Source organism: Mastacembelus armatus, chromosome 19, assembly GCF_900324485.2.
Source record: "Mastacembelus armatus chromosome 19, fMasArm1.2, whole genome shotgun sequence".
Classification (NCBI taxonomy): domain Eukaryota; kingdom Metazoa; phylum Chordata; class Actinopteri; order Synbranchiformes; family Mastacembelidae; genus Mastacembelus; species Mastacembelus armatus.
This window is the reverse complement of record NC_046651.1, coordinates 8,370,799-8,648,217: the sequence shown is the minus strand read 5'-3', so window position 1 is coordinate 8,648,217 and position 277,419 is coordinate 8,370,799. Positions and strand designations below refer to the sequence as shown.

Sequence of the window (277,419 nt, the reverse complement as noted above, 5' to 3'; positions counted from 1 at the left end):
TTTAACTCACTGTCTCCACTGACAACAGCTGAGACCAGTGGCAGACTGAATGAACTAATCATCTCATAGCTGCAGGACTGTGTTTGTTTTGGTGTTTTGTACAGACTCAGCACCCAGGACGCGTCTCGCTGGGAAAGGATGAGGAGTACAGAACCCACAAGTAGCAGCGATAATGCTTCTTCTTCTTCAACAGCAAGAAACTCAGGGGAGATTTTCAGCTCAGCCAGACCAGAGGACACATTAGCAAGAGAATTTTGAGCTCTGCAGAGGAGAAGGGTACAGATAAAGTGTGCAACGGGAGCCGATGATGAACTAGACACTGAATACAAAGAACTTAAAGAGTCTTTGTGTAAAGGTTCATACCTGGACAGCAGCAGTGGTAAGCTGACACAGTAAACTCCACCTCTGCAGGACACATAAAGCAGCTGTTTGTCAGGACTCTCAGCCAGGTCACTCACAGGTCCAGGAAACTGGAGGACAGCCTGCAACAACAATAAACACAGTCACATATTGAAAATGTGACTACAAAGATAATATTTCTTTAAATTATCAGCCTTGAAATGAGCTTTGTTGTGTAGTTGTGTAGTCTGTAGTCAGGTACTTACCGTGAGTTTTCTCTCTTGGGTGCTGAATATATAGACCTCGTCGCTCCCGGTGCAGAGGAAAACAGCTGTCTCAAAGCCTAACCTGAGTCTGGGTACATATGATGGTCCTGAAAAACCAAACTCTGCCCAGGTCTCAACAACACACCGTCCTTCCATCACCGCAACACCGTAGAAAGGTCTACCACCAAGTCTACATGTGTAACGTTAGGCAAGCTATCACTCCCGCCAAACTGCGGGATAATTAAGGTGAAATGTGGAAAAAGTGGACGAGATAATCCTTCACCGATTGTTGACAGTGAATGTGAGGCTTTCACCAAGTTCCGCGCGTCGCGTTTTGGGCCAATAAACTCAAAGAACTACATTACCCATGAAAAAATAACCGGAAGAAGTAACGACAGTTGTGAGTTTGCTATTCACTGCTCAGAATGTGGTCTCTTTGTATAGGACATGTATACCACATGTTCTGTCTTATTAAAAGTATATTTTAACAATGTTTAAGTGTCGTTTTGTTGTATTTGTTTGATATTTAGTCCTCTCGCTCATTAACTTACGGTGGTGGACTTTTACACTACACCTACCCACGAAGAAGAAGTTACGCGCGTCCGTGCGTACGTACGTACCTGCGTGCGTGCGTCCTGGTCCGCCAATGAAAACAGTTGATGTGAACGTGGACGAAAATTTGAAAACGACTTTATCTTTGGGTTGTTGTTCAGGTTTATAATGAGCAAAGCGACGTCTTTAAACATGATGGACCCGTACAGCGACGAGCGCACCAAAATGTACTTTTATGAGAACAGACTAAAAACTTTCGAGGGGTGGCCGTTTAATGAAGACTGCGACTGTACCCCGGAGAACGTGAGTGAGCGGTTGAAACGGTTTACGTTAGTAACTGTTAGCTCGCGAGCTAACGCTAACGTCACACAACAGTTAGCTTAGCTTAGCTTAACTCAGCTTAGCTTTGAAGCGCACACTAAAGATCAAACAATTCAGTCAGACAATACCAATTTAACTTTACGTAGCTATAGCTGCAACTAATTATATGACGTTTTTTCACGTAATTGACTAATCAATTGGACTGCAGAGTTTAAGAAAATGGTTAATAAAGTGGTTGATAGTGACTGTCTTCTCATCACACAACTTGTTTTGTTTCAGTAGTGGCCCCTAAACCCGAATATAGCTACTTAGGTTAACTCGTAGCGACGCGGTAACATACAAAACAGGGCAGCAAATCCCTAACTAAGGATGAAAACAACTGATGTTCACCTAAACTTTATTTTCAACATTGATTAACTTGGAAATTATTTCTACCATTAGTCATTTGGCCTATAAGGTATCACAAATTTGTGAAAAACGTCCATCACATTCCCCCCAGAGCCTTAGGTGACATCTTCATTCATCTTGTTTTATCTGACACAATCCAACCCTTACAGAGATCTGGTGTAATATTGTTTTACTTAGAAAGTTACTGAAACAGTTGTCAGTAGTTAATAATTGTTTGTGGATTTATTGTTTATTTGCATATTGCTTCAGGTAATAAAAAAATGATGGAACCATACAGTTGTTATATGCTGTTTTACCAACTAATCAGATAATTGACCAACCACATTTTTAATGTTCCTGTTACCTGTTTGCACATGTGTTTCTCCAGATGGCCAAAGCTGGCTTCATTCACACTCCTTCAGAAAACAGCCCAGACATCGCCATGTGTTTCTTCTGCCTGAAAGAGCTGGAGGGCTGGGAGCCAGAGGACGACCCAGAGTAAGATAACCACATCATTATGCTTGTGGCCAGAAATCTAGGTTTATTGGTCTAAGAGCAAAATGGAATATAATTCAGCAGGGGAAAGAGACAAATAGCTCACACCATGCAACAACAATTACAGAGAAATCAAATCAGCTCTGAAGTAAAATATATTCACTATATGCATCTTTTATGGAAGTATGCAAGATTCTTTTTTATGTGTTCAGTTTGAAAAACACTGGATCGTAATTTCCATAATGCAATTTAGCATCTTTTTTTTTTTTTTTTTAAACCCTCTCTCCTGGGTAAACAACCATGCTCAGTTTTTAATACAGCCTTTTAAATTTTGTAGCATCCGAGTTATTTCCTCAGATTTAAGGAATCATCTGAATACATATGCAATACAACTGTTTTTGCAGGCGTTCACTGTGTGAGTGTGAACCCCACATCACTAATAAACTTAATTTTAATGTGTAAATCAGTAGAGTGCCTGGAAACGTTAAAACTGACTGGCCAAATATCTGTAAGATGCCACAACGGATTCACAAGCACAATTTTAACTTCCTTTCATATCGTGTGTGTGCATGTATCTTTAAAATGTAATATTTATTGCTGCATTAAGGTTTTCTGTTTTGTTGCCAGAAAGGAGCACAAATCTCATTCACCGTCCTGCCAGTTCATCAACCTGAAGAAGAAAGTGGAAGAGCTTACTGTGGAGGAATTCCTCAAGCTACAGAAGGAGAGGAACAAGTTCATCATTGTATGTTCTTCAGAGGACACCTTCACTTTCAGATCACTCACTCACATAATGCATAGTTTAATCCGCTCAGCATGTTTCTCTAAACAGTTCTTATGTTTTAGACAAATCTGAATTAATTACACAGCAAAACTAATATCTACAAAATGTTAATGAGTTCCTGTGACAACACGAGCCTTTGTCATTATCGCTGATTCTGAATTAATTTCTTCCTCTCGCAGAGCAAATCTTGTAAAGAGGCTGGCACCAAGTTTGAAGAAGCAGCCAAATTAAGAAGAGTAGACATCATCAAGACAGCCATGGGAGAAGAGTGATCTGAGAATACATGCAGCTGAATGAGATGGCTGCTGTGTGAGAGATTAGTTGTATCTGGCAAGTGACTGGTTTTGTTAGTCCTTCCAAATGTTTTATATCTGTCATTTTCTGTTTTTATGTGGTCTTTTTTATATATGTTTCAGATTACCAAATGGTGAATTGTATGAGACTAATTTTTAACAGCTGTGTGTTCTGGTTGGTAATGTTTTAATGTGTAGCAGTCAAAGAGAGGTTTATGCAACCCATATGCCCTTAGGTCCGTGTTAATTCTCCTTTATTTTGCCTTTACCACTGAACTATTTAAAATAAAGCCCTGAGTGTCCCTGTCCACTGTTGTGTTTTTTTTACCAACCGGTAATAAAAACTGCGGTTGTATGAAACCATCCTCATTTTGCCTCTTTATGTTCCGTTATTTTGGTTTTTCACGTCTTGCGTAAACGTGCGCGCCTCCCGAATAAACTCACGTCCCTCCCAGACTGAAGCGGCTGCTCTTCAGTCAGACGTGTGGTCCAGGTGCAGCTCTGTGACTTAGTAAAGTTAAGGGACGGTTTTGGATCATCTGAATTGTGTGTTTTTGGCACGGACGAGCGCGTTGTGGTTGTTTTATGTCCCGTGATAAGCGCGTAAACGTTTGACTGCTGAAGTTAAAACCCATCGTGGTGAATTAACCCTTCGGGATGAAAGTCAGCTTTGGTTCTCTGGTGATCACAGCCGGCGTCTGCGGCTTTCTGAGCTTTGCCTCCTTGGCCATTTCCATCGGTACCGAGTACTGGTACATCATAGAGATGAATCCAAGGAACATGACCGACCTGGAGGACATGAGCCTGCACTCGGGACTATGGAGGATCAACGAAGGTAAGCCTGTGCTTCTCCACTACTTTATTTTCATGATTCTAGTGCCTTTGTAACAAACACACACTTGTTGTAACCCGAGTTATATATGTTGACAAATGACATATGTGTGTATAACTGATTTTTCCTGTAACCTCCAGGAGGGAAAACAAGTCCGGACTCCATTGATTCTTTCACAGCTGATTCCTCCAAATACTCTGAGACTGAACTGCACATGCTGAGTGAGTCTCATCCAGTTTTGATGAAACCCTGTGTTATAACAGAACACACTCTGCTAAAGAGATTTAATTATCAATACAGCCACAGATGCTCCATTATCCATCTGTGTGTGTGTGTGTGTGTGTGTGTGTGTGTACACCCAGGTATGCACAGTGCAGTGGTGGTGGTGCTCCCCCTCAGCCTGCTCCTGCTGCTGTTCGGAGGCACCTGCGGCTTCGTCAGCTCCCTGGCTCGAAGCCCTGTCCTGCTCACTGGCACTGCCTCCTACTTCTTCATCTGCAGTAAGTCGAGATTCAGTCCTTCTCTCTGGTTCCTTGTCACTGTATCCATCTTCAGCTGCAGCGGAGGGGAAGAAATTAGGTGCTGGAGTCAAGCTGTTTCACCTCAGTGCTTGGTGGTGCGGAGATGTTTAATCCAGATGCTGAGGTATTTTAGCATCCTTTCAAGACACTTCGATTAATACTCACTGCCCAGTGGCACTGATGCACCATGTTAAATCAATACCAGTAGTTTACATATTACTACTGGCAACACAACAGCACAAAAAGATGGAGTTCCCATGTAAGCCTTATGGGCAATGCGTTCTGGCAATTACTGTGCTTTTTTGTTTTTATTACATTTAAGATTGTGTTAAACAGCAGACCCCTTGACATTACACATTATTGCTACTACACAAGACAAGAAGGTGCTGATAAAGAGGACTGAAAATATCACATTTAAATAATCAGGATATGGTTACTAGATCACAAACCATAGACAGGCATATAAATACTGTAACAGCAACTTTGCGGCTCCATTTTTTCATATGAAGTTTTAATTGTGTTGATGATGACATCCATGTTCCATCTATACAACTGTTCTTTAATGCACCGAGAAGAAAGTGGAAAACACTGGAAAGCTGTGAAAGGTTCGGTGGAACACAGAACGTGGTGGTACAGCAAAGCCATGTGGTTAATGTGAGCAGACGCTAACCCTTTACGTGCAAGGCTTAAACTGACCTCAGTTATAGTTAATGATCTCATGTGGGCAGAGGCACTGAAGCTTATTACCATCCAGGATTGACTGGCTGTTTAATTTGGCCATATTGGTTGTGTGTGTGTGTAGATGCTCTTCCTTCTGTTACATCAGAAGTGCTTCATCCTATACTGCTGGATGTGTTATGGAAGATTTTATTGGTCTGCAGGGTGACACAACAATGAAGCTAAATTGCTTTTGAAACTACTGCATCCCAAATTTGCATCCGTGTAATGTGCCCTGATTCATTTCTTACTGTCCATCATGTCACAGTGGTTGCTTGGGGCAGGTGAGGATAACACTTGTAAGGTCTCCTAAAACCTGCACCCACTGAAACCTCAACAGTTTATGTGATTATAAAGGCAAAATATAAAATAGAAGCAGCAGAACTAAACGCACAAAGAACGTACTGTACCATATATCATTCAGAAGTTTATAAAAGAAAGTACCTGAGAGTCAAAGTAAACCACTGGTATGCTATAAAAATACGCAACAATATAAAGATCTTGACAATATTAGTAGGCTCTTAAATGTTTTGAATAAAAAATACACTGCACATTTAAATATGTTGCCTATTTCTTATCTTTTATTGTTCAAGGTGATGAGTTCATATCTGACTTCTCTTGCTGAACCTTGAAAACATATATATGGGCTGAAACTGAGGAATCCACCATCTGTTAAGACCACACAAATTTAATCAAGCTCAGAGAAAATAAGATTAAGACAACAGTCATAATATTGCAGCTGCCCAGGTAACCTGTTAACTTGATTATCTGATCCAAATGAATGTCATAGTTTTGAGTAAAGCATAATCCAGTTAACAGAGGTGGCTTACTGCAGTGATTACACAGGACTCTGGGAGCGTGTTTTAACTCTGTGCCGCATAACGTAATGAACAGTGTGTTTGCAGATAAACAATACTTGTTTTAGGTCAAAAACAAGAAGTGTTCATGTTACAGATAAATTACATGCAGCTGCTTGTGCTATGATGTTGTAGAGATTTATAAAGAAGACTAGCAGAGACACTAATGAAGTCTCCTTTTCCTATTCCTGCTATTTGACTATCGAACAAATCAAGTAAATTTGGGTTATTTAGAGAATTAACCATGTTAATGCTATTATGTTAATGTGGGTATTTGGAGTAATCACGTTATTTGTGTGCACATAAACGCGGTTCCAGAACATCTGGCAGAGCTTTTTGATCTGAACCTTACGACCTGCATGAAGAGGACCTTGTGATAAATAAACACTTACTTTAGGGAGAATTTTATTGTCTGCCTTTAATAATCAGCACATGCTAATGTGTGGAGTACAATAAAAGCCTGGATTAGATCGGACTGGCCTTGTGAACTTGTTGATTCCCAGCCTGGCTTTAATTATTTCTTATGTTCTGGTGTCTGTGTTGCCTCCTATATCATCCTGTCTGCCATTTAGCTTCTTTTGCTGTTAAAATAACATTTCTGTTTGACTTTTTGATTCTGGAGTATTTGTCAATCTCATACCTGAGCATGTAACCTCAATGTGTTGTTGATAAACCATCAACACAAACAGGAACTCTCCACAGACCTCCATGATCAAAGGTATACTAAACCATTTCAAAGTGCTGTGTGTTTCTAGGAGCTCAGTGACCTTGATAATTAGAAAAATGGAAGAAGCTTGTAGAGATTAGAAGCTGTAATTGCTTCTAGAGAGTCCTGAGTTAAGGGACTAAATACTTTTGAAATGAGAGATTTCAGCTGTTTTTTTTTTTTTTATGTGCCAAAAATACCTAAAATATGTTTTCACTTTGTCAGTATGGGTTATTGAGCATAGAACATATGATCGTTTTTTTTTTCATCTATTTAATTTTATCCATTACATCTACAAGACAACAAAGCAAAGCAAAAAAAGTGAAGGCCACTGTGTACGTATAACTGATAACAACCAATAATCTGAATTCTGTGTTAATTGCTTTGTTCTAATGTCTTCGTTCTAATGTTGGAGCTACTTTCCCCACCAACCATTAAACAGCCTAATGAGTGTTTGTCCCTGCAGGGCTGTTCCACTGTTTCCCCTCATGTTCAACGTAATTGACATTCTCAGGCAGATTTTGTCTGAAAAGCATTTACAGAGTGCTTGCACATTGAAAACTAAACCATGGTTATGACAAGAGCAGAAATAGATACTATGATGGCATTAATATTGTGTAAATTGTAACATGCATTGTAGTGATAACTGATGTATTTGTCTCTGTTACTGTGCCTGATGTCTATATATATATATATAATTATATTTTATTAAAAAAAATATAATATAAAAATAATATATATATATTACAGTAGCAGCAACAGGAGAATGAGGGGTAAAAACAAAATGTTAGTTTTAAAAGTTATGACTTAAAGTAAGCTCCTTCTATTACAGATTAATCTGTGAAATTATTATTGATTAGTCATTAGGTAGTGTTTCCCACGCTGATGTCTTGCTTGTCTCTGCTTTACTATCTGAAAATAGCCCAAACCCTCAGTTTAGTTCAAGAGATGAGATAAAGCAGAAAATGAAGCGGGTCATCTTAGAGTGTATGTGAGGCACCTTCCAGTCTGTTCCTCTGTCTGCCGCGCTCTGCTGCTCTTCACTGTGAACCGCATAAAAATGAGACATGAGATGCAGCTTCCTTGTCATTCTACAGGCTCACAACACCTCGGGGTGTAATTGTAATAAAATGATTATTAGTCCCACCCTGCGTAGCCGCTGCGCTCCACTTGCATCCCCTTAAAACCAATAGCAAGCCGTCACAAGTAACAGGGGTTTCCAATGGCAACTCAGTGAAATTTGTGAGGACTATGTGGGAGTCCGTGTGTGTTTGATGTCTCTGCTCTAACCTCTAGTCTCTGATGACTTGGATGTTTTATAAGCAGATAACACATGCGTCATGTATTTCCTGTCGCACAATGTGATATTTTTGTTGTGATATTATTACTGGGTTTATTGATGAGCTCCCAGCACAGAGCTCTGACTGGTACCAACTTCCACTTTATAGTTGTCGGAGTACAAGTATACAAGTACAAGTATCTGTACATAAATGTATTAAACAAAAAACAAGGATCCAGGTCTAATACCTGGAGAAACCACTTGGATTAAGAGTTTTTAGAAAGCAATAAGTTTAAAATGATGGATGTGAACAGCACTTCTTGCTCTGATAAGACAGGTAGAGAAAATTAGGGCTGTGATGTTTCTGTTTGAACTGATATCCTGTTGTCCCCCAAAATGTTCAGGTTCTGTGTCTCAACTGAATTTGGACACCGATTGCTGATTTAATACTTTTTTCTGGGATTAATGCATCTCTTTCTCCAGGTCAGCTGACCCTGAGCGGGGTGAGCCTCTACATCGTCTACTCGTATAAAGCCCTGGCTGAGACGGAGAAGCTGGTGGGGCCAGAGGGTCTGGCCTATGTCCACACCTCGTTCGGCTGGTCTCTGGGTATGGCGTGGCTGTCCTACAGCCTGGAGCTTCTCACCGCCATACTGCTGCTCATAGCTGCACGAAGGGCCAAGCTGCAGCACTGCAGTCCCACCGTGGCCTGACACAAACCTTCACAGTGGAGGAAGGAGACTGGACTGTGGTCAACTGTATGTGAAAATACAGGTATGTTTGGGTCTCAAACATTTTAGAAGTTTACAGTCTGTAAATATATTCAGATCTGACCTGACATCCTGCTGATTTAGTGGACTCTGAGTTATATTTGACCAATTTTGCCCTCTTGTGGTGAGAACTGAAGTGGCCCCTCATAGCCACTGCCAGAGCACTCGACCATGCTGATTGTCACACAGTAGTAATGTAATCTGTGCCCAGCTTACAATTTTACAAAAGGTTCATGTTTCTTTAAATCTTTAGGTATATTTTTATTTTTTTCAGTGTTTCAAACTTTATTTTGAACTGTTTGTTTTCGAATGTTGACAGTGTTATAACACCATGAGTTTAACCCAAGCTCTTGTGTGTGTCTGTGTGTGTGTGTGTATATATATATATATATACACATCTGTACTTTATAGCTGTTAACATGAGAAGATTAGTTTGTAATACATGCTGGTATTGCTCTAAAAAAAACAAAACTCTACCTTCAGTGATGCTGTTTGAAGTATTTAAATTTTGTTTATGTTAAATGAAAGAATCAAACTCTGTCTTGCGTCCTGCTTTGTTGCCATGAAAACATCCAAAAATTTTAAAATGTGCAAAGCTGGATAGATTTAAAATATATCCTGGGCTTAAAAATCTCAGATATCTGACTAGGAGTTTTGGTTCAAAGGTCAGAGACAGTTAAGCTACTTAACTGCAGTAGTGAGAAGATATGGATTGCAGTAAGTGTGGATTTCTGCTGCTGTTGCCCTTTGCATTACACATACACACACTTTATCAAAGTACGACACTTTAATGAATGAAACTCCAAACCTCAGACGTCTTCAGATTGATTCTCTGCATTTCTCCTCGACGTCTGTCCTTCTTCGAAGCTTCTCTGGATAGTAAGTAATTGCACATTATGATCTTTCATGACGAATACATTACAGAAACAAACTGTGTTCCAGTGTGTCATTTTTAATAAGATCTTCCATGCTCATCCACAAACATCACAGTGCTTCCAGAAAATGACACAAGCTGTCTGTTCGTTTACACACCATTGAATGTAGGCATCAGTATCCCAGCTGTATAAAACAAACTAGTCGTAGATTCAGTCATTTCTTGATACAGTGTTTAAACTACAGGACACCCTCAAAATGGTGAATGATACATTCACTACATCACTAAAAAAGAACTGAACTGTAACAGAGACAAGAGTAAGTGTTGACCTGTTGATGTGAGTCTTCCTGTGGCTGGAGGTTTAGTTTGGCGTTGAAAGGAATCTGAGCGATATCGTTTTCTATTCCAGTTTCGCATTTTTATATTTGATCCTAAAAACTCCTCAAGCATATTGAAATGATTCCAAGGCTGACAGCTATTTAAGGCAAAGTGATTCACCATCAACATTAGTGTTTAATAAAACAGATATAAAATGTACAACTGAAGAATTAAATAAATAAAAGGTGCCAAGAAAATGAAACTTCATTATATATTTTACAGATTCTTTCGTGTCAGGAAGAACCTACATCTAAATGCAGGTGACTGGTCAATATTTGGTGCTGCGGCCAGCATCAGGTCTGACATGCATCTTTGTTGATGGGCTGAAAAGAGAAGGGGATGTCCGTTGTCTGTCATCAATTCTTAGGATGTCTGATGTTTTCCATCGTGTTTTTAATATCCTGTCTGTTCACCATTTCATACTCAAAGATCAGGGCCGTTTCCGAGCCCTCTCCACCTGCTCAGCCCCTGAACAGGTGGATGGATGGATCACACCGACTTCAGCTCCAGAGGTAAGAGCATTGTGATAATTCATCCAAGAAGAAAACCACAAATAGGTGCTTCTCAAGTTTGTTGCACTGCGACGCTTTCAGCACTGCAACAGAGAAGTCAGTTCTAATGAAACCCAATAGTGTTTTTCACCAAAGAAGATTAGGGTCTGTCAACCAGGCAAACACACCTTCCCAGCGAACAGCAGGCCCACTATGGTGAAGAAGATGGACAGAACAAAGAGGACATACGAGGAGCCCACGACCGTGTTGTTGGGCAGCTTATAGGGCTGTCCTCCAACCTCGTTGATGTAGAAGCCCATTGGGAATATGAGAGCAGCCATGCAGAACAGGACCACTGTGACAGAGAGAAACCAGGAGAGAGGAGATCATCAGTAGGTCATATGTATGAGGATAAAGTAGTCACATTAGTTAAAATGAAGGGATAAATGGGTGAAACTGTTCCCCTAAAATAATCGATGGTTTTGATCTTTATCCAAAGGGTATTTTAATAAAAATTAGAATACTAAAAGGAATGGATAAACAGCTGGCTAAATAATAAATTGTGACCAAAAAAAAAAAAGGTTTCAAAACTACCACAACCAGTACAAATGGTCTTGTCCTAAGAGCCTGTTTCAAACGTTTCTATATTTAGAGTCATGTGAAGCCGAGCTCCTGCTCCAGCACTCTCTAATACAGATCAATTTTGTCTCCTTTCTCTAAAAATAGAAACCCTCCATCAGTTCCAACTAAAAGCTGTCCTGAAGCGAAATGTAGAATTCGGGTATCGAGGTGAGCTCTGTTTGAGATTCATCTTGCTTTCACAGGTATTTTACGAACTGTAATTGGCAGCTTTGATCCCAGGCAGCATTTTCTGATCTGATGCATTTGTGGGTGGAAATAAAGAAAGCAGTAAACACCTACTCCCTGTGAAGGCGACCCATCGGGCGTATCGGTTGGCCTCCCGGCGCCAGTGTGACATCACCAGCAGAGCACAGCTGATGGCGAGGGAGATGACGCCTAGGATGATGAAGAAGAGCGTGATGATCCACTCTGGAGGCAGCTGCGGGGGGATGCAGGTCCGGTCTCGGCCATGGATGGTCTGGCACTGCCGGACCAGACCCACGGTCAGAGAGCCTGCATGGAGACGGAGACAGCGGAAGAGGAGGCCAGTTAAAGGTAAGAAAATAAATTAAGTATTAAAGAGCCGTGTAACACATCATCAGATAGTATTTACCTCCATTACTGAAATGGCTCAAAATAACAATACTCCACAGTCTACTGCACATTAAATCCATTATATGAATGACAAATATTTATACATATTATATGATAGCAAACAGGTTCAAGGCTCTGGCATCAACCATTAAAGCATCAGAGAGAAAGAAGCTACAAGATTAACAGCCGAGACAGAAATAAAGAGCTCCATAACCCTATATGAGGTGGCAGGTCCTCTGATAGAGACCGCATCTGCTCAGCTTTGCATCCTGTCTGACTACAGAGGAATCTACCAGACACTTACAGTAATGACAGAACTGCACTGTTCAATTCTCCTGCACCTTCATTTCTTCTTTTGTCTCCCTATTTTTTTCCCTTCCCATTATTATCTTCCAACGAGCAGACACAGAAGAAAGAGGAGATTTATATATTTAATGGATTTATTCAGGCTGAGTTACGTCCAGTGGGTGGAGGATTTACACCACTGTCATGATGGACAAAATGAAAGTAAATAGCACAGTGAGTGCAGGCAAAGCACTGAAACATATTTTAGGCCTAATTAGCAAGGAAAATGAATAAAATACCACCTGTACTTAAAGCCATTAAGAGCTCTTCATTTACATGCAACTACATGACATTTTACTGTATAATGTGTAAATGATGTAAAATTATGGACCTTTCAGAAATATACAAATCCTTAATAGCTTTTTTCTTGTTTGTTCCATCAACTCTTGTGTTAGTAGTGTGATGAATACAGAGTCAGACCCTGAGAAAATCCAAAAAAAAAAACATTCTGATATCTAAAGATTTCTGTTGTCGGCATGGAAAAGGCTTGCTTCCCTATCATGGCCAGACACAGTGCTGGGTGATGATAAAGCCTGAACCACATCCTCCTGCAGTCTGACCTATTCCCCCTATAGACAGGATATCCTGTTCCCTCTCAACACACCCTTTCATACCACAGGGTGGGGGCACAATGTCAATAGCACATTCATTTCTCTGCATTTTGGAATCCACACCGGAAAACCAACCAAAGTCATAAGTCCAACCTAAATGTGTTTTTGCCTCCCACTGTTGTAGGAAGTGACTTTTAGAGGAAAATTCGAGTGCAGCAATTAGAAAAACACAAATGAATGACTGTGAGCAGCAGCTGTAATGAAGCTGCCTGTACCAGTGGTGTGATCCTAACTGTAAAGGCAGAGTAAGGAAGTTACACAACACTGATCTACACACACTCTTCTCTTTGTGTGTATGTGCTAAGCACTCGTGGCCAAACTAAAATACGTCATGACTGAGCCTGAGGAGCTTCAGTTCTCCAGGTGGAAAGCATTACTCTCCCAGGAGGCCTCATTAGAGGTCGCACATTTTCATTCCCAAACAACACTTCCTGCCTTCAGGTCATTACTGTTTGGCTAATTGAACAGGAACAAAAGGCTTTTAGTAGAGTAAGTAAAGTAATTTCATACTGTTGTTTACTGAGGACAACAGACGGTAAAACCCTCAGTGTGAGCTGCTCTGAACTTTTGTCTTTCTCAAAGATAAAAGCCTTAGTGTGTGGTTACTCATGAAATGATTCAACAGAAAACTGCTTGTTATGTACTGGACGTGCAGTTTTGTTTTTAAAATGAAATCCTGTAATAACCACTCAGCACACCTGTAATGTGCTTATCTCTGGATCCTCCTCTGGATGGAGGCTGACAGGCAGCTGTGCATATACTGCAGTGGAACTGTTTGTTTGTTGCATCGGTTTTTGTCAATGTTTAGCTTTGGACTTTGCATCTGAATATTACTCTACTGCAATAGCCAGAGAGGCCGACTGCATGTGGACTGAGGGGTTTGGCCAACACCTGTATCCTGAGTCACAGAAAGAGAAATTCATGGAATGAAATAAGATACCTGTAGTTCTGCTGCATCAATTTGATCCTGATAGCGGGAATTAGAGCGCAGTGCTAACTCGGTAGAGTACTCTTCTCAATGTGCAAAACCTGAGCTGAACGGCTTCATCTGGACTCAGTCGGTGTCAGTTTTCATTTCCAGTGACCTTCTGAATCCTGACTCTGTGTGGAGTGCATGCCAGGAGCTTTGTCCAGCTGAGCAGAGCCCATTTCAAAAGAGACCCAGTGGCCATTTCCTCAGTCAGTCAGAGGCTGATTGAGAAAATGCATTTCAGAGCCTTTGACTTTAACGCCCTGTAATTTACAGCAGAAGTGTCTCCTGCAGAGAAAACTAAGCTACACTCAACAGGTGCAGGGTTTTTTTGGTGAGTTCAGTGGTCCTTACCCTGTCAAAGAACCAACTTTGCTTTGAGTTACAACATAGAGACCAAGAGCTGTTAAAGTTTCTTCTTTTAGTTATTTACAGATTTCACATGTGTCTCTATAAAGCTTTGCTCTTGTTCAGGTCCTGGAATGATTTGCAATAAGTCAACTACAACTGGACTTTCTGTGCCATCTTGAAAAGTCATTTCATGCTTCCTCTAACAGTCCTACATGTCTACAGACTGAGTGACTTCAGGAGAGGCACACAGAGAACAATGGCAACATCCTCTCCATCCTCCATCAATCAGCCATAGACACTGAATTCACACACTGACCTGCTGGGCCTATAGCAGTCTGAGGAAATCTTGAAAACACAGCAGACTCTGCAATATTATTTATATTTTGGTTATATTTGTTTTTTGTCTTTACTTGTTTCTCTTAGGAAATAAAACTCCTCTCAAACTTCTGTAAAATTAGTGATGTTTGTGCACCTATACGTAAAAAACAGCATACTTTTAAATTATGACGCGTTTACTGACTTCTGTAACTGATTTTTTACGAGATTTTTCAGCTGTCTGTAAAGCGTCATAAATCTGTGTTGATGGTTTTAGGTGAAGTCGGTGTTGAAATTGTGTCTAAATGATATTTGGATTCTCTTCAGTGCCCATTAACAAATGAAGGCTCAACTTTTTTCCTGCACAAAAACAACCTACCAGCTGACTCTCCGGTGTTGATCCAGTCCGGGTTGGCGATGCTGGCGACGGCGAAGATGCCTGCAGCGAGGAAGAGGCATCCTGATATCACGGTGAGTTTATCCATCTCGGTGGAGGTCAGAGCGCTTCTGTGCCTCTATCCCACCTTTCTCTAAAGGGAGACGGGACATTGACGGGTCGGTACAGCCGTACGCCCTCACCGCACGTCCCGCATCATCGCGGTGACGGTGATGAGGTCGGTTCGTCCGCACGTCATGACTGATCGCAGGCGGTGGGAGACATGCAGGGTGATTCCTCTAAATAAAATAATAATAATCCTTTTTATTGATCTTCTAGCAGTCGATCCTGGCCCGACTTGCTGGGTCTTCTCCAGCCCAGGAGGAGCGGTTCGCAGCCCGGGCTCATGGATCACCTAACTCCAGATGCTCCGCTACATCTCGGTGATAAATTGCAGAAAACGAGCGGAGAATTCACAGGAATCGGATGTTTCCTTTACTTACAGCCGTGAAAAACGATCCCTGCATGCAGTCGACTTATTTCCCCATTTATTTTTGCGCGGAGCCCCCGGCGCTTTCTTCTCCATATGGAAGCTTTTTCTTTTCCTGTGGACGCGCACAGGTGGAAACGCAGCCCGTGTTCACACCAGAACTCCTTTCAATAGCTTCACGTCTCCACACTTACTGGTTAGAGTCCAAAAAAAGCGTCTGGATGATACTGTCCTGTCTGAATACTGGAAATCCAGTCAGTTCGCCTCTCCATGTCTGTAGTACTCAACTCTCGCGAGAAAATCCGTAAACAGCCTACGTTCCTGCTACCTTTGGCTTCACCACAAATTGTTGAAGTGGTAGTTGCCTGAAAACCTGTGAGCCTGTTACTGACAGTAAAAATGAAACTCTTACTCTTCTTCACTAACAGGAAGAAGATGTAATGTTGAGTTAAAATTTGAAATGAAAAAAAAAAAAATTACTAAATTTCTTTTTTCTTTTTTAAATAGTTCATCCATTAAACTCATTCCTTTAAGTCACAAAAACACATCAATAAAACCCGTGAAACTCTGATAGATAAGAGTTTATTCAGTATTTTACATCAGCTATACAGATAATGTGGACAAATGAGTGAAGCAGGACACTGATGCACCAGGGCAGCATCGCCTGAAAATATACTGCAACACACCTATAAATACACTGAGGTGTTATGACATTAGATCTCTCAGAACAGTATTGCAAAAGGTAATGAGGGTCTGTTTTTTTAATCTTTTTATCAAAATGTAGAGGAAATAAATTCTGCTTTGCCGTCAGACTTGGGTACGGTACGAGGCGACCAGGAGGGCTTTAGATCTCATCCACAAAGGGTGTTTTTATGAGGTTGCCATTGGATACCATGCTCTTCTTGCCAGAAACAAATTTCTTGGCAGCCTGAAAATAAAGAGAAATAGAAAAAAAAAATTAATATGCATTAACTACAAAAAAAACAAAAACATTTTCACACAATAAATGATTCAGTCGATGTTAAAAGTATTATCTGATTAAAATAGGTTGTGTAGTATAGTGTAGTAACTTAAACTACAACCAAACAGACAAAAAAACCAACTGTCATACATTGGCAACATCGGTCAAGGAGACATTGTCAATGTTTTTGGATATTTCCTCAGCAGAGTGGTAGGTTCCGTCAGCCAGAGCCTGAGTGCCCATGGCCTCCAGCAAACCATCCGAAGTCTCCAGAGACATCAGGAGGTGGCTCTTCAGCTGCGCCCTGCAGGAGGAAAAAAGATTAACTCACTATGAGAAGAAAACTTTTAACTGTTAACAAAAACAGAAATATATAAAATCAGTGTTCTCCATGACTTGATCATTTAGACTACATTATGGAGGGGCGGTGTGTAAAAGTAGCCTCTTACTTGGCTCTAGTGAGGTCAGCAGCTGTGACTCCACCGTCAGCAACAGCCTTCACCTGGGCAAGGGCAGCCTTAATCACCTGGAGGGGAAAACAAGAGGACAGATGTTCCATCAACACCTTTTACTGTTGTTGAACAGGCTCCTGTAATGAGAAGGGTGTACTCACATCACCAGCAGCTGCAGCCTGGGAAATGGTATAAACTCCAAACAGACCAGAGTCAGAGTAGCTTGCATTGAAAGCACTGACCTGTTCAGAAAAAAAGGAAAATGAAAAAAAGAGTTTTTAGTTGTGTTGCAATTATGATTTTGAATGCATTTAGGAACTGATAACCACTCACATCAAATGGGTCAGCAGTTGCCTTGACAACACCCTGGACCAGTTTGCTGGAGGCGTTGGATCCTCTTTTAACATATGGACCAGCTCCCAGTACGTGTTGCAGGAGGCTGAAGGCCAGAGCCTCAGTAGTGCCATCTGCTGCTGACTGGCTCACAACAGCTGAGTGCACCAGGCTGCTGGTGCTGGGCAGACGAGTCTCACCTGGAGAATGACACGGGAAAGAGACAGGTAAAATACAGGGTGGGCTGTAGGACATTTTACTACTAGATTTTAGCACAACCATGTTTTTTGTTTTTTTTTTTCCTGTCAGGTCAGCTCACCTCCACGGTACTGGGCTTTGGCCCCCGTGGTACCTGCTCCACTTCGGATGTTGAGGAACTGCTCTCCCACTTGCTTCAGCACAGCATGGTCGACACCTGGAGAACATCAAATAATCCTTATTTAGGTACAACAACGATTATGTTACTTTGTCATCTTGCTGCATCAGGTTAACACAACGCTGATGTTATAAAAGGATATGATGATCCTTACCGAGTCCAACAAGAGCCATTCGCGCACTTGTAAAATTATTCTGGACAAAGTGGTGCAGCTGGAGAAAAACACCAACATTAGGTTTAAATGGTCATATTAACTCCATGAACCTGTTAATAAACTGGAAAAAAACTCACATCGTCAGAGTGGATTTTGCCAACCATGTGATCTGGGCAGTACAGGGAGTTGCAGAGGGCATTCTTGTAGGCTACTTCATGCAGACCTTCAACCACAGCTGGAAAAGAGAGAAAGGCATGACCATGAACTGCCAAGCTCTGATTTAAAAGCTAAAACTTATGTGTTCTTAAATCATTATTTTATCTAATATATGGTGGAGACTCCCAGAAATTAGTGATTTATTTTGGTGCACTTTGCCTTATGCCATCTATTTTTTGTGACTGGTGGTGGGAAAGGAGATTAGAGTTTAGTTAAAATAGATCATCATCGTGTTTATCATGGGAAATAACAGCCCACCTATCTGAGCACTCTGTGCAGCCCAGGCCTTGTCGAGTTTGACTCTGGATGTAAGCTCTGACACTTCCCATGGCCTGAACTCTGGGGCCGTCGTCACATTGATCAAATACTCCATCACCGTGTCACTGCAGACCAATAACAGAGAAGAACATGTTAGTAAAATGCACTGCTGGGAGTATGCATCCATCCTGCAAAACATAACCACTCCTGCAGCATAATCTGCTTCTCTACTGTCCATTACTACTATTAATACAAGGACCATTTCAATCATGACCTTGTTAATAATTTATTTATCATTACTCACAAAATTGATATTATTTAAACTCACATATCATCTCTCAAGCAGTCAACGGTGTAGATCATGTTCTCTCTGGATGAAGTCACACTGCAGAGAAACATGCAGATTAAAAATACAGAACAGACAAGACACTTGTACTGTGACAGAAACATGTTTTCCAAGTAAAACATTTCTGGGAGCTCACTGACCTCAGGCTTCCTCCCACTGCCTCAATGCCACGGCATATCTTGAAAGCTGAAGCTCCTTTGGTTGTCTGGAACAAAACAAATGCACGTCAACATCAAGCTGAATTGGGATAATATTTATGCTCCAATTAGTAACACTGTTTAGAATCATACTATGCACTAAAATATCACAGTATCGACATGTTAAACACTAGTAGTCATTGTTGAATACATGTTGGTTGTCTATATAGCAATGGTTATTAACAAAAGTGAATAGGCCCATATAGAGGTTACACTGATGCAAACAGTGATTCATAACTGCATTAGTCAAAATGAATATAAGTGACTTGTATTTCAGTGCATGTTGCAGCATCATACCAGATTAGAGGCCAGCCGAAGAAGGTGGGTGACCCCCTGGTTTTCAGGGGTCTCATAACGACATCCAGCCTTAGCGAACACGCCAATCTTGGACGCTGGGGAGTAGTTCTCCAGTGAGGCGATCACCAGCCCATTGGGCAGTCTGGTCACCTGGAGAGAATAACACAAATGTCACTCAGTTTGATCATTGCAGTGAAATACACTGCTTTTCCTTAAAACTCAAACTTAAACTTAAAAGCTAAAACAGAAATTTCCTTTCAGTAAAAGCATCCGGTTTAAAATATCTTTACACTTGCACCCCAAATCCACACTGTCTGGACCCAGCCAAACCCCAAACACAGTGCAAGGAACTGACCTCTTCTGTCAACCACACTGAACTGTCTCTGCAGAGAAGACAGACAAGTCAACCAGCACTGACCTGCACATCCTGCGGCTGAAGCTTAACAGTGGTCTCCACCTTACGGGCAGCCTGGGCTGCATAAAGCCTCGACTGGGAAAACAACAGAAAAACAGAAAACATGGTAAGTCAGGACATTACAAGCAACATGCTGCAGGTCTGTTGACTGATGTGAGGTGTATTTTGAAGGGAAAAAAGAGAGATTTCTCATGTTTTACAGTAGAGCAACTCAGGGTCTAGCCCTAACATTTGTCCTGAACGTATTTCAGACCGATGTCATAAAATCTCCCCACAATTTCATAACAACCCGGCAGGCTCCATCTTGCTGCTGAAGACCCTGGGATATGATCAAAAGCTGCTAACCTGAGATTTTTCTTGTCACCACATGATGTTGGATTTGTTAAAGAGAGGTCACAGTGTTTCTCTGTTTGATACTGTATAAATCTTACATGTTATTAACGATGAATATAATAGATAACAACTAGTAATAACTCAAAACACCTGCACAAACGTCATTACTGTAGGGTACATGCTAACTTAGCTTAGCTAGTTCTCACTTTTCCCAAGCATCGACCCACTTGAGTAGTTCAGCGGTTTTGTAGACCCCAGGTCGAGTAAACAGGGTTTAAAACTACTCGTGGATTTTTAATATAGAAGTGCATTTTGGACACTAAGCTGAGTGCTGGTTAAGATCGCGGTCATGTCAGCTTTTTGGACATGTCCGTCTACTCTTCGTCGCATTTTGTCCGGACACCACCCTACATTTCTGCACCAAAAAAAACACGCAAAAAACGGGGAGCTGGTATGTGTAAAGTAGCCCTGGCATGCAAACATTTCGGACAAATGAGCTGAATCCTTACAGAGAGCTGGCTAATTCCCCGAATCCCCTTCATCACCCTCTCTCCTTCAGTCAGGACGGTGGAGCAATATGGCCGGCTTCAAAGTGCCCTACCCAGAATGCCCAGCGCGGTCCTTGTTCGCCAAATAATCGCTCAGACACGCGAGAGCGCCCTCTGTTGCCATGGAGACAAAACCTTATAACGCATATGAAGATTGTATATGAAGCTTGTTCAAATATTATAACAGTAATAACATGTCAGGTCGCTTATATTATTTCAAATTATTATTAATGTTACTTCCTTTAACATTATTATTCTTTATATGGTAATCATATTAACTATTAAGTATTAAATTATATTTGTGTACTTATTGGACTCTGTGTAGTAAAAGACCGTATTATCCGCTAAATTTAACATTTGAAGTAATATTTTCTAACAGTCAAACGTTTTTTCAATATTGTGAAAAAAGGCATTTCCTGTCCCCAGTGCGCATGTGCGTCAGATTCCACGTGTGGTAAACGTTTGGAGTACCTGCATGAGACAGATCTGAGAGTTTGTAGCGCTGGAAAAAACTATTACTTTGCCATATACAACGTATCTGTAGTCTTGTTACCCTTCAGACCTCACTGAGAGAAATAGTCCTCCGTGAAGCATTTCGCCGAGAGGGAACACAGGAAACCGCCACAAAATGGTGAGTGTTGTGTTTGCTCTAACAGGCTAACCGGCTAGCTAACTGTTAGCATGCGGATAACTGAACTACCCAACGAAGTAACCTTTAAACTCAACACCCGTGTGTTTGTTCACTGTATATATTATTTTCGTGTGGTTAATGCGGTTTTATTTTGCATTTTAATGCCCAGACTGAACCTCAAGTGAATCCAAAGGCCTACCCACTGGCTGATGCCACGCTGACCAAAACCATCCTGGACCTGGTGCAGCAAGCCTCAAACTACAAGCAGCTGAGGAAGGGGGCTAATGAAGGTGGGGTGGGGGCTCATCAGCATATATGTATTTGGATTCCAGTGTAAATAGTCAATGGGTGTGTATACAAGCTGGTGATCTGACCAGAGTTTAAATAACACCAGAAAGTCTGAGAGATGTGGTGTCCCTTCAGGTGAACACAGCAAGAATTTCTTAAAAGCTTCTCTGTGTGCGCTAAAAAAAAACTGAGAGGAAAAATAACCTCATCCAAGGACTCTAGTAGTTTGATGGTCAAGTTATTATCAAGTTGAACATCACAATGTCCTTAAGCTTAATGCTTCTTGTAACATTGCTTCATGTATGTGACCAATAGTCTTGTCTTAATATTTCATTTTTAGTGCTGTGGTAACACGTGTGTGTGTGTGTATGTATATGTGTATGTATATATATATATATATATATAAATTTGTATGATTTAGTCTAATTTAAGTGTATGCTTTTTGTGAGGTGTTGACCAGTCTGTGTTCAAACTCCCTTCATTTTTTTCAGTTTTATGTTGCAGCCTGTTAAAATAGTTTAAAATCAAAAAACTGAAATGTCACATTTACATAATTATTCAAATCCTTTGCAACAATGTGAAAATGAGCTCAGGCGCCTCCCATTTCTCTTGATCATTGATTTGATGATTTGGAAAGGCACACACCTCCCTATAGAAGGCCTCACAGCTGGCAATGCATATCAGAGCAAAAACTAAGCCATGAAGTCAAAGGAACTGCCTGCAGAGCTCAGAGATAGGATTGTTGATAGGCACAGAGTTAAGGAAGGCTACAAAAAAGTTTCTGCTGCACTAAAGGTTCCCAGGAGCACAGTGGCCTCCATAATACTCAAATGGGAGAAGTTTGGCACAACCAGGACTCTTCCAGGAGCTGGTTGCCTGTTCAAACTGAGCAACTGGTTATAGAAGTGACCAAGAATCCAGTGGTCCCTCTGACTGAGCGCCAGAGATCCTGTGTGGATTGGACAAAGTTTATGTGGCACTCAGTGTAGATTAATAAGAGAAAAAATTATTTTAAACAAGTGTAGTATCAGGCTGCAAAATAAAGTAAAAAAAAAAAGTGAAGAGGGTTAGAATATTTTCTGAATACACTGTATGTGGTACCAACTATCGTCTTTTTTTTTTTTTTCCCCCTAGCCACTAAAACCCTGAACAGAGGCATTGCTGAGTTTATTGTGATGGCTGCTGATGCTGAACCACTGGAGATCATCCTCCACCTTCCACTGCTCTGCGAGGACAAGAACGTCCCATACGTGTTTGTCCGCTCCAAGCAGGCCCTGGGCCGGGCCTGTGGGGTGTCACGCCCCGTCATCGCTACCTCTGTCACCATAAAGGAGGGCTCTCAGCTCAAACCGCAGATTCAGTCTGTCCAGATGGCTATTGAGAGACTTCTTGTGTGATTGTTGTTGCACTGTTGTTACCCTGAAAGAAGCTGAAGATTGATTTCCAGAACTAAAATAATCCTTTCTTCTGTTTGATATAAAACAGTCATTAGTTTGAAAAGTAAATATAGTTGATTTGTAATTTTAGGACTATAAGTCTATTTTGGTGTAAACTCTTTGCAATAGTCATGTAACTCATAATAAACTTTTTTTTTTTTTTTAACCTGATGCTTTAATTGCTCTTGTGTTAGCCTCATCTTTATTCATATGGTGTAGTCATGTCTAGTTAATTTCAGAATAAATGCATACCTGTCTGTTTTGGTAATCCAAAATGTACAGAGTAATAAAGGTTAATATCAAATTCTTACTGGGGGCAGCATAAATAAACACAGACATTCAATGTTTATTTTAAAGACAATTTAACAAATCCCCTACTGTCTTTGACCCTAAATAGGAACAAGCAGGTTGGATGGGTCATTCTCAGTAGACTGGACTTTAACACAGGTCTTACTGAAAAGAAGTTCACTTAGAAAATGTAGGTCTGCATCAATGTAAGAGCTACTCCTTTGTTCTTTAGATCCTTTGGTAAATGTACCAGTCCAACAATGTAAAGGGAAAAAGTAAACAAACCTTCAAAGTAAAAGTCTACTTAAACTGTTAACAGTACTGGTTTTGTAGGAATATTCTCCTGGAGCAAATGTTCGGTTATTTGGGGAAATTAAAACAGTTTTATGTCTGTATTACTATTTAATCTTTTTCAACAGAGGCTAGAAATTACTTGTTATAGCACCTGAGCCTGCTGGGACGCGTCTGAGCTCCTCCTCTCACCGCAGTGTTTAAAGAGGATTGCGGCTCTTGAATGCAACTCACAGACACAGTCAGCTGCTTGAACTTTGGACCAGTTATTCCTCAGGCTGACGGAAGCGGTAGATATGGCCGGTCCTCCTCTTATCATATGGGAGCGTGAAGTGGAGCAGCTGCTGCTCTACGCTGAGCTGGTCCCCCGTCTGGAGGACGCTTTGGGGAAATTCTCCAGGCGAGACAACGCGGAGGTGATCCAGCCTGTGCGCACCACTGTAGCCCTGCAGAAACACAACGGGTAGGTATCTATAACACATTAAACATTAACAGTCCGGTGGGGTTGAGGCTGACGGTTAACTTTTACAGGTTCCTGGGCGTGATGCCCACATACATGGAGAATGATGGACTCCTGTGCGCAAAGTTCGTGTGTTTCTACAAGAGGGAGTTGGGTTCCGCTTTACCAGCCACTCAAGCCACAGTGGTGCTGCTGAATCCACAGTATGGGAATGTAGAAGCTGTAAGTAAAACGTGTGCGTGTGTGAATCAGTGTGACGCAGACTTATGCAATACTTGGTGTGAGGAAGTTGAAAAACCGAAGTTTCAACATGTGAGCTGTGTCATTCTCAGATACGTTTCCAATCTGCAGGTTATGGATGGAGATGTCATCACTGGCATGAGGACAGCTGCAGTCTCTGCAGTCTCTGCTAAGGTACAGCACACTTTGCATGTTCTCTGACCTTGTGCTGTTGCTCTAACTCTGACACTCTTTCCACTTTGTCTTGACTGTGTGTTTTTTTTTGTCACACAGCTCCTGATGCGCCCTGATGCAGAGGTGCTGGCCATCCTGGGGACTGGCAAACAAGCACTGAGTCATTATAATGTCTTCACTGAGATGTTTTCATTTAAAGAGGTGCACAAATGTTTTCGTAATGTATGAGTAGCAATCCTGAACAGAATGGGTATGTCTAATGCTGCACAAGTGAGGTTCTCAGATCTTACGATTTCTCAACATAACATATTGTTAGGATCCAGGATCGAGGCTGAATCCACAAAATTTGAGCGTGCTGTGCATATTGTAATGTAAAACATGGTGTCCTAGTGTGCTGACAGGAAAGTGCTATCAGTGACCTCATTTAACTTTCTAGAACTTAGTTTTTCCAAATTTTGAGCTATTGCTATAAACGGGACATTCAACAAATGCCTTGTCCATGTTACGTCTGGATCTCCCCCACAGGTGCGTGTGTGGAGCCACAGAAAAGAGGGAATAGAGAGGTTCAGGCAGTCTGTCAGTGGTCCTGTGACGATGTGTGTCTCAGTGGAGGAGGCGGTGACGGGAGCAGACGTCATAGTAACGGTGACGAGATGTACAGAGCCGGTGCTCTTTGGTCGGTGGGTCAAGCCAGGAGCCCATGTGGCAGGTGAGAAGGAACAATAAACATCAACAAAATTACAGAAGATTGTGAGAGCACTTTGGAAGTCTAAATGAACAGATTATTTCCCATTGTGTTGCTCTGTTGTTGCTAAACAGCAGTGGGAGCTTGCAGGCCAAACTGGCGGGAGGTGGATGACGTGTTGATGAAGGAGGCGGTGGTGTATGTTGACAGCAGAGATGGAGCAATGACCGAGTCTGGTGACGTCATCCTTTCTGGGGTCAGTCTGTCATTGTGCTTTCTAGCTGACTCGATAAGATAACGTAGGCGTGTGATGTTGGACTCCTTTGCGGAATGTGTGTGGAAAATAAGATTTTGGATCTCTTGTTTCCAGGTAGAAGTGTTTGCAGAGCTTGGAGATGTTATTAATGGAACAAAACCTGCTCACAGAGAAAAAACGACTGTGTTCAAATCTCTTGGTAAGCCTTGTCCTGTCTGATGTAAGCCTGAAATCGATAGTATGTTGAAAGTGCTGTACTTTTCCAACTCTGCACATTAAGAGTTCATGATATTTTCATTGTAATCAGTATAATTGTTGTTCTTTATAACAGGAATGGCAGTTGAAGATGCTGTGTCTGCTAAACTGGTACTTGACAAATGGAAAGCCAAAGCCAGCCAGTCATGAAGTGGCCATGTGGTTAATTTCTAACCTCTGTTTGACCTTTACAGCACAGAGGCAAATGAAGGACAGGAAACAGTGCCTCTTTATCCACATGAGTTCTACTTTACTTTATCCTTGTTGGGGAAAAAAACACTCCTTTATACCCATGCAGGTCTTGTGATATTTGTATATTTAATAATGAAATGTTTTGATGATTAATCATCTTGTCACTTAACAGAAAACGAATCACTACTAATTTTAATCATTTAGTTTAAGCAGTTTAAATCTACTGCCTTATCAGCAGCCAGTGTAATGTTTACCATGTTCAGCAGATTAGCATGTTAATATGCTAACATCTCCTAATGTGTATCAAACCTAATATACTGTATATCAGAGGCTCACAGGAATGTCTTTGACTTGTAAAGCCAGACTTTAATCTGCTATTGATGCTGGAAGTAAATTCAGCAGATCACTGAGGTATGAGGATTCATCCACCAGGGACCACAGATGTTTTCTTAAATGTGAGGATTTGCCTCAACTTTTGCTCAGAAAAACATAACCATAGGCTGTGAGAATGTGATAGGCATTTGTAACTATTTTTGACATTTAAACACTAAAATATACATAAAAATAGTTGGAGTCTTGCAAATTATTTCCCTGAACTGTCAGGTATGTGTGTAAGAAGTAAAATACAATAGAAATTTTGTCAATGAATTTATTCACTTAAAAAAATCTGAATCTTACTATGTGAAAATGAAACCACATTTAGCAAAACAGTACATCTAAGTGTTCTGCAGTGAAACACGAATGAGACCAGATTTACAATGTTTCCCAGGAGCACTCATGCATTTTGATCATTGCTCGTTTAGAAAAACACAAAGACTATCTGCCGAATGTTATTGCTCAAGATCACATTATACGACAAGGACATTAAACTCAGCCACAACCTTACAGATTTCATGAAACAGATGGGGTAAAACTGACATTGCTACACACCATCTTGATAGTAATAGGAGCATCACACAGTCAATAAAAAGCCTGAATAATCAAAGTCCCTTCAGAGCACGAACCTTACTGAAAACTTGAAATGATGACTATAACCTTTACAGAGCTGACAACTGGATGCACTGCGCCTTCACTTGGTTACAACACTGTGTGTATTTTTTAACACGTAGTGAGAAGAGAGCAATGGCTTCACCTACAAAGCTTTTAAGGACAAAACATTACCTGTTAGATATCTAGCAGACTTTTAAAATGCTCATTCACTGTGGAGAGATTTTTTTTACTTAGCAGCTGCCACAAATCATTCAAGGGTTGAACAGTTTCTTCATAACCGCATGATGGAATAGTGTACAGGTTACAACAAAATTAAAAAGGGAAAAAGAAAAAATTTAGTGTTACTATGATGGGATGACTGACTGAGTTTTGGCAACGCCTCAGTCCCAACTGACGACATGTAAACAAACAGTCTCAAAATGGAAAAGAGACTGAAAATGGAGCTTCTTAAAAAAAAAAAAAAAAAAAAAACTTTTAAAATCTTAAAGTAAAATTTCATCAAGGCAGCAGGAATCTCTTAGTGTGTAGGGGAAAGAGTGCAGTGTAGGGTGTACTTCATTTATCGTGCTGTAATCTGTGGTAATTTCACGATAACTTTATGTTCAAGTAGTGTTTTCTTCAATGTCAGAGGAAAAATGACATGAATGTTTTTTTTTTTTTTTTGTAACCCATCCCAGTCATTCCCCAAGGCCTTAGCAAAGTCACATTCATGTCAATCTGAAAGAACTGAACAGCTCTAAGCAACCATAAACCAGATGTGACACAAACCCTTCAGAGCTGCTTAAATCTGTGAAGCACTTTTGGATGGACGTCTGGTCTACCAGAGCTTTTATGTAAGCGTGGACACAGGTGGTAAATCGAGATTTGGGGGGGACTCAACCATCATCATCTTCCCTTGGAGTAGGCGAATTCTGAATGCAGCCGTATTTTCTACTTCTTGTGGTTCTTCATTACAAAATACTGCACTTCCTCTTCCTCTTCTTGATGGGTGGGGGGCACAGCACTGCCCTGATGGCTTCGTCAAACACTGTCTTAAGGCCGCGCTGTGTCAGAGCAGAGCACTCCAGATACTTCACTGCGCCTGGTGGCCAGAGGGGGGGAAAAAAAAGGCAGTGAGTTAATATGCTTGACAATACAGAGATAAAAAATATTTCAAAGCTAAAATAAGATGAGTCTCAAGTGCTTTTTTATCAATACAACAAAATAGTTGCATGAAAAAACTTTTACTCTATGTGAGGTTTCCAAATAATTATGGCTTTTTAAATCCTATAAATGGTAACTGGAAAATGAGCTTAAATAAGTAAACAAAATGTTTTCAAAACCAACAATGTTCTCAAACAGGAAATCATAATCTCTGCACGTCTGCTCCTTTAGTCTGAGGTGTTAAGAGACAACACTATGATTTAATCATGTATTAATTTATGTGTAGAGAATCAACTGACTTATTTCTTTAGCCATGGCCAATCCCTGCGGGTAGATGATGGGGGAAAGTTTTTTCTCCTTGAGCTTTTCAATTGTGTCCTTGTCGTCTCTCAGGTCCAGCTTGGTGCCCACCAGGATGATGGGCGTGTTGGGGCAGTGGTGTCTCACCTCAGGGTACCACTGTGTGTGTGGAGGGGTTGGGAACAAAGACAGAGAGAGATGAACAAAAAGGAAAATTGACTGGAATGTGGGTGGGCTGCTAAACAACACATTTCTTTCTCAGATTCCTGGTTGTTAGCCAAACTCAACATGCTCTGCCCTTTAAGAAACTTGGATATAAACTCACACCAACACTGAACAAATTCTCAATCCTGAGACATTTTTTCTGTTACCTTACCAGCTGATAACCATTCCCATCCACAAATTCTGGCCATGGTTTATCTGCTGGTGACCAGCACTGACAGTCTATTTTTGCCTGTAAATATCTTATCTTTATGGTTGCTGATCTGACCGTGAGATTTCAAAGAAAACAGTTTTCATTAGTGACTATTAGTGACAAACTAAACCGATAAAGAGCAGGCTGTTCTCACCTTGGCACGGACGTTTTCAAACGAAGCAGGACTGACAAGTGAAAAGCAAATCAGGAACACATCCTGAGGAGGGAAATGACAAATAGTACTTTAAAGATTTAATCAGCCTCCACATGTCCAGACACAAGGATCCATAAATGTAGACAAATCTGAATTTGAGTGAATCTCTGTCACAGAGGCCAGTCTGTTGTGAGGACAAAGAGGGCAAACAAGAGCTCCCTTCACGTCCTCCACACAGTGTATAGGTACTGTGGATACAAGGCTCTGCTTTGCTGAGTGAGACCGTGTCTCACAGACCAGTGAATAACTCCAAATCAATGCTGGCAAAGTGAAAACAGTGTTCACACTAACATTGTGTACTAATTTGTGGACAAAGATAAGCAACTGTTACTACTAGTTGGTACACATACTGTCTGTGGGTAGGATAGTGGCCTGAGCCTGTCGTAGTCCTCCTGTCCTGCTGTGTCCCAAAGGCCCAGGTTCACTGGTTTCCCATCGACCATCACATTGGCAGAGTAGTTGTCAAAGCTGTAGGGAAGGAGATGGATGTTAGCTTTCCAGTTGAGCAATTTACAACATTGTAATCTACAATACAATGAAGAGAGAGTTGTGCATAGATGGTGATACATTTCTCAACAAAATCTGTAATCAAAATATGACTGTGGGATAATCTTCCCACTGTGGGCTAGCGTCATCACCCAAACCCTGCTACATTTCCATTTGTTGACCAACTCCACACCACAAACAGAAATTAGGTGGGTGTTGGGTGTGTTGCTTACACTGTGGGGATATACTCTCCGGGGAAGGCATTGGTAGTGTAGCTGATGAGCAGGCATGTTTTACCCACAGCCCTAGGAGGAGAGAAAAGTGCAGGGAGGGGGAAGAGGAAACATTAACATACAATGATAACAGCTCAACCTAATTTGTTCTTCAGTCAAATTAAGGCATCATTATCCTGCATCTCCCACCAGGTTAACAAGTCAGGTGGGACAGGTTTAACCTGTGAGATCTCTGGTCTGGAAATGGAATGGAAACAAGCTTTTAACTTTATTGTGGTTTTTCTCCATAATTTTATTTGTCTTTCAGGAGGGGATGTTTGCCGTCTCTTAAAGTTATCCCTACCACAAATATAAAAGATTAGAAAACACTTTCCTAGTATTTTCTAGTATTGTTAAATGTAAAACAATCTCTGTAGTAGTTTTAAAACTAGTAAATAAGTTGCACTAGTGCTAAACTGATCTTCATCAGACTGAGTTAATTAATGCACACAGAATATGACAAATATAACAGCTGCAGTATGAAGCCACACTCTTATTGTGCAGAAGGTCTACCAGCATGTGTAAATCAATCTGACCCAGCTGGACCGGACCGCAGCACAACAACAGCTGTCGCACATTAACCGAGCCTTGTTAGCCGCTAGCCAACTGTTGCTAACTGGGTCAACGAAAAACAACCACGTTGACCTGAAATTACTTTCCATACGAATCTAACTGGGGCATTTTAGAGGTCAATGTAAGGATAAAGAGAAAGTTTAACTCACCCGTCTCCCACTACCACGCACTTTATGGCCTGCATCGGACGGCTCTCTCTCCGCAACCCGCGGTACAGCAGCTCGGTGGCGGTTAGCTTGGCTAGCTAACAGCGGCTACACTAAACCTCTCGGCGTCGCCTGAAAAGTGGCAGCGTAAACAAACAAACCGGTCTCCACCGCGGTCCACACGGTCTACAAGGTCCCCAATACACAGACTGGAGGGCTTGTCTCTCCTTCTCGGGTCCACGCCGCTGAAAAGTTGGAAACTCGGCAGGCAACACCCAGGAAAAACACTCCCGAGTCAGGGCTGAGGAGATAAAAACGCCCACAGTTTGGAAGCTGCAGCTCCGAGATCCCTGAGACTCACATCCGGCTAGACCAGGACGGTCTAAACCTGCCATCTACTGGTCCAACCGGGACAGGACACCCAGACCGCCACAACTTAAGAAGAACCAGTGCCAGGTAGGTCATAGCAGAAATATTCAGGTACATTACCCATGTAAATACTACAGAGCCAACTAACTACCTGAAATACTTGCATTAAAATTTTATCTCTGTAAAAGTGCAGAAGTATTTGCCCAGGGCCCAAATGGTCGGGGGGGGGGGGGGGGGGGGGGAGAAAGACACATAACAATCACAAGAAGACACAAACTAAACTAGTGACAATTCTCGTGGTTTGTCTGTGCCCACCCAATTTCTGATGATGTGTTTAGAACTTAAAGTATAACAGGTCAAAGTACCTACAGTGCAGTATTGCAGTATTAGAGCTGTAGAGCTGCTTATATTCCATATTATTTGATATGTATTACTGATGTATACATGCATGAAGCATTTTAATGTTGTCAGAGTGGAGCCAGCGTAACTGGTAAAATGGTGGGCTTTTCCCTTTAAAGCTTCATTACAGTCAAACTGTGGTTCTGTCTGTGAACACTAGAGAGCAGTATTTAACAGTTTAATCATTCTTAAAACAACAAAAGGGTTGTAAAGCTCTTTCTCTTCAAGCTGTCTACCCGTCTTTAACCATCATCATCTTTGTAATGGTCTTATTTCTCCATCAATTAATCACTGACTCCATGGCAACCGCTTCACTAACCTCATCTTCAATAACCTTGACTCTGGATTATGTTATTGGAGGATTTCTCCAGCAAAACAACACATTAATAGGATAAACGTCACCATTAAGTGGGGGGTAAAAGCAGGGGAGAAAGATTAATGTAGGATAAACAAGCCAGTTGCCCATACATCAGGGAGGCTGTAAAACACGGTGGAGTCACGCTGTGAGACCTAAGGATGTCAAACTAAGAGAAGATCTTCTCTGAGGGAACATTCACACATCCTGAAGAAAATATATTTCTGAATTTTCTTTGTCTTGAATGAATATGTTAAATCTATATATGGCACAAAGTCAAATTGTACTGTATACACATTTTACATCCAAAATAGTAGTACTCATTGAGCCTAATCTAATCTAAGATTCGGTGACAGTTTAGCAGTGTATTTACTGATAATCAGTGGAAGAGATACATAATCAATGGAGTTATTTGACTAAATTATAAATTGCCTTCTTGCTGTTTGTTATGTTAAACCTTTATGGCCCATGGTCACATGGGAGCTTTGTCACTGAGCGTGTTTCTGTGTTTCGTTGATATAACAACTGGCTTCCAAGGAAATTTTGTTACAAGTGCTTTAGGTCTTCCCAGTTGCCCCCGCTCCATATGCATCTTCCTTTAAACTGCAGTTCAGAGTGTCATTTGATCCAGTTATTATCATGGGCAATTAGTTCTCTAAATAATCACAGGGATTTAATGACCCCTGTCACACTGCTCTCATTTGCATAGGAGTCAGATCAACAGCCAGCAGGAAATCAACACATTAATGTAATGGTAATAGTAACACCCAAAACGCTGGATGTCTGCTGTTACAAAATGTGGAGAAAGTCACAGTTTTTAATGGGGTAAAAAGATGAGCGTACTCATAAGGTATTCCCTGGGTTTCAGCATTGCAGCTGCTGTGCTCATAAAGCAGATGGCTGAGCCCAGCTGAGTCTTTGCCATTTGTGCTGCTGCTATCTCTACTTCACACATGATCACTGTAAGCCTGTTTACCGCAGTAATGTGATCCTGTAGATAACTAACATTGCTATGGATGATTCAGCCACACAAACACTGACATTTTATGGATTTTCCAAGAATTTATTTGTAGAAGTGAGTCTGATTGGAGTGTTGGAAATGTGCTTTTCTTAATCTGATAAATGGGGTTCACACTGTTGATGATTTATTTTCACAGTTACATCAAAGAATAATATTTTGGAAGGTCTTTTTTATTAAACTCACCAACTCACTTCACGTAACTCCATTCCATTACTAAACCCGTGTGCACAGCTGCACAACAAAGGAAATCCCACCTGGAAACATCTCAGTAATAGAAATACATTTTTTTTCCTTTGAAAGCTGTGAACTGCCTCCAGATGCTCCCTGCAAGCTTACTCAAACCTTGTATTTGGCTGCATGTTGAGCTGTGACAGCTGGATGCACAGTTTACTTCAGGTTGGTTTCAGGCGGCTCTGGAGAGGTTGTGTATTAGCCACTGGCAGCACATGTTAAACTCCCTAAAAATAAACCACATTTTTAAAGACCCCCTCTCTCTGCCTGAGCAGCTACATGCAGCATATGCAGAGCTTTAGTCATGAGTTAAAGGACACTTCTGTGTGTGTACGTGCATCCAGTCCTGTCTATTCACAAAGATATTTTTTTCTGATGATGTTCTAAAAATCAACCGTGAATCATTTTGCAAAGATACAAGCAAATAAGCTGGTGAGTCAAATGAAACTCTGGTGGATGTGAGGGGTAGTTTCCAGCAAGTGGGTCAAGCAAGAGTGAAACTGCAGCATTGTGCTCTCAGTTAGAAAGATGTTTCCTTTGCCCTCCCTCTCATTCTGTGTGGGTATGTTTTCCTCTGTCCAGTTTCTCTTCCGTTCTTCCACCAACATTGCTTCCACTCTCTTGACCACTGTAGCAAAAGGAAGTGTGTCACATTACTTTTGTGTTTGAATTAGCAAGAATGTGTGTGTGACTATTACAGATGCATTTTACAGAAATTCACTGGGGTCAAACACAAATCATCTGTTCTCTTGATACCCACCTTTGAATATAAGAATATCTGAGTTATAGTTTCCTAAGAACCCTAAATTTATTGACATTACACAAGAGGTGATAACTCAAGAGTTATAGCCAACGCAGCTCATTATTAAATATAGTGGCATGTTCTGTTATTGGATTACACTGAAGTTCTTTGTTCAGGGTACCAATATGTCACTAGACCAGGTATAAGATAAGGTGAACCTGTGTTTCTCCCACCTTTTTGTTTTAGGGAGGGCTCAAATAATCAGTGCTTCTCAATCTAAATAAATCAGTAGCTTTCATATAAAAAGCTGTATGGCTCAGCAGGTATCTCATTTTAACATTATGGGTCAGGAAGCAGGTCACTGTCTTACAATGTTGCAGCCGTACGACTGCAGCCAAGCGATGCACTGGATCAATTTGGTCCCACACAGCAAAGTGTCATATCCTTGATGAGTGCAGCAAAAGTTCAGGGCACAGCGTTTTTGGATGAGCCTCTGTGGAGGATGGGGGTTGGGTGGAGGTATCCTGACTGCCACACTGATGAGGAAATTTAGCAAAACTATGAGCGAGAAGCTGGTGAAAAGCTGTTGAGAAGTGTGGATGGATTTCTGAGGAGTTTTGTGTGTGTGTGTGTCTTGCTAAATTGCTGTAGTTTCTTTTTTGGTGTGTGGTTGTAGGTAGGTAGATCATTCATCCCCCATGGGGGAAATTCAGAACGATAATGATAAGGTTAATGTTGATGTTGATGCTACTCCGATATGTCGCATTAACTTAAGTTGAATTTTTATTTGCTTGTTAGACAATTTTTAGGTGACAAAGCGTACTGCCATGTTGTAGTTCCTTCTCTCATAACTGTGTATTTTTCATGGTGCAAAAAATTACAAATTAGCTTGGAAACTCTGCCACTTGCAAACTCTGTAGCCCAGTCAGAAGTTTTTGAAGTAAACATGATGTGTGAGATAATAAAGTAGCAGCTTTCACACTTGATTTTCTATGTATCGGCCTGCAATGGGGAAGTACAGGCTTAAAGAGACTTAAACAGGAATGAGCACATTTAGTTTATTTTTAGTTGAAAACTGTAAAACGCACTGAATTCAAATCTAGCTGCGCCAAGAAAATGCTGAAATTAGGAACTTTGGGTATAAAGAAAAATCCATAAATCCATGGTTGAAAGCCTTTATCAAACAGCTTCCCTCAAACAGTATTGTTGTGCACTATAGCAGGAGTGTCACCAAGGCCTGCACCAGCTCCTACAGCTCCTGCATCAATGCCAACATTAAAAACCAAAGTGCTGAGGACGTTACACACTGTGACAAAGTAAATTATTCAGATTCAACATGAATACTGTAGTTGTTTTTCTTCATATGCATCATGCTCTTTTGCCAGCGTGGGTGTGAACTAGGTCTTAAATTGCATTCACAGTGGTCTAGAAAAAGTCTTAACAAGTCTTAAATTGAACTTGTCAAACCTGCAGAAACACTGCTTAAGTGTGATAGTAATAGAAAGATGTTTTGATCAGTGAAGCTAAAGTGAGACTCCTGAAGTGTAGTCTGGTGTAGGGACTAGATTAGCAGTCAGAATTAAAAGATCTCACCATGATGTAATATTGTCTGCATTTGGCTTCCTATGAAGAGATAACAACATATGCTAATAAACATCAGAGGTTTTCTAGCTGCATCACACTATTTAAGACACTATTTAAACTAGTGGCAGAATATCACAGGGAAAATAGCTATGTCAAATTATATCTTAATTATCCTCTTAATTATTCTTACCAACGAAATGTTAGCCAACATGGTCGTCTGCTCACCATGGTTCGGGCTCACTCCTTCTAGTCCTCGTAACTGAATGTGAGATGTTTTAATGCATCTAGGAGTCAACTTGCAGTGAATATGCAATGCATCCATGCAAACATTTTTCTGTTTTGCTTATAATCGTAGAGCTACATTTTAGTGTGGGGCAAAGGTGATGACAGGCTGAGGCCAAGTTTATGGGTCAAAAGCATAATGGAGGGTGAGTCAGGCAATACTGACACAGACATCCTCTGTCCTTTTTGTTTCCGTTTCAAAATGACTTGATGTTTGAAATGACATAACCTCAGTTTGATTCAGAAGATGTTTCCTGGCATATGTTCCCTGTCATTTGGAAGACAAATACGTCATTTACAAATATTCCTGATCTATTTAAACACTGTGCTCATTGTAGACAGCAGATAAATTAACCCTAGGCTTTTTACTGACTCAAGTAAAAATAATTGGATTGTAAGATGGAGCTGTTAACTGCACTCCACCCTTTTGGTTCCACTAAAACGTCCTGTGCTGGTCTAAACATGTAACTGGATGATTATTCCCAAAAGTGAAGGTCTTAACTTCCCTAATGCAAACCACCTATTTACATTTTGTGTACACATCAGGGAGAGGTACAGGCAGAAATAAAGGTAATTCCAGCTGTAGGAAATAATGGATACATGCATCAGTTTGGATCTGTACTGCCAGCAGGTGGCCTTGGAAGTCAGGAGAGGTGTACTGTGGCGTATCATCAGGGGAAACCAAGGGCGGGAGAAGTGTACAGTTTTCCATACTTCTTACGTAACAGTTCAAGCTTTGGCTGGGAAATGGGAAATGAATACATTTCCAGTTCAACCCTCCTGACAGGACTGTAGACCAAAATAACCACATTCAGTGTTTATTAACAAATATATTTAGCTAATATATATACAGTATTCTAGTAACTTCATTTTGTGATTACACCTCAAAAGGAAATTTAAGGTGACACCGGTTAGATCAGATTTTACAACACGTGAGGGTGGAGGAGGGCAGACCAATCACATCACTTCCTTTTGTGTAACTTTCTTCCATTGTCTCCCTGCAGTGCTGCACAATGAGTCCTCAGCACAACTCCCTTCCTGAGCTCTGGACCACATGCTGGATCCTGCCTCCGTGCTCCTCACGTCAGAACATCGCTGCTGGCGTGGCCCTTGAAAGGCCTCGGTGAGTCATGAGTTCACATGGGCAGGGACTGACAAGTGTTCGAACCTTTTACCCATGAGCCCTCAAAGGTGTCATCCTGCTTGCATCAGTAATAAGGCAACCTCAACATATTTATCAGTGTACCTTAATATTATTGATTTTGAGGTTTCATCCCACGCTGAACTGTACTCGGAGCCTAAAGAGCAACTAGTGCTGTAAATTCAAACAGCAAAAACTCTTTAATTGTGTTTAAGTCCTCAAATAAAAGAGGACACTTCAACTGCACCATGCAGATAGGGCCAATAATACTTTTCTGCCTTAAAACAATAGTCTAAATCCTTAAGAAAGCAAAGTGCTCGAAGATACAGAAGGATTTCCTTAAAATAAAAAACAAATCTAAGTTTAAAACCCTGTAAAACTGTCTGTGTAATAGGTACCTCGGTGTGTTTTAAGCTTACTTAATGTTAAACTGAAGACAATAGTTAACAAAACAATCTCAGGAAGCCTGTGTGATAAAGCTCCAGAACAGCCACTGACATTAGGTTGTTCTGTCAGATATTTGTTGCTAATGTCGGCTCATCATTAATCTAAATCTAACCCATTTAAAACACCTGATGTTTTCTTTCTTTTTATTGATTCAGTCTCACCTGTGGCTGCATTCACCCTGTGTAGATGTGTGTAGGCGCAGGTGTGTATATATACATATATGCAGGTGTGTGTATATAGCATATATATATATATATTTATATGTATATATATGTGTGTGTGGGTGTGGGAGGGTGGTGTTGGCAGGGGCGGGGTCTAATGACGTCACCGCGGTCGCAGCGTAGTGAAGGCGGACGGCGCAGCTGAGGATGGAGCAGAGACAGAGAGAAGCGTCGCCGCCGTGTCACACACACCTCTGAAATATCGCCTTATACTATCAAGCACCTCCCTTTAATTTACACCCAGTCTGCGTCTTCTCTTTTCTCTTATTCTCTCCTCGTCTCGTCGCTGACAGTCCACTTCACCCATCTGTCTGTCAACACGCCGCCGGTGTTCCGTCTCGTCAGTGGAAGAAACGAAAATCCGGTTAAAAAGACTCTTCCCCGTGGGGTTTCAGCCGAACACACCTTCTGCTGGACTGTCCTGTCCCCGCTGCAGTCAGTATGGACGAAGACAATCACGGTAAGCTTTCTTCTTCATTCCCCACGTTGCTTTCCTCTCCCTCTCAGCCCGTGTGCAGGCGTGGATGGACGGCATGAATGAATGTGAGTCAGGAGGTGCGGAGATGGAGGCATTTCAGAGCCAGGGTCTGATGGCTTTTGCAGAAGCGGTTGTCATGATTTAAAAGGCGTCAGTAAAGGAGCATATCTTAGAAACACGGATTGATTTGCATCCTCTCCATTCTCGCTGGTGAGAAACTGGTTCAGAAAGGCTGAAGTCAGAAACTGCAGTTTTGTCCATGCGTGCACCTTTTCCATCTGTTTGATGTCATGGCTTTGAAGTTGCTCTCACTATCTTGTGAGCCCCTACACTGGTGAAGGTGATAAGATATCTGCCTGGCAGCCTTCCATGTAGAGGAAAGTCTTAGATTAGCCACAACATTTTACAAAAAAAAACCCCAATATAAATATATATTTGTTGCACATGTTGTTTTTGACATACCAGGGAACAAATTTAAAAAACAAAAAAACACTTACTGGAACTGAACCTGAAACAATCATCTAAGTAGGTGCCAATTAATTTTCTGTCCACTGTCTAATTGATTAATCAGTTAATTGTTTTCGCTCTCCTCATATATATTAATAGGGGGGATGTATTAAAGTTCAGAAGCAGACATTGAAGTCATTTTTGGAAATACTACATATTGAATTTATGCATGATAAGGTCACACTGAGTGGCACAGACAGGCTGTAGTGATTAACCGTGTTTCATTGGATGTAGAAATTTTGAAAAGGCAGGTTTGATCTAAAGCTGAAGGAGCTGAATCTCTGCCTAACCCAGATTACTGCTCACATGGTGGCTGCAGCTCAGTCTCCCCCTGGTTATAATGTGATGGTGGTGAAGCACACACATGCATTATGTTTCTGAGCAGATAATCCAAACCACCGTGGAGTTGAAAGCAGTGTAGTGTAAACAAACGGCTAGAGTGAGATAGCAGTTTGTCAGTTCGTCTGAGCGAGGTGAGACCCTCATCTGAACCTCCACCTAGTTTGCACATCATCCTCAAGTGTTCTGAATATACCTAACCCAAAAAGCTTTGAAAGGAATAACCCAGTTTGACCCATTTTACACTAAAGTGTTTCTGGTGGACTAACTTCACAAAGAGACCAAACTATTCCTGTAATTCTGTTGTCATACTCTTTGTGTCCTCATGTTCTTAGATAGCTTTTTAAAAAAAAAAAAAGTTTGGTAATTTATGTCTGCTGGGATCGACTCCAGCCCCCTAAGCAACACACATCATGGATGGATGCATAGGTGGAATCTCCATAACCTTTTCTGTGTATGTTTCTGGTCCCCAGAGGATGAATCCTCAGGCTTTTGGTTTTTGGTGAGCGAACTGATAGGCAGATTGCCATGAAATTGACTGAGCATAAAGTGTAAGAACCCTGTGTGTTATCCACATGTGCTGCAAGGGCACTGTGCACAGATGAGGCCAGTCTGAGAGTTGCCAGCCCCTGAATCATGTGACAGGATGTCAGCGAGCACAGAGGCACACTGTCTGTGATCAAACTGGAAACAAGTGACACAAGCTTAGGAAGATCATGTGCAGCCCTGTGTAGTGTGTGAGCTATTAAAATAACTTACTGTAAATGTTAACGATAACTAAGATTTCTCATTTGCTCACTCAAACTCATCACTTAACATTGTTCACATGCCCAACTTGACAGTGGTCTCACAAACCAAGGGCCCGGTGCTAAATTTGTCTTTGCCAGCCACTTACAGCAGCTACTGTCAGAGTTATGCTTTAGTTCAGTTATCAAGAGAAGCTCATCAACCCTTTGACTTTCTGCATTTACAGATTCACAGACCACAACTTTACTGTTTTGGTTTAATCTCTCCACTTTCATTAGTGCTGTCTCCAGATGTAACAGCCTGCTGTTAAGCAAATAAGATAAACACACTTAAAGCTACCTGTTTCATCACCGAACAGCAGACACAGTTAGTGTCTATCTGGTGAGCATTTAGCAGCTAACGGCCAAAAACAGAGCTAATTATAAGACTTACAGCTCTCAAGTGGCCAGAAACATGGCTGTAAATGAAGCTAATATCAGGCTCAGGGACAGTGGTGGGAGAATGGTGCTGTTGGAGCATGGAGAGACTAACCTGCACATGGGATGCACATTTCTTTGCTACATGTACGCTGAATGAAAGTATAAACGGTGCCACTGTGTGTTATTTGTGGCACTCAGCTGTAGCATGGAATTCATTAGTCCTTGTTTACTGCGCTCACTAATCAGAGCTGGCGCTTTTCTGCTCACTCTGCATGCCATAGACAGACAGGGTCTGGCCTTAAAATGGACGAAAATCAACAGCAGGCTTGAAATCCGAAGTGTTTTTATGACTACGTGTCTATTTTTAGCCTGATTGTATAGCTGGAATGAGAAGTGGAAAGAACACAGAAGCAGAAATTGGCTGGGAAGCAGTTCACTGAACAGCTGGATAGAGGCCATGAATTTTAACACTTGGCTTTCTTGTATTTTCGTGTATTTTCTGTTTTTTAAATTTTTTTTTAACTGCAGCTCTCCTGATGCTTCAGTCGAGAGATAATGTGGGCTGAGGAAATGGCAGTTTTGGGAGTCAGAGGTCTTAAAACATTAAATTGAATATAATTGACCTTTTTAAACTTTACTTCGCCTGAAGTAAATGAAGATATCTGGTTTCCCAGCATGCCAGTGGTTTCTCTATCTGACCATTGGAAAGGTTGACCCAGTGATGTCTGTGTCACAATCACAAATGCGTACCTGTGTTTTCTGATTGCTCTTCTTATGAGATGAAACCTGTATGAACACACTGTACTATATGTGTGATTTCTTGGCATCTACCTCTGCACTTCTGAGAGGGATTAGTTGGTAAGTACAGGGGAAGTTGGTGCGATTAGGGTACATCTTTGTTGTGGCAGTAGGAGAGTGTGTGGGAGGATATCAGGCAAGTCACTTGGGGCAAGCCGAGGCTGTTCTCCAGCTGCAGTTCGCCCTTGGAGGATGGCTTATAGTAAGTGGTCGGTGCTGAATGGCTAGACAGGAATGACAGCTCAGACATCTGTTTCTCTGTGCATCTGCACATTTCATCTGCCTAATGCCTGGAGATGTCCTTCACATGGAATCTGCAAGTAAAATGCATTAGAGCTGAAATGATTAGTCTGTTAGTAGGATTGACAGAAAATCAATTGGTAACTAGTTCCAGCCTCTTAAATGTGAACATTTGCTGGTTTTATTAGTTGTTTTTTTTTTTTTTATGATTGTATACTAAATATCTTTCAGGGCTGGTATCCTTTGAATTCTAAAGATGTGACTATGACTCTGGGAACTTGTAATGGGCATTTTTCACTTTGTTGATATTTTATAGGCCAAACACTTAATCTAAGAGTTCAGTGAGATAGTTGATGCTGCTCTTCAAGTTTTAATCTACATTCAGACGATAGTTATTTTAGCAAAAAGACCAGAAGGAGGGAATCTCAGGTAGGCTGGATTTGCCCAGTGGAAACATCTACTTAACACCTCTAAAGATTATTGTATTTGTAAAAATAAATAAATAAATAATGATGATGAAGAGGCATTGATATTCATAACATTTCCTGCGATCTTTTAAAACGCTCAAACTATTAAAAATGCAAATTGAACAATACCAGTTCCACCAGTGCAGTGTGTGTTGTACTGTGTGTCTTTTTTACTCACCTGGCTGCAGAAAGAATTTTCCCTTTTGGTATCAAAACAAGAAGCTGGTTTGAATTCACTGCTTTCAAGTGCCCTACGGCTCCTCAGTAGCTTGGAATCAACGTCTGCGCTGGTTTAGGCAAAATGTCTCTTATGTGTGTTGACACAGATGCCAAAAAATGTGCTAAAATATACTCTTTACAATGTCTCTGGTTGACCTGGCAGGCTGACTCTGTTGTTTAAAGGCTTAAGAGGAGATTTGGAAAGAACATAAATTCATTTTGACTGCCAAGATTATGGGTTTTGTGGTGCAACATTAGAAGATTAAACATGCAGTACATTATACCACATGTAACAAGACAGATACACAAACACAGACAGTGCTGGCACATGATGTGCAGGGATTGAGTCAGAGCTTGTAACAAACTGCACTGTTCAAGTGTTGAGACTACATATGGACCTGATTAGGAGAGAGACTGGGGAGTCTTCCCGACATGTTCCCATCACCATGGTAGAGTGTGTCTGTGTCTGGGAGACGAGACGTCGTAGTGGTGTCTGTCAGCAAGGCAACATTTCTGCTGTTGTGAATAGAAGTAGTCTTTGCCTAGAATTATTTCTTGGAGCAGTCGAGATGGGAAGCTCTTTAAGCACTAGACAGAGAGCAGATGGGTGACAAAAGGCACTGCAAATTAAATGAGTGGGAGTCGGGGAGCAACACACACAGACATTAGAACATGAAGGGCTGTACTGTGTTCAAGTAATCCACACCTAATTTCATTGGAAGAAGAGTTAAGAGAGACCTGGGTGGGTGGAATGGGTGTGTGCGGTGCTAGACGTGTGTGTGTCTTTGCTTCTGGTACAACAGAAATTTAGAACTGCACCAACTCAGTCTCATCTTAATGAAATGTCGTCGTTTCATTTCCTGAACTTTTTTTTTTTTTTTTTTTTTTTGAACAAAGTGCATATTTTCTCTTGTGCTCTGTTTCAAATACACTTTGGTGAAAGCAGCGTCGCTTATAATGGAAAGTCTTTGATCCAGCAGGTAGCTATGGGACAAGTTAAGTTTTATTATGGTCCGTCTATAAGGAACTGTAGTGAACTTAAGAGTCAGGATCTAGAGGGACCAATCTAATCAACTCGGCGGGTTGTTTCTCCAGCGGCCCTGGTGTTATTGTGAATAGGACCACGGTGGTCCTCCAGGATGAGTGTTACTGTTCAACAGAGCTGATCACTGAAAAGTTTGAAGTTAGTGCCAGGCATCCTGCATGACCCTGCTCTTCTCCATCACTCTCCCTCTGTCTGCTCATTGTCAGCTGCTTTCATTGTTGTGTTCAGATTGAAAAGCACCTGACAGATCTCAAAATTGCTCCTAAGTTAGATGTCTATCACAATAATGGAGGTGAGTGTGTACACATCAGATAAAACGGTGCGTTCATTCAGCTTCGTGTCTTTCTCCTCACACCCACAGGAAGAAGCAGAGGTGTCTGTCAGGAAATAATCCCTCAGCTATATGTGATAAGTCAAAACATTATGACTACTCACAGATGAAACAAATCATGTTTATCTCAAAACAACAGCACGTTAAGATCTGGGATGTATTAGGCGGTATGTTGGTTCTTGTAGTTAGTGTTTCCGAAATGGCACATGTTGCAGCAGATTTTTATGGCACGACACACAGTGCATGTCACAGTGTTATGTGTGGGTCTTAATGTTTCTAATAAATCCATCCAATAATTAGTAGTAGTGTGGTAATCAGACCATCTGATAGACCGACATTGCCATTTCCTTGATGCTATGGCCATGTAACTGACACGTCATATCCTTTAGACCATAATTATGACAAAAAGAGGAGGAAAAACCATTTTTGTCTTTTGTTAAACCTTAAAAAATGTAGCCCTGTGAAAGCCCCTCATCCTGCAGGGATGCCAAAAGAAACAGCATCCCTCTAATTCATTCAAGTTTCTGATTATTGGTACTTTGGCCTTCACATATCAGGAGAAGCCCCTTATATCCTACAGCCAGTGTTTATTGAATCAGATATTGACATAGTCCAGATGCTGAGCAGATGTGTGATATGAGGAGGACATCATGTGCAGACCACCTCCTATCCAACCACACACTCGCACTAATGCAGTCACAGCAGGAAGCCCCTCCCCAAAACTGTGGATTAGCAAGTGCAATCAGTGTGAGGGCACTTCAGCTCCCCAATCCCCAGATTCTCCTTGTTACTCTGGACATAGTTACAAACTAGGAGCAATATTAGCTCCCCAGATCTGGCTTCTCACGCACAGGGCAGGATTGTGCATGCTAAGTTACTACTACAGCACAGTGTACTGTAGTAATACATGATATAAGAGGTGTGGATACCACATCAAACACATTTATCAGCAATTGATACAGTCTGAAAGTGCTTAAAAAAAAGATGTTTTCACAGGAATAAATGTGTGTTTTGCTGCTGCCCATACCTAATTAATTTAGCACAATATTGATTCGGCACAAACACAAGCTTCTTTGTTTTGTGGTTTGATTGTCATTGAGTAGAGCTGCACTTTCTTCTTCTCTTTTCTTCTGTCCATGCTGTCCAAACGCTATGAATCAGATCTGTGCAAAGTTCTGTAAAATACTTGGAAGTGAATTTTCTACAGACACATTTGGCATGTAGTAAATAAGTTTCATTTGAAATTGAACAGCTAGTCAGCGTTTATTTGATCCACAGAGCAAAAAGTTTCTGGACTTCACACTGAGCTTTAGCAGACTGATTGTTATTGTGACTATTTTTTTTTTTTTTTAGTGGATCAAACAGCTAATTAATTTGTTGGAAACACACATTTAAACCAGTATCAAGTACAGCATCAAATGAATCAATTAAAAAAACTAAAATATTATTACAGCTGTATTAGTATATATGGTAAATGTTGATCATGGCGGAGAAAGCAACAAAATAACCACCCTCCATACAAACTATAGTTTCCCAAAATCCATCCATCCACCCATCCAATATCTCTACCTGCTTATTCCTAACCAGGGTCACATGGATCTGCTGGAGCCTATCCCAGCTCTCTCTGGGTGAAAGGCAGGGGTACACCCTGGACAGGTCACCAGTCCATCACAGGGCCACATAGAGACAAACAACCTCACACACTCACACTCACTCCTATGGGCAATTTAGAGTCACCAATCAGCCTGACATACATGTTTTTGGACTGTGGGAGGAAACAGGAGTACCTGGAGAAAACCCACACAAGCACAGGGAGAACATGAAAACTCCACACAGAAAGGCCAGGTTGCGAACCCACAACCTTCTTGCTGTGAGGCAACAGTGCTAACCACTAAACCACTGTGCTGCCCAGTTTTCCAAATGAATACTTTAAAATAACATTTTAATTGAGAATAGAATACATTTACAACTTAACTCTTACCTATTTGGCTCATTAATTGTCACGTCATACTTTTTACATGTGCCTGTGCGTCTACCCCCTCTCTCTCTCTCTCATTTCTTCATGTTGGCCCTTGTGCTGATGTCCCACCTTTTCCCTCTCTGTGGCTTGGAGCCAAAATGCCTGTGAGACCAGGCTACATGCAGTTGCTCGTACTGTTACGTTATTTTATCCAGCATCACAAAGTAGGTTAGGCATTGACTGGTCAGCAGCAACATCTGCATATATGCTGTTATACACCCCACTTCCGCACACTCATGTTGGGCTTAAAATGTTGTCCGGAGGGCGAGTGTGTGGGATTAGTGTCAGCTGGCCTTGGTGTATAAGTGCAAGTCTATCCATGTCTGTCTGTCTGTGTGACCCCGGCTGAAATGCAGAGCATATCCTCGTCTACAGTTAGAGGGATTGGGGGCAGCCGTTGGCAGATTAGACTCTGGATCCAGAGGAAGTTTCCCTCCACCTTCCTGTTTCCTTGCATGTATCCCATTGTGCTGCAGAACCAAGCACTACAACAGGGTTGGGTTATCTTTTTTTTTTTTTTTAAGAGCTCATCCACTTCAAACAGGCATTACAGCGTTTAAACTCACTAGGTTAAAGTGGATCTGGAAAAATCCTGTCTCACTCACACGAATCAGTTAAGTCTGGGACCACGGCCAGTTTTCTAAGTGAGCATGGGATTTTCACTCTGAGCTCCATGTGCTTTATGTCTGCTGCCACTTTTTCCTGCACAACTTATATGAATACTGGTTGTGGGGAAGTCCTTGAATCAGCTCTCAAGGCCTGTCGAGCAGCTTCTACTGTTCCCGACCAAAATAAACAGTGAAAGTTATGAAACGGATGTAGACTGGAGATGGTTTGAGCGTGCCAAAATGTCCCTGCATTAGTTTAAATGCCTTAAAGCCTCAGGTTTCAGTGGGTGGTCAGGGACAGTTGTTAGTTTTGGGCGTGAAGAGCAGCGGGGGATTTACTCCCAAAAGTAGATTTTGTGGGATTTTCTTTTTAGGGGGGAAATTACTGGAGCCTCTTGTTCTGTTTTGCACATGTGGGACCCTCTTAACCCGTCCTGTGATACAGAGGATATCTGAGCTCTCATATTGTTTTGCGTTTCTTTTAGAGGTCACAGGTCAAAAATGGGTTTCAAGTCTACTTTCCTCAATGTTTAGCTGAGAGTCACTCACACACAAATTTCAAAAATCAGTGCCTTACCCGCTACAGCCACCCCACTGTGTGAGGATCTTAAACTTCCACAGTGTTTTGTTTGCTATGAAGCAATAACTTAACACAATTGATTTTAGTATATTGAGTGTGGCTGTCACTGGGGCCAGTCCAGAGTAAGCAACCAGCTTTGGCCCAGCGGTTTCTTCTGTGCTTGCTGGCGACAGTGAACTAATTTCCTGAATGAGTCATAAAAGGTCCCAGGGGAGGTGTGTTAATAATGTTAGTGGTGACCACCTCGGTAGAACCCCCCCCCCCCATCACTAAACAAGCTTATCCACTGAAACACAGACGCTGGTGATAAAATCCCCTCTGTTATCAAATGTGTGATTACAAAAGATATTTATTCCAGTAAATGCAGTGACAGAGACCTGGATTAGAGGATAATTGCAATGCTTTGCCATTGATGGCGGTGGGCTTTTATTAAAGGGAGCATCCTCTGCTTTTCATTAGATTTGTAATGAACCAAGACTGTAATCATGCGCATTGTTGCAGCCAGTGGATATCTCTATTAGCTAGCGCTCAGCTTCAGGTAAATAAACAGGGAGTTGTCTGCTGTGTGTACGTTTTCTTTTGGGCTAATTATTCCAAAAGGCAAAGAAGACTCACTATTTACTGAGCTGCTGACTGTGTTTTGCTACTTTTGTGTTAACTGGTCATCTTTGAAATGTCAAAAAATCCAAACAAATGTTGGCATATTTAAACTGTACATATTTAAATTGGGAATGTCAGATGTTTTTTATGTATTCAGTCATAAATCTCTTGTAAACAAATGCAGATTATTGACAATATTGCCAATTTAATTTGGATTCAGCACTAGAAAGTATATTCTTTTGAGATTTGTCTTTTAATCTGTATGACACCGGTACATTACAGAATGGAAATATTATGTGCTATAAACGTCGAGCCAGTTAGTAGTAATCACATTTCAGTTTGACACGTTGACCTTTTAATTACAGCGTCTCCCTGGGGACATTTGCAGGCTTTGTCACAGTGCAACTGGTTCTGTCTGAGTTGGACGTTTCATTTTAATGCCTTCATTGTCCCAGTGAATTTAAAGCCTGGGTCCACATATTGGGGAAAGCCTTTTTTGCTTAGTTGATAGAATTTTGTATCTTTGTGTGTTTGTTAAAAATGAAGCTACAGTCAATAGCCAGTTAGCTTATTATTTGATCGAACAAATAGGATTCAACGTTTTAATTATTCATATTTCATGAATCATTATTCATGAATTTTCGTCAATCTCTCAGCAAGAAAACACATGAGTATTTCCTCAGGTGTCAGACTTTTGTTTTACATAAAGTTTTTTGCATGTAGGCCAGAAACCCTTCCTCCAGTAACACATTAAAGAATGGCATGAAGCAGCCTTGAAACTTTTTAAAAGCACCAATTAGCTTTAAAGCCACATTCACAGCACTGATTCACAATGTTTTAGCCAGAGGTTACTAATGCTAATTAACATCTCGGTCTCAGTTTGGTGAATTCATCCCCCCCTTCTGTTTTCTATTAAAACCATGGCCCACAAAGGAAATCCCTCAGCTGTTTACCTGACTTCATCACTGTGCTTCGCTATTGCGTAACTAAATTAGGAAGCGCTTTTTGTCTCATTGTTAATGTGAATACCATCTCCAGCAACACTTGGCTCCACAGAACACCACTCTTTAACAAGCTGTCAAATCACAAGTGGGCTGAATGTTTCCTCTTGAGCACAGTGACCTGCTTTTACTTCAATTAGTGCAGACTCCCACCTGCCAGGGAAAATAGCAAGTGATGTCTTTTTTTTGAATTTTCTTTTTTAATATCTTTCCTTTAGCAACATGTAGGCATAAAGCAGCAGCTCTGGTTTCAGACATGTCATTTTCCTGGTGAGACATTCACGTTCTCTGCCTCCGAGCTAATGTAATGAAGCAAGGTGGCACAAGCTCTGTGGATCTGAAAGAGGGAGGAAACTGAGAAATGAAGAGAACAGAGGAATAAAGAGTTGAAAAACAACCTCAAGACAGAATCACCACGCACAAAGCAAGTCATCACCCCCTCTTTTTTTTTTCTTTTTTTTTTTGGCTGCAGCGGTAAATGCCTCACAGCTGGGGGGAGATTAGGGTCGTGGGCTGTGTTAAATTACCAAATTCACATTTAATGAAAGAAAACCTAATCTGGATTGGTTTTATTAATAGAATTTTCCCTCGGGCCAAATGGAGGAGGAAAGGGGCAAAACACTTTCAAGTAGAATAATTAAGACCCTTCGCCTACTCGCTTTCTGTAGTTAATTAAGACGAACATGCAAGCTCTTTCTGCAACAGAACAAGGTGTCAACCGTGCAGCAGCCTCACTTTACTGTATAACATGGATGTATCTTCAAACTGTTCTCTGATCTCCTTAAGAACTTGTAGGCATTAGACTGAATTCAGGACTCCTTTTTGTTTTTTCCTTTGCAATCCTTTTACTAGCCTTTTTTGTTCTGGGTGGAAGGAGGACTGTACTGAAAGAATAATGCAAGCTGTTTGCAAATGAAAGTTAAGGTCCTTTGTGTTTTCTCCATCATGTGTTTCAGTTCCTGAGGATCTGTCCCTGGAGGAAAGGGATGAGCTGTCAAACATCCGACGCAGGAAGAGAGAGCTGCTTGATGATATTGAGGTGTGTGGTTGGGTATTTGAGCATATACAGATCATATTTGAGCTAGGTGAGTGCATTACATCAAATTTTATTGTGAGGGGGAAAAAAATCTAAATAATTAGGACTGTTGTGTATATTTTATATCATTTCTGAACATTAGTCATCATCTTTGACCTTTTATTGTTTATGCCTATGTGTTACCATACTGTAGGTCTATTTGCATGCTGTAAGTAATGCAAATAGACAGCACAGTACTTCCTGTTGTGCTTTAACTTAATGAAAACTAACTGTGCCCTGTCTCACTTCTTTCTCTCAGAGGTTGAAGTTTGAGATCGCAGAAGTCATGACAGAGATCGAGCAACTAACATGCATTGGAGAAAGGTAAGTCAGAAACCTTTGCTATATCATCTACTGCATTAGTCCATAGCATTTATCAAGTATGTCTCCATTTGTGGACTTTAACAATACACTGCTCACAGAACTATGTGGCATGTGACATTATGGTGACATCAGGTTGGAGTTGTGTGATTCAGCTTATGGCATCAAAAACATCAACCCCTATATTCAACATGAATTTGTAGAGTGAATGGTAGGTACACCCTTAATTAAAGGGAGTGTTGGTTGCTTTAGAAGTATGACTCCATGTCAGCTGCAATTTGCATGTTTAGTCAGAGACAGGTGGCTTACATAAGTGCTTTTTGTTATGAATGGCACAGGTTCGATATGAATAAAGTAGATATGCCTGGACCGTATGTGACTTTACACAAAGTTGTCATACCAACCAGACCTAGCTGGTTTGCTTAGATAAAATACTGACTTCTTACACCTGTTCATCAAAATGGTAATCTCATTATTCTGTCTGATAAAATGCATATGCTGTAGATCAGCAGCTACTTTAAACAAAAACCGACAGTCAATGTCAGCACATGTGACTATATAGATCATTGATGCATCTTTGTTTCCACACAGTGTGCTGTTTGTCACTAAGGTCTTCCCGTCCTGTCTTCAAATTTGTCATTCTGTTGCCTGCCTGTGTTGCACACACATTTAAAGCCTGTGCAGTGTGGGGTGCTGCAGTGTGGGGACTCACCGAATTAAATCCCTACATGTTCATGTGTTCCAGTAAAACATCGCAGAGGAACAAGCAGATTGCCATGGGCAGGAAGAAATTCAATATGGATCCAAAAAAGGTACATTCTGTGTTTTTATTTATTTTTATTCACGTACTTGCCTCTTGTTTTAATTATAAACCATTAGATCTTGAAATGAAAGTTTTTCTGAGCTTGTGTGAAGAGTGACCTGTCTAAGCAATGAAACCCTGTTATCCGTCCTCAGTTAGAATGAACAACCATTCCTGTTATCTCTTCTTGTTCTTCTTCTTCAGGGAATCCAGTTCCTGCTGGAGAACGACCTCCTTCAGCACACTCCCGAAGACATCGCCCAGTTCCTCTACAAAGGCGAGGGTCTCAACAAGACTGTCATCGGAGACTACTTAGGCGAGCGGTAAGACAAAGGATCACTCAGGCTGACGGTGAAAGTCCTTACATGAAATGTATACCCCTTCTGTGATTAGAGGAGGAAATTATGGGCTGGATTTATTGATTAAAGAGAGAGAAGATGATTGACCTTCCCAAGATGAATCTTTGAGGTGGTGTGGGTGTCTTGTCATAGTCCACCCACATGGACTTACAGCTGGTAATAAAATGGCCATCCAGCTCCTCAGGCCAGACTGCTGGCTGATGGAGAGAAAGGAAAGTCATGCAGCTGAAACACTGCGACTGTCTTAGATAGCTGGAAGCCCACTGAGATTGATGGTGTTATTTGAAGGTCTGATTATACAGTTAAACTTATTCTGTAGAAGGCAGACACACTGAATCAAAACGCAGGGAAAGGAATGAACATCAAGGGTTTAATTTATGAAAGGCATAAAATGAGAAAATCATGCCCCATCATTTTCATGAGACTTTAAAGTAGTGATGAGAACTATTTTTACATTTACAGCAGGTCCAGTTTGCTATCCATTATCTTCAGTTGATAAAACACACAGCAACGATTCAGCCTGCAGTCAGTCCTTACATTTAATATTCTCATCACTGTGCCATGTTACAGTATCACACTGTGTCGAACAGGATGCGATGCATTTTATTTTTCTGGCAGTGCTGGTTTATAGCCCCACTTGTACTGTTTTTTGGAGGCCAAGACAAATAATTAGGAATGTGAAAAAAATCTAATTATACGGATTTTTTTTCTTCTATAGATTAGCACAATATATTTTACACAAAGAGATGAGATCAGCATGTGTACTGAGCAGAGCACTTCTGTAAAAAGCTGGTATTGATAGGTATATTGACCTGGCCAATTTATTTGTCTCTGCTTTACTTAGACAGAAGCTGGAGTATTGGCTGCTCACGTCACAGACAAGCTGCTGCTCCGTGATTGACAGGTGGTCCTTCAATTGTAAAATGATGGTCCTAAACAAAGGATCTTGAATAAATGTGTTAATGGTGTTGATCATTTTGTTTATACAGAAATACAGCATTTAAAAAAAAAAAAAAAAAAAAAGATCTTTGATTTAAAAAATAGCCGCTCCACTGTCAGGCCCTCTATCTGTTCTCTAATCCATGCAAGAAATCACATCAAGTCTGTATTAGGCAAGACAGATGCAGCAGTGTAGTCAGACAGTGGCAGAAACAATGAAACACACTTACACTGAATGAGGCTGAAGACTGTGTGTTTTGGGGGCAGGACTCCTCTCCTCTCCAATAGGCTTTATTCATGGAAGATCATCAAAGAGGCCACCTACTCAGTAGAAATCACACTAAACACAGACTATGGGTTTACACTCCATAATTATCACTAATTGAGCTTATGCAAGGAGCAGGAATTTATCATTACATGCTGAGCTGAGAGGGCGATGTGGAGAGGGGACAGCAGGAAAAACACAGAGAGGGATACAGGGAGAGGGCATGAGACAATGGAAACAATAGAGGAGAAAAAGAGCCAGAAGGCGGAAAGATAGTGGGAGATGGATGCAAGCTGGTTGGATGACTAACTCTTGGATTACACATACAGTTTTTGTTTGGCAGCCCTTTTTATTGTTTCTCTGTAATTCAGCTTTGATTGTCACACACAGTGTACTCACTATTCATTTTTACAGACAGCAAGTGCCTGTAATACATGTACCTGTAGCAATAGACCTGTTTTCTCATAGGATTCATTTTGTTTGGCATCAGATGTCAGTGCAGGGTGCAGCACAAAAAACTCAGTGCAGAAACAAAAAGTCATTACCCAAATAATCCCGTGATGTTATTACAGTGCAAGCTTGTTGTTTGTTTTCTTGTAAGCCAGAACTCTCTGTACTCTTCTCATCTTTTCCATCACGTACTTCCACAAAAACACAAAAAACAAGTCTGACCATCCCTGGTTTCATTTGAACAATACACAATACAAAGATGATACAGGATCAAGATCACAGACCCTGAAGTCCAACAAACACAATCAGAGAAGCTGTGACCGCAGCCGGAGCCCAGCTGTTGGCTTTTTCTCCAAAATCACTCCAACAGCCAAACAAACTTGAGCCTGTTTTTCATAGAGTCAAACATGCCGTTTTCGCCCCTCGGGGTGGAGAAACATTCAGTATCAGCCAGCTGTTTAAATTGCTTCCAGACTTTCTCGGCATCCGGTGTGAGTTAGGACACAAATATGACAGGAATGCTGGGAAAAAAGGAAATCAGGTTGAAAAATGCTTTCCTCCCTGTGTTTTGGGTTCACTCTTTGAGTTATTTCACATCTTTTCTGAGGTGTTCTTAGATTTCCCAGATGGTCTCCATGTTCTCTGGAAAAAAAGACATTGCCAGTGGAAGAATAATTTTAGAAATCAGATTTTCTCATTGTTCTGTTCATCCAACAGAGATGACTTCAACATCAAGGTCCTCCAGGCTTTTGTGGAGCTGCATGAGTTCGCAGACCTCAACCTCGTCCAAGCTCTACGGTCAGCACAGTGATTTAATGAAGACTAATACGGCTGTTCTGTTTGCTCTGGCCTCAAAAACACAGTGCAACATACTGTGCACCTTGACACTGCGTGACATCACTAATGAAACCCATCTCCTCTTCTTTTCTATTGTAGGCAGTTTCTGTGGAGTTTCCGTTTGCCAGGTGAAGCCCAGAAGATCGACCGTATGATGGAGGCATTTGCCTCGCGGTACTGCCAGTGCAACCCCGGAGTCTTCCAGTCCACAGGTCAGACACGCAGCAGCTTACCGTAGCGTGAACAAAAGCAAAGTGTGAGATCTGACATATTGGACAAAGTCAACACAGACGACTAGTCCAGCCTAACGTGCCAACAGAACTCCTGCCTGAGGGCCTACATTAGGATGGCCTGAGCCTGCTTTGGTTATGCATTTCAATCATTACTCCATAACAGTTACAGTAAGTAAGGCTCAGTGTGGATGAACCAGATTCCAGTAACCACAGTTTCCAGTTGAGTGCAGTAACAACCAGCAACAAACAAAGGGCTTCAATAATTCAAGAAGGCTCAACCTGACTGAGTGATACATGGTGCTGTGACAAACAAAGCCTACAACTACAACAGTGAGTGAATAATTAAAGAGCTGTTGGAATAACCTGTTGTGTCCAGTGTTTTGGTGAGTGCATGCTTTCCAATTTGCTGAGGATTACCTGAACAGAGGGGCTCTATTTACATGATATAGAATACCATGTACGTAATGTGGTTAAGGTAGTCTGACTGTAGTTCACAGTCAGAGTATTTATTGTGTTGTATATCAGGAAAATAAAGGAAGCACATTTTATTCATCAGTCTGATTCTAATCTACAGTGTATGAGAATCAGACTGTTTGTGGTTCAAAATCTGCACATAGCCAGGCACATGTTTGTGTGTGACAGGTGTGGGTGCAGGGAAGGGTGCACACTGGACCCATAAAAACATGAATAGAGCACAGATCTTTAATCACCAGGGCCACGAATGACCCGTTTTCCCTCACTGCTTCATTATGCTTGTTAATTTTTTTTTTTTTTTTTTGACTACACTGACATTCCTCTCACAGTTACCTCTTGGCCCATAGTAAACACATTGTGCAAAGCTCCTCTTATTTATTTGAATTTTTTATGAGTGTGTGTGTGTGTGTGTGTGTGTGTTAGCAGCCAGACAATAGGCAGCACAGGACGAAAATGTGTCAGTGTGAGGACACAGACAGTGGGGAATGAATGATTCATTTACAGTCAACCACTGGGCCGTGTGGGTCTGAACATTAATGCACAGTGGAGTGAGTAAAACCCCCACTCTCACATTTTCTCTCTCATAACTCACACACACTATTTTTCAAATGCAGTCTAACTGCAAGTTGTTAAAAAAAAAAACCCAACCCAAAAAAAGCCCATATCTGCATAGTTTACAGGTGAAAGAGACAGAATATCAGCTGTTTAACAAATGGTTATAGTAGTAAGAAGAAAGGGGAAACACAAAATATCAACATGTGCTGATGTTGTGTTATGTAGTGAAAACTGAATGTTAACCAAATGTTTTAAGAGCAATGAGACACTAGCCTTTTGTCTTCTGTATGGGAAAAGCCAGCAAAATAAAAGCTGATCTGTTCTGCGATGTGATGCATTTTGCAATGCATACATGATGCATGAGAATAGTGTGTGTTACTGTCCAAAATAAACAGTGACCAACTAAAGTAATGATAAAAATGTTTTATGTTTGATCTTGGGGTGCAGCCTATTTCATTGTTTATTAGCTGTTCCATTTTTGCAGTGTTTTGCTTTTTGAGTAATTTGTTCAACTCTGACCTGATAGTAACATGCAATCTGTATAATAATGTAAGGATAGATATAAGGCTATAGATGTCTAGACAGAGATGGGATGTTAATACTGAGAGTTAATGGTTTCTGAGGCGGGACATGAGCTCTTCATAATGCATTGGATTCACCTACTGTTTCTCCTAGATACCTGCTACGTGCTGTCGTTTGCCATCATCATGCTGAACACCAGCCTTCATAACCCAAACGTCAGAGACAAGCCTCCCGTGGAGCGCTTTATCTCCATGAACAGAGGCATCAACGAAGGTGGAGATCTTCCAGAGGAGCTTCTCAGGGTGAGAATTGTTTGTGAAGTGTTTGCGTGCGATGATTGATCTGTGTGACCACACTGTCACACCGACTCCATATGAATAAGGTCTTTCCCCCACTGTTTCCCCCACCTCCTGTTTGATTTATGGCTTCCCTTTCCTCTTTGCAGAACCTTTATGACAGCATCAAAAACGAGCCCTTCAAAATCCCAGAGGATGATGGGAATGATCTGACACACACATTCTTCAACCCTGACAGAGAAGGCTGGCTCTTAAAGCTTGGTATGTGCATTCAGAGTTACAAAGTCAACCATGAATATGGTGATATGTGTCAGCAGAGGCTCAGTCAGTGTGATGAGCAGTGTCTTTTGTTTTCCTGGTGAAGTGTGTTTGTTTGTGATTAGTTTCCGAATGCTTTAGGTTGCTATGTTGGAGGTCGATAGCTCTTGGGCAACAATGACAGTAAATAGTTGAGTTCAAGTACTTATGAATTGTCAGTTTTATCCAATTTTTTATTTTTTTGTCATGCAGGCCATATGTTGGTCTGAACGTGGTCTTAGTCTCAGCTGTCAACCCTTTGCACTGGGGGACAGTTATCCCATGCATATAAATTAATCTGTTCAGTACACCCGTACTACGTAACCTGACTCAAAATGGTAAAACTAACATGAATTATTGCTACAAAATCAGATTTTACTTGGCTCCTGATTACGACCAGGCTGCCCCCTTTTTGCCCAAAAACTGTCCACCTTCATGATGGCACCACATGAGGTTGACAGGACTGCAGTGTCTCTTTCATTCTCCGTCCTTTTTACCTTTCCTCTCCTTTTGTCTTGTACCGGCTCGTCTGTCCTCTCAAATAATAAAACATGCTCATTTTTGTTATTACACATTCTCCTCTTTCCGTCTCTCTGTCATGGTGATTTTTGTGATCGCTGTCTTTTTCAAGTCCTTTTTTGTTCCTCTGTCGCTCTCTAACCTTTCACCCTTTCGCCCTTTGTTCTGTTCTTCCATTCCGCTCTGTGATGGCTGTTCCTTCTTAAATATCTGTATTAGGAGGTAGGTAACGCTCCTTCCTCCTCCATCCTCCCTGTTCATCACATACTGGCAATGGCTGCTATCTCCTCCTCACACCACTATCCGCCTCTTCTAACTGGGTCATTATATATATATTTCAAATTGTTAGAAGGCGAGTAAGTCACAGCAGTGTGACATGATGAGTTATGTCGTTTAAAGGTGAGGCGAGTGGGGGTCAGTGGTCTTTCTCATTCTGCATGGGAAATGGGTGCACTCCTCTTGTGGCACTGGAGGAGGCTGGATGACACACAGTGCTCGTCTCAGCTGGTTCACATGCTCATTTGTATCCCCAGAAATTTTAGCATGAAAAAACAACCTGGTTGTGTCATCAAACCTCTTTGCTACTCACTGTATTTGTTTTATTCTCTTGCCTTCTTTCACAAAACATGATCAGAGCATAAAAAAGGAAAGTCATGTATGTCAGAGCCATAAACAGACAAGCATAGTGGTTTTTGCAGATAAAAGGAAACCCTGTGTAGGTTATATCCTGGGTTAACTTACTGCTTGTTTTTTTCCATTTCCAGTCTGCTCTGCTCTGGCGTAAGTGACTTTGCTTCCTCGTCAATTTCTTGAAACAAGTTCGCAGGGGTCAGCTGACCTGCTCACCTCATGCTTTGTACCTTTAGGGACCGCCCTGCTCCTGTGCAGCTATCTGCCAGACCACACAGTCACGCCTGAGCGTTAGTGAATGGGCTGCTTGAGTCTCTGCTGTGGGATTATGTACCTACCAATGTGTGGCTGATCATGCAGTAAAACAAAGGAGAGCCCTTTTTCATTTTTCTTCCCCAGTTCCTGCCCTACAGGCTTTAATATCTCCCACTGCTGCTTCACAGATCCCTCTCACATTGTCATCATTTTAGCTCCAGGTTTTCTCATTACTGAGTTCCATACTAATGTCAGCTCCATCAGAGGAGCACCTGCTTAATGACAGTGAGATTTTCAATATGACGTACCAATGAACTGCTATGAGGTTATGAAACTCGGAAAGCTCTCATAACACCTACACTGTTCACCAAGCCTGGGCCTGCTGCCATGCCTGCATCCATCATCATCTAGCATGTAATAAAAGTCAGTTATTTATGTGCTCACGAAGCCTAATAATTGTGAAAGGGGCTACAAAGACATTAAGCTCTCTGTTAGATGTGTATATGTTGTAAGAAAATTGTTAGAGTTAAGCTGAGCTTGTACTTTGACACAGATTAAAGAGACAAGGACAGATGCTGTCCTCCATATGCATCTAAATTTAGTTAGAAAAGAACAGGGAGGTCTCTGGGAAACAAAAATCTAAATCTCTAAAATATAAATGGACAAAATCATTACGTAATCAATATTTATGTTAGTGACAGAGCCAGTCATCTTGCAATGCTGTGGCTTTTATGTCTGTGAGGACCTCATTCATTTAACAAATGACCTTTTGGCTAAACGACACTCAAGGGAAACATGTTTATCCTGGTAAATAATATAAATGATAAAATTAGAGGAATGTGAGACCTCACACACATTTCGAAACCTTCCTATGTTAACTATCCAAACCGTGGGATGGTTGACCCTAGAACAATGACAATGTTTAGTCTATATCCACTCAACAATAAAAGACAATATCCTGCTCTTTTTTTTTTTTATGCTCATTCCATTTTAGAGAGTCAGTAAATGTAGTGGATGCATCTGTAAGCAAATACAGCTCATAAATAATCTACTGTAGATGTTGGATTTAAGTCTCGCCAGCAGTATTGAATGAAAATCTGGGTTAAGTGAACATTACATATTGATTACATCAGTAACGGCTGCTTTCACTCAGTCTGTCAAGTCAGCAAACATATTGTTGTGGGTTACATATTGCAGTCCGCACATTGATATCAGCCTTATGTTTTTTAATTACATAGGTACATTTTTCATTGCATCACTGATGGTATAATTAACAGAAAATCCAATAATCCACATAATCTACTTCTGTTTGATGGTGGAGGCAGATGGAGACATATTGTCTCATGTAAGATGCCCTTAAATTATTCCCATATCAGACATTTAATTGGACTGTATAATAAAAAAAGAGGCTATTTGATCAGACTTTGGCGTTACACCATCCAAAACTGAACTCTCTGTCCAACAGTAATGAACCATTTGATTTTTCTGCCTCTTTTTTCTATTTGTCAAATATCATTAGGAATGTTTGATAGTGGTCACGTATGTGGTAGATACATAGCTGGGACTTCTCCTGGGGGTGAAGGTAACACTGGGTTCAACTGTTTTCACAAGCTCCCCCGCTTTCCTGCTCGCCTGCAGAGCCCTCAGGCATCGATCTCTGGGGACCGGGAGGAGGTTGCTGGAGGGAGTATCCAGCCTCTGATTGAACCTAATGATGCGGAGGGTAGACGATGAGAACCAGATGTGGCACGTGGAGCAGAGGTGTCCTGTAGGTTAGCCTTCACATCATCTCTTCAGTGTGAGCTCAAATGTGATGCGTTTCTCTCCGCAGGCGGCAGGGTGAAGACGTGGAAGAGAAGATGGTTCATTCTGACCGACAACTGCCTCTACTACTTTGAGTACACAACAGTGAGTAGGCACAGACTCAATCTGGATTCTTCTGTTTACCAGATTCCACATTTGATATTGAAATATTTCTTTCTAAATAGAAAAACAAAACATATTTGATGGGAGAGGATCTTAAAGGAGTTTTTCTGCATTGCAGTGAATTTCCTTGTTTTCCTCTGTAGCTGGAGAAGTAGATGTGAAGACTGGGACTAGTAACAGTTACACTCAGAAAGAAATCAAGAAGTGTATTTAATCAAAATCAAATAAGTGTATTTCTCAAAATCTCAAACTATTCCTTTGCAGTCGAGAATGCACTTGAAATTTTACATTTCACACAGTTTTATTTATCTAAATGTGTGAAGCAGCTGACGTGTGGCAGGATTGTAATGTAGAAACCTAAAAATAAAGGGTGTGTGTATATAATATGTGGCTTTGACACACACAACCTTAAATACACAAAGACAGAGGGCTTTGCTTCCAGCTCTGCTCTTTAGCAGATGAAGCCTCTTGACCTAAATGAACCTCACTCCAGCAATTAACATAAGGCATCATGGGAAACATCTGCAAAGTCTCTGGCACACATCTGGCCCTGTTAAGCTGTAAGCCAAGCGCCTACTCCCCCAACTCTCTTCACCCCGACAACCCAGCATTCCTATTTCTTAGAACCCCCAACCCACACACACACACATGCTGGTCCCTCAACACACACAAATAAGCGCTGCAGCGTGGGTCCACACACACAAAGTGGCACACAGCCGACCCTGAGCTTTTCTCCCCCATGCTGTGCCGCCTCATTAGTAGGAAGATGACAGGCAAGGCCCAGGGCTGTTCCTCAAGGTTCCCCAAACACACAGACACACACACACATACACAAATACACTTCAGATCTGGCCCTGCAGACACAATGCAGTCACTGGAGGACTCAGGACAGAGAGTTACGTCTCCCTCAGGGCCTGTTTCCTCTGTGACCAGGATGAATAAAACCTCCACCTTGACTTTACTCTGATGCTGTCAGGCCCAATGTGATATATAGATAAATGCTAAAATGCTTAGCTTTGCTGCACTGCACATTAAAGGCTCCACATGTAGCATCAAAAATGTTACTGCATCAAATTTGTGATGCTGGATATTATTTCATAAAAGTAATAATTTCCAACATATTTTAAGATAATATGATAACAAAAGGTGTGTCTGTGTGTGTGTGTCTCTAGGATAAAGAGCCTCGTGGGATTATTCCTCTGGAGAACCTCAGTATCAGGGAGGTGGACGAGCCAAGGAAACCTGTAAGGACCAGTTTAGCTCTTTTACATTTAGCATGTACACTTTTTAAAAAAAAAAAAAAAAAAAACTACAAATACTACTTACAGCTGTCATATTCTAACCATGCATATCAATCATTTGCTCTTTCTTCCTAGAATTGCTTTGAGCTGTACAACCCCAACCACAAAGGTCAGGTTATCAAGGCCTGCAAAACGGAGGCTGACGGGCGTGTCGTCGAGGGCAACCACGTAGTGTACAGGATATCGGCCCCCACGCCGGAGGAGAAGGAGGAGTGGATCAAATCCATCAAGTAAGAGATGCTGTTAGTGTGGATCCATTTACACCGAAAGGGCACTTAGCCAACGCTGGGCCGCTCCCATGTGGGGCTTTCTCACATCTGACCTTGCCTTGACTGTGAGAAAGCAACACACACACACACACACACACACACACACACACACACACACACACACTCATACTGGTGACTAAATGTGGCTTTGTTTCTCACACTGCGACACAGATAACACTCCGAGGTGTTTTCTGCTCTGTTGGATAAGCTCACTTCCTTTTGATTAGTCCTCTGCAAGCAAAGAAAAACACACACACACATGCACGTCCTCCTGCTCAGGCTCTAAGCCTTGCTGCACTTTTAGAAGTCTTTTGGCAGCCTACACCTGGTTTGTCATTTCCAAATGCTGCCGTGTTAACCAGTGAGAGAGTGGAGGTGCAGGAGTAAATTGGGCCCTGTGGGTAATTGATCAGTGCAGTGGTTATTATCTACTCAGCTGCAACTTCACTGGCAAATATGATCACCAGGGCTGAAATCATATTACACAATCCTTCCATGCTCTGATGATTTTAAAGGAAACACTTAGCACTGACAGACGTGTGTCTCCATTAAACGTCTCCATTGAGTTTTTCAGCTAAGTCACTGGAATGGTGTTTGGATAAAGCTGCCTCAGGTCTGATTGGACAGATGAGGGAGGGTGTTGTTTCCCACTCTGGGAGCGTTAGAGTCCGCTGACCTTCAGACACACGTTGCAGGCCTCAAAGTGCTTTTAGTGTAAAATCAGGAGAGTTGTCTCTTGGTGTTTCAGTCCACTTACAAATGGAAAGGTTCCTGTCTCTACCAGAGCTGTGCTGCCACAGCCACACTTTCACTTGACTCAGCTGCTGGGGCGGCAGACTGTCCTGCGGTCAGCACATTCTCTCTCACACACACACACACTATACCCACATTATACCCACACTATACCCACACCTGACTGACTCATCTGCAAGTGTGGAAGTTGTTCTTGTGCTGACTGCTCTGTGCATAAACACACACTGGACTGGCCATCTCAGCTGCTTCTCTGCCGGGAAGGATGTGAATTACTCAGTTTTATTCCCATCTTCAGTGTGTGACAGTGACAACAAAGCTTTGGTTCTCTATTAGTGAGCATGAAAGCCTGTAGAGCTTACATCAGCTTTTCTCTACAAGCTAATGGACAAAACCTGCATTCCATTTTGTTGCCCGATGTGTGCTGTTTATTTATTCATTTATTTATTTTTTGTGGATAACATAAACGATTAGGTATTAATAGCACGGGAAGTGAAGGGTGAGTGAAGAACAGGTTTCAGATGTGTAATAAATCAACGTCAATGCCAGGCTCTGGTGCTGATCACTATGCACTGACAGAGGCAAGACAGATTAAGGACAACCTAGTGCCATTTCAAAATTCTCTCACTGTAAAACGGCCCTGGAATAAATAAATGTCTTTTCTTTAAGCTCTATAGCTGAAGAGTTTTGACAAATCCATTCTGCAAACGTGTGTGTGTGTGTGTGTATGTGTGTGAGATCAATGTGAACAGTTGGAAATAATTGATCAGCAATCCGTTTCTTCCTGTGTTCTTTCCACAGAGCGAGCATCAGCAGAGATCCTTTCTACGACATGTTGGCCACCAGGAAGAGGAGGATAGCCAATAAGAAATGATCGCCCGTCTTCGACCCCATCTGTATCACCATCGTTTCTGTGACCAGCAGAGTTTGTGTGTATGTGTCCGTCCTGGGGTTTGTGAAGGACTCCCGTGCAAACGCAGGTGGGAGCATCTTTATTTCCACCTGGAGACTGTCCACACCTCAGTTCTAGGTTGACGTGACGTGACACTTTGTTTAATCTGACACAGACTTTAAATACTGAGGTGAACAAACTCTGTGCAAAACCTTTACCAAGCTGGATGGTAGTGGGCGTCAGGATGAAGCCTGCAGATTTCTAGAGGACCAGGCTTGACTGGAGTCATGGGAAAATCTTTGCATAATGTGGATATGACAGTATTGCCCTCTGCTGGACACAGAAGGAATTATATCCACTGCACTATAATTGCAGTGAGGATAAATATACTTTGTTGTATCCTTTCATCCAGACCGGGTCGGCTGTCCCAGATGCCAGTCAGCATGTTTTCTTCACCTTGTGTCCTCTGACAACTATCCTGTTAACTTCACAAAGCCTCAAGCGGTTAAATCAGCTGGTCTGATTGTTAGCCATATGTGACTCTACATGCAAACACTGATTTATTGTAGAAAGTGAGGTTCATACTTTGTACATTTACAGGACACCATACTTCTTCAAAATAGATCGGGGAGTAATACTTAACGTACATTAGGTGTAATGACCCTTTAAAAAGCTACAATACATCATGTAGTAGTTCTGTACTATTATGTATCGAAGATTCACCGCTGTGATCAAGTTAATTTCTTTTGTATTTATTTTCTTATTAACATTAGAGGCAGCCCCTGACTTACATTATGCATGTATAGTATCTAATGTACATACTGTTTTGTTTTTCTTTGTTTATGTAGCATGTAAATGTCATAATGGCCGTTGCCTCCACCCATTCACCTTTTTAGTTTGACGACTAGTAGTTTACATTTAATGAAAGAGGGACCGTGTGCATAGTATCAGATCAAACATCATGGTGTATGAGAGGAAACTCACTAGGCTGAGTTAAGTAGGAGAGTATAGAGTAACTGGGTTCAGAATATCCAAAAGATGAAACTAGAGATGCTGGACTTAACTAAACTCTGACTGGAATCTGAGGACTGATTTACCCAGACGGATCAAACCAAACCACAGCCAGGTGGTGCTGATTTTAGGCTTGAATCTGGTTCGATCTTGATTTGGGAAAACTTCTCCTGAACACTTGGATGAAGACTTTTAATAAAAACACATGCTGAACAGAAAACAGATTTTGTGTGCATGTGACTTCAGTGATGAGTGCTCAAGACTTACCAAGTCTTTGGTTATTTCAAACATGGAAACTAGAAAATATAGTGAGATGAACCATCCTGCTGACTCACAGCTAGAAAAACCTGAATGCAGAAGAGTTTAGTTTTCATTTGTAATGGATCTTCATAATAAATGAACTGTAGTGAAAAATTTGTTCAACAAGATGCTGAAATACTGTGGGTCTATTCTCTATAATACAAAGGCAGACAGGAGCTTTTTCAAAAATCCCTGGCAACTCGTTTTTCATTTCAATCAGAATTTTTCATTCATTTCAATGCAGCTTGTAAACAAAGTCAAAGACCAAGAACAAATTACAATTTCTGACATTAACAAATGTATTTTAAGGCTTTTACCTTATTCAACATAGAAAATCTGACATGCTAAACTAAAAGGGATAACAGACATTTCAACTTATATCTAAAGTTGAAAAACAAAACAAACCATACTCGATACAGAACTTTGTCTAAAGAATATGGTTAAAATGAACAGGTCTTTTTAAAAACAAAACATCTACTGATAATCCTGATGCAGGACTTTCACGTGTAAAAATAACTGATAGTACAGTTCAAAATTAAATTCACAGTATTTTTATGACACTAGAAGACAAACTGTAGTTTTCATTAAAAAGCTAACAAATGGTCCACAGCCATGATAACAAATTTTTGATGCTTTTTCCAGTGAAAACGAATGTGTGAAAGGAAACAGGCATGATCCAGAGTAAAGTCTCTGCATTTCGTGAAAAAGTTTAAAAATTACAGAGTGTGAATCTTAGGCTTCAGAGCAAAATGGAACAAACAAAAAAAAAAAAAAAAGAAAAAGCTGGGAAATGTCCTCAAGTCTGTCCAGGGTAAAAGTGGAGGTATCGGTCAGCGGAGCCTTGTCTCCACCACTGCACTCGTCTGCCTCATTTATGTATATGTCCATCCCTTAGTTTGTCCGCTCCCAGCGGGATCCGAGAAAAGAACTTAAACGCTGCAAGTTCTGTGACATCCTGCGCGATGCCGTATGGTTCCTCTTGTGAGCAGTACGCTTTCCCTTTGTTTCACTCACATTTGAAGCAGGTGGATATCTGTGGTGGATGTTAACAAGTTTAAGTCCTGAGTTCCACTGAGCAGCAGCTGAGATGTTTAAGCTCCAGGCTTTCTTTGTGTTCATACAAGTATATACTAATAATATTCATCATAAATGTTTAACAGGTGGCAACTGTTTCAAACATAGTTAGGAGCATTAGGGCAACTAAATCGATGCCTTAAAAAAAAAAAAAAAAAAGATTTCTGAACATTTAAAACACTTTAGTTGTGGTAAAAATACACCATATTCCCAATGAAGAAGCACCACGTCAAAAAAGTTATTGATGTCCTTCCTCTGCGGTTGTTAAAAAGATGTGTCTGAAACGAGAAAGAGGCAGCATCCGTTCAGTCTTTTTGCAGAGCTATGAGCTAAAACGTTTGAGTTCCCTCTGTTTATCAGCACTGGAGCATACTGTGATAACCATTAAAAGGACACCTACTCACAGTCAGTGTTTCAGGCCACTGGAGGATCTGTGGGAGTCACCACTGGTTCGGCTGTAACCGCTTCCTACAAAACAGGGTTGACACTTTAACCTCTTATGTTCCTGTAAAATTGAGACTAAAAACACTAAAAATACCCACAGGAAACTGAACGCTGTTCTTGAACCATTTGATGTACATGTGTGGACATTTTCATCAAAGGGCTAAATTAATGTATTTTAAAAGGAACCTAAATCCCTTAAATTATTTTATATAATACCCTGTAATACCTGCATATCCATTGAGATGGTGATGAGTTGAACCGTTTCTGGGCGAGGTGTGGTAGGGAGGGTGTTGGTGGTCACTGCTGCTGTCGCTGTAATCTGTGCGCCTGCGTTTTTCTGGTAAAAAGCCATCGTCATGTTTAGCGTCTTTGTTGTCATAGTAACATCTCTTGAGGCTCTCCCTCTCCTCACTGCGTCTGTTCTTGTGGCTCTGCGATGTTCCAGGACTGTGCTGCTCAGCTTCGCTGTCCCGCTGCCTCTTCTTTTTCTTCTTCTTTTTTATTTCTGTGACTCTGTCTGAATCCCCGTCAGAGCTTCTATGGGAAAACAGAACGCACCATGGTGATCCTTAAACCACGATTTGATTTCAAAACTTACAGAGGTACCATCAGCAGTTATAATAACATATGGCTACAGCTGACAATAACCTACATTGCTAATGTGTAAGGTAAAAACTCAAAAACATGCAGTTATGGAAAGTTAACATTTGTTATGAAAAGATCTGAAAAGCCAAAACCAGTGAATGCTTTTTTTGCTAAATGAATTAAATGACCATCAGTAATGTCACTCACCCACTCTCACAGTGTCTGTCTTTATCCTTTGACTTCTTCTTTTTCTTGCTCTTTTTGTGTTTTTTTGCACGACGAGCCTCAGAGCTGTTGTCTCTCTCCTTGCTCGTCCCCTTGACAATTTGTTCCTCTCTGTTCGGAGCTGGTCCAGATACAGAGACCGGAGCCCGAGGGGGCGAGCCCTTGGACTTTGAGGATGTCTCTGGCACTTTGGCAAGCTCCTCTTTTGAAGGGTCACTCTTGTCCTTCATTGCCCGAGGTTCTCGACTCTCCTGCTGCCATCTCCTGCGGTTGCTAGAGTCCTCACGATAGTGACAGCCATGTCCCCTGCGCTCACGGTCCCAGTCCTCTCTGGATCGGTGGTGGTGGTAGTAGTGGTAATGGTGAGAACACCTGTCACGATCGCGCTCCCTGGGGTGGTGAGTTCGCTCCCGGCGACGCTCCGACTCCCAGTCCCTGTAGTAACGACTTGAAGGAGGCAAACGATCCCTGTTTGAGCGATGATGGTGGTGGTGGCCATCTCTATAGTCCCGTCTGTACCGATGCCGATCACCATCACTCTCTCGCTCCTGACTCCTGTCCCTGTAGTGTCTCTCCCTGTCTCTGCTCCAGTCAGAGTACGGTCTGTCTCTATCCCTGTCTCGGGAAGACTGTCTGTCATTGCCTCTGGAACTGGGCTTGGACTGGTGCTGCTCCTTAGCATCAATACGTCCTTCAGTCCCTGCGGACAGTCCGTTGGTCTGTGGTAGGTCCTTGGCTTCATCCCCACCTGTACTAATCTTCTGTGGAGAGGCCCCGCTGGTGCTTTGGGACCCGTCTGGTGGAGTCGGTAAGGCCTCAGTTTTGCCATGATATGAGGAAGAGGAAGCTGAATTAGTCTTTGTAGCAGTAGCTGAAGGTGGAGAGCTAATAGCACAGGATGCTGTAAGCTGAGGCAGGGGTTCAGACAAAATTTTAGCCCTTGTGTCAGTAGCAGTGGAGAGGTGCTGGCTTTCACTGGCAGCAGGGTGGCTGCTCTGAGAGGAACTGGCCTGGGATGAGGCAGATGTGTGTGCCTCTTTGCTGGAAAAAGAACATAAACAATAGTTTAAACCAAACTTTTAGTCAGCAATGTCTATGTAGAACCTAAGAACACTATCCACATCAATGCAACTGGACTGCACTAGATTTGTACACTGAAGCAATAGTCTACCTATGTCTGTTAATGCCGTTTTACCTTGTTTGACTTTGGTCACTGTCTAGTCCGTTAGCTGCAACAGTAGCCACAAAGGATGAACTGCTGTGATTACTGCCAGAGATCTGAAGGGCACAAAACATTCCATGATTATTAGTTAAAAATGCCTGTTCATGCAAAGAATCAACATCTTAGGGGGAAAATGCACAGTATATAAAGTATGTATTTTACCTTATCTGTGGTGTTGTGTCCATTGACTTTGTGGTGTCCATAATGATGCCCGTTCTGACCCGATTTAGAGGCTGCATAGGCTGATCCATTTAATCCGTTACCATTATGGTGCAGTCCCGCCTCTCCATTTGTGGCTTGAGAAGAATTTTCAAACACATCTCCTGTTCTGTTGTTTCCATTAAGGTGAGACTTGGCTAAAGAACCATTATCCAGAGTGCCACAGTTTTCCTGGTCTGATTCCTCTGAGGACTCTTGGCCATATGGTACCAGGAATGATGCTGCATTCCCTCCAGTGTGGTGATCCCCATTACTGCAAGGTGTGCCGTTAACGTGGTTGAGCTGACGTGGAACAAAGCGAACTTCTGGGTGGACATCTGAGGTAGACTGTGAGGACGATAAAGAGCTGGAAGAGGAGCTGCTGCTGGCAGAGGACGGCTGGCTGTAAGAAGACGAGGAGGATGGGCGACTCTGTTTGCCTTGTCCAATGAAGAATGAAAGTTTCTGGCGTTTGTCGTGGTCTGGAATCATTGTGGGTCGACTGATTGAGTGGGAGATGGAAGAGGCAGAGGCCAGTCCATGGCTAGGTTTTCCCAGGACACTGCTGCTGGTGCTGGGCTTGGAGCTGGTGGGATAGTTTCTCAGAGATCCATTCCCATTGACATGGAGAGTGTTCTGGACAATAAACAAAACAGACACATAATGCTGGGACAAAGAGCGGCTACACAACTTGATAACTATTTTTGTTCGTAAGTTAGTTCGCAGTACCTTGGTCATATGTGGAGGCAGCTGGGGACCTATGAAGCCGATGTTGTTGTGGTGGATGGTGGCGTTGACGCGTGGTATTACCACTGGTCGTGGAGATGACTGACCAGGGACACCAGGGTTATGGCTCGTGTGGCCATATTCACTGTTTTTTTTCACATCACCAGACCTGGGACACAAAAAAACAAAACAAAACAAAACAAAAAAAAACAGTTAAGCGATTAAAATTGTGCCATTTTCTCAAAATATGGGAAAGCATATTTCAAATAAGAGAGGAAAAACCTATGTAAAAAAAAAACAAAAAAAAACGTGACCCAGACAACTATGTCTACTTACTTGATGTAGAAGAGGACATAGGCCTGCTGGTTGAGAACAGACCTGATGTCACTGAGAGACACAGAGGAGTCGTTCATCTGATACCACTGACCATTGCTTGCCTGTGAAACGAGAGAGTTGGCAGGTTACACAAGTTCCACTTCAAAAATCTGAAGTGCTAAACATAAATTAGACAAAGTATCACGATATATACATTTGCTTTCATACATATAACAATAATATTTGGTCTATAAACTTTTCCTACTTTTGTATGCAGCTAAGCCTTTGCTCAGTCCATTAAGGCCTTCATAGACACTTAGTATTTAGCTGTGTTAAAATGAGTTGTCAGTAGAGTGTTGTGTAGACAAATGTGGATATGTGTACTTGACAACAGCAGGGTCCTGACAGATTGGAGCAGTGGTCCGTAGCAGTGCCAGTACCTTAATATAGCAGAAGTAGTGTCCAGCATGACAGCTGAATCCAGAGTGAACCAGGACAGCGTACAGCCCGTAGACCTGGGGCTCTCCTTGGGACTGAGACATGAACGGCCGCAGGTCCAGGTACTCTGGATATTTAACATCCTGACGACCAAACAAAAGCCGATGAATACCAAACCATACACACTGCCCTATGACTAGTTCACCTTACTGGGCACAGTACACATGTTACGGTACCTTTGTGATTTTTCCTCCACTGAAGTTTGCAAAACGTTTGAGTGAGAGGGTGAGCACGTTCGAGTTGCGGTGGATGGTGAATCTCTTTGAGGCTGTGACCATTTTTTTGCACCTAAGGGAGACAAATGTTCAGAGTTTAGTGGACAGACTGACATATAAATAAACACATAAAGCACTGGGTTTTCCTTGTCGTCTTTGCTAATCTCTCTATGTGAAAGTACTTACTTGGTGCATTTGTAGGCATTTTCTCCATCCAGCTGCTCTGGCTTAACAAACTGCTCCAGAGCTTTGGAGACACTGGGAGCCGTCTGCAGAAAGAGAAAAATCCATCTTGATGTCTGTACTGTTTGAAAGCACCTTGATAACATCTGAATGAATTGGTTTGTTACATGAGACATATCAGACCCACAAGGAACAATTTTGTTTAATTACCTTAATTTCCAGAGTAATATCCAGAAACGGGTCAAATGTGTCTGAGACTGCTTTGCAGTTTAAACATTTAACTGAAAAAGACAAATCAGTGTTGGCTGTGAAAGGCTGTGAAAAGTAACATCATTTAGAAGAAACAAATGAATAATAACTTACCTCTGGACCTTAGGTACCCGCCAAATACTTGATGGATGAAAGTGGTTGCCTGTGTTTGCCTGTCCAGTCTATAACAAAGAAAAATAATAAAAAATAAACAAGTGAAATAAGTCACCGACATCCTTATTAACCCAACAATCATTTTATGGCTGTATTATTACAGAGAAACATGCCACTTTACAGTACTTTGCACCTTCTACAAGTTAGAAAATATTTCTGCCCAGAAAGCAACATTGAGAGAGAACTGGAGCAAGAGTAATTAGATGAGGGGCCTCCAGTTTGTACTGAGTAAGAATCAACTTGATACTTGAGGTTTATAAAATCACTTCGAGAGTCCCCTGAGAACCACAATGGTCAACAGTGTATCTATTAAACATGTCCTGCTCTACATTTAGTTAAAAATACACGGAGGGTTCATGTGTTTACATAACCTCATTGGAAAAACTTTTGCATGGGCTTTATACAGTTTAGCAGAAAAATAAATACCCCAGTGTATCAACATAAGGATTTTATGTAGGATTTATCCTGGATGGCCTTTGCAAAATGTAAGAAAATTTCTTACTGTCATGGATCTGACTTAAGCTCATGGCCTTTATTAAAATTAAGCAACCAACCACCTAATCACGCAAAAATACTGCCAGCCTTTTCAAGTAAAAAAATATGTCTTAAAACAAAAATACACTTAGGATGAAACGTACTTGGTTCCAGGTAAGCAGGACTTTTGCATAGCATCCACTGTGTACCGCAGGAACTCATGGGCATCCTCCTGACTTCCATAGCGGAAGTGCTTTGCAATCCCTGGGGGGAGGGGATAAAACAAACCAAAAAAAAAAAAAAAAAAAAAACCATCACAAACTGAAAAGATATGTAAGCTTGGTAAATGCCAAAAATGATTTTAACTGCAGATTTATAACTCTTAACTCCTATTAGAAGATTTCCCTCCAAAATACATGGAGAGAAACAGCCACACAGCACCTTCTGTCTTTAGCTTTTAAATAAATAGTTTGTATGAAGCCACAGATTCAATGTTCTGGCTTTACAGACATACACTTACTTTTGAGTTCATTGAGCACGCCAATGGGCTTAATGACATTCCCAGAGTTCGCAAAAACCTGAATGATGTGGTTTTGCATGGTGCACATCATACAGAACCCCGGCTCATGACCTGTGCCAGGGCCAGATGGATAAAACATTGATGAGTACATCACCATTCAGCCAAAAAAAGCTCATAAATATACTGCATGACTGAACAATTCCACAAGTAATTCCTTGGTGCAAAGAAGCACCCTACAACTATCTTAACTTACATGTCTTAGAGTGTTCCCGTGTCAGCATGTAGTTAGCCAGCGGAGGGGTGTAGGTGAGACACTGGAGGGCTGAGTTGAGGAAGCATGTGTTCCCCATATTCTGCAGGCCTGCACCAATGCGATGAACCTGGGTCCATTTCAGGTTGAGCCGCTCTGGAGGGAAGAGGACCTTCTGGGGCAAGTCAATGCCGTCACCACTGCTTATCACTGCATACACAGCAACATTACTAAAATTACATTCAACTTATTTGCCAGGTCCAGGAGATCAACAAATAATTGTATATGCACACAATGCTACATTGCTTATATAAACACTGACACAAAGTGAAGGACCATCATGGTCTTACAGTCATAGCTTTCACTCTAATTTTCAAGGGCAACACTGTAAAACAGCTGAAGAACAGAAGACAGAGCTGGATTCCCTTTTGTTTCTCCTAAACAAGACAGCCTGCTAGTCCTTAAATAAAAACACCAACTGCATCACAAGTTCTCACTTCCAAAGTGGCTTGGTTATGTAACTGGATGAATGAAAGTAGAGTGGAAGCATCAACACAACACCCACAAAACTAGTTGTGTTACATTCAAAGAAACAAAACCTGTAGTGTAATTAGCACTGCCTGGTAATATGTATATATAACAATATCTTGGTACCAGTTCTCAAACTACTTACAAGAATATGTGATTTATATCATTTGCCATCATAAGGACTTCACTGAAGTTAGCAATAGCAACATGCAGTTTTTTTTGCAAAAACTACAAAACAATTTTAAGATAGACATATTGAAAAAAACATTGTCTTGTATGTGTATTTATAGTAAGAGGTAGCACTTCCAATATAATTGGAAAAAGGATTGATGGTTTTAGCATCACATATATGTGTTACTGCACTGACTGTCAACACCTACAAACATATGTTAGGGATCTCTACATGCATCTTACTGTGTAAGGGATAAATGTTAGGCAAGACAAACAGCAAATACTTGGTAAACCAGGTCTGCATCCGGGAATATGTATCATCATCCTAACCAGTTTCTGCCTAGGCTTCAAGACTCGAAACACAAAGCTGTTAAATATCTGGGCTCCTACCTTGCTCCTTGGGCCGGTCCAGAGAGGAGGGTGTACTGTTGTAGACAGCAGCTCCAGGCGTCGGGCCCAGGCATCCTCCTGGAGCCTTTAGCCTCGGAGAGTCACTGGGCATGTTAGGGCCCATTGCCCAGCTGCTGGAACAGCTGCCGTCCATCCCCACGTCTCCACTGGTGAAGGGGGATCGTTTACACCCGACTGACTCGTGGTCAGACTTTTCTGAAGCTCTGTCAACTATGGTCATTGTTCATTGCTGTGTTAAAAGTCAGAAATAAAAACATATAAAACTTTAGCAGCTGCAAAGTACAGATACATTTCAAAATCTTGTCTTTTTCAATATTTGTTTTATAATAATGGACACCCCTGTGTCTAATTTATAAGACTCTTTGACAGAGTGAAAAACACACGTTTTGATCTTTGAGACCATACCATCTTTGACTGATTTAGGTTACATTCATTTGAAAATATAATTTCCCTAAATGATATATCACTAATTATCAACAACAAAGTGCAGTTAGACAATTTTGTTATTTATTACCATCGTACTTTTGGCCCAGCAGTCAATAATACAATTTCAAATATAATTTACTTGTGGAAACATGCACAACAATTTATTCGCTCCCTCAGGGACATCCCATAGTGTGGAAACACACTAACATAAACAAGCAGGGACTCATAACTTAGGTAACTGTGGCATATTATGAACAAACCTGCTAATCGTACACGTCTGGAGATGTTTCCTGTACAAAATAAACGCCATAAACTATACGAAGTGTGTTTCTGAAAACAGTTTCCTGGTCCGACGCGCGTTTAGAGGAGCAGCTGTTCCCTCCCACCTGCTCCGACAGACTGGCTCACGTTGGCTTAGCGCTACAGACGGCTGCTAGGCCTTTAACACGCAGCGCCGCTAAACCTCCATAAAACACGCATGAAACCCCGGTTAGCCCCCTGTGAGAGACGGGCCATCGGTTGAAAAACCCACTTTGGTCGTCGAAGACCGGAAAGGAATGACTGCAGAGGCGCGAGGGCCCCAACACCGCCAAACACCATGGAAACGACGAACGTAACACGAGCTACCGATCGCAGCTACAGTTAACGTTACGTGCGGCGGCGCTCGTGCGGCAATATTTGTGCTAACGCCGCTAGCTAGCTCGGTACGACGGACGCTGGCCGACACGGAGGGTGTCATAACCGTTTACTGTAAAAGCCTCAGAGCACTGTCCTGTTTCCACTTCGAAATAAACGTGATTGAGGCGAAGGGACGTCTGTGCAGCTATGAAAGGAGGGGCTCCACACCGGCGGCTGTCTGCGCTCACTGCGCTGCTCTCTCCGACATGACAGAGAACCGGTGTAGGGCTAGTACAACAGATCTCTGCCGCTCAGGCTCACCGAAATATTACGGCTGCACCGTTAAAGTCCCACTTGATCGTAAAACCAACAACATATTTACCTGGAATTTGTTATGAATACGTTAATAGCGGTTGTAAATCCATTCCTTATTTCCAGCGGGTGTCCGGCGGTGAACAATGACGTAGCTAATTGCCCCACGGGTACATCCGGGTATTTGCGATGAAACGAGGTCTCTGATTGGCTCGTTTGGACATTTCTCTGCAAGGAACGTGTTTCGGGAAAATCCGTCGCATGTACACATCTCTGACTCTTTTGTGTGCACACGATGTACACACACAAATACATAATAATGTATTATATTACACAACCATAACTGTAAACACAATTCTAAACATGACATTTGTGTAAATAAATATGAAAAATATGCAATTTAGAGAGAGAGGAATAAAATAATAGTGCTGTGTAAATGAGTAGCTGTAAACCTGTTAAATTTTTTTTTCATTTTTAAAACAGTTTCGTATATTAGTTTGTCATAGATTTTATATTGTCTTAGTATTATAGTGTATAGTGATATTTTGAGGTCATGGATTCAATTCCGTGGAAAGACATTTCATTTTTAATCTGAAGACGTAAACATCAAAATCAAACCACATGGGACTCTGATGAAACTACTCAGGCTGTTAGAGGACAAAACCACATTGTTGATAAAGAACTGATGAGATGTTCTGATGTTTGGAAATCTGGTCTTGCTCAGTTCTTTTAAACTCATAATTTACATCAATGAGTGTGGACTAAAACAGATGCATCAATACCCCTTTAAAACTGTTTGAACAAAAAGGGAACATTAAAACCTCATTGGAGGATTTATTGCATAACTGCTGGATTGGACTACTGTTATAACTCCACCCTCATATTTCAAATGACTTACTGTATGCTGAAGTGCTGAGGTCTAGGGTTAAAGTCCCCAGCCAAATATTTAATTTTAAACCAAAGGAAAACCCAAAAGGCTCTAAAGTTGCAGTCAATATATCAAGCAAATAGCTCAGGCTGTTGGATGCCTGTGTTGAAGTTCAGGGCTTTTTGGCTCAATTTTTATCAGGCTTGGGCACTTTTTTAAATGAAAAGAATCGAGGCTTTAACAAAGGAATAGAGAATAGTGGGCAGAACAGCCTATGCTGCCAGAGGAGAGTCTTATGCTCTTGAGGTTGTGGGTTCGAGTCTAAGAAAGGAGCATCAGCTATCTCTGCTAAAATAACCCATGCTGTTACAGAACTGCTTAGAAGTCTGAAGTGTTGGAGTTTGGTCAGCAATTTTACAGGTTTGTGTTTAACACAACTGTTTGACATAAAAATAAGTTAAAATTGACATGGGTTCCTATCATGATTTTGTGGAGCTGTAATAGTCCTTTAAAGGCTAGTAGTTTGAATCCAACCCATAATGTTTTGCATTGAATTTTAAATACTTCCTTGTGCATTTGTGAGAACAAAGCTTAACCTGATGGGAAGGATGGTGGCAAAACAGAAAGGTGTGGGCCTTTCATGTGTGAGGCTGGAGGTTTAAAATGTGTTAAGTCTTCTGTGGTACAACAGAGATACCCAAGAGCCCACAACAATAGAAAGAGTAGTAAAAGTGTTTTGGTTTTTTTTTTGCTTAAAAAAGGCCACCACTGGACCACCACCTAGCATTGTAGGTTAGGTAATATTTGACACATCATGGGTTGCCATTGAAAATAATTATGACAAATAAATAAATAAATGATAAATAAAAATTATAATGTTATTTGGCTTTTCAAAATGCATTTTTTTTCCAAATATGTGAAGTTATATTTAAATACCTGAACACAGGTATCACTATTTATTTGTTATCAAGACAGCTGTCACACTTTGGACAGGATGGTGACATATTTTTCTTGCCTCCTTTTGGACCTTCTGTGTCTCCTCCATGACCCTCTGCATCTCCCCCCAGATGCTCTGCACCAGAGGAGTCCATCTTTAAACACACCAGGTTGAGCGGATTCTTAACAGACATTAAGAACCATGTTCAGAAGAACCAGGAGTCCTGGAGCAGATGGTTAGGGGTTAAAAACCAGAGTGGGTTGTGTTAATTGCAAAGTGCAGAGTTCTTCTGGCCTGTTTCATGTAGAGGGGTGTAATGCTAAGGGTTGACCAGCAGATGTCGCCATATTGACTGTGACAATAATAACGGAAACGAACCTTCTTCAAAACTACTTCATATTTTTTTAGCCCATCCGAAAGTCTCGTTTTACACATCACCAATTTCCACATTTAACCCAACACTTACCCGTGTCTTCGTGTTTGTCTCTGCTGTTGCAGCGAAACGCGTCACTTCTTTTTCTTCAGGTGCCACGTTGTTTAATTCCGTGTGGAGACGTTGCTGGTGCGCATCGGTTCCCCCTGTACAGATGCGTATGATGTCAGGTACTCCACAACAATGGCAGAAATTTCATGCAAATATCAAAAACCTCAGCTTCAGCTTCAGCTGGTGCTGGTTCAGGGCTAGACTGCCCAGTTCTTTGGAGATGTGCACATCAGGTAGTTTGACTTTCCTTTTCAAAACACGTTTGAGAGAAGTCAAATTTTAAATAATAATTCTCAATGAATTTTGTCCTTTTAAAGGAGGAAAAAGTTCTGTAACCAGTAACTCAACATTAAAATAAACATGAAACAAAACATGAACTAAATGCACCAGGCCAGATCATTTTCTCTACAGCTGTAAATGCAGTATTTTCAAAACAACATGTAAAATCATCAGTAATCGCACTAGACAAAGCAGGTTTTATTGAACAGCTACATGAAGATAAACAATTGCATCCTTACATCCAGGTGTACAAGACACTCACACACAATGCTTACACACACAAGCACACACACACAGTTCACCTGTACCAGCCATCCAATATAGCACAACAGGGGTTGAATAAATCAAGTTTTAACAGTCTGTGGATTGTTGGGATTTTTTTAAACTCAGGTTTTGTCAGAGAACTGTGACTTATGAGCTCTGAAGTCTACTGATCTGTCTCCTTAGCTGCATAATCTCTTCCTCCTGTTCTTCCACTCTTCTCTGCAAACCATGGATCACCTGAAGGGGACAATAAATAAATAAATAAATAAATAAATAAATGGAATTTACATTTGTTCCAAGACAATTGTTCATTAATTTGACTTTAGAGATCTAATTATATGAAAAGGTTATTTAGTTTTTGGAGATTAATCCTTTTCAGGCCTAACAGATTTATTCATCCATATGTACCATGTCTTTATTGAAGAAGAGTTCACTCTGTAGAAGCTGGCTGGCTGTCGGCCGAGCACTGGGCTCTTTACTCGTCAGCTTCATGATATACTTAGTCAGGACTGGCCATCTGTGGCAGAACAAATCTGGGATTTTCCCCTCTCTTAGGTCCCCTAGGATCCGGGCACGTTCCATTTCTGTCCCAAAGGGCTGGAAAAGCTCAAAAGCCAGGACTCCAACACTGTACATGTCTGACTGGACAGAATCATATTGATACACATACAGTACAGATTATACTCACATTCAGTGCAGTTGTTAAAACTGTTATAGAAGAGGTGACAATAATAAACACTGGATAAAATGAAATAGTTAAGTTAATAGTTAATAAAAATATTAAGCATAGCACAATATGGCATAATTAAAGTGTTGTAATGTTAATGTCTTACCTTTGAATCATAATGGGAGCCCTTCAGTTGTTCTGGTGCAGCATACACAAATGTGCCAACACCTGTGGTATATGAGGAATCTGCAAGATACACCAGAAATGTGTCTTAAAAGCAAACAGCACCATCCACCGGTGATTTGGAGATGTGCTGCGTCGACAAAATATAACAACCAAAGAAGTAGATTATTACCTCTGATAGGAGAGGTGGAGCTTTTATGGCCATCTGCTATCATATTCCTGCAGGCCAAACCAAAGTCTCCAATCCGAACATGGCAGTCATGGCCATGGAGGAAAATGTTCCTTGGCTATGGGAAAAACAATTACTATTAGTTGCATATATCATTGAATGTAAATACGAATGTATTGAATGTAAAAAAATGCCAAAGGTTATTTTTCCATGTGACATCATGGTCTTTTATATAAACATAGAACAAAACTAAACTCACACACATTTTTCTATTATATTTTGCCTATAAAGGTTCTAATGAGACAATAAAAACTACAGGGATGTAATGTAAATTCTGGATGAATCGACTGCAAAAAGGTGTGTTAGGTAAAAGAAATGAAAAAAAAAAAAAGGATGACAGGTTGGACTGGTTTTCATATAAGGTTTTACAAAGTAAGAATTCCTCTGATTTCTTTAAAGTTAAATATGTTAAAGTGCTATAAGTCCTGAAATGACTGGTTAACAGCTGCAAAGGGCGGCTCCAGTCCCTGTTATTGGCCTCCACATGCAGCAAGAAGTTATCAGTTGGAACAGGAAGGCTGTACATCAAAGTTAGACACACATGTCTGAAACCTACATGATGAAATCAAGACTGACTGAAAGCACCAAAAACTGAAAACAGAAGTTGATAAGGACGCCAAACTCCGAAATGGGAAGTAGCTGACCAACATCATAATTTGTCCACCTCCAAATTCAGACATCGCTCTCAGAAATGTACGCAGGCAAACAAACAAACCAGATGTTCGCTGCCAGGCTCTTTTTGAAGGGCTGAACACAGACTGCAGTTGAATTGCAATGCCTTGTCATGATGGAGGACAACAAAGGGCATGAAGAAAGGAGCGGTAAAACGATCATGTTACACAACAATGGATTCTATGCAGCAATAATACATGAAGACACTGGACGCATTGAAGAGATGTCAAAAAAGTACGGGAGCAACTTTCTCATTGAGCTACCAGACGGTGCACCTGGAAAGGTTTTCTGGAAGGTAAATGCAACAGTTCTAACATTTTAAAAATGACTTGTGAGAACTGACATGCATTCAATTATAATTTTTTTTAATATTTATTTATGACAATAAAAGAAAACAGGAAAAAGAAAGCACTTCTCGCTGTGTTAGACAGCATATTTGTGTTTGAATGCTGCAGTTGTCTTGTCTTGTCCTGTCTTGCCGTAGGGTCCTGCTATCCTTCCCCTTCACCTGGCTGCCTCTTACAAAAGGGTAAAGAGTATGCAGTGCCTGATGTCTGCAGGGGCAGACCCTGAACTGAGGTCTGAACAAACACACAACTAGATGAGAATAAAAACTAACACCTAGCATCATGCCCATCAATATTACAGTCTTACATTAGGCTGCTTCTTCATAGTGTATTCAATCAAATTTAAAGTATTCCTAAAACAACCAAGATCACATATACAATACAACAAGCGTCTAATGTCATTTATGGTGAGAAGCTCCTCATACTTGTTGTGAATTAAACACCTAGTGCAATAACACACGTCACTGGTTCCCTGGTAAAAACAGAAAGGTGACAGCTATCCATCTACACCAGTCTCACTTCCTCTGCCTCTGTCACAGGGACCAGCTTGGGCGAACCACGCTGCACTTGGTGTTAACAGGTTGGCCGAGCATCCTGACTACTTGGTCAAAAGCAGACTGCAAGTTCCACACTGCTGGGATAGGTGCACAAAGTCAAGCACAGGCCTGTCTACATCTCCTGTGTGAGCATGGTGTCAACATCAATGCAGAGGTGACTAGTCTGTTTAGCAATAACTAGCCTCTGCTGGCGCTAATTTAAACTCCTATTCGTGAACAAGCACAGGCACAAAGTATGTCCAATAAAAGGAAAGCTGTAATGTTGTACAACAAAGGACACAAGTTAGTAATTTGCAGTGCTGGGTCAAAGTCTGAAATGAAACAGATTAAAACGTTCACTCTGAAAAAGATGATTCAAGAATTCTCAAGAATGCATATGAAATATTTTGCCTGAGGTGTGTGATTCTTGTGTTTCCTCTGCAGACTGAGGGAGAGAGTCACCAGACAGCTCTGCATCTGTCTGTACGTTACGCTGCTCTGTCTGCTGTCCAAACCTTGGCCAGTTACGGTGCTGATTTAAATGCTGTGGACAGCAGTGGGATGACGCCCCTGCATATGGCTGCTGGGATTCTCCACAAGGGCCTTATAACTTCCTTGATCAGACAGAACGCTGACGTCAACATGGTTTGTGTCTGTTTGTTTGTTGTGTCAACCAGTGACAACTTTCTAAAAAGTTTTAGAATTTATATTCCACACTCCTCTCAAATGAGGACTAATTCAGTAAAATAAAAATAAGACATAAAAGCTTGTTTGAGGTTGAACGTAAATACAGATTTTAAAAACACTAATCCCACTGGGTTATTTTTGAGTTTTTATATTTTAGTTTTTAGTGTCAGTCAAGTTTAATTTTATGTTTCATGGACTTGCCACAAGGATAGAGAGACATTTGTTCATTATTGTTAACCAGTAGTCAAGATCACACATAAATATAAAGAAAACAGCACTACAGGTCTGTGTTTGTGCATTTGCAAGAATTTTTAGCAAATCTCTACTGACACTAACCTTTCTGTGTTTTGTAAAATATATGCTAAACATTCTCTATCTTAAAAACTTCACATAAGTTCATGACTATTTTTAAGGGGGTGAGGCACTCTGGAAACACTGCTCTGCACCTTGCTTCTGTGGCAATGGCTATGAAGACCACTAATACCCTGGAAGACGACATCAGCTGCATCTCTGAGCTGCTGGAGCACGGAGCTGATCCCAACGCAGAGAACAAGGCCGGGATGACGCCTTTACAGGAGGCATGCAGCATGGGGAGCAAGGATTTGTTGGACCTGTTGCTCCAGTACGGAGCGAACATCAATAAGCTGAGCCACGCAGGGGAGAACTGTCTGTTTCTGTTCCTGAACCACCTGTCTAACGTAAGCAACAGTTCTCTGCTAGTGAAACTCCTCAGCCTGACTTCTCCGCTCACCGTCTACAACCACAAAGGTCACATGCCCTCAAGCCTGACACTACCATGTTTCTTTAAGCAGAGAGACCAGCTACTAAAACTCATTCAGCAACCAAGGAGGCTTCAGGACATTTGTAAAAATTATATTTATCTGAAACATATCCAAGGCAAGAAAGGGGCATTGAGAAAAACTCTACCTGAGAGGCTATATGACTTTGTCTTCAACTACTGGGAGAACACACACAACATCTCCTTTGAGATTGAACAGGAAAATAATGTATTTGGTAGGGATGTTAATACTGAATCATTAATCAATTAACTGCTCTTAAGAATTTAACCCAATAATAATTATTAAGTGGCAATGTTTGTTTTCTGTCCTGCTTGCATACCACAAGAGGGCACACTTACAGTTGAGACAGGCTAGTGGCGCTGAGTGAAATGGGAAGAACCATAATAAAATACAACTCAAGTACCAAGGTCAATGCTGTACTGCCATAAAAACACAGCATCCAATGGCTGCAGTGCAAGATGAAAGTGGAAAGTCCTCTCAACAAAGTGTCTACGTTAGGTACGAGAAGCTGTAGCGATGTACGTGCAGAGGCAGTTCTTCAGAAGCTCTGGTCTATGACTGACAAGGACATTGTGCCAATAAACGCGGTGCATGGTGTGGGCTTTTGTGATCTTGTAAACTACACTGAGTCAACAGAAACAATAACTTATTCATGATTCTAATATCAATTAAGAAAAACATGCAAAATTTGCAACCCTACTATCTGCTACTTCTCTGACTTGATAAGTGTGTCAGTGCAAACTATCTGTGACTGCAAAATTCTGCATTAAGATACAGGGAAACCTCAAATAGGTGCTAACACACCTTCAGGTCTCTGTGCATGATTCCCCTGGAGTGAATGTAGTCGACTCCTTCAAGTACGTGTCTCAGCAGGTTGAGGGTGTGTTCAGAATCAACACATGCATAAGGACCTGAAAATATAAAAGCACAATATATTGTACATTGTATTTTAGAACTCAGAACACAATGAAATAAATTAACACTGTAAATACTGTACAGTTAAGGACAATGGTAGGTATTTGTAAATGTCTCCAAACTGATTAGCAACCTACAGCTGTGTACTGGAAAAATTAACACAGTAACTTGCAGTGTGTCAATTACATCTTGAGGTTTGTTGCTCTTTGGGGCTGGTGTTCCTCTCGGAGATCCAGTCCTTCAGTGAGCGTTCACACAGCTGCATCTGGATATAAAGCATCAGGTGGAACTGCACCTGCTGATACAGAGGAACAGCAACTCTAGCTTTCACCTCCTTTTTTAAAAACTTTGAAAAAACGCATTAGTCTAATCCCTGTCACTATAATCACCTACCTCTTTTTGAGGCCTTGTTGTGCATTGGTCAGACCATTGCTGACACTCCTTGCTGATGCAGGAGTTGTTGTTCAGCTCGATGCTACCCTTGCTGGACTCTTCCTGCAAAAGTGCTGACCCGTCCAAACCCATGGCAGGACATCTAGAGCTTGTCATGGAACTTTGTTGTCCCAGGAATACACATGGGACATAGTTCTCAGGGATGCGGTGCAACATCTTGGGACAGACCACCTGGCCCTTCTCATGGCTTGGAACTAAAGCTGTGACAGCCTGGGTCTCTGTCTGAGGTATTTTGACACTTGAAGCAGCATCTGTCTGTGCTTGACTTATGCTCTTAAAAACTATAGAGGAGCTGGTGCTGCTGCTGTCAGGGCTCTCCTCAGAACTGCAAAGAAAGGCAGACTTTAGTCTTGCTGAATGCACTTGTGCACTTGCTATTACACCATATCTGTATTTCATTTATTATTTCATTTATTTATTTTGGCTGGTGTTAAGATTAATGTATACACTGATCCTACTTGTCATCTGGTCCAGGGGATTCCAGTGCAGGCAGGCGAGACTCAGGATCTGCAACAAGGACAGTTCACACATGAAGCTGGTCTGATGGATAACACGGCCGATCATTCATCATCATCTATGAACAGTAGCTTCATTAATTTCAGCCAAACAAACATGTTGCAGGAAGCAGAGAAAGACTCACATGTCGCAGGCTGAACATGTTCCATCCATGCAGTGTGATAGCCCACAACATTTACATGCTGTAGGCTGGACAACACTTTGACTTCCCTAAGAACCTAGAGGAAACAAAAGAACCACATTTGTTATAGTGAGTGGGTCTATTATATTTCTCTATTTGTGCTTAAAATGTTCTGTTGATGTATAAAAACTGGTGGCTCACCTTTACACAGTCATCCTTAGAGACTTTTTTGATGAGAATTTTCTTCACAGCATAATACTGTCCATCCAGTTTGTTCATAACCTTCAAAACAATGTCAACGATAACATGGCTGTGTTGATCATCTCACGTCCTTGATTGGGTTGTTGGAAAATAGTGTGGAACTCAACAGTACCTTAAAGACATTTCCATATGATCCTTTTCCAAGTCTACAGATTTCTTCAAACTCGCTAAGATACCGAGATGTCTGAGCCTGAAACAGTCCCTCCTTAGGTCTAGAGGAAAGCAAAAAGCAACATGTAATGTAACATAATCCTCGGAAGCAACCAAACATTCAAAACTACTAGAAAAAGTACATCCTACCTTGCAGCAGGATTGTGTGTGTTTGAGCTGAGACCCTGTAAAATAAAACACAGCAATACCGTGACAGCAATAAACACTGAAAAGAGCATGTTAAAGTAAATCATAAAACATAATAAATGATAAAAGCAATGGTTAGTTTACAAAGCTGGGCGTGGATTGTGCTGGTTTATTAAAAAAAAAAAAAAAAACTACTGGTGTTCCTTCACCTATAGCAGTTTTACCTGTGGGTACAATGAGGAGCTGGCAGCATTGAGCAGCTCAGTGAAGGCCCGGTTGTGCTGGAGTCTGACGGTGCTGAACTCATCACTTAAGGCCAAAGGTGAGAGGAGGTTCATGGCTGCTAAACGCTGGCCGATGGCTGTCAGGGGGACAATGATTTGTACCAAATTTGAAATCAACAAACAAATAATGAAACTCAAAATAGCTTACATGTAGAGAAATAACGCTCCAGGTGTATTTTATTCATAGCAATCAATTCACATGCAACACCTCTGCCTACCTTTGAACAGCATTCGTGAGCGTGCTGGATTGCTCTCGTAGACGAAGCACAGGTGCTCCAGCAAAGACCCCAGGAGGAGGTGGTTGGGGATTGCTGAGGCAAACTCTTGGATGGACGGGTAATGTCTACCACTCATCAGTAACTCATGGTTATTATCTGAGTCAGAAGCTGAGCATGAAAAAGACGTTATGATGAAGAAAAAGGAAGCAATGTTTTTCTTTCAGTTTTGTTCTTACATTTTTTTTTACAATAAAATGTCCCTTTAAAAGGTTCAAACTGGATTTGATAGCACAGTTTAGATTCAATGTACCTTTGTTCAACTTCCAGTAAAATCAAATACTTATATCTCAACAATAATGTATAGAATTACAACTGTCTTACCTTCTTCAATAACTTTTGCAATAATATCAACAATGTTTTTTTCTCTTAGGTCCATTTTTCTGGGTAAAAACACTTTTGGTGACCGATTAGGCTTCAGAGCTGTAATTATGATTCTGTTCACCTCCAAGGCAAAAAAAATGAGCTCATCTTGTTTATACATAAGGGGGCGTTCACAACAGTAATGCTTATCTGCCTGGTCCAGTGGACACCAGCCTCCTCCACCTACCATGACCAAGCTCAGACACTTTTTCACTGTGCCAGAAAAAGAAGAAGGTGCTGTTTCATCTGTGGGATGAGACCTCTTTAGTAATATTTCATCATGAGGCAGGATGTGTGGAGTGTCAATTCATTGTTGAACACATGAGTAGACTTCATCTTACAGTCATATGATGTCGCTTGGCCCATGTGAACTCACTTGTCAACTGTCAATTTGTTCAAGATTGAGGATAAAAGGGACCTCTGCTAATGTACATGTGAAGGTCACTTTATTTGTCATGGACATTACTACTCTGTGTCTGTGGCAGCCCTCTAAGGTTTGAGAAAAAAACCCTAATGACATCATCAGGGTAACCCCGAGTTTGGCTTAATGCTTCAAACATCCATCCCTCCATTATCTATACCCAGGGTCACAGGGATCTGCTGGAGCCTATCCCAGCTCTCTTTGGGTGAAAGGCAGGGGTACACCCTGGACAGGTCACCAGTCCATCACAGGGCCACATAGAGACCAACAACCTCACACACTCACTCACTGCTATGGGCAATTTAGAGTCACCAATCAACCTGGCATACATGTTTTTGGACTGTGGGAGGAAACCAGAGTACCTGGAGAAAACCCACACAAGCACAGGGAGAACATGCAAACTCCACACAGAAAGGCCCCATGATGGGTTTCAAACCAGGAACCTTCTTGCTGTGAGGCAACAGTGCCGGTGTCAACTTCAGTTTTCAGTTGTGCAGTTGTGATTTTATTGATGATGTTCTTATTTTAACATGTTGATTGTCCACTGCTACTTTAATTTGTGATGTAACATTACCTTATGAGAAAGGTGCTTATGAGTAAAGATCACTATTATTATTATGTTGTTGTTATTGTTATTACTATTTGATCATATGATCTACAGTCTAGGAACAATACGTTTAAATAAATAGAAATGTTTTCATGCTGTTCAGTCCTTTAAGTCCGTGGAGGTGAAGGGGGCTCAGAGTCCCGTTGGGGTTCACATGTACCATATGAACATAACTCTTTAACTACGCCCCTGCTAGTTTGTAATAGCAAACTATAACCAGTTTAAGATACTGAGTCTCTCCAGTCGTTTTATTTTGGCAGCTCTATCTAAACTATGTTATGTGTCAAGTAGTTAATGTGTCTCTAAGCCTTAACACAATGTTTGACAGACACTTTGACTATAAGGGAAAAAGCTGCTTACTGTCAAACTGGACTTCATCGTCTTCTTCGCTCGCCAAACTGCAGAGACTAAGGCTGCTCTCTGCCTCATGTGTCCTGGTGGGTGCTGGGCTGTGGCGGACCAAAACCCCGCTGCCAGAATATTCCCCCGACCGCAGCCGTGGTCCCTTGTTAGCTGTTGAACTGTACATTTTTCTTAGTGAAAAGTAATTATTATAAAACAGCTACCCCATATCTGTACACCTGTGCGCTGAACTACTCGTTAAATCCTGGTTTCTCTGACGCTACATCGTATGAAACGCTAAAACACTTCAAAAGTCAAATACTGATCCACAACATGTCAACCGACGGCCATGATTTAACTGCCACGGAGGGACCGTCTCACAATATACGGAACTAATAACAAGAAATTACTACTTGGAAAAAAAGCTTTTTAATTAAAGTTGCAGTATGAATAAACATAATTATGGTGTTCTAATAAAATATAAAACTATACGCAACCTCAAATAAGTGCTAATGGTCCAGCAACAAAAAGCCGTTTATGCGTTTTTTGCAACATGAGGTACTTGCACATGATCCCTAACATTGGACAAAGCTCCCCTTGGAGTTGATGATGAAATTCTACAACATTTAAGGCAACGGCTTTGATATCATTTGTGCACAGCGATATTACTCCTTTGATATTCTTATCACTCTTGTGCTTTGTGTTCGTTTTATGGGCCCGTTTGTTTTACACCTCTACATGTTTTATTACATGTAAAAGTCAAAATGCGCAGTTTTGCGCACGGGTGACTCTCGCCAACAACCTGAGCGCTCTGCGCGGCACGGCCTCACTTCTGTGTTTACAACGTGACGTCGTGAAGCGGCTACACTGAAAATGTTGTCACTAATAGTTAAAACGAAGTAGCTACATTTGCATTAATGGCAACATATTAGTTGGTTTCCCTCGGCTTTTTTTTTATCAGACATATTACCAAATCTTGAATTAACTACTCATTCCTTCAGGATGACTGATGCTTGGTAAGTTAGCTTCCTGTATTTATTTGCTTGCAGACATGTGTACTGCAGCATGCAAATATAAACGTTAAACAGGTATTATTCCTCAGACACCTCAGTTTGTCGTATAGCTGAACCTGCAGCCATTTAAAGAAAAATATGCCAGTTTTTGTTTAATTATGTATTCAAAGAAAAAAAAAGTGACCTGAATAATGCACATTCACTCTACAACCGGGCATGTCTTCTGTTGGTGCAGTATTTATGCAGCAGACTGATTTGATTATTCACCATTGCTACTGAATGCGTTTGTTTTTTTTTCCTTCAGCAGCTCTGAATCTCCAGGAACCATCAAGGCCATTGACAAGCACTCAGTGCATCAAATCTGCTCAGGACAGGTGGTGCTGAGTTTGGCAACTGCTGTCAAAGAACTGGTGGAAAACAGCATTGATGCAGGAGCCACCAACATTGGTAAAAAAAAAAAAATAGAGTCAACTGTATTGTGTTTTACAATTGAAAGTTTTTTTTGTCTTCAAATGAGGTTTTGTTTTATTTTTGTTCAAATGACAAGGGTCACAGTAACTTAATGGTTAGCACTGTTGCCTCACAGCAAGACGGTTCCTGGTTTGAAACCCAGCAGGGGCCTTTCTGTGTGGAGTTTGCATGTTCTCCCTGTGCTTGCATGGGTTTTCTCCAGGTACTCTGGTTTCCTCCCACAGTCCAGGAGTGCGTGTGTGTGTGAGTGTGAGTGTGTGAGGTTGTGTGTCTCTATGTGGCCCTGTGATGGACTGGGGACCTGTCCAGGGTGTACCCCTGCCTTTCACCCTAAGAGAGCTGGGATAGGCTCCAGCAGATCCATGTGACCCTGATTAGGAATAAGTGGGTATAGATGATGGATGACAGAGTTTTTTTTTCTTCCAGATGTGAAGCTGAAGGATTATGGAGCTGAACAAGTGGAAGTGTCAGACAATGGCAAAGGTGTAGAGGAGGCCAACTTTGAAGGACTAAGTAAGTGTCACCTTTGTCAGTTGACTGAGTTAGTCCTGTTCAGTCTCATCTTTTGGTTAAGTGAAACATCTTCTGTCTCTTCCACAGCACTGAAGCATCACACATCAAAACTAAAGGACTTTTCTGACCTCATCCATGTGGAAACATTTGGTTTCAGAGGTGAAGCCCTCAGCTCTTTGTGTGCTCTGAGGTAAGACACCTTAAAAGCCAATTTTATTCTGGGCATAACTTAAATAAGCAGTCACCTCATCAGTTCCCTCCAACTCCTTGTCCCAGTGACCTGAGTGTGGTGACATGCCATGAGTCCAGCCAGGTGGGCACAAAACTAGTATTTGACCACAAGGGGCACCTGGTGCAGAAGTCACCACATCCCCGTCAGCAAGGCACCACAGTCAGTCTGCAGCAGCTCTTCTGCACCCTGCCTGTTCGATACAAGGAGTTCCAGCGCAATATAAAGAAGGTCGGCTACCAAAGGAGAATTCTGATGTTTCTGCAGGTTTCATCCTGATTACAAATCACATAGATATTCAGTAGTTTCTCTCAGTTGTTGAATGTTTGAAATGACCAGTTAATTCATTCTTACTATCAAATATCACATTGTTCTGTCTTTTCAGGAGTATGCCAAAATGATACATGTCCTGCAGTCCTACTGTATCATTTCTACAGGGGTGCGTATTAACTGCTCCAACCAAAATGGGCAGGGGAAACGCAGCACAGTCCTCAGCACCAGTGGCAGCCAGAGTATGAGAGACAGCATAGGGGCTGTATTTGGACCAAAACAGGTTGACACACTGTGTTTCTGTATTGTTTATTTGCAACCTGCAGAATATCAGTATCTGCTGTAGAATGAGCCGCTTTGCTTCCAGCTTCATGTTCGTTATAGAGTTGATTTCATTTTCTAAATCCAACTGTTAAAAAAAATCGCTAAACCTTAAAAATGCTGTTGTTCAAGTTGGGTCATTTGGTTTGCTATTTTGTTTTTCTATGCTTTAATGTCTTTTGTGTATCCTGCAGTTACAGAGTCTTGTGCCTTTTCAACAAGTATCCCCTTCTGAAAATATCATTGAAGAATACGGACTAACGGATGCAGATCTTCCCAGTCAACTTTTTATGTGAGTTGCACCATTTCATGGACAGCCTATGCTGTATGCCTTCTCTGCATACAAACTGTTTTTTTGTTTTTTTTACTGAAAACTGTGTTTCGGCAGCATCACAGGGTTTGTGTCAAGAGGAGATCATGGTGTTGGGAGAAGTGCCACAGATAGACAATTCTTTTTCATTAACAACCGGCCATGTGATCCCCTCAAGGTATTTCATTATCAGTGGATCTTTTGGGAACTATCATAGTGATGGTTCATCTTTTTCCCCTAACCTGTGGTTGTCATCACCTTGCAGGTGACCAAAGTAGTGAATGAAGTGTATCATATGTATAACAGACATCAGTATCCGTTTGTTGCGCTGAACATAGCTGTTGCCTCGGGTAAGAAAATTGCCATTAATCACAATGAAGTTTCTGAAACCCGCTGTTGATTTTCTTGACTGTTTGAGTGTTTGTGTGGTGTCATTTCAGAGTGCGTGGATGTGAACGTAACACCAGACAAACGACAGATTTTCCTTCAGGAGGAGAAGCTCCTGCTGGCTGTTTTAAAGACCTCTCTTATCAACATGTATGAGGCTGGAGTCAATAAGATCAGCTTAAACTACACACCCATACCTAGCACCAGTAAGAATGAGTCATTACATTTAGTCTGTTAAGATGTGTTTGAGTGCTTTTATTTTGACAGTCTGCCTCTTGTGTTTTCTCGAGATACAACATTTGCATCTGAACCGGGTCAGATCTCCCATCCTAACGAGAATGTTTCAGAAGATGGAGAGGACATGGAACCAGTGATTCAGAGACCAAAGTCATCCCTGAACCTGGCTGGCCTAAAAGCAGCCTTTTCAAGTCATCACAGTCCCAGTTCTGGGAACAAGTCAAGCATGACAAAAGTTGCCAACGGTGGACCCACACAGAAAACGCTACAGTCTTTTTTTAAGGGTTCTGCAAAACCTCCTACATGCAACTCAGAATCTCCTCTGAAACCCACAAGAGACCTTGCAAAATGCTCCATAGTGGGAAGGTCAGTGCTGGATGGTTTCAGATATGGAAGGGTATCATGCAGTGACACAGACAATGAAAAAGACAGTGCTGTGACCATTTGTGATTTGACTACAGCAGCTCCACATAGTCATTGTCCTGGTCCAGAGTCCCCTTCTTATGAACCCAGTGTAAAAAATGAAACATTTGAAGAAAGATCAGATAATAGTTACACTCCCCCTGAAGGGCCAGAATTACAGACTGAACTGTGCCCTTTGAGCAAGGATGATGCTGTGAGCCCTAATGCCAAGAGAGTTAGGAAAGAGAATCCAGATTCCCCTACAGAGTGCAACTCCGAAACTGTTTTAGTGGATGTGGCAGTCAGTATAGAGAGGAGGACGGTGCCTCTCCAGTTCTCTCTACAAGAGCTTGCAGGGAAGATTAGGAGGTTACAGGACCAGCAGAAGCAGAGGGCCAGTGAGAAGCTATGCTACAGACGCTTCAGGGCCAAGATCAATCCTGGAGAAAACCAAAGTGCAGAGGAGGAACTCAAGAAGGAGATCAGGTACGATGTTACTCCTGTAACGACTGACTGTTAGCAACGGTTTCTGGAATGTCATTTCTAGAACAGTAAGTTTTCCTTCATTCATCCCTACAGTAAAGACATGTTCAGAGAAATGGAGATCATCGGCCAGTTTAACCTGGGCTTCATTATTACCAAACTCGCCTCAGACATCTTTATGATTGACCAACACGCCACAGATGAGAAATACAACTTTGAGATTCTGCAGCAGCACACTGTGCTCCAAGGACAGAAACTCATAGTGTAAGTATATAACTCTATAGATGCATTTTTACATTGGACGGTTTTGAATTATCTTCTTACTAGTGATCTATTTGTGTTTTTTCATTTATGTTGCAGCCCTCAGAAGCTTCATCTCACTGCGATCAGCGAGAACGTACTCATTGAGAACATTGAGATTTTCAGGAAGAATGGCTTTGAATTTCTGATTGATGAGGATGGTATGCACATATTACCTGTTTTTATATGAGCAATTAAACATTAGCTCGTTTCAACTTGTATTTGTCACAGATTTGTCGATGATTATAAATACTAAACTTGTTTCGTTGGGGCTGTAGCTCAGGTGATGGAGAGGGTTAAGCTGGTATCATTGCCCACCAGCAAGAACTGGACATTCGGTCCAGCTGACATTGAGGAGCTGATCTTCATGCTGACTGACAGCCCAGGGGTCATGTGCCGTCCATCCAGAGTCAGGCAGATGTTTGCCTCAAGAGCTTGTCGAAAATCTGTAAGTTTATAGCAACGATGAAAGTATTTTACATGGACTGAATTTTGAATAACATTGAATTGAGAACTGCTTCCTGACACATGGTCTTTGTTTGTATCCGTGTTCAGGTGATGATTGGCACTGCTCTTAGTGGAAGTGAGATGAAGAAGCTGGTGGTTCACATGGGGGAAATTGAGCATCCGTGGAACTGTCCTCATGGCAGGCCCACCATGAGACACCTGGCCAACCTGGACATTATCTCACAGGACTGACCATTGACAGGAACTGTCTGAGAATTTTACATAACTGTGGTTTACTCCTGTTAAACATCACCTTTGCTGAAACGCTAATACACTGGAGTCCGTTTATAGACTTTGGATACTTGTATATTGACACTTTATTTTGATTTTCTTAATATCTGTTAAGATATGCTATGATTTTAGGTGTATTTTGCATGACAAAATAATAGTTTTTATTTTTAAATATGGGGGAAATAAAAATATTCGTTGCGATATGTGTTTATCCTTTTTGACTGATTCAGGCTGCCGTAGTTGTAAGCGTCCTCACCGTTGCCATGGAAAGGATTGTAGCTTGTACGTGATGTTCATAAACAGCGCAAAAATGACACAGGGGGCAGAAACTACGACGGTAAATGATAAATGGGAAACGGAGAAAACGTGTGGGGGCTCAGAGCTGCCACAGTTAGCGGGAGAGAGAGCAAACAGAGAGTTAGTGAGGGTCTCTGCTGTTTCAAAGGCCAATCCAGCGGATGTGGACCACGACCAAACCGACCTCCGAGGCCATCCTGTCAGTGACGAGCAGCCCGATAATGAACTCCCCACACTCTTTAACGTAACTGTACTGAGGTAAACATCACTCATCATTCATTAGACGGTTCATTTTTCACCACGTTGCTACACACTAATCAAAATCATGTTGGCATCTCTGATAGATATGAAGGGGAAACCTATGAAGGCCAGTTTCATGGAGAAGGCGCTGCTTGTTTTGAAGGTGGCCACACTTACAAGGTACACACATACACTACTAACTTTACAACACACTATGAACACTTGTATAAATAGATTCTTGTATAATAAAGAAGATGTAGCTATAATCGAACTCTCCATGTGCTTTAATTTACCAAAAAAACAAGTAAAAACAATTTTGTCGAGCTGAAAGTGCAAACATAGCTCACCAAACAATACGTTTTTAATATTTGGGTTTCAAATAAATTTCTTTAAATGCTGTCAGTTGTCATGTTCTTGTGTGCTCCAAATGACACATTATAACATGCTTTAAAATACATTATCATGTACATTATGAAGATCCACAAGAAATGAAATTTGAATGCAAAATGTAATTTCCATAAGGATAAAGAAAAGTGCATTGTGATGTCCCTGCTTTTGTTTTTTCTGCAGGGCATGTTTTCCAGGGGACTTATGAATGGGTCTGGTGTCTTCATATGGGCAGATGGATTGAAATATGAGGTAGAATACACATACAATAATGAGCTTTTACGGTTCTGCCATCGAAATCTTGAAGTGAGTTAAAGTATCTAATCACATAGGGTGAATTTGTGTGCAACATGCCCATGGGCCAGGGCACCTACATGTGGCCAGATGGCAGCTCCTATGCAGGGGAAGTGTACAGCAGCATACGGCATGGGACTGGAACCTACAAATGTGCAAAAAGCGGCGTGCTGTACAATGGACAGTGGGATAAGGGAAAGAGGCACGGAAAGGTATGACTCACCAGTCTCTATAACATCTAAATTATTTTTTTGTTATTAGTTATTTTAGTTTTTTGTAAGTGGTTGATTTGATTTTAGGGTACAGTGTATTATAACCAGGATAAGACCTCTTGGTACAAAGGGGATTGGGTGAAGAACAACAGAGAGGGATGGGGAGTGAGATGGTACGTATGGTCTACATGACTATATGCAATTCATGGTGTGAATTACAGCTAAACTGCCAGAAGTTAACATCCACCTACTTACAGCTACCCCTCTGGTAACATTTACTCTGGTGAGTGGAAGAACAACCAGAGACATGGAGAGGGCACAATGAGGTGGCTGAAGCTGGGACAGCAGTATTTTGGGAAATGGATGAATGGAGTCCAGGTTTGAAAGCACACCAAGACACAGGACCCTATAGTATTGTCTTGTCCCAGACTACTGACATCAAGATATTCATCAGTTTGGTTGTTATCTCAAAGACAATGCAGTAATAGGAAAATATCTAGGAAAATTATTTTTTCTTTTGTGAATCACATGAGTTCTTTTCTCTGACAGCATGGGCAAGGCACACATGTCTGGATCCCAAAGCGAGCGAATGGATCCCAGTATTCCCAGCGTAATCAGTACACTGGGAACTTTCTTCAGGGTCAGAGGCACGGATGGGGAACTTTTTACTATGCTGGTGGCGCGGTCTATGAAGGAGAATGGAAGAACAATAAAAAACACGGGAAGGTTAACTAATAATACAGCTCTGTGCATATATTCACAGATTTATTATAAGTTTGATGTACACATATATAAGTAAAAGTGAGTGTGCTGTGTTGTTCATAGAGCAAATTCACCTTCAAGGATGGACATGTTTTTGAAGGCGAGTTTATGGATGATCAGATGAGGTCGCCCAATTTGCCTGGAAAAAGAGTTCCCACTCCTTTGTGTGGTAAACAGCCGTAGCACATTAGCTCCATTCAGAAATGCTTATCTTGCCATCCCATGATAATAAACAGGGACACAGTCTGTGCTGCATCTTGTTACAGGGACGTTTCCTCTGTCAGATAGTGATTCATCTGTACTAGGACCAGACATGGCTCTGAATATCGAATGTCTTCTGGATAAAATCCCTGAGAAAAAGCGTAATACTGAGCGCAAACAGGTCATGCTTTACCTTTTCCTAAAACTGACAACACGATACACTTTTTCTTTACCCCTTGCCATCATTTTCACCCCTGTTTATGCCTGATGTTGTCATTTGTAAAAGGTGGGGTTCGTGGTGCTCAGGCAAGACGCAGAGCTGAGATCTATCTACAGATTCTACAGCAGACTTGGTCACACCCACGCCCCAGATAACACCTTCATGCTGTCCCGCCTGCAGTTCTGGCGCCTGCTCAAAGACTGTAACATCCACCATCATGACATCACTCTGACACAGATTGACCATTTTCTCAAAGGTGAGAGGGGACAGGACATTGATAGCTTATATAATTCTAGTATTTCTAGATGCTTGGACACTGGGTCTAACACTTGGACTCTTTTTGTGTCTCAGAGGATACCATCACAGAGATCCACTCTCCGTTTACCCCCATGTTCTTTCATAGGCTTGTCAACTGTCTAGTGATCGTGGCCTACCACATCTACAATAAAGACATGGCGTAAGAAATAAAAGCTCTTCCAACAAATCAACACCAGCAGATTCAAAAGCTTGTTTGTCCGTATTAAATATTTAAAAATACAGTCAAACCTTTAGCCCTGCTAGCAGCCTGGGTATAGGGATGCTAGCTCCCCTAGCCAGAAATAACAAATTATGTAATCAGAATATAATTTTTGAATCCTCTGAAACTGATTTCATGCGTCGTCTTATCACAGGTCACAAACGAACCTTCTGGCTTCCTGTTTATCCAAACTGATGACTGACAACATCCTTCCTAATGCTAAGAATGTGAAAGGTGCTCACAATTTACACTACAGGTGCAAGTGCATGCACACGTTAAAAGACAGAGGAACCTGCAAACCTATTACAATATTAGAAATCCCACATGGAGTTGTTTTAGCAAAACAGGAAGGAAAAATAGGAAATGAACTCAGTACTGTTTATGAAGGTGTTAGGAGTTTGCAAGTTTCTCTGTTGTATTTGCTGTGTATAAACTCCAGCTGTGTTGATCCAGGCTTCCTGTTTGGGCAGCCAGACCATTCAGTGGTGGCTGTGGACTACATGCAGCGGTGCTGGGAAGTATATCAGGCCTACTGCAGGGACATCACAGCTCATAGGAATGACCAGACCATGACCTATCGGCAGCTGCTGTGGATGTTCAAGGTACAACAGACTGTAACATGAAGATTTCCACATGTATTGACAGCCTCAATTTTCTCACTTAACATCAGAAATGGATTCTGTTCTTTATTCTTAACACGACCATACAGCTGCTCAATTTAAAATGATTTTGAAACTTTATGAAGTTTGAGACTCAAAAAACTTTGTGATAATGATGTCCAGGACTTTACAGCTCCTTACACAGAGCCAACAAGTCACACTTAATTCGTAAATTTAAAAAAGTAAACCACAGACATCAAATATATAATTTTTACCATGTTTAAAACAACATTTGATTGGTGTCTTGTAATCCCGGCCAGGATCTTCATCTGTTGGACAATAAACTGACCATAGGGAGGTTACTGGAGGTCATCACTGCTGAGTGCTATGACCCCAAGAATATTTCATCTTGTATGGATCTTGAGGTTTGCCTGTGGCGATTACACCAAGTCATCCATGATTTTTAGTGCCCATTGAATGATTAGTATTCATCCACTTTTTGGTATATTCCTTTCCCCCTGTGTATCATTTTGTTTCTGCTGCAGATAACGTTCCTTGAGTTTTTCGAGGTGCTTCTGGGCTGTGCTAAAGTGAAGTGTCAGCAGGTTTCTGAAGGCCTGGGTCAGCACCAGTCCCTGTCCACACCTGACACTGAGGACAGAGAGGATCTACCCAAGGTGGAGACATGTAGTTGTTCCAGTATAGATGGCTTAGAAACTGTTGGAAATATAGAAACAAAACTAGAAGGCAAAGCTTGAAATGCCACATCACACATTTTTCTGTCCAGGTACCAGATTCAGTGAATTCCCCTGTCACAACTGAAATTTCCAGTCCCAAGTTAGTGGAGGTGGAGAAATTCAGTGACAAAGCAGAAATATCCACTGCTCAGCCTGTGGGGAGTCAACAAGACGTCAGTGAGCAACCTCAGCCCACAGGTCTGTCTTTTTTTTTTTCTTTCTTCTGGGTCTCTCAAATTATAACTACATATATGCATGTATGAATCATAGAAAGGAAAAGGACCTCAGCAGTCCTTTAAATGCTGTATTCATACAATGACATTTTCAATGTTTTGTCTGTTGAATACGTATGTGCATAACATCATGTTTCTTCCAGAAGAGACAGAAGACCATGGGGGTGAGACACAGTGTGTGCAAACCGGAGGAATGGAGACCAAACACCAGGAACTGGAGCTCTGGGCCCAGACAGTCCACCAGTTCTTCAACAGTTTTTTCTTCCCAGCATTTGAACATCACCGGTTAGTGACCAGAACCATGAAGGAAGATAAACTCCAGCAGCAGGACCAGACACACTGCTCTGTGTAAGTCCAAACCAGGTGCCAGGTAGTGAGCTTGTAATTCAGCCTACAGCCTGTGTTTGATGCACCAGCTTTATCAATGGATTTATTCATTGAACAAAACAACCAACATCAGCTGAAATTGAACAGACTCAAGTGTAATCACTGATTTTACATTTCATTAAAAACTGTATATCAGAACACACTCTGTATTGCAAATACAAACACACTCCCACCAGATGCCATCCACCATCCCCTGTAACTTTCATTTGTTTTTCATGACTGTGAGCTGTTTTCTTACCCAATCATCCACCTTGAGACATGTTTGTGCCACAAACATGTGTAGTGCTCAGTACTGTTGTTACAGAAAGAAGGGGAGGCTGATGAATGACAAAATGAAAAAATGTAGTAGTATAAGCAGCAGAGAATGATGAACACAGAAGATGCCTATAGCCTTTAAGTAGTAATAAAGGCATTTATAGTTGATGTGTGGATGTTGAGTAAAAAAGTACCAATCATTTCCTTGTAGGAAACAAAGGTTTAATTAAATGTGGCTAGACAAGCTATTTACCAGGAATCTAAAAAATAAATCTCAAATGTTTCAATGTTTTAAAAGTGAGTAAGGAAGCCAGTCAATAGATGTAAATATTCAAAAATATAAAGGAACTCTATGCATTTGAGGGAGGGGTGAACACCATGAGGTCACTAGGACACACAGACTGCCGTATCCTGTCCTTTACATCTGGGGTGAAGAGAAGCAGGGCAGACTCTGCTGTCTGGACCTGAAAAAATACACAAGAAATATTCACTAAGAGTATAAAGCAATGGCAAGGCTAGAGTAATACTTATTAAATTAGTGTACTTATTAACTCAGTGTGGGTTTAAAAATCAATATTTGAAAGTAAAGAAATGAAAAATGGAAAAACTTTGACCTGTGGTGACTGAAGCGTTAACACCGAATGCCCAGCTGTGGTTAGAGTGAGCAAAGACAATAAAGATTTAAAACATCGCTTTAAATAAAGCTCAGTGTGGTCACTTCCTTATAACCAGACAATCACAACATTTTCACTTTAAAGTTGCAGCATACAGGTTTGATATCTGATGACTGACAGAAAATTTAGAAAAATTTAGAATTCTAATCAAATTCTGAATTTAGTGTTTAAATTTCACACATGCCTACTGCAGCTTTAATATCCAAGTATCTTGTGAAAACCTAGCAGTACAAAGTGACGCACAGTACTTATGGGTATCAATCATACCTGGTTCTTGTTGAGTTAGTGGATCCTCATATTGACCTTCAGGACTGTCCAGCTCTACATCCATTGCCATGGGTGACAGCGTCTCTATGGCAACTGTCCCTCTCGGTGACGGGCTGCATCTCTGTGAAGGTTGTAGATAACGCTCAAAGTCCAAACCAGGTATTTCCTAAAGTTGTTAAGAGAATAATTACTTCATTGCCTAGCCAAAGAAAATGGTGTTTAAGTAAATGCCAACCTGTGAGGCTGAGATTTGTCAATAAAACAGCATGAGTGAAAGTTTTGTTTACCTCAACCACTGAGCTGTCAGGTGTACGACACATAGACTCTTGGGCCTCCTCAGGGCCGTGCACTGCAGCAGTGGAGGGGATGGGAGGCTGGCTGGCAGTCGCACAGGGTGACAATGTGAAACTCAGAGACGATGAGGGCTCAGGGGCCTGGGAGGAGGGAGGGGGTGTTTTACATGGGGAGAGAGAGAGCCTCGAAGAGAGTGGGAAGTCAGCATCGATGGCTGTGGCTGGTTTATCTTGCTCCTCAGCTACAGCAATGGATGGAATTGAACGTACAGGCGTAGGTGTGTCCAATTTAGAATTCACAGCAGCACTCAGGCGGCTGGATCTCCTCACTGACAGACATGACAGTATGTACAACAGGGTTAGGCCAAATCGTCAAGCAGAAGTACCAAGCAAAAGCATTGAAGCAAACTGACACATGATCTGAAAAGCGGTGGCTTTTTCTCTCACCTAAATGTTTTGCTGGGCTCTCCACCCTGAAGAAGCCTCCATCAAAAACCAGACTTTCTGACATATGGGCCTCTGCTTGGGGTTGTGGTTCCTGAGGGTTGTGGCACAGGTTATCCTCAGTGTTACCAGCATCCTTTGCTGCTTTCTCTGCCTCGGCTGCCTGCTGCCTGGCTTTCATGGCTGCTTTTATGGCAGCTAGGCGAGACTTGGCTGCTGCTTTGGATCCAGTTGGCTTAGCAGCTGCAGTTGGTGGTTTCTGTCAATATGATGAGAGATTTATCAATTTGAGTTTCATTGGCATCCATTGGTTAAACAAACCTCTGGGCAAGCTGCTTTCCTCAGCAGATTGATTCCTACAAAAGGTGCTCATGATGCTGGTTACAGAACCAATAACCACAAATGAAAAAGTATGTGTGGCTTGGTTGGTACTATGAGTGACCATGGCACAAATATATACACACACAGCACCACTTTGCACAAAAAAGTATCAGTGCAATGTTGTATATGAAACTAAATTCCCACCTTCACTGCTTTCCGTTGTTGTGGTGGGGGCTTGTGCTCCTCCACCCAGCCTCGATCCTCTGCTTCTTTGAGAGCATTAAACTTCTTGGTCACATCCTCTACCTGAAAGATTTGTAATATATTTGGATTTCCCTTTATGTAGAGGGTGTCTGTGACAGTGTGTTGGCCTTCTGGCATGAGGCACTCACCTGGAAATAGACCATGTCCCAGAAACCCTGCAGGTCAGTGCAGGTAGTGATCTTCTCCCCCCGGCCCAGCTCACAGTCATCCACCAGACCGCTGAACTGGTTGAACCGCTCTTTCATCAGCAGCCTTGCTTGGCCAACTGCTGTACGCATACGGTCTCTCACTAAATGGGAAAGAGGGGAGAAAAAAAAAGAATTAGAATTGTTGTTACAAGAAAGAATATTAGCCTTCTGCTCAGTTAGAAACATCACCACACTCCATAGCACCAAACCACAATAACCAGGATCCCACATTGTCCTTGGCAGAGAAGACATACTCACTCTCTTCTGGAATGGATTCATCCTTCACTTTAGACTCCCAGTGGACACAGAGACTTGTCAGTCTGTCTGTCTCATTGGCAATTTCTGATCTAAATGAAAATACAAAAACAGAAACATTTAAATCATTGAATGAACTTAATTCATTTTGGAAAGTGAGCATAGATGATTAGAAAAATAACAGGGTATACCACCTGAAGTATGGAACATCGTGCATTGACTCCAGGGGGCTGCCTGAATTAAGAGGGGCCACTATGGGAGATGTGTGAGGAGAGCGGCGAGGAGACTTTGGAGGTGAGGAGTCACCTGACTCAGCCTCAGGCTCAGGTGTAAACACAGGAGCTGGTGGAAGACTAAAGCTGGAGCTGGGTCAGAAGAGTAACAACATGGCATTTAGATCAGAAACAACTTAAAATGTAAGCCTACAATTTTTCTTAGAGACCTTTTCTGTGCAACAATATTAAAGCTTTCCAGGTCTAAAATATCTACAAAATGAACATAAAGAATATTGGGAAACAAACCTTGGTGTCAGGAAGGCATCAGCTGAGCGAGGAGTGAGAGGCTCAAACTTGAATGATGACAAACCAGCAGGAGCCTGGAAGGTAAAACCTTGTGGAGCAAATGAGGATAAAGAGGATGCAGTAACAATGGGCTCTTCAGTGGAGACAGAGTCAGCTGGGGATGGGTCCACCACCATGTCTTCCTCCTCAGAACACAATGTCAGGGTGGGAGGATGAGGTTTTTCTTCTGGTTCCTGCATCTCAGGCTTCTTCACCTCAGGCTCCTACGCAAAACAGAAACCACACGCTGTGTTTAATAAGTTGCTGGTTTACCAATCAGGGTAATCATGGAAACTCACAGAAAAGCTCACCTTGGGGACAGAAGGCTGAGCCATGTTGTTGACAGCTGCTGTTCAGTGGAGAGGAAGAGGCACAAAAATGGTGTAATAGGAAAAAAATAAAACTGATCAACCTTCTCTAGATGTGAATGGTTCTTTATGATACCTTTGTGGCTCCTTTCTTTGCCAGAGAGGGAAGCAACAGTGTTGACAATCACTCTGCTCCTTGTTGTCCTTACATCTGGGGGGTGGGAAGAGAATTTTAACACAATATAAGATTACGTTTCCAGTTTCAATGACAAAAAATGTAAGAGAAAAAACCTGCTTGAATGATGGCCTTAGCTAGCTGTGTACCTGCACCCTTGTCCTTAGGTTTGTCATTCACCAAAGGGACTGTTGTGACAGGAGGTCTGTTGGTAGATCTGCCTGACAAAGCTCGTACAGTGGGCTCCACTACAGTAGAATGACATGACACACCAATTGGGACACAAATAAGGAAACAAGATAGGGTGAAACCAACATGACACCTGCCTTAAATGTCCAGTTATGCCCAAGTCTTTTAATTTTTGTTAGTTACCTGCACAAACTTTGGTCTTGGATGTAGTTGGCATCAGGGTTGGCTTGACAGGGGCTACCCGGCTCCTGGTTGGTCTTTCCACAGCAGTTTGAGCTATAGGAAAGACAAAAGTTCACACTGAAGATACACCAGCTTACAGTAGATGGTATTTGTCATTTAAAATAAATTCTATTAATATACCTCTCTTTGCCACAACATTTGGAACTTCTTTCTTCAAAGGCTGTAGAGATTTTTGACAAAATACAAATGATGCAAACAAATATTAGCTTTTATGCATGAAACCTAATAGAAGAACATTTATGAAAGACAGAGAAAATAGTACCTTCTGCACTTGTTGCTGCTGTTTCATTGAACGAGTGACTCTGTCACTCTGAGAGGGAGCGGTGCTTACTTTTGTCTTAAAGACAAGCAAAAAATACATGTTGATCAGTGAAGACATTTATCATTACAACTGTATCCCACCACAAAAACCTATCACTCTGTCATCAAGGACAAATAAAAACAATGGTGGAGAGGCTCCTTTACAGTTACAGTCTAGTGAACAGGTTTTGCTTACCTCTTTAGTTTTTGGGGCAGCTGAGACCACAGGCAGAGAGATTGTAAGATTGTCCTTTGGATGATAGAGACCAGTCTTGAATACCCCTTTACAATCCCTTTCTTTCTTTTCTTTCTCCAGAGCTTTACGCTCTTTCCAGCGCTCAAGCTGTTTCATCCTCTCTTCTGCTGCGTGAGCTGTGAAAAGTCACATGCAGGATAAGGCACAAGTTAGGCAGAAGTAGCTTGGTGATCACAGTAGTCTTTCTATAAGTTATGCAGTAATGGCTGCTAGCCACCGTATCCTGTTAAAACCATGAAGACATTGAAACATTAAAACAAAGGGGTCTTTGTATATGTGCACTTGTAACCAGGTGTTAGTTGAAGCTGTAATGGAAAGTGGAGCTTTACTTTTGGCAGATTTCGCATTGTTTTGTGTCTTCTCTTGAATGATTGACAAGCTGCTTATCGCGATGGAGGCATCCAGGGAAGACATCTCCAGCTCCGGGAGCTTGTCTAGCTGCCTGCGTGTGTTCACGGCCCGTTCTCGGTTCTCTTTCTGGGACTGAGACCGTCTGCGGGACATTTTGACCCTGAGCATTGATACACTGGTGTCCCGCTGTCGCAGGTGAGCAAATCTCGACTCCATGGTAACTGGAGTAGGAAGAGGGAGGAAGATGTATTACAGGTAACTACGCTGCATGCCAATTAAGTCAATTATGGTAACTGTATCATATAGGCATGTGTAGTCAATTTGCTGATACACAAGTAAAATAAGACAAAAAAGCCTAACGTTACGGTATCAAAACGTTAGCGCTAACATGATTTATTAGCATTATGCTTGTAAGTTAGCTGGACAGTTGGCGTAAGTTTCGGGCGAGCTAGCTGACGTTACGCCAACCCGACTGTTTGTGAAACAAGAGGAAACTAATTGTGTTGAGTTAGCGGTCAAAAAATCTATTTAAACTATTTAGCGGTTTAAATTAGAAATAATTACACGTCCATCTTACCTTTTTCCTCTCCAAAATGCAAAACCAATTTACTTTTTTTCCGTGAATTAAAAACACTTAGCCTTCAACACATAAGACTTAGTACAGCCCAGACCAAAAAAAAAACAACCAAAACATAACAATCATGGCGGGCAGGTTTTTGAAATTCTTCCAAAGTGACGCTGATTGGTTGAAAGTCAGAGAATGGTCAGCTCTGATTGGCTCATTCTCTTCTTCTTGTTCCGTATTGTTTTCGATTGTAACAACTATGATTTAATGACACCTATTGGTCTGGAGTATAAAGTGCAGCTCTAACAATATATTTACTGTGACGTTTGTTTAGTCTAACGCCCGGGGTCACTACATCAACATTTGAACACCCTGTCATTTGGTGTATACAAACTTGTGACTGAGAATATTACATATATACCAAACGTTTAAATCAATGTAGTCTTCTTTTGACATGTGCAACATGCAACATTATATTGAGGTATGTTTCTAATGTTGTATTTACTTTGTATGAGTAGGAGCCATTAGACTATACGTGTTTGCCTCAGGTCGTTTCTGTTAGTAACAGTGTGGAGATTCCAGTTGACCTACAGCTCCTTCCTGTGAGCACACATGGCCCAGCAACAGGTGCTGGTGTTCATGAGGTGAACCTCAGACCATAACACTGGTTATCAAAGTCAGATATTTCAGTTCAGTATATACAGCAGTATTTATATTTCGATAATAATTACTCATTAGTGACAAAATTTCTTATGCATGTGCCAATGCAACTAAAAAAAAAACATGTCACTGCTTTTCTTCCGTAATGTAAAACATCAGTGGCTATAATCCCTGACATGGTCCATAACTCCCAATTCTGTACAGGTTAATCATTCAGTTAGTTGATGTGGCTGAAAATCTTGCACTTACACATCATGAACACACACCAAAGGTCACATCATACATCAAAAATCAACCCACAGCAAAGAGAGCCAAGTACTGTGTAAAATTACTTATTTAAAGTTAGTGCAGCTTTTTCACAAACCCAAATATGTTTGACATGACATCTTATTTCAAAACAATCACTGATCTTCAAAACAACTTCAGTGTCAGTTTTTAAATTAATCTGAGACAGTGCCGTGATGTGTTCATTAAAAAAAAAAATGCATGAACAATTTAGAATTTGAAAGAAATCAAAATTAACAGTTAAAATCATACATGTATGTACAAATAAAAGCAAACAAAAGTACATGTACAGTAAAGATCTGTATTTTTACACTTAAGTACAAGAATTACAATTTCTTGTAGATAAAACAAACTTAGTGAGAAAACATTTTATTTATTTTTGTTTTATTTTATAATGCAATTATTGCATTACACAGATGCTGCCATAACTGCAACACCGACAGGCTTTAGTGTCTTTCCGCTCCATCAGTCCAAGAAGAATATGTTGTTGAACTGTGTTGCACAAAGCCTCTTAACCTCCTCTGTGGAAAAGAAAACTGGGCATTAAGGGTGAAGCGAAGACTATGTATGAAGTCAGACTTTCTATTGAGAGAGTAATGACACAGATATACTCTTTGCCAGGTGGTGGAGCCATACCGTTTACTTCGATCAGGTTGGCGTTTTTCTGATTGAGGATCACATACAGTTCTCTCTGGTCTGACTTCTTGCCGACTACCCAGTAGTCGGTCATTGCTTTTACAATGATTTCTTCATCTTCATCAACCCTGGGACGCAAAAAGAATTAAGCACCATCACATTAAGTCAACTGCCACAAAGCAAACAAACAAGACATGAAAACTTTCACTAGCATTGTTATTGAATGTTGTACAGTGATGTTCCTATTCCTACCATCAGCCAGTTTACTTTACTTCAACGCTGGAGTCAAGGCGTGAATGTGTACAAAAAAAAAAAAAAAAAAAAAAAGACCTTAAGGTCATAGTTTTTGTGGGCCATTCTTTAGTGGAGTAGTTCCTAGAACTGGTTCCATAGAACAGTTTGGTCCAAAAGGGGTTTATATGTCCCACAGACTGACAAGTGGATTTCCACATGACTAAAGTTTCCTTAGTTGTATCTATACTTTGATTTCTATAAAAAATGTTAGTGATGCCTCCAAGTTGATATGTGGTCAGTCACTTAAAAAAAAAACCACAAAAAAAAAACAATCTGGTCAACACAAATACAGCCAATGTATTCGTACCTGGCAAAGTCACAGTTGATGTCTCCGAGGATCTTCATAAGGTCAGGATGGACTGAGGTGAGGCTAACACTGGCGGTCTTCCTCATGTGGATGGTGCTCTTCTCTGCCAGGTTCATGTGGTTGAAGTAGATGAACTTAAACTGAGGCTCCTTCTCTGGCCTGAATGAACAAAAAATGTAGTACAGATAGAGCCAGAAAATATCAAACACACATTAGCTAACAGTTACATCTTCAATCAGTTTTGGGATTACATAATCCTTTAAAGTTTTTCATCATGTTTTCATAAAAAAAAAACCCATCAGTCTCTGTAGAACAGCTGGTTCTGTGAAGAAATGCTTTCAACTCTTACATAAAGCAGGGGAAGAATTTTCTTTGTATGACAATATAAGAACCAGAAACTTCTACTTCACAGTAAGAGACAATGTCCAGCTTAAGAGTTTGGGTCTCTTTGGTGCAGACCCTTCTGTAAATTAATGAGTGGTACAGTAAGTCAATTCATTTTGGATGATAATATCCATCAAAAATAAGCTAGTGCACAAGAACAGTTCCACCAGGCCAAATTAAGAGACAGAGCTGCCATCTGAAGAATTTGGGGCAGTATTATTTATTCAGTGGAATCTTCACTACAGTGATTAAAAAGGAGCCAATCAAATTGTCTGGGACAGGTAGTCCAGTCTTGGATTTCAGGCCAGGATGTATCTGAAGCTAACAGCTGTGGTGAAAGGATATTGGGTCCCGATGCCAGTCTTTAAAGCTACACTGCTTGAGTTACTCCTAAGTAGTGCTATGACAATATCCAGTGGTATCAGAGGCAGTTTAGATTTTTATATTTTCTGCTTTCCTCTGTTTCTAACTTCTTGATTGTATTCCTGCATCTTTGTGTGAAGTATTTAATAATATTGTTTTTCAGAAGAAATACACAAAAATCATATTATTTAAATAAAATATAAATATACAGTATATATAATATATATATGAAATTAAGTGATTGCCCCTGTCTACATTCTTTCTTACTCTGTCCAGAAACAGATCGAGGATTGGTTAGCTTATGTCCACCATTATTAGACCATTTCTAAGTCAAAACAGTGATGGGGGAAAGACTTAATCATCAGTTGTAGCTGTAATTAGACAGCAACAACAAATATGGGGGGAGAGAAAAAGAGGGAAGACATACTGCATACTGCAATGTGATGCTCTTGTAATTTGCAGTGGGACTTCACAAGTTAGTTAGTTAGGGAAGTGGTGGATTCTCAACCAACCCTGCAATCCTGCGGTTAATGGTGAACTGTTCACATATATCGGATGCCAGTAAGGTAAGCTGAGGGCCCACTAAGCTATCCAACTGCTCGCAGAACGCCCTCGTCAGCTCCACAGAGGCTGGAAATAAAAGGAGAGTGGAAAAAAACAAGTCAGTCATTATGGGTCACATGCTGGAGAAAACATAATATTTTAGCTTTATGTGAGCAGTAAAATGGTCCAAATACAATAATATACTATTTTAAGAACATTGCCAGGAATAGGAAAATGAAAGTTCTACCAGCAGTCACACTTACCATTGATCATAAAGCAAGCTGCAGCACTCATCGCCTGGGTAAGAGCAGATCAGTGCCGGTTAAATGCAGAATCAAGGTCACACAGGTTAGAAATTTCATTATCGTGATGATAAGTATCGTGGCCTGCTCTTAATCATTTTAAAATTCAGCTGTCTAATCCCAAAACTTCATATAGTTTGATAGAGCAGTAGAATATTTCATCGTAAACCTACTGTTCATAAACAAATCCTCCCATCACAGATTATAAAAATCAGTCTAAAAAAAAAGATCAACTTCTCTCCTGTTTTAATACATTATTAAAAAAAAACAAACAATGCATTTGTATGAATGAATCAAGAAATGAGGTATATAGATGGTCATGAAATAGCAGATCATATTTACTCTCCCTTACCTTATAAACAATGAGATGCAGCTCCTCATAGCCATCCTCTGTACTGACAAATATTTTTGGAAATCGGAATTTGGCCTCCGGATCTTTAAAATTGGTAGGTCCTGTCAAAAACCTGTAGAGAACAGAGGAACACATCCTGGGTAAACCTTAACAGGATGGGTGAAAATTTTCTCAATATATCACAGTAATGGACTGAATAGACCTAATCAATCAATTGGTGCATTTATTGTAACAGCACTTAGAGATTAATTTCCTTGGTTCTAAAATGGATCAGAAGCTTATAAGTCCTAATTCCTTCATGACTGATTCAAATGATGAGGCCACAGACTGAACAATGAGTTTACTGTGAATACACTGGATTCCAAAAATGCCACGACTACAGCGATACTCTCCCCCTGCTCTGCTGCTTAATACAAAGTGTGAGCCAAGGGAGCTACCTATTTATCTAATTTTGGGACAGCAAGCAAAGCTCATTACTGTCACTGGGTCAAAACCACGTGATACTGGCACACAGTTAAACATCCATACACAAATATTCATGTGCACATCTAGAGTACACTTTCCAGCTCTTGTCCTGCACTGGATACAAATACAGCAGATCAAGGACTTACCTCCCATAGTGCAACAGATTCCCTGTGACTTCTGGCCTCAGAGGAGAGTCTCTGCCAGCCAACTAAGACAACAGAGAAAAGACAACAGAGAGAAGAGTAGAAGGGTTAGAGTGAAGATGTGTGGCACTGCTTTGAAAATATTATTAATAGCTGATATTCAGGTCTTTTACAACCTGTCTGCAACATTAATATAAAACATCACATTACATTTCATACATTCTTTTACTGCATCATCATTTAACTTAAGGTTTATACTCGATCATTGAAACCAACACAAAAGATATTCAATTAAGAATAAGAAAAACAACCTAATACCTAACCAATGAAACTATAATCAGATGTCATAGAATGAATGTATAAAATAATCAGAAAGGAAAAGATCAGCACACTCATTATGCTGCATTACACATCCATACTATTCATTTTCTCTGGCACTTGGGTTCTCCCATCTCCTCACCTCCGGTTCAGAGTGCCTGGGAAACAACGAGGTGGTCAGGTACTTGTACAGGATCCTCATGTCATCTTGTTCCAGTCCGCTCCTGCAGACACAACCACACAATCATAGCGCCACATTGCACACCACACAAAAATTCAGACCCAAAATGTGTGTGTTTACCATTTTTTAGTGTGCTGTGAATTGTGTTATGCATTACTATACTACATGTTGAAACAAAGTGTCCCCTGGGTGTAACTGGTGGTAAAAATACTACAATGAACACTCCACAGCAAAGCACGATGCACAGAATGCAGCCACCTAATATGGATAATAATTACAGAGCTCTTCTGTATTTGTCTGTTTGCAATCAGAGATCACACTGTGCTTTGCAATAACATTTCATTAGCAATCATGTAATCCTCCAGTACTTACACACTGAGCCAAATGGCTGACAGTGCAATTAATGGTAAGTGGCATGTCAGGGAGCACATAAACTGCAAAGAGGATTTTGTTTTTGTATTTAAAGCCTCCTGTGTCCCCAGAATGCCATGATGGGTTTACAAATGCCAATGCCAGGATTCTGTCTTAGTATGTGGCCACAAATATTTTATACCTGCTGTTATAAAAAAAAAAAACTGAGGGAGCTTTCAAGTCTTGTATTTCGTGGATGTTGCTGACAAGCATGCACAGTTCAGTGCAAGTTTCCAACAAGCAATCAAGTACCAGATGAGCTGGTCATTATACAGGAAGGCTGTGTATTTGATCAGGCTCAGGCTCTCCTCCACCCTGTTGACGAAGGACTGGATCTTCAGGTAGGTCATCTTGTCCAATGGGAAGAAGCTGATGCCCCCAAAGACATCCAGCAGGTCACAAGACTGCAAGTGGAGAGTCTGCAGATACTGGAAACCCCAGGATGAACACACACAGACACACACACACACACACACGCACACAGAAAAACAAGAGGAAACACGAGAAGCAAAGGAGAAAGGGGTTAGTTTACCTGCCTACAAGTGCCCTCTTACAGTTCAATAAAGAAAGTGGAATAAGAAACGCTGTGACAGATGCTCTGGCATCACCCTGAGGCAGAAAGATACTGACATTCAACCTCTGACACACAGCCTCTCTCTTTCTATTTGTCTTTAGGTTACACAGCGGAGAGGGAAGCCTGCGTTAACTTAAGAAGGGTATTCCATACTGACAAATGCATAAGCCTAGAGCTGCATTGTTCAAGCAAAGTTACTGGAGCATGACATTACAGACAGCTAATGCGGGCACATAATTATTAAGAAATCAAGCATGACTGCAAAGCATCTTTCCAACAGCTTTCTGTGAGACTGACATGAGTAATTACAAAGAAACAAAAACAGCTCACCTGTGTCCAAATATCATCCCCAGAGGCCTTATTAAAACATTTGCATTCCGACTGCACTGACTATTTGCGCCTGACTAATTCAAAAAGCATCAAGCTGTCAAAGCAACATCAATATATATTGGCATATAAAGAAAAACAGTGATATGAATTTAGTAGGTGTAGCTACAAAATAAGAAGTGGATAGATTTTTACCCTGTAGAAGAATTTTTCAAGCTTCTGAATGAGTAGCTCCACCCCGCCAGCTTCCATTGCTCTGCCAAACGTGCCGTTAAAGAGCTACAGCATAAGGAAAATAATCATTACAACTTTCAGTGGGTCACAAGTGTGACTGATAATCTGAAACATACTGGAACTGACCTTGTACATACTGTAGCATTGCCTTACAACTGCACCATAAACAGTGTCCTACAAAAGTAAGAGTTCATGGTAAGTAAACCTTCAAGCCGTCAGTATTCTAAGAAAAAAAAAAAGACATACCTCTAAGTACTTACAAGTATTTCCTCTTCCTGATATTCTGTGGTGGGTGGTTTACCATCTTTGTTTGGTTTCTCAATCATTGGGTTTCGAACCACCTAAAGAAATGATAAAGAAACAGCAAATAACACGTCACATTCCAAAGGATGTCAGAGTAAATGCAGAACAGGTAATGTACATATAAGCTGTTAAAATACCATGACTATCCAGAAATTGTCCTCAGGCTCAAAGAAAAACTGCCGGTTCTTCTGTGTGTGTAGGGATTTAGCTGGTTTTGTTGGACAGAAAGTCCTGGAAGATAAAAGACATGTCCACCAAAAGAAACTAGACACACCCAGTCAAGCTGATCAGCTACTCCTCTTGTGCTTTTACAGATATTAGATGTTTATCTGTGTGTATCTGATTTCCTGTGGCAATATTTTTCAATCCTGTTATAGTTCAGCTCAAAGAAATGACTTTTTCATTTGGTGGTAATGTATAAATTCTTGCTAATGCTTCTGTTGTACAATAAACACAACATTATGATCTGTACCTGGTAAACTGTACAATGGCTTCACAAAGGCCCACATTTCTGATCTTCTCGTTCTTCTCAACATCAATTGGGTGGTAAAACAAAATCTTCTTCTCTTCCTAAAGAAATTAGCAAATTAAAAATTTCTTTCCATCCATCCATTTTCTGTAACACTTATCTTGGCACATCCAGGGTCACTGGAGGTGCAGCTGACATTGGCCGAGAGGCGAGGGTACACCCTGGACAGATCACCAGTCTATCACAGGACAGACAAACACTCTCACTCACACCTACAGGCAACTTAGAGTCACCAATCAACCAAACCCCAACCTGCATGTCTTTGCACTGTGAGAGGAAACTGGAGTAACCGGAGAAAACCCACACAGCCAAGGGGAGAACGTGCAAACTCCACAAAGAAATGTCCCAGGTTTGAACGGGATCTGAATACAGAACCTTTTTTGCTATGAGAGGACAGTGCTAACTACCACATTATGCTGCCCAAGCAATTTAATGCCATGACCATGATTTCTTTAAACTACAGCATTGTAACAGTAAATTGATTTGGGTATAAAATGAGTCACACTTACCTCTCCTTCCCGTGGTCCAAATGTAGGGTTATAAATGAAAAAACTGAGCAAGGATGGTGTGTATTGCTTGTCTTGCATTCCTGAGGCCATTCTGGGACTGTAGGAGACACAAACCATAGAAACGATGAACAGATTAAAGCTGGCAGACCTCTGGACATCTTTCAGGTTACACCGAAGTCAGCTTGCATCATCACAATCAAGTTTACCTAATCATCAGCATTAGTGTATGGATTTTCTCTGCTCCAAAGACAGCTTGGTTAGCATGCCGTGTACCTGCAACATAACGACAAGCCCATCACATACTGCAGCCAACAACGGTGTCTCGAGATAACAACTTGTAATCAATACATTTTATACACACATAGTTAAAAGTCTGTCAGGCTTTGATATAATGCAGAATGTGAATATTATAGCTATCATGAATTATTTATTGTGGGACTTGTGGATTGTATTAGGTGAAACGGTACCTCATTAACTTGGAAACAGAGGGTAAGTATCAGCAGTACGATATATTTTGGTAACTAAAAGCCAAAGTACTCATTCCCTTAGGAATTATTAATTATTAATTAATTCATATGAGCAATATCGTGTGTATCACTTTTCTACACTCAAAGCACTTTTTGCCCACTCAGCCATCCACACACGGGTGGAACAGCCACCGGGGGCAACTTGGGGAAACTCAGTGTCTTGCCGAAGGACACTTTGACATGTGGGCTAGTGAAGCCAGGGATCGAACCACCGACCTTCATGGCCGACCTGCTCTACCTGCACAATCAGCTTACATGTCATTTAACAAACAATCCCTTCTTATATCTGTGTTACACTCTTTTCGATGACAGTCTCGGAGGAAAAACGTCAGTGCATTTGTTTTAACTTCAGCACAGTCCATAGGCAGGTGTCTTTCGAGACTTTTACCTCTGTTTCCAGGACATAAAGGTTTGTCTGCGACGTGTTTTACACTTGGCACCGTCACCGTGTGCACATATGTTTAACATTAGCAACGACTTCACACATTATTGGCGCTTGTCAATTAAAACTTTATGAAGTAAAGACACAACGTGACGTGTGTAGCTCTGAAAATGCACATGCTCTACCAGCTTAAAAACATTAAGTGCTACCAACCCAGCTAATGTCAGTGCCAGCAGCTAGCGGGCTCTGCTAGCAGTGGAGTTGTGTTCCCAGGCGGACAAAACTCAACGAACCGTGACGGTGAGAGCAGAAAGACGACGGTAACACTCACCTCAGAGAGCTTTCACCCAACACGTCCAGGAGCCCGAACTTGTAGCTGCCGCCCATAGGAACCGAAAACGACATAAAATATGCCGCATTATACTTTACATATTGAACTTCCTGCTTCTGACAGCGCAGTGTCACAAACTCCACTGTCCGTGGAAAATCCATTTCCAGCAAAACAAAGGTTCCTACCTATTTAGGTTATTTCTTTAAATCAATCCGCTTTATACTTTATATTTTTTTATAAGCAAAATTCCTTTAAATTCCAAAACTTTAATAACTCACGCTAAACTATTTAATTCAAGGTCCAATATAAGGCTCAATACCACAGAGGGAGCTGTTCTTTGTTGGCAATATTTGAACAGTTTAGTGACTTTAGTGACTTTATGAGTTTTATTCAAATCAGTCGTCTGAAATGGGCAGGCAAATAGCAATAAAAAAAATAATTAAAAAAAAGAGCCACAAAACAATGAGCATGACATATAATCATAAACATTACAGCTATGGATAAAAAGACAACAACTAAGCAGGTTTGAAAAACATAAAATTTGCCACAACAATGTAATGTTTATAAACAATTTATTCAGGTACACATAATACACAGCCCATTCAAACATTATTATATTGTTATGACTATGTATTACAAGAAATAAGCACAAAAAGATGATATATGTTTCCACAGGTTTATTTATCTCATTCATTGTCACAGGTGGGATGTGCACAGACAAGAAAACATTTGAACCAACAAATTAAAAGTCTCATGTCTTTAAATGGACAAAACCTCATTTAAAAACAATCAACACACACAAGATTTTGTAGAAAAGCAAATAATCTCTGGGAATGAAAGTTGGGATCAGGAAATTCCAGGGGTGGAGTGAAAACTGAAGACCTGAAGACCTGAACAAAACTCAAGACCAGACTGACTAAGAAGCTGAAGACCTGGAGACCATAATGTGGAATTCTAGGGGGAAAACAAAACCACGTCAAATAACTAATAAACTATAAAGGCAAAAATGCTGTTTGTCAGTAAATTCAGAGTGCTCCCAGCTGCACTGAGTCACTGAGATTTAATCCAACCATCAAGATCATTTCTGCTTATACCAAAGGTTTTAAAAATACAATCAGAGAAATCAGATACTGACCCTCTACTCCAATTCTGCCATCATTGTTATCATCAGCTGCTGAGATGAAGTTCTTGGTTTCTTTTTCAGTCAGTGTTCGTGCACTGGTGTCAAACCACTGCAGGAAGTACCTACACACACACACACACACACACACACACACACACACACATATATAAGAGATATATAATTTCTGAGCTGACTTTTGGCTGAACCATGCAGAGTCATTTTTTAAACACACAAATTCCATATCTTGTCAATGAAATGTGAATTATATAACACAAGCACAACAATAATACTTTGCTTATAATGGATTATTTAGAGACGGCTTAACGGTGCTATCCCAATAATACTACTGTGTGATTTATTGTACTAAATCTGTCTTTCGTTCAGACACAAACACAAAGTGTATGCTAAGCTCTGTAACTCACTACAAATAAACAAACAAAGGTTTGTATGTGCGGAATTTTAACTTCTTATTGTCCTGTGACACACTTGAGTTCAGACTCCTCGATGTATCCGCTTTTGTCCTTGTCGAGGATCTGGAAGACATTTTCGATCTCCTTTTCTGACTTTGAGGACAGGCCACACAGCTGGAAAAACTTTTTGTAGCAGAATGTGTCTGGATCTGAAAACACATACATGAACACACTTTTTTTTTTTTTTTTAAAAAAAGGAACAAACAGACAAATGGGGTTAGCGCTGACCTACAAGGTTCAGTGGATTGGGTGCTGATGTGGAGATTAAAGCAACATCGGCTACTGTACAGGTGGGAGATTTTCCACCTCTGATTTTATCTTTAAAAGCCAGCAGACACATGCCTGAACTAAAACAGTCAAGAAGATTAAAAAACCTCATCACCAGTTAAATCCGGGAGTGACTTTAGTAGATAAGATACTGTACAATATTGAAAACAACACAACCGGACAGAAGATTATGCACTTTTCTGTATGAGTTCTGACAGTGACTGCATGCACTACAGATTGTAAATAGATCAACTTGTCAGCTGCAGGTCAGGATTATTGTGCATTTTCAAATTAGGCGTGAATTGGTTAATTATAGCTTTTTCTCCCATGAAAGTATTCTGATAATGTTTAAATGGATAATAGTTTCAAATGTTGGTGGAGCTGGGACTGGAATGTGTGTGTGTGTTACCTTTACAGTCCTCGACAGCATTTTTCATGGCCTCTTCTGAAAGGATGTTGGCGAGCGACATGTCGGTGCTGCAGGCGAAAGAAGCTTTTTGAGATACATCAACACCTATTCTTCACCTATTTTACAGTTTTATTGGAACTCAGTCAATTTTTGGTCTCATGCTGGATTAAGTTTTTCTGTTTTTGTATTTGTACCTATGTTAATATTACAAACCTATTGAAACTACACTAGAGATTGTTTAGAAAATATGTTTGGGTTATCAGAAAAAAAACATAAAATTGCATGTATTTAAAAACCTATACAGCATGTTGGCAAAATATTTTTGTGTAGTCAAGTTTATAAATTGAGAATTAATATTTTATATGCTCTGTTTCATTTATCAGATTTCCCCTGGCACAGCCTGTTAATTCCTGAGACTATTTGCTGCCTTTGCTGCTTCATTAGCCTGGTTGGGCTGTGAAAGATAATGGCATTTAGGTGCAGTACAAAAATAATTGGGCTGGGGATGGGCGGGTAATCCATTTCAGCACCAAAGTACTTCCAGCCCAGAAAACACAAGAAAATCTATGATCATAAAAAGTTGAAGGGACCACTTTACAACCCCCCCCCCCCAAAAAACCAAAAACAAAATCTGGGCTACCTTTTAATTTGGTGGATGTGTGGGTGTAAATCATAGTCAGTAAGCTAATAAAGATTTCATACAAGGCTGAACATTTCTAAAACTTGAATAAACCACTGCAAAAGTGAAAACAGTAGAGTGTAGTCTGCAGTACACCTGGCCGATCCCTATCCTCTGCGTTTCCCCATGCAGCTGCAGGAACTCACCGTTGTTGGCTCGGGTTCCTCTCCGCTCAGGTCCAAAGCAGCAGCAGGTAAGGCTTTGTGGTGGCTCCTGACAGCTGGCTCAGGCTTATATATACACTGGGCTGGATGCTCGAGTTTCCGACCTGTCCGAGGATCAAGTTTTCCAAAAGCCGGCCACACCCCCCTCTACTTCTCGATTTCCTCACCTGTCCAATTAACCTTTACTTTTGAGATGCACACAGCTGTCTCTTGCTGCCTTCACTGTTAGAGCACTGTGTGCCTTGTCATTGCTCTCTCTCCCCTCCCTTTCCTCTCCTCCATCATCCCTCTCTCTCTCTCTCTCTCTGCAGGTGTATGCAAAAGCTCATAGGCATCTCAAATTTAATCAGGCTCCCTTTCCTCTCTTTGTTTTTCCTGAATAATCTCCTAAATTCAGATGACCAGGTTACTAGAAACAAGATATTCAGCTGCAAGAATAACAGTAGTTGAGTTACACCACTGCTGTTTTTCTTATTGTGAAGGTTATACATATGAATGAGAATTTTATAAGATTGTCAAAACGTAACAATAGTTTTCCATGTCACTGCTCTCTGATCCACTACACTGAACCACACCGTAGGATATATGGGAGAGAATCATACCATGCATACACTGTGGATTTGAGCTGCTTTGGTGCATATACATGATATTAACATACAAAAACAGTTTAAAAGTGTCTTTATAATAGGTGTCAAACCTGATTTTTAAAATCCAAAATGACACCTAGATATTTAAATTCACTTTCTTTTTGTCAAAATTGATTATAAATCTGTCTCAAAGTTACTTGTGTTAGAAAAAAATAGCACTATTAAATTCCTCTGAGGCCTCAGAAAACAAATCCATTCTCTATTTACTGCCAAGTCTGCAACATAAAACCACCAAGCGACTGAAACCTGTCACTTATTGGCAGCCCAGAGGCGCCGTCTTGTGGCCGCTCTCCATCAGTGCATGTCCATATTTACTGTGGACACAAGAAGGACTTAAAAGTTAAGCCACATCCAGGGTGAGATGACAGTTTCATTAAGTGGGCAGGAGTCAGGTGCATCAGGAGTATATCAGTCTAGATTTTAAGTCTAAACCTTATGCTTGTGCAAGTATCACATGTTAATAGTGTGAAAAGACATTTTAAACTTTGGTTATGTAACCGCTAAATGAGTTTTTAAAATGCATTTTAATGAGATATTGCATGAAAGCTATTCTCTTTGACTTGTTTTATGTACTGATAGACAACTGAGTACTAAAGACCAGGGTCAGACTTGTGTTACTGAAAAAGAACCTTTATTGTTTTCTCATCGTCCGTCCGTTTCCGATAAAACTGTATTATCACTGATCTCACAGTAAGCAAAACTCACATAGTAAAACGACGGCAGAAGTGAGAGAGAGAGAGAAAGAATGAAAGACACAAGTCAACCATGCCATACACTTAGTCATGTACATTCATCGTGGACAGTAAATGGGTGAGCACAGTCAGAAAGAGAGAGGGGACAGGTCGTTTACAGTCGGGGTGAAAGGTCAAGTGTATAAAAGTGGTGCAGAGAGCTGAAGAGAGAGAGAGAGAGAGTGAGAGGGAAGAGGAGAAGAAGAGAGGAGGAGTTCGTCTTGGCTCAAGCTGTTCCTTTAGAGTTGAGAACCATAGATGTTGGTCAGTTTATTCATTTAAGCATGATGGACCAAGGCAGCAAACTCTGCAGGGAGACATGAAAAGAGAGAATTTCCAGTGGATGTTGTTGAAGGGTTAAAAAGAAATAGGTTTTCTATTTGTAGATTAAGTTCCTGTTGTGGTAACAACAAAAAAAAACATATTAATTGCTCACCATCAACTCCGATCTTGCCGTCACCATCAGTGTCACCAGCCTTGAGAAATGCCTGGGTCTCAGCGTCGGTCAGAGCTCTGGCACTGGCAGAGAAGTTCTGCAGGAACAGCCTGGAGAGGAAGATCACAGAGAAATTATTATTAAAGTAAATATAATTTTTTTAAATCAACATTTTCTCTGACGGATTGTTGCATATTTTTGCACTAAGTGGATTAGTTTTGAACACATTTTGTGAATCTCCAAAGCCGAACTGATCTGATTTTATTTAGCTTTCCCTTCTGCTCTACTTGCCGCCCTACAACATGAGACAGGAGAGCTGGCGTAAAGTTCCTCCCAAGGACAGCACTTGTCAGATACTTTAAGCCACTGACATAATTTTGACTTCACTTGTGGGCCAAAGGGAAGATGATCCCTGAGCTACAGGAGCTCTGAGGAGCTAGAGATGAAATCTAAGAGAAGATGCCTACTTCAGCTCATCCTCCTCAATGAAGCCACTCTTGTCCTGGTCAATGATGGCGAAGGCCTTCTTGATGTCATCGGCGCTCTTGGATGCCAGGCCGACCTTAGCAAAGAAATCCTTGTGCTTGAAAGAGTCGGCAGCTGTGAGGAGACATAGAAAGGAGCAGACATCACAGATACAGTAAATCATTCGCAAACTAAATAGCTTCTAGTTTACAAGGCTTGGCAGGTAGATGCTACTCATCTTCAATCTATGCTTTAATTGCCAGTTAGCTCTTTAGTTTAACTTGCATAGGTGGTGATAGAATTTAGAATATATTCTTTCTGTTAAAATTACATTCTGCATGTTTTCTGCATCATTGATCCATTTTAAATAAAACAATTCTGCAGCATTTATTTCAGAAAAGTTGCGGCACCTTTTCACAATAATGTGGTGATGTGAGTTCAGCTACAAATGAGTAACGTAAAAATGCAGGCTGTTGTCTTGCAAAGTTGGTTTGATTAAGTGCATGGTAACCTCCTACAGTCTAACGGTGCATCATAGTTTGTGGGGTTTACCTTGGCAGGCCGCGAGGGCTGCAGTGATGTCAGCGTCGCTCAGAATCCCGGCGAATGCCATTTTTCACTGAGGGAGGAGAGCAGAGGACAAGACATCAGTTCATCAGTTCAGATGCAGTAAATCAGACACTTTAAACATGACAACTGTTATTTTCCCCTGTGCACATTAGAATACGGCATTTAAAGTTACAAAGCTGCATGAAATCTTCATTATGCCATGCAAAGTATTTCACAGTCCCTCTATTTGAGTATTCCAAGCCACAAATGATCAGAAAAGGTAATCCATTTTTTCCCCAAAACCAATCCCTCCGAGGCAAAAGATCAAATATCCTTTGCAGCTGTGGCTGGTTGGCAAATCGATTTTTTCCCCCATCTGGTTCCTCAGTTAGTCCAAAGCCAAACTCTTAGCTTCTGATGGTCACAATCTGGCCTTGTGAGGCCCTTCCCGATTTAAATCCCATTGCATGAAGTTGAAGCCCTGAAACACACTCTGAGTCAGCCAGTAGACTTGACTAAAGGTCTGCAGCTCTTCACTGAAACTCACCTTAGTGTTATCTCTAAGACTAGAGTGGATTCGCTCTGAAGAATCTGTTCACTGCAGTGAACCCCTCAGCAACTCTGACAAGCTTATATACCTTCACTCACCTGAAATATGATGCATAGGCTATGTAATAGACACTGTGAGCACAGCAGTCATAGCAGTCGGTTGAAAAATGTGTCCAGTAGACAGAGCTGTTCTATTTATATGTACATAAATGAAGATGCTTAAATGGAAGGCTAAGCATAGGCCTATGCAAAAGTGCTTGATATTGCATAAGGCTAATAATATATGCTGCTGATTTGGGTGAAACCTACTCTATGGTCATGTAGTTTTCATCTGTTTCACTATGCAGAGAACCATGGCGTGAAGATTGACGTTAACTTTTGAACTGACCTCACAAACTGTCAGAGAGATCAAGCAGGTATGTACAGTGTCAGTTATTAGAGCAACTAATTCTCTTATGGCTCAGGTTTGTGCAGTAATACTGTTTTTCCTTGCTGTGATAATTACAGTCTCTTATAAAGAGCAGGCTCAACACTGTATTTTCTCAACGCATAGTTTCCAGCATGTCTTTTGAGTTGGATTGAATTTCTGTTTGACTCTTTATTGTGATACTGCAAATAAAAACAAATGGTTAATAAAACACAGTGTAAGCATTGCTGGTTATGTAGCGTCTAGCAAAGAATGAGCAGTCGTCCATCCTCCGACACCGTAATCACCCATGGTGCCCTCTGAGTTATACAGATTTGGTAAAAACCAGCCGGTGTGTAAAATGTCGGCAGTAACTTGGCTGATTTTGGCATCAGAAAAGTCTATTTGTTGTAATTAATTATGATGATGAAATCCACAGTACATCGCACCATGAGCTATAGTCATGGTGGTGGTGTGGGGGGGGGGGGGGGGGGAGTGCTGGGGGTTTGATTGGGGAGAGTCAGGAGGATTCATTGATATGCTTTAATTTAATAGTGCATATTCATCCTGCACTTGCTTGTGGCTGAGGAGTGCTGCCAGGTTTTATTTTTAGAACTCTTACACCCATTCAGACCACTTCTCCTTATGGTGATGAAACTATTTGTAATGCTATTTTAGGAAACACTGAAAGTTAGTATGTCGTCATTTTCAATTCATCAATATCATCATCTAAGCACTGCGTGGCGGCGAAATGGCACCAATCAATGAAATTAAACTGGTCCAGGGGTCTTTCCATGCCCTTATTTGCTCCCATGATGGCTGCAGGCTGCTATGTTCCTGTTATACATGGGGTAGCGGTGTTGAGCTGGTCCTGTGACCAACATAAAATGGAGATAATATTAAAATATCAGCAAGATTTAGCTGTGGTATATGCACCATTTTTGATAAAGCCTAGGCTATGCTACCTTTGGGCATGTAATAAGTTCTTACTTTAACCGTTCTACATAAACTGACATGTTTAAAAGCATAAATATAATGTGTTATTGTCACTCCCTTCACTTCACTTATTTCAGGTGCATATTCCTCCTCCAGCTGGAAAGGATACTAGCATTTTTAAAACATTCACCCTGTTTCTTTTTTGTTTTTAATATCAAATCTTTTATAAAACTCTGTAAAACTGATCTTTGGCCTTTAACATTTGCTCTGGTTAAATGAGGTCTCTCACCTCAAGCAACTTGGCCATAGATACTGTAACTATTCCTGCCCTTCTTCAATATCAGGCTTAAATTACAAATATCTCACAGCAGGGATGAAACCATCAAGCAATGCTATGAACATCTGTAATTTGAGATAGTGAAAGATGCTCCCCCATCATAGTTTGAGTTATATATTTGAAATGAAATTTAAAACACAAAAACTTCAGTTAAGAACTTTTATGTCAAGAAAGGAATTTTGTTTCTCTAGTATCAGGAGTTTGTTCCCTCGTGCTGCAGCAGAAATAGAAGTGACCCATATTCCCTGTCTGCTCTCCTCTGCCCAGCCGAGCTGCAGCTTGTCATCTGAAAGAAGGATGCAAATAAATGTGCCTCATTGACAGAAGTCCTGTAAATGTGCTGGCCTGGATACTCTATCCTGTCCCAACGCTGCCTTGCCAGACACCCAGTCCCCCTCTCTCTGCTTTCACAGACCCATATCTCTATCAGAGATGCCTCTGAGCCAGCCGTCTGTACCAGGCTGGACTAAGGGTCTTCCTGTGCCCCCCCCCCCATCTGCAATGGCACTAACAAATATTTCAAGCCTGCATAGTGGTAAAGATCAAGGTGCCAAAAAACTGGACCTGGTATTAATCCAGTGAATACTGTGCTGATGCAATTTACTACAAGAGTAAGTGAACCAAGTGCCTTGGAGGAAAATATAATGCAAAATATAGTTTCTTTCAAATCAAGAAAAAAATAAAGTGAATCAAATGTACAGTGTTTTCATCTATACATGTTCTTAATTACAGTCCAGGCAGTGAAAGCCATTCTGATTTATAAAATCTGTGGAAGAAGAAGACTGGCATCATGTTACACATATAAGGATATTCTGGAAACACAAAAAAAGCTTTAACATAAACCTTGTTTTCTCAAAAGATGAAGAAGTGATGACGAATTGAAATCACTTACTAAAGCCTGTATCAGGGGCTGGAGCTATTTACCTGATGGTTGAATTTCTTTTAAATTTAGAATTAGCTGCAAACTTACAGTACTTCATCATACTATATAAGGTTACTAAATGAAACCATGCCTTCCCTGACAGGCTGTGTACAGTGCAGTGTTAGTGCTGCCCAGCCCTTTGCAGACTGTTTTATAACAAGTTTGTGCACAATAAAGTCTGAGCTGATTCATTTAGAAGGTAGCAAATAATAATATATTTCAATTAACATCTTCTCTAAAATTATTTCAGCAAAAACTGGTTAGATGCTGTGTAGATGTCGTCTAAGTGGTAACATGTAATTCACACCAAATTACTCCATCTAAGGTGTCAAGCTGAGGTCGCCAGAACGACAAACACTTCATTTGCACAGCGAAAGCTGCTTGTGTCGTTAATTGGAGAAACCAAAGCTTCCCTGCGCCTGCCCAGCCTGGACCTCTCCCAGTGCTGAATATAACATGAGACTGTATTCTGCTCATCTGTTAACATGGCCCATCGCTGCATAGGCAGGAGAAATCACACCTCAATAATTCATGGAGACAAGTGGATTTATTTAGAAACTCGGGGAAGGACATAAAGCAGAGAGGCAATATTTAAATTGTGGATATACTTCAAAGTTTTCAGAGACAACAATTAGCTTATTAGTCTAATGACATTATTAAAAGAGCTCCATACAACAAACTCTCAGGGGTTTGTGAAGGTCTCATGAAGACTTGACCAGCGCAGAAAACTCTGAAAAAAAGAAGGGAACATTTGAGACACTTCTTTTCCAAATTATCTGGTAAATTCATCCATATAATCATGACTGCAGCTACACTTAAACTGACTGGTGACAAACTCACAAGATGACTTAATGGTCATTAAAGACTGAATCTACTTATTTTAACTTTTGTCTCAGTTTTCAGTGATCGATTCTAATCATTAGACTATTATTTTTGAAGATTTATACAAAGCTGCTAAAGTGACATTTTGGACAGGGGTCAGTGGGGAACAAGCAAACTAAAACTTCAAGCCTGATGAACCAGTAAATAAAATGCAGCAGTGCTCCCTACCTTCCCAGCAGATCTTTCCGTCTCCATCCGAGTCTCCCTCCATAAGGAATGCCCTGGTCTCGGCTGCGGTCAGTGGTCTTGCTCCTTTGGCAAAGTTCTGCAGGAAGAGTCTGATGAAGGAAGCTCCACAGTGAGAAAACAACATGAAAACACACAAGCAATAAAATGAGAACAAAAAAAAAACACTGAAACATAATGATGCAGCTGAAGAAGACAGGGATAATCACATCCTTCTGTTCTGTAGCAAACTACTCAAAGTTGTATGTGTAGTAAGTAAGTTGTATGTAAGTGTATGCAGTTATATAAAATATTTTCTGTGTATAAAACTCAACTGTAATTCATCCTGTTCTATGAAGCCGCTTTTGTCCTGGTCCAAAATCTTAAAGACCCTTTCGATCTCTGAGGGAGTTTTCTTGGATAAACCCACTGTTTTGAAAAATGTCTTCGGGCTAAAGGAGTCCTTCACTGAAGTAAGATCACAGACAAACCTTGATTAATACCAGTTATGTTAACTGATGATGCTCAGTAGGCAACATGCTTCAAATTATTACACAAGGACAGTGAAATGCTGAAACAAAGGTCTTAATTCCTGCGAATAACATAGAAGCATGATCAATAGCTTATTTCGATCAGAGACAAAAAGACAGTGGCACCCCTCACCTTTACAAGCATTAATAGCTGATGTGATATCCGAGGCTGCTAAAAAGTCAGTGATAGCCATGGTGGTGGTGAGACTGTTGTTGTGGTGGATGTTGCAGCCTGGTGCAAAATGTGACCACTGACGGGCAGAAAGAAACAACTGGTGACAGTGAACATGCTTTACCCACCCCAGTGTCAGACACCAGCAGTGTCCTTCTGCCCTCTGTCACCTGCAGCTGACCACTTCAGCCGTCGATGTGTGTGTGTGTGTGTATGTGTGTGTGTGTGAAAGAGAGGCTGAAAGGCAGAAAATTCAGCAATTGGATAGCTGTGTTTTCAAGAGCAGCTTGACCAGAGTTCAGAGGTCACAGTGGCCTTAAATCTACCCTAAACTGCCTCCAATCAGGGAGAGTACATCTGTAAACAAAACAGCAGTCTGTCAGGTTATATTTGGTGCATCTGGAGAGAACCTGGCCTGACCTGCATTTCCTCTCTGCTCGTGTTTCCAGCCACAGTTGATGCCTGCTTGTGGTCGTCCCTGGCAGCGTTTCCGCAGGCTGTAAACATCCTGTTATTATGGCCTCTGTCACTTTCAGGCTGCCTCACATTGTTCCCATGCTACATTTAGCATATGAACAGCTCTGTTCACAAGTGTTCATTTAGCTTGTACTTTATGTACATGATGATGCTTTAACAGATGGTCTATTCTCCAGCTTTTCTTAAATTCATCACTAGGTTTGTGTGAAATTCAGCCTTTTCCACATTATGAGCTATCTGAATAAATCAGCTCACGCCATTAAAATGTAGAAAATGTTAGTACAACATTTTTTGCACTGTCAGAAAGTTATTGTAGAATTAAATATTTTTTTATACCATATTCGTAAAACAAAACCAATAAATTAAATGTATTATATGTATATTTTTTTCAGCACTGAAGTCATGTCTCTTCCCTGAACCTACATTTATTGTTACAATAGACATCACTCATCAGGACTCTGGAAAACCACCTGTTGAGGAATTCCTGTTCTCAAAGCTATAAACCTTTTTGTTCAGGCAGAGCACAAGCTCTCCTCAGTACAGCTCCTTTTATACCATTCTGTGTAGCTGAAGTTCAGTCCATGCGATTTCTCGTTGCTTGTTAATACTAATATGATTTGAAAAGCAGTGTGTTTTCAGTACACGTATGACTTTATAGCTAGTGTGAGGGGCCGCTGCAGGGCTGGGGTTTCTGCGTCACACCAGCCCTACCAGGCACCACGTGTGGGCCCAAAGTCTCTCCAGAGTGACGTGAGCCCGGCTTCCTCAGGATGGACTATGCTGAGGCCTGCAGCAACCAGAGCGGCAGAGGAATGACAAAAACATCCTCTGCTCTCCCCCACGTACCTGCCCCCCTCAGCCTTGTCCCTTTCCACGCTCCGATACTTGTTTTCAGGAAGACTAGGCTTCCTGTGTGATGGAGTGGTGGATGAGAGGAGGAAGAGGGGGATGGGAAAGAGAGGAAAAGACAGACAGAGAGAGAGAGCGATGGATGGGGATTCAATTTGTTTTCGATCAGTGGCTGTTTTCTCGACAGGTACTGGGCAGCTGTGAGGGCGACCTCTGAACAGGGATGAACAGGGATGATTCCTCTACACATCCTCTCTGCAGACAGAAAACTTTGCCTTTGCCTTTTGGCAAACTTTACAGGGAGGGGTCTGATGTGCTGTGGGATACTTTCGAAGGAAAGCAATACAATTTGTGAGTACATGCAAGTCAGTTTTTGGACTTGGCCTGGACCACGGTGCTTTCACATACCTGAAGTTCAGTCTTTCCTATTTTGTTCTCCAATTCATGCTTGAGCAATCAGCACAGGCCACGGAAACCAGCAGAGGTGAGTGTAACACAAACAGACAGTAGGTTGAACTGTTACCGCTCACAGGATGTATGTTAGTCACACACATTGGCTTTTGTTGGGTTTTATTATGGATTTTATTATGTTAGGGCAGTTTTTCCCTGCATCATTAGTTCATAAGTGAATTTATTAGCTGTAAAACAACCATAAGGAATAAAGGGAAAATAGAACAATTACAAAGGTTTTTTTAAAACAGGCAACAGCTAAACTTCTTGTGTCCTGCATTTTAATATTGCATACAGAAAAATTAAGTCAGCTTTCTGTATGATTCACAGTTTTCATCTGTCCGCCTGCAGCAGCACCAACTCTGTTACTAGTATCTCACGATCTTTATCAGTGTGTCCCACTTAGTGCCACTTATTATTCGGATCTATGAGTTTTTGTTGCTGTTCCTGTTTCAGTGATTACACAACAAATAAATGTGGCTCAGGCAGGTGAGGGGCTTGATTCTAGGGTTGATGGTTTGATCCCAGGCTTCTTGACCCTGCAGTTGCTCTCTCAAGCAGATCAGCACCTGGTTGGTGTGTGAACGAGACATTGTAGGACTGTTTGTGCTGCTCAGGTTAAAAAGCAGTGGTGCACAGTGACAAAGCACATTCATTCAAGTCCTGTACTTAAGTACTTTACTTGAGTATTTCCATTTTTTGCTACTGTATACTTTGACTGTACTGCATTCCAGAGGAAAATATTGTACTTTTTCTCCACTACATTTATTTTTTATATTTACTAGTTACTCTTTTCAATCAGGTATAAAACAAATACTAATTTTATTGATCCTCACTGGGAAATTAACAAGCTATCCAACACTATGTAAAGTAACTCAAATTCTAACCATATATGTTAGTTAACATCAGCTCCACCTTTACCAGCTGCAAGATTACACAGCAACAATTGATGAACACAAAAAATGCAGGAATAAATATGAAATAATAAGCTGAAATACGTGAATTTAAAATGTGCCAGTGAGTACTTTTGCTAAAGTAAAAACTAGGATCTAGACTTTTACTTCTTACAGAGTATTATTACACTGTGTACAGTGTATTTGTACTTTTACCTAAGTATAAGCTGTCAGTGCTTCTTCCACCACTGTTAAAAAGAGTGTGCAGTCCACTCCTGCAGTGTGGTCTTTATGGTTTGGACCTCTCCACACCAAATAAACACTTATTGAGAGACAAGTCTCAAATGCCAAAGGTGTGCCAAAGAAAACCATTATCCTGGCTGTGTCAGATCTTCACTCATGTGTAATTACTTCAGTAGGAACAATGCAACTTGGATGCCATTTTAATTCTCATAAACGATAATGTCATCAGGTCTGATTTAATGGCCTTCAGCATGCTAAACTAATCTGTAAGACCCTCTGTAATCTCTGCTTGGCTTCTCAGACAGACACAGACACAGACAGACAAAGAGGGAAGACAGGCTCCCAGCTCATCCATCCACATATCCCTGAGGAAAGTGGTTGCGCCTCCTTTTTCCTGGGCTCAGTTACTGCTTCAGCTATTTCTGTTTGACCAGCTGTGGTGAGGACATGCCAGTGACACTCTCCATTTCAGCCAAGATACCCCTTCCAACACTCACTTTAAGCTTCAGCCACCACTCTCACTAACAATTTTAGTTCCCCCCTTCTGTTCTGGCACCAATCAGATGTAGCCTGAATGTATGGTTGCCTTTAGTGTTTGGCTTGTTTCCCTGTGTTTCACTTTATTTTCTACTCTAAGTGGAAATAATATACTCTGCTTTGACATGACTGGATGTGTATGAGTCTGTGTGATTTGTGGAGTCTATATATTCAGTACAGTATGACGATACACGTGACTTTAGGTGGGACAGTGCATGTATCAGATATTATATAAATATCATATCAATTCAGACATTATATAAGTGTTCTGATACTTTCTAAGGCAGAGGATATATTTGGTTCAGTGTCATCTAAATGTGAAAAGCCCCCTGACCGAGCAAAAAACAGTAGAACTGTGAGCTACTGATGAAGGAATATGAAGCCATGACTAGAAGCTGAGCTGGCTGCTTAGCATAAAGAATGGAAACAGGAGAAACAGCTAGCCTGGGTCTGTCCATAAAAATCTGACTACCAACAGCTCTAAAGTCAAACAACCACAGGAAACTCCAGGGTGATGCTGGTGTCAGCCAAGTGCATAATAGTCTGGTAATGTGGTCTATCAGAAATCAGTTGAACTTGGTAGATTAGATGCATGTTAAATGCACTTGAGTGTGGTCGTTTCCATATCCTTGGTCCTGACTGCTCTATTTCTTATCTGTTTGAGCTGTAACTAAGGGGCTTTCCTGACTCATTACATTTTTGACTGAAGTTGTCACTGCTGTGCCACTGGATCTGGGCCTGATGAATACCAGCCAGCTTAAGATGCAAGGGATAGGTTCTACGCTGGGACAGGACAGGATGAGAGGGGCTGATGGGACTGGGACTCCATTGGGCACCTCTGAGGATAGGAGGGTGGGTGCTTACAGCAAAGATAGTGGTGTCAGAGAAAGAGACTTGATCTGGATTTATAGGTACTTGGGCAAATGGATGGATTGGGCATGGAACACTAGACAATGATGCACTGACAAGCTAAGAGCTTTTCCAAAATATTATCCTTTTCTCCCAGTTACAGAGTACAATACAATACAATATTTCAATTACTGGGATTTACAAGCCAAAAAATTAAGTTTAACAGGAAAGCATCGTGTCATGTTTCATGCTCCTAAAAAGTTAAACTAGTAAACTAGTGTGATATACCAGCATGCAATAGCTTTTATATACAGATATTTCTGTATATGCCACAGGCCACTGTAAACCTCATCACATTTAAGATTAGCTGCTGAAACAGATCCACTCTTATCTGTTCAGGGCTGTGTGTGTGTGTGTGTGTGTGTGTGTGTGTGTGTGTGTGTGTGTGTGTGTGTGTGTGTGTGTGTGTGTGTGTGCGTGCGTGTAAATGAGAGTTCTATCAACGAGCACTCCTCCATAAACACTTTAAAGCAGTTGAGGAGACCCACAGCTGTCCCAGTCTGTGTGTGTGTGTCTGTGTGTGTGTGAATGTGGGTTTCCATGCCAGTGTGTTTGTACAGGTCAAAGGTCATGGTCATGGCTTTTCAACACTTTTCGCACTCTTTTTCTTTCCAGCGGTCCTGACATTTCATGTAAATTCCTCCTCACTTGAGTGTGTAGCAGCTGTGTGTCACATTTATGTTATTGCTGAAATATCATTTTGCCCTGCTTAACTGCTCCCTCAGCTGTGGTTTGATTACAGGACAGGATGAGGTAAGTGTTTACATACACGCAGTCGCGGTTATCGCTCAACCTTTAAAATTGCACAAGAGAAGGGACAGAAACGGGACCAGGCCTCTCAGCTCTGGTTTTTAGTACCATACTGATTTAATGTTTTAATGTGAAAAGCTGTTTCTGTCTTGCATGACCAGTCGCATAAATGATACGGTATGCAAAGAAAAATTAGATATTTATCATTTTACTTTCAGAAAATGCTCGTAACCAAAGCTATGCCTTTACTTTTGCTAAAAAAGTTCACAGGTAATGTCTGTGTGTTTTCTTTATATTACATTCAGTGAGGCTAACTCTTACAGTCTACTGCTACCCAGTGGTCATTATTTGCAATGACACATGCTGCTGAAAAGGTTTGAGTGAACTGGATAACAATATGTATGCTCTTAATTGTCATATTGGTGTCTTTGTTTTCTATCTCAGCAATTGTAACTATCTATATGCAGACACTGCATCAAGAATATTCTTATTTTATCAAACGCATCCAAACGTATGTGCAGCAGCCCTTGGCATCAGTGTAAATGTAGCTCTCTTATTTTGAAATTCTGCAGGTTAAACAAATAATCTTGATATATTTCCTGTACATAGTAAAGGTTTACACTACAAACATACATGCAATGTTAATCTGTTTCACGTGAAGCATCTACCTTTAGAGTTCAGTCTTATTTTTAAACAAAATGGTTTGTCTTTGGATGCTACAGAATTAGGAAATTGTATTAAGTGAAGTGAATACACAGTAAGTATGTACACTCAAAATGACTTCCCACATGTTATTTATGTACATTGATGACTATAGCGTCCTGGTGGCAATGAGCATACATAAAACAGCATAACTGAAGACACTGTGCATGTAACACAACTTTTGGTCAGTGTGTATGTGTAATCCCACTGAGCTCACTGTGTGCACTTTTGTATATTGATGATTTTATTTACTTCTTTCAGCAGGATCTTGTTCTGCCAGGCCAAGCACACTCTGTATCAACAAGATCATATCTGTCATGAAATGGAATCTATATGTTGACTGATGGAATAATACAAGGGTCTCAGTAATCCATGTTCTAATACTGAAAATGAGTAAAGATAGATGCAGCCCCTCCCACACGTTCCCTCATCCAACCGAATCCTTTCACCAACTGAGGCCCAACCTCTTCACACAGCTCTCTCGCCCAAGCTCCATCCTTCTACACCTTTTTACAGAAAGACGCACTCCCCCTTCTCTTTACACACACACACACACACACACACACACACACAGAGTCACACTTCTCCCAGTATGGCAGTGCCCTTGGCAGGAGTGGTGCTAGTTCAAGCGGGCACTGTTCCCAGGTCTGGACTGGGGAAGAGCAGGTGTACTGCTGTCAACAGTGCCTGATAAAGACTCAGCCAGCAATCTGAGATGGATTACACATTTATGTCATCATATTAAAGACACTCTGTCAGCAAACACCTTTAAGACCCTATAATCTCCAGCCTAAGAGAAAAGTCGAATCTCCCATGCAATGGCAGTTTATGGCATGGCTGACCACCGTGTGGCCAAGCCAGTGCTGATCTGTGACAAATTAGTCATTCGGTTCACTTCCAGATTTTAAATGCTACAAAAAAAGGCTTCTGGCTTTGTTTACATGCTAACGACAGGAGTCGTTACCAGCTTTCATTGCTGGTGGATTTATGCACCTTGAACAAATATGTACACAACACTGACATATTTACCACTCTTTATGTTCTTATTTCAATGTCATATTTCACTCCCTCCCAGCCCCTTCTCATGTGCACCCATGAGACCCTGCTGTGTCCAAATAAAGGCTGCGAACAGTACTACTAGTTCCCTTGCTGGATGTTTTACTTTTCCATATTACCCATGGTGCTCCGCAGCGCCCCATTCCACTGGTGTCGGACAGTGATTTTACAGACCAGAGCTCCATATATTCCTCTTCAGGCCTTGAGTACTGTGTATCTGGCAACCCAGTGATCTCCAATTACCCTCCTCTCACGGATTGTTTGGTGTCACTTGCCATCTGTCGACTAGATATGATGATTCTGCGGCTGCAGTGTAAAAGGATACTTCCTCAGTTCTTTTGGCATGCACTGTACACATTACGTCTCAATCAGAGGGATAAGGTATAGCGGCCTCAAAACCAATTTTTTCAAAATTCAAGTTAAAGTGTCACCTCGGTGCTTGTGCTTGTTGACAACACAACACACACACTCTGCATTCCAGTTCACCCATTGATGCCTGTGAGGTCAAGTTTCCCTGTGTGCCTCAGGGAATTGTGAGACTGAGCCATTACTCAGTAGGCATGATGAGATAGTTGACTCGATGGATCACTGGGAATAAAGGTTTCAGCACACCTCTGGCTTAAAGAGCACCCTGCTTAAATAAACTACATCTGATAATAAAATAAAACTGTTGGTCTTCTTTTACTTTTTTCCAATCCATTTACATCCAGAAGTTGTTACAATGTCAACTTATTAGGAATTGAGGATGGACACGTCAGTAAGTGGTCCATTGTTGAAACAGAATGTGAGAGAGAATGTGTGCCACTGAGAAGACTTTCAGATTCATGACCTTATCAATCCTTAAGTGTACCGCTACGTCCAGTGAAAAAAGAGCTGAGTAAGGTGAGGCGGTCAGGGTGCCCTGGCTGACCTGATCAGTCCATGGGTGCAGGTTGCTGGGTGACACTATGTCTTTATAGAGACAGTTTATATAGGAACGAGGAAAAATGAATGTGATGGCAGGATTTGAAGCACCATCTGTCCATCTCTATGTCTTTTTTTCCCCTTTTGCTTCATTGCCCTTCTCTTCTTTTTCATTTCCTCTCTCTTTGGAGCCAGGGATGGACTGCACGGTGACGCTGTTGTCTCCTGGGAACAACATCCTGATGCTGTCTGGGTGTGTAAATCAGAACTCCAGCATCAGTGATTTTGTTGCCAGGGGGAGGACTATAACAGCAGGACCTTCTCAGTGAATGTGGGCACTTGGAAGGATTGTTATGACTGAAGGGTCACCCACTGTACTTTCATTTCTGTTTAGTAAAGGTTGTAATATACTGATGTTTAAAACAGCTGATTCCTGAAAACAAGCCAAAGCTCTGCTGCTGTTATCTCTTCTGACATCAGTGCTGGGTAATCCTCCTATTCTGCTTTTTCAGCTCTAGAGGGAGCTAATGTTCACTAATGCATCTGGTGAGACCATGATTTAAAAACATAAACTGGGCTTCTCAAGCATTTAACCCGAGCGTTATTTCATGTTGAAAAAGAAAAAGTCTCGAAAACCCTCCACACCAGTTGAAATAAGAAACAGCAGTCACAGTTAGGCATAGTTTAAAGTTTATGAGTGATCTGTAATGATATTATTTCAACAGTCCACCTTAAGAGACAATGGTAACATCAATCCAGAGGAATCATGCAATAACAAGTGAGGTTACAACCTGGAAACCAAGCATCATTTTATTCAGGGATTAGAATATAATGTATATATAATGTAGTCATTTGTCTACATGATACCATGTAACTTTAAAAGACATTTCCCTCTTAAATTCTGACAAACCCTTTATTTGAGATGTTCATATTAACAATTTTACTCTTAACCACAACCACAAAGTATATTGTATGGTATGTATGGTATGTATGGTTCCAGTATGTCAGTGTGATATCTGTTATTCTCTGTCAGTAAGACAGCTGAGTTACATTAGGCCAGATCTCCATCTTACTCTGCTGCTGCAGGAAGGCCAGCAGCCTCCAGGGAGTGTACACTGCATGTGAGCTCTTCGTCCCCCCTCAGCCCTCATGTCCTTTCTTTTCTCTTCCTCTCTATCACGTTCATACCGCTCTATCTCCTCTGATCTACTCCCCTTGTTTCATTTCCCCCCTTATTCATTCACTCATTCACTCTCTATCCTGCCAGACAACCCCCCTCCCAATCTCTTTTTCTGTGCATCTCTGGCTCCTCTCTGTCTATAGGTTTAGCTGTTCTCCATCAGCGCCCTCATTGGGCTTTCTGTCTTGCAGTAAAAGCAAAGGAGAATGAGTGGGGCTCGCAGAATGCAAGGTAGGACAGGAAATGTGCTGGTGTCATGCATGGAGAATGCAGAGAGAGTGAGTATGTTGCAACATATTTTGCAATGCATGATGCAGCAGCATTTCGGAGCAATGTCTATCACTTTATAACCATGTTCCTCTATTTATTAATATGGAGTTTAACTACCTCAGGGGAGAGACAGTGGTGGTTTTATTGGATGGTTTGAACTGGCTTTCTAAAAGGTGGTGCAGTGACCTAGGAAACGCTGTGAGCTTGATTTGTATCAGTGTGATGAATGGTCTGTCTGTATGGAGATTTTGAATGTTTGTGTGTTTCTCTCTGGTAGTGGCGTGTCTGTTGGTGTATTGGCTTTGTGGAAAAGTCTTCACCTGAGCCCCTCCACCTGTTACACAGTGAGGTGTTAATTTACCCGAAACAGGGCAGATTACAGGCTTCACGGCCTACTGCATGTACGTGTGTGTGTGTGAGACCATACAGTAGAGTGGGTTTGTGTGTCCTTTTACATCCTTTACGTCACAGCTGCTGTGAGTCAGCTCCTCTCTTCCTCTCCTGAGTCACTCATCCAGTGGTTGCCTGGTTACTGCAGAGCGGTGAAAGTTTCCTATTGCGTCTTTGATCCTTGCGGATGGATGGGCCCTGATATTTATTCAGGCTCAGGAGTGAGTGGCCACATAATGTATGTGTTTGTGTGCATGTTTCATCCAATGGAAGGCTGACAAATCAGTTTTAGTACATCCTGTTGTTACCAGATACTGAAGAGCTGTCCATGTACTGCAGCCGACTTCCTAAAATGCCCAGCAGACACCGAAATGGAATTCTATTTGTGTGTAAGAGGATACCATCTTTAGATGAAGTTTTCATCTTACAGGTCAGAGTGCCCCAACTTTGGATTTGTTGAACTGGGTTGAAAGACTGGATCCAGTTACAGAGGCCTTAACTCAAAGGTCACAGGCTTTATCTCCCCATCAGTCAGCACACACCATCAACAAAGCTCCATTTTCTCAGGCATTAAACTCTCATTTTAATCAGGTACTTCCTGTCAGTGTCAGTCTCTGAATATAGTGGTATATGTCACTGAACCACAGATTATTGTTGCAGTTCTATTAGTGACAGCAGTGTGACAGTCATGACTTCTGCAAGTGTCCCTTAAAACTAGTAGTTTTAACAGTCGTTTCCTACGTTAGGTATATGTGGTTACTAGACTATAAATACTTATTCCTCTTTAAGGTCCCAGGGATCTGCTGGAGCCTATCCCAGCTCTCTTTGGGTGAAAGGCAGGGGTCCACCCTGGACAGGTCACCAGTCCATCACAGGGCCACATAGAGACAAACAACCTCACACACTCACACTCACTCCTATGGGCAATTTAGAGTCACCAATCAACCTGACATACATGTTTTTGGACTGTGGGAGGAAACCAGAGTACCTGGAGAAAACCCACACAAGCACAGGGAGAATATGCAAGCTCCACACAGAAAGGCCCCTGATGGGTTTCAAACCAGGAACCTTCTTGCTGTGAGGCAACAGTGCTAACCACCAATCCACCATGCTGCCCCTGTAACTAGACGAACCGAGCTAAATATTAAACCTCTAGCCAACATATCCAGAGTAGGCTGCTATATAAGGTTTGAATGATCAAACAACAAAATTATACAGTATCTCATATGTATATGATTATTTTTAGTTTTTTGTGTTTTTAGGTCTTAAGGTGGGTCAGTAACTAATCCAAAGTGTGGGTAATAATGAACATAATGCATTGATTATTGCACAGGAAAACAGTACAATATGTTAAAGTCTGGTGGGAAAACTTCCAAGTGTGATTACAATGGACAGTGTGGGTAATGTTTACAGTTCACCTTCCAGTCTATGTCTAAATAAACTTGGCTAACCTGAGTACGCCTTTTGTTAACAGGATGATAAACTGAGTCAAATGCTTTTGAATACTTTTTAACCATTAATGCAGAGATGAAGAGCTCCAGTTGCAAACATCCACAGGTCAGATGATCCATGCTGATGAGGAGCCAGAGCCAATCACTTGATTATGCACCTTTGATCAATGTTCATCAATGAAACGCAGCCTTTCACTGTTATGGGGGAGAACTGACCTCAGATCGAGTCTGATAGCCAGAGAAGCCTAACCAGCACACAGCATTCACTTCTCTCACAGATTTCCCACAGGAGTTCCCTTGGATGAGACTTATTTTAAAATCCAGGACATTTTCAGTTTGATCACAGAAGATTTAAATGTGCTGACGTGGTGTGAGACTGTTACAATGGATCAGCATAATAACTTTATTGTTTTCTGTGATGAGGATGTACCACCACGACTTTTTGGTGATTTTTCCTACACCCAGGATTGTAGGCCCTTCACAGGAAACCCTGGCTGCCCTGTCAGTGATAACAACAACGAATCAAGCGATTTGAAAAGCTCTAGCGCCCATTCTCACAGTGACCCCAACAACAACAACTCTGAGGATGATCAGAGCGAACTGGTTGTCAGGGACAGTTTTTACACAGGTAACGTTAAAAGCCTTTTAAAATCCAGTCAAAACAGCAATAATCCAGGACTATCATCTAGTGGGAACAGGAACGTGAGAAGGAAGAAGAGTGTGTCCTTCGATGATGATGTCTTGGTCTACCTGTTCGATCAGGTACTGATTTTCTGTTGTCATGACTATTTTTGCTTGGTGGGTTTTGTTTCTCATTGGGAATCCGAGGGTTAAATACTCACTGATCATGCTACTACTACTTAAAATCAAGACTGTTTCCATTTGTTATTCTTTTTAGGAGAGTCCCACCTTGGAGCTGCACCCTGAGGCCTGCACATCTCTGCCAAGCAAATGTTCCCACAGCCTGCCTGATGTCACATTAGAAGCTAGTGGTACTATATTTTAAAAAAAACATATAAGTATAGTTTTTTTCCCATATAAGTATAGTTTTATCAAATCAATTACAATATATAAAATTTGTCACATCTTAATCACTGACCTTTGCCAGTAAAATGCTACTGGGACATTAATGCATCAGTACTAATAATTGGCCATTTTACTAATAATTACTGTATTTTACTTATAACATGTAATATGGCAGCTGTTAAGTGAAGGAATACTTTTCCAAAATTCTGTGTACCATATACATTACTTTTATTCTCTTCCTGCCAAAACATCCAGCAGACTTGAAGCAGGACGCTGGATTAAGATGTCAAGGAAGTTAATTCAAAAATCAAGAGTTATTATTAATAAAACACAGGTTTTAAAGGAAATACTTCAAATATTTAATAGTGGCTGGAATTTTTTCTTTTTTTTTTTGCATACTGGTGCTATAGATTTTATTCTAAACCAACCTGACCATGTGTAAAAAATGTCTTTCCTCACACTGTGACAATTATCCCCTCAATGTAACAAGATCGGGGGGGGGATGTTACAAGGGATAGTAAACGTGAATGTTTCTAAGTCCACCCAAACTCAGATGCCCCAGGCTGCTGACACTTTATTGTCATTAAGTGAGTGTTTGTGTGTGTTGATTTTGCCTGCAGGCTTGGAGTGGGAAGACGACTTCTCTGCTTTGGAGATAAACTGTCATTTTCGGTGTGTCAGACACCCTCAGCGCTGCACCGCTTCCCTGCCAAAACAGAGCTGGACTTCTTTATCCAGGCCAGAGCGCTTCGTCCTGCCCCAAACCTGCCTGTTCCTCACCCATGTCACTGAGTCAGATCTTGAACTGTGAGGTAGAGTTTTTAAAACACAAACACAGACACACACACACATGTTGAGTTGCAGGTCACATACGCAGACTTTCTAATACACTGTCTGCCGTCAGCCAAAGGCCACCTCACTGTCTCCATGGTCTAACATGACATCCACACTTGTTTTTCTTTCAAACAGCCATCCTTGGTCTCATGGAAAAACTGACTAATGGTCCAGATCCTGTCCTCTTCACCTCTGATGAGTCAGAGATTTTAATAGTCATGTCTCTTTCTCTCTCTCTCTGTCCCAAATGGATTCAAAGCACCAACCATTTATGACATCACAGCCACGCAGGACGGTGTGACACTGCATTCAGCTTTCACAGTTGTTGGTATGACACAGTCATTAGTTATGTGATAAAACAGGCAGTTTCATAACAGTGCAGTTATCTTTCCATCTGCAGACCTCTTTGGAAGCTGCTCTTTATGCCCAGGCTGTGTGCTTGAACCTGAGCTGAGAAACAGAGACATAAAATGCTGTCAGATACAACGTTGATGAGTTAAATCAGTTTGAAATGTGGCTGCAATCTCATTTTGTCTTTAAAATGTTACATTCAGCAATTTCCAGGCCACTCTTGTCAAGAAACAAAAGTATATATGCTGTTTATACAGTTTGTTTTGCTCAAACAGAGCATACTTGCAGAGTCCCTGTTTGCTTGCCTCATTACTGAAGTGTATCCAGCTCAGAGTTTATCGACGGCTGTGACTAAATAAACAGTGAGAGCCTTAGGGCCAGTGGAAGCAGAAACTGAACAAACTAAAAGTAGTAGATAATGTTTCCACAGAGCCAGCATCAGCAAGGTTTGGTTGATTAGATACAGTGTACGTGAGGAGGAAACCTGGCAGGACCAGTCTTAGTGTTCACACACACACACACACACACACACACACACACACACACACACACACACACACACACACACACACACACACACACACACACACACACACACACACAGGAGCTGTTCAAGGACACTAAAACCAAAATCCAACTGAAAAACTTTCTTCTAAGAGCTGGGAGCTTCACACCTGTATGTTATTGTTGCTGTAACAAGTGTGATGTTTATTCAGCGTCAGTGTTGTTACTCACAATATATTTACACTTAACTTACATGGTTTGACCAAAATCATAAAATCTGCTGTAATGTAACTTTATGGCAAAGTTATATTTATTACTGTACCCTAATAATATTATTTCAGTTATCCATCCATTCATCCATCCATCTTCTTCCGTTTATCTGGGGCCGGGTCGCGGGAGCAGTAGCCTAAGCAGGGATACCGAGACTTTCTGTTCCCTGGACACTTTTCTAGGAGGACACTGAGGCGTTACCAGGCTAGCTGAGAGACATGGCCCCTCCAGCATGTCCTGGGCCTTCCCCGGGGTCTCCTCCCGGTGGGACATGCCCGGAACACCTCCCCAGGGAGGTGCCTGGGAGGCATCTGGAACAGATACCCGAGCCACCTCAGCTGGCTCCTCTCGATGTGGAGGAGCAGCGGCTCTACTCCAAGCTCCCCCTGGGTGACCAAGCTCCTCACAATATCTCTAAGGGAGCGCCCGGCCACCCTGCAAAGGAAGCTCATTTCAGCCGCTTGTATCCGAGACCTTGTCCTTTTGGTCATGACCCAAAGCTCATGACCATAGGTGAGAGTAGGAACGTAGATTGACCGGTAAATCAAGAGCTTCTACCAGAAAAAGGTGGCTTGCCATCTCCAGGCCGGTGGAGAGATCCTGCCTCAGGTGGAGGAGTTTACGTATCTTGGGATCTTGTTCACGAGTGAGGGAAGGATCCCAGCCGCTCAGTTGCAAACCACCCCAATGCACCCTTGAGAGGGTATAGAGCTGGTCCAGTGTTCCACATCCAGGTGAAAACCGCATTGTTCCTCCTGAATCCGAGGTTCAACCACTGGCCGGATCCTCCTCTCCATCACCCTGGCATAGGGAAAACTTTTCCTGCAGGGAAACGACCCTTTCATTCAGGGGGGAAAACTGAGCTGGGAAGCTATGAGCAAGCCCACACCAGCTCACCGCCTCTCACTGCGAGCAACTCCAGAGTAGAAGAGAGTCCAACCCCTCTCAAGGAGTTGGGTTCCAGAGTCCAGGCTGTGCATGGAGGCGAGCCTGACTATCTCTAGTGGATACCGCTCAACCTCCGGCACAAGCTCAGGCTTCTTAACCCCCAGTGAGGTGTCCCTAGAGCCAGGTTCAGCATCCAGGGATGGAGGTCCCCACCCTCGACCACAGCCTGATCCACAGAGCACTGGCCCCTTATGGATCCTCCTGTGGGTGGTGGGCCTATAGAAAGGCGGCCCCATGTCACTCTTTCGGACTTTGCCCGGCTGGGCCCCATGGGGCAAGATGCAGCCACCAGGTGCTCGCCAACGGGCCCCAACCCCAGGCCTGGCTCCAGGGTGGGATCCCGGCTTCACCATACCGGGCAGCGTCATGGTCCTTGCTGTTCTCTTCATAAGGGGTCTTTGAACCGCTCTTGGTCTGGTCCGTCACCTAGGACCTGTTTGCCTTGGGAGACCCTGCCACGGGCATATAGCCCCGGATAACATAGCTCCTAGAAAAAGGCACTCAAACCCCTCCACCATAATAAGGTAGTGGTTCAGGGAGGGGTATATCAGTTAAGTTCATCAATAAGTTTAGCGCTGGTCTTCACAAATGCAGACATCACTGTGAAAATGATGTCTACAGGCATTGGAAGATTATCTACTGTGTTCAGTTTGACATTAATAGCATTAACAACCCTTTCTTTTTTTTAACATAATGCGGCTTTTCTGACACACTTATGGAGAGAAACTAATTTAGTTTCTAATTTTAGTTTGATTAGTTTGACTCATTTTAGGTTGATTAGCTATAAATTTTATTTGCTATGTGTTCTACAATTTTGTTTTTGTGTCATTTCTGTCTGTTATGATTTTAATTGTTAGGGAGCAAAGAAGAAATTATTTTTATTATTATCTGATGTTAAACATACATAAAGGTCTGGTCTATCTGAATGAAATAGACATCATGATTAAACTGTATCAATAGTTTATACATCTGAATGACATGCCTCCACAGTATTTCTATTTCTTTTCTCCACTATCTATCACAGCGGGAAAGGCTCACAAATAATCCCAACTATAAACAGTCGCCTCTGGGCCTAAACAAAGTGGGATTACATCTATGTAAGGAAGGGGTGTGATGGTGATTATTCAGAAAGGTTAATTATGGGAGTTTACTCCATCATTCTTTGCTTGGTTTAGTGTGACATCGTTTACTGTACTCTTTTACTACTACAGAAGTACGGCAGGGTGAAAAAGTTTTAAGCAGTGTGGTAAAAAGTAAATAAAGAAACATAGTTAAAATGGGACCTGATTCCTTCTTCTGTACATTCAGGCGTTGCCTGGGGGATTGTATTCAAATGAGGCAGTGGAAGGTGATAAGCCAAAATGGAAATTATGTAAACTGCTTGGAGATAAAGAAGTGGACGAGGTACTAAAATGCGGGAACTTGTCTGTTTCACTTTACTCCTTACACCAGGCCACAAATAGATCGGTTCACCTCTGCTGCTTAGACCTGAAGAATAAAATACTACACTTCTCTTTGGACTGCTGTGTCATAGAGCAGTGACTCATGTTTAAAGTAGGCAACACATAACCAAACATTTACATTTGTAAGCTGAAAGTTTAACTTAACCAAGAATATTTGGAAGCAAATATGCAAATGAATTATATGTTTGGTGCTTTTTTGCATGAGTGGTCATGTTTTATGCTTTTTATCTGCATATACCACCTACACTCAGTGTTGGGAAGTAACTACAAAGTACATTTTAATTAACTGCTGTACCTAATTAAAATTCTGAGGTACTTGTATACTTTTATACTTTATCTCAATAATATTTCAAAGGGAAAATGTTGCGTGTTTACTTGCAGTAAGCCTGCTGGTTATTTTTTAGAATAATATTTCACATAAAACACAAACAATGTGACACATTGTTATAGGACTACAGATCCAGCTACAATGCATCAATAATCCTAATCTGAGAATACAAATACAGAGAGGAGCCACGCAGGACTTTTACTTGCATTAGTGTATTGTTTTAGTGTAGTGTTGCTACTTTCATCTCATCAAAACTAAATGCTAGCAAATAATAATAAGTTCGAAAACCTTTTGTGAATGCATTTATTATGTGTTGGATACAGGCCTCCCTTGCACTCTGCAGTATTTATTAAGACTACATCATTCTGTAAGGCTCTGACACTGTGCTCCTGCTGGAGGGAGTGGAGCTGCTCTGTGATTGGCTGCTCAGAGCGACGTGTACCTCAGTCCTCTACAGGTAGCCCATATGTGACAGTTGCTGTTATCTGTGTGATCGTGCTGCACGGCGCTGCGCCTGCTCCTCTCTCTGCCTCTTTGCTTGAGATGATGGTGTTTCTATTGCCCCGCTGCATGGTAAACACTCAGGAGGAGGAAAGTTGGTTGTAACTTCCGAGGTAAGCGCTGTTACTTCATGTTTGTTGCGTTTCGATCGCTTTCAGTTGCTGCCATGTGTGTATCATTTACTACAGCGAATGAGTTTTGCCTGTTTATCGCACATCAGTTACCACCATGCCTTCCCCTGACTCTGGTTAGGGAAATATAGAGGAGCAGGGAAAACGCTTAAGGTATGACGATGAATAAGATATCCATCCTCGTTTTATTATTTTGTTTTTTTTTATTTTATTTTTTATTGTGCACACTATCTTATCAGTTTTAATTTAAGCGCAACTAAAGCTACAATATATTTGCACATGTAATAATGAGATCAGGATGTTTGTTTACTGGTTTATTGGATAATTTGTCCTAAAGCTACTGGTTGAAATGAAGTCAAAGAGCATTGGAGGTGAATAAGCTGCTACTGCTGCTGAGTGTTGGCCGCTCTCACTGTTTTTGTGAGTGTAACCTTGAAATGGGCATTATCTTAGGACTGTTGGGATAAGAGGCGTAGATTAACAGACCAACATCATGGAGTTTTCACACTGCCAGAGGCTGATTAGATATACAGCAGGATGCAAGGCAGTTTGAATTGGAGCGAGGCTTATGGGGTGCCCTGGCTTGAAAGAGAGAAAACTGCAAAAGAAGTAGCCCCATACTGGTTTCATGTTAAAATACCACTTTTGTAGTACTATTTGTGTAGTACTATTTCTCTCATGTTCCTGTCTTGCCTTTCAGGCCTGTCGAAGCTGTGATCTGAGAAACAGGTGAAGGAGGCAGCAGGATGAAGTCCAAAGGGAAGGCTGTGAAACAATCCACGAGGACCTGGTCTGACCCAGAGCCAGAACTTGAACCGGACACAGAACCAGAACCTGGCTCCAGTGAACAGGAAGGCTCAGAGGCCTCGGTCCACATTGGCGGCTCCTGGAGGGGGTCTCTCAGGAGCGGGAATGGCAAGCGCCAAAGAGGAGTGGGTGGAGGCCGGAGGCGCAGACAACATGGCTCCAGCACCAAAGAACGCAGCATCAGGCGACTGGAGAGCAACGAGCGGGAACGCCAGCGCATGCACAAACTCAACAATGCCTTCCAAGCTTTGCGTGAGGCCATACCACACGTCAAGACTGACAAGAAGCTGTCCAAGATCGAGACGCTGACCCTGGCTAAGAATTACATCAAAGCCTTGACCACTATCATCCTGGACATGTCAGGGGCCTGCCTGCCTGCTGGTGGGGTCCCGTCAGATGACAGTGCTGCTAAGCTGCTCCAGTGCTACCAGCAGCACCTGGAGGAGGAGGGGGAGGCTGGGCTCACCCAGTACCTCACCCACATGCACAGCTTCAGCCAGCGAAGCTAGCAGTGGCTACATGGTGGGGTCCAGAAGAGACACCACAGGGCTGGCCTGCATTGTGGGAAGTGGTGGGTGGATTTTTAGGGCCAAAACTCAAATGATGTGCAGTTCCTACAGTCACACTACTCTAGGATCTGGTCAAAAGTGGTGTTTTCTCTAGGATCTGGGTTCCAGATCATAGACCTTTAACAATAAACCCATGCTTGAACATAGCAAGAAGTGGGCTGACTATAATATGGAATGATTTGGGGGCCATTCACCAGGCAAAGACTGAAGACTGGACAGTGACAACTATGGACCATGGTAATGAACAGCCTCATTTGTTGTTCTCAGAAAGTAAGGGCTAATCTTTTGCCATTTTGTCTCTTTTGATTTCTCATCACCTATTGACATTTGAGCCGGGGCAGGGTCTTGTTCTCTTTTATGTTATCTTGTGATCTTGTGTGTTTTCTGTTGAGAAACCTGCTGAATGTGGCCTCTAGTCATAACTGTCACATCCAGGAAGGAAGAAAGCCAAGCAGCACCATATTAACATGTTGAAACCAGAGTGTTTGCTCATTTTCTCACGATGGTGATCTGCCACTAACTCGAGAACATGATTTACTCGTCTTACAGACTGTGCACCCATGCAGTAGCTAGAAGGCAGAGATAATCTTTGTGTATGTTATTTGACTTTCTGTGTCTCCATGTTCTTATGTAGGACACAGTAGGAAAAATTAAACAAACAAAAAAAAAAAAGGTCTATCTGAGAAGTTATCAATAAACACATTTATTTATTGACACGGACTGTTGTTTTGACCAAGCACAACACTTGAGAATTGTACAGAACCCCACAATGTCAACAACACTACACAGTATGACGTTATTCACAGATAAAGTACATCTCTGTACACTTTCAAATGCATAATATTTAGACCCCAAAATATGGGTTAAGTTGTGCATCCATTAATACAAACCAAATGCAACTCATTGTATACGATTTAATGAAAAACTACATTTATAATTAATTACTCTTTGTCAAGTCTACAAGGACTATTCCACTTAAGGACAGAATTATTGCAACAACCACTATATTTACTATATAATATTAATATTTTAATAATTTCTAATAAAAATAGTGTTTCTTTTTTTTCTCCCTGCTCAGTCATTCTAGTACCATCAGACCAAAGGAAGTAGATATTACGGAAATTCTCCACATTCTCCTGAGAAAGAGGAAGGTTCAGTTTTAGCATTTCAACCACCAGTAATCTTATGCCTCGTTTACAATTGCACATACAGCAGTCAGTCCATGACAATAACAGAATTTTTTTTTTTTTTTTTTTTGAAAATAACATCAAAATCTGTATAAAAACAGCAGTCAACCGTTTGTACAAGGCAAGCAGCAACCACCACCGGCAAACAGATGCTACATGCTAGCTCCAAAAACAAAAAAACACTCCATCTATAATGACAATAATGGGTTTTCTTTTTTTCCCATAATACATCAGTTGTTAATTTGATTTCTTCCAATGCAACTTAAACCATTACCACTAAGTAAGGCTTCCAGTAAAGTATGTTTCAGGGTCCTCACTGTCATATTCTATCACATTCCTTGCGATATTACATAGTTGGATTTTTTAGGCTATAAAAACACACACAGATGCTGCGTCAGTGGTATGTAGTTAAACAGTGGTGTGTCTGATTAACAGAGAATAAAAGCAAACTAGATCAAACTTTTTCCAAATACCATTTTTAAAAAAAAAAAGCAGCCTGATACTTGAGCAGCAACTGTAATTTAAATACATATTTTCCATATTTAAATAAAACATCACCCTTCCAACTTCATCTGGACCTCCAGTGTGGTTGTCTATGCACAGAAACCATTCAAACCAACATCACATCTTCATGTACAAACGAGAAAAAAAAAACAAAACACAAAAGGCAAACAGGAAAAAACAGACAAATAAAAGATGCATCTGCCCATACCAAGGAGATAAATGCTTGAAGAACTGCCTTCAAAGGGTTCAGAGCAGTATTTATCAGAGATTTTTCTAATTGTTCAAAAGTTACAACTTCCTGTCATATTGATTCCAGTGCCTGCTAAAGTCTGGAGCTGAATCAGCACGGCAGCTACTACAGAGTTAAGAGTAGATGTGGTTTGTACTACATGTACTACAAAAGGTAATATGGTTATACAAAAGGTAATATGGTTTACGATGGCTATGTACAATGTGTGTTTATGCACGTCTAACATTCCACAGCATTCCCATTGACCTGCGGGTGGCTGACTGGGCTCTGAGGGGCAGGAGCAGAGGGGTCTGTTAAAGAGGGAAGACAGGTATGGGGTGGCTCCATGGAGTTCCCCCTCACTGTGATGTGATCCCATCCACCCTAAAAGACAAGAAAGCCAGAGAGAGAGACAGACAAATCAGCTCCAGGCCCTTACTAAACCTGTTTACCAAAGAACCGCATTTCGGCTCATATCCTCATCACATTAAGTCACATTTTTATTGCTTTTATCTTTTGTAGTTTGCGCATGGCGCCTACATGACTGTGACTGTGGTGGCTACTTGTCAATGGAAATGAAACCTCAAAAGATTCATACAGTTTAGCTTCTTTGGTGCCTCACCCCAATGCCGTAATCCCATGACTGTCCTTTGGGCTCCATGGGCTGAACTCCAGTTCGATGGCACACTGTCCCACAGCTCAGACTGTGGCTGCCCTGCACCTTGTCGGCGATGATCCACACCTACATCCCCACAGTCACAAAATAATAAATATCACCCATCCTAACTATTGCAGGTTAGAAATCTAGAAACTGAATTCTGAAAAACTGCTAAACATGCTACAGTGTGCTCATGTTTACCAACCCTGTATTTCTATCATGTCTCACACATATCATATAAATGCTGATATACCAAATATGATGTCTATCATATCCACATTTGTCATTTTGCTTCAATTCAGACAGTAATGAAAGCTGATGTGTGAATGAGTCCCGTGTTTCAGTACTGGTCTGCTGGTACTGACCTGGTCCAGAGGCCCTACAGAGACTTTCCGGACATTATTGGAGATGTGTTCCCAGGTGGAGCCCTGAGGGTAGCTGGGTGTCACACCCTGCCGGTACCAGAGGTTACCTGAACAGGAAATATCCATGGCACAAAACTGATCAGACATGGTCTACTGAGAAATATGAAGTCCCTCAAAAATAGGGTATAGCAGGTGAAAGTAAATGTAATTTGTAAATACAATGGCAGCAACTTTACCATTTTCATCTACAGTGCAGACTGATGTCCTCCCAACAGACACCTGCTTTAACTTCTGTTTGGGTGGGGAGGGAATATGGTACCAGCAGTCTCCTGCAGAGGGAGGCATTATACTATGTAAATGAAGAACATGTCTGCAGCATCAGGTCTAGTTTGCTACCTCCACTTATAATTACATTAATCAAAATGTCTGTGGTCCAAAGACCAGAACATCTGACCTGCAGGGCTCTGTGGAGAGACAGATCCCCTGTAAAAGGCAGAGCCATCTTTAGCGATGGCCCAAACCTGGCTGACACTACCGATGGAGATGGACTTGAAAGGCTGGTCAGTTCCCACGTGGAGCCATGAGGATCCCTGACAGACCAGTGAGCGGAAGGATGTTACAACAATTACCTCACATTAAATTGTTAATGTTGGAGTTGCTTTTTCATTGTTGATGTTTAGCTAATTATCCACAGAACTGAACATAATATTCTTCTGCACATATGTCATATGTATAAATAACATTTTTTATCATATACATGTGGGAAATTACAGTGAATGTTAATGGCAGTTTCATCAAATGGTGTCAAACCTGTTCATGGGGTGTTGCCTGCCTGCATATTAACTATGTGACTCACAGCTGGTGTCTGTGCGGTGACTCCCAGTCGGCAAAGCACATCTCCCTTGTTGCTGATCGCCCACACAGGAACCGCATCCACGCTGCTCTGAGCTGCAGACGGCAGGATGGCCACGTCACTCAGTGGGATGGGCGGGATTTCTTGCCAGGGTCCAGTAGTGGTCAATTTACACTTCCTGTGCAGGAGGAAGATTCAGCGCTCATGTATTAATATATTCTGAATCTCTGGTCTGTCTCCTTTTGTCGAATAAATAAATGACCCTGACTAAAACGGCAAAGACCAAATCTGTCGAATGGAGTGACTACTTCAGACCACTGTGTACCTCCTGAACAAATACCGCAATATGCCACAGGTGCGTTTTTAAAGTACCTGGCCCATCGTCTGCGACGTACAAAGTCCTTCATCGTTTTATATCCATGATATGACCTGCACAAAGAGATGGGGGAGAGGAAGGGAGAACGGTATGAAGGCAGACTAGTTTGTACCAGCAGACACAGCAGATGGGTTTGAAGAACGGCAAATGAAACCTACGCTGGAAAATCAGCCGCATACTGCCAGCCCTCTCTGTCTGTCCCTCCAGAGACACTGTAGTCGACAGTCCAGTCAGACACCTGGAAACAACAAATATGAGAAGTGAAACAAATGTTTGCCTCCACACCTTGTCCATGAAAATTCAAGATCAGATCACCAACAGAGATCTGTGATCCCTGTGTGCAGCTCTGCTTACCCATGTCCACTGAGGGGAGGGAGGTTTGGTACTTGTTTTTGTGCACTCATGTAGACCTGATGCATCACTCCACATGTAGCGGTCTGTAGGCAGACCTCTAAAACAAAGCAAACACCTTTACATAAGTCATGACTGACTTTTCCATTAAAATAAACTCAATTATCAAAACCATGTGCTGTAGTAGTAATGTTCGGATTTGTTGCTTAGGTTTAGATAAATGGTGAAAACAAAAAAGATAAAATAAAGGTAATTTTTCTCTGCTTATGTAAAAACTCATCACCATAACATCACTTTGAATATACTTGAATATACTTTGAATACAAATACTGTGGGAAAATACAAACTCCTCAACTTCCTACAAACTTTTCAACTTGAATCTGAGGCTGGCCTGGAGAGAGTATGCTACCTGTTGGTGTAGCCAGTGACCGGGTTCCACCTCTGGTTCTCATAAATGTAGACACTCTTGACATCTGTCTGGGTGTAAATATTGTCCGTGCTGCTGGCCAGGCCCTGGAAGAAGCCCCCTCCGTAGCCCCCAGTGTAGACCCAGGCAGCGTGGTCATAGCCAATCCCCCACACTATGCCAATACTGTTGCACTCAACTATACGTAGGTGACCACCAACCTGCCGCCAGAACCTGCACAAAACAAAGGTTTATGGTTGAATGGTTATGTAGAGAAGCATGACTTTCTTTCCCCAGCAACCAGTAATATATGTCAGTTTTCCTTACATCTGGTCACAGGGTGTAGAGTACGGTATGGCCTCCAGACCAGGAGAGGGCTCACTGACAAAGATGTCTCCTTTACAGGTGATAGACCAGATGGCCTGTTTGGAGGGAGGACCCTGGATCCCCCAAGAGTCGCAGCACGACACATTTAGCAACGCCAGCTATGTGCCGGGAGGGAGAGACACAGAAGAAGAAATAAAGAAAGAAAAAAGAAACTTAGATATGATAAAACCAACAGTAGTAACAGAACATGGTTGTTTATTGTTGGTGGGTGAAAATGTTGGGTAGGAGACACACATACCCAGTCATGCATCTCCAGCTCTGTGGCTGCTGCCAATCTGATTGGCCACCTTTGTTTGGTGCGCTCAGCAGTGTAGATTGCAAAAGTGTGTTTGGAGTCATTAAGCACAGGGACCAGGATGGTGACCTCGTTGACGAAGGCATGGAGGTACTGGAGGGAATGACAGCAGGGACGGACACAGTGAAAAAATTGGGGAGAATATATATATATATATATATATATATATATATATATATATATATATTTTAAAATACTGAATCATCCAAAAACTGTTTTTCTCACAAAGACATAAGAGACGATCACAAACATACACACTTCTTCCTCACCTTCTTTTCCTCATAAAAGTTGTAATAGATGAAAAGGATGCCGTCCTTGTTGCCGTCTGGTCCTGAGAACTGCTCCAAGGCAAAATGGACGTCTATCCACTTGTGTGGCTTCCAGTCTCTCCACCACTGCATGGTTCCCTTCTTTACCCACACAGACTGTAACAGAGTAGACGTTCAGGTTAGAGAGTTTGTAAATGAATAAATGAATGGAACATGGAAAACAGAAGGAAAACAAACCACCTAAAAGCAGAAAAACTGTGACAAAAGCAGGCAAATGAACCAAAAGCTTGAGTACATCCGTTCCTGCTGTTAGGCAGATCATAACTTGCCCTCTACTCTATGCACCTGTTCTATGGCTTGTTCATAATGTCGGAAATTATCAATTTCTCTCTTGGTCCTCTCGTTGAGCTGCTCAAAGATTTGTCTCCGCCATGCTGCCGTCTGGGCTGGGGCGACAGACAGACTCATGGGCTGAACAGATTGGATCAAAGCTGGAGGAAGACATAAAGAAACATCCGTAACTGGCATGAGTTAAAGCAAACGTAATGGACTGATGTTTCACCTTCACAACAACAGTTTCCCTGCAGACACGGATATTCCAGTATCCAAGCTCCACCTTCTGAGAGAGTATAAAGTGCAAATATTGAATTTCCCTTTGGGGATTAATAAAGATCATCTTATCTAGCCTGTGGACTTGTTTAATAATTATATTGTATCACTCTGTATCTGCCTTGAAGCTTGTAATAGTGTAATAGAACAACATATATTTAAGACACTAAACAGCCACTGGAGAGCTATCTTGTGTAACTCACATGAAGTGTTTGCAGAGCAGTTGAACCAGCTGAGCTGGGAGTGACCGTCCACAGAGCAGCCTCCTCCACTGACCCACGCCCACAGAGGGTGCTCATCTGCCCCATAGGGGTCCTCCATGGCCAGAGTGTATGTCGCCACCGATGACAAGCTGCAGGTATCAGCTGAGTCCAGCACTACTCCCGTCTGTGCATGCTGGCCCTGCGCCTCCTCCAGGTCCACATTACTCCACTGTGGGTCAGGAGGGCCACCAGACCGGCTGGGAGAAAGAGAAACTTTCACCTTTCCTTCTCCACTGATGGGCTCTTCCTCCAGAACAGCAGGAGCAGCAGATCCCATGTTTCTTGTCTTTGATGGATCTCGATCAGAGACGAGCGCAGAGATGAAGCTGTCGCTGGTGACCTTGGGGATGTGGGGTTTGGGCGTGTCAGTGGGCTCGTCAGAGGTGTGATCTACAGGGGCATCAGCAAAGGACTCTGGGACGGCAGAGGTGAGAATGCAGACAGCTCCATCTGTAGACCCTCTGTCTAATTCCCCATCATTCCCTACTGACTGAGCACGAGCTTCTCCAGAGAAGAAACAGCCAGCACTGTGACACAGAGGGACAGAAACAGCTAATGAAACATTTCATAGTGTGTATATGCTGACATGATGGGCTGAACTGAGAACTGCTCTCTCTAAACTCACTTCCTGCATCTGAACAGATTGGATCAAAGCTGGAGGAAGACATAAAGAAACATCCGTAACTGGCATGAGTTAAAGCAAACGTAATGGACTGATGTTTCACCTTCACAACAACAGTTTCCCTGCAGACACGGATATTCCAGTATCCAAGCTCCACCTTCTGAGAGAGTATAAAGTGCAAATATTGAATTTCCCTTTGGGGATTAATAAAGATTATCTTATCTTATTTTATCTTATCTTATCTTATCTTATCTATTTGGAAAAATTTCCAAAATTAGGAACATCCTGTCTCAAAATGATGCAGAAAAACTAGTCCATGCATTTGTTTCCTCAAGGCTAGATTACTGTAACTCATTACTATCTGGATGTCCTAATATCTTAATAAAAAGCCTCCAATTAATCCAGAATGCCGCAGCCAGAGTCCTGACAGGAACTAGCAAGAGAGATCATATTTCTCCTATATTGGCTTCTCTTCATTGGCTCCCTGTAAAATATAGAATAGAATTTAAAATCCTTCTTCTCACATACAAATCCCTTCATGATCAAGCTCCTTCATACCTTAAAGACCTCATAGTACCATATTATCCCAATAGACCACTTCGCTCTCAGAGTGCAGGCCTACTTGTGGTTCCCAGAGTTCTCAAAAGCAGAATGGGAGGCAGAGCCTTTAGCTATCAAGCTCCTCTCCTGTGGAACCAGCTCTCAGCCTGGGTTCAGGAGGCAGACACTCTCTGTACTTTTAAGGCTTCAGGCAACCCTGAACCATCCCTTAGTTAGTTATGCTGCTATAGGCCTAGACTGCCCGAGGACCATCGGTGCACTGAGCTCCCCTACCCTAACCCCCCCCAACCCCTTCTCTCCCACCTCATGTATATTCCACCATTGAATGTTACTAACCTTGTGCTCTCTCTCTCCCCTAGTTTGTGCTCTCTCCCTCCCTCTCTCTCTCTCTCTCTCTCTCTCTGTACCTTCTGCAGGTGTCCCTGGTCCTGGAGCTGTTTATCGCTGATGTGCAGTTACTGGCCCCACCAACTTGCAGTGTCTATTTGTTGTTTATTGTTGCTGTTCTTTTCTCTCTGCTCTATCCACTCACCCCAACCGGTCGAGGCAGATGGCCGCCCAAACTGAGCCCGGTTCTGCTGGAGGTTTTTTTCTTCCGTTAAAGGGAGTTTTTTCCTCTCCACTGTCGCCAAGTGCTTGCTCATAAGGGAATTGTTGGGTTTTTAGTTTTAGTTTTTGTAAAGTGCCTTGAGATGATTTGTATTGTGATTTGGCGCTATACAAATAAAATTGAATTGAATTGAAATGAAATTGAAAAGCCTGCCTCCAAAACAGTTTGAGCACTTGTTTTAATCAAGTCCAGGTATTACACAGAGATTATTTCCTTGTTTGTATTTCACATCTCCTACTGGTAATTATGTGCTTCACTGATATATGAGTGTGAATGATGAGTTAGCTCTATCTAAAATGCCCATTTTTTGTGTGTGTGTGTTGAATGTGTGTGTTCAGTGGGGCCCCTCCACCTCTGCAGGCTGTTTGTGCTGGCGCTGGAGTGGGATCGATCTCCATCTCGGGGAACACTGATAAGCTTCCAGGTTTTCCCACTCAGTTCACTGGAGGTCACTCCCTGTCTGAAGTACACAGCCCGATCCTCACAGCCGATACCCCACACCTGGACAAAACAGCAACAGGTTGTCCACATGCTACAGACTGGCACCATAAAAGTTGGATGCCAGTGCTAAAACTGTTCCCTTTTATGAAAAATATGACAGGAAATCACCTGGTCATTGAGCCCTATGTTGACCATGATCATTTCTCCAACCATGCTGATCCAGCCGGAACCACAGGGGTTATGGGAGTTCACGCCGCGTCTGAACCACACCTGGAGAAAGAGACGGGTGGACAGAGAATTGCTCTTCAGCTCAGACACTATGGTTAATACCAACTTATCTGAAGTTTGCCATAGCAACCTGTTTCTGTTCACTGACAATGAGCTGCCCCTACTGTAATAGTCCCCATTTAAAATAAGTCTTTGTGTCAGTCAGACAATAGAAAGTGAACAAACATAAAAGGTGTTAAATGTTCACAGCAACATTTTCATACTTTGTTGTCCTTTGTCACAGCCCACACAACACTGACTCCCACAGCTACATGTATGGCTCCCACATCAGGACTGGGGGAGTCCACCACAGTCCACAAGGTGCCTGGATGGCAGAGAATATTATTTTCAATACAGACAATAAGCACAGTTACACACAAATGACATCCTACAACTATGTTCACTGAAGCCTCAACATCAGTCTGAGCAACATGCAGCCAGTCATGGCTTACATCATCAAGATGTCATTTATGATTGCCAGTGAGACAGCGTACCTTGGGGAGAGTCTCGACTGATGCCCTCCCTCACAATGAGCTGCCCCTCCCACAGTACTGCCCACACCAGGTCCCCGGGGCCGCAGCTGATCTGGACCACCTCCCCGGGGATAGCCACCTCCTCCCACAAAGAGCCCTCTGGATTTTGGTGACAGATTCCCTCTCTGAACCAAATCTGGATGGAGAGAAGGAAAACGAGAAGTTAGATAATCAAGAATGATAGCAAGACAGCTGACTGGGGAAACAAGACTTGCATCAAGCAATGCAGATACACAGTTGTTTATTTGATGTGCCAAGACTATATACTGTTCTATACAAATACAGTTATTAAACGCTATATTTCACAGAACAAGACAAGTTTTATCAAATGCAGGTCAGCAAAAATTGGGTTGGACCAAGATATCCTTACAGTTACTCTGTCTAAAGTGTATTTCACAATAAGAAATATCAGAAAATGTGTCACTGCGTAAATATGACAACAGTAAAATACTGTTTTCTAAACTTTATTGACTTTATATGTAACTTACAAACTAATCAACACTTGTATGATATTGCCATAAATATCTAAGGCTGTGGTTGGGCGTGCGTGCATGAGTGCGAGCTGTACCTTGCCCTGCAGGGACACGGCCCACAGAGACAGGTGACCCCTGGGCTCCTCACTGATGTCCCACCCTCCACAGCTGATGTCGCTGAAAGGGTCTGGCAGAGTGGTCTGCTGTGAGGGGATCTGTCAGCACACAGGAAGAGAGACGCAGGTGAGCGAACTAAGAGGCTTCACACACACACAGTCATGTAAAATAACACTTACCTTAGCCCACGTGTCCATGGCTGTGTACCTCCTGTAGCGGAGCCATCGCCTGCGACGGACACAGGAGTTCCACTTCTTGTCTTTGGTGTAGGTGGCTGGGAAGTCGATGGCATAGGTCCATCCCTGCAAAAGTACATCAACCATTAAAAAAGGTAGTGTTAAAAATGATGGAGAAACTGATGGGGAAGTAGGAAGTGCAAGGGAAAGAAAATCGTCATCGGTCACATACCCCTTTCTCTGTCGGCTCGCCCTCAAAATTTTCATCCACGTACCAGTTGCCCTCCCACTCCCAGCTGCTGGAGGGAAGTCGAAAGCTGTCCAGAGGTTGGTGCTGCAGACCCGTGACATCACTCCACTGCCAGCGGTCGCTTGGCAACAACCGCTCTGAGAAACCATCAACAGGATTCCATCTCTGACAGAAGCACGGGCAGACGTGACATGTTAAACAAAACAAACAAACAAACATGACCTGTTCATCACACTATCCCTGACTGTCAATCCCAGTTCCTCCCAGTCTGACTAGGTCTGAAAAACTTACTCCCAAATGGCATTTTAATAAAATATGGGAGAAAATGAAAAAAAAAAAAAAACAGCACTGACACAACCTTATGGTTCACTCACAACAAGCATTCAAATCATAGTTTTCCCACATGCTTATAATGTATTTGCTAAGGCACAGCTGGCGGTCTGCTGTAGTTAGTAACACAGGAACTAGGAACCTGCTGTATAAGGAGGTTTCACTTGCTCACATGCACATAAATGTCAAAGGGGAACTGCCACACTTTTGATTTTACTTGAAGCACAGAAAACAAAAAAACGATCACAAAAATATATACAGGCATTTATTCTTCAATAAGAATACTCCAGGTGATCACAACAACCTAAGTGACCCACTTGATTCTCGTAGGTCTCCTCCTGGTAGCGGACGGGCAGGTCGGAAGCGTGGACGTTCAGGTAGATGTTGTTGTCGCAGGCGATGCCCCAGCAGCACTGCTGGGCCGCCGTCACCCGCTTGAACTCCATCTGGGCGTCACGGCACTGCTCCCATTGTTGCCCTGCCGTGGACAGGCTGTAGACCCGCCCGTACACATCCACTGCCCATAGCAGGGAGACGGGCATGGCTGCACCTGGAACCTGGGGAAGACGAGGGAAGATAATGTAGCTTTAAATATACAAAAGTGACGACGTCTCACGATATCAGGTACATAATCTGAACATTCAGTGCACTCCTAAATAGAATAACTATGATTTTTTTTTTTTTTTTTCGTACAAAACAACCAAGTTCAGATGAGAAAGTGAGGTCAAAATGCCACTACCTGACTGCACTGCTCATATCAACCTAATATTCCATTAGAATAATGTTATAAATCGATATGGATCAATTCATGCTGCTTATTAGATTATAGATTCTGTGATTGGATGGTATGTTTGCTATTTGGTTGACAGCACAGAGAAGGAGAGAGGACAGTGATGGAGACCAGGGGAGAGATCAGGGTTTAGTCACCACAGACCCATGCAGAGAGCATAAGGCTCACATGCACATTGTCCCTGGGGGCTGAGGACCCCTAAAAGCCTGATCCTCCAACTGACCCTGGACAGTACATACAGTAAACAATATGAGGCTTGCTAAAGTCTCATTTCCCTACAGCGCAGGTGATGGTGCAGCTGCTGAAAGGCTGCATTCAACAGACAGAGCAGGAATCAGCTGGGCCTACACACAAACACACTGAAGGTGCAGACAACGACGCAGCAGTGCATTTAACACAAATATCCTCCTTTTGTCGCTGTGTATTAGCGCTGATGGTAAATGACTGTGCAGTGTAGAAGCAGCTTTGGGCTCTAACCACAACACTCAGCTTGTTTTCGGTGCAGGCTTACAGGCTTAGCCCTCCAGAAATAGCAAATTAACAGCGTGCAAACGCACCAACCTTGAACTGCCTCGCATTAACCGGCACACGGCGCAGGTGGGACGTCCCCGCTCTTCATCCAGCAGCTGGAAATGAACGGGCAGCTGGTTGGGGCAGGCCGTGGGGTCGCTTTTCTCTCATAATTCACATCGTAATTTCTCTGCTGGGAGAAACAGGAAGTGCCGCTGTGATTGGCTGTTTACGCAGCGTGGAGGTGTTTGTAGCCGTGATCTCCAGCAGGGGGCGCTGCCGCCTCATGTTTCAGAGCAACAGACCTGAGGCTGGAAGAAGAAGAACAGACCAGTTTCTTACAATATAAAACATACTTTTCATAGTAAAACCAATGCATTAAAAATGAAGTGAAAATATACACATCTAATTTAGTTAATATAGTTTTTGCATATTAGTATTTTTTTTACATTTATTTTATAATATAAAAGCTAGCATCTTACAACCTGCTGTTATGTGCTGGATTGTCTCAGGGGCATCTTTGCACAGCCTGCACCTGGGGTCCTGCCTTAAAAATGATATCTTAAAAAATAGTACCCAGTAAGGAAAAGTACTGATTGAGCAAATGCTCCTTTTCACAATGTTACAATGTCAGATATTGGAGGCCCCAGAAGATAATAGTTTTGGTGTAGGACAAATGAACAAACTAGCCTTTTTAAAGGTGATCTTAGGTAGATATCTGACTCCAACCTCATCGGTCACAGAAATTAAAAATACCTGTGTGAGCGTGCAGGACTTTTACTCTACAATAATGCATCCTATTGTAAAGGTTCATTATACTGTATGTTTTATGTATGAAATCAAAGTGACCAGTAGTTGTCATGTAAATGTAAACAAACACACCATGCAATAACAGCCCATCATTATTATTCTAATATCATTAGATGTTATTGTTATTTATAATAATATATTATTATATTATATTAGTTAGTTATATTATTTATTAGATTAATATGGCAGATACATGTATAGATCCCTGTCTGTGCTCCAGGTCAGCCTTTGTTTAGGGAAACACATTTTGATGTCAAGTGTAACACAGTTAATCAAAGTGCTATTTGTGTTTGTGTTGACAAACTGCACAGTCCAATGAAAAATGTGTAGAAAGAAATTTATGCCTTGTTTGAAAATGAAATGATCGCTCTGACAAAGAATACTGGGGAAAAAAACATCCTAACTGAAAAATGAATACTACATATTTTTCAGGCAGGTAAAATAAATTCTCGTGGGGGTGCTGCAAGCTTGTGAATGAAACATAAACTGTTCGAGAAGTCATTCAGAAGACAACAAAAAAACTGATATTAAATGGAAACAATTTGTGCAGACTTTACTACATCATTGTGTTTTATTGAGAAAAAAAGACTACATTGGTCAACACAGTGGCAGGGTACTCTGAAGAAAGCACATGGCAATAACGATGTCAGTGTGATGGGTTGATGGGCACACATCAGTGGGTCCACAAGGATCAATAAACAGTTTCATCACTGAGTTCCTCATCATACACTTGCATCCTGAAAATACACATGCCAAAAAGTTTCTCACAAAATATTCAATATTTTTTAGATTTTAAAAAAATGGCCCACCGTATTTACATGCAATGCAAATGTCTACCAGCAAGGTACACTTTCATTTTGCATAAACTGTGTATTGTACATATATAATCTACATTATACAGAACAGGTAAAGCATGAGCAGTGATAAATAATCCTTTCTTTAAAACCTAATTTCATCCATTTAAAATACATATCAGCATGGGGCGATTGTTTTCACAGAATGAACTTCTGATCTATATTGAAGGTTCTGACACAAACTTACTGTATATAAATAGCGTTCTCATTTCAAACGTACTGTTTTGCCTTCACTCAAATGACAAACCCTTTTCCCAACATGTCACTCTCCCGTCATTCTCACAACCTCTGTACTGTATATCACAAAGCCTCATAAAGGAAAGAAAGACAATTAAAAGAAAAATAGAAATAACAGTATATGTTGTTGGTAAGTCAGGAAGACAGCCCGGGTGCTGGTCTGTTTCATCCGCATCAGGTCACTCGCTTTACCATCTGGACATCTTCACTCTACATCACTGCAATAAAAAGATCTTATTTCTGAGCGTCGATCTTATTTTAAAGGGGCAGTTCACCCCAAAATGAAGACGCAGGCTTTATTGGTTGTCAGTAGAAAGTCTTGATATTTGTGAGGCTGTCAGACTCACACTAAGTCACAACAACTTTATCTGGCTGAAAGCAGCTTACATGAAATCATTAAAAGCCACAAAAAATTCTCCAAAACCCTTCTACACTGCGGGGCATGTTTTTGTAGCCAAAGGGCTGAACAGGTGAGTTTGTTGCACCTTTCACAGTTGTTTTTCTATGAAACATTTCTCTCTCCAGGTTTTCATTGGTAATCGCACTCCACCATTAATGACTGGATCCCAGTCGAATGCCTACACGCGAGAGATTCATCTAAGTTGCACACAGTTTTCTTTCACTGATAAGAGCCTGTTTACTGGGTACAATGTTGCTGCTAATGCCAGCATAAGGCTTTCCACTGCCAACTCATTCACAATAAAAGCATTCAACTGGCAAAACACAGCATGGCTTTTATTGTGAAGCCAGAGGAAAAGACAATGTAAATGTCAATTTTATTACTTTAAGTGACAGTTATGATTAGATAAAGCCTGAATTTTCATTTTTTAGGTGAATTCTTACTTCACAAACACAAAATGGACACATTTCCAAATATTTTGCTGAGTTTTTTTTTTTTAAACATCCTGTTTCTCCACATGATTATGCACTGTTTCAGTGTTGTGGCTGATGTAAAACAGTAACGCACACTAATGCCAAGAAACAATGGATCCCTTAAACAGCACACTAATACCAAGAAACAATGGATCCCTTAAACAGAGCGATGGTGCAGAGAGAGACTAGCATGCAGGCTGGTGAGATTTCAGGTTGGGATGATATTCAGCGTGTTGCAGGGGTCCAATGTTGGATAACTCCCCCTGAAGGCATGGCAGTGGTGAAAATCCTCCTGTTCTGTGTTAGATGATTGGTGCTGATCTGTCATTAGTGACCGTTGGCCTCAGCTTCACGGTTGCGAAAGGATTCCCTCCTCTGCACAGGGAAAATTGTTGAAATCATTCCAAATCTGCTGCCAATTCGTTATTAATCAACTCACACATACTGGGCTGTAATTGACTGTGTTAGTGATGTTAGGTGACTCACCCTAGAAAAGGAGCCTTCAGAGTCCCATTGACTAAAGAAACCTGTTGTCAAAAGAAAAAAAAAAAAAGCAGAAGACCCTTGAAGAACCAGGGGACAAAGAGAAATAACACCACAATCACGACAGACCCACACCCTCCTTCCAGCTGTGAAGAGATTCAGTGCTGTCAGACAGGTTTGACAGCACTGACTCTCATCAACAGTTGCCCCCACGCCCTTCTTCCTAATCACTGACATGTATTTATGCTCAACCTCAGCCCTCACCAGGTCTGGAATCTAGACAATCTAGAAACGCAGGTGAGAAACGCTCAGCTTTTTCTTTCACCTGAGTCTTATCATCTCCACGGAGCCAAGAGCGCATGGTGATGGTAGTGTTTTGAAACAAAAATACCCAATCCATGTGCCCAAAGTGCACAAATAGGTAAGAAAACAAATTATCTTGAAGATGCTGTAAATTAAATGAATAGTGCTACAGCAGTTCACCAACCTGTGGCTTTGTAGTTTGGTATATTATTTTCAAAGTTTCTATTAAAACCAAGATTGCGTTATGAATTTGTGACAAGCAGTAACCTGCTGTAACAAAGCTTATTAGGAAGGCCCTTCTTGTATCCTTACTAAAGAAAACACACATTAAACTCCAGGGGAGAGCAGATAACATCCAGAAGTCAGCACACGTTCAGTCTACTTCCCTCAACAAACTTACAGTCCTGATTAAACGCTAGTTAGTAAAAAGGCATTTGAAATTTAGCTTCTGTTGGTTTTTTTAGTTTGCTATCTTTCATCCATGCTGGGCAGACAGAGGGATTCATATGAATTTGGATTTCGACTCTAGGAAAAAGGTCTATTCCTCACTGCAGTTATTTCTCTGGCGAAACCCTGAGGCAGCAGATTCAGAGGACACAGAGTACAGACAGAGCAGTAAGAAAGGTGATGATGAGGGAGAAAGAAGTGTGCCTGGGCTTGTCTACTTTGCTGGACGACTGCTAGTTCATTTTCAGCCGGCTGACACAGTACAGGTACTAAATGAAATTGTGTCTGTAACCTCTTGTCCTTCATGCCTCCATCTGTAACACTCTTCTTCTCCTGCACTCTCTCCTGTCCGGAACAAAACCCGGTAAAACCTGGCTGGGAACATTTTTCATGTGTCTTTTTTAACGTTTTTGAACCAACAACTCTCTGGTCTATTTTATACTGTTTTCCTTCATATAACATAAATCTTCTAGATAAATATAGTATATTTCCTTGAACTGTTAGAGGAATTGGGGTGTGTTTCTGATGGTGCTGCCATTTAAGGGTGTGGAGAGAATGTCTGTGTAGCAAGGAGACACTGATAAAATGTAATTAGTCACTGAAAGATTGAAGTGTGATGGCATTTTGTGGTGTGGCAGTGGAGCCTGTGGCAGCTAAGGCTATAAAGATATCCTATCAGGAAACATATACACTCAAACATGACAGGTGTCCAGCACAAAGTCCTCTACTGTTGCAACCAGAGCCTTAGTGCCTGACATAAAGGCACAGGAACGATTTCCTACTGTGGCCTCACCTTAATATTTCACATTTAATTAACGTGTTTCTCCATCTGAAAAAAGAACACGTGCAGGTGCAGGCACTGACCGTGTTCTGCGATGAGGTTGCTGAGGTGGCCATGTGGAGAGAGGGCATGTCATCGCTGTAGTCTGGTGGCGGTAGCAGCACTGGGTCCTCCTCCTCTTCCTCCTCCTCCTCCTCTGGCAGACTAACCACACTCAGAGAACGCACCGGTGTGCTGCTAATGAAAGAACATAAAGCTTCAGCTATCAGAACGTCAGCTGCAAAACACATGATGGATTCACATCTGGACATGTACTGTTTTCTTACCAATTTGATATCACTGGCTCAGTATAAGGTCTGCAGTATGATGAGGGAAACCAGCCCCGCCTAACAGGAGACACACACACACACACACGCACACACACACACACACACCACAACATCAGAAACATTGTAAAATAATTAACACAAACCAATACAAACAAAATGGTTTAAGTTTTTATTGACTATTTGCGTACCCATCACCTGTTCTCTTGTTGGGGTTCATGCCCACATAACATACCCACAGCAATAAACCTACTCCTTATATAAATGACTTCATTGGACTTTATTTAGTAATTGATCAAATAAAAGAATCAAAGCTGAAAACCCGATATTGTCATTCCCCATTTTACCTGCATAAAAGAGCACACACAGACTCACCAGACTGAAAATGTATAACAGACAGAGATTTTGGTCACTAAGACTCAGAAGTTGTCTCCAAATCACGTCTAGTAAAAGGGATGGCTTATCACACCAATGCAATGGATTTGTTGCTAAGAAACAGAATGTACTGTGATTTATCCCAACATGTCGTCGTTTTGACAAGTAGCTACCGACTGCATTAAAACCATTCCAATTCAAAAGGGCTACTTAAGAACACGCACACACACGCACACACGCACGCACACGCACACACGCACACACACACGCAGATAAGGTTTGTGTTAATTTGGTGTAAAGTAGGAATGAAAAACTTGACACGAGCTGCGGAAACACTCTGTTCTCCTGTATCATTAGGAGTCCTAATGCACTTACAGAGGCTACTGTACAGACTAATGACATGTCAGCTACATACACAAACATGATTTGTTCTAATTTGAGCAAACAAGGTATTTTAAACAAGGATTAAACCTTAAACAAGGTATATATCTAACAGGTATTTTGTCTGCACAGCTAATTATTAGGCATGAAATAAGAAGAGAGTCATGTTTCTGCACAAAGGTGAAGAGAGAGATCTTTACAGCTGTCATGTTGAACATACCTAACATGCTCTGTTTCTTAGCACAGCAAAATGTGAAGAAACAGATCACAAACCCGCACAGCCACCTTAGTTATGTGAAACACACCTCTGTGTTACATATTTGCTGGAACAAAAGTAAATTATTTCATGTGGGTGTGTCAATGGTTGGATTTAGATTTCAAAATAAAACTTTCTAATCCATGTTTCAAGTTCCATTTCATTTAAATATCAACCACTGGAACAGTGTGACTCACTGTACATTAGTCAGTAATGTACACACATCACTACTGTGAAGGGAATTATTTAGCATTTTCTTTTACAACATGAAGAATATCAGATATCCAGGTAACCACAAATACTGAGATAAATAAAAGAATTAACTAAGATAAATTATGAGTCATAACAAGACGAACAACCAACAAAAGGTTTGTTTAGGTAAACTCAGCTGAGGCATCATAGTTTAGAACCTACCTTCCAGACTTGTCCAGCTCTCCGTACAACCAGCCGTCCTTCTCATCGTGGACAAGCAAATTAATGATGTCGCCATCCTCGAAGCTGAGGAGTGTGTCGTTAGCAGACATGTGGGGAAAGACGGTCCTGACCCGGATCTTCCTGCCCATATGTATAACGGATGACTGGGAAGGCGACCGAGACAGACTGCCCTCTCCAAGGCTGCCCTGGTCTGGAAGAAACGCCAAATCAAAAATTCAGAGGTTACAGATGTGATCATGTCAGTAACCCATCAAAACTGATTTATTTAATGCCGTAGTTCAAAACTTTGGGAAATACACTTTCTTGCTGAGAGTTATAAGAAGATTAAATATCAAGCAACCACTGACAGCTGGTTATCTTTGCTTAGCACAAAGCTTGGAAACAGCAGGAAACAAACACCCTGGATCTTTCCAAAGGTAATATAATCCAACCCAGAGCACTTTTAAAACTCACAAATGAATTGGTTCTTATTTAGCAGATATGAAAGTTGTATTGACCTTCTCGTCTAACTCTCTGATCATATCAAACAGTTCTTTTAATATCCAACCTAACATCTTAGACAAATGGTGACCCAACCTGGCAAACCACCGGTAACGCCTATGATAGAAGTTGAATCTGAAGTCCATAGTAATAGGTCAGTTTTGCTCAAACCAGCCCTGTAGGTGTGTGAATAATCGTGTTATTGAGCAGACGGAGTGACGTTTACACATGTGTTTCAGTGAAGTCATCCATACCTGAGTTGCGTTCTGAAGAGGAGTTGAGTGGAGATCTGGGCTCTGGGTCGAACATGCTGGCTAACGGACTGGTCTGAGCCTTCAGTGGTGGTGGTGGAGGAGGCTCCACAGAGTCCATGTTGTTCTGAAGAGACGAGAGAGAAAATGATTAGCGGATGCACAAATCTGGCAATATGAGCTGGTGACAAGCATTTTAAACTGACCCCATGTACAACGGGTTTATCAGGGTAATGAGTTTATAGAGCCATTACTGTGATTGAATCTTATTGGCTCCCTCCTGTGCAGCAGCAACTAACAACTATGGCCAATAACATTTAGTGGACTTTAACAGAGGGTGACAACAGCATATGCTGGATTTCCTACAGTGAGTGATATCATATCGCGTTATTCACTACAGCCACTATCTGATACAGCAGATATCAGCATTTTTGACAAGTAAACTACAAGCTATATGACCAGATAAACCACTCCAGGGCCAGTCCTTTCTAAATGATTAGCTCTACTTGGCCCTGCTTGTATCCTCCTTTATCTGGATCACATGACAGTATGATGTCATGTGATCAAAAGTAACAGATATCTTTAAAAAGGATATTTCAACAAAACTGAAATATATCTGTATTTTACACTTTTTTTTTTTTTTTTTTACTTTTGGTGTTGGATTTAGAACAAATTCATACATGACCAGTTAAACTCACCCTGTTGTAGTGCTGAACCAGCGGGGATTGATCTGGACTGGTGGACAGCCCCTCTATCATGGTCACTGCCGTATCTGGCACATTGCTAATGTCGTTGCACTTTTCCTGCCAGCTGTGAAGCTTCATAGCCAGAGTCTCTTTGGCCTGCAAGCACCAGAGAAAGTGCAGGTGTTAAGGAATCTAGAATGAACGTGAGTGTGTGTGTGTGCGTGTGTGTGTGTTTAGGTGGGGATGCTCGTCTCTGTCCAAACTTACTTTCTCATGGAAGTTGCTCATTTGATAGCAGAACATGCAATGTTTGTCTGCCACGAAACAGAAGCGTCTTAATTCTTCCAGCAGGGCTTCCTTGCAGCCATCACTGATGAACTTCTGCATGTCCCTCTGACGCGAGGAGACGGCCTGCAAATACTGCAGACAGGATCACAGGACAGCAAGGAGGTCCAGTCAGACAAATAAGCAGTCAGGTTTCAGATGATTGTGATTTCTGTGGTAGTGATGCCACTCTGATAATAAAAGCTGCAGCTTCACAAAATCTATTAAATGATTACATTTAATAAATTAATTAATACATTCATTAAATAAAAAATAACTTTAATAACTATATAATTTATTTAAAAGTATCTACTTTTAAATCAAAAGCTAAAAATAAATGGCAGAAAACTATAAATGAATAGTTACTTGTATGAAATAATTTCTGATTTGTGGCCCTTCAACCCAGGTTTCATTGTCATGAGCTTAATGAAGCACTGAACCATAACATAACTTGGTGGTCACAAATGCATGTTTCTCAAGCCCCTAATGAGCTTAGCAATCAAAGTCTCTACACCTAGCAACGAGTTTATTCCAGTCTCCTGCTGCTCATGGATCGATCTCAGCGCAGTGGGAAACTAAATCAATGTGTTGAAAGACACAAGTTCCCCACAGAGAGCCTAAAAACCCATTCTGCCTCTCACGCAGTGCAGATGGGTGACTGGACCTGACATAAGGCACATCAGACTCTTTAAAATTACTCCTCAGCCTCCCCTCCATCCCTTTAATTCTGCAGCGCTCTCATTTTCCCCAGGTTGTCATGGTGACAGTAAAACGGCCTGTCTCTAAGGGCTCCTCTACTGTGTGCTCTTATTCTCTCAGTCTCTCCCTCTCTATGACAGCCTGCCAGACACTGAATCAAACCACTTCATTTCCTATTTTCACAGCAAACTATCGCTCAGACTCACAGTGGACATGATTATCAGCAGGTAGCCTCATCTATCTTAGTCTACTGGTGTCACTCTGACCAGCTAATGAAATAAACACTTGTTTAAGTAGGAGGCAAAGAAAAATCAACTCAACATCCCTTTTACAAGCTGCAGTCCCAGCTTGACTCCAGCTGAAGGCTTTGTTAAATGATCCTCTCTAAACAAACCAGGTTTACACACCATCCGTCGTCAACATGAGACCATAGAAATGACATATTAAAACTAGAGACAGACAGGCCTTATTACTCAGGCTGTGCAGTCACTGCTTCATCTCAACACATTGATTTACAAATTGCTGCCTGAGGTGTTATGACTGAAACAGCCTACACTTCAGCCAATAGACTCCGGACCACTGAGCCGCATATAACAAACCTACTCAGTCGACGCGAGGCAACACAATGACTAGAAAAAATTAAGTCGTGTTTGTGTGTCTCTGTTCACTCTGTTTTTATGAGCGCACACTGCTGTTTGTCCACATCTGGTCGTGAAAAGCTGTCATGCCTTGTGGTTTGATTTTTGTTTGTTTTTTTTTTTTACTTCTCAGCATGAGTTACTTTTTCCTGCTCTTTCCTGTAACCTGTCTGCAAGAATACACACCGTAGCATCACAGACAGCACAGATATTGTGGAGGTTACATAAAGAAATAGACTTGAAGCACATTTTCTGGGGGTATCACTGTAACATGTTCTAGAAAAATCAGAAATTGTTTGTTTGTATGTTATTGTTTATAACAAATGCTATATAATGGCGTATGATCGTGAAACCCAGTCTTCAGGCATCGGGTTCGGTTTCACTCTCACCTCGTTCTCCTTGACCTCGTATTTGGATGAGGACTTTCCCTGGCGTTTCCTCCTGACCTTCTTCAGGTCTGTCTGAGAGCGGTCCAGGGAGTCCTGCTTCAGCTTGTGCTCCAGCTGATAGCGCTTGTATGTGGCCTACAGGAGATGTTTGACAGCAGAGGACAAAGGAGGGGATGATGAGCAGTTCTGATCATTTATCCCTCATCTACCAATTATCCTGCAATGTCCAGGGTCATAGGGGCCTGGAGCCAACCCCAGCTGACACAGGCTGAGAGGTGGGAGATAGATCACAGGCTGACACATAGAGACATTCACACCTACGGGCGATTTAGAGTCACCAGTTAACCTAACTCCATGTCTTTGGTCGTTTTGGCCAAACCAAAGACTCAAAACAATAAAGTGTTGACTATTCTGTCCTTAACACTAGAGTGAATATGGGACGGCAGCTTCCTGCAGTGATGAATAGAGTGTAGAGACACTTACAGTCATGTATTTACCATCCATCTCTAGCTTCTTCTCCAGGTTGGTGATAATCTCTCTGCGGAACCTCTTGAACTGCACAGAGAAAACACACACTTCACATTCGTTGCAACATATTGTGCACCATGCTGCAGAGCAAACACACTCACAGCAGTTACGATAAGAGATGACGAGATGACCTGGTGGAATGGATGATAATTGGTTTGTGAGAGGATAAGATTTCACCCATCAGGGGAGGGTTATCAGTCTGTTAAGGTTAAAGATTTACAACTCCCGCCTCTCGCAGACATAACACAATCCTGACAGTGAAAAGAAAGGATGTTTTCACACATGTTGAAAATTTTTTGCATTTTACGGCTTGTGTTCCAAATATTGTGTTAAGTTTCCCCTGTAAGTTAAACTGGTGACACTTTTACTCCGGTTTATTTCTTGTAACCTGCAGGTGTCGGAAGCATTTCACCCTGAGAGCGAAGTGTCAGGAATAATTCTGTTGCTTCTCTTGTCAAGCTTTCTTCCACTTAAACTCTCTAAAAATGAAAGGAATGAGCTCAGAATATCATGGAGGTTACAGAAGAGAGAGGAACAAACTGTTACGTGAAGATAAACAAAGACATGGCACTGCACAGTACTTCTAGCAATGACAGCTGCTCATTCCTAGAAGCTCAACATGTCACCTGTCAGCGCACCAAATTATTTAATAACGTGCTCTTCTTATCCCTTCTATCCATTCATAACTAAAAACAGGCTACAAAATATTGCTTCATTTTCTAATATGGCTAAATCAGTTTCTAAACAACTGGGCACTTTCTGGTAAATGTTGCTCAAATATTAGTAAAAACTGAATTTGTCAGGGACTATTTTTTGCATGTGACCCAGTGTCATTTTAATCATCACTGGACAAATATGGAGCTCAAAGGAATAAGATCAGGCTTTGGACAGAAACGATACTTGTCATCAGTTCATCGTTAGTTTTGCTTTTCTTGTTTATTAGTTATAAGAAAAACACTGAATACGACAAAATTTGCACTTTAAGGCTACCTACATTCTCATCCAGTTCATTATGGACCTTCATCTGGGCTTCTGCGATCTCCATCAGAACCACGCCTAAAAAGACACAAGGAATAACGTTTAGTATGTCGGAGATCATTACAAAGAAAAGGAAACTTATTTTGTCTCAGAGTATTTGGACACCTGAGAGTAAGCATCCAAAACCAGTGTATAACTACAGGAGTCAGGAGGAGTTACCAACCATAAAGACTTTCCACATTTCTTATATAAATGTTTCCTGTGTTTCATAAGGCCTTGAATATACTGTATGTTTATAGCCCATATTTTGCAGATCACTTATCTCCTTTAAATATTTGAGCAGCTGTCAATAAGTAATCTCAATGAAATGTTCTGGCATTGTGCAGTCGGATACAGAACAGTCTCAATTCAAAGAGAGGCTTCGCTGTAAACAGAGCAGCATATGACACGACACAATGGGAGTGAGTTAGTACTGTAAACACAAGTGGACAATCGCAGCTAAGCAGTTTATAGTGCTACCTCTGTCACAATGAGGCAAAATCTAGACTCAAGGTTTACTATAGGTCACAGTGTTCTGGTGAAACCTGTAAAAACACTATGGGACATATTTGACATTGGGCAGATGTGAAGTGCCTGCATGGATTTCAACACCTTCAGAAGAGAGTAAAGAAAACACAGGCGTCAGGTTCATTAGCTAAAAGTCTCTAGATGTTGTCAGGTCAGCACAGTCCAACTAAGCATCAACACCTAAACACTCATACACATTTGACCCAACACCAGACACTCCCTCCCTGCACACCGGCACTCAGAGCAAACACACGTAATGACCCACTGATACAGGGTGGGACTTCTGTGATCCAGCAGACAGCGTCCAGCTACAACAACATTGCCCTCTGAAGGTCACCAGAATGTACTGGTAAATGCTGCCTTTGTGTCACGGCAGGGAGGGGTGGCGCTGAGTACAGAACTGTTTGTACAGCCGCAGCAACAGGCTGCGCGGAAGGTAGAAGGGGGGAGGCCGAGAAAGGACGTGGTGGAGTTCAAAGAGGCTGTTGTACACCTGCTGGTTTCACCCTTGGGGTTAACAAGGTGTGAAAGCCTGCCTGTGGAGAGTTATTACAACTCATGACGCGTATGGACCGCAATATGCGTGAATATGTCACATGAAGCACGTGAACTGGAGTTTACAATGCTGTAAAAAACTCAAAGATGCTTAAATCAGGTGTGAGCGTTGAGGTGTAAAAAGTAAAAAACAAGCTTCTCTCTAGCAAATGTACATTAAAAAATACGGAAATATGTACTTATTTCTCTTAACTCCTACTGGACTACTCAAGTTCATCACCCTAACAGAATAACAACCCAGGACAGATTTTCTCATTTATCTTATCTCTCATCTCTGTCCGTCGCTTGTGAAGATTTTAAGTACCAAGATAATCTAATCTCCCCTCAACAATTTCAAACATACACGTTCATGTTCACATGAATTTGGATGCTTGTACAAGTTCATACAAAGTTGATAATAGATCATTGTGGAAAAATTCACCCCCTGTGTTTCACCCATACAGCTCATGATTCATCATTATGAACACTGTTCCTATTGTTTCTTCCAGTTGCTCATCCAACACTCCCGACCAGCTCACCTCAAATTTACGATATACTGATCCACCCACTGTGGCTCACAACTGGATAATGAACTTTGACCTTTTTATCTGCCGCATCTAGCTTGGTAGATATGCATGGCTGAAATTAAGCTAAACACACAGGGTTAAAACATTCATAACCCAGCTGTGCTCTGGACCATAGGTCAGTGTTTGCTGAAAAAAAGTCATATTTGAAAGGACATTTCTTTTGGTGTCACAAAAACTAGGCTGGATGTTTAAAGTAGGTCCTGTTAGGAGCAGTATTTTTTTTGTATGCATTCTTGGAGCTTATTGTACCAGATGCTCGTTTTATAAGACTGCTGATAGATAAGCAACGCCTTCCAAAATGTGACATTACTTCTGGGAACGCCTTGTGCCAACACACCCCTTCTCTATTTGGTATCAGATAAGGCGATGTTGGCAAAGCAAACACTGGCAGCTGACCTGTTGGCACCTTTCCCCTGGCTCACTTTTAATTCACCACTTTATCTCACTGGTAATCCTTTCTCTATTTCCCAAGTGCGAACAACATCTGAATCAGCTTTGACTTTAGCAGTGGTCACTGGTCAACACGCTGTAGAGATTCATCACTGGATCACAACACTGCAATGTGTGTGTGCGTTGGAGCATGGCCACCTCCTGCGTGACTCAGGAATGAATGACATCTGAGTGCAAGTGGGGAAATACTTGTTTGGAGGTTGCAAAAGATCAGTTGCTCCCTTTCTGTAATCACGATGATGTCAGTGTAATGCTAACTACACGATGTGGTGTGATGGCAGACTGTGGTTAAACTCCCTGTTCTTTATAACACAGGCTTCTGCAAGATCCAGATCTTAGTCCCTATTCTCATATCCATCCAAATCATATCATCTGACTTGGACTAACACAATCTTACAACATCTACCACTTAGGACACATTTGCAAAACCCACCGTTAAAACAACCAACAGCTACTGCATAGATCACCAATTAAAGAAGTATATGTCCATATAAAGCACTCATCAATCATTAGTACCAATCAGACCTTTGAGTAATGATCATCAGTTTGTTGCTGCAGATCAATAGCTGTGCCAGCTTCCTTAACACAGAGTGATGACCTGCCATAACACATGGCACCTAATATCATTTATTATTAGAAGACCCAAAACTAACTGCAGCGCCCGAACACTGACAATATTTAGTTTGATTAATAAATTATATAGAACTTCACAGTTTATTGAGCCGTAAGTTAGTCTCTGGTTCCTTAAAGGAAAACCCCAGTGTACTTGATAGCCTTTAGTTTATGGTGGATACTAAACAAAGGCATTTAAGGTCCCGGATCATTACAGGACTGTGGAGTGTGATAACAGAAGAGTCATACATGACTAAACAATGAGTGAACTCGGAACAGAGACATGTTCTTAGACACAAACTATAACTCAGAGAGAAAAATGAAGGAAACTGTGTTTTCATCAGTTTTGGAAACCACTTATGCTTCTCTCATGCACCTGGTGATATTGTATCTGTAATGAAAGAAAATTGCTATTCATGTAGTGATAAAAACACAGAGTCGTGTGTTTGGAGTAATCCTGTGAAATAACTCTAAGGCAAATGTTTGAAATATCACAAACTTTAAACATTAATCTCTTTTCAGAAATTGCTCCTCTCAAAAGCTAAAACCAGTCACAGAAGCTCCTGGTGGGAAACGCTCGGCGGTGGATTCTCATTCTACAGCAGAGAAAAAGAAATTGCTCTGGCTGGCATTACTGTTTTTTTCTCATGCTGAGCGCGTACTTCAGTACTTCAGGATGCTCGACAAACAGCGCAGAGAAAGGGTGGAAGGGGTGGGGTTCATGCTTTTCTTTTTCCAGTAACGTTTTCAGTCTTTCTGTACCTGCTGCTTTTCAGTGTAGAATAGCAACTCCCTGCAGAGTCCAGTCATACGCTCATACCCAGGAAGTGTCTCATTGTACACCCACTGAAAACTATGACTTTTTAAACATACAGTGATATATGGAAGAATAGCTAGACTGCTGTGGAACTGCATTATAGGTGGATGGCAAAAAAGCAGTCTATTTAGAGCTATCATCATGTGTGATTTCACAGATATGAACAGCCACTGTGGCCTGAAGTAGAGAATAATAGCACAATAAATTTCCTCTCACAAGATTTCCTAGATGTCTTCTCATTAAGTGTGTTTAAAGGTAGGGTTGGCGATTTCTTTGTTTTTTTTTTCTTTTTCTTATATTTCTTGAATTTCTCTTTTCATCCCGATGACACTGATGTGGACTGATGTATGTGATTTTCCTTCAGAAAGGTGTGATATTTAACTCAAAGTCTTTGTTTGATACTGGCTGAGCTTTCTCCTCCATTATAGCTGTAACATAAAAGAGAAAATGTGGACAAACTGTAGTCCTGGAAGACAGAGCACTATGATATGAGGTTAAATCCTCAGGTAACTTTCTGCAAATACCTGCCAACCACTGTGACACAGGTGCTATTTACACCACACCACTAATGAGGAAGAAAAAAAAAACAATCAATCAGTCACATCAGAGAAATAAAATTCTCTCTGCGGTGGAGCCTTAGTTATATGAACACAATTGTATGTTTGGTGCAGTTTGAAATGATGCTGATTGCTTTGACTTAGATGCCTCAATCATCTATTCTACTGATGGAAATGGGGTGAATGATTAAAGATTCACACGGGGCAGAGGATAAGCATAAATCCCATTGATGTCAGCGTTCCTGCGTTTCCATACAGACTGAGCCTCCTTTGGCCAGCACAGACAGCGTGAGAAGGCCAAGGTTGGTTTGGTGGGGCAGATGGAAGAAAAGGGGATGAGGATCAGTAGTGGAAAGACAGTCTCCTCTGTCTGTTTGTTCAGTATGTTTGCTGCTCCACTCAGCGTGTGAGAGAATTCACACCATCACATTGTCGTCTATTCCAGTCAGTCAAGGACTGTTTGTGAAACCAGGGGGTTTGTGTGACTCTTTCCTAGATGACTTTCCAGACAGTCCAAGCTAAGTTCAGCCTGATAAATAAGAATTCTTTTAGTTTTCTACCATATTATAGCGGCCAGATCTATTGCCGCAATCACTAGTTTCAGCCACGTGCACACTCTCACATGAGCAGCTATTAAATATGGGCCGTCATAAAACACAAACATAGGGGAACATAGAGAAGTGCATCAGTAAGTCTTTTAACATGTATTTCAGTATTAGAGCTGCTATCAGTATCTTTCCACATGTTCAAAATCAAAACTGACTGAGCACCTAGTGTGCGAAGTTTTTGTTTTCGCAGTTAAGACGTCATCGGCCGACCATGGAACATGAATAAATTACTTAAGGAAGCTGTGAATTACTGGCATTGCTAACTGACAGGTGCGGCTCAACCAACTCGATCCGCCTCATGTAACAGCAGAGCAGGGAGTTCCTTGTCACTGTAATATAATGTTTCCCTGAACTAATCTGCAGACTGAGGGATTTCATACCTGTGCTGTTGGATATCATAATAAGATATGATGATATATGTGATAAGGGAGCTTTTAAAACAGGTCTAGCCCCCTCGGTTCATGGAATTTTATAAAGTGATGTCTGAGAGTCAGAATTTTTTTGGCAAGCATTTTCATTTAGCATTATGAATTATACTTGTCAGAGTTGAACCATATGTGACGTGCACACCTAATCTTGTGTCTTTCACACAGTCACAGCTCTGAGAAAACTGCTTCACCTAGTCTGACGTCTGATCAGCTTTTGATTTGAATGCCATCCTAAAATATAAGAAGTACCACAAGAAAATCCACTGCTCGTTCTCAAAGCCATGCATGATGAGGTGAAATGGGTGTAATATTTCTTATGGTCTTGATCATCTTTTAAAGGTCCAGGAGCAAAATGACATATGATTGTCAACTGCTCTGCTCTGATTCCCTGCAGGTCACAACAACCTGAGCTTTATGGAGTGACGCAGCAGAAAACATGCTACTTCATGTATTGTAAGAATGCAGAAGTAGGATCTCAGTGAGCTCCAAATTTTAGCACTAATAGAATAATTGGAGATGAGTTACAGGGTGGATGAAAAACAGCCTGTGCAGTACGTTGGATTGCAGCCTCAGAGTGGAGACAGAGGAGAGGAAGCACTTCAGTCAGAAGTAGACAGCAGATAATAATGAATTTCTGTGGCTTCAATCAATGCTATTTCCAGATGTTTGCATAATGAGGTCCCAGTTGGGATAATGGCTGCATGCAGGCAAAACACTGTAATAAATACTGTGATAAAGCATCATGACAGTGCTCAGCTTCTATTATTCAACAATATGTTTGGGAGAAAATCACTTTTTAATTTCAGGAGGACCTAGAACCAGTTTAAGATTTTAGAAAATATATTTATTTACCTACCTATATTTACCTATACCTACCAGCACCTCTAACACTCACTAACTAACACCTTATAGTAGGTCTGTTTAATTCACATGAAACTGCTGGTGGTTTTCCAGGTGATTACTGTTATTAATACTTGGCAGTGGTTTCTGGGAGTTGTCACCATAAGGTTGTCAGGCAACCTTGAGGAAGTCCCTGTCCCTTGACCTAGAAATACTTAGTAAAACTATGAATTAGAAATGGCAGCCAAGCAGCACAGGAAGTTGGTACACTCAGTATTCAAGTTACTGTCTCATAGCAGAGACATTTGAGCAGGGATATCAGACAGACCCCTTTGAGATTTAACGCACTGTTGGCAGATTAAACCAGGACTCGCATGAAACTCACCAAGCTCTCTGGAGACTGGAGACACAATAGCGTTCTCTCCGATCTTAGAGACCGCATCAAAATAGGCCTTTCCAGCAGCAGTCATCACTGCACAGGGAGACAAACAAATATCAACAAGTCACTGGCTGATAAAGAAGTCGTCCCTGATCACTTTGTCTTCTGGTGAAATGTGTTGTTTGAAAACAGTATTTACCTGTGACTGTTTTCTCATAGGTCTTCCCGAGGTTGACCAGGTTCTTCAGACTTGGGTTGAACTGCTCCATCACATTCTGACACCAAGAGCAGACATAAAATATTGTGGGGAGGAAACAACTAACAGGTTTTTCCTTGTACAATTACACAAATTCACACAGTTTTGGAAGTCTCTTTCACTTTCACTTACTCAGAAACATCTGTAATTCTTTACAACAACAACAACAACAAAAAAAACCTTGTCATGAATAATAAAAATCACAAGGCTACTTTTGTGAGAGTGGGTGAAACATGAAAACAAGTGCGAGTGTTTGTGCTGTTGCTCTGTAAATATCAGCACGTGAGAACAATAAAACTTTCAATCTTTAACCCGACCCTTTGCGTCAGCTTTGCAACACGCCCACAAATGGACGATGCTATTTGCAGCATACCCCCCCCAATCCCAGACCCCCCTCATTTCTCCCTTTCTATTGAAATGCCTCAACAATCATGTGCTGTTCACCTCCCTGCCTCTATTCCCCTGGCACACCCTCAATAGAACAATGCAGGGCCAGGTATGACTTTACATGGAGGAAAGACCAGGAGACGGGAAAGAAAGGGAAACAGGTTCCTTGTTTTTGTTTTTCTCTCTCTCCCAGCTGAAACTCTGGCTCACTGTCAACAGGTAACTCTCTCTCTCTCTCTCCCTCCCTGCCATCACTGCTAAACCAGTGAGGATCTTTCATTTGAAAACACCTTTAACTGTAATTCCACCATTCAGATTAAGCCCACTCCCAACCAATAACATGACCTTTTAACCTTTCATCAGTTTCATCGGAGTCCTTATCAAATGTGAGCTGCATCAGTGCAAGCTTGATTAGATTAATCCTGGCTGACTACCCGACATTAATCTCATGATCAAACAAATGTTGATGTAGTTTCAGCAGGTTGGTCCATGTTTTAAGAGAAACCTGTGTCTCCCCACGTCAAACAGACAAAAACGCTTCACCCTCCACTTTGTTTTGCTACGACTGATGCATCTCCAAATACAGACATGACAGGCTGATTTGCTCCTGGCTTTAAGGGACTTCACAGCCCAATACTAGAGCTCATAAATACAATAGAAAGCTCAATCAGATAATCAGATCCATAAAGACTGTTCCTAATGAAAGAAACTCACAGGCTCACTGTAACTGATTTATGATGAGAGTTAAAGGGCAACAAGCCTGATTCATGAGTTCATGAGTTTGAAAACCTACCCCCTATTATTGTTATTGATTATTTATTGCCTTATTTGATAGATCACTCACCTTATATGTATTTTCAGTAAGCTTGCTCACTTCATGTGGCCCCCGAGACATGATGGCAGGTCGTTTCTCAAACCCCGGAATAGAGAGAAAAAAAAAAAAAACACAGAACAACAAATAGGAAGATAAAAAACAAACAAACAAGGTGCTTCGCAGTCCAGCCGTTCACTCACTCCGCGTAGTAAATCCTAAGAGCCTGCCCCTGAACTCTGGCTCCGCGCATGTGGCCACTGAGACGCTGAGCAGCCGGTGGCGGACGCGCAGACTGGGACACCGAGACTTCCCAGTGCGTTTGGAGCCGGCCGCGAGGGGCGGAGGGAGCGCGAGGGAGGAGGGGACCGTGACGTCACAAAAGGTGTTACACAAAAGTTCTCGCGGTAAAAAAAAACAAAAAAAAACAAAGAAGATTTGAGATAGTAAGAGAAACGACATGTCTGTCCAGTACCAGTATTTCATTAACAACAACATGAATAATAATATATGCTCCAGCATATCCCCCTGACCCTAACTAGAAATAAGCGGGTATAGATAATAGATCAATGAATGAACCCTACTGCTACTAATAATAATACTACATGAATTACTAATGTGTAATTAATAATAAAACTCCACTCGCCTTAAGGGGGCGCTATAAGACAAATGTTTTGGTTACTGTGCTCACCAAGTGAAAGAATTAAAAGTAGCAGGTCAACATTAAAGGTGATATTTCAAGTTCAATGTTCTGTAGTTACAATAGGATAAAAGTTGGCTAATATGGGCAAACAGTGATTGAAGTATGAAAGAATCAAAGTGTTTGTTGTGCTGAAAAAATGATCCCTAGTGAATATTAAATTAATATATACTGCATTTTCACATTATGATTATTATATGTAAGACGTATTTCTGCTGCTGCTGGGGACAGGAAGTTTAACCTATGCTGATACATCATATGCCGTAAATATCCCAACCTGCTCTTTTGGTTGCAGGGTGAACATAAAAGTGAAATATAAGCTGCTGTTTTCAAACATAAAAGATGTGTCTAGGTGTAAAACATAGCTGTCTGTAGCTTGATGGGGACAACATATGGACATATTTCACGAGCTGAGGAGCACCATCACCAGCCTGATTCTGCTGATGCTTAAAGATGTCACATGCCATGATTTGGTTAAATCCCTGACGATATTTTCTGTAATAACAATAAAGCTAATTCATCTCAACTCAGCTAATTTGTCAGATTACCACAAATAACATACTAGGACTTTAGGGCCGAGGCTTTTGTTAGTGATCTGTCCTTCTATACAAGCATTACTTTAATCTATTTTAGCTGGACTGCACATATTTAGGAAGAGTTGCAGTAAAAAGTCACTGTGAATAACCTGCTGGTATCATTTTTTGATTGTTAGCACCACCCTGTGGATATGTCCTGCTGCAAACTAAATCATTAGTATACCTACACAAATCAAATTAGCTGTCTTTTTCTGTTTGAGGGAAATACCAAGTGAAAATCTGCCCCATCTGCAAAACTCCCCTACATCAGAGGAGTGTGACCCAGGCCAGAGTCTGCTGTTCAAAAGCTGGTTGTTGTTCCCCAGCCACATGACTGAAACGCATGGTGACAATTTCAAGCCTTTACAATTCTCATCTGCGTGACCTGAATCTCAGGCAATGAAAAGGCAGAGCATCACACTTTCCTCCTGTTTCCCAACCACTCTGCTTTCAACTTTACTATTACAAGAGGTCCACTATTGACTTCCAGCAGATATGGACAGGTACGTCTGTTACATGTAAGACACTGACATTTCTGGATTTGGTTTAAAAACTCTTTATGCTTACAGAAAAGATGCTGTACGGATCTTCATGTTTCTTCTCCTGGTCCTCCTGGGTGTGGCAGAGACCATGGAGCCTTGGACTGATTTAGGTAAGCTTTCCAGACCTCTTCTTTGTAATTTTCTTAACGGCACAACTTCCCAGTGATGTATATCTTAAAAATTTAAACAGGAAATATTGCTGGGAAGCTGGTTTTCTATCAGATGGAGGGAAATACCACCTATGTAAGGAACACTGGACAACTGGCTTCAGACGTTCCCACAGAGACCATGTTTGAACTTTCAAGTCCTCGTAAGAATTTCAGCACCACAGCGTTTACGTATACCTGGGACTTAGGGAATGGGTAAGAGGATTTTTCATCTTGTTCACAAATGCTTTGAATGCTTTTCTTCATCATTCAAGCTTCTTTTGCCCTCTGATGCAGAGAAGTGATTCAAGGGACTGAGCCAGTTGTCCGGTATCATTACTCGGAATCAGGGAATTACACACTGCGGCTGAAAGTAGGAGTCAATGCAACAGATAGTGAGGTCTACTCCATGGACGTCCAAGTGCTCGGTTTGTGGTTTTAAATTAAGAAATAGATCAACAATGTACTGCAGTTCAGTGTGTAAAAAGCTTTATGGTCTTTATTTAGCATATATCAAATATTTCATATGGTATTTTGTTGATACTAATAAAATAGTCATAAAAATGAAGAGCAGTAATGTTCCAAATGCAACAAAGATATGTTAATAAGCCAGACTTATTCAATATCTTGGAAATTAATCCATAAAAATCCCTGAAAAAAAATCTGCCATGTCATTAGATGTTGAGAACACCATTTTCCTCAAACTAATGATTATATTTTTCTTACCATGTACAACTGTACCTTAACTAATTCTAATGGTATGACTAATAGCTGAAATTAATTTGCAGATCCCATCAAACAAATAAAGCTGAAGGAGCCTTCAGGTTACGAGATGTCTCAGAACACCAGTTTGGCTTTTCATGTTGATGGAAGGTGAGTTGCATTTGGTTTATTTTTATTTTTACTGCAAATCAATCTCTATTTGGCAAAGAAGAAAAAGTGGCTTTAAAAAATGTGTGTGTGTGTGTGTGTGTGTGTGCGTGCGTGCGTGCGTGCGTGCGTGTGTGTGTGTGTGTGTGTTTAGTCCTCCTATGTGGGTGTGCTGGCGTTTCCTCCCCAGCTGTGTGCCAGATGTGACAGAGGGCTGCACGCTGACCATGCTGTATGAAAACACCCTGCGGCTCAACCACACCTTCACCTCAGCTGGTGCCCAGTGTCTGGACATCAGCCTCCGCAACAACATTAGCAATCTGCAGACTTCATTTAGCCTCCATGTGAGGAGCAACTGTGAGTGGCCACACACACACACACACACACACACACACACACACACACACACACACACATACATCTGCAGACTCACAGACTACTTACCATAACATAAAGATGGAAAGAGACAGAAGGGGAGACAAAACAGATAGAAACTCAATCCAATAGGTGGGCAGAAGAGAAAGATTTGCTTGTTGAAGACTACCATGTGTTGAAACAAAGTGAAATGAATGACTTGTCATTAAGTTACAGAACAAGGCCTGGGCGCTATGTTTGTGTAGATTCATCTCATCCATCCTGTACTGGATTGTACCACACTGTCTTCCCATAAACAGGGTATTCAGAGTTTTGACTGACAAAATAAAGAAATCCTTTCAGAGAGGATGGAGGGATGAAATAGCATTTAAAAAAAGGCTAAATGTCAAGTTTGAAAATTGTATAATCTAAATGATTTACGTCTTCAGATGATTCATGCATTTATGTCCCTTTATGAATGCACACTTTGTAGGTGAATATTAGATCATAAACATTTTTTTTAATCTTACACTAATTATATACATTTCTATTTATAGATAAATTTATTTATTTATTTGTAAACTTAAATCCAAATGTTCTTGTCTAACTAAATATAAATAAATTAACTACCTTAATTTGTTGTCTTCAGATTATTATTTTCTAATGTTTAGTTTGGCACAAGCAAAAAGGTTCTGGGAACTGGGAGAAGCTGTGCTGTGTCATGTGTCACATAAAACCATTTGCTTTTTAGCTGCATTAGCAGTGAAAAAGGAGGAATCCAGGGCTCTCAGAGAGGGATCTGACTGGTCAGCAAATGTCTACTGTGATTTACACTTTTTATGATCAAACAGAAACTCAAAATAAACAGTTTTTAGTGCCATTGCTGGAATATCCAATTCAGAAACAAATGGAACTACAACTATAAAATGGTTCAAATGTTGGTTCAGTGTGAATTAACTCTAAAACTAAGACATTCACAAGTAACATGTTTTTTCTGTGCTAATTACAGATGACACCCCGTTGTTCCTCATCCTGTCATGCGTGACCGTTGTTGTAGTAACCGTCTCCTTCGTTACTGGAATAACCTGCCGTTCACGTCAACGCAACAGATCAAAGGTAGAGACCATGCAAAGATCATGTGACCCACACAACAAGTGAAAATGGAAATGTAATGAACTCTATGAAGTTTAGCAGGAAATATTTAATGATCCTTGATAACTGTAACCCTCAGTGAGAGAGACATTGTACATATATGCAATCTCTGACCACAGGGAGGCTGTCTGTGCCTGAAAATAAATTACACCTGAGCAACAAATTGTATGTGGCAGTGACTCAGTATTAACACAGTGTTGCAGGACTGACCACCTAACTGTATTAAACCCTAACTTTGAGACAAATAGGCATTTTATAATTGGCTGAGATTTCTCTGGTATGATTTTTTTTTTGCAGGTTGCTGCCTCCACTAATGGTATATTCGTAAAGTACCAGGACTGCGATGGTCAAAACATGGCTCTCAAGAACATATCCACTGTGGAGAGAGAAGAGAAAGAACCACTCCTTCTGCAGAAAGCAGCCTGCCCCTGAACCTCCACACTAACCCTCTGTCCATCATATATATATCCATCATATCTTTGGTAGAAGAAAATGTGCAACTAGGGTGTTACAAAATTATTAGCAATTCTCCTTTTGCATATCAATATATTATAGATTTATATAGCTAAATCTGTGGCTGGTGAGTGCCTATTCAGGACAGTGGTCCAACATGTGTTAATGAATGCTCATAAAAGAGGTGATCAACTAACAGGCACAGGCTGACATTCAGATGAACTCATGATAAATTGATTGGAAGTGCTGTTTATGTTGAAATGGTGAGTGTTAATTTGAGCATGTAGTGAACCAGCTCACTCATTTATTGATGTCTTCTCATATTAATGTACCACTTGCTTTTCTTTCCAGAAAAAAAAAAGATAAAACAAATATAAAAAAACTCAATAATTTTGAAGCCAGAAGTTTTACCTGCTTGAGTTAAAGGTCTATTTGTCAGAGCGACTCATGCAGCAGGAGAGAAAATCACACACAAAAGCTGAACCACTATTGCTTCCATAACAGTCTTTCTACAGCTGTAGTTATATATACACCAGTTGATGCTGAAAATGTGATAAAATGTAGCGACATCTAGTGGCGAGAATACAGAATGCAAGTATCTTAGCACCCCTTACAAATCACCCCCTGTTTCCAGGCATGAGGGAGGACATAACAAAACATGATTCCCTGTCTAGAGCCTGTGTTTGGTTTGTCCATTCTGGGCTACTGGAGAAACATGATGGCACAACATGGCTGCCTCCATGAAAGGAGACCTGCTCCCTGTGTAGATTTAAAAGGTTTATTCAGAGATTAAAGAAATGCAACAGCTGGTATTTTCTGGTGATTACACACTAGTGACAACATATTTATGAATACTATATTCCCTTTCTGCTAATAGATCACTCTAAATATCACACACTACCTTTAAGATAAGAGGAGGATAGAAACTGGAGCATCCTGTCTCAAAGTAACTGAGAGAGTGCAGGGCAGAAGACAGACTAAAATACTGTCTACTTTATCACTTCAGACTTCGATCATCTTTAAAAGCTTTGATTTAAATCCATTAAGAAATGTACGATATTTGTACTATACTGTATAAAACTGATTCATTTTCAGGCCTGGATATGTAGTTTACTGATGTTGTTGAGCCAGGTTCACGCTCATATTATGTTTTAGTTATCTGCATATTAAAGAGTTAGTCAGTTGTGTTCATGTTAGCATGCTAAAATAGCATAAAATAAAGTAAATATGCTGAAGAGTATGTATAACCTTTACCAAGCTAGTGGAGCGTGTTGGAAACATAATTAGCACTAAACACAAAGGCTGATGCGATGTTTTGCAGGTACTTGGTCATAATCTTTGACCTGATGGTTGCACTAGTCACCACAATAATTACAATCTGCCCTATGGGTAACATGAATGCATGTACTAACTTGTATAACAATCCATCCAATAGTAGTCAAGAAACTTCATTCAAAATCACAAACATGACCCTGATGGTGGCACTGGTAAAAAGTCCAGGATGACTACATTTATTATGATTCGATGTTTGGGGAATTATGTTTGTCCATATAAAAATTTGTGTCGAATCAAATAATAGATATAGATACAGATTTAGACAGATTCAACATGTAAAAGCTGAGCCTTAGCACAAAAGATACTTAGTGAGACTGGTCCTCAGCTGGCAGTGAGTAAAAGGTACTTATTTTTAAATAAAAAAGCATAAATCTGTGAAGTAGTAGAATTTAACCAGAAGGGATGGCATATGATCACTTCACACAAAACAAAATCTTTAAATCTTTCCAAACTGTGCTGACATTACCTGGATTCTTTTTATGCTGTTTAGTGCCTTGACGGTGTTTAATGACAGCTTGTCCTCTGTGAGAGATGTCACAGCCTTATTAATTGTGAGCCTCTTGATGAATGCCAGTTGTCAGGGACGCTGTGGGGCGCTGCAGGTGCTAACAGGAATATATCACTTCAATCACAGGGTTGACCTTGAGCTAAAACACAGCTGTGGTTCAAATCTGCAGCTGTGCACAGTTTTTAGAGGAAAAACATCTCATGAGTTTGGCTTTTAACCCTTAAAAAAAAAAAAAAAAAAAAAAAGTGAAGCCTGCGGCATAGCCATCTGTGATGTTCCATTTTCACATAGCCTTTTCTCTTTTTATTCTACTTGTCTTATGACACACCTTGATTATTGTTATAGAAATGATCAAGGTCATTTGCTTTCAAGAATTATTCATTACATCTTGTTTTTGTGTGTCTTATGCAGTTTTTGATTACACAATAAAAATAAACCAACAACTCAACAACCAACCTGGTTTGAAGCATTTATCCTGCTTGTGAGATTAGATATAAAAACCAACCAATAACTAAGAACAGACACAGAGTGGCCTTAGACATCGTCTTTTCCATTTCAATGACTATTTTTAATTAAATTTACCTCCAAATAGCCCGATGGAGACTTTTATGTTATTGCTTTTTTTTCTCTTTCAGCCCACATAAAAGGCTACAAGAAGCAGTGTGTGTTATGTCATCAGAACATTGAAAAATGCTATGAAGAGAGGAACAAACACAGGGCTTACACTGCGGCATAAGCAATCAAGCTGTGTAAATTATGTCCTCAGACACTTTTAGCTCTGTTCAAGATGTTTATATGGCAGTGTGTGGTTGGAGGGAGTCGCCCTGTTCAAGGTGTGTCTGTGACGCCACCCGTGACCTTTCGGCCTCTCTCATCTGTTAAGCGTTGCTAATGCTACAGAGGACACCTGTTGTTATCTTGACCCAAGCCATCTGACTAAAGACGTGGCGCCAGTCTTATTAACTGTTCATGTCACTCCCGTGTCACCGCTAACAAGAGACGAGGCGATTTTAAACCGGTGCAGAGCTTCCATTTGCTTAAACACACTTTGAGATTAACTAGTTGATCTCAGATGACCCAGATTTATTTCACAGGACTGTTAAATACCAACAGGATTATAGGAAATGTTCTGATTAGCCAGAAACATACGATCTAAAGGCTAACGTATAAAACAAAGATGTTTGGGCATTCATTTTAAAGGAATAGTCCTCTTTATTTTCTGTGTTTTTTTTTATTGGCAAAGCAAAACATTTTCAACACATTTAATGGCACTTAAGTATCCATTCGAAGGCCTCAAGACATGGTGGACGGTGCACATGCTAAAACAGATACTACACACACCATACGCAAATCAGCTACTTCTCATTCTCAGGGTGTCACATGCTGAAGATTTGTTTTTTTGTTTTTGTGTGCAAAGAAAATATGTTTGCTTACATATTGTCAAGTATCTATATGCCAAAAATCCCCTTTTTGGGGTGGCAGTATGAGTATGAGTATGAGTATTTGGTGCTATAATAGCCGAGTGGTTTTGGATGTGGGGTGCAGGTCTCCCCAGTTTGGTTCACCAGAGGTGCCAGGTCAGTATGTGACACCCAGGGAAAAACAATGTGCTGTAAAAATAATAATAAAAAAAAATGTTGTCTGGACAGGATAAGACACTAAAAAAAATCAAACTTACAAATAACTACTATACAGCAAGTACATTCAGTACATTTTTGAGTGTTTTGATGGCTGTTACATTTTACTGCTGAATATTTGTTTACAAAATCCACTGAGACAATACTGCGAATCACAAATCAAATAGTTCACAACAATGCAGCGATGAATATGTTATTGACACAGGTCTCTCCTTTAAACGGGTGTTGTTGAAGCAATAAAGGCAAGGGAAAAAAGCACTGTCATAGACTCACTAGTGTAAAGTACAAAAATTCCCAGTAAGGTTTTTGCTCAGACATAAGCTGGCTAATATTAATCAGTAGCAGTCTTTCTACCAGAGAATTAAATCTATTGCACACATGGTCCAAATATCAACCAATACCACATAATATGCAAAGCTGCAAATTATATATATATATATATATATAATTTGTATGTATGTTTCCCTATGACCAAACAAGCCAGGATCTTGAGATTTAATTAAGCTCACTCCAAGTTAAGGATTAGACATAACATAATCTTTCTGCCCACACAGCACGCAACACCACCTCATGTGCCGATGCCAATCTGTTAGCTCAGTGTATTTGTCGTAGTAGCCTTCAACATAACAATATGCACTTTGGTGTGTTCCCACATTCAGTGCTGCAGCTCTGATAGTGAGGGTGTCTCCAGCTGTCGTCCATATGAAAGCATTAGATTTTAAGAGATCCTGTCTGGTTCACAAATCCCGAATATCTCTCAGTGCAAAGCAGGCAAAACAACACTGTTACACGTCAGTCCATAAACGGCCTTACAGTAAGAGCAGATGACAAGAAAAAAGCTGAATGGATGGAAACATGAGCTAATCGAACGAGAAGCAGACAGGCAGATTTTAAGCATTGGGGAGGCGCTCCAGACACATCTCCACGGGCCGTTTGAAAGCTCCCCTCCCAAAAACTTCAACATTGCTTGCCAGCCAGGATATCACATTACCAGGGATGTAAGAGCTGCAGTTGGCCATAGACTGGATCTCGACTGGCTTCAGAACACGGTCCCAAACATTCACCTGACTCAGCTCGCCCACGAAAGCCTGGCCAGCATCGAAGCGGCCTCCCACCACGTCCTGCAAGGGCAATAAACAGCAAGATGTAAATTTAAAGCGCCATCTTTTTTAGGTAGGGGAGTTGTCTGTGGGGCCATGGGAGGAATAGCCATTAACATTTCAGGTTTAATGTGTGTTATTGCCTTGCTATGGGTTGTATGTACAGGCAGGGATAGCTGATAGTGGCCCTGGAGGAGCATAGGTTGCCCACCACTAATCTAAATGCAAACAACTCTGTGAGGCTGACCTTTCTAAAGTAAACATGATTATGGTGACAATGCTGATATGGTTCTATCTCCATATTTGCCATCTCAGTTTAGTGTGTTGGCGTCCTAACAAGTGCTAACTGGCACTAAACAAAAGTACAGCTAAGGGCTAGGGGCATGTAATTTGTTCTGCAAATCTAAGTCCAATACAAATCTAGGTATCTGACCAATAAAATGTTTACCTGATGTTGGCACTAGATTAAAAGTTAGAACAATCACCAATATTCAGTTTCACCCTGAGGAGACTACTAAAGTCTATTAAAAAAATCTCATTACAACCTAACCATAGATTCAACATGTATTATGATCTAAGTGTTTAAACACGTTTTGATACATTTAAATGACCAACTTTTTCACACTTTGTTGTCAGTCACTTGGTTAGAAAGTGATCTCTGATAGTGTTAGACATTATTGATTTCATTTCCACAGACTCATTCCTCCATTCTGACACTGTTAATAATGCATTTATTGGTCCAGAAGGAGACCTCAGCATCTGTGTGCAGTGACAGGTTTACTGTTGCCTTGTCATGATAACCTGCCACCATCTTATTACTGCTGCCTGGGGTTTTGTTGATTTTTTTTTTTTTTTTCCATCTGTGGTAGTTAGCAACAAGGCTTGTTAGCAGAACTACTTGACACTGGGCTCTAAAGTGTTTAACTTCATTGTTATGACAAAGGAGTACTGATTCCATCTAAAGATGCCTTAGATGCAGAGGGGTCTTATCACTCATTTTCTCTGACATTGTGGGGTATTACTTCACTTCCCTACCTGCTCCTGCCCCAGGATGATGACTCCTCCAGGTTTGATGGGGTGCCAGGCTGCCAGGTTGTCACCAGTGCCCAGCTTCTCCCCGTCTTGGTAAGCCTCCCATTGGCCGTCCCTCGTGGTCCAGGAGATGCAGATGTGGTGCCACCTTCCGTCACGTACTTCCAAGGGCAGCTGGGCAACCTACGGTGACAATACACCACATTTATTTTGGGATTGTCATTGTGTAACAGCCACAGCAGTTCAGTAGATTTAGAAAAGGTGACTTGCCTTGTCATTAATGAGCAGCTCTATTGGGTTATTGCCCCATTCGATCAGTACAATCTCATTTGCTTGTCCTGGCACCCCATACGAGAAAGGCGTACCTATGCCAGGGCTAGCACTGGACTTGATCCACATGCAGAGTGTGAAAGCGTACATCTCAGGAAGGCTCTTAGTGATGCGGCCATACAGATAGTTGGTCCGCTGAGGGAGGGACAGCTTAAACTGCTCTGGGGACTTGAAGTCTCCTCCCCCTGTAGTAAGACCAGGACAGAAAGAGAGAGGGCAGACAGGGAGAAGGAAGGATCAGTGTTCCCTGAGGTTATGTCTTTTTTTAAACTAGCAAACAGCAGCATCGCCTCCCAGAGAAGAACATGAGGTCTCGACTGTGGTACTACTTCACTTCATCTCCTTCTGAACTTCACCTTCTACTGCCTCATCTCATCTCAGCAGGACTGATGGTTTAGCAGCACAATATACAATTTTCTGGTTCACTAAACCACAATGTGCTGTATTTGCTGTATGTCACTAAACCATATGTGACTTTCCCTGCTGAGAAACCTAATCCCAGCTCAATATTTCATCTTGACTTTATGCAGCTTTGTGGATGAAGTCTGGATTTGTTTGTGGCTGATGGATGGTTTTTTTTTTTTTTCTGTACCTTTCTCCAGCTCACTGATCCTCTCCACCAAAGCGTTCAGCGTGCTCTCTGTCTTCAGCCTATAGGCGGCTGTAGCATTAGACAGCATGCTTTTCTCCTCCTCCAGGCTGCTGACTTTCTTCAGCAGCTGTTTCTCCAGCTCTCCGAGCCGACGCTGCAGCAGGTCGCGAAGCTCACTGGGGAATGAGGCGCCAGATATGTTGGCCCTCATCTGCTGTTGCTAATGGAGGATGGACAAGACACTGTGAGCAGGAAGTGCTCAGATATAATCATGGACAATGAGCCCCCTGAGAGCTGCCAGTGATGCCTTACATTGTAATTAAACTAACTCTGTGACTGACTGACAGGCCTGTAAATATCAAGTTTTTTTTTTTTTTACATCACTAAGTTGTAAATAAATACATTCTCTACAGTCTGCTGTGTAAGAGCTTGGTACATTTTCTAATTAGGTAGTTATTTTGAAAATAAATGATCTGTAATAAAATAACCTGGGCATGGTTTATCTCTTTAAGTTACATTTATTATGATACTAAATGGAAGAAGGTGGCACTCATATATAGACTCTGTCTGAGCCACCTCCCACAGTCGGTCCTCTGTAACAGGGAGTTTGGGATTGGCCAGTTGGACATTTAATCTCATTCCCACACATACCTGTGCCTGATCACCGAGCGATACTTACTCTAATGATTCTTGGAACTTCTAGTCTACTGCTAAGCGCTGATTCTGCAATGTGTCGCAATCCAATAAGACTGTACTAAGAATGGAACCATTGTTTTACGCACGGCTTTGGCACAGGTACAGGTATGCTTTGCGTAATTGTTGGCGCCTTACCTCCAGATTCTCCAGCCGGTCCTTAAGCCCTTGCATGGTTTTCCCCAGACTGTCGATGGTGTCATTGGGATCTCTGGGAACATCCCCCATTGTGTTTTGCTTTTCCTTACCCCAGGAACCCCCTTTCTCGTACTTCCTATCGTTGGTGGCTGAGGCGCAGAGGGACAGCTTGGTGGTTAGCTCGTTGATGGTGCCTAGCTGTTTGGAAATCGTTTCTTTCTGCTGCAAAATTGTCTCCCGTAGCTGCATGACAGTGTTTCTGAGCTCCTCTTCTTGGCTTCCGGCGTTTAGCTCGGGTAACAATGTCACAGGGCAACTGGCATCGCCGCTGAGGGGTATTGCTCGGCAGATATACCGCTTTCCATCGTCCACCTGCCCGCTCGCCATCTGACCGCAGCCCAGCACACAAAAACATAACAATCCGTACAGGAGTGAAAACATACCGGAGGCGTTTAACGTTAAGGAAAGTCAAGTGAAAAGTGAAAAGCCAAAGTAATAAACCCTTAACACTCTCTAACGAAATCCAAGCGGTTATGTTTAGTGCGTAAAAGTGTACGCTGAACAGGACAACTTCCACCAAGACATCGCGACTAACTATTTCTAGCAGACATGTCTAACCAGCAAAAATCAAGAGAATTCTGAGCAGAAAATCCCATCAAGGGAGAGACGGCCACTGTGAGCCCGGTTAATGAGCCTTGTGTTAAGGGCACTATTCCTGGCACAGAGGGAGCGCGCAGTGTGGTGCTGATCGGACAGCTCCTTAGAAAAGAGGATTACCAAAAAAGGTGTCTGGGAAAGATCCTGGATTGGTTGTAGTAGGCTGACGTCACCGACCAGCTGGGTCAAACGTCTTTATATTTATTTATTGGAAAACTAATTAAGCAACTGTGTGGCATTAATTATCCCATAATTTAGCTGATAAGAGGTTACAACAAGGATTGGAAAGGTGGCATCTCATTATCACTTCATGCGTCCATATTTACTTCTGATTACTCTGATCTTTTTCCATTACATAATTAATATATCCCTTATAATTGGTGATAACTATGTGTGAGACCCTCCTAACAATAAATACAAGCATAAATATTTGATAAGACCAGTAAAGTAACATTAGATAGTAAAATCCAGGATCATTTCTATAATATGTATTGAAATCTATTTTTGTATAAATGCATTTTTCAAAGTGATGTGAAGACACAGAGATTTCAAGGCCATTTAGATCCAGAAGTAAATGTTTGCTCAGGTGTCAGAATAACGACAAATCAGCCCAGATTCAGGTGAGTCCTCTTTAATAAACCAGGCAGTGAAGAAACAGGATGTGGTGAAAAAACAATTAGCAATAGCTGCCTGCCTGGCTGTGAAAGGTCAATAAAGCCCGGTGTGCAGACTGGAAGACATACCACTGCGCTTTGAACATGGCATCCAGCCATGCTCTAAATCACACAGTCAATCTGAGATATTTTTAATGACCTGCAAGAATGAAAAAGAAAAAGCAGTCTGGCTTTAGTTACTGCTGAATAATGGGAATTTAAACAGCAATTTCACTTGTGATGATTTTTTATTTGGTCAACATTACTTTAATATAAATGAATATATAAAGATATGTCAATAAAAAATGTTTTTACTTTTTTGAAGGATAAAAATCCCACAGGCTAGACCATTCTGTATGCAGGTACTGTAAATTAGTTATTATTTATTATACACATACAATAAGTACTTGCATAAATATACTTATTTACTTTCTACTATTGTTAGTATTATGTATTCGTTAGCAAAATTACAAATATGAAGTTTTATTACAATGGCTGCTTCATTTTGATCAGGTTTGCTGACAATATTTTTGTTATTATACATAAAATAACTTACATATAGACCTCAACAAATAGATGGAAAGAAAGAAAGAAAGAAAGAAAGAAAGAAAGAAAGAAAGAAAGAAAGAAAGAAAGAAAGAAAGAAAGAAAGAAAGAAAGAAAGAAAGAAAGAAAGAAAGAAAGAAAGAAAGCTCCTGGCTGGCAGTAGTGAGTGAACATCAATACCTTCAATTTGCTGTAAAGGTATAGGTGAAAACCAACTACCATCTCAGATGACAGCCTCTGCCTCCCTCATATAAACAGCTTATTTTACTCTGACATCACACCTATTTTCTGGTTACCAGGTGACAAAGACAAAAGCTACCTGCTGCTATCAGCTCCAGATAATTAAAAACAGCTCCTGGAGATGGGAAAATCAACTTTGATTACACTTGAGGCAAGATCATCATTACAAATTTACAATTTTCATTAACAACCACCTGTCTTTTAGAGTATCTTTGATTGGTACAGAGAGAATGTGTCCCTTTATTTTGCAGACCTGGAGTACATACGGGTAAAAAAAAAATGAATGTGCACTGGTGCTTTAGATGCATGAATAGATTTTCAGGCTATTGTTGATGATTCAGACACAGACTCAAGGAAAGTGTACTTTTTTTCTATAAGAGACATAATGCAGGGGTGATCCAGCTACATCATACGGGCATCAGAAGCTGCAGCGGTGTAGTGAAAAAACACAAATCTAATGGACAGATGAGTGGTTTTAGAGCATGTCATCCACTCTCCCTTTCTGAGGATAAAACCCCTGTCAGAAAAAAAAAACAACCCTAATGAAACGAACAGGACAGTGCAATAAGTCTGAGACAAACATCTTTTAGCAGATCATCATTACTTAGGGAACAGAGAGTGCAAAGAGAATGAGAATGTCACATTATGTGTCAAATTACATTTTACATTATATGTGGCGTTCACTGAAAGGAATATCTCGTTCTGCGAGTGTGCTCGGTCTTTGAACAGAGGAGGCTGTGAAGAACAGAATTATGAATTAAAACCCATTAGCAAAACATGTGGGCAGTTGACAGGCTTGATAGATTAGGTAAGACAAATAATAACCATTTTTTGACCAGACTCCATTATTTCGAAAGCCATTAATACACATATTACTAAAAAAATAATCATAATCTGAAGTCTTAGTGCAATATGCATACTTTCATTTGTGAATCACAGATGTGTGTATGACAGCAACTTAATATGGTGGCAATGAGACTGGATACAATCTTTAAAATGATCTTGAAAGGTAATATACTCTGATTTTAGATAATGAGGGATTTGCCTGGGAGACTGGGCAGCTCAGTGCAAGAAAGACAAGAAAAAAAGGTCTGGAAGATCAATAGAAACCAGGAAAAAGGGAAATTTTTGTCACTGATCTTCTCAAACAATTTATAACAAAAATAAAAAGACAAATAAAAATACAGCCGTCTGATATTGACCATATAACTAATATGTGACCACTAATGAAAGACTCAAAGCCAGTTTTTGACTCACTGCTCCAGTCTTCTGGCTCACTTTTCTTATATCCCTGCCTCAGTCTTAAAAAAAAAATCAGGCCTGAGGATAAGGATTTAAGTTTTATGCCCATATAAGAAAATGACATGTGAGCTTTTTACCATTTTGGGTTCAGTTCAAGAGGTGGGTTTGATTTATGATTGTTTTATCTTTGAGGACAGAGTCCAGTTTAGAGACTTACTGCTAGACTACATTTAGTGGACTGCCCTCTTGTGGAAAAGCAGGCTAACTAATGCAACTGCATGAAGACATTAATTAAAACAATGCATAAATTAATGAATGAACTTAATTCCACTCAAGTGTAACCTCAGAGCTCATCCCTTGTAATTCTTCACATATCACTCATAAGCTATTAATACAAATATCTTTTGGGCTGCCATTTATTCTCCTTCATGCTACTTCATTGTTTTTTAAGCTCTTTAATTAAATGGCAGGACCCTTCCACTAAACTATGGAAGCAAAGCAGAGAATTATAGCAGAACCTCAGTAAGACATTGAAATATTGAAATAAAATACTTAGAGTTAAAATTTATATACCACTGAGATTCTCAATATCCAGTTTCTAGGTATTTCTAAAATTATATATACATTTATATGTAAGTCAGCCGTTTTGCAGTGCAATAAGAACAAAAGATTCCATTTTTTAATAATGACAACTTAATCTTAAAAATGTTGTTGTAGACGGGTTGTAAATTCAGTGTGTTATGATTACTGTGGACAGGCCTGCTGTGCGCACACTCGCATCAGGAGGTCATGCTGATGTGTGGCAGCTGCTCTTACAGGTGATCTATGATTTGGACCGCCAGCGACCATGCGCAGTTTCCCGCAAATCCTTGTCTGTCGCTAACAACCCAAGGACTGAGAAGACCGTCGAAAACGATGGTCTTATGACTGCTGGTTTTTACTGTGTGTCCTTGCGCTGGCACTACAATAAAAGTTTTGAGCAAAGAAAAACTATTTTCACACCACTAAATAGCGAATGTCTCCTCGTCTGCATACAACTATGTTAGCCAGACATTATTACATTTATACGTTCAAATTAAAATGTGATAAATTAAAAAAAAAAAAAAAAAAAAAAATACGCGGAGGGATATGAATCATATCTGGTGCTACGCCCCGAGTAGCAGTAAGGCGGCGGATACGGAGCGGTAGTTTCCTGTCTGTGGTGCGAGGTGAGTGCAAATGGTTCGTGTTTCTTATGAACTTTAGTAAAATATTAGGTGTTTCCCATAAGATCTTATGCATGAGTAGCTTTTAAACAAACTGTTGCTTGATAAAATGTTTTTCTTTGCGGCCTGTGTTTATTTTCTGTTTATAGGATGCGCTAAGTGCTTTCTTTCTTTGGGGAAACAAGATTAGCTAGCGGCTGCTAACGTGTTTTGCGTTATTAATGTTATAAGTGATATGATTCTTGTGCTTGCTCGCAGGGTGAATTAGCATGTATGGCCTCCCATCAACAGAGCGGCTCTCATTTTGTGGCGAAAAAGCTGTTTTTAATTGACAAATGCTTTCAGAGTGTATGCTAGCTGACGCTTCTAATGATGTCATCACCGTGCGCCCGTTAAGAGACATGTTATTAGTGAAAGTGTTAACACTGATAGTTCAAACATAGTAATTTCCCGTGACAGCGCAGATGTTGCTTATACTTCAAATATACTTTATCTTTAATTAGATGAAATACTTTGCATGGATTCCGGGTCAGTGTTTTAAATCTCGGATCATCTCGGCAGGTGAATGAGATCACGCTGAGATCTGTGCACACCTCCGTCTCTCCCCTTCGCCCACAGCAGCTCAGTCTGCTCCAGCTGCCACCATGGCTTTTGTGCCCGCGCCCAGCCCCACCGTGGTGGACCAGACCACACTAATGAAGAAGTATCTGCAGTTCGTGGCGGCGCTCACGGACGCGAACACACGTAAGTTCAGTGTATTGGATCAGTACTGTGTTTCAAATGCAGGTTGGTACCTAAGGCGATTGTTAATGTGTAACAATATGTGAGTCAGTAAGTTGTATCCCATGCTGTCCCACATTGTGTTGTTTTCCTTCCTTTATTATTATTATTATTATTATTATTATTATTATTATTATAATTTTTGAGTTGGTGTTTTTCTTATGATTGGTGTTAGCAGACATGTGATTGGTTACGGTTTGGATTAATTTAAATGTGCTTTGGGTGTCCAGCAGCTTGATCCTGAAGTTAGACATTTAGACACCACATTTATTACACGCAACTTGTCATCACAGTGAACTTTTTTCTTCTTAATGTCAGCAAAATAAGTGATGCTTCGGTATCAGCATGTGCTTAGCATGGGCGATGTGATGAGAGCGATATGCTTTAGTCCAGTCAAAGGTGTGTGTGTGTGTGTGGGAGTGCTAGTCTGAGTGAGTGTGTGTGTGTGAGTTCTTGATGCACCTTTCGATCAATCTGGACGCTGAAAGTAAAACTGATAAGATCTGAGTGTCCCTGCTGAGCACATGGAGGAGGCCTTGAGAAGTGGAACTGAATCATTAGCAAATGTGATTAATGGCAACATTCTGTCCTTCAACTTCCAGCTGACGAAACTAAGCTGAAGATGATGCAGGAGGTCAGCGAGAACTTTGAGGTGAGTTTGATGAATGTTATCAGTGAGTGATGGAGGGGATTCATTTTCTTTGTTGCTGCTGATGGATTATAATAGATTTTTGAAAGTTTTTCTGCATCTGACTAAAGTGTATTTCTAACTCAGTGTAGGAAAAGTAAAAAATTCATTGATAAAAAGCACAGTGAAACATGACTGTTGAATCTACTGAGTTGCTACATGGCATGAAGTATCTAGAGCTTGTCGATTTCAGAACGTGACGTCTTCGCCTCAATACTCCACCTTCTTGGAACACATCATCCCTCGCTTCCTCACATTTCTTCAAGATGGAGAGGTGCAGTTTCTTCAAGAAAAACCTACACAGGTATGAGGCTTAATATCTGGGATCTTATTAAACTACTACACAGGGAGAAATTCAGGTTAAAAGAAGAAATACTAAAGATGCACGGCATCTGCAACTTAGACTCGAGTCGCACTTAATTTGCACACACAGTAATGTGAAACTTGACTCTGAGACTCGTCCTCGAAAGACTTGAGACTTAACTCAGAGCTGATGTTTGGGACTTGTGAATATTTGTGAAATTTATTAATTTCGTTCATTGAAACCATGAGACTTAACTTGCAGTTGTGACCAGAGTCTTAAAACTTGACTTGGACTTCGAAAAAAATGACTTGTGATCATCTTTGCTGCATCCATGAGACTTGTGTTGGTAACTTTAATGGTTAGGCTGTCATCAAAAGTATCATTTAGCATTTACGAACCAGCTGTCTAAAGTCTTACTTACCAATCTTACAAGTGAAGTGGTTTACACTTAACCACTTTGTTCTATCAGAGTTGTTAAATGATTCTGATTAATCATGAGCGAGTGAACCTCACTACATCATATGACATGGCACAGATATAAAACTGTATTCATTTTTAAAAAAATGTTATTTGTTCTTTCAGCAACTGAGGAAGCTGGTGCTGGAAATCATCCATCGCATCCCAACAAACGAACACCTTCGTCCACACACCAAAAACATCCTGTCTGTGATGTTCCGCTTCTTGGAGGTACAAGTCCGGTTCTCTTCAACATAACATTTTACATTTGATTTTATATCATTCATTTACGTGAGAAAGGCACGGTGTTGGAAAGCTAATGTTAACCCACTGCCAAATGTGGCAGAATTGTACCTGTGCTGGTAATAGTTTTGCTCTTAAGTAGATGCTTTAGGGAGAAGCAAAGAAATTGGTCATGGTCATTGCTGTGGAACAAAAATGAAAAGTGAAATTTGCTGATGATGTTTGGAATTTACCACATAGCAGGCACTGGGCAAAGAGAAAATAGTTACATATGTAGTATTGTCATCTCACATGAATGTTTTTGTCTTTTTTTTCCCACAGATTGAAAGTGAGGAAAATGTGCTGATATGCCTTCGCATTATTATTGAGTTACACAAACAGTTCCGCCCTCCTATTTCTCAGGAGGTGAGAATCTCACGTTTATTGCTTAAAATTGTCCTATAGTTGTGTGGAAAAAAAAAAAAAGAAATATTTGGACATTCTCATGGAGTGGACTAACATAACATAATCCCTTCTTCTCAGATTCATCACTTTCTGGACTTTGTGAAGCAGATTTACAAAGATCTCCCTAAAGTTGTTGTAAGTACAACCTCAGTGACTAACCATTGACCTTTCTCTGATTGATTTTCATCCATACCCGTCCCTGTGTTTTCTCTGACCTGTGTTTTGTACTGCTCCCACCAGGCCAGGTACTTTGAGAACCCACAGGTGATAGCAGAGAACACAGTTCCCTCCCCTGAAATGGTGGGGATGATCACCTCTGTGTTGGTTAAGACTGCACCTGAAAGGGAAGACAGCGAAACACGAACAGTAAGTTAAGCAACAGTTTTTATCTGTACTGCAGTGTTTTTGCTCCACACTGCATTAGTTTAAAGTACTGTTTGTAACCACTGGATGGTGGTGGTGCACCGTGTTGGAGCACTATCAGGACCTGCCTCAATACTGGAATTATCTCCAAATAAAACATACAAAAAGTACATTATGCATTTTTTTTCAGCTGTGACCTGTTTCGCATTTGTAGATACATAATCACTGACAACTAAGGGATCTCTAAATATTTGGAAAACTCATGTTGTTACAGTAAATCTTGTATTGAAGACTCTACACAGCTGAGTTTGAATGAACAGCTCCCTGCTCATGTTAAAGTAAAAGTTGTACTTCATCTGTTTGGCAGAAACGCTTTGTTATATGTTGGTTTTTATGTCAGATTTCTGCAGAGGGTAAAAAGGATCTTAACAGAGGAACCTTGTGACCATAAGTGCATTTCTTAAGCTGACTATGTTGCTGTGGCATTAGTCTTCTGATTACGTTTGTCCTTTTGGTTTTGCCTTTAGCACACCATCATTCCTCGGGGGTCTTTGTCTCTCAAGGTGCTGGCAGAGCTGCCCATCATAGTAGTGCTGATGTATCAGGTGACTGAAAGACTTCTCCAAATATCTTTTCATAATCAATGAACATAATTAAATCCATCTCTAGAAAATGGAATATTACTTTTTGCCTTAAAAAAATAAAAATGTTGAAATTTTCAATTTAATAATGTGATTTACAAGGTTAGTGTAACATGTACTTCAGTTTTGGAGATAGTTGCTATTAATTTAAAATGTTTTGATCAACTAAATGAATTGACTCATCTGTATTTGAACTGGAGTCATTAAAAATTGTAGCACATATATATAAAATGTCCAGTTGTACTGATGTCTATATATTAAAATAGTGACTGATTAAGGGAAATGTTGCGTTTGCTGTGTCCCCTCAGTTATACAAGCTGAACATTCACAATGTGGTGTCAGAGTTTGTACCCCTCATCATGAACACCATCATGCTCCAGGTGTCTCCTCAGGCCAGGTAAGACGTGTGTGTGTGTGTGTGTGCGCGCGCGTGTGTGTGCGCGCGTGTGTGTGCGCGCGCGTGTGTGTGCGCGCGTGTGTGCGCACACCCTCAGACACACAGTGTGTCTCAAGACTGGAGTCTGCATGTGCCTTTAACAAATTTCATTTTCACTTTACAGCCTTCGAAATGGGCTTGGGCACGTTTAAGAGAATTGATTTTCTTTTTCTTCCCCTCTTCCACTATCGCAAGTTTGTTGATGGCATTGCTCGGCACTTTGCCTGCCAAAACCAGAGTAAAAATCCATTTGGGAAAGTTAAAATTGTAGAAATTGGCTTAGCAGGAGGCGAAACCTCTCAGGGTAAGAAGAGGGTTGTGTTAAGCATTCTGAACAGGAAGGAAATGGAGCAGAGTTAATTTAGAAAAAAAAAAAAAAAAAAATACCTTAGCAGTCTGTGGCCAGGTATAGAGAGTTTCTTCCTAACATGCAGTAACAGCTGTGATGTAAACAAGAAGTCACCCATGTAGAATAGATTCCCATATGTAGCTCCACAATCTCAACTTTTTTTTCTTCCTAATTCCTACCTACTGCAGGTATACAACATCATTACTGTTTTGTTTTCTTTGCAGGCAACACAAGCTCTATAACAAAGAGCTGTATGCAGACTTCATTGCTGCACAGATCAAGACCCTGTCATTTCTCGCCTACATTATCCGAATCTACCAGGTACACCTGTTTGAATGTTGAGTGTTTGATTATCATCTGCCAGTGAATGGGTTTAGTGAGTCATTCTGCCTTAAAGCAAAAACATCTTTTTGTCAAACTACTAGCAAAGATCTCTTGACTATATTGCTGCGTTTTGTAAAGTGCAAATTAAAATGTAGACAACTGGCACAAATATTAAAAACACTGATAATGCCATAAAAAGCACCTTCTAACTAAACTAGAAGAATTGTTGCTGTGGGATTTATTACATTGTCGGTTGTGCTGTTACAGATACCACTTTCTATTAAAAAGACATTTATAGTAAACCAACAAATCTTGAACATTTTTGGACATTGCAAAAAAAAATATTAACAAAATGTACTTTGCTGCAGTCTACAGCCATTTAAAAATTAATTGTGCTTTTAATGTGTTGTGTGTGTGTGTGTGTGTGTGTGTGTGTGCGTGTGTGCGTGTGTGCGTGTGTGCGTGTGTGCGTGTGTGCGTGTGTGCGTGTGTGCGTGCGTGCGTGCGTGCGTGCGTGCGTGCGTGCGTGCGTGCGTGCCCTGTCACAGGACCTGGTAGGGAAGTACTCTCAGCAGATGGTCAAGGGCATGCTGCAGCTTCTGTCCAACTGCCCCTCTGAGACTGCTCACCTCCGCAAAGAACTGCTCATTGCAGCCAAGCACATTCTCACAACTGACCTGCGCAGTCGTAAGTATACACATACACAAAATGTATACAAACTAGTGTGAAACCCGTCATAGTTTTTCCTCATGTATTTTTTTTTTTTTTGTCCTCCTCATGAGCTTCTTTTGCTGAGATGCACCAGAAAACATCTTTAAACCATACCTTGAAATTGTGTTATGCTATGTTTCAGAATTTATTCCTTGTATGGACAAACTTTTTGATGAATCCATCCTGATTGGTTCTGGCTACACCGCTAGGGAGACTCTTAGGTGAGTTTTGTGTGTCTGTGTGTTTGTGTGTGTTCAGTCATTTGCTCTCTTTGGTATCAGCACCCTCTTTTTCTCTCTTGTGGTTCATTGCTCATCCAGGTGCATTTGAAGTGTTTTAGCATATTAATTGGGCAGTTCTCAGTGCTGCTTAAATCCTCAGGGAAGCAGACAACACCGCAGCTCATATCGCACCGTCAAATTGTCTTGTACACCCAGAGGGCCGCCTGGCCGCACATCTTCCCTGAGGTTGATTTCAAAACCCCCTTGACCCTCATCAAAGTAGTTTTCATTTCATATTAGTGCTACATAAGAAACAAAGCAGTTGGATGAGGTCTGGCAGGACTATCTGTGTCACTCATTAGCTCACCTCTCTCTCATTCTCCCTCAGATATGCCAGTTTCACTTGCATCTGCAGCTATTTTCTATAACTGTCAAACTTTTTCTGATGATTACTACTTATTCTGCACAGCCTTTCAATTTTCACTACCAATAAGTCTTAAAATGTAGGTAAGAGTTCCGTTCGAGATGTCACAGTGACATGTCTCTTTCTTTCCAGGCCGTTGGCCTACAGCACATTAGCAGATCTGGTGCACCATGTTCGCCAGAACCTGCCGCTGACAGATTTATCCCTAGCTGTTCAGCTCTTTGCCAAAAACATTGACGACGAGTCACTTCCAAGTAACATCCAGACCATGTCCTGTAAGCTGCTGCTCAACCTGGTGGACTGCATTCGCTCCAAGTCAGAGCAGGAGAATGGCAATGGACGTGACATCCTGATGCGGATGCTGGAGGTAGGCAGCACTGAGCTGGGATAGAGAAATACACCGATATGTGTCTGATGTCCATAGATGAAGAAATGTTGAGTCATCCTGCCTCCCTCCTTCAGGTGTTTGTGCTGAAGTTCCACACCATCGCTCGCTACCAGCTTGTCTCCATCTTCAAGAAGTGCAAGCCCCAGTCAGAGATGGGTGTGGTTGATTCAGGAGCATTACCTGGTGTACCAGCCACGCCCACTCCATCCACCACTCCTGCCATTCCACCTCCTGCTCCTCCCACGCCTGTTGCCACGGCGCCTCCAACTCCAGCAACGCCTTTTGACCGCCCTGGGGAAAAGGAAGATAAGCAGACATTTCAGGTGTCGGACTGTCGCAGCTTAGTCAAGACCCTGGTGTGTGGAGTAAAGACGATAACTTGGGGCATCACTTCTTGCAAGGCCCCTGGAGGTGAGAGGACACAGATCCAGTGTCTTTATACACTTTGTTTAAAAGCAACTAGTAGGTTCCCAGAATATTAATGCTTATGTATCAATGATGAAATTCTTACCAGTATATGTTCATTTCTTACCACCAGAGGCTCAGTTCATTCCTAACAAGCAGCTTCAGCCAAAGGAAACCCAAATCTACATTAAGCTGGTTAAATATGCCATGCAGGCCTTGGACATCTACCAGGTACAGCCAAAGATTGACTATCAATATTTATGAGGTGCAAGTACATATGTAGAAAACCTTAAATAAGTGTATAGTGACAGGATATGACTCCAATAAACAGAATGGCTTTAAATCCATCAGCACAGTAACCACTCCCATGTTTGTCCTGACTAGGTCCAGGTGGCCAATAACCAGCAGACGTACATCAGGGTGGCCAACTGCCAAACTGTACGCATGAAGGAGGAGAAGGAGGTTCTGGAGCACTTTGCTGGGGTCTTCACCATGATGAACCCCCTCACATTCAAGGAGATTTTTCAGACCACTGTGCCATACATGGTGGAGAGGATCTCTAAGAACTATGCACTGCAGGTACATGATATCTCACAAACAAGAACTGAGCCATTAGTTTTAATCAGTACATAAACAGATTAAATACAGAGATTTTCAGTATTCAATCATCACGTGTTCTCAAATTTTTTGTTCTCTGTTTCCCAGATTGTGGCAAACTCTTTCCTGGCCAACCTGTCAACGTCTGCTCTGTTTGCCACCATCCTAGTGGAGTATCTTCTTGAAAGACTGCCAGAGATGGGCTCCAATGTTGAGCTCTCAAACCTCTACCTCAAGCTCTTCAAACTGGTCTTTGGCTCAGTGTCACTATTTGCTGCTGAGAACGAGCAGATGCTAAAGGTCAGTGGAGGTTTTTGTGAAGCTTGCATTTTTTCTTTATGCCTCTCTGTCACTAATATGACCCTGTTTTCGTCAGCCCCATCTCCATAAGATAGTGAACAGCTCTATGGAGCTGGCACAATCGGCTAAGGAACCCTACAACTACTTTCTGCTTCTTCGAGCACTCTTCCGCTCTATTGGTGGAGGCAGCCATGACCTGCTCTACCAGGAGTTCCTACCCCTTCTGCCTAACCTGCTGCAAGGTAAAACCTCACCCATTGCCTCTAAGATGACAGAACCATGAGATAAAGTATGGTGCGATTGTTCTTGTCTCGTTTACAATATCCCCTCTTCTTGCTGTTACAGGCCTGAACATGCTGCAGAGTGGCCTTCACAAGCAGCACATGAAGGATCTCTTTGTAGAGTTGTGTTTAACAGTGCCAGTGCGTCTGAGCTCCTTGCTGCCCTACTTACCCATGCTAATGGATCCACTGGTGTCTGCCCTCAATGGCTCTCAGACTCTGGTCAGCCAGGGCCTTCGTACCCTGGAGCTGTGTGTGGACAACCTCCAACCTGACTTCCTCTATGACCACATCCAACCTGTCAGGGCTGAGCTCATGCAGGTAAGTGGGGAGGGTGGTTAGTGCACAGCCCGATGCATTTTTACTGACCTGGTTGGCAGGATGCAGGTTTTGTTTAAATGGATCACAAGTAATTGGAAAGACACAAGTTAAAATTATTCAGGTTGTGCTAAGTAGCGTGTCTGCCCCCTAGTGGCTAACAGAGTGCATGGCAATATCTATATACAACCCACCAAATCAGGGTCAATCACTCTTTAAAGTTTGACTCATATCTCTAATGCATATCAGTGCATTCTGACTTTCACCAGAAATCCTTCAAATTAATTATGGCCACTTACTGTATCAACCTCTGTTATTGGTAATTTGTAATAACTTATCAGTTGTTGATGTCATGTGTTCCACCACCTTGCTTTTCTATCTTTCCTTCAACACTTTCTCCTTTTCCTCCTGCTCACTGTGTGCTCCAGGCCCTGTGGCGTACCCTCCGTAATCCAGCAGAGAGCATCTCTCATGTAGCGTATCGGGTGTTGGGAAAGTTTGGAGGCAGCAACAGGAAGATGCTGAAGGAGTCTCAGAGGCTGCATTATGTGGTGACTGAGGTCCAGGGGCCCAGCATCAAAGCCGAATTTACTGACTGCAAAGCATCCATACAGCTGCCCATGGAAAAGGTAAGATGAGTTGTTTTGTTGAGCTCTGAATAGGAAAGTCTTGGACACCTGAAACAGGCAGGTTTGAAGGCCCTGCTCGCCTTTTTTTCCCTTTCACTTTTATATAGAAAGAATTAAACCTAAAAGAGTTTGATATTCCCCATTATTGTCCTCCACAGAGAACAATATATCCTTGTCAGGAGTTTGTGTGTGTGAGTGAATGTGTAGAGATGTGTGTGTCCTCTAGGTAATTAAATTCATCTCCTGTTTCTCCTCCTCGTCCCCAGTCAGTAATCATCAATCTAGTGTGGGCCACCATGACGGCATTATTTACTCTCACTAATGGCTGCTCCTTTCTTTCTGGCTATCCGTCTGTGTATTTGCTATCATGGGCACAGGCAGCACAGACACACACACACTCACTCTCTTTCATGCTGCCTGCCCACATGCACAAGCCAATAGCATGGATCTCTAGCAGGCTCATGATGTAGCCATATGGTTAGTTGGCACATTGTGGGGAAGACAGATTAAAGTGCTGTAAGGAAGACGGACAATGATCTGAATAACTTAATGCAGTGTAATAATGCAGGGTGTTTTAGCTTCACATCTCTCAATTTCTTCTTCTTTTCAAGCTCTTTTCCAATTTCCTTTTCCATTTTCCTTGAACTTGACTTTCCTGACCAAGAGCTAGGGATAATAGTTTGAGAGTTCCTTAGTTTTACCATGGATTTTATGCTGCAAGTCTGCACAAGCCAAAAAACGGTTGTTTTTTCAGTCAACACCCATTCCCTCGCAATGTTGTTGTTCTGTTGTAGTTTAGGCCTCCGCTGTCTGCTTTTTGTAAGCAAAAGGCATCATGTACAGGAGTGAGCATGTACCTGGTATAGACACAAACATGGATGTGGCGTAGAACAATACACACTGCACACGCATTATTTTGGTAAAGACAATGTCAGAGCTGTATGTATTAACAGTCGGATGCGCAACTGTCAGAAAAACACATTGGCATAGATAAGAGGAATTGATAAGCAAGGAGGCGTATGATTCTGAGTAATCGTAAAATTTGGAACCGGTTCTAAACTGGGTCTCGATTGCCGCCCCTGCCAAGAATATTCTCCGATAGTTTCATGTTCTTTAAATGTCCAAGTGGAAAGTTTGCTTTTGATTTTTACCCTTCATTTTTTGTATCAAAGTGCAGGTAATAGAATGTGTGTCCTTGTTTCCAGTCCTGAGAGAAATATCTTGATATCCTAACACAGTGACAGGTCCGCAATTCAATTATGCTGTGCCCTCAACTCTCCACTCATCCTCGCTCTGTTCTTGCATCCTCATCACTTTCTTCCTTCTGTTCTGAGTGGCATTAATTAGTTCATTTTCTCCTTTTTTTAAGTGTCTGGCTGCTGTGACTCGTCATCCCATAATGTAGAAATCATAATGACCTTTGCTCAGCCAGATGGTGTTTGTGCTATTCCCTGCAAATTAATCACTCATACAGTTGAATTTTACAATGTAATTCCAATATTAATAATGAAGGGACATTGGCATTTTGCAGCATAGAAACTTCATTGCAGAATGAAAATGGTAAAAAATAAAAAGAGTAATTTGCGTGTTATCTTTCTCCAAGGCGATAGAGACAGCTCTAGACTGCCTGAAGAGTGCCAACACAGAGCCCTACTATAGACGACAAGCCTGGGAGGTCATAAAGTGTTTCCTGGTGGCCATGACCAGTCTGGATGACAACAAGCATGCCCTCTACCAGCTTCTGTCTCATCCCAAGTAAGTCGACATTCTGGAGCTGGAGAAATATTTTAAAGAATTTGCATTCATCTACAAATATTGACAGAGATAAATGTAGCTATCTAGACCTGATATATTTGTTTAGAACATGTTCAGTATATTTATGTTTTGTCTTGCTGTTTTAATGCTGATGCTAAAGTGGCAACAACAGGTGTAAAACTGTGATCAGGGTTTGACCTAGTCTATACACAGTCAGGTCTCCAATCCATTATTTCTCTCTTTAACCTTGACATTGACCTCTAACCCCTGCCTGATGTTTACCTCTTCCCTTCCTGTCTGCGCTCTCCCAACCCCACCCACCACACCAGCTCTGTACCTTTCCATCAACACCTCCACCCCCGGCACACCACCTGCTGACATGCCCCGCTTCTCAGTCTGTCACATCACATCGGGACCACTCTCCCCCACCACACGCTGCCTCATCAATTCTGTCTCAAGAGCAGGAGTTGCTAATTACACACTTGCAGGCCCCCACCCTCTGGCAGGCTTGGCTGTGAGGCGGAGACACATACATGAACAGACAAACAGAAAGTAGGGGGTGTGTTAGTCACATTACCATCATTGATCCCTGCGCAGGGGCTAATGGACTTTCTTCAGTCTGTTTATGCTACACCATGCCCCTTACACTGTTCTGTCATTGTGCACTAATACACACGTGCATACAAATACATCTGTGCGCACATTTCTGCAGGGATAATGAAGTGTGTCAGCTATGATCAGGGAGGCTGCGCCTGCTGCCTCCTCTTGTCAGATGTCTCGATTTACAGTGCTTCGTCTCTCAAAAGCTTTTGTCTCTCTCTCTCTCTCTCTCTCTCTCTCTCTCTCTCTCTCTCTCTCTCTCTCTCTCTCTCTCTCTTTCCTGTCATCTTCGTCCCACTATTTCTGTCTGCCTCAGTATTTGGTCACTATAAATATAGCCTTTCAGTTTAGAAAGAAAAAAAAATATAGAGCAATTCATGAAATGCCAGCTAGGGAGAACAGAGCAGCATTGGAGTGGCAGGCCCTTGAATGAGTGAAGGGCAATTGATCTCAAGCATACCACCCCCCACTTTCTCCAGCCGCCATGTTCCCCGCTCACCTCTTTCCCTTCCCCTCCACTTCTTCTCTCTCCATCTCCAAAGAGCAGTCTTTTAAATGGCAATAATGAAATGAAGCGATCCATCAGGTCTGCCCCTGGCATGTGGCATTATAAAACACAAGCTCAAGCATGGAGAAAACAGCTGCTCAATCACAGCCTGGCCCAGTTGCCTTCAGCTGCAGTAAATAACAAAAATACCAACAGGGGACAAAGAGGGAGGAAAGGAATAGAAATACAGGAGGAACTGAAAGGACAGAGAAAATTTAAGAACACAGAGAATCAGAGGTGCACAGTTGGGGACTGCAGACAGAGAATCTTTATCTTGAAATATTAAGCAAATGGGCTGAACACAAACCATTAAATGATTTTTTTGGCTCCAAGCTTAATGAAGGTTTCAGAGCCACTGCCCAGTTTGAACATGTTGTCCTTGTAAATAAGTAATCCTCCAATTCATTGTGTGGATTTTCTCCCCCCATTAGCTTCACTGAGAAGTGGATCCCCAATGTCATCATCTCTCACCGCTACAAAGCCCAAGACACACCTGCCCGCAGAACCTTTGAGCAGGCCCTGACTGGGGCATTCATGTCTGCTGTGATCAAGGACCTGAGGCCCAGCGCTCTGCCCTTCGTAGCCAGCCTGATTCGCCATTATACCATGGTTGCTGTAGCTCAGCAGTGTGGTGAGGGACTACTGTTCTGTGTACTCTCCAAATAATATCAGCTTTCTGTTTTGCCCTGCTATATGGATTTATTCCTACTTTTACAAAACAATCTTACAAATTTTGTCATTTTATATTTTGTAGTTGACTCATATTCTTGTCTTACATGTTAAACAGAATTTCTTTCCTCTCCCCCCCCGGTCTCAGGTCCGTTCCTGCTGCAGTGCTACCAGCTGGGTAGTCAGCCCAGCACAGCCATGTTCCACAGTGAGGAGAACGGCTCAAAGGGCATGGACCCGCTGGTTCTGATTGATGCCATAGCCATCTGCATGGCCTATGAGGAGAAGGAGCTGTGTAAGATTGGAGAAGTGGCCCTGGCCGTCATCTTTGATGTGGCTAGCATCATCCTTGGTTCCAAGGAGAGGGTGAGTCGGTGGAGGATGTTTTTTGAGGGTTGAATTGTCAATGTAATAAAGACGCCATTACTTAACTTCATTGCCCCAGTAACTGTGTCGAGTTGTGTCCAACATTATGATTTCCAAATGAATGTTTGATTATGTTTTCATATGTCTGTAGTTTTTAAATCTTCTCGGTTTCTTGTCTGCATCTCCAGGCATGCCAGCTGCCTTTGTTCTCCTACATCGTGGAGCGTCTGTGCGCCTGCTGCTATGAGCAAGCTTGGTACGCGAAGCTAGGGGGCGTGGTGTCCATCAAGTTCCTGATGGAGAGGCTGCCTCTGATCTGGGTTCTACAGAATCAGCTGACTTTTCTCAAGGCCCTGCTCTTTGTCATGATGGACCTAACAGGAGAGGTGAGAGTAAACGAGCACATAAAGTATTAAGTGAGGAGTTTCAGATGGACTAGGAGTGATACATCTGTTTGGTGTAAATATTTACTAGTTTCTGTTTGCTGTCAGTGTTTGTCCAACCATGCTGTAATACACTTAGAGCAGGAACAACATAACTTTCTTCTCTTGTCATCATCCACTGTTCTTGCTCGACTACAGCAATGTACTTATTAACTTATTGTTTTCACAAAGGTGTCAAATGGAGCAGTCGCCATGGCTAAGACCACCCTGGAGCAGTTGCTGGTGCGCTGTGCCACTCCTCTCAAAGACGAAGAAAAGACTGAGGAGTTGCTGGCTGCACAGGACAAGTCTTTCCATATGGTCACGCATGACCTGGTTCGAGAGGTCACCTCCCCCAACTCCACCGTCAGAAAGCAGGCCATGCACTCACTGCAGGTGTTAGCCCAGGTCACCGGCAAGAGTGTTACCGTCATTATGGAACCACACAAAGAGGTGAAACCAAGGACTGTAAGGTTTTGTAAAACTGTAAAAAAACCTGCTTCCATTAAAAAAAAAACCTATAAACATTAAATAGGACACCATGAAGGAATCTGTCAGATGTCCTCGGACTGACGTTTTTTTGAGATCCTCTTCATTTGTAAACGAAACTTAAGTGAAATACAAAATGTCCTTGTATTTATTAATTGTGTGTTTTCATCCTTCTCTTTAGGTGTTGCAAGATATGGTTCCACCTAAGAAACACCTGCTTCGCCACCAGCCTGCCAACGCCCAGATCGGCCTGATGGAGGGCAACACTTTCTGCACCACCCTGCAACCCCGCCTCTTCACAATGGACCTCAATGTCATGGAGCACAAGGTCTTCTACACAGAGGTAAGGGAGACGCAGAAGCCACTAACATCAAACACATTCTATTTATCTGTAAAATAGAGGATTCTGTCAGTCATCTAGCGTGGTCAGTTTGTTTGTTTTTTTTAACTCGCTGTTAATTGATCTGACTGTTTTTGTGTGTCGCCCTCCCCCACGCTCTTTGCAGCTGTTGAACCTGTGTGAGGCAGAGGATGCAGCTCTGATGAAACTGCCTTGTTACAAGAGCCTTCCCTCTCTGGTTCCCCTTCGCATCGCTGCTCTCAGTGAGAAACCCCTGCTGAACCTGATATTAGTCCTTTTGTGTCTCAGGCATTTTGCATCTGAGGCTTGCTCAACTGAGTGTTCATTGCATTCTGGATGAAGCTAAATGCCTGAATTTCAATGCAGACTGTAATCCTCAGTCTTCAGGAGATTTGCTTAGAATTTAATAGTCCTCCTTCTTTCATGTTAGCAGAAACCGTTTTGATAATTATTGTTCACTTTATCTGTGTTTAATAAGCACCTTACAAAAATCTCAAAAGCCTTCAAATAATCAGAATCTTATGTTTGGATTATTTTATCGATTTGATCATCACTTGACTTTTTCTTGTCAGCCAGGGATTGTTATTGATGTTCTTTCTTTCCTGCTTAGATGCCCTGGCGGCCTGTAATTACCTGCCACAGTCCAGAGAGAAGATCATTGCTGCCCTGTTCAAAGCCCTCAACTCTACCAACAATGAACTGCAGGAAGCGGGCGAGGCTTGCATGAGGAAGGTCAGGGCCCCTTGTAGCTTTGTAATTGGTTTCGATTTGGGCGGTAACAGATCACATCATGATAGATAAGAAATGTTGCACCTGAAATATCTTTACAAAGTATATAACTGATTAAGTATTTTTCCTCATAGTTCTAAAATCATTTATTACCTCTATTGGGTAAAGCTATTGAAGCCAAGGAGGAAATTCTTACTGTTTAGGGCTTTATGGTTTTCATCCAGATTCCCAGTGCTGTGGAAATGTTCACATAAGCTGCTTTTTGAGACAGGCATTATCTACAGTCTAGCACTTGTTGCAAGATGTTTGTCACAGGTAACAGCGTCTTTATTTCTCTTGACATTATGTTTCCTCACGATTTGTTTTCCAACTGATTTAGACGAAATTTCAAGACTTAAATCCATAAGTCCAAATTTATGGATCTATATTATGGATATGTTTTCTGTCTTAATTCTATTTCTGTCCTTGGTTCTTATTGTAAGTATGTAAGTATTTTTGTTCTCTAAAAATAGTTGTAGTTCTTCCTTTCTGCTTCATTAGTCTTAAAGCACTAATGTCTTTTGTCATCCTACAAGTCCTTTGTTAATCCTACCTCATATCGTCTCACCACCCACTTACCTCCCTCTGCTTTATCATACTTCCCCTGAACCAGCTCTGCCTTTATTCCTCCAAGTATCCACACCATCGAAACTTCTATCTATCTCGCCACCCCGAGCTCTGTCCCCTTTTCCTTCCATTTCAGTGTCCTTTATTTCCTCTTTACCACTGTCACTCCTTTTCACTGTCCTGTGTTTTTTGTCTGTGTGCCTGGCTATTCTCTGCTCTCTCTCCATTCTTTCATCTCTGCCCTGCTAGCACTAATGAGCATTGCCATGGCCCGATCGATACAGGATGGAGTGTTTGTTCTCAGCGCTCAGAGGAAAATGAATGTGGCCTCCATGCATCATTCCCTCTCGTCTGTATGAGGCCATGGGTGTGCGTCATCAGTGTTCGGTGTTGGCATGTGTTGACTTTACAGTTGGCCATGCCATTATTTTAAGGGCCCTAATTCCTTTATTTAGACACAAGGGGTAGTGAGCAGGTCACAGGGGTAGAAAGTTAGGTCTGATGGAGGAGGAGAATGATTTGTGGGAGGGCGATTTATAATTTTGATTAAATGTGCAGGGGTGAAAAACGTTCTGGTCACAGCCCTGAATAACATTCTGAGGCTCTAATTGATATAACTGAAAGTTTTATTTTGTATTATTAAATCATGAAAACTATAAAACATTTATTGAAACTGTATGTGTCCCTGTTTTCTGTCTTAGTTCCTGGAAGGTGCTACCATCGAGGTGGACCAGATCCACACTCACATGCGCCCACTGTTGATGATGCTGGGTGACTACCGCAGCTTGACACTCAATGTGGTCAACCGCCTCACCTCTGTCACCCGTCTTTTCCCCAACTCCTTCAATGACAAGTTCTGTGACCAGATGATGGTGAGACAGGATGGAGAACTTTCTTTTTTTCCTTAGAATTTATTTGTTGTCTTTTCTCTAAAATACAGAATGCAGTCTATAATATCATCACCACAAAGCCCCCTTGAGAAAAATTGGTGATATTGAGCTATATAAATAAAATTTGACTGAACATGATGGTGGTGCTAGGGTTTAAACTGTAGATTTCAGATAATTAAAAAAATCAGATCATTTTTACAGTCTTAATATTCTAATAAATATTCTGCTCATTCTTATGTCTCTGTCTTTCTCAGCAACACCTGAGGAAGTGGATGGAGGTGGTTGTAATAACACACAAGGGAGGACAGCGCAGTGATGGCAGTGTAAGTATACACAGTTGAGACAGCCCCTTCGGCTCCGTACAGCAATGAGAACTGTAATACAAATGTGAAGCTTTCATCATACGAAGTGTAGATGTGTCTTTTTTTCTTTCATCTACCTTAGTTCAAATCCTGTTTGAATGCAGTACAGAAGCAGTCATAGCCTGTAGGAACAGGTCAATACCACTGTCAGCTGGCACCTTTTTTCAAGTGCTCTCACTGAAAAGATAAAGAAATTGCCCCTCATACACACAAAGCCATAGTCACATGTAGTCAACACCTCCTGAGTGTGGCCTCCTCCCCCATGAGTTGTGAGTGGCCATATTACAATGAATGATTAATTGGGCGCCAGGCAGGCGGCGGTGGGCCCAGCACTGCGTCTCCTCATTATCTCGCCGACAGATAACCTTGTAAAGGCAGAGAAAAGGTGAGAGGGAAGGAAGGGGGAAAACAGCTGCCTCTCCCTCATAGTAATAAAGCCCATTTTTCCTCTCTTGTCTTTTTGAGAGTTCATCCCGGACCATCCCAAAATGGTTTGTTTAATTAGATGCAAATTGGCCCTTTGTCTTTCTCTCTCTCCAAGTAGTGGTCTTTTCCCCTCTGTTGACAGCAAGGCTGACACTGACAATAAAGCCAGTGTCATGGGGCCAGTGACCCAAGTGTGATAAAGATAAAAACTGCAGAAAGAGGGATGAGGTAGGACAGAGAAGGATGGCCTGAAGATATGTAGAAATGAAAGAGGGTTTTGGCAGAGAGGAGCTGAATACTGAGTGTGCGTATGAAAGAAAGTTATTCTAATTTGACTGAATGTTTTATCCAAAACAAAATGTCAGAATTTTTTTTTTTTTTTTTTGTCCAAATGCCATAGTTTCTGTGTTGCTTGACTAATATTCCACTATGTTATTTCCTCAGTACTGAGAAATACTCTTTCTGAGGTCACTCATATAGGTTGCTGCTGTCTGCCTACTCATTTCATTACGCTGTCTTATCTGCTCACCTTCTATATGGAACAAAGACAGACAACACACAACCACACAAAAACACACAACTGCTCTGCTGACTCTGATCATTGTCTCCCGTTCCGGTATAGCCTGCGTTGGAGGGTGTCGAGGTGAGATGTGACCTGGTGTTGCGCCCTCTGTTGGTGATTTTCTGTCAGTGATTGAAACATTAGTTGAGCCGATGTCGTGCTGGTGAACTGAACCAATGTTGTGGAAGTGGTGCTGGTGGAGTTGCCCTGTATTTTTGTGTCTGTGTGTCTGTGATCATCCTCAGAATTGTTGCTGTCATCTCAGCCTTGCTCTGGCCTCACATTTTAAAGAAAACTCCAATTCTCCCTTTTTTCTGTTTGACTTTTTCACCTCCCAGATGTTGATAAAATGAGGTTTATGAAGATTCTCATGCATACTGTCCTATTTGTTTGCACCCCTCACATTTGTAACCTCAAGAACTCATGAGAGTGTGTTTCCTGGTGGAAGTTGTATTAGATATGCATAATAATGTAACACACAGCTGACTAAGATTCATCCTTGTCTTTCTACAGCGGCTGTCCATCAATACTGTCTGTCAGAAACTGTCCGTATCTACTTCCATTTCCTTCCCGAGAGTTTCATCCATTCCCTTCTTCCCTCTGTTCTCTTCCTCTGACTCTTTCTGTAGGAGATGAAGATATGTTCAGCCATCATTAACCTTTTCCACCTGATCCCAGCTGCTCCTCAGACTCTGGTCAAGCCTCTTCTGGAGGTGGTCATGAAGACAGAGAGAGCCATGCTCATAGAGGTGGGACACTAACTCTGTTCTGCAGACTGAGAAGACTTGTCCAGTCTAACTTTAGAAGTAGTTTAAAAACACACCCTAAACTGGTAATAATATAGAAGGGAAAGTATGGTTTTTAAAAGGGTTCAAGCCTTATTCATTCAAAGGGTCTTTGATCTAGTGTTCACGAATGAAGCAACAGTAAAATAAGTTGGGTCTTGGAAATGGAAAATATGGTGGGAATAGCTTCAAGATAAAAATGACCGTACTTATGCTTTAAAAGAAGTTATAGTTTGAAAAGTCATTGGCATTACTGAAGGCATTTTATAGATGAAGGAGGCAATGTTTGATAATTTTACAATAAGTACTTGAAAGCCCTTGATAATATCATGGTATTTGTTTTTCCATTCTGATATAATCTGCCTAATCCTTTTGGATCTATAGTCGTTTATGGCGTAAAAAGCATATTAAAGTCTTCTATTTGGAATAGATCTTCACAAGAAAGTGATAGCAGCTAAACCTGCATCTGCTCTCATGAAACAATCCCCATATTTCCTTTTTCTGCCTGTTTCCTCTTCTCCTCTGTCACTCGTTCCTCCTGTGTCAGGCCGGCAGTCCATTCAGGGAGCCTTTGATCAAGTTCCTGACTCGTCACCCATCTCAGACAGTGGAGCTGTTCATGATGGAAGCTACGCTCAACGACCCCCAGTGGAGCCGCATGTTCATGGTTAGGCGCTGGGAGCTCTAAGGAGCAGTCCCCCCAGTATTTTCAGACACATTTCCATTAAAACAGCATTTAGCTTTTTGCTGCCTCAATAACAAGCTATAATCAGGGATATATTGGGCATTTGAAGGCTCAATGGTCTTGTTAACATAAAATTGAGACTGAAATTTTCAGTATCATGTCTTTTTAAATGTGTTATTACAGTTTTTAATCCAATGCAGTGCACATGGTTCTCTCTAGCCTTATATAATGTGATTTGTGTTATATCTGCTTGTATGTATATGTGTTCACAAACAGAGTTTTCTGAAACACAAAGATGCCAAACCACTAAGAGACGTGCTGGCGTCTAATCCTAACCGCTTCGTCCCCCTGCTGGTTCCTGCTGGTACTGCAGCAACTGTTCGGCCTGGATCTCCCTCCACGACCACAGCCAGACTGGACCTGCAGTTTCAAGCTATCAAGGTAGGGTTTTTAATTTTATTTATATATATATATATATATTATAATGTGTACACAGACTTATTACACCCATCATGTGTACATCTGATGGGTGTGTAAAGCGTGTAAAGCTAATCCTTATTTAGTGCTTCGTCTTGAATGTTTTTCAGTTCTATAATTTGACTTCTTATCTTTGTTTCTTCATTTGATTTCCTTAGATTATCAGCATCATAGTGAAGAATGATGAGGGTTGGCTGGCTGGGCAGCACTCCCTGGTCAGCCAGCTCAGGCGAGTCTGGGTTAGTGAGGCCTTCCAGGAGCGACATCGCAAAGACAACATGGCTGCCACCAACTGGAAGGAGCCCAAGCTGCTGGCCTACTGCCTGCTAAGCTATTGCAAGTATGTACAGTCTTTCCACTTGTACTGGGGGTGAAATTTGCATAAATGTTAGTAATTGTAAAATGTTATTTTTGTACAGTGTATGTGTTCAGACAGCCTAGTTTTGATAAAAAGTAAACCAATAGTCAATTTCTTAACCAACATATTTAAAAATTGAGTTTTATAGTTTCACTGACTTTGACTTGACATTTTTACCTGTGCACTGAATGTGTTGCCCTCACGTCTCCTTAACAGGCGTAACTACTCAGAGATCGAGCTGCTGTTCCAGCTGTTGCGGGCCTTCACTGGTCGTTTCCTGTGCAACATGACCTTCCTAAAAGAGTATATGGAGGAGGAGATTCCCAGGAATTACTCCATTGCCCAAAAACGGGCCCTTTTCTTCCGCTTCGTCGAGTTCAATGACCCACACTTCAACGATGAGCTAAAAGCTAAGGTATGTACAAAGTCAACTGAAAGTCAATCAGCTCATGAGTAAATGTCATAGAGACCTGAAATTCTCCAATGGCATTTACAGTTTTCTCAACCATAGCATACAGGCCTATTAAACACACAGGAAACATTTCCAACTGTTTGGCTTGTGGCTTGGCTTGTGTTCACCAGCACTATGTGACCACAACAGTTCTCAAATGGGCCATCATCTGATTAAAAAAACTTGACTAGTGACAGCAAAAAATGATATTGTTTTGATTGATACATTTTGAGTCTTTGTTTTCGTACAGTGTCAAAGCTCAGAGTTATAACATGAACAAAATGACTGCACTTTTGCATTTTGCTGTGAAAATTGATTAAAGTTTTGGGTTGTCCTAAATTGATACTACTGACATCTAAGCTTGCAAAAAAACCTGTTTGTTCAAACCCTGCTTTGTCAGTCATCACTGAATCATTTCAATGACAGGCAAAAGACCAGTAAAATCAGAATAGATATCATATATGTTTCAATTTTCAGTTTTTATTCTGATGTGGCACATAATAGTAAGGTCAATTTCTAGCTAATATGAGCAGCATGACCTGTTGATTTTACTGACTGATGCTAATTGAAAGCATCATTGAGGTGTAAATCCCATGTTGGCTATGGAGAGCAATTATGTAAATGACTTATTCTAAATAAACCACATCACAATCTTTTATTGATATATTTAATGTTCAGTCCTAAACTGAATGTATCTATTGAATGTCAAATTAAAAGGTGACATGTGGAGTTTGCATCACCAGAATTCACTCTTAAATTCGTTGCCTTCCTCATTAATTGCACTATATGAGTTTATCAACAATTATTGACATACAATATGCAAAAAAAACTATTTGGGATATCTCCCAGCCATTATGCCAAATGTTGCATAGTTCTCTGAGCATCTCCCCACTTTACTTCGTTTGCATACTCGTGGAAAATGCAGACATTTAGGGAGGTGCCCTGTGTGACTTTTATGCTTGGTGTGTTTTGTACCAGAAGTTCTTTGATAGTCAGGAAGGTCATTTTGTCCGGTTCCAGACCCTCAGAGGCTCACAGATGAATGCTCCTCTCTACCTGACCTGCTGCTGGAAGCATTACAATCATTCACGTTGCTTTTTAATTAAGCTCACTCTCTCGCATGCATGCACTCACACAGACAGGTGCACGCATATATACACACACACACATTTTGCACAGCTGTAACAAACACACAACTTGGCACAGAGGAGCAACAGCACTGCTGTTAAGTACAAACGGGTCAGTGGAGAAGGCCTGCCATGGCACACTGTAGCACACGCCCAAATGGCTGTGTAGCAGTACACAAGATGCTGTCGCATACACCCAGACCCCCAAATCCAAGGACAAATACTTGTGTGTATAATGCCACTCACTCCACTTTTGCTTATGTTCAGTCTTTCTTCAGCGACATATGGGTTGGAAAAGAAGGCAGGGCCCGAGTCAATGTGCTGTGTCCTTCCGATCCCAAGGGCTGCGTTTGAGTTTTTCAACAGAGCAGAGTTTAGTTTCTTAGCTACGAGAGCTGCATGATCTTCTCCTTCCACCGCTCCAACAGAATTTTGCTCATATTGTTGTTTTTTCCCTTAATTGTCCTCCTCTGGTGTGCCGCAGATGCTGGCTGTGTGTGTGAGGCAGAGCAGCTGATGGAGAGAGAGAGAGAGAGAGAGAGAGAGAGAGAGAGGATGCATTTCTGTGCGAATATGTTTGTGTTGATTGGTCTATGAGTCATCAGCAAGAGAAAGAGTGTGGGTGTTACCTCCACTGACATTTAAATAATTGCCTTGAGCATTTTCCCAGAAGCATAATATCACAGAGAAATGTGTGTGTGTGTGCGCATTTTTTCATTATGCCTGCGAGTTAGATAGAGCCTCGGTTTCTTGTGTAGCATCACGGGGATCTGGAGGGATATTTCACTTATAGCAAGACTCAGGACTGCAAGAAAGGAGAGAGACAATGTAGGACAGCAGCAATGAATCATCTGTGATGGCACAGAGTGACCTCATGCTGCTCCTGCGTTGCTTCTTTTGTTTTTTATTCCAACAGTTCTTCCAGAAAACTGCTTTGTGCTGCTTTTTTGTTCAAAAGCATTTGACTATTCATGAATCACATTTCAAGTGTACAAGCAAACAGTGAAATCTGAGAAGCACAATGCATCTGTTTCACCTCATGCTGCTTCTTTCTGTTCTTGACATTACGTAGTGTGGCATCAGTGCGTCTACAGCTTGTGCCTGTTCCGTCTCCAAAAGTGGAGATTGAAACTAAACTGCAAGTTCAAACAACAAATAGATAGACTTTGCTAGTACCTGTAATTCACCTTTTCTTGTATGTATGCTGTGTATATCAACAAGAGCATTAAGGTAGAATGAATTTCCCTGTATGAAACAGCAGTTGGATATATATATATATTGGCTTATCGTGATTGTACGAGGTTTGAGATTTGCCCAGAGTGAAACAGGCAACTGTGTGTAAAGCTGGTTAACTGGCAGAAGACAATAAAAGTCATATGTTATTCGCACATCCCTGAATACGGCTGCATAATGCGTATTCTAGGCCCTGCCTGCACTAGAGAACAATATCTAGGCTGCCTGCAGAGATTTTGCGTGTGCGCACATGCAGCCCCCCCTGCACATATCACCTAATTGTGTTTCAGAAATACACTTTGATCTCACTGTGATTGATGTCAGAGAAGCTTAGAGTTAATAGGAGCAGATGAGCCTGAAGAGTAGACTAGCACTCCAAGGATTTTCTTTCTCTTCATTTTAGGATTGAGGCTGTGTGTGGGTGTGTGGGTGTGTTAGCCATGCATGTGCATCTCGCAGAGTGTGTGTGAGTAATGTGCTAATGGAGGAGCTAGAACATATGCTGTCACAGCTCGTTCTTCACTGAGTGATGCCCTGTCCTCCCCAGTGATGGATTGAATCGAGGAGGTTCATTAACAGATAGCAGCTTCTTTAATAAATGCAGTCGTTAGCTTATTGTGGTGGGGTTATTCTGCGTTTCACTTGATAAATTAAGCCTTTGTCTTTGTTCCCATATCCCTGCAGATTTCAGGGGGTTAGTAAATAGCATTTCAAACCTTGCTTCAACAATCATTACAAATTTTTTTTTTGTTTTTTTGGTTTTTTTTGTTTGTTTTTGTTCTTGGTGCTTATGGATTAATTATGAAAACAGTGTAACATATTCTACATTTTATTCTGGGATTATTTGTCATTTTTTTATTGTCATTGTTTTAGGCCTATAACAATGATGGCCACCTCATTTCTGTTTCTTTTTTTTTTCCTTTCAAATGAATCAGTTTTTCTCCTCTTATCAGTCTGTAAAAGACCAGGGTGCTCTTTGATTTCAAATTAGAGTTGAACGTAGATTGCTGTTTCATTACTTGTGTGCTTAAGATCTGTGAAGGTTATACTTTTTCTGCAGACCACATCAGATGATATCACTGATTACTGATCACTGCTTTCTTCAATGTGTGCCGTAAATGAAGTCTTCCATTTAGGTCTTTTAATCCTGAATTACTAAGGCTGCATATAAGTAAGTGGGTAAATTTATTTGGGGTTTCTTTATGGTAAAGTCAAGTCATGTATTGTGTTTCATAGGTGCTCCAGCACATCTTGAATCCAGCCTTCCTGTACAGTTTTGAGAAGGGGGAAGGCGAGCAGCTGCTTGGACCGCCCAACCCTGAGGGAGACAATCCTGAAAGTATTACCAGTGTCTTCATCACAAAGGTACACAGGCACACAAATCCTCGCAAGCCTTCTGTTTCCTCTTATCAACATCCATCTTCACATTTAGTCCACTCACTTCTCCCCTTTTCTTCGTCTGTTCATTACTCAACAGCTTTGTCTCTCCATCCGCCTCTCTGATTTCATTACCTGCTGCATTTCCTCTCGTGGCTTATCAGTCAAACACATCTCCATACTCCCACTCATCATCAACTACATCCCATTAAGTCTCATTCTTCTTCTGTCATGGCTTCTACACATTCACATTACTTGATCACTTAATTGCTGTCGTTCCACATTTCTCTTCGTTCCTTTCGTCTCTTCTGTCTTTGTTTTTCCTCTCTCCCTCCCACCTGCCCCTCTTCCCTATCACGTTTCATTCATCAGGCCAGACTATAATTCCTGGTGTAAATGTCATGGTGTGACCATGCTAAAGGTCAGCATGTTTGTTTGTGCTGTGGCAGATCTCATCACTGACTAACACCAGTCCTAATGGCTGCTAATGGCTCCTCCACGGTCTGGTTAAAACTCATTTCCTCACTCGCCTCCCTCTCTCTGTCTGCTCCTCTCCTCTGTACCTCCTCTCTGGGGACCTCAGAGGGTGATGGTTATTTTTAAATGGGGAGATGTCTTTTACAGGTTCTCCATAAGTGAAAAAGTAGAATGCTCTGTGCTGCAATCTCATTCAAATGTAATTTTGGGAAGTAAATGTTAGTGAGAAGTGCAGTGGCAATCCAGGCAAGCAATTTATTGAGGAGAATGCATTTCTGTTGTTGATGTACACTAGTGCATTAAGTATCTTAAGTCTTCTGTTGACCTGCAATCTGAAAGAATTACAGCTGCAACAATAGGTGTCAGATGATCTACACACACATAATGTGTCTCACCTGCAAAAAAAAAAAAATATATATATATATATATTTTTTTTTTGAATAACAAGAAAAAGAAAAAGTAAATTAGCCCACTGGAATCATCTGGATTTATGTATAAATTAAACTTTATTTTCTTCTAAGTTAAAGTTTGGAACAAACACAATCTTTTTTTCCTCCCATCATTGTATTGTTCATTGTCTATGTTTAATATATCGTTCAGATTTTCAGTGTAGACTGGAGAAAATTTGCAACCCCTAGGCTATTGATATCAACAAAAGCTAATTTGAGTCAGGAGTTAGCATGCATGAAATCCAATCAATGACAGAAGATTGAAGGTGAGGGTTAGAGCTACTTTAAGTAAAAAACATTCCGAGTTTCTGAAGTAAGTAAATCTACAAACAAAGAATATTCATCTTTTGGACTGGGCCAATAGACATGTTGTAGATTGACTGCGAGAACCTAAGCGTGTGACTGAAGTGAAGCAGTTCTGTGAGGAAGATGGTCCAGAGCTCTTCCTCAACATTGGGCAGGGTCTGGCCCTCAGCTACAGAACACATTTGTTTGAGGGGGTGTGAGTTATTAAATTAAAGGGTTCACTTACATTGTTTTTGTCTAGATTTGACTTAGATTGTTAGATTGCATTTTATGACCAGCTTATGCAGAAACCACATAATTGCCTGTGTTTACCACACTCACTACTGCAGTAACAGCATCCAGTCCTGCTTCACCCAGCAGTCTTTAACACCACATTTCTCGCCTCCATTTCTAAGGTTCTGGACCCAGAGAAGCAGGCTGATTTGCTGGACTCACTGCGAATCTGCCTGCTGCAGTTCTCCACCCTGCTGGTGGAGCACGCGCCCCACCACATTCATGACAACAACAAGTCCCGTAACAGCAAGCTGCGACGCCTCATGACCTTCGCCTGGCCGTGCCTGCTGCCCAAAGCCTGCGTAGACCCTGCCTGTAAATACAGTGGCCACCTACTGCTGGCCCACATCATTGCAAAGTTTGCCATTCACAAGAAGATTGTCCTGCAGGTGAGAAGGAATAAAAAGAGAAAGAAAAAAAAATGTACACAAACACCCAGTTGAATGAATTTATGCAAAAAGCAAGACAAAATACTTATATTAAATATATATTACTCTTCCTTTGCATAGGTCTTCCACAGTCTGCTGAAGGCCCACACCATGGAGGCCCGAGCCATAGTAAGGCAGGCCATGGCCATCCTAACCCCTGCCGTGCCTGCCCGCATGGAGGATGGCCACCAGATGTTGACTCACTGGACTCGCAAAATCATTGTGGAGGAGGGCCACACTGTACCACAGCTGGTCCACATCCTGCATCTCATAGTTCAGCATTTCAGGGTGAGCCACACACACACACAGAAAGCAGAGTTGGACAATAGTGCACTGCTTCCTGTAAATACATCACTAGTGAATGAGATTTCATGGCACTCTGATGTGCATGCACAACCTTTTGTTGCTGCTGCCAGTTCGCTGCTCAGTGTGCTTCAATAACAGCAGGGAACCACATGGAGTGGAGGAGCTATTTTTACTGATTGCTTGACTGCTGAGAGTTATATTACGCCTCTTAACCAGTCCATGGGGCAACATCATTGAAAGTGGGTTAAATTGTATTGCCCAATTAATAGTTTTATGATATTAGATAAACTTGAGTTTGGTATTGGCAGTAGCAACAACATTGTTGCTGTGTGCTGCTGTCTCATAATCCGAAGTTGAAGCTAATGGTAAATGCCTGCCTTAATGCAGATGCGTTCTCAGACACACCATTCACACTGGTGATCAGCAGAGTCAAAGAGTGCACTGTCTGCATACAAGTTAACAGCAGCAAAGGATCACTGGCCTTTATGTTGGCTTTCCTCTTTCAACTTCCAGGACACTTTTAGCCCTCTCGCTCCTTCGACTGATGCTCACCTCCTCGCCATTCACAGCGTGACAGTCTCTTAGCAGAAGACTGACATTTTCCTCAGCTCCCCTCTCTGTCTCACTGACAGGCTGCTCTCACTGGGCCAGATGACTAATCTAATGTAATCACATCAGCATAATTACACTGGGGAGGAGATAATGACAGACAGATGAGAGACCTTGTGTGTGTGTGTGTGTGCGTGTGTGTAATAAAGAAAGGTTGTGTGTGTGTTTGTCTGTATGCACATGTGATGGACAGGGCTTAGCCACTCTGTCATTAAAGGACTGTGAAGTCCTGCTCTATCGACTATAATTACCCTCAAAGTGAAAAGCGTTAATATTTTTTGACGCTGGCAACAGTCCTCAGATAGACATCTCATCTCAAGCTCTTCTGTCTGTATATTTGAGAGTCCCAGTTCAGTTTGCAATAAAGCTAAGTGACTCTTGAGTGTCACACTCAAGTGTGTGAATGCTTGGGGCTAAGTGTGTGTCATCATGTCTTTGAGATTAAGTGGGAATACGACTTGAGAGTTTGCCTCTTCTGACTTTGTGTCTTAGACTGATGGAGCTCACCCCATCTAACTTTGCATGACTTACCGCCCCAAAATCTAGAGCAAAGTATCTGGACTGTAGATAAAAAAATTACACTTTGCTCTTTAATAAATGTACTTGCTTTTGATTCTCTTTTTCTGACAGCAGACTAGATCTTTTGCAGTGAGATAAGGCTGACAGCATGGTGGTCAGTTCATTCTCAGGTTAGACAAGATATTGTGGTCTTTGTAGCATAGTCTGGGCTTAGCCTGGGACCTCCCACCAGTGGGGCATGACTCACATCAGCTGGGTCCTTGCGGCACAAAGGAGCAGCTGCGTTACTCTGAACTCCCTCCTGCTGTCTGAGCCCTGCGGCCTGTCTGTAAGGCTGAGCCTGACCACATCTATTGTAGATGGTCTGAGAACTTTTAAATGTTACTGTAAATTTCTGTATTTTGAAAACAATGTGATTTCCAGGGGCAAAAAAAAAACGGCCCAAGGTAGACTACAGGTATATGTTGAAATGTGACTTCTGTACATAGTGCTCTTTCATCTCTTCGGCTTTGCTGGCTATCATTCCTCATGTGGATGGCTTCTTAAATTCATTTTAAACTTTGGCATTGGCTTCAGGCACCATCTGCCACCGCTTTAGGAAAAGATGCAGTGAGGTCCAAATTTGTAGGTTTTGTGAACCAGTTAAAACAGTATAACACATATTTTGTCTAATAAATGGTGTGTAATATAACGAAGTTGTGTGTGCGGTCTCTCTTAACAGGTGTATTACCCTGTGCGGCACCACTTGGTGCAGCACATGATCAGTGCTATGCAGCGTCTGGGCTTCACCCCAAGTGTGACCATAGAGCAAAGGAAACTGGCTGTTGACCTGGCTGAGGTGGTCATCAAGTGGGAGTTACAGAGGATTAAAGACCAGCAGGTGTGTTCATGTTCATGCAAAAACATACACACACAATCATACCAAAATTCTTTTTTTCTGGTTTATTTTGACCTAAAATAATGTCAGCCATACCAGTATTTGACTACCAATAGCAATGCTGTTGCCTTAGTGTCACCATTTAATGTCCTAAACTTATTAAAACCTGCATCACTTTCACCTGTATGGATGGATTACCACATTGTAATAAACAGTGTGGTAAACAAGTATTGCTTAACTGTAAAAAATGCAATGTGGAAAGAAGAAGCAAGATTCTCACGAAACAGTCTAAATCATATTTTGTTGTTTTTGTGTAGTAAATAAAATAAAAGCAATAATCCATTTGAACTAACAAGCCGTCACAGATTTGATATGGGGTTCAGGTTGCACATGCAGATTTCGAACTGGCTTCAGCTTTAATAGAATGCCACCTCATCCTCATCTCCACTTATGGCCTGCTTTTTTTTAAGGAGTTGGTCAAAAATCTTGCCAAAGATAAGTTAGAAAGAGATGTTTACATATTATGTGAGTTTTAATTATGCCAACTGATGGAACCATCTTCTCACCCATCCTCCTCCTGTTTCTCCCGTTGTCTGTTTGGTGTGGCAGCCGGAGTCTGAGGCTGAAGTAGCCGCTGGCGGAGAAGGGACCAGTGGAGGAGCTGTGAAAAGAGGACTGTCTTTGGAAGCTGCTGCCTCTGGACAGGATGTCAAGAGGTTCCGTACGGCAACTGGAGCTGCCTCCACGGTGAGCTCAGTCCATCGGCGATAGAATAGATGTTTGGCAAGGAAAAGAATGAAAGAAATTCTCCAACGCCAATAATTGCATCATCAGTTTTTTTTCCCCCCTGGTTCTCTCTGTTCTCTGAGTGCTTGCAGGATGGTTTTATAAATACTTGGACTTTCACATCTGTTTCAGACTATTGCAAACAGTACAGCTGTAATTTTACTTTCAGCTTTGTTCCTTGCAGCAGTATAACAGCCCCACATCTGCCTTATCAAAATCCACATGAAAGGTAACCTTGATTGGAAAATGAAAACACAACTTGAATAGCTGAATTTATTAGCCTCAACTACTAATTATATTTCATTATTAATTCCAATGACTTCCTAAACATCCTCACTGAAAATGCAAAGTCATGTCTTTCAATCAAATAAGTTAAATAAATAAATATATATATTTATAATAAAGTATATATCAGAATTTCGGTGATTTTAAGGACTCTAGAATCAGTATTCCCAAAATGATACTTTTTAATTTAAGGAATAATCAGTATAAGAGCATTTTAAATGTCACTATCTGCATACTGCGTCCTGCTAAGTATCTCTAATCACAGATTATGAATTTTAAAATGGATTAAAAAAATGTGTCAAAAAACACTTTAATGCTTAAACAAAAGCTTTTGCACCAGCAGAAGTCTTAGCAGTTGCAGTCATAATGCCTTAACGCAGCATTTTTTTCTGCTTCAGCTGAGGAAATGTTAATTGATCAGTACATTGGCAGGATATTTATGAGAAACTCAGAGTAGCAGCAGACTTTTCACTATCAGCAATGCAGGCAAAGCTAAGGACCCTACACAGAGTTTTATTATGCACTCTGTTTCTAGTTCCCTAGCTGCTGAAAGTTTATATACTTCTTTTGTTTATGTTTTTCTTTATTTAAACAAAAAATATCTGACTGATCTGTTTTAAAATATAATGTGTGTGTTTTAGGTGTTTGGCCGCAGCCAGTCAATGCCAGGTACGGAGACCATGCTCACCAAGCCTGTTGAGAAACAACATACAGACACTGTGGTCAATTTCCTCATCAGGATTGCATGCCAGGTAACCCCCCACCCTGCCACGCACACGTACACGCACACGTACACGCAAGCACCAGGCACTGTTCTGCCATTCGACCTGCCAGGTAGGACTTACACTCACACTACTAACCCCTTAGTGGTGAAGGTAGTACACACCTGGTGGCTGTCCTAGACACAGACACACACACACACACACTCACTTACGTACTTACGCACTAACGCGTCCTCTGTGCATCCCCTCACACAGCTGTCCCTTGGTCTAGTGGCAGTATTGACCTTGGTCACAAGCCTGAAATAGACTGAAATTTCATTCACCTTGACTTTACCTACTTCCTTTTTTGGGCCAAGCTTCATTCTCACTGTTCATCCAACCATCTCTGTTGAATAAAAACCTCCTGTAAAACTGCTGAGAGTCACTCTTTGCTCACAGAATAGTCAGTGAAAGCATAATCTTTTCTTTGGATTTCACTTCATAACAGTTTACTGTGGTACTAGATAAATCCTTGTAGATTTTATTTAACCTCTTCACTGGCCCCAGGATTTACCATCAGGAACCATCACACCCAGGGCCAGCAAGGATTCATTGTGTTGCTCAAGGATGCTACTGCAGGGCGGATGCTTGTTACCGCGAGGCCTTATGCAGGTCTTCTTGATTGAAGGACTCTAGCTGCATGAGTGAAATTACAATAATATATGGTGAAAGTTGTCGTCTCTCCTTGCCCTGTGTGATTTGTGGCCTCATCGTGATGCCGTTGTGATATCTAAGATGAAAACTCATTGTCACTGATAATGATAATAATACCAATTTTCCTCTCCCATCCAGGTGAACGACAGCACCAATGTGGCCGGGTCTCCAGGGGAGCTGCTGTCACGTCGCTGCGTTAGTCTGATGAAGACTGCCCTCAGGCCTGACATGTGGCCTCGTGCTGAGCTCAAGCTGCAGTGGTTTGACAAGCTGCTTATGACAGTGGTAAGATGGCGTATGCCTTCAGATTGATTCAGTCGGTCATTCTGTACCTTACTTATTAGGCTGCCTTTATGCTTCACATGGCAACATTCATGATTGTTGTTGGTGCTCTCTTTGCTATGTTTCTGCACTGCATTTCCCAGAGATCTCAGTCACTATGTCCAGACCTGCCGTGTCTTTTCATGGGATTTTTCCATTGACGAATATTCACTTTTTGAAAGTGCCTATCTTTTCTAGTTAGCCATTGGGACTGCCGCTGATCTTCCTTGAAGTCCATTAACAGTATACAGTATATTCAGAGGAGCATATCGCATGTTATTTGAAGTTGTTACTGCAAGTTTGTCATCAAGTCATTGAGTTTAGGCAAACATATCTGAATAAAATTCAAAATGTTCAGGCTTATTGTCTCGACTCCAAGCCATAAGCAGTAAACAGTAATGGATAACTGTGGCTCTGCCATTCCGCCTTCTGAGAGGTTGCAGAAGTTTCCCTGCCCCTGTCTTAGTGTTTGCTCAGAGTCCTTTGTCTGTTATCAGTAATACACGAAGTTAGGCACCAACTGCCATAATGACAAAATAATGACAGTGGGGAGATAAGACGAGTCTCTTTGGGCTGGCCTGTGCCTTCTAGTTAAACCCCCCACCACTCTTCATCCTAAACTCCTCATCCTTGCCTTCTGTATCGCTCCACTGCACCTCTCTGCATCTCTCCCGGCCTCTCCCTCCACCTCCTACTACCACTTCTTCTACTCATCTCTTCTTCTCTTTTCACGCTCTTATCGCACATGCTCTTCTTTCTCTTTTTATCTATTGCTCCTCTCCTTCTCATCTCTCTGGTCTGATTTGGCGCCGCTGTTCAGACAAGGTTATCGCCATGTGCCGGCAATTGTCACGTACTTCCCTTGTTCTCTTTTGGGGATCACTGCATCAGCTATGCCTTTCTGTCTGCGCGCGCGTACACACACACACACACACACACACAAAACCAGACTGCGCCCCCACTCACCACCTCCCTTGGGGATGGTCTGACAAACAAGGCTTTCTGTAGGTCTTATGCAGATGCACATACGCAAGCAGTCCCCTTGGGAGCTTGCTCTACCTGCCCAGCCATCTTACTCAGCCTAATGAACAATGCTCTAAATCGGATTACCTTTTATCATCTCATTGTACTGGCATGGCAGTGATTAAGAGTCAGGAGGAGTGGTTTGAGTGGGCAAATAAGGAGGGGCAATACACACACACACACCATGCACAAATTCCCCACTTGCGTATATTCAAGCACACACCCTATCTACATGGTTCCAGAGACAAGGTCCCATTCTGTTAATACAGTGCCAAATCAATACCACCCTAATATCTACCAGGATTCTTATCACAAGAGTCACCTTGTTCATTAGCCAAGATTAGTGCCATGGATCTGTCCTAGATTATCCTCTTGGCCCTGCCATCGTTGTAAACCTCGATTGCAATTACACAAAATTAGGACCCGATGTTGGCCATTGATCTTGGTTCAGCCCTGATGATATTGCCTTGGTTGTTTTGTGTGAGAAATTCCTCTGTGGGGAGAATATTGATTTGATTTTATATAGTAAAGTCTGTATGAAAACCTCAATATCTAATGCAGATGTATATGGATTAGATATTTCTTAGTTTCAGGCCAGAATGCTTATTGTTTAAAAGATGAAGATAAGATGCTAAATATTTGTCTTTTGCAAGAAAAATAAACAGTTAATATAGACACTTGTGCTAATACACTGACCCCGTGGTGTCCCTGTGCAGGAGCAGCCAGCACAGGCTAACATCGCCAACATCTGCACTGGACTGGAGATTCTCTGCTTCCTGCTGACAGTGCTGCAGTCCCAAGCCATCCTGGCCTACTTCAAGCCCCTCCAGCGGGGCATCGCTGCATGCATGACCTGTGGCAACACCAAAGTCCTACGAGCCGTTCACTCCCTCCTTTCCCGCCTCATGAGTATCTTCCCTACTGAGCCTAGTAAGTTGCCGGTGCTTAAAGCCTGAGTTCTAAGAGGAATTCTAAGGGCTGAGTCAGACCAGCTATACTCATAAACTCAGGGGAGCACTGCAGATTTGAGTGAGAAACTCCTGCCTGCTGTAATCATTAATGAAGTACCAGAATATTTGGACCACTGTTTTGTTGTCAGGATGATTAATTTTTGCCATGCCGGGTGTAAAAAGCAAGACATTGACTTTGATTTTAAGCTGTTCTTTTGTTTGAAGCAAACATGTCCTTCTTTGTCAAGGCACTTCCACTGTGGCATCTAAGTATGAGGAACTGGAGTGTCTGTATGCTGCTGTGGGCAAGGTCATCTATGAAGGACTTACCAACTATGAGAAAGCCACAAACAACACCAACCCCACCCAGCTCTTCGGTGAGACCTTCGGCTCTCTTTTTTTCTTTTCTTCTGCCTTCTGCTCTGTTACTCTCACTTTTTTGGAACATAAAGTCTTTTATTTTTTTTGTTGTTGTTGTTTTTCACATTCATGCCATTCCCAAACAAAAACCTAGGTAGCTCTCAGTCACTTTTAGCAATTAAAGCCAGTGAGTGGGTCGTTAAAATGCAAGTTGATGGGCCCTGCTGCTTGGGCTAACATCTGGTCTGTTTAAACGGAGGCCACAGTACAGCGGTTTGGGAAAGGTTGTTTCTGGAAGGATGGCTGCTTTTGGTCACCCCCTCTCCTGCACAAAAAATACTGTTATCCACCCAGATGTCAGAGAGTCTTTATTCCTCGTGATTTTTTTTTAAAATTTTTTTTGGAAACACAGTACAGTAACTTTCCAACTGAAAGGGCCCTGAAGGTGACAAATGGCTATTGGTGAGCAGTTGGAAGGTAACGCTATTTGATGTTTCCCAAAATGGCAGTTGTGGTCAATAAAAAGCTTTTGGTATCCTCCCTTCGAAAAGAGGTAGTGCTGATGTGGTGCATCCATCTAGCCAGGGGGTTGACATTTTAACATTTGTCTCCCCTCCAGGGAACAGCAGCGGTGAGGGACATTACTCATACCCGTTCCTGCTGCTGTGACACTGGAACCTTTGTTAGAAGCCCTTAAAAAATAGTCAAGTCCTTGTCATGCTGTGAGAGGCAACACGAACTGACTCCAGGTGTATGTGTCTGTTACCTCGCCCCCAAAGAGGTTGAGGTTCTTGACAGGATGTGTTTCCTCTTTTTTTTTTTTTTTTTTTTTTTCCTTTCTTTCTTTCTTTGCCTTCGTTAATCCACCCCCTCCCCCTTCATTTGTATCTTTCAGGAACACTGATGATCCTGAAGTCAGCCTGCAGTTACAATGCCAGCTACATCGACCGCCTCATCTCAGTGTTCATGCGCTCACTACAGAAGATGGTGCGGGAACACCTGAGCCCCCAGCAGGCCAACCCAGGGGTCACTGAAACCAGCATGGGTACATACACAGACATACTTGTACATACATTCAGTGGAAAGATATGAGGAAGGCACAGCCATGACATAACAACATAAATAGTGATCATGTGCATGTAGGCAGATGTACTTTATAGGAGAGGGTGAACATGTGTATATTTATTGTTTTATGCTAGTGCCATATTATAAGTATGTTTAATTCAGTATAAGTATTTTATAAAATACACACATACATAAGCAAAAATGTAAAACTGGCTTCTTTCCCCATTTCTCCCAGTATCTCTCTCTGTACGGCTCGACTATTTAACACTGTTCTTGAGTTCACGGTGCTTGAGTCACCAATAAATCTCAAAGATCCACTAGGCTGTGCACAAGTTAGCATTGAACTTATTCTGCAGGCCTGCAGTTAACAGCTAGCTGACATTAAGAGGAAAGCTGCTGTGTGTACTTCCCTTAACCCTGCTCCAACAAGGCACTGACTGTGACTGAAGTCAACACACGCACATTCACATGGTGACCTTCATCAGACTCGGAGCTCAGATATCCCTGTATCTCAGCAGTGTCTATATCAATGGGCCCCTGCTGTGTTTTCAGTGACTGTGGTTGCGAGATCCTCTGTACAGATAGTCTGGTTTCACAGGGAATGTTCCTCAGCTCTGGTTCCCAGCCTGTATTTTCTCCTATCCTGTCTGGATAAAGCAAACAAATGGTCACCTTGTGCTGTTTTGCTCTGAGTTTGAAAAGGTATGACATGGAGCCTCCTTGACAACTTGCCTTATATTACCGCCAGCAAGGGTAAACTGAAGTATTTCACAAGTTTACGTTTAGTTTTATCATGACAATTAACAAAATTCATCACGGTTTCCTCTTTGCTTCATTCTCTGAGCTTGGCTGTTCCAGGTTTATAGAAATCAGGCTGTACATAATTCCTGTTGCTTCTCAGGCAGGAGGTAATGGCTGTAAGATGCTATCAGTGCTTTAAATGGGCCTCTAATGACTATATCGGGAAACAGACATTTACCCTCCACTAGGAGCAGTTATAGTCACTAAGACCAAAGGCTATCTGACCAGAAAGGCCTTTGCCTCTAAAGATTGTTCATGTCTGGCTAATCTAATAAGCTCTAGTTGTGTTTTTGCTCCAGTCACTATTGGAAAAACCGAAATAAATAGCAAATGTTAACCTGGTGATGTGAATGTAAATCAAGGCCTGCTTGGCGTTACAAGCTCTCCTTCAAGCTTATTTATACAGAAACATACACAATCATTTATTCACAAATGTCAGTAAACACCTCCCTATTTTGGTGACTGTCTCTCGTTAGCTTGTTGTTCCTTTTGACATCTCTCCCCTACTAGTGACTAGTGAGCTGGTAATGCTGAGTCTTGACCTGGTGAAGACACGACTGTCGGTCATGAGCATGGAAATGAGGAAGAATTTCATTCAGGTGATCCTCACTTCACTGATAGAGAAGTCACCCGATCCCAAAATCCTCCGCGCCGTCGTCAAAATTGTTGAAGAGTGGGTGAAGAACAACTCCCCTATGGCTGCCAACCAGGTGAGGAGGAGGATGTCCTCAGTGAGACACTTGAGCATGTTGGATTGTGAAACAATATTAATTTATTCAAATAGTGTGCGCCAGCAAGTCGAAATGTGTGATTCAGCAAATCTGCACATATTTTTTTTCAAGATTAGGTGTCAATACAAGCAGCAAAGTAGATTTTCAAAGGTGTGAAACCTTTGGACAAATAACAAGCAAGGCACATTTTCTAAACCCAGTCAGGCTGATAATTAGCATAATACCCATAGAGGTGATTTTCTTCTAGTTATAGAAGAAGAGCAGGCAGCAGAGGGATTTTCACATTTAACAAAACATTTTTCCCACATCTTTCCCCTTTTACGCTCATTCTTTTTCCTTTCAGATGCCAAACCTACGTGAGAAGTCCATCTTACTGGTGAAGATGATGACTTACATTGAAAAGCGCTTCCCTGATGAACTTGAGTTAAACGCCCAGTTCCTGGACCTCGTTAATTACGTCTACAGGTAATTACCGCCATTCATCACATGGCCAAATGGCCGCACCACTGATGCCATGCTGCCCTTGCATCTATCTTAACAGGAGGGATGGAGGTTGGGAGGTTGAGGCGGGGGAAGACACGGGAGGTTGGGTCAAGGAGCAACAGAAATGGAGATAAAGAGGAGGGGCTTTGAAACATGAGAGATGTACCATTTATCTTTTTTTTTTTTTTTAAGATGGAAGTAAGGATAGAGAAAAGTAGATCCAACCAGATAAATGGAAATTCTTAAAATTGGTTGGTAGTACAGAGAGTGGAGGAATAAATGAATAGAAGACTGTAGCTGGGGGAAAAGAAGGTGGAGGAGGGTGACATTGCACAGAAGGAATCCAAAAGACAACCGGTAGTGATATAGATAGATTATGTGCCAGGGTCTTTCACAGGGCTATAGTAGTGTCAGGACTCAGCCAGCTCATGACAGGCCACCCAGCAGGAGGGGGCCAGAGGGGTGAGACTGTCCTACTGCCCACTATTCATCAAACCATGGCTTCCTTTGTCTTTCTGTTTTATACACAGTCCCATTTAATCAGCGAAATGTTCCCTGTATCCCCCCCACCCCATCTGCTCTTCATGTTAAAATAAAGCTATGCAATAAAGCAGTGATGGACAGCAAGTAATGATAATGGAAAGATAAAGCAGCTGTTGCAGGATATGTGCAAAATATGTGTGTATACTTGTATATTGTGTGTGTGTGTGTGTGTGTGTGCGCGCGTGTGTGCGTGTGCGTGCAGTACACATACTCAGCTGTGCTATGCTGATTGTGCAGCTCAGAGACAAAGGATTTGATGTAAGGATGTTTAATATTTCAATTAGTGGAGGAAATAAAATAGGTGAACCTAAATGTCCACTGCCTTTGATAATGTAAGCAGCATTACAGACTACAGTTTCCTAAATAACCATAAAGGTGAGTCATCAGTCACACTCAACAAAACCTCAACATGATAAACGTCATGGGGATTTGTTGCAGGGTGTGGGTGTCACTGTTGTCTGTTGTTTATCTTATTGTTTTGTTAGATACAGTGGGTGTTCATTTACAGCACATGTTCAGAGTGCATTACATGTAAATGCCTGTATGCTACTTTCATGAACCATGGAAGTAAATTGGGTTAAGAACCAGCAATGCAAGCTCTGTTAAATAACCTTTTTGTCCGTCACATTATCCAGGGACGAGAGCCTTTCAGGAAGTGACATCACATCCAAGTTGGAGCCAGCGTTCCTCTCGGGGCTTCGCTGCACTCAGCCGCTGATCAGAGCCAAGTTCTTTGAGGTGTTTGATGCCTCCATGAAGCGGCGTGTCTACGAGAGGCTGCTCTACATCTGCTGCTCTCAGAACTGGGAGGCCATGGGCAGCCACTTCTGGATCAAACAGTGCATAGAGGTAAACAGAGCCTGATCTTTCTGTGGGCCTGTAAGCCTTTTATCCACCCTTTTTAAAGAATGTGTTATTGACTCAAAGTCTTTCTTTTGTTTTGCTTCTTTTGTTGTTGCCGCTTGACTCATGTCATGCCCGCACTGTTGAATATATAACTTCTTGTTTCAATTAAAAAATATGAGGGAAGGGCGGCCCTACCATTTTACATCAAGGGAACACAGGCAGTTCATTCTACCGCAACCAGCTATTGACTTCATTAAATATTGCATGTTGTGTAAATGTGATTTCTGCATGATGATTTACAGTGCGTCGCCCGTCCTGTCATTTACTTTCACTGATCTTCTGTTTTGCATTTTGCACCTGTTTGTGTTTGTGTATGTGCTCGTTAGCTGCTGCTGGCAGTGTGTGAACGAAACACCATCATTGGCACCAGCTGCCAGGGATCCATGCTGCCGTCTATCACTAACGTCATCAACCTGGCCGACAGCCACGATCGTGCCGCCTTTGCCATGGCAACGCATGTTAAGCAGGAGCCACGTGAGAGGGAGAACAGTGAGACCAAGGAAGAGGTGGGACACAAAAACAGACGCATACATACATATACCAAAAATGTGTCAAGACATGCTCTGTCACAAATTAGCTCATTATCGCATTAGGAGTGTGTTACATACATGTGTTACAAAAGATTAAAGTCTCTGCTCTTCTTGAGCTCTGTCTGTGTCTGTTCTGATCCTGTTGATGGCTGATGTCATAAAATGCCCTTTACAAATGGTATTTTGTCCACTGTAACGACTAAATGTCAAAGCTCTTTCAAAGGATGATTATTTTCTCGTGTTATATCTGGCAGGATGTGGAGATTGACATAGAGCTGGCACCAGGTGACCAGACTGCCATCCCCAAGACCAAGGAGCAGGCTGAGAGAGACGCAGGCAACCAGCTACACATGCTTACCAACCGCCATGACAAGTTCCTCGATTCACTACGGGAAGTTAAGGTGAGTTTGGTCCATCTGGAACCAGGTTGTTCGCTGTTCATATTGTTCCCCCTGCCAACAATGTCTAAACATATTAATTTTTAAAATGACCCTGATTATTCAATGGGAACTGCTGGCAATAAAAGACAATGCAGTGTCTGTGATACTGAACTTGTTGACTTTCATTCTAGCTATAAAATCCAGAAATGATTTTGACCTGAGACATTAGTTAATCACCCAGGAAGATACTAAATCAGCAGTACTCTTGAGCTCCCAAGGACAGGGATTAAGAAGCACTGCCTTGCTGACTCAGCTGCCGTCCTTCTTTTCTGCTCTGTGTTAGACGGGGGCACTCCTGAATGCCCTGGTCCAGCTCTGTCACATCTCCACCCCGCTGGCTGAAAGAACATGGGTCCAGCTCTTCCCTCGTCTCTGGAAAATCCTCTCCGACAGGCAGCAGCATGTGAGTGTAATCTATTGGCCTCTGTCTAGTTCCACCTGGAGCAGAGAAACTGAGAGCTAGGTAACTTCAGTTGGAAATTTTAGTGGGGGGGTACATTTGAAGTCTCAGGGTTTATGGTTGCGGTTATGTGGTCTGGCTCAGAAAATCTAAAGTGACAGGCCTGTTTTAAAATATAAATCATAAACAGACAGGCATTTATTTATACTCTTCACCCCTAGTGTTTTTGACTGGCACATTGCCTGTTTAAAATGATCACTTACAAAGAGGCACTCCTCCTTTTCATCCAATCAATAACTTTAGCAGGCAGATAGTAACTCTAACCTTGGCCATCCCATTTCTGTCTCAAAATGTGCAATTCCACTTAATGAGGACAGATTCATTAATGCTAAAAATGGAATGGGGGGAGCTGAGAGGAAAGCTGTAATGAGTTTAACGAACCAGATGCATATGGAGTATTTAGAGACTTGTCGAAAGGCCTTGATTGAAGTGATTAAGCTCTTAAAAACATCAGAAAATGCAGTCAATAGAAAGATGCCTTCAAAATGATGTTATTTTCTTCCTGTGACAGGCATGAAGTCAAATATGTCACATCTTTTTTTTTTTTTTTTTTTTTTTCCCTGATGCCTGCCTCAACTCTGCATTTCATGCCACCATTGCATCCTGTCAGTTTATAGTAAAATAGTGATTACAGAGTTTTATGGCTCTGGACTGATTGGGTACGTGGAAATGACAGAAATGTATATTCTTCTGATGAAGGAATTGGATGACCTTCTCCATCACCAGCCTAATTGAAGTGAATATCAAAGTATTAATGTTTGTGTGTTGTCAGCAGGCAGTGAAAATAATCTTCATTACCAATACATCATTTATTTGTGTGTGCATGTCACTCATGATTATCCAAGCACTAGCCCAGTCTTTTCTGGCCAAATGTGGGTGTTCTGTGACTCTGATTGCAAAGTGTGGCGCTGTTAGTTTGAACAGGGAAATAAGGCTTTTTGCTGTAAATGAAAGTACTAAATAATTTGCATGAATTGAAAATACATCAGTAAAACATAACTTGTGAATTGCTAAATTGGCCAATAGGGGACAAATGGTTATAGTCTCTATCATAGCATTAATAGTTTTTTCTGATTACTGCATATTCCCAACATGGCAAATCTTTCAAGTTGGTTCCTTCCCAGTATTTTTTTTTTTTCTTAGCTCTGTTGAACTGTTTCCTAACAGCTCTTTTACTGGAAGAAGGCATCACTTTGCATGCAACAGAATGCCTTTATCAATATGCTATATCAGGGTACTGCTGCTCAAATGAAACTGGGTAGATGATGAGCTCTGTCTCCCCTCTCTAGGCTTTGTCAGGAGAAATGAGTCCATTCCTGTGCAGTGGCAGCCACCAGGCCCAAAGGGACTGCCAGCCCAGTGCCCTCAACTGCTTTGTGGAGGCCATGTCGCAGTGTGTGCCTCCTATTCCCATCCGCCCCTGTGTGCTGAAGTACTTGGGCAAAACTCACAACCTCTGGCTACGATCCACTCTAATGCTGGAGCAGCAGGCCTTTGAAAAAGGCCTCAGCCTCCACAGTAAACCCAAGCAGAGTAATGAGTTTTATGAGCAGGAGAGCATCACACCACCTCAGCAGGTAATGCAGCTTAGGCTGACTGAGTCCTGTGTTAGCTCCTTGAGAAAGCATTCGTCCCCACCACTGGTAGCTGTGGTGTTCGGTGAAATACTTTGAAATGCATTACTAAAACCATTTTCACAAACAAAAGTTTATGTAATCTAGACAACACTGACTGAGCGATATGGAGTATTTTACTGAATCCAACCAAGATTAATACAACTGAATTTTTTTTTTTTTTTTTTTTACCAATCTTAAGTGTTACTGTGCTTTTTATTATCTGGAGACAATTCCCCTTGTGTCTGTTCTAGCCTCCTGTTGGCAGATCTGCGTCTTATCCTGTTTGAACTAGACTCATTAGCCAAGCTTCTCTCATTGAATTTACAGTTTGATCACTGCAAATATTCCACTTTGATCTGCTGCCATCCACATTTTGTTCCTCTCCTCTCCAGGAGATTTTGGACTCACTAGCTGAGCTCTATTCACTGCTACAAGAGGAGGACATGTGGGCCGGCTTGTGGCAGAAGAGGTGCAAGTTTCCTGAGACTGCCACTGCCATTGCCTATGAGCAGCATGGTTTCTTTGAACAGGTGAGAGGAAAGTTTGCTGGGAAACCATGGACCACCGTGGATGATCTTGCAAGTTTATTAGGTTCACCTCGATAAAACTAATTTAGTCTAGTGCAGCAGCCCTGTAAATAAAGACCTCCATGAAGGGGTTTATTTGCTTTTAGAGTCACTTTTGAGGCTATTTGCGGTGCTGTTAAATTGGATTGTGTTACACACAGAATACACACAGCCTTTCATATTTTGTCCATCCGATTTAAATAAATGTGAGTAGACTTAAGTTGCATCAGTCATGTTGGACTGATGGTTGTATTAGCCTGAACAAACTAAAAGATTGACTTGTATGTTCAGGCTCAGGAAAGCTACGAGAAAGCGATGGAGAAGGCTAGAAAAGAGCATGAGAGGAGCAACATCTCTCCCGCCATCTTCCCCGAGTACCAGCTCTGGGAGGACCACTGGATACGGTAAGATTTCTGCAGCTGTCTCCAGGGTCAGTCATATATATCAAGTGAGCCAGCACAACACATAATCTTATGCAATCTCAAGTGGTTATTTACCTGAGGATTGGTAGTTTATTAGGTAAACTGAGCTATGGAATAATGTAGTTTAATATGATTAATTGTACAGTCCATTAATCACACAGCAGGACATTCAGAATATGAAAAAAAAACATAATTTCTATATATGTATATTTTCTCTGCCCATTTGACCTTTTTATTAACAGGGCTATAATATAATTTCTCTCCCTTTGTGAATGAGGCATAGGCACCATTACTGGAAAATATTGATCAGTCAGCAGGGGAATTTGCATCAAATCCAATTTATTTGTGATGTATCTGAATGAAATGGATTTTCAGCAACTTGCCACAGCCAGCGATAACCACCATCTCTCTCCCCTGTTGCATGCCTGCCTGTTTCAAAAACTACTGCACTTATCTTACTTTTTATTGTCCAGTGTTTCATGTATTTTATTTCCAGTAGTATGTTTTTTTTTTTTTTTTTTTTTTTTGTGTGTGTTGAAAATAATTTCAATCATTTCATCGTCAACATACTTACTGTTGCCTAAACCTTTCTTCTCCTGTTCTTGTGCAGCTGTTCTAAAGAACTGAACCAGTGGGAACCACTGACTGAGTACGGCCAATCCAAAGGCCACTCCAACCCTTATCTCGTGCTCGAGTGTGCTTGGAGGGTTTCAAATTGGGCTGCAATGAAGGAGGCTCTAGTACAGGTGAGAAGTGCACAGCAACTGTGTAGAAATGTATGCATTTCTGCATACACAAACACGTTCGCAAACACACACATGCACGTTTGCTGCAAGTTTGACAGAAAATTCGTAACATAACCACAAGTCGTCACTAACACGATCATAAAATTGAGTCCTCTTTACTCTGGGATGGGCTTTTTTCCCCCATTTGATTCCTGATTTCCAGTGCATTGCTGTACAGTCTAGTTAGCCCAGGTCTTATCTCAGTGTGAAGTATAGTAACTTGTGATTGGTGCCATCCAGCCCCTGCACAACCCCACAGCCCCAGGGAGAATCAAAAGAGCCAGCCATAAAACTGTGGAAATGCAGTTCAGCTGTTTGGTCTGTTAATTTATTGGCCTTATGTTTTCCAAAACAAATAGTATACTGGTGGCCAATGTGTGATAGTACCTGACAAATAACAAATATTCCTGCTTTGCTCTTTCAAGGAACCTTGGAACAAATTCATTGAGCTGCTCTGTCCTGACACCTAATTAAATTGTTTGGATGGCAGCACCAATTCGGCTCTATCCCCTCCTCCTTGTTTCTGTGCTTCCCCCCTTTGTGTACCAATTTCTCTTTCTTTTGTCTTCTCCAACTTCTCCTCTGTACTTATTACTATCCTCTCTACTTCCACTTCCACCTCCATCTCTTCATCCCTCGCTCCACAACTCCGGTTTTAGCAGCTAATATTTACGACAGCTGCGCATGTGAATAATTACCCCGGCATCTGCTGCAGGGTGATTTGTTTTATGGTGGCGGAAAGGAGCAAAGCTTTCAGTTGCCTGCCTGCCTCCCTGCCCACCACTCACCAGCTCAAAGGCAAAGTCCAAATGTCCCTGCTTTCAATTAAAGCTGGCTCTTGATAAGGGCATTCCTGTCTCCGGGATATTCATCAAGCGTCACCCCTGATAAGTGTGCTTTGACCGATTATTGTAATTTTCTGCAGCTTCGGAGGAGCTTACACAAATACACACCTATGATTTCCCGCTCACTTGCTCTTCTCACTCTTTTTTTTTTTCTCATCCTCACTTTCTCTCACAACAGTAAACCACAGCTATGACATAGTGGTCTCCCCAGGGCTGTTGTTTGTTTAGTGTTAATGCACTCAGCGTTTTAATCAATTGCAGGGCCCTTTTCTCCTCTTCCTCTGTCATATTCTTCAGGTTGATTAGTCATTAGTACAGCAGTCCTGCTGAATCCATTCTGAAAATGAATTGGAAACATTATAGTTGTGTATTTGTCCAAATGCTAAATTATGCAAGGAAAGTGTCATCTGGCCTTCCCCTCCGGATGTTTTTATATAATTAAAACTGTCACATTCAAAAAGCTATGAGAAGAGTTTACGCTATTCTCCTTGACACCATGGGGACAAATGCACAGAGAAAGTCAGCAGGCTGTGTACACACTCTCTGTATCTAGAGAATCAATTCCAAATGTATGTGTTGTTTTTTTTTTTTAATCTGCAATTAACAACTATTGTGGCAACGAGTCATCTGTTCCCAGAATTATACATTCTCAAAGTACTGTTTATGTTCCAAGACATAACGTTCCTACAGGCCTGGTTATTTCTCATGACATGTTCTTTCTGAACCTAAGGATATAAAACCCATTCTTCATTGTTAGATGTTTGAGGAGGAGACTAGCAGCTTTCTCAGTGCTGCATTTTATCCTGTGGTGCTACCAGTGTTGACTTCACAGGAAAACTGGTGGATTGCTTTGCAAAATAAAAGTGCAAGACCAGACTGTTTTCCAGTTCAGACATAGATAACAGAGTATAGAAAAAGAAAAAAAGAGTCTAATCTAAAAAGTGTAGATTAGTAAAGAAGTTACACTGAAGATGAACTAAAAGTAGTGAAACTTCTTTTGGCAGTAATACACAAGCACTGCCAATGTGAGAATGAGGCTCCCAGCCATCATCTCATCACTAACTCTGAGTTCAAACCATGGTGCTTTAAATTTGTCGTTAAATCTGAAAGTCGGCCTTCTGTGTGATTTTCCAGGTGGAGCTGAGCTGTCCTAAGGAGATGGCCTGGAAGGTGAACATGCACCGTGGCTACCTGGCCATTTGTCACCCAGAGGAGCAGCAGCTCAACTTCATAGAGCGGCTGGTGGAGTTGGCCTCCAGCTTGGCCATCCGCGAGTGGAGGAGGTTGCCTCACATCGTTTCCCACGTGCATACGCCGCTGCTGCAGGTCAGCACACAGAATGTGTGAAGAGTAGTGAAGGGAGGACAGTTTATCATGATAAGTGTTTGAAGAGATGCAGGCTGAGAGATCTCCGGTAGCCCTGAGACACTGCGTTGTTGAGGAACACTGATAAGTCTCTCTCTCTTTCTCACTCCGTTCTGTAAAATTGTGATAGATGGAGGAAAAAAAAAAATCTAAAAACCTTTAAACCTCTTTGATTCCACCATGAGAGATTACAATAGACAGGGGCAAAGATGAAAAAGGAGAATGAGAAAAGAAGAGAGACCCAGGCAATTGAAATTAAAAAAGGTGGTGAGGGAACACGGGGCGAAAGAGACAGAGAAGAAGAAGAGGGAAGAAAGAGAGTGAGTTCAGAATGGGTGTAATTACTTCCCTGCCATCAGATACCATTTGATTAAATACCTGCAGTAGAATTACATTTACATGATGAATGGGATGGACTGAATGAAGGTTAGAAATGGGCCATCAGCTGATATTAACAGATAATTGTGAAAAATATTGTATTGCCTAATTTATTTTGTTTTGGGAGATTTGATTTTGGAATGGGGGGGTTAACTATTCAGCGCAGCTCTGATTCACTACATTTATCTTTTCAAAATGGGTATTTGAATTGGGTGACTGCATTCTTTGTTATTGTGTGTGTGTGTGTGTGTGTGTGTGTGTGTGTGTGTGCGCGTGTGTGCGCGTGTGTGCGCGTGTGTGCGCGCGCGTGTGTGTGTGTGTGTTTTGGTGTGCTTGTGCTCGCATATGTGCAGTTCAATTATTTACCCTAGCCAGGGGAAAACAAGCTATTTATTCCTCTACCCAGCCAAGCGGCCTGTAGTAAATCTCCATTCCAAACTCTATATCTCACATTCATGATCCATGAGCCTTGGAGAATGAGAGGACCAGATTCTGCAAATACAGTTGAGCTCACACACCATTTGAATCAAGTTATCATCAAATCCCAGCTCTCAGCAGTGACTGACGATCAATGGATTATCACCTGCGCTATCGATCTATGAGGGTTGGCATTAATATTGACTGATGAATAGTTATAATGGAATGATTGATTATATGTTCACAAAGCGGCTTAGACCAATCAATGCCTTTTTTTTTTTTTTTTTTTTCTTTTCTCGAGGAATGAGATAGAGGTCCTCACTTATCATTTTCACATTTTCTCATCTACTTGTCCCTTTCCCTCCCATATGTGAACAGATTAGCCACTGAGGTAATGTGGGAAAGCATAAAGATTTTCACCGCAAAATTATTGTGCTGGTATAAAAAAATAATTATTGCTAGGCTGCATTTCTTAAAAAAAAAAAAAAAGTGCCTGTTTTTGTTCTGATTACATTTTGTTAGATGTGGGAGTTGCAGAAAGATTCTTCCATTAATTATTCAATCATTTAGACCTGACAATGTAAAATACAGGTGAGATTGTGAAAAAAGTTAACAATAATGTGTGTTAATGTTTTGATATGAAAGGCTTTGAGAACACATTGCTTTTTGTCTCGGGGTTGTGTTAGAAATCCTCAGGTGTCTTGGTGGCTTTGATCCATCTTGTTTGTGGAAGCTTTCCATCTCAGGGGTTGTTGAGTATGAGTCTTAAGCCGGTGACCTAGAGCAGGGAAGCCGCAGCGTCGCCTTTTGTCTTCATATCTGTCAATACCCATGCAGTAACAGCCCTCTTTTTCTTATTATTTCAGCCTGTGCCTTTTACTTTATCTTTTAGGTTGTTTACACTCCATGCTTTCAGCTTATAGTCCCGCACAGCCGTTTTTCCATCAGCACAGGAGTCTCTCTCTTTCTTGTTCCTTTCTTGCAATCACCTTTCTCCTTATTTCTTCCATCTGTCTCCTGATCCTTGTTAACCACATCTCTCATGCCATCTTTCCGGAGCTTAACTAAACCCTGATTTCCACAGACTGCGTATCCATTTTCCAACCATCTTATCTTACTTGGTCTTACTCTTTTTCTTGTCCTCCTCGTTTTACCTTTCTTTTCATTAGATCTAGATATTTTGGGCATGTTCTGCTTTATTGGGCTGTGCGCACTGAAGAAAACAAGAAATGATGGGAATGAGATGAGGCGGAAACAACATTTTTATGCTTCACAGAACACTAAAAACTTCCAAGTTGCATGTCAGGACTTCATAAAACAAGCAAAGATTAAAACTGTTTTTGATTCAGGAGCATTTTCACAGTGCCACTAAAACAACCTAAATGAGACTTGTTAAAATTCTGATAAATGATCGCTGGTCCCTGATTGATGGCAGATGGACATCATGTGAGTGATTCAGTGTTTGCCTTTGTTTAGACGTGTGGACAAAATATTACCAGGATTAAGTGCAGCTGGTCCACTGTCTGGACCAACTCTTGAAAGCAGACTGTAAAGCAGTCTGGAACACAAAAATGTTAACTATAAATAAGCAAGTTATCCATTTGCAATTTGCATTTGCTATTTGGCTGCTGCTTCAGCTCTGCCACCTTGCATCCATAAAAGCTCTTAGTTGAAGTCAAAAGGTGAAGTCAGAATGGCCAAGATACTTGTGATACTGTAAGAAAATACAAAAGGAATTTCTTTTCGTATTTATTATTTTTCCCCAGGCGGCACAGCAGATCATTGAGTTGCAAGAAGCAGCCCAAATTAATGGAGGGCTTCAGCCAGCCAACCTGGGACGCAACACCAGCCTCCATGACATGAAGACTGTGGTGAAAACCTGGAGGAACCGACTGCCGATTGTTTCTGATGACCTGTCCCACTGGAGCAGCATCTTTATGTGGCGCCAGCACCACTACCAAGGTACAACACACGCTTTGGTAGACCCATCTGAGTTTGATGCCAGTGATATAGAAACATGTATTTATGTCCACATATGTGACCCAAATGCGGACACACACTCATTTTTGCTGTGTAGGTTTCTCTTAGACCCAGAAAGGGGTCTTCTCTAAAAGGCTATAATGTGCTACCCTCTCCTCAGGGTCCCTGTACAGATCCAAATGTCAGCACACTAGGCACTCTTTCTAGCTGCAGGACACACACACGCGCGCACACACACATATTTACCTTGCTCAGTGTTCAACTCTGTGCCACGGTGACTTTGAAACCATTCAGAGAGGCAGTCACTGCAAAATGTGATGTCTCAAGCAACTTGAGCTTCAACTCGTGCTGCGAGGTGCTGAAATAATGATAGAGGTGGTTCTGCAGCACCATGCCAATAAAATCCACTTCATTTACACATGACAGCCTTCAAACTTATGTTAAAGTGAAATGGAATTTCTTTTTTCTTTTTTTTTTTTTTTGATGAAATTCATCGCCATGGTCCATTTGTTGTTCATTGCATTTAGTGTCCCCAGTGCCCTCCTCTGCGTTGCGACAGCAGAGCTTTCAGAGCACCAGAAGATGTTTACTTCTCTAAGAGCTCCTCTTTTCGCTCGCTTTTTCAACTCTGACGTGTGGATAAAGGAGAAAGCCATGCTCATTACTGTCTTGTCTTTGCACAGCCATAGTAACGGCGTACGAGACGAACACACAGCACGACCCCAACAACAACAATGCCATGTTAGGAGTTCATGCCTCGGCTTCTGCTATCATTCAGTACGGCAAGATAGCACGTAAACAGGTGATTCAGACATACAGGTCTGCTTTTATCAAATAAGAATATCAATTTGTTTGTCTTTCTCAAGTTTCTTTAACATGCCAGATGTGTTTGTTAAACCACCATCATCACACTTGTTTTTTTTTTTTTTGTTTGTTTTTTTTCCGCAGGGCTTGGTGAACGTGGCTCTGGATATTCTGAGTCGTATCCATACCATCCCCACTGTGCCTATTGTTGACTGCTTCCAGAAGATCAGACAGCAGGTCAAATGTTACCTGCAGTTGGCTGGTGTCATGGGCAAGAATGAATGCATGCAGGTAAGATGGAGGGTTGCTCTGTCCTGCTCTGTGTTATTCTGTATTTCAAACATAAGAGTCTGTTACAACTTTATTTATTTCATGTAAACACTAAATGCGGATGCTTATGCAGGTGCTGCCCCTGACCTTAGTTCTACTCTTTTTAATTCTGTGATATCATAACACTAATGAAACCATAAATAACAGCCACAGCTGACAGGTGTAATGGTGATATCATAAAGCCCCCGGATTGTCTGATTATACTCTGACCATATTTTTTCATTTTTAATATCACCAATGTCAGTGTTAAAGATGTTTGTCGTGTTCAAAACCTCTTTTAGTTTTATTAGAAACTTCATAAAATTTTATCACAGCTTGTAACTAACTTTTTCATTTTTCATTTGTATGATCCAATTGTGTGATTAAAACACTATAAATAGATCATACACATGTAACACCTGCATCATAATGCAGCACAGCTGTAAGAGATTTGGATGGCCAATGAATCCTCCATTTTGAAATAAGTCCATCTGCACTGAAGAACAACGCATCTGATGCATATAAGCGTGATTTAAGCACTTTGGGTTATTTCTCTCAGCAGTAGCCAGAAGCGTAGTTAGCAGTTGTTTGAGTGGGGGAAGTAGTAAGAGCAAGAAGTGTTTGGGGTGGCTCTAGGTGACAAGTTATAGCTGGAGACTTATAAGAGATTGTAACTCAGGAGCTTGCTCTTAAGCCTGTGGAGTACTCTGATTAATAGAAGCAGTTCAGCACACCACAAGTCATTAAAAGTGCCAATAGACACTCTTCTCTCTCTCTCTTTTTCTCTATCTCATCTTCTCTGGTTCCCTCCGTCTCTCTCTCTCCCGCTACACATCGTTTGTCACAGCAGTACATAGGGGACACCTAATCAGAGGCTCACCATAATGGAAGTTTAGTTCCCCTAACACCTCTTTTCTTACTTCTTAATGAACACTAGCAGTTTGTTTGTTTTTCACCTGTGATTATGGCCCTGTCGAAAAAGAGAGTGTTGTAGCATCTTCTTTGCGATTCCTGTCCCCAGTCTTGGTAAAAGTGTCTTTTGTTCTCCGTGTTTCTTTAGGGTTTGGAAGTGATAGAGTCAACCAACCTCAAGTACTTCACCAAGGAGATGACGGCAGAGTTTTATGCTCTCAAGGGCATGTTCTTGGCTCAGATCAACAAGTATGTCCACTGGTGCTCCTGCTGTTCTGTCTATGGGTTAACATTGTCACTTTATAGCCAATTTTAGCTTTGCCTTCACCTTTTTGTTTTTCAGAATCCGAATCCGTCGTTCTCTCTGTCACTGTCTTACCTTTGTTCATTATCACATTGTCCTCTGGCTGTGTCACTGGTCTCTTAACTCTGCAAAGGTGTTTGAATCTAACAGGACTTAGCAGTCACATTTAATCAACACTTCTCACCTAAAACTGACGTACCTCTGAGATAATGTTGCTAGGTAACGCCCATGACGTGGCTTAGATGCTAATATACATCTGTGTCATCAGCTGGTGACAGTGTCAGTAATGTGTTTTTGGCTGCAGGAGTTGCCTGTGGAGCATGTAGCTGCTCTCTCCACGGTTTGCTGGGTCCTGCACACCAACATCCATGCTCTTCACCGCCCCTTCCCCTTTGGCAACCCCTTTTTGCCCGTCATTTTTGACATGACACGGCATCCTGAGGGGTGAAAGACAAATTGAGGAAGGCTTATTAAATGTATATGCAGCTCAGTAATTAACTCGAGGCAATTTGCAGGAATCCGTGGGATCAGCAAAACTTGCCTCCACCCCAGCAGGGTTTATTGCAACCATTAAGTTTTTCCTACACCGGGGGAGAATTAACAGCAGGGTGGGGGTTATGGTTTGTGTGCGTGTGCGTGTGTGTGCGTGTGTGTGTGCATGTGTGTGCGTGCATGTTCACCCATATTTGCTAAGGATTTTGGGATCATTCAATTAAACGGGTGTCAGAGATTTGACAGTCTGCTTGGGTGCCTGTGCTCCTGTTGAGCTGGGTAGTAGAAACTGTTAATGTACTTCAACACTGGCAAAGTGACTGAGGCAACCCCATTAAGTATTTCTGGAGGGTCTTCGGCTCTGACTCCCACAGCAATCAAGTTCCCATTTCTTAATCACATGCCAAAATGCCTTTTATAATAACACATTTTAATTGATTGGCTTGGGAGACTTTTCCCTGTAAGTAAGTGGGAGAGTAGTATTGGAAGCCGTCTTGAAATGGAGGTGCATTTACCAACTGTAGCTCAGCAGTGCTTTTTCATTGACAAGCCTGTCTTTGTTTTGACTGCAGGCTGGTGCGTCTTGGGCTGCCTCTTTATTCTTATTTATTAATCTGAGGCTGAAAGGTGTGTAAAAATTATTCAGACTGCGTGCCAGCGAGTGGTTAGAAGCTGCTTGGCGTGGTGAAAACAGCTGATGATTCAGAATATATTTCCGTGTCAGCATAAACGGTGCGGTCAAAACTCAGGTCTCCTGCCAGATTTCACCTGCCTATTTCTTTGCCTGCTATTTAACAGTTTCTTAAATCGAATACTCAAAAGTGTGACTGCTAGATTTCAGTACCAGGTTTTAAAAAAAAAAAAAAAAAAAAAAAAATCTCAAGGATTCTCAAGTTTATCAGCCTACAGATTTCTCTAAGCTGAAGCGGTGCTCTTCACGGTCAGTGTATTTGTGTACAGATAAATATAGCCAGTACGCAGAGGTTTTTACCTTGCTGCAGCACTGTCATTTCAGATAAAATAGGAAGATGTTAAGCTCATATGTCACCCAGTATTAAATTGACTGATCTGCACAGTATGATAGGGTTCGGTTCAACTCATATTACAATGTAGCAAAAACGGCTGAACCCTTGGTGACATTAATTCATGCTGGGTTAAGTGCTTACTCTGTAATGCCAAGAGGAAAGGCCTTGAAGATTACAGCAAATGAAATATGGTGCTTATTGATGTGTAGTACATAATTCAGAATATGATCATCATAATCTGTTTCTTGCACACTACATCTTTCTCCTTTTTCTTTTGCTCCTTCACCACAACCCCCTCCCCCTCCTCACGTATTGCATCCATCTTTTTGACTTACTCCCCCTCTCTACAGTGTCCCTCCTTATTTTATCTCTTTTTTTTTTTTTTTTTTTTTGTCTTGACGTCTCCTTCACTCCAATCCTATTTCCTCTCCTTCCCCGCCCCCAGCTGCCTCCCATTGCTCACTGGGCTTGGATATTTAGTGTTACCCTCCCTCTGTCCATTGCGATCTAATGCTGTCTGCTTTCCCTCCGTCCTGGTTCCAGGTCAGAGGAGGCTAACAAGGCCTTTTCAGCAGCAGTGCAGATGCACGACGTCCTGGTGAAGGCGTGGGCCATGTGGGGTGACTACCTAGAGAACATCTTTGTCAAAGACCGCCAGCTCCACCTGGGAGTCTCTGCCATTACCTGCTACCTCCACGCGTGCCGCCACCAAAACGAGAGCAAGTCTCGCAAATATCTAGCAAAGGTAGGAAGATGGAAACTTTTAGGGATGTTTTGTATGAGTATCCCTGTTCAGCTGGTCACTCCAAAGTGTGGAGTCTTCTTATAAAATGTTAATATGTGCAACATAATCACTATTTGGTTAATGTTTCTCTTGTCCTCATTTGATGATTTATGAGAGAATCATTTTTTTCCCCTTTCCAAATCTACCACCTCAGTAACTCCTGCACCTCACCCCTAATTCTATAAAATCAGTAGTTTCAATCAGGCCTTTTTCAGATGGGGTCACAGTTAAGTCCCTGGTGCTGTGACCCCATTGCACCGAAACATTATTTGTGCTGATGAGAAGAAAGCTATTCCCTTTTGCCCTCCCTCATTCAGTCATCATTACAAACCGAAAGTACTAATTAGATCAATCACAGTCCAGCAGTAGGCAGGTGGATGGGTTCCCACGCCTGTTCAATGGTGGAGAGAAGGCCGTCCTCTTGGGAGGGGGGTTAACACACTGATGACTTCCACTGATGCTCCAGTCTCCTGACCCTCCACATGGACCATTAAAGTCATACTTATTAGTAGAGTGAGCCCAGTGTGGGCTATAGAGGGATGGGCTTCATGATAACAGACATCCTGCCTTTACTAAAACTTTACCAAACTGCCTTCTGGAGCTCTGCTTTCAAATACTCATCCAGAAACCAAAAGTTACTGTACCAGCTACCCCAATGTGTCAGGCTGGATAAATAATAAATATGGTCCTTCCAGCATCCAGTGTTAGAATAAAGTATTACTATCATTATCTGTTTTAATAATGGCTTTTACCAGTTTCACATTCCAATTAGATGTTTTTTCTGGTGACCCCCCCTTGCTGTTTTGCTGCTAAGCTTGGCTGGCAGTGCTTAGTCTTGATGGATGAAGTGAGATGACCGGTCATTATCAGTAATTATACACAATCTGTGTACCCGGGTTGGCTCGCTGAAGAGAACCTGGGAGGTTTGAGTGGGGTTAATGTCTTCATCATAATGTAGATGCACACACAATCACAGCAGGGGAGCAGAGATCACCTCCACATTGGTTCTGCTTTGATCATAGTAAGGCTTGCCAAGATGTACTCATTCTTTGCTCTGCAGCCTGCCTCCTGCTGTGAACAGAGCCAAGGAAGCAGTTCTGATTAATGATAGAGACCTTACCTCTTGCTACTTGGTGTCTTACAGTAGTTACTTTACAGTGAAACTTCTATTTTGGCAGAGTAGCTGGGGTGTTTGTTTTTTAGATTTTGTCACTCCGTTCTGTTTGTGCAGCTCTTGTCTTCACTTTCCTCCTTCCCTTCCCACATTTTTCTGTTCTTTTTTTTTTTTCCAAATCCATAGGTGTTGTGGCTGCTCAGCTTCGATGACAAGAACACTCTGGCAGATGCCGTGGACAAGTACTGCATTGGAGTTCCGCCCATCCAGTGGCTGGCATGGATACCGCAGCTCCTGACCTGCCTGGTTGGTTCAGAAGGCAAACCTCTGCTCAACCTCATCAGCCAGGTGAGGCTTTTGCAAAACTCCCTGGCAGTGGAACAAAAAAAAATCCCACAGGCAGAGATGGATCCCTATATGCACCTAAGGCCAAATGCTCTTGGTCTGTTATCAACTTTTTATCAATGAAAACATCAGTGAAACAACTTTGTCAAGTCATCTTACCACATAGAATATGTGAAAAGCATCTTTTCTCTCCCCTTGTTGCTGTTTTTCGTTTAGTTTTTGTCAGTTTCATCTCTGGATGTCTGCTCCGCCCATCAATCATTGATATTTTTGCCTGGGCTTCTCTCATCTATTTGGGGCAGCAGATCTGTCTGGTGTGTTAGCGTTAGTGTTCATGCACATCTTTCTAATCAAGATAAATTAACTGCATTCACGCCAAAGTGGCCTCTCTCCTGCTTTCTATTTACCAAATTAAGCATTCAGTTTTTTTTTCCCTGTCCCCTTTACATCAATTTATTGGCTTTCAGTAGTCCCTGGTGGATTGGTTTTTAAATGATTTGTTCAAGAAATTATTATAAAGTTAATATCGTACGCATCCGCACTGCGGGAACAGAGCTAGTAATTAAACCGAGGACTAATTTGCTTTGCTTAATGGAGTATTATTTCCGCACAATTTGAAGAGGGTGATCTTCAAAGAGTAGTCTGCTATAACAAACAGCCATCCTCTCAGCAGAGCAGGGATATTGTATAGCGGATATGAAAGTGTGGGGTAGGATAAAGACACGAGAGGGAAGGGTTTTAAATTCAAGTGGGTACTGTAAGAGATAGATGTAGTAGTATCATGAAAAGACAGACTGAGTGTGCAATAAAGCGATGATTACTTTAGGAATCCTTTCTACTTTTCATCTTGCAGATAAAGAGGAAACATCTCACTGATTGTTGGTTGTAAAGCCAATTAACAAGCTGGCTTAATGCAAGTTAGCTGTTAAATAAATGAACACAGCACAAGAAACAAAGGGAATCATTTGCCTTTATTGTTTTATGTTGGATTTTTAGAAAGCTTTCATCTTTTTATTATTATAATTTATTTTTTTTTTAGGTGTTTTGCCAATCTAAGAGATGCTTGTACAGGACATGTAGTTGGTACAAGTTTCAAAGCCGACCTCTTGGTTAAACTTGTCACCAAAACTAGTACTTTGTCACATGTATGTATGTATGTATGTATGTATGATTGGATGACCGTGGGTGATCTCTGTGGAGATCCAGTGCTTGCTTTGGTCTGTCTCGTCACCTGGGGTTAAAGGTTGACACCCTTTTCTTCACCCTATTTTTTTACGTAACAAGACCCACATTTTAATGCATGGCAGGGTTTATCACTGCCACTTGCCTGAATTATTTACCGTTTCTCTGAGGCAGCGGGATGTTTAAAAAACGTATGCTGAAATATTGATGAAGGTGAGGAGAAGAGCGCCGGGGGGCAGGCGGGATGATGAATCAGAAGTTAACAGTGAACCTCAACACTTCTCCCCACGCACCCTCCCTCGCTGCCTCCCCCTTGTCTACCACTCACCCTCTTCCCCTCAGCCCACCTCAGCTCCACCAAAATATGACATTTCTTATCTTCCATTAGCATGCTGATCTCTGGTTCCTCCTCTTCCTCTCTGCCTTCCTTCCTCTTTCATCTTTAATGCTTTCACTTAAAACTCTCTCTACCTGTTACTCCTGATTCTAGCCCTTCGCTGTGGTTCCTTCTTTGCAGAACATTCACTGTATATGCAGTACATAAAAATGAAAAATAGGAGAGATTAGGAAAAGGCAGTGTGTAAACAAGAATGCTCTGCATGTGCAAGGCGTGCGAATGTGTGATCCCTGAACGTAATAAATCCAGAGGTTTGTATAGAGTTTCCACATATTGTTTGTATTCACATGATGTCAGCAAATTTGAAAGATATATCACTAATTTATTTAGAGTTGGCATTTTGTACCGTAAGCATTACACAGATGCTTTTACGTGAGCCTCTAAAGAGCAGTTAAAGGCTTTTGTTGGTGGCTGATGGTGCTCCATACCTGTGTCGAGTCACCACCGAGGAAGGTGTTTTCATATTTGCACCTCAGCAGCTCCAGCAGCAGCAACAGCCTCTTTTTACCCGTTAATCCTGTCTGTCTTCCCTGTCTTGGTAATGGGTTTACAGCACACCGCTGCTGACTCACTGGCCATGCAGAGTTGTACATTACATACATGGAGGGGAGCCTGACACCTGCTGAGATCTGGAACAGCTCTTTTACTGGTCCACGTAGTTTAAGGAGAACTACTGTGCGTTCTAGTTAACTGTTGGCCCCTCTCACCGTTGGCAACTTTAAACCTTCGATAGATTTTGTGTAATCTTGATCTGTGCAGTTTGAGAACCCTTTTGAAGAAACGTCAGAGGAATGTGGATCAAGTCACAGAAAGCTTTAAGGTTCTACAATCCATTTAGCCTCAGGCTAAAGTGTAGAAAAGCTTATTCTGTTTCTTCCTCTACTATTTCTGCCACCACTATCCATGCTTGACCCATCTTTAGTCATCTGGAGCTCAGGTTTTGTTGTTGAGATCTAGCGGTATCCCTTTATGCCCTGAAGGTGTGTCGAGGCTCTAGAAGGGGATTGAGTAACTATGTAATTGCAGCCTATGAAATTGTGCCCTGAGATCTGAGAGAACCTTGTGGTTTGGCCTTCCACCAATATCAGGGGGGCTACAGTTGTCTTGCAGATCTCTTCCATCTTGAGTTTTAAGTACAAATCAGATTTTTTGGTTTTGATTTGTTTTAGTTATTTGAAAGAGCATAATTAGGAGAAGCATGTGTGATTTTAGGAGCTTTTTCACAGCTCATGTTTTACCTTTAGGTGCTCACTTTGTGCAGTCACGTTAAACACGCAAATACATTAGTGTCGAGCTGAGTTTACGTCTCTCAGCTGATTACGGTACAGTGTCTGCGTGTGTATTTGGGTTGTAGCCGCACAGAGGGCATGTTTGAGTATTTGCTCAGAGCATTTACTTTAAGGTTTTTATCTGTACATATTTACATAGACAAATGTTTCCACAGATGGTGAATGAATTAAACATATAGCAGCTGAATTTCCCTCTTTATAGTCTGTGCATCCTTCTCTAACGGAAGACCGACCTGTCATGAGCTGTCACATTAGAAACTCAACTATATACAAATCATGTTTAAGTGCCCAGTGTAACATTAAATAATCCTTCAGATCCTACCATAAAGTGAAGAAAATAGGCAGAAAGAGAAATATCTACCAACTACCATAGAGTAGTAGCTTGCTAACTGTTAAAAACAGTTGTTTCAGTCTTGGGTTTAGTAGCAGTGACTACAGAATTCTTACTTCAGAAAAGGATCTAGCTTGGGTGTTGAATGACTGGCTGTGTAGCACACTGTGACCTGAGACACATACCTAAATTATATACCAAAGGTCAATCACACTGCACCAAGCTTGAGCTGAATTTGTTATGTATTTAAAGCTTGCAACCTCTTTAGTCCTGACTTTAACCATTAAACCTTCCAGTGATGTCAGTGACTTTTCTTGAAAGTCTTGAGGGCAGTTTCATCATCAGTCACATTCAGTTTTGTGATTCAGCCATGACTTGTTTTTAACTTTCCTAACTCCCCTGACTCAAAGCTTCAAACACTCCCTGTGTTACAGCTGAGGTCCCTGACTGTATCAGTATGATCTCACGCTCTCTTTCTGGTGCACATACACAAACAGCATCTCTCTGTCCCTCTCTCTCTCTCGCTCTCTCACTCCGTCTGCCTCCTCTCTCTCTCCTTTGCAGTCCTGAGGGGGAGTCTTTGAAATGTAATCTGTGACCCTCTTTTATCTGCTAGGTGGGACGAGTATACCCCCAGGCCGTCTACTTCCCTATCCGCACCCTTTACCTGACGCTCAAGATTGAGCAGAGAGAACGCTACAAAAGTGGTAAGTAAACATGGCTGCAGTGTGCTGCATCTTTACCATGCTTTGAACATTGAAGGATATTTTCTGCCTTTATCATACTGATTTCCTATGTTTAAAAGTACATATAGTTACAAAATGTGTGTTTATTGGAGGTAGAACATGCTCTTTAATATACATCTTGCACATCTGTTTAATGGTTTGTACTTGAGGAAATTGTAGAATGTGCCCTGCTTGTGGTTTTTCCTCCACCTTCTTTTATCCTGTCCCTTTTCCACTCCTCTCGTGCCCATCTCCCTCTCCACCATTCATCCTTTAATTCCTGTTATTCACTCTTCCTCCCCATAGATGCATCTGGACAGCAGCAGCCCAGTTCCATGGGGACCCAGCCTCACTCAGGGGCCTCTGACCCAGGACCTATCCGGGCCACTGCCCCAATGTGGCGCTGCAGTCGGATCATGCACATGCAGCGAGAGCTACACCCCACCCTGCTCTCCTCCCTGGAGGGCATCGTGGACCAGATGGTGTGGTTCAGGGAGAACTGGCACGAGGAGGTGAGAACAACAAAGGTGTTGACTTTGTGTCTGACATTTTAGTAGATCAAATGGTGAAAACAAAAGCAAAACTGATTGTGAGAATTTTCATGCATCTGTGTGTATCTGTGAATGCAAGTTGGTGTGTACATTTCATGTGTATGGGTGTCACGCCACCTGGTCAACCAGATGACCACAATTTGGCAGATCCTATCTCTATGGGGTCTGTCACATCTGTCTAATGTGTTATCCAGACTTGTCTGTGAATAGGTCAGTACTGACTTCCATTCCCTGATGGAGTAAATGTGTAGCCAAAAACGTGCCGGAGTTACATACAGCAGTAAATAGTAGTTTCCCTCTTTTGTTTCATGAGGTATTTTAACAAAACCCCCTTCTCAAATGCTTTTGTTAAAGCACATGTGGACTTCAAGCTCTCATTCAGCCAGGATCTTTCTTGCCCTGGCTAATTGTGTGAATGTCTGAGCTGGAGGTAGGCCCGACACAATCACCCAAATTGAGATTGGTGCAGGTGCATATGTTTTGAACTGCGCTAGGCAGTTTCCAGGCAAGGTAGCTGGTGAGGCGAGGGGGGAGAGGGGCAGCTGGAAGAAAGGGAGGCAGCAGGAGGAGAGAAGACCGAGACAGGTGATGGATGGGCGCGATGAGTGTGTAGGATGGGGAAAGGAATTTAGGGCTGCACGTTTGTTTGTGTGTATGTGACTGTGTGATTATCTGTGATGGTTTGGGGCACTCTGCAGCAGCTGCAGGCTTTATGCTTCGTTCCACTGGGCAAGCAGAGACAGAGGTATGCCATCATCACCTTCCCTCTCTCCCTTTCTGTGCTTACTGTATGACATAAAATCTCTTTATTTCTGTTCTTCAACAAGTATGTACCAGCATGAATGTGTGTTCAACCAAATCTTCAGTGAACTGAAGTGATTTGGAATTAGGGCATGAAACAGATTGGGGCAGATCAAATATTAATGTTTCTCTAATCTTCCTCTCTGTAGGTCCTGAGACAGCTCCAGCAGGGCCTGGCTAAATGCTACTCTGTGGCCTTTGAAAAGAGCGGGGCAGTGTCTGATGCCAAGATTACACCACACACACTCAACTTCGTCAAGAAGCTGGTTAGCACCTTTGGTGTTGGCTTGGAGAATGTGTCCAATGTTTCGACCATGTTCTCTAGCGCTGCCTCCGAGTCACTGGCCCGCCGGGCCCAGGCCACAGCCCAGGACCCTGTGTTCCAGAAGATGAAGGGACAGTTCACAACAGGTTGGTTGGCTTTTAAGTACACTCAGTAGGTAGTTAACACTAATGCATGCTAATACAACAGTCCGGCAATAATAAAGTGAAAACATTAACAAAAACATCGGTTGAAATCAGTCTTCCCTCATACAAATAGGGTAGACAAAATAATAGAAACACATTTCAACAGCACCATAACTGTATCGTCCTAAAGGACGATCCATACACTCACCCCTGGCTGTGTTGACATAGAACTATACAGGACAGACATGATTTTTTTTTTTTTTTTTTTTTTTTTTTTTGTTGGGTGTGTTTTTGTTTTTTTTATTGCTTTTAATGCTCTGTGTCTCGTGTATTTACTTTTTGAACGTATTTCTTAACTTCATGGCTGCCAGCCATGTTCACTTTTAGCATAGTTGTTTCACCACATTTCAACTTCATTATAACACGAATGTAAGAGACACTAGATATCAGGAATGTGATTTAAAAAAAAAAAAAAAAAAAGTTAGCAAACCCACCAACACCTCCTGGCTCTTCTCTCTAAAGCCCCTCATAGACATCAGCCGCCGCTCAGCAAACAAAAGCAGCATTGTTGTTACTGTGCGTCTACAATAGTTTAAGCGAAGAGACAGATGACCAGGAGGCCTCTAGCGATATATTGAACTGGTTACACTATATCCACACAACCAGACGTTTCTGCTGCTCATATCAGCGTGGCCAGGACAGGCTGCACTGTCGCTGGGAGCAGCTGCAGCATTGCTGTAATGCAATGTAATTACGGTTTCTAACCAGATGATTTGATTTCAGGAAGAGGCAGGGGCTCGCGATTGGTCAGAAATAGGTGTGCGTCTGTTTGTGTGTTTATTACACTGTGTGCATACACCCGTAGTCATTTTATTATACATAGTCAGTGGCATTTCTAATCCAGCTGGTGCAGCACTGCGGTGATGATCTCTGCAACCCATCCATGTTTGATGAAAGTTAATCAGGAGACTTTATTTTCCTCCTGTCTTGACGGAAACTATAAAACGGTGATCTACAGTTTAAAAGTTCATGTTTCAGTCATTTACAGATTTTTAGTTTTAAACTTGCTGCATATTTCTGTTAGAATTTACTCTATTACTATTTCTTGATATCTTTTAGTTTCAAAGTGAAATTGATTCTCAATGTGGGTTTTATAGATTTAGTGTCCACCACTGAAAAATAAATTTCCACCATTTCTGCACTGGACAACTTCATACCAATCTTGTCAGTTGTTTGCTGTGCCAAAAGTGAATATCACTCAGAAAATACTGGGCCGGGTAAATTTGACAGACTTGGGTCAGCTACTGTGCCACAGAGATAAAATGCATCACTTCCCTGCAGTATATTGGTATAGAACAGGTTACCTAATATTTTGTCATCACAGAGAAAATCATTCATGAATTAACAACACAAATAACCCTGTTTGTGTTCTTTCACGTAAGTCAATCAGGTAGGCTCATGGACTGCACACCAGAGATTTGTAACGTTGTCTCTTATTCCAAACATCCACTTTACTTTGTTTTGCTTGATTTTGAGTTATAGATGGGATCTAGCTCTTTGTAGGCTCACTGGCTTTTTCATTCCTTTTGGCACTGTCTCCCTAATCTGCGTATTCTCAGAGGTGCTGTAGACTGCTGTAACATCAGCAGTTAGGAGCTGGAAGATGCTCTGCAATGAGAGGCAGTTCTCTGATCTAGCCTCACTTTTTGTAATATCACATGTAATATCAAGCAGAAAGTCAGTGATCTTGGCTGTGTTAGTTTTCTGGGTGGGTTCTTATAGCCAGTTCTGTTTTGGATCTAGTTTTATCTTGATTTTTGGAGTCGATGTGTTTATTTAGCCTGCTGCCTGTGTAAGACTTGAACACAAACATTTTCTCTTATTGAACTAAGTTTATTATCATTAGAATATTATTTATTATGTTTTACATGATCATATATATACTACAGTGCATTATCTGAGTGACATCCAGTAAAGTCTGCACTCTGCCAGTCCTCAGAAAGTCGGCTTAAAGTGGATTTGGACAGTCCTCAGCACTCACAAATAAGCACAGAGGATTCTGGACATTTGGATTCAGTATCTCTCTGACACTAAAGCATGGATGGAAACATGAGCAAAAAAACATTTCCCAGCACAGCATGTTAAAGTAAGATGTTATGTCATTTTGATAACTTGGCTATATGATAACAGTTCATTCGCCACCAAACAATCTACTTAAATAGATTGGATTAGGAAATTCAAATGGACTTCAGTAACATGCTTCCCAAGCATCCTTGTAAGGCAGCGATGAAGCTTCCGGCCATTTTGCCCTGCGTGTGCAGTCATATGCAAGATGTGGAGTCCAACAGGACAGGTGCACTTCTAGTTTATCCAAACCCCCCCCCCCCCCCCCCCCCCCCCTTCTGAGACATTTTTCTCAAAACAGTCCTTCCCCTGTTTGTGGAAACCATGTGTCTGTTTTCCTACATTACATAAGGAGGTTGAACCACAGTTCACTGGACCCAGTTTAAGCAAGGACCGTGTGCAGCTCCTTCAGCTTTGAGTGTTTGTATAAAACTCTTCCTCTACTACACTCTGCACACACATGTTCCCCTGAATTACATTCTCAGTAAACAGCCTGGTTTGTGCTTTGGCCATTTCCACACAAAAAACACCTCCCACTTCTGCTTTATCCCCCTCTCTCTTGTGTTTTTCCTCTCCATTGGTCTTGAGAGTGGCCAATAGAGCTAATGTGTTTGGCCCTGGGATAGAGGAGGACATGAGAGCAAATGAATGAAAAGCAGCTTGAGAAAAAAAACAAAACGATCACCTGACTGAGAGGAAAAAGATCCTAAGGGTGAGCCAGAACTGATGAGCATAGAAATTTACAGAGGGGAGTATAAAATATGGACGACAGGAGATTAGGAAGTAGAAAACAACAGAACTGAGAGCCTGAGAGGAAACTCAAAGCATGGGAACGGTTCACAGAGCCACTGAATGAACACCACAAACAAGAGAGGGAGAGACCGAGACTCGGAGTGAGCCCTGTGTTGATGAATCTTACCAGATGTAGCAGTGCCAGCTGTGCTCACGCAGCCAGGCGTCACCGGGGCGTCTGTCTCACAGGGTGCCCGCCGACCATTGCTACCCAGCTGTCCTCACGGCGACGTGGGAGCGGGGCCGACAGAGACTGAAACCACACAAGCCTTCCAGAGCGGAACAAACAGGGTTTACAGAGCTGCTGAGCAGCCAAGCTCCCATTCCCTGCACCACGTTAGTGGCTCACTCGCTTTCACAGGGTTTGTGGGCCGGAAAATATGGGTTTATGTGTGCACATATAACATTTGGCAGCAGGGAGGCATTCAAATCCAATTATGGCGAATGCTATTTGCATGAGTTACTGTTTTAGCAGTGGATCTGTTCCATACACTTTTGTCAGAAAAGCGTATTCTGACAAAAAGCATTTTGCAGTTTGCTGGCTTTTTAATTCTGTGCCTATTGAATAGTCATTTGTCATGCTAAAATGACATTTAGCAGAGTTAAATGTAACAATGTATAATTCTGTATAGCTATTTGGCTTAGCACCTTTAGTATCCTGGCTTATTTAGTCTTCAGTCATAAGCTTTAAATGTAAACTTTTAATTCCAGGATCTCCTCTAGCCCTGTCCATACTGCTGAGCTGACCTCTGAAACACTCACAACATCAGCCCACCAATTAGACATAATAAAGCCGAGTTGACTCCATCCCACCGTACACAGACACGTTCTTACGCTGAGCTAGAACCAGGTCATGAGGGAATAATGCTTCTATATACAGAGGTGGCCCACCTCCTGAGTCTGGATCCATAATTTGTAACAGCAGTCTAGATCTTCTGCTGTGGTCTGTCAGGTAGGTCATTATCCCTGCCCTGGTTTCTGCACACAGGTCGGAGAGCAGCCTGGCTACTTCCCACACAGCACTCTGTGTCTCAGCTTCTTACCCCCCCCCCCCCATTAGCTGACAGATCAGGGGTCAAAGATGGGTGCATGGTGACTTTAAATAACTCTTCTGGTGTATTGCACTTGCACATTTCCCAGCAACTGTAGCAGTTCTAATATTGCTTAAGGATCAGTGTACCAATAAAATGATGATCACATAACAATCTGTCCTGCACAATGCACCGCTCTCTGATGTTAACAAGTGTCGCACTGAAATTTTCAGGTTTATAGACAGTCCCAGGTTAGCTTTCAAATTCCAGCTCAAAACAAGTTGAAATATTGGTCACGAATTCTTTCAGACAGCGTCCTTGTCGCTCTGTTTTATGTCATCTTGAATTCTAACTACTTGAGTAACTAACTAACTACTACTATTTGTGTATTTTTATGAATTGTGATAACATAATACCTGTGCTTTATGTGCAGCATTGTATTTAAGTGGGTGAAAGGTTTTGTGATAATGAAGATGGAATGATTTTATGATATTGCTTTAATACCTTAGAAGGAATTGAGCATGTCTTGTGTTTTCTATTTGTAGGTGTTACACACTTTTATGGCGCTGAATTGTTGTCGAGTCGCAATTTCTCAGGACTGTTTCAATTTTACCTTTGCTATGGAGGCAGTTGAATTGCAGGCAGACGGATAGCGAAATAGGGCCACTCCGAAAAGAACATTGGCTGCTTTAAAGGGCTTATTTAAAGTATTAGGAGGTCTCACTCTGGGAGAGATTGAACAGGTTTGAAATGGCAAGGCCTTGCAGTTTCATAGATTCATTATAACAGGCAGCACAACAGGGTGTACTGAAATAGGAGAGGTAGGTGTGTTTGCGTGCGCGAGTGTGTTTGTGTGTGCGCTTTCACGTTACAGAGATGTCCTGGGGGCTTTACTCTAAAATGGAAAACCTGCCTGGCTCACTTCCCTTCCTTCCGTTGTTATTGCTGCAGCTCATCACAATATGTTAGGTGCAATATGAGTTGTGACTTGAAACAGGAATTTAATACTTTAAGACTCTCATTTTTATAGCTCTAATTTAATCAGCTCCCAGGCTCCACCAGGGAGTTTTAACTCGGTAGAGCAAACAGTTCTTCTTTTGCTACCAGCCTGCCATGAATAACTTATCCATGTAGTTCCCTTAAGCAAGGCACTGCACCACACTGCTGGAGTGGAGTGGCCAACAGTGCAACACAATATTTATAATGGACATTTCCCAGATGTAGGCTTGTGTAAGCACTGCCCTCCCTCAGGCCATCACTCTGAAAAATAAGGTGTTTTAAGTCCATGGTATTGGGCAAATAGCAGTAAATACCCACATCTCACTTTAATTAATCTCAACCATTTATGCTCTCAAACCTTCCTCACATTGTTTGCCCTGAAATGCCATCTGACCATGGTTTCAAACATTATTCCATTTGTTCCTATTTATTGTTGTTCTGTTTTCCTTCACTTTGAGTATCATCTCCTGAGTGTTTGCTGCTTGCATCCGTGTTAACCCTTTTTTACTGCTGTATTTGGCAAGGTTACCCAGAACCTATTCATATTTATAGAACAGGTCTGGGAGCGTATAGCTGCAAGAGAGGTCAAAGGTTGCATATGTATACACATACACAAACCCAGGAGCTGCATGCTGCTGTTCCTGTTGGCTGGAAGCGGCTCCACTGGAGGAGTCCAGGGGTCAGGATTGCTGAAGGGCATTTTGAGGATAGTTAACTGGGGAGGGGGTGATTGCCCTGGATGATTAAAGCATTGTGTGTTAGGTTGTGTTGAGTTGGGACTATGAACCATAATCCAGGAATTTCATATTAGAAGGAACAGGTATTTGTGTTGAACTCAGCTCAGCAGTTTTTAAAACACTGATTTTACAGCTCTTAGTGTCGGCCATCAGCAGTAATCCAGACTTCATGATACAGAGTAAGAACCAGTAAAGAGCACATGCATGTACTCTATGTTATAGATTGAACTTTTTTTTGCCGCTCAATGCCGCGTCCTTTTGGCCGACTCCCCCCTTGATGTCCCTCCCCGGTTGCGTCAATGCACTTCCCTCATTCAAATGAATGCGCAGGGCTGTAGTTATGCTCTCAGAATAAAAGTTTGTCTGAACACCGCCTAACTCCAACATCCAAAAGTTCAGCTCTGAGGATTTCATCTGGCAGCCTGCATATCTGCTTTCATATATTGTGGCTTTTTGCCTTTCTGTCCATTTTTAATATTACATTCTGCTTTCTCTCATTGATAGTGCCTCATCAGCCTGTAATTTGAAAGCAGTTTGAAGCACAGGTTATCGTTTTGGTTTTCTTGCGCTTTATTGTGAAGACAGACTGAAAGGAAATGGAAAGAATAAAAAGCCAGTGCTGTAGAGAGATTCTCTGTGTAACCGAAACCTTTCTCTCCTCCCCTGCCAGACTTTGACTTCAGTGTGCCTGGCTCCATGAAGCTTCACAATCTGATCTCCAAGCTGAAGAAGTGGATCAAGATCCTGGAGGCCAAGACCAAGCAGCTACCCAAGTTCTTTCTTATAGAGGAAAAATGTCGCTTCCTCAGCAACTTCTCTGCACAGACAGCCGAGGTGGAGATCCCTGGGGAGTTTCTCATGCCCAAACCTACACACTACTACATCAAGATTGCAAGGTAAAGAGTTTTTTCTTTTTTCTTTTTTTTTTTTTGTGCACAGACGCCTGGGGCTAGGAAGCTGGAGAGTCGATTTACACCACTCATAAGGCATTTAGTATTACATCTTAGAGCCTCCCTCTGTCGTCTGTAGATATGGGGAAATAATTTTAAATATAATTAAAATGATAGTTTTCCTGTCCTGTTAAAACTGGCAACTGTCTTTGAACTGAAAGTCTTTATTATATTCATCTTGGTTAAGTCGCTGACGGACTTAAAAAGAAGCATTGAATCACATTCATCCCACATCATCTCCAGATTCATGCCCAGAGTGGAAATCGTTCAGAAGCACAACACAGCAGCTCGCCGCCTCTATATCCGCGGCCACAACGGCAAGATCTACCCCTACCTGGTGATGAATGATGCCTGTCTGACTGAGTCGCGGCGAGAGGAGAGGGTCCTACAGCTCCTGCGCCTCCTCAACCCCTGTCTGGAGAAGAGGAAGGAGACCACCAAGAGACACCTCTTCTTCACTGGTAGGGGAAGATGAGAGATGGGGCCTTGTATGCATGAGGTTTGACAACATGGGTTGACAAGGGGTGAAATTTCCCCGCAGGTGTGTTCTTGTTTTTATGAGCCTTCATTACCTCTTTTTCCAGGCAAGTGTTTCATCAAAAAAAAAAAAAAAAAAAAAAAAAAGACATTTTTGTGCCCATTTGTCCACTGAGGAAAAATCAGATGGCAGTAGCGATGTTTTTCATTTTTCCTCTTTCTCTTTCGGCCTCTGTCTCACTAAGACTCAGCACACACAGTTTTCAGTTTGCTTTCAAGTGCTGCTTCCTTTCTTGTCATCCCCTTGTGGTTTGCCTCCACCCAGATGTTTGCCCACTCTCCATTTATGCACTTGATTGGTTTGTTTAAGGGGAAATATGGATGGGGAATTCAGCAGTCCCTTCCAACCCATTTCCTCCCAACTGGCATGGCTGCTATTGATTTGATTCGGAGTGCCAGTGTATGTAAATGTTGAGACTGCTTACTCTGTGCCCCGTGCAAAGCCTTTTACCTTCTTTGACCGTGCTTGGAGTTTATCGATGCCATGCCTTCAGGGCTGTTTCCCAGCTCCGGAGTATTTTAGTTGTAAGTTCAGTACTGTGGTTTGCACTGTGGTAAAACAGAGACTGTGTGTTAGCAAGTGCAGCCAAATGTTTACAGCTTGTCTGTCACTGACGTGGTTGTTTTCCTCCTGTCTTTAACTCCTTCCTCCTACCAATCGCTCCTCTTTTTTTTTTTTTTTTTCTTCTTGGCCTCCTTTCATCCAATTTCCTCCCTCTGCTCTCCAATCTCCATCACTTTGACACCTGCATCCTGTCTTCTTCCTCTTCGCCCCTCCTTCCTCCACCTCTCCAGTGCCCCGAGTGGTGGCAGTGTCGCCTCAGATGCGGCTGGTGGAGGACAATCCTTCGTCTCTGTCCCTGGTGGAAATCTACAAACAGCGCTGTGCCAAAAAGGGCATCGAGCACGACAACCCCATCTCCAGATATTATGATCGGCTGGCCACAGTGCAGGCCAGGGGCACACAAGCCAGCCACCAGGTATGCAGACAATTGTCTAAAGATACCTGTATACAGTACATGCTTAACAGTGAAACAAACTCCCTGAAAAAAGTCAGTCTAACTTCTGCTCCCCCCTCCTCTGTGTTGCCAGGTCCTGCGGGACATCCTGAAGGAGGTGCAGGGCAACATGGTGCCTCGCAGCATGCTGAAGGAGTGGGCCCTCCACACCTTTCCCAACGCTACCGATTACTGGACCTTCCGGAAGATGTTCACCATCCAACTGGCCCTCATCGGCCTGGCTGAGTTCATGCTTCACCTCAACAGGCTCAACCCTGAGATGCTGCAGATAGCACAGGTAGGAGACAGGTTGGACTTTTCAGTCCCATGTGAACGGGGGCTAATTGAACAGAAACACACTCTCAAAAATGCGTTAAGACATCAGCATTACCCTCGCTATTTCTGGTTGTATGAATTACCGTTCTCCTCCATGACATTCACGCTAGGCCTGTCAGTCAGCCAGCCGCTGTCGATGCGAAGGATGTTTTGACAGGACGCTATATTCAGTCCCTCTGCTCTACAGCTATCAAAGAGGCCGTGTTTGTGTGTGCGTGCGTCAGCTTCTCAGCTCACACGTATCCATCTGATGCTAGGGGTCCACAGACAGCTTTCTCAAAGTCATTATTAAAGATGATTGTGTCAGTCGGCCACGCCTCCACTCTGATCCTAATCGGCCTTTGCTGACAGGCGTTCCTCCGGGCAGCTAAGCGCTGGTATTAAGCCCCCTCTCTGCCTGTTCCACTCCACAGATCCCATTAGACACAGGAGGATTATGGTGCAACGAGTGTATACACACGCGCGCACACACACACACACACACACACACACACACACACAAAAACACTCAAATGAACAGTGAATGAGTGCAAGGACAGGACATCACAGTCATAGCATCGTGCTCCACCCTGTCTAAATAGAGACCTATGGCAGTTACCAGGCCTTCATTCCGTTCTGGACTTCATCACATCATCTCTTGTGTTTTTCAGTTTCTGTATCTCCTCTGATATATTTGACATTCGTTGTGAAAATGACCCGTCATCTGTCGTTTCTCACAGTCTGAGTGACTTCTCGTGACACACTGATGCTGTGTCATCTCACCCCCAAAATGAAGCCATCACTGGTTCCTAGTCTGATGATTTAGCTTTCTGAGCAGTGCCTCCACATCCAACTGTCTGCGGCCTTATCAGAGCCTCCTGGGGCTTGCTGGTGTCTCAGCCCACTGCCTCGCAGGCCCAACACCGGGCCCTGGAGGAGCAAATGACAGCAGGAGAAAGAGAGTTGGGGGGGAGGGGAGTTAAGGAGGAAGAGGGGCCAGGAGAGAGAGGGAGCGAAAGCTGGAATGAAATGCTGTGCTATAAAGCTGTCAGAGCCACTCACCTTTTCATATAGGGAGCTTATCTTCCCCGGAATGGCTCCTCCTGTAGCGGTCCTCCTGCACATAAACGCAGGCTTAAAGATGAAAACTCAGGCTCTATATGTTTAAGTCAGAGGGGAGAGGGGAGTGGGAGTGAATTGAGGCTTATAGATGTTCGAATGCTGATAGTTTGACATGTTATGTGTCTGGAGCACACAGATCAATAACGGAAGCCATTTTGTTGGTATGAGCTTGTTTCGAGGAGGAGTCATTTTCTAGCAGCGCTGATGTGCTTTAATAAGACTGGTGGAGGGAAAGGAATAAAAAAGTAAAAAGGAATATTTCTAGATAATTTACTTTTTATGTAAGGGGTTATGAGCTAGCAGCAATGCATGATTTAAAATATCCTCCCTCTTCCACATTCCGCTTGCCACACATAGACATTTGTTTGTAAGCCTGCCGACTTGTAGCTCAGCATTTATCTGTACTGTTTTCCCATTCTAGGACACAGGAAAACTGAACGTCTCCTACTTCCGCTTCGACATAAACGATGCGACAGGGGACCTGGATGCCAACCGCCCGGTTCCGTTCCGCCTGACACCAAACATCTCAGAGTTCCTGACCACCATCGGTGTCTCCGGCCCACTCACCGCCTCCATGATCGCTGTGGCGCGGTGCTTTGCACAGCCGAACTTTAAGGTAACAACAGGATCTGCTCTTCAAATGTTTAAATATTCTGGAAAAACCGCACTCGTTCAACTTAACCCACGACTCGCTGACATGAGGTCATGAGGTTTAGTCAGCCGCCAGGATACACAGTTCTCGGTTCTGTCGGAGTAATGAGGACGCAGCGGTTTGTCAAATTGAAGCTCTGGAGGAATTTTCCAAATATTGTTTAGTGCTTAAACTTAGATAAACCCAGAGAGCAAGTTCACTAAGGCAAAAACCAAACAAAGACCAGCAGTCAGAGGGTTGTATAATGTATAATGGATCTGCAGCAGGGCAGTAATGACAGGCGTGCAGTGTCTATGTATAGGCCTGAGGTTAAAGCTCATACTTAAAGTCGGACAGATTTGGAGGGAATTGGAGTGCTTAAGATGCAAACAAACAAAACACTCCACCATGTGAACTAGTTCCGGCTGAGTCCCAGAGGCCAGTGCTTCTTGTGGTCAAAAAAAAACAAAACAAAAAAATGGACATTTCCAGGGAACTCAGCAAAACACAACAAAAACGTAACGTCAACGTAACAATCATCCACTCAAATATAGTGAAACCTCAGACCATATAAACTATGGTGCTGCCTGAAGCCGCAAACACTTTAGGTAAGGCTAGGGAACAGCTTGTACCTAGTTAGGTGATGATTGCTAGTGTTGTGGCCCCGCCATGGTTTGGATGGTTATGTATTTCAGTTCTGTGTCACCATAATGAGCTGCTAACAACACAGAGAGATTTCCCCAAGGATGATTGACAGCTCCCAAATTGAAGTTAACAGCTTTGTTTTATGTGTGTGTTTGAGACGGAGGTCGTATCATGTTTCACTGCCCTCGTTCCCAGGACAGACACTTTGAACACATGGCTCAGGAAGATCAACCAGGCATATTCCATATATATATATATATATATATATATATACATATATTTGATAATTGACAACTTCAGATAGATGCAGTGGTCATCAAATTAGCTTGGAATGTCATGAACAGCTATAACGTGTTAGCCAACAGGGAGTTTGTTTTGTTGTACTTGTTCCACTAATCCCTGAAATTTGCATTTTCATGTCCTGTGTGTAAATAGGTGGATGGCATCCTGAAGGCTGTGCTCCGTGATGAGATCATTGCGTGGCACAAGAAGACCCAGGAGGACACGTCCATGCCCTTGTCCCCAGCCGGCCAACCAGAGAACATGGACTCCCAACAGCTGGTCTCTCTGGTCCAGAAGGCCGTCACGGCCATCATGACCCGTCTCCACAACCTGGCTCAGTTTGAGGGAGGGGAGAGTAAGGTCAACACCCTGGTGGCTGCAGCAAACAGCCTGGACAATCTGTGTCGCATGGACCCAGCCTGGCACCCCTGGCTCTGAGAAACCAGAGCAGAGAGCAGAAGTGATACACGACGAGGAACGGTGTTTCAGTTTAGTTTTATTACCTATGGGACAAACTCGGACGACGTACCTGAGACCTGATGGACATGCAGGACTTTTTCTCTTGATCAAAATACACTGAAAAAGTTTTTGTGAAGTAGAATCAAGTTGGCTGCCAGTAGGTAGTTTGAATAAGCTGCACAGTCACGTCTGAACCTCTTTTTTTAAAAAACAGTTTCTCCTTGAACTTCTATTTATTTTTATAACAGAATGACAGGAACTCTATCTGTGATACTAGTCACGCTGTCTCTAATAGGACAGGGAGGCGATACAAATACTGGTTTGGTCTCATAATGAGCTACTCACTCAAATTAATGGGACTTTTATTTAAGAAATGGGAAATATCTTGTTGATTGCTTTAGCTGTATCAGTGTTGTATTTCACCTGCGTCCAGAGGTTAGTTTCTCAACTTGGTTTTTTACCCTGCAATAGTCATTTGTCCTCTAAAATCTAAAATTTTATTTAAACTGAGGCGTGTAGTTTTTCTATCCCTGGTATATGAGAAAATGTGTGATCCTGTAAATAACAGATGCTTTTTCATTTTTTTTTTTTTTTAGCCGCTGTTTGAACAATATCGAGGTATCTGGCTAGTCTGAAAGCCATTTTACACTTGTCTTTTCATCCGCCATGTCCAAAACAAATGTAAACAAAATAAAAACTTCAGGGCAGAATTGACAATTAATAAACTGTAACCGCTGTAAGGCAGATATGTCATTCCCAAGCTGACTGTGTATGCACATTTCTCCCTTTTTTCTAAAGTTACCATGCCATTTCCAGCATAGGTATTATCTCTTGCCTTGTAAATTAGCATTTTGTTTTAATAAAATGCTCTTTTTTTGTAAACTGTGTGACCTCTTCCCTTGTAATCTCCTGCAGCCTTTCTCACACTGTCATAAATGACTTTCAACTGTTCTCACAATTATCATAAAGCAAAAAATCTCCATTAGATTTTCTTTTTGGGCTGTTTCATTTTTTTAACCAGTTGTAAAACAGCAATAACAACCAGTAATCCCCATCTGTGGCCCACATCCTCTGTATCATTGTCACAGCCATAATCACCCTGAAGGACGCACTCCTGGATGTTATAGCCATAATAACTCATGCTGTGAAATGACTCCAGAAGAACCGTTCTCTGACGTGAGTAAGTCTATTGCCCTAATCCTCGCTGTTTACAGTTAGGAGACGTTTATGGAGAGGCGTTTCAGCACAGCGGTGTTGAATCAAAGTGCAGCTCTGTCTCACGGAGGTACAATAACCTTGTGGTCATTCCCTCCCTCTGGTTGGAAAGTCCTGCGGAGGTGTGTTGAGGCATTTTCTCTCCTTCCCTGGTGCTTGATTAATGCGTGCCAGTAGATCTCAGAGTGGGCTGGCCTCAGTTGACTTACACATGCTGTCAGCCGGGCCGCCTGCGCTCATAGACAAAGGTTATATCTCTATTCGCCTCTGTGCAATCCACATACACAGCCTGCTCCTGTCAACGTGTTTACTCTATTTCTTCTCCTCTGTGATCCAACACCACAAAGGAGCCACTTTTATCCATAAAACACTTTCCAACATGAACTTCCTTTGTATTTGCCCTCTTGGGTAAACATGCATTTCACAACTGTTTTCAAGTGGTTGACGTGTTTTTAGTGGGTGTCTAGATACCTGTGTAAGTGCAGACATTATTGGATTGTAGAGGTATTTGTTTTTCCGTCTTAAGCATTTTCTATTCAGAGTGCAAAGAAATTTCTACCCTCTTCATGGAAATGTTTGCATATTTGCCTGGTTTCCAAAAAGGTGAGTCATGTCCCATTACGACATCTGACTGTTTTCTTACTCTCTTTGTGTTTGGACAACACTGTGAGATGGTCATGGGTTCAAACCAAAAAAAAAAACAAACAAAAAAAAACTGGAGATCATCCAAACTTGATTGAAGCGACGAAAGGGAATGTTTCACCTTTGCGTGATCCCAGGGGGTGGGTGCACAAAACACGTTGTTTTCACATATGCAGCTGCAGCACAGCCCACAGTAAAGTATGTATTGCACTGGTCATACACTGGCTCTATCCTATCTATGAGTTTGGCCTGATGATGGCGCTAAATCAAAAGTTACAAATGTCAGTGCTAAATTCCCTGGTGATACGTCACAGTGACTCTAGGGGAAAAGTTGGTATTTTTTGGTACCTGAACAAAACAGCATTGTCATGTTGAATGTCTCCCATCAGGGAAGCAGCTCAGCCTGAAGTTCAGTGTCTCATTTTACTGACTCGTCTGACCGGCTGGTTCACACTGATTTCACACTTGACCCCCATGACCTGGAACCGAATGTCTTTCTGGTAAAAGGAAATGATATTCATGTCAAATCTACTCTGGGGCCAAAACATGACGAAGGGATTCAGTTTGCCAACAAATGGAGACAAAGACAGACATGCATCCAGTCTGTTTGGTTCAGAGGCGTTTTATGACGTTTTTGTTCGAGGTTGTGGGTGCCCTCTGTTGGGACAGGCATCTATTTCACGCCTCAGGTGTCTGTGCAGATGTCAGAGAGATTAGATGAAATATGAAATCCACAACAGCAAGACACACATACACACACCAGTGCCCTCCCCCCGAGATGTGTCCCAGCTCGCCTTCTGGGGTCTTTTCTTGGCATCCTGTGACTCCAGACAGATATCACCCCCTGCCCCTCTTTTTTTATTTCCTTTTCTGTCTGCTTGATATGAGTGAAGTAGAGGCAAAGACTTCACCACCGCTCCACTCATACATCTCCCTCTTTCTCCAGTGGTGTGAGAGCAGCGTGGGTGACTGATGTCCTCCAGTGGGATTGGAGGTGTAGAGTCTGGCTCGTCATCAGTGCCAGCACAGAGCAGAGATATCAGAGGACATACCATAGCAGGAATAGATCCTGGCAGGACCAGATGATGAAATCTTCCCCCTCCAATGATCCTCGTCCCCACCGAGGACTGCTGGAGGAGGGTGCAGGGGAGGAATTTTCAGAAACTGTCTGTTTGGTTTATGTGGCAACTGAGCCGTCATAATATTTCTCAAGACACTCATTGGGTTACGGTGTAATGAAGACTTACAGTAGACGTGAGAGTACACAGCAGATTGTAACACTGAGCCTGGTGAAAGGCACAGACGTGGATGAAAAAAAAAGGTGAATGTACTTCAACTAACTACTTCTTTCCATCCATCCATCCATCCATCCATTTTCTATACCTGCTTATGCCTTAACCAGAGTCACGGGGATCTGCTGGAGCCTACTACTTCTTTCCTTTCTTCATAATTTATCATTCAAGACCAAGATGCCACCAACTCTTTTTCTCTGTTCACAGCCAGCATCCAATTATACATCACATTGTATCGGGCCTTGTAGCGCAGTAGGGGGAGAAGCCTCTTTGTGTCTTTATGTAAACAAACAGTATTAATCAAATAATGATTGTGTGTTGATCTCTGGTCTTTGAAGCGGCACATATATCTGGCAGCTGAGGATTTGTTTTGTTACTCGGTGATGGAGCCCCATTAGGACTTCTAATGGCGTTTCCACTCAGAGCAGTTGAGCTCATTAGTTCTGTGTCTCAAATCTGCCATTATGATTTTAATTGCCCAAGCTGTACACACAGCAGTATGGGGAGCCACTGCTTTTTTTTTCTTGGTGACAGAGCACATAAAAAACTTACATGTGGATTGAAATTTGTACTGATAACAGTTAATAAAGAGAGACAGAACAGTCTTTAGCAATATGAAAACAGCTACAGCTTTTTGACTTAGCTAGCTGCTTTTCTATTTCCACTCTAGTTATACTTCCCACTGTTCATGTGTACTCAGGGCTGTAGTGCCAGTGCCAGATGCACCTGCTTGGGATACTCGGTCCCCCCCAACCTCCATTTTGTTATATCAATAAACTTAACTTTATTTAAAATAGAGAGCTAATACTTTTTTTTACACTGCCCCTTTACAAGACAACTGTACTTAATGGTGCAATGTGTAAAATCTGAACAATAGCAGCATCTAGTGGTGAGATTGTAGAATGCACGCATCACCAACCCCCACCCCCCCACCCCACATTTTCCAGGCATAGTGGAGGGTATGGTGGTCGTCAACTTTAAAACAAAACATGATTCAGTCTTGAGCCAGTGTTTGGTTTGTCCATTCTGGGCTACTGTAGAAACATGCAGACACAACATGGCTGCCTCCATGAAAGGAGACCTCCTCCCTATGTAGATTTAAAAGGTTCATCAAGATTAAGAAAACGCAACAGCTGGTATTTTCTGGGGATAACACATTAATGACAACATATATAGGAATACTATATTCCATCACTGCTAATAGATCACTGTAAATATCACACATTGAACCTTTAAGTGATGTACTGTGATTTACTTTAAAGGCCTGAGTAGGTACAGTCCACCAAGCCAACATTTAAACTTCAATATAACATACTATAAACCTATAGGATTGTTACAGTACCAATGAGAATCACATGTAACATTCACAGTGTTACAGGGACACCCTGGGCTTTTGCTGTCATGACTTGGTTAAACTAAAGATGAAATAACAACAATTCATTTTCATTGTTGCTTATTGGCAGTTGGCAGCATGAATTGTACTGGGCTGTGGAGCAGTAGAGCATGATTAATTATGGATCACTGCTGGCACTGAATACCAGGCTGAAGTGGTATTAGTGTACGAATGAAGTGTTGGTGTTTTTCAGACAGTGTAAGTATTTATATAGAGTTTTGTAGCCAACCATTAAAATGAACAAACATGCTCTCACGCAGTAACACACACATATATATAAATATATATATACATATATATATATATGCTTCACAAGCTTCACTTGTTCCTTCGAATGTATCGCGTCACATCGTCCAATGGTGCGCTTCCATTTTCCATTTTTCTGAACTAGAGTGCCTTTAATTTCCATGACTGGAAAGCCTATTTCCTTCTAAAATGAAATGAAGCTGAACAGTTTTTAGCACATCATAATGCCTCAGAAATCAATCCTCGTGCAGGCAGGGCTGGGTATGAACATGCCTGCTCCTGCTGCACGCCTGACTCAGTGCTACAAACCTGGAAATGTACTGGCTGCTGTCAGTGTTACTGCATGAAGACAATGTGGAGGTTTTTAGCACGCACCACAGCACAGGTCTCAAATTCACTCCAGCCTTTATAACAGACTGTAGCAGTAAATTGAGATTTTGGACACTCATCATCATCATCATTTTGTATTATCACTGACAGATGCGGAGCAGCCACAATTATAAAATGAGTAGTGTGCATGGCATTTTGAGGCTTCATGTAGTCCAAAGGTTTAGGAGCACTCTTGAAATTTTCACAGTTTCATTTAAAGAAAAAAATGTTGTGAAAGCACCCCTTATTTTTGTATGAAGCTTTTGCATTCATAGATTTAAAATCGCTTCTTTTTAAATCTTCTTTTTATATTTGCACAAAGTGGTTGTGTCGTAGGCGCATCATGAATCACACTGACTAAGAGGCAGGACCACAGGCTGCTGCTTAACACAAGAAGAACCACAGGGTTTGTACAACAGCCCACGTTGTCCTGTTCAGTCTTATCTTACTCACTGGGCAAACATGAACACATGTCTTCTTCTTCTTGTTGGTAAATTAGCTTGCTGGCTAAATAGAGTAGCTAATTAGCTGGTCAGCTGCAGCACATTGAACAGTGTGAAAACCAACATCCCAGCCTGTTTTTCTAGTTCATGTTAGAGAGTAAAGAAATTTTGTCTGGGAAATATAATAAGTCAAGGTTCTGCATGATTTATAAATCCATTCAAAAATCAGTTTGTAAGGAGAACATCCAGGAAACAAGCTCATATCTGACTCATAACCACGTTCCTATTATATTTCTCCCATTAGCTTTTATAGCAATGGGCAGCGTTGTAATAAAATTCAAACTTCACTTAGTGATTACTTCATCTACTTTCCAGCATCAACTTTAAAAGAATATATAGCTGAGTATCTTTCCCAGGTGATGAAATAAATTTTATAGCTTTGAGAAAAGTGAAAAAGTAATCCGAAGAATATCTGAGATCTGTCAGCAGGAATAAGTCTGCGAGCCTCTTTTATTTGAAGAAAACTTCAGACCTTGATAGTCGTGCTGTTATGATCAATCCACTCCCGGAGTTATTTTGTGATGAAGTGTTGTAATATACTTTTTGGTACAATAATTTTCTCCCAACCAACCTTATCTGTTTCTACTGAAGTTAGTGATTTTCCACTGTTCCTACGACGACTTTCAACAACATCAGCCCCATACCTGGACTCGCCGCACTGAGCTCAGTCAGGGAAAAGGAAGTTTCACTTCTTATTCAAAACGCAGCCTGTATTAGCAAACAGTGCATTGTGTTGTTTTCCAGCTTCCGTCTTATTACATTTTACTGCATTCACCTGGTGTCCTCAGTCTAAATCATTCCCTATTAGACATGTCAAATGAGAAGCAGCAGGACTGGAGTCAGGAAGTGCTGCTCCGGTCGATTGAGGACACTGTTGGTGGGGAAATTGGCAGCTATGTTTCCTGGGTAATGGATTTCTCATTGTAAGAAGACGCTGTTATATGATTATGAGCCTGTGATGCTGAAAGTTACCTTGTACCAATGATATATTTAATATATTTCACAAAGCTAGAAGTCACTTTTATTCATTAAGGTGTGCCTAAGCATGGATATTCCTGGTCTCCAGAGGATGAGACCTGCTGAATTTTGATGAACCTCTGACTTTTCCTCTGTCACCACTCTGAGGTTGACATGTTTGGCTTTAAGTAAAATGTTACAACTGCTATTAAACAGGAATTTTGGAGCAGATGTTCATGTCCCCCGGAACATCCATTTGTCATAAGTGTGGTGATTCTGTTATATTTCACGTGGCACCATCCTTAGGGGAGAATTTCCAATTATCCAGAACTTTAGTTTGTGACTAAACACTCTCAAAACCTCAGTTGTGTTGTTTTTAGGGCTACGTAACAAATGCTGCTGTACACTAAACACACCACCTGTGTTTGTCCCGACCGACAGGAAGAGGCCGAACAGACCACCAAGCAACAAAACATGCCAGTAAATGTAAATGCTATGCTACATCTCCTAAACCAGGGAGATGTTTTTCCTTTAAGCTTGACTGGTAGGGTCCTCAGCTCACCTGGACCTCCTGTGGCAGTTTCATCCTTGATAAGGCCTTTAATTGCCAGCCATCATGGCTTCGTCATGGACAGCGCCAACAGCAACAAAGCTGTCTCCCACCAGCGCTTCCCTCCATCCCGAGCCAATTAATGACTCCTCTCTCCTAGGATGTCCTGATCAGACCAGGCAGAGAGCTGTTCAGCCTGGTTGACAGCTGCTCCCCTGCCTCCCTCCTTCCCTGCCCTCCACCCATCCATCCCAGCATCCTCAGCGCTCTCCCTCTCCTCTGCGCCCAACCGCGTGATTTAATTTGTTTGGTAATATCAGGATTGGCATGTTCAGCCCAGCTTCACTCCAAAGTGAAATTGGACAAGGGCATTGGAGCCTCACCATGTAAAACCGCCTCACCTTGACAGCTGCTTGAGTGGGCAGCGGATTGCAGTAGAGAGTGGAGGAGAAAGCAGGAAAGGAGTGGGTGGGTGGGGGGGGGGGGGTGAAGGATGTACCTGAGAGGAAGGCAGACACCAATTCACTTCTCTCTTTTCCACAAGGGAGTTTCGTGTCAGGAAGGGAGCCAGCTACAAAGACGGAAGCTGTTTAAAGTGGAGACAAAGCACCAGGTGCTACTGGGGACCAATCTGCTCCACAACAACATGCTGGAGCTCATCCAATCTGTCCAATCAGCTTCCAAGGAGACTCTGGCAAGACAGCTCATCCTGTAATGTGTGATAGATCTTGTTGTAATTTGTCACATATATTTTGTCAACTCAGATCTTCAGATTCTGCATTTGTTAGTAGAGATCACAGATATGTGCATGAGAGAGTTGCTCACTTTAATGCCCATATTTTCCCAGTTCTCCCAAACTCCAGATGGATATATATTGGCATATAATTCAAAAACAGTGGTCTTCACAGGTCCACTTGGTTCTGAAGAACCAAATCCCAACCTGAGCAGGACTGGGTCTGGGTTTAATGACATCTTGAGATAAATTTGTAGAAAGCCAGACTAAACTATTTCCCCCCACTCTTTTCGAGCCTTTTATGCTAACGCCTCCAGGCTCAGGCCTCAGAATAGACTCTAGCCTGACACAGATCATCTGATCTCATATTAAATGGAAATGCATATTTTTCCTTCATTCATTTGAATTGAATAGCCATCAAAAAACTTCTGCATCATGGTTCAGTATTCCTGAGGTTCGGCCATAGTCGTGCAGATATAGGCAGACTAGTATTATATAAATACATGTGATTGACATTAACAAGTTCTAGATTGTCTGATATGTTGAAAACTCAACGTGGAAACTTGAAAATCACCAAAATCAAAAAGTAGATGAAGCCGTTTTAACGTTAGTGAGTTTCACAGTTCACGTAATAATTAATACGTGTTTTATTTGCTTTTGTGTTTGAATGGCAGTTTAATTTTGGCCATTGTCGACAGATTCCCTCAGATCCTGTGCTTGTTCACTGCTGCCACACATCTACCCACCAAGATGAGTTAACATTATTATCCCACACACTGATCCTCCTGGTTTAATAAAAGAGTGCAGAGGCTGAGAGGAGAAACCAGGCATATGTCTGGAGTGACAGCTTAACAGCCCAGCAGACAGACACGACAACCAGCCAACCTTATTACATGTATATATGGAAAGTCCATGTCCGTGTCTGTGCTGCTCCCACTGTAACTCAAACAGTAAAAGCTCCTGGGCTGTAAACATGCTGAGGCAGCAAGGAGAGATGGCAAGCAGATTAGTTTTCCCAAAACTTTCATGCAAGTCAGATGGTCATCATTTGTGACTATGTCATTCTGTCGAGGCCTCTGTTGCTCCTCATAACTCACAGCAGCTTGATGGACAGTGATGAAGAGCGAGAAAAATGTGAGTGAGTGTTCAGCTGACTCCGCTGCTTCACGAGCGTCAGATCAGCCAGAAAAGAAATCGAAGGTAATTGGATTCAATAAAATTGTACTGCAATTGGTCATTTTGTAGTTTTGGAAAGTTGAAGCTTGAGTTCACAGATATACACACGTGTCCATGTCCATGCGCGTGCGCACACACACACACATTCACTGTTTGCACCTGTCATGTCAAACGAAGTGAGATGGCCTAGATAGGTAGACAGGGAGACAAGCCGGGTGTTAGAGGAAGCAGAAAGGAGTGGGGATCTGAGTCCAGATTCATTTCCACCTCCAGTGGAGGGAGACCACCCATTTAGCCCGTCTGTGAGAGGCCAGGCCACAGGGATGATAACAGATCACAGCCCATCAGCCGCCGGAGCTCAGATCTAACTGATGGCCTTGAGAAGCGAACTCATGACTGCATTTCATGAACTTACGACTTCAATTTCCATATCATTATGCCTGTCTGCGTTAGTGCATTTCAGTGCCAGTTTCCATAAATCCACAGTGATATATAACAAATAGCAGCCATGAATCCAGCAGTGTCAGTGCTTGTGCTGTTTATAGCTTTATGTACAAAAATGTGTTTTCCACTTGCTTAAGCTTGTTTTGCCTGTCATATTACCTGCATATAACCTCGTTACACCTTAAGGGACATGGGGGAATATTTTGATGTGTTGCTGGTGTACACTGAATGATCTTCCTCTCTTGTTACCGAGTGAAAGAAGAGAGGAGGAGCCCCGATCTCCTGTCTTCCCACCTCATTACCCACACCTGGATAGGACTTCGGGGGTTCCTAATTTAAGTCACTTGTTAGCAACGTCCTAATGCATTCTGACAGCAACAAGAGAAGGGAATGAAGGGAAAGGCAAAAGAAAAAGATCGAAGGAGAAAGAGGGTGAGGAAGGAACAGAACTGTCTTGACAGAGACAACCCGCAGGACGGCAAACCAGAAGGATGGGAAGTGCATTATAAGAACTATTCTTTTTCTAGCTTCAATTTCCATAAAATCAGCATCATCCTAAATCATCCGAGCCCGACGCTGTTGGCCTTGTATGCATAAACTATTACATTCCTTTACTAATGCACATAAACTAATGAACACAATATTATTTTTCACTACTGTACACTACAGCACAACGGGAAATCAAATAAAACTCTGTTTACCAAATAAATTCTTCTGTGTCTGTTAGATCTGCCTCCGGTTGATTGTATGTTTTGCAGCAGACGGAGCTGCACGGTGGCTAGAAACAACACAACACATCAGCATGCTGGGTAATGGATCAGAAGAAATTATCAAGGGAGTAGGGGTAAATTTGACTTCTGAGATTGAAGCGTGGTGAATTTACACCTCCAAATGGGTTTGGAACAAGGTCGGAAAGATTTTCAGTGAAAACAAATCCCTTTGTCTACCTTAGATGTGGAAGGATATATCCTCTATTACCTTACAATTGCAAGAACCAATGTTCACTTCTGGCACAAATCCCATTCCACTCCCCCCAGTGAAACGTTTGACAAGATTTCCATACTAGGCCAGTTATATGCCAATTTTAGTAACTGCAAGTCAATGAATGTCTCTTGTGCTGAGAAAAGACAATCATGGGATTAATTTAAGAGGAAAACTGGGGTTTCTAGGTCTTTACCAAATGGGGCAGAGCGACATTTGATAACAGAAAAATGTAAAAAATGTATAACATGTCTTATAACAGGCTCAGAAGCTCAGATTAGAAATGTATTATTTATCACTGCCCAGTGCTTCTTTTTAAACTTTACTTGCCTGTAGCAGAAAAAAGGGTAGAGATCAGAGAAAGGTCGTAAGTTCATGTCTCCGGGACGCCCATTATTTCTACATATACATTTCTAGAATTTATATTTTCTGTGATATAAAAAGCCTGAAGTTTGGGTCTGAAGGCTGAGCACCAGTTTGAGTCATGCAGTTTGAGTGAACGCAAGCTCAGCCACGAATCCCTCTGAAACTTCAGACAACAAACTGAATACGAGAGAAGGTTGGAGAGGCTGGGGATCAGGGGGTTCATCTTGATAAATAGGAGAAAATGTTTCAAACTCACTCATTAGTCCTGACCTGCTGTATAATTCTGGCTCTGACAACCTGTCGAAACAGCGCGGTGAGAGGCGTGATAGGAGGAGAGCAGAGGAAAAGAACAGCTGGTGACAAAAGGCTTCAGGTTGGCATTTCCAGATGAAGAGCAGACCTTCTGATTTTTTAGGGCCACTGAAAGAGTGTAAGAGGAAAAAATAAAAAAAAGAAAATAATGTGTCAGAATGAACGAACCATTAATGAACCTGCAGCAGACAGTTTACTGGTAGCGTGTTGTAGTCACACCACAGCCATGGTCTGATTTGTCCTGCTGCCACTGCATCCAAACCTCTAATGGGAAAGCTGTGTCAGTGTCCTGGCTGCCACTTTGCCCACCCTAACAACATGGATGCTGGAGACAGGAGAAGAAGTCATGGCAAACAATGATAAGCTACATGGTGCTTTCAATCTGTCTCACCCGCAGAGCTTATAATACAATATTAGCTATTATACACTGCCTATGCATACACTGAAAGTTTGAGGGCCCTAGTTTCATTCGCTTGCCAGGTATTTGCCACCTAACAGTAGCTAGCCTGATGCACTAACATATTATTATGTGGCAGGAAGCACACTTTATTTTAACAGTGCTAAATTTGAGTCCGAATACACAGTAGGAGAATAAATATAGAACTTTTTACCCAGTGACACCGAAGTGATTGTTTGTTTTGTATGTAGGGAGCTCGTCTCTTGCTGCTCAGTCTTTCCCATATTAGGTGTTAGAAAATAAACGACACATCTACACCCTTTCAGAGGGTGTTTAGTCAGCTTAAAGACGCTTATCAGTGGAGGTTTCCCTGCAAATCAATCCTGTGTAACCATCTGAAATCCTTCACTGTCATGATGTCCTTGCTATGCACACTATATAGTCTATTTATTTGTGTATGGTACACAGATCTTACACACATGAAGTGTTGATATTTCTACCCATTATTTTTAAGATGGCTAATTAGCTGCATAACAGATATTATTGTATCAGTTCCTCCTTCAGGGCAACAGAGGAACATTCTTTCTTTTTCTGTGGGTGTGTTTTTATGGGGATGTGGATTTTTCAGATCAATTTGGGGTTTGCATGGTGCACATTTTGTAGCACGCAGTGTCGGACTCTCACTGGACTGGTCTTGGTCTTCACTGGGTCTTTCCCCAACTTGGTCTAGGTCTTAACCCCATAAAGTCTTGGTTTAAGTATGCCGTGATCTTGGACATGACTTGTTCGTGGTTTAGGAGTTCCCTTGAGATAAATTGCTCTTAAAAATAAGGTAATTCCAGTTTCCTAGAAACCTTACAAAGGACACTACCTATGCAGCAGACAAGATGGCTGCCGCTGGTTTTCTCTGCTCAGAGGCCTGAGAGGCCTGAGAGAATCCGTCAAAAGCCATCAGGTTATGGTGCCATCCAGTCAAAATCAAATCACTGAGTTTTGTTCAGCATCGATTTACTTTCGTCTTCTTGGAAATTTTGACAACGGAGCGTTTTGTGAATGAGGACAAGATCTTGGGAGCACCTGGCTTTTGGCAACAGAGCTGAGCCTACCCAGGGTATGTATTTTTTTCCAATTATTACTATTATTAATTTTTGTCATTACTTTGTGATAACTTGTAACAAGATGTCAACTAACACCAAAAATCTGGTAGAGGAATTAGCAGAGATTAAAAACTCTCTCAACTTTATGTCAGAAGAGCTCAGCAAAGTAGTGAAGCAGCAACACAGGCCTCATGGAGGAGATCTGTGAGCTGAAGGCTAAACTCAAACAACAGGACCAGAGGGTGGATGACTTGGAGCTGTATTTCAGAGCTGATCATCTTGTAATCACTGGGCTGGAGACTAGAGCTTGAGTTAACATTCAGAAAGTATCTGAGTTTAGGTTTCTGGGGGTTATTTTGGATGAAACATTGAAACATTTAAAAAAAAAGAATATTTTTATTTTGGACAAAGCCAAGTGTGTTTTACATTGTAATACAATGAGAATCTTGTACTCTTCAATGATATTGCCTTTATTTTAGTTATTGTGTAGAAGTGTGGGGTAACACGCATGCAAGTAATATGATGCCATTGTTTTTATTACAGAGACGAGCAGTTAGAATTATTCATAAAGTTGAATATAGAGACCATACCAGTGCATTATTTATTAAATCAGGGTTATTGAAGTAATAACAGAACTGCAGACATTATTAGTTATGTTCCAAGCTAAAAACAGAGTCTTGCCAGAGAACATGTGAAAATTGTTTGTGTTCAGTTCAGAAGCTGAAAATCATAGGAGGAGATTTGATTTTAAGCATCAAGTTGTTCGGACTACTCTAAAACAAATGTGTATTTCTGTTGTCGGTGTAAAACTTTGGAATTCTCAGCAGAAGGATTTAAAGGGTTGTACAGATATTTTTTTAGTTTAAAAAAATGTATTAAAAGAGACAAATTAGACAAAAGCCATTTGACTGGATGATTTACTAAAGTTGTAAATTGTAAACAAACTCTTGAGGGTTATTGTGCTTATGTTGATGTAATCAAGGGTGTAGATGACGGTGCATCATGAATTTGTGTGTCAACTACGTATTGTAGTATTTCCACTTTCATGTAAGGAAGAAATGAATGAATGAATGAGTGAATGAATGAATGAATGAGTATCCTCAGTGGTACCTACACCTCTGAACAATTCTGACATTGCTCTAAATTACTACGTCAAATCATACCTTTTCTTTCCACATGGGCAAATTCCTGTTTGCTAAATTAAAATACACTTGTTATAGGACTCAATATAGTAACATTTCCAACTCTGTATTAGGTTGTTCACCTGACGTCTGTAGATAGTTCCCTTGACCCTGACCTGTCAGTGAATGCACATCCAGCAGGTTCAACTGGTTAAAAAATTCATCTGTATTAGCTGAAATGTATTTTACTGCTGACACTTTGGTGGCTTGATAGTTGCTGAACAAAAATACGGGCTCTTGCACAGCATGGCCCACATGCAGGTGGGATAAATATGAATATGCAGTATAAATAACTCCGCAATTAATATTTAATCTTGTCCTTACTGTACTCTCCCATGCTGGTAATGCGGCCTCACCATTTACAAAAACAGATCGGTAGTCATACAATGCTCAATAATTCTGTCCCTGATTGGAAATAATATTGGGAAGCCTGAAGCACAAAGATATGAGTTTTAATTTTTGTGTGCTGATGCATTCTGAGGGATAAACAAATAGATAGTTGTGTGATCTTAGTCTGGCAGAGATGGATTTGTTGGTTACTTTTTCACGGTTGACTATGTTTGTGTAGCATGTAGTATCACACTGGTAATGAGATTTTAAGCTGAAATGACATTCAAATCTAGACGGGTGAGGAAAGTTATCGTGAACAGAATATTCACACATTTAATGTCGTTAGCCACAGTTATGTCGCTTTAAGCATAGCTGCCTGCAGAAGATAAAAATGTTTAGCATTTAAATGTTCTTCAACAACCATAACTAGGCACTAGTTTTGTTGTATTTTTTGTATTTTTGGTTTGTAATACCACAAGTGACCACTGGGAAAAATACTCGTCAACGGTGTTTTTGTTGGCCCCTTGTTGTCAGAAAGTGTAGATTGTAAATCAGCTCATCCTATAACTGCGTAAATACAGTGCAGTGTTATAAAACTTGACAGATGTTGTGTCTGTAGTTTAAGGCTCAGCAAAGAGTCATCGGCGTCTTCATTGAATTTTAATTTCAAAATCAAATTTATGTCACTTTGATATTATGCTGATGAGCCTGTTCAGAAACATCTTTCAGGCAGAACCAAAGGCAATGACATGAGCCATATCCCTCTTTGTCCTTGTCCAGCGACTCTGAGCGTGTTTCCAGCTAGTTGACCCCTGCTACTGCTTAGAAGGCACTTTCCAGCTATTAGACTAATTTGTTCTGGGCTCCTGCAGTCCTGCAAAAGGTTTGGGAGTACAGTGTACTCTCACAGGAGGGTTGTAATTAGCATAGACTGAAGCGCTGAGCCTTATGTACCCCCGTGCAGCATGACAGATGCCACAAATGATAAACACAGAGTGCAACCATGCATGATCGCATTTGCAGCTAGATTTAAAATCCAAATAAACAAGAAATATGAACAGTTTCGACTTTTGGTTTTATAGAAGGATATTTCAGTGTGTGTAGGATCACCTAACCTTCTCATTTACTTTTAGAATATGCCTTTTTTTTTTTTATTCAGTCTAGTTGAGGTGCAATTTAAACAGGGTCACCCCTTGACCTTCAGCTCCTGTTATAGTATCAGTATCTCAATAGGAGGATTTCAAACAGTGGTTGGAAGATTAAATGGGTTTAAACGTGTGTGTGCATACAGTACGTGCCTGTATGGGAGCGCATGTACCTTTCAGTAAGTCGGGTCAATGTCAACGGATCACTTGGAATAGGCTTCTTATCTACCTGCTGTTGCTTCTCCACTTGACACAAGGGGCGGTTGTCAAATGAATCAAAGTTTAAGGGCCTCTGCCACCATGAATAACCCCGTTGCCTTTGTGGAAGTCTTAAGAGATGACTCCCATGGACTCTGCCCTATCAATAATTAAAAACACTGATGCTGTTGTCACTTTTCATAAATCAAATTTAACAGTATAGTGATGGAGGGTTTGTGTGCATGTGTCAGTGTGCAGTTCCACTTTTCTTTATGCACGCTGAGGGGTGTAAACCTGCGTGACCATAGCTGTTTAATGATGTCTAACATCTCGAACAGAATTAGCTGCTGACAACTTTTGGCAACGCTGTAGAAATAACCATGCCTGGATTCTTTCAGTGTAAAATAAATAAACCTAATGTTACACTCAATAAATGTGCGTCTGAAAAAATTAATCAATGGCCAAAACATAATTTGTTTAATTGGTTTTTATGTTAATGTTGCATAGCATCGAGGAGTGAGAGGTGTGTTTACATGCAAAATGAAAACTAACAGAATAAAAAAACTAAACATGATATTTATAGAAACCAATTTGGTGGCCACTCCACAAACAATTCAGTAAATGAAAAGCTGTTGATGCCTCTGTGTGTGTGTGTGTGTGTGTGTGTGTGTGTGTGTGTGTGTTTGTGCTAAAAACCTTCCTCAAGGCATTATCACGAAGGACAGGGGTAATGTGCTGTCACGCTGACACCTGTGTGTCTTTGAAGCTCTGTGGATGTTTTGTGTTTTCGTGTGCATCTGCGTGCCAACCAGCGCTTTTGTGTCCATACTTTCACGTGGGCGTGAGCGTGGGCGTGCATGTGTGCAGTCACGTCCAGCCTCTGTGCAGGGGCCCATGGGACCTCTGTGATAAATTGTTGACAGCCTGCAGTAATTACTGATCTGTGCTCTGATAGCTTTAGGCACCAAGTCCAAGAAGGAGAGATAAAGCAGCAGATAGTTTTCAATCTACCACTTCGTCATATATAATAAAGAGATTGTGCCATTTGATCATTGCAGAAATCAGCTCAAACAAATTAGATATTGGACTCTTGTTTGTTCCAGAGAGCATTTCTTGTTTGAGACGGGAGGGAGAAACAAAAAAATCTTAACATTTTGCTTGGCTGTGACTTTTAACTTTGCTTTCCAATTTCTCTTCTTCTGTGAGTCACATTCCTTTGACAGAGTTATAATGGTGCTGAGATGAAAATAGATGAAAATAATGAATTCACTGTGCACATCCTCACATGAGGCTCTGTAGCTACAGTGTGCCTGATGACATTTAGATAGTATTTGTGTTTCTCTGTGGGTGACCCGTGTCAAAGATCAAATCTTCTCCTTTCATCTAACTGAATCTCTAATTACAGTGCAGTGAATCATGTTATTTCCTGCTATTGATAGATTCTCACTGATTCATTCAGAAGCTCATTCAATTGAAGAAAGAGTAGAAAATCAAGTAAATTGTGTATAACTGATGTGTGGGATGTGATGCTTTTCTTGTGGCATCTGTTTGTATTATTAGACTGCATGTTCTCAAGGTTTCTTTTATTCATGGCTATTTTTCCAGGGTGTGTTAGCCATCATGCTAACAAACACTAGCATAATGGAAAATTATCCCCTCAAAAGCAATAAAAACACTTTGGATCAAACACTTTAGACATGAACCAATTATTTGTGATAACCCCTTCTTGTATTCACGCCTCTTCTCTAACGTGTTCCTGTGATGCATGATAACGGTCGGTTTGAGAGGCTCT

At 41.7% G+C, this 277,419-nt stretch overlaps 25 protein-coding genes and 1 long non-coding RNA gene across 53 annotated transcripts in view; 12 read left to right on the top strand and 14 right to left on the bottom strand.

Annotated features, from left to right (window-relative positions):
* The window catches only part of faap100 (FA core complex associated protein 100), a 4,489-nt gene extending 3,349 nt beyond the window's left edge, over nt 1-1,140 (bottom strand). For both annotated transcript variants that reach the window (XR_003296217.1, XM_026316385.1), the window contains exons 1-3: nt 606-1,140; nt 364-482; nt 1-261 (exon numbers count right to left, since the gene is read on the bottom strand). The exon at nt 1-261 is cut by the window's left edge and continues 647 nt beyond it. Coding sequence is in view for 1 of the 2 variants with exons in the window: in XM_026316385.1 (XP_026172170.1) it covers nt 1-261; nt 364-482; nt 606-761 (536 nt within the window). In the remaining variant the exon portion in view is untranslated. The remainder of the gene's footprint in view (nt 262-363; nt 483-605) is intronic.
* A 102-nt stretch (nt 1,141-1,242) lies between these two features.
* birc5a (baculoviral IAP repeat containing 5a) lies at nt 1,243-3,747 on the top strand. Its single transcript, XM_026316387.2, has 4 exons — nt 1,243-1,460; nt 2,254-2,363; nt 2,988-3,105; nt 3,324-3,747. Exons 1-4 carry the CDS (start codon nt 1,326-1,328, stop codon nt 3,414-3,416), a joined length of 456 nt encoding a protein of 151 aa, XP_026172172.1. The 5' UTR covers nt 1,243-1,325; the 3' UTR covers nt 3,417-3,747.
* Nucleotides 3,748-3,925: 178 nt separating this feature from the next.
* tmem235b (transmembrane protein 235b) lies at nt 3,926-9,083 on the top strand. The gene is made up of 4 exons (XM_026316386.1): nt 3,926-4,272; nt 4,410-4,490; nt 4,632-4,769; nt 8,833-9,083. The coding sequence occupies exons 1-4, from the start codon at nt 4,095-4,097 to the stop codon at nt 9,060-9,062; spliced, it is 627 nt and encodes a 208-aa protein (XP_026172171.1). The 5' UTR covers nt 3,926-4,094; the 3' UTR covers nt 9,063-9,083.
* A 968-nt stretch (nt 9,084-10,051) lies between these two features.
* Nucleotides 10,052-15,907, bottom strand: LOC113135063 (uncharacterized protein C16orf52 homolog B-like). Of its 2 annotated transcripts, XM_026314683.2 has the most exons (4): nt 15,049-15,907; nt 11,784-11,996; nt 11,051-11,217; nt 10,052-10,966 (listed from the first exon to the last, which is right to left on the bottom strand). In XM_026314683.2, the coding sequence occupies exons 1-4, from the start codon at nt 15,152-15,154 to the stop codon at nt 10,961-10,963; spliced, it is 492 nt and encodes a 163-aa protein (XP_026170468.1). In that variant the 5' UTR covers nt 15,155-15,907; the 3' UTR covers nt 10,052-10,960. The 2 variants fall into 2 exon arrangements, with proteins under 2 accessions (XP_026170468.1, XP_026170467.1); XM_026314682.2 differs by having other exon boundaries at nt 10,052-11,217.
* Nucleotides 15,908-16,101: 194 nt separating this feature from the next.
* On the bottom strand, nt 16,102-20,512 carry uqcrc2b (ubiquinol-cytochrome c reductase core protein 2b). The gene is made up of 14 exons (XM_026315425.1): nt 20,383-20,512; nt 19,544-19,615; nt 19,126-19,275; nt 18,772-18,836; nt 18,614-18,670; nt 18,286-18,410; nt 17,949-18,046; nt 17,812-17,869; nt 17,601-17,696; nt 17,282-17,481; nt 17,110-17,190; nt 16,946-17,022; nt 16,647-16,800; nt 16,102-16,463 (listed from the first exon to the last, which is right to left on the bottom strand). Exons 1-14 carry the CDS (start codon nt 20,413-20,415, stop codon nt 16,380-16,382), a joined length of 1,350 nt encoding a protein of 449 aa, XP_026171210.1. The 5' UTR covers nt 20,416-20,512; the 3' UTR covers nt 16,102-16,379.
* Nucleotides 20,513-20,853: 341 nt separating this feature from the next.
* On the top strand, nt 20,854-22,944 carry snu13b (SNU13 homolog, small nuclear ribonucleoprotein b (U4/U6.U5)). The gene is made up of 3 exons (XM_026314794.1): nt 20,854-21,052; nt 21,222-21,342; nt 22,475-22,944. The coding sequence occupies exons 1-3, from the start codon at nt 21,050-21,052 to the stop codon at nt 22,735-22,737; spliced, it is 387 nt and encodes a 128-aa protein (XP_026170579.1). The 5' UTR covers nt 20,854-21,049; the 3' UTR covers nt 22,738-22,944.
* Nucleotides 22,945-23,578: 634 nt separating this feature from the next.
* crym (crystallin, mu) lies at nt 23,579-26,252 on the top strand. Its single transcript, XM_026314792.2, has 8 exons — nt 23,579-23,818; nt 23,887-24,037; nt 24,167-24,229; nt 24,329-24,430; nt 24,755-24,938; nt 25,049-25,170; nt 25,285-25,369; nt 25,502-26,252. The coding sequence occupies exons 1-8, from the start codon at nt 23,652-23,654 to the stop codon at nt 25,573-25,575; spliced, it is 948 nt and encodes a 315-aa protein (XP_026170577.1). The 5' UTR covers nt 23,579-23,651; the 3' UTR covers nt 25,576-26,252.
* Nucleotides 26,253-26,844: 592 nt separating this feature from the next.
* LOC113135129 (ras-related C3 botulinum toxin substrate 1) lies at nt 26,845-30,498 on the bottom strand. Its single transcript, XM_026314793.2, has 6 exons — nt 30,160-30,498; nt 29,399-29,470; nt 29,030-29,147; nt 28,620-28,682; nt 28,050-28,209; nt 26,845-27,688 (listed from the first exon to the last, which is right to left on the bottom strand). The coding sequence occupies exons 1-6, from the start codon at nt 30,192-30,194 to the stop codon at nt 27,558-27,560; spliced, it is 579 nt and encodes a 192-aa protein (XP_026170578.1). The 5' UTR covers nt 30,195-30,498; the 3' UTR covers nt 26,845-27,557.
* Nucleotides 30,499-37,103: 6,605 nt separating this feature from the next.
* On the top strand, nt 37,104-62,549 carry LOC113135170 (cytohesin-3). Its single transcript, XM_026314883.2, has 13 exons — nt 37,104-37,408; nt 48,304-48,386; nt 48,682-48,746; nt 49,489-49,555; nt 49,750-49,868; nt 52,276-52,356; nt 52,495-52,607; nt 54,333-54,481; nt 54,625-54,736; nt 58,008-58,084; nt 59,275-59,346; nt 59,479-59,633; nt 61,224-62,549. Exons 1-13 carry the CDS (start codon nt 37,390-37,392, stop codon nt 61,294-61,296), a joined length of 1,185 nt encoding a protein of 394 aa, XP_026170668.1. The 5' UTR covers nt 37,104-37,389; the 3' UTR covers nt 61,297-62,549.
* A 374-nt stretch (nt 62,550-62,923) lies between these two features.
* usp42 (ubiquitin specific peptidase 42) lies at nt 62,924-72,631 on the bottom strand. Of its 4 annotated transcripts, none has more exons than XM_026314881.1 (18): nt 72,514-72,631; nt 71,067-71,316; nt 69,981-70,187; nt 69,728-69,838; nt 69,372-69,471; nt 68,674-68,741; nt 68,521-68,591; nt 68,314-68,396; nt 68,089-68,200; nt 67,855-67,995; nt 67,436-67,536; nt 67,103-67,268; nt 66,338-67,009; nt 66,149-66,231; nt 64,936-65,994; nt 64,370-64,680; nt 64,100-64,167; nt 62,924-63,977 (listed from the first exon to the last, which is right to left on the bottom strand). In XM_026314881.1, the coding sequence occupies exons 2-17, from the start codon at nt 71,305-71,307 to the stop codon at nt 64,106-64,108; spliced, it is 3,588 nt and encodes a 1,195-aa protein (XP_026170666.1). In that variant the 5' UTR covers nt 71,308-71,316; nt 72,514-72,631; the 3' UTR covers nt 62,924-63,977; nt 64,100-64,105. The 4 variants fall into 4 exon arrangements, with proteins under 4 accessions (XP_026170666.1, XP_026170664.1, XP_026170667.1 ...); XM_026314879.1 differs by having other exon boundaries at nt 64,104-64,167; XM_026314882.1 differs by having other exon boundaries at nt 64,104-64,167; nt 64,370-64,677.
* A 2,557-nt stretch (nt 72,632-75,188) lies between these two features.
* Nucleotides 75,189-84,618, bottom strand: eif2ak1 (eukaryotic translation initiation factor 2-alpha kinase 1). 6 transcript variants are annotated; one of them, XM_026315411.1, is made up of 15 exons: nt 84,270-84,618; nt 82,462-82,629; nt 82,184-82,320; nt 81,963-81,997; nt 81,775-81,874; nt 81,603-81,683; nt 81,405-81,498; nt 81,223-81,271; nt 80,705-81,089; nt 80,498-80,609; nt 80,201-80,307; nt 76,298-76,412; nt 76,109-76,188; nt 75,684-75,917; nt 75,189-75,512 (listed from the first exon to the last, which is right to left on the bottom strand). In XM_026315411.1, exons 1-15 carry the CDS (start codon nt 84,436-84,438, stop codon nt 75,423-75,425), a joined length of 1,956 nt encoding a protein of 651 aa, XP_026171196.1. In that variant the 5' UTR covers nt 84,439-84,618; the 3' UTR covers nt 75,189-75,422. The 6 variants fall into 6 exon arrangements, with proteins under 6 accessions (XP_026171196.1, XP_026171197.1, XP_026171194.1 ...); XM_026315412.1 differs by having other exon boundaries at nt 80,498-80,606; XM_026315409.2 differs by lacking the exon at nt 84,270-84,618 and adding an exon at nt 82,843-83,533.
* On the top strand, nt 76,871-82,008 carry LOC113135404 (ankyrin repeat domain-containing protein 61-like). Of its 2 annotated transcripts, XM_033325754.1 has the most exons (6): nt 76,871-77,321; nt 77,511-77,605; nt 77,913-78,084; nt 78,354-78,554; nt 79,010-79,294; nt 81,239-82,008. In XM_033325754.1, exons 1-6 carry the CDS (start codon nt 77,139-77,141, stop codon nt 81,416-81,418), a joined length of 1,116 nt encoding a protein of 371 aa, XP_033181645.1. In that variant the 5' UTR covers nt 76,871-77,138; the 3' UTR covers nt 81,419-82,008. The 2 variants fall into 2 exon arrangements, with proteins under 2 accessions (XP_033181645.1, XP_026171200.1); XM_026315415.2 differs by lacking the exon at nt 81,239-82,008 and having other exon boundaries at nt 79,010-79,993.
* Nucleotides 84,619-85,074: 456 nt separating the features above from the next.
* pms2 (PMS1 homolog 2, mismatch repair system component) lies at nt 85,075-90,126 on the top strand. 2 transcript variants are annotated; one of them, XM_026315589.1, is made up of 15 exons: nt 85,075-85,267; nt 85,572-85,711; nt 86,162-86,248; nt 86,336-86,438; nt 86,525-86,708; nt 86,863-87,030; nt 87,263-87,360; nt 87,457-87,556; nt 87,644-87,728; nt 87,819-87,971; nt 88,056-88,890; nt 88,984-89,151; nt 89,248-89,348; nt 89,466-89,635; nt 89,743-90,126. In XM_026315589.1, the coding sequence occupies exons 1-15, from the start codon at nt 85,254-85,256 to the stop codon at nt 89,884-89,886; spliced, it is 2,550 nt and encodes an 849-aa protein (XP_026171374.1). In that variant the 5' UTR covers nt 85,075-85,253; the 3' UTR covers nt 89,887-90,126. The 2 variants fall into 2 exon arrangements, with proteins under 2 accessions (XP_026171374.1, XP_026171373.1); XM_026315588.1 differs by having other exon boundaries at nt 85,569-85,711.
* Nucleotides 90,108-95,440, top strand: rsph10b (radial spoke head 10 homolog B). 2 transcript variants are annotated; one of them, XM_026315596.1, is made up of 17 exons: nt 90,108-90,480; nt 90,567-90,642; nt 91,033-91,101; nt 91,182-91,355; nt 91,443-91,528; nt 91,613-91,733; nt 91,905-92,081; nt 92,181-92,286; nt 92,402-92,499; nt 92,605-92,794; nt 92,890-92,995; nt 93,210-93,289; nt 93,509-93,657; nt 93,975-94,079; nt 94,200-94,331; nt 94,442-94,589; nt 94,768-95,440. In XM_026315596.1, the coding sequence occupies exons 1-17, from the start codon at nt 90,128-90,130 to the stop codon at nt 94,974-94,976; spliced, it is 2,379 nt and encodes a 792-aa protein (XP_026171381.1). In that variant the 5' UTR covers nt 90,108-90,127; the 3' UTR covers nt 94,977-95,440. The 2 variants fall into 2 exon arrangements, with proteins under 2 accessions (XP_026171381.1, XP_026171380.1); XM_026315595.1 differs by having other exon boundaries at nt 92,384-92,499.
* Nucleotides 95,081-101,056, bottom strand: dlgap5 (discs, large (Drosophila) homolog-associated protein 5). 4 transcript variants are annotated; one of them, XM_026315590.2, is made up of 19 exons: nt 100,932-101,056; nt 100,333-100,575; nt 99,944-100,119; nt 99,710-99,784; nt 99,568-99,607; nt 99,388-99,480; nt 99,165-99,263; nt 98,977-99,051; nt 98,844-98,881; nt 98,494-98,756; nt 98,167-98,337; nt 97,976-98,064; nt 97,658-97,818; nt 97,470-97,571; nt 96,948-97,203; nt 96,495-96,829; nt 96,208-96,373; nt 95,881-95,915; nt 95,081-95,730 (listed from the first exon to the last, which is right to left on the bottom strand). In XM_026315590.2, exons 2-19 carry the CDS (start codon nt 100,568-100,570, stop codon nt 95,617-95,619), a joined length of 2,526 nt encoding a protein of 841 aa, XP_026171375.1. In that variant the 5' UTR covers nt 100,571-100,575; nt 100,932-101,056; the 3' UTR covers nt 95,081-95,616. The 4 variants fall into 4 exon arrangements, with proteins under 4 accessions (XP_026171375.1, XP_026171378.1, XP_026171376.1 ...); XM_026315593.2 differs by having other exon boundaries at nt 96,208-96,328; XM_026315591.2 differs by having other exon boundaries at nt 98,844-98,878.
* An 839-nt stretch (nt 101,057-101,895) lies between these two features.
* ccz1 (CCZ1 homolog, vacuolar protein trafficking and biogenesis associated) lies at nt 101,896-110,415 on the bottom strand. Of its 2 annotated transcripts, XM_026316412.1 has the most exons (17): nt 110,280-110,415; nt 109,246-109,312; nt 109,040-109,136; nt 108,474-108,571; nt 108,139-108,232; nt 107,959-108,039; nt 107,825-107,872; nt 107,660-107,743; nt 106,816-106,991; nt 106,114-106,195; nt 105,657-105,718; nt 105,046-105,157; nt 104,655-104,688; nt 104,361-104,478; nt 103,102-103,260; nt 102,501-102,628; nt 101,896-102,385 (listed from the first exon to the last, which is right to left on the bottom strand). In XM_026316412.1, the coding sequence occupies exons 2-17, from the start codon at nt 109,257-109,259 to the stop codon at nt 102,330-102,332; spliced, it is 1,443 nt and encodes a 480-aa protein (XP_026172197.1). In that variant the 5' UTR covers nt 109,260-109,312; nt 110,280-110,415; the 3' UTR covers nt 101,896-102,329. The 2 variants fall into 2 exon arrangements, with proteins under 2 accessions (XP_026172197.1, XP_026172196.1); XM_026316411.1 differs by lacking the exon at nt 109,246-109,312.
* A 656-nt stretch (nt 110,416-111,071) lies between these two features.
* pvalb9 (parvalbumin 9) lies at nt 111,072-114,544 on the bottom strand. 2 transcript variants are annotated; one of them, XM_026314767.1, is made up of 5 exons: nt 113,374-114,544; nt 112,549-112,616; nt 111,889-112,021; nt 111,415-111,524; nt 111,072-111,233 (listed from the first exon to the last, which is right to left on the bottom strand). In XM_026314767.1, the coding sequence occupies exons 2-5, from the start codon at nt 112,607-112,609 to the stop codon at nt 111,196-111,198; spliced, it is 342 nt and encodes a 113-aa protein (XP_026170552.1). In that variant the 5' UTR covers nt 112,610-112,616; nt 113,374-114,544; the 3' UTR covers nt 111,072-111,195. The 2 variants fall into 2 exon arrangements, with proteins under 2 accessions (XP_026170552.1, XP_026170553.1); XM_026314768.1 differs by lacking the exon at nt 113,374-114,544 and having other exon boundaries at nt 112,549-113,051.
* A 118-nt stretch (nt 114,545-114,662) lies between these two features.
* On the bottom strand, nt 114,663-116,887 carry LOC113135114 (parvalbumin alpha-like). The gene is made up of 5 exons (XM_026314769.2): nt 116,767-116,887; nt 116,223-116,289; nt 115,673-115,805; nt 115,206-115,315; nt 114,663-115,076 (listed from the first exon to the last, which is right to left on the bottom strand). Exons 2-5 carry the CDS (start codon nt 116,281-116,283, stop codon nt 115,048-115,050), a joined length of 333 nt encoding a protein of 110 aa, XP_026170554.1. The 5' UTR covers nt 116,284-116,289; nt 116,767-116,887; the 3' UTR covers nt 114,663-115,047.
* LOC113135115 (uncharacterized) lies at nt 115,710-119,180 on the top strand. Its single transcript, XR_004463327.1, has 3 exons — nt 115,710-115,845; nt 117,116-117,184; nt 118,715-119,180. It is a non-coding gene; the product is annotated as an uncharacterized LOC113135115 (long non-coding RNA).
* Nucleotides 119,181-120,070: 890 nt separating this feature from the next.
* Nucleotides 120,071-121,291, bottom strand: LOC117152782 (parvalbumin, thymic-like). Its single transcript, XM_033325763.1, has 4 exons — nt 121,080-121,291; nt 120,752-120,884; nt 120,420-120,529; nt 120,071-120,099 (listed from the first exon to the last, which is right to left on the bottom strand). Exons 1-4 carry the CDS (start codon nt 121,138-121,140, stop codon nt 120,071-120,073), a joined length of 333 nt encoding a protein of 110 aa, XP_033181654.1. The 5' UTR covers nt 121,141-121,291.
* Nucleotides 121,292-131,884: 10,593 nt separating this feature from the next.
* Nucleotides 131,885-140,624, top strand: bhlha15 (basic helix-loop-helix family, member a15). 3 transcript variants are annotated; one of them, XM_026315645.2, is made up of 4 exons: nt 131,885-132,940; nt 133,077-133,170; nt 133,825-134,016; nt 139,235-140,624. In XM_026315645.2, exon 4 carries the CDS (start codon nt 139,281-139,283, stop codon nt 139,848-139,850), a length of 570 nt encoding a protein of 189 aa, XP_026171430.1. In that variant the 5' UTR covers nt 131,885-132,940; nt 133,077-133,170; nt 133,825-134,016; nt 139,235-139,280; the 3' UTR covers nt 139,851-140,624. The 3 variants fall into 3 exon arrangements, with proteins under 3 accessions (XP_026171430.1, XP_026171429.1, XP_026171431.1); XM_026315644.2 differs by lacking the exons at nt 131,885-132,940; nt 133,077-133,170; nt 133,825-134,016 and adding an exon at nt 138,383-138,516; XM_026315646.2 differs by lacking the exons at nt 131,885-132,940; nt 133,077-133,170; nt 133,825-134,016 and adding an exon at nt 138,563-138,687.
* Nucleotides 140,591-152,546, bottom strand: tecpr1a (tectonin beta-propeller repeat containing 1a). Of its 2 annotated transcripts, XM_026316176.2 has the most exons (24): nt 152,394-152,546; nt 151,360-151,599; nt 150,695-150,877; nt 150,466-150,588; nt 150,265-150,384; nt 149,658-149,832; nt 149,388-149,488; nt 149,065-149,166; nt 148,808-148,956; nt 146,603-147,189; nt 146,136-146,281; nt 145,791-145,946; nt 145,465-145,614; nt 145,167-145,324; nt 144,843-145,073; nt 144,437-144,533; nt 144,241-144,320; nt 144,079-144,135; nt 143,710-143,884; nt 143,308-143,443; nt 143,090-143,182; nt 142,854-142,960; nt 142,453-142,572; nt 140,591-142,214 (listed from the first exon to the last, which is right to left on the bottom strand). In XM_026316176.2, the coding sequence occupies exons 2-24, from the start codon at nt 151,582-151,584 to the stop codon at nt 142,071-142,073; spliced, it is 3,615 nt and encodes a 1,204-aa protein (XP_026171961.1). In that variant the 5' UTR covers nt 151,585-151,599; nt 152,394-152,546; the 3' UTR covers nt 140,591-142,070. The 2 variants fall into 2 exon arrangements, with proteins under 2 accessions (XP_026171961.1, XP_026171962.1); XM_026316177.1 differs by lacking the exons at nt 140,591-142,214; nt 142,453-142,572; nt 143,308-143,443.
* A 1,546-nt stretch (nt 152,547-154,092) lies between these two features.
* On the bottom strand, nt 154,093-171,983 carry baiap2l1a (BAR/IMD domain containing adaptor protein 2 like 1a). 4 transcript variants are annotated; one of them, XR_003296218.1, is made up of 15 exons: nt 171,743-171,983; nt 170,455-170,530; nt 170,262-170,348; nt 163,893-163,954; nt 162,854-162,925; nt 162,371-162,505; nt 160,588-160,740; nt 160,333-160,476; nt 159,638-159,761; nt 158,883-159,093; nt 157,457-157,516; nt 157,214-157,367; nt 155,603-155,643; nt 155,250-155,491; nt 154,093-155,211 (listed from the first exon to the last, which is right to left on the bottom strand). XR_003296218.1 is itself a non-coding variant. In XM_026316451.1 (14 exons), exons 1-14 carry the CDS (start codon nt 171,791-171,793, stop codon nt 155,419-155,421), a joined length of 1,443 nt encoding a protein of 480 aa, XP_026172236.1. In that variant the 5' UTR covers nt 171,794-171,983; the 3' UTR covers nt 154,093-155,418. The 4 variants fall into 4 exon arrangements, 3 of the variants coding, with proteins under 3 accessions (XP_026172236.1, XP_026172237.1, XP_026172238.1); XM_026316451.1 differs by having other exon boundaries at nt 154,093-155,491; XM_026316452.1 differs by having other exon boundaries at nt 154,093-155,491; nt 157,214-157,364.
* A 1,377-nt stretch (nt 171,984-173,360) lies between these two features.
* On the top strand, nt 173,361-176,486 carry tmem130 (transmembrane protein 130). Its single transcript, XM_026316198.1, has 8 exons — nt 173,361-173,487; nt 173,554-173,636; nt 173,717-173,888; nt 173,970-174,100; nt 174,461-174,545; nt 174,697-174,899; nt 175,906-176,012; nt 176,346-176,486. The coding sequence occupies exons 1-8, from the start codon at nt 173,480-173,482 to the stop codon at nt 176,478-176,480; spliced, it is 924 nt and encodes a 307-aa protein (XP_026171983.1). The 5' UTR covers nt 173,361-173,479; the 3' UTR covers nt 176,481-176,486.
* Nucleotides 176,487-180,871: 4,385 nt separating this feature from the next.
* nptx2b (neuronal pentraxin IIb) lies at nt 180,872-184,307 on the bottom strand. Its single transcript, XM_026315870.1, has 5 exons — nt 183,867-184,307; nt 183,036-183,255; nt 182,384-182,628; nt 182,117-182,296; nt 180,872-181,102 (listed from the first exon to the last, which is right to left on the bottom strand). The coding sequence occupies exons 1-5, from the start codon at nt 184,305-184,307 to the stop codon at nt 180,872-180,874; spliced, it is 1,317 nt and encodes a 438-aa protein (XP_026171655.1).
* Nucleotides 184,308-188,370: 4,063 nt separating this feature from the next.
* Nucleotides 188,371-260,982, top strand: trrap (transformation/transcription domain-associated protein). 4 transcript variants are annotated; one of them, XM_026314869.1, is made up of 72 exons: nt 188,371-188,412; nt 188,971-189,153; nt 189,792-189,841; nt 190,071-190,181; nt 190,764-190,868; nt 191,202-191,285; nt 191,403-191,459; nt 191,565-191,690; nt 192,215-192,292; nt 192,637-192,725; nt 193,338-193,434; nt 193,986-194,124; nt 194,291-194,369; nt 194,926-195,160; nt 195,256-195,592; nt 195,720-195,817; nt 195,971-196,165; nt 196,292-196,483; nt 196,560-196,725; nt 196,829-197,085; nt 197,511-197,711; nt 199,315-199,466; nt 201,045-201,244; nt 201,431-201,648; nt 201,837-202,034; nt 202,263-202,523; nt 202,741-202,902; nt 203,066-203,162; nt 203,531-203,652; nt 204,957-205,127; nt 205,400-205,468; nt 207,125-207,244; nt 207,828-207,947; nt 208,242-208,406; nt 208,601-208,782; nt 209,017-209,215; nt 212,848-212,976; nt 214,616-214,882; nt 215,003-215,209; nt 217,077-217,235; nt 217,842-217,979; nt 218,945-219,055; nt 219,857-220,003; nt 221,779-221,992; nt 222,261-222,389; nt 223,268-223,417; nt 224,749-224,948; nt 225,313-225,434; nt 226,631-226,844; nt 227,228-227,407; nt 227,686-227,832; nt 228,155-228,274; nt 229,621-229,908; nt 230,340-230,477; nt 230,805-230,917; nt 231,546-231,681; nt 233,700-233,891; nt 236,492-236,687; nt 237,389-237,507; nt 237,654-237,800; nt 238,879-238,979; nt 241,095-241,296; nt 242,636-242,797; nt 246,610-246,700; nt 247,025-247,230; nt 248,220-248,481; nt 254,832-255,057; nt 255,355-255,572; nt 256,444-256,628; nt 256,741-256,944; nt 258,505-258,699; nt 259,795-260,079. In XM_026314869.1, the coding sequence occupies exons 2-72, from the start codon at nt 189,054-189,056 to the stop codon at nt 260,077-260,079; spliced, it is 11,532 nt and encodes a 3,843-aa protein (XP_026170654.1). In that variant the 5' UTR covers nt 188,371-188,412; nt 188,971-189,053. The 4 variants fall into 4 exon arrangements, with proteins under 4 accessions (XP_026170654.1, XP_026170657.1, XP_026170655.1 ...); XM_026314870.1 differs by having other exon boundaries at nt 188,412-188,425; XM_026314871.1 differs by lacking the exon at nt 188,371-188,412 and having other exon boundaries at nt 189,054-189,153; nt 259,795-260,982.
* Nucleotides 260,983-277,419: the final 16,437 nt, after the last annotated feature.

Excerpts from the sequence above, each read along its gene's own strand:
- birc5a (XM_026316387.2), top strand. The coding sequence starts at position 1,326 with ATGAGCAAAGCGACGTCTTTAAACATGATGGACCCGTACAGCGACGAG. Across the intron at positions 1,461-2,253 it reads GCGACTGTACCCCGGAGAAC|ATGGCCAAAGCTGGCTTCAT; the intron begins GTGAGTGAGCGG and ends GTGTTTCTCCAG. Across the intron at positions 2,364-2,987 it reads GAGCCAGAGGACGACCCAGA|AAAGGAGCACAAATCTCATT; the intron begins GTAAGATAACCA and ends TTTTGTTGCCAG.
- tmem235b (XM_026316386.1), top strand. The coding sequence starts at position 4,095 with ATGAAAGTCAGCTTTGGTTCTCTGGTGATCACAGCCGGCGTCTGCGGC. Across the intron at positions 4,273-4,409 it reads ACTATGGAGGATCAACGAAG|GAGGGAAAACAAGTCCGGAC; the intron begins GTAAGCCTGTGC and ends TGTAACCTCCAG. Across the intron at positions 4,491-4,631 it reads GACTGAACTGCACATGCTGA|GTATGCACAGTGCAGTGGTG; the intron begins GTGAGTCTCATC and ends GTGTACACCCAG.
- LOC113135063 (XM_026314682.2), bottom strand. The coding sequence starts at position 15,154 with ATGGATAAACTCACCGTGATATCAGGATGCCTCTTCCTCGCTGCAGGC. Across the intron at positions 11,997-15,048 it reads CAACACCGGAGAGTCAGCTG|GCTCTCTGACCGTGGGTCTG; the intron begins GTAGGTTGTTTT and ends GTCTCCATGCAG. Across the intron at positions 11,218-11,783 it reads ATGGGTCGCCTTCACAGGGA|TGGTCCTGTTCTGCATGGCT; the intron begins GTAGGTGTTTAC and ends TCTCTGTCACAG.
- uqcrc2b (XM_026315425.1), bottom strand. The coding sequence starts at position 20,415 with ATGAAGGGGATTCGGGGAATTAGCCAGCTCTCT. Across the intron at positions 18,047-18,285 it reads TGCACAGAGTGCTCAGATAG|CTGTGGTTGAAGGTCTGCAT; the intron begins GTGGGCTGTTAT and ends TCTCTTTTCCAG. Across the intron at positions 17,191-17,281 it reads CAACTGCTGACCCATTTGAT|GTCAGTGCTTTCAATGCAAG; the intron begins GTGAGTGGTTAT and ends TTTTCTGAACAG.
- snu13b (XM_026314794.1), top strand. Across the intron at positions 21,343-22,474 it reads GAGGAAGGGGGCTAATGAAG|CCACTAAAACCCTGAACAGA; the intron begins GTGGGGTGGGGG and ends TTTTCCCCCTAG.
- crym (XM_026314792.2), top strand. The coding sequence starts at position 23,652 with ATGGCCGGTCCTCCTCTTATCATATGGGAGCGTGAAGTGGAGCAGCTG. Across the intron at positions 24,431-24,754 it reads AGATGTTTTCATTTAAAGAG|GTGCGTGTGTGGAGCCACAG; the intron begins GTGCACAAATGT and ends TCTCCCCCACAG. Across the intron at positions 24,939-25,048 it reads GCCAGGAGCCCATGTGGCAG|CAGTGGGAGCTTGCAGGCCA; the intron begins GTGAGAAGGAAC and ends GTTGCTAAACAG.
- LOC113135129 (XM_026314793.2), bottom strand. The coding sequence starts at position 30,194 with ATGCAGGCCATAAAGTGCGTGGTAGTGGGAGACGG. Across the intron at positions 29,148-29,398 it reads GGAGAGTATATCCCCACAGT|CTTTGACAACTACTCTGCCA; the intron begins GTAAGCAACACA and ends CCTTCCCTACAG. Across the intron at positions 28,683-29,029 it reads CACTATCCTACCCACAGACA|GATGTGTTCCTGATTTGCTT; the intron begins GTATGTGTACCA and ends TTCCCTCCTCAG.
- LOC113135170 (XM_026314883.2), top strand. Across the intron at positions 58,085-59,274 it reads ACTACTTTGAGTACACAACA|GATAAAGAGCCTCGTGGGAT; the intron begins GTGAGTAGGCAC and ends GTGTGTCTCTAG. Across the intron at positions 59,347-59,478 it reads TGGACGAGCCAAGGAAACCT|AATTGCTTTGAGCTGTACAA; the intron begins GTAAGGACCAGT and ends CTTTCTTCCTAG.
- usp42 (XM_026314881.1), bottom strand. The coding sequence starts at position 71,307 with ATGACCATAGTTGACAGAGCTTCAGAAAAGTCTGACCACGAGTCAGTC. Across the intron at positions 70,188-71,066 it reads GGACCGGCCCAAGGAGCAAG|TGATAAGCAGTGGTGACGGC; the intron begins GTAGGAGCCCAG and ends CTGTGTATGCAG. Across the intron at positions 69,472-69,727 it reads CGTGCTCAATGAACTCAAAA|GGATTGCAAAGCACTTCCGC; the intron begins GTAAGTGTATGT and ends CCCTCCCCCCAG.
- LOC113135404 (XM_026315415.2), top strand. The coding sequence starts at position 77,139 with ATGATGGAGGACAACAAAGGGCATGAAGAAAGGAGCGGTAAAACGATC. Across the intron at positions 78,085-78,353 it reads GTGTCAACATCAATGCAGAG|ACTGAGGGAGAGAGTCACCA; the intron begins GTGACTAGTCTG and ends TTTCCTCTGCAG. Across the intron at positions 78,555-79,009 it reads AGAACGCTGACGTCAACATG|GGGGTGAGGCACTCTGGAAA; the intron begins GTTTGTGTCTGT and ends ACTATTTTTAAG.
- eif2ak1 (XM_026315409.2), bottom strand. The coding sequence starts at position 83,071 with ATGGTAGGTGGAGGAGGCTGGTGTCCACTGGACCAGGCAGATAAGCAT. Across the intron at positions 80,610-80,704 it reads CAACAAGGCCTCAAAAAGAG|CAGGTGCAGTTCCACCTGAT; the intron begins GTAGGTGATTAT and ends CCTCTGTATCAG. Across the intron at positions 76,413-80,200 it reads TCATGCACAGAGACCTGAAG|CCAAGGAACATTTTCCTCCA; the intron begins GTGTGTTAGCAC and ends TTTTTCCCATAG.
- pms2 (XM_026315588.1), top strand. Across the intron at positions 86,249-86,335 it reads GGCCAACTTTGAAGGACTAA|CACTGAAGCATCACACATCA; the intron begins GTAAGTGTCACC and ends TCTCTTCCACAG. Across the intron at positions 86,439-86,524 it reads AGCTCTTTGTGTGCTCTGAG|TGACCTGAGTGTGGTGACAT; the intron begins GTAAGACACCTT and ends TCCTTGTCCCAG.
- rsph10b (XM_026315595.1), top strand. The coding sequence starts at position 90,128 with ATGTGTTTATCCTTTTTGACTGATTCAGGCTGCCGTAGTTGTAAGCGT. Across the intron at positions 92,287-92,383 it reads AGTTCCCACTCCTTTGTGTG|GGACGTTTCCTCTGTCAGAT; the intron begins GTAAACAGCCGT and ends ATCTTGTTACAG. Across the intron at positions 94,590-94,767 it reads TGAGCAACCTCAGCCCACAG|AAGAGACAGAAGACCATGGG; the intron begins GTCTGTCTTTTT and ends TGTTTCTTCCAG.
- dlgap5 (XM_026315590.2), bottom strand. The coding sequence starts at position 100,570 with ATGGAGTCGAGATTTGCTCACCTGCGACAGCGGGACACCAGTGTATCA. Across the intron at positions 99,785-99,943 it reads CTGCCCCAAAAACTAAAGAG|ACAAAAGTAAGCACCGCTCC; the intron begins GTAAGCAAAACC and ends CTTGTCTTTAAG. Across the intron at positions 99,264-99,387 it reads CAAGACCAAAGTTTGTGCAG|TGGAGCCCACTGTACGAGCT; the intron begins GTAACTAACAAA and ends ATTCTACTGTAG.
- ccz1 (XM_026316411.1), bottom strand. The coding sequence starts at position 110,353 with ATGTCGTTTTCGGTTCCTATGGGCGGCAGCTACAAGTTCGGGCTCCTG. Across the intron at positions 105,719-106,113 it reads CCAGGCACTCTGAACCGGAG|TTGGCTGGCAGAGACTCTCC; the intron begins GTGAGGAGATGG and ends CTGTTGTCTTAG. Across the intron at positions 103,261-104,360 it reads ATTAACCGCAGGATTGCAGG|GCCAGAGAAGGAGCCTCAGT; the intron begins GTTGGTTGAGAA and ends TTGTTCATTCAG.
- pvalb9 (XM_026314767.1), bottom strand. The coding sequence starts at position 112,609 with ATGTCGCTCGCCAACATCCTTTCAGAAGAGGCCATGAAAAATGCTGTC. Across the intron at positions 112,022-112,548 it reads TGCTGTCGAGGACTGTAAAG|ATCCAGACACATTCTGCTAC; the intron begins GTAACACACACA and ends ATGTGTTTTCAG. Across the intron at positions 111,234-111,414 it reads TGGCAGAATTGGAGTAGAGG|AATTCCACATTATGGTCTCC; the intron begins GTCAGTATCTGA and ends TTTTCCCCCTAG.
- LOC113135114 (XM_026314769.2), bottom strand. The coding sequence starts at position 116,283 with ATGGCATTCGCCGGGATTCTGAGCGACGCTGACATCACTGCAGCCCTC. Across the intron at positions 115,316-115,672 it reads ATTGAGGAGGATGAGCTGAA|GCTGTTCCTGCAGAACTTCT; the intron begins GTAGGCATCTTC and ends CTTCCTCTCCAG. Across the intron at positions 115,077-115,205 it reads CGGCAAGATCGGAGTTGATG|AGTTTGCTGCCTTGGTCCAT; the intron begins GTGAGCAATTAA and ends GTCTCCCTGCAG.
- LOC117152782 (XM_033325763.1), bottom strand. The coding sequence starts at position 121,140 with ATGGCTATCACTGACTTTTTAGCAGCCTCGGATATCACATCAGCTATT. Across the intron at positions 120,885-121,079 it reads AGCTATTAATGCTTGTAAAG|TGAAGGACTCCTTTAGCCCG; the intron begins GTGAGGGGTGCC and ends ATCTTACTTCAG. Across the intron at positions 120,100-120,419 it reads CGGAAAGATCTGCTGGGAAG|AGTTTTCTGCGCTGGTCAAG; the intron begins GTAGGGAGCACT and ends TCTTTTTTTCAG.
- bhlha15 (XM_026315645.2), top strand. The coding sequence starts at position 139,281 with ATGAAGTCCAAAGGGAAGGCTGTGAAACAATCCACGAGGACCTGGTCT.
- tecpr1a (XM_026316176.2), bottom strand. The coding sequence starts at position 151,584 with ATGCCCGTCTCCCTGCTATGGGCAGTGGATGTGTACGGGCGGGTCTAC. Across the intron at positions 144,136-144,240 it reads TATGCGGCTGATTTTCCAGC|GTCATATCATGGATATAAAA; the intron begins GTAGGTTTCATT and ends CTCTTTGTGCAG. Across the intron at positions 143,444-143,709 it reads TCACCGCACAGACACCAGCT|GGATCCTCATGGCTCCACGT; the intron begins GTGAGTCACATA and ends CTGGTCTGTCAG.
- baiap2l1a (XM_026316451.1), bottom strand. The coding sequence starts at position 171,793 with ATGTCTCGGGGGCCACATGAAGTGAGCAAGCTTACTGAAAATACATAT. Across the intron at positions 170,531-171,742 it reads TTACTGAAAATACATATAAG|AATGTGATGGAGCAGTTCAA; the intron begins GTGAGTGATCTA and ends TCTTGGTGTCAG. Across the intron at positions 157,368-157,456 it reads GAGCCAGTGATATCAAATTG|CAGCACACCGGTGCGTTCTC; the intron begins GTAAGAAAACAG and ends TTCTTTCATTAG.
- tmem130 (XM_026316198.1), top strand. Across the intron at positions 173,637-173,716 it reads GGAGCCTTGGACTGATTTAG|GAAATATTGCTGGGAAGCTG; the intron begins GTAAGCTTTCCA and ends AAATTTAAACAG. Across the intron at positions 174,900-175,905 it reads CCTCCATGTGAGGAGCAACT|ATGACACCCCGTTGTTCCTC; the intron begins GTGAGTGGCCAC and ends TGCTAATTACAG.
- nptx2b (XM_026315870.1), bottom strand. The coding sequence starts at position 184,307 with ATGTTTTCACTCCTGTACGGATTGTTATGTTTTTGTGTGCTGGGCTGC. Across the intron at positions 183,256-183,866 it reads ACCGGCTGGAGAATCTGGAG|CAACAGCAGATGAGGGCCAA; the intron begins GTAAGGCGCCAA and ends ATCCTCCATTAG. Across the intron at positions 182,297-182,383 it reads AGCTGCTCATTAATGACAAG|GTTGCCCAGCTGCCCTTGGA; the intron begins GCAAGTCACCTT and ends TTGTCACCGTAG.
- trrap (XM_026314871.1), top strand. The coding sequence starts at position 189,054 with ATGGCTTTTGTGCCCGCGCCCAGCCCCACCGTGGTGGACCAGACCACA. Across the intron at positions 241,297-242,635 it reads CTCGCAAATATCTAGCAAAG|GTGTTGTGGCTGCTCAGCTT; the intron begins GTAGGAAGATGG and ends CCAAATCCATAG. Across the intron at positions 246,701-247,024 it reads GAGAGAACGCTACAAAAGTG|ATGCATCTGGACAGCAGCAG; the intron begins GTAAGTAAACAT and ends TCCTCCCCATAG.